We start from the raw sequence: 288,358 nt of genomic DNA on the forward strand, positions 1-288,358 counted from the left end.
GTAGAGCTCTTTCTTTTTGGTTTTTATTTCTTTTAATTTTCTATCTAATATATATGTATACTGTATTTCAGTTTTGCTTAAATCATAGATAAAACTTTAACATTTTTTCTTATTTGAGAGTATGAGTTTATAAAATTATCTTTGCATATCTGTTCTGATGCATGTGTCATTATTTTTCTATAGGACTAAATCAATCTCTATTTCAAAAATAGCTTCTTTTCCGTAATCTATTCTTTTACAATAGTAGTATCTGGAATTTTATACTTTTGAAGGAAATTGTTTTCTTGTCTTTCAATCAGATAGAGCATAGAACATTTTATAAACTCTTGAAAATTGTTTTTATTTTTTTTTTATCAGTGACAGGTTATCAAAATAAAGCAATTCTCAAGTAGTAGAATATGTCAAATTCAAACAACAAAATATGTACAACAATTACTTTTTTATCTTCTTAATACTGCATGGCCAATTTCACATTCAACTATGTTAGAATTATCTGTGACCAAAATATGCAGAGCATCAATTTGCAATGGCTTGTAAATATAGGCCTACATGTTGTGGGATTAATATTTTTCATGCACAGCAAATCAGAACAAACATATTTTCTTCAGCCATGTCAGACCTTGACACTGTCATATTCACATGCCCTTCACAACCAAGACCAAGAAATTCAGTTTATAAAAAGACTGATCTGATAATGACAGAAGCTGACAAGCACCAGCTTTAGGTATCATTTTAGAGATTCCAAATTTATGAGCTCTGTGAAAAACATGTCTTGAAATATACAAATCAATGAATCCAAATTTACATTTTTTTTGTGATATCATGGTAGTGTATGCATAATAATAATAAAGAAGTAATAAAGAAAATGAATACAGTTTCCTCATTCCTTGCCTTAATAGATAACAATTTAGGATTTGGGTAATATTTACTATAGCTTAAGCATTTATTTATAATAAAAGGTTTAGTAAGGATATCTCCTTTGAGGGAGAAAAGAGGGGTGGACAGAGGATATCTTGGGGCCAACTAGAATTATTAGCTGGGTGACCTTTGATAAGTTCATTAAACCTCTGAGTGGCAGTATGTGAGTATAGTAAGAACTACCTCGCATGCGTTTGTGAGTGTTAAATTTTAAATCAATGTAAAATTGCCTGTACAGTCAGGCCGGCAGTAGGTACTCAGTAAACATTCCTTTCCTGATCTCATTTTACCAATGTTTTCTCTCAGAAAAAGATCTAGAAATATGCCTGTCCAATACGGTAACCACTAGGCCACTAGGCAAAGTGAACACTTAAAATGTGGCTATTCTGACTTAAGACATGCTATATGTGTTAAGTACATACATGCCAGATTTTGAAGTCTATTATAAGAAAAAAGAATGTGAAATGTCTCATTTAATTATTTACATTGTCACATGTTGAAATAGATATATTTTAGATACATTAATGTGAATAAAATATTAAATTAATTTCACCTATTTTCTTTTTTTAGTGTAGTATACAAAAGTTTTAAATTGCATACATACTTGTGCCTCACATTCTGTCCCTCCTAAATAGTGCTGCTCTAGAGGTGAAATTTAAGAAATCCAAGGTTCTAATAAAATTCCTAATCAGTATAAGAGAAAAAAAAAGGTTTTACTGTGTTTTAATACTTCAGAGTCCTTGTAGAAATGAATCATATTTTATTAAAATCTTGTAAAAAGCAAATTATACCAGATAGCAAACATTTTTGATTAGGCTCCTTAGAGTTACAAGGTGAAAAGAAGTTTTTCCTGATTTATCTTCTATCATTTTAAAAATTGGAATAAAGTACACAAAATTATATTGTAATCCCTCTTCTCTCTGCCTTGCACATAATGACTGCATCGGCAACCCTCAAGTACATATTCTTTACAGCTAATGGAGCCAAGTGTCTCCCTGAACTACCTAAGATTTATTGAGGTCTCGACCAGCCAAATTCTTTAACCTGGAGAAAACTTAGCCAATTTCAGAAGGTAGAGAGAGTGACAAGAGGAACTGCTAATAGCCAGTCTAACCAACTTCACACTATAATAAAGTATACTTTCTAAAAGCAAGTCTGATCATGTCTTTTCCCTTAAAATTTTCCCTTAAAATCTTTAGTAGGTTTTAAGAGAAAGTTAGAAGGCTGTTTTCTTGAACAGAACTTTCCTTTGTTACATTCAAAGCTGTTTTCTCTCCCTGTACCTATAAATGTGTAGAGTGCTATGTGGATAAGGGTTCCTCTCTGTTGCATGCTTGCTATAGGGTATGCAGTCTAGCCTCACTTGGCCTAGGCACATTCCTCCTGGATAATGAGAGCTCAGGAAAAATGTTTATTTTTTCTTTCTCTGCTTCTAAGTTTTCCTCCAAAAAAACACTCTGGTTCTTTGCATCTGTTCCTTAAGAGTTACTATGACAGTGGGGAAACAGATAATAAATTAAATAGGTATTTTAAATATATAAAATATTAGATATTGTCAACTGCTAAGGAAAAGCAAATATTGAAGGAGAATAGGGATATATGCATTAGTAGAGGGATGGATTTTAGGTGCAATGACCACATAAGACCTCACAGAGGAAGTGACATTTGAGAAAAGATATGAGGTAAGTGCTATTACTCTCTGGCCTCCTCCTGTGCCCTTGTAATTAGGAATACCTCTTGCCAGAGTTTCAACCCTTTCCCCATAGACTCCTATGAGTAAATGTGGGAAAATGCTGAAAATATGAGCAAAAACAGGAAAATGCCAAACTGAGCAGAAGACTTGTGGATGAGGGCTGCTGGGTCTAGGGAAATGCAAATGACCCCTTTGAGAGAAAGGGAACATTTTTACTTCTCCATGTGTTTTATCTGCGTGCATGATTGTTGTCTCTGAACCAGGATTTTTCAAAACATGGTTCTACTCTAGGTTCAATAGATGGTCATTGGATTAGTTTAGTAGGTAATAACCAACAACAGGGGGGAAAAAAGTAGAAGAAAAATAATATCATTTGTTGCAGTAAGGATAGGAATTATTGTTTCAAACACATGTACACACACTCAGCTAAGTGTTTGCTGAGCGATGATATAAAGTGTATTTCTTACTATGGGTCATGGATAAGAGAGTTTGAAAATTACTGTGCTAAGCCTAAGAGAACTTCTGAAATGGTGTCTCCTAAAGAGGGGTTAAGACAATGAATGAGGCAAGAAGGAAACTGTAATGGGCTCTTATCTGTGGGGAAATGAAAACCTAGGGCTAAATGGAGACAATCAGGTATCCATTTACCCCTACTTGTTCAATTAGAGATTAAAAACTACATTTAACGGTTTGTATTTCTTGTTCTTTTTATTTTTGATTTCCCTCATGTGTGCATATTTGCACATGTTCTGTTGTGTGTATTTTTGTGCTTTATTATAGAGGCTACTGAGAAAGACCCTGAGGAAAGGAGAGTCTAGATAATTTTCAAAGGAAGTCAGGGAAGTTGGGGAGACTATGCTACCGTGTAGCTGACATGAACAGAATCCCAAGTTGGAATGGTGCTAGAAACTGTCAAATGGAGAAGGCTGAGTTTGTGGGAGCTTCTGCAAAGACAGACAGAAAGAAATAAAGTACACAGAGAGATAGTAGAGACCATGGAAAGGTCTAAGGGCTGACCTGTAGAGAGGCTCAAATAGGTCCCCAAACCCAGGTCACATTGGCATTTTCTAAGATTCAGTCTTGGCCCTTTGTTCTCTCTACACTTCTTCCCTCATTAAATGGATCTCTTCTGATTCTTCAGTTGTTGTTTTAATGCAGACAATCCTTAAATCTATATCCATTGGTATAGTTTCTCCTGAATTCCAATCTAGTATTTTCAAATGCCTGCTGAGCAGTTTGTCTTTGAATATCTCTTGTATTACCTTTTCTGGCTCCTAGCCTGAGAGCTTAAACTACATTCATGGCTATCCATATACATCTGTAGAGCTGGCAGGTCAAGTCCACTAGGGATATCTGTGAATGAGAAAATAAAGCATATCTTTTGGTCTTTCCTAAAAACTTAAATAATGGAAAGCCACATTCTACCAGGATGGTTAAAAAATTAAGATAAAGACCTCTACAGACCAGGTGGTGAGCCACACTAACACACATCAAGAAGGGTGGCCTGCAACAGAAGGAGCCATCCAGTATATCCAGCACAGGAGAGGAAGTGGAAGGGAAACTTGAGGTTTCCTGATAGAAGAATGAAAGGCTAGATTCTTTAAATCAGTGGAGTGTATATGTATGTGGTCATGTGTTGTCTCAGAAGCACTACAAACTGATGCACCCAGGTGGCTCAGTTGGTTGATCTTCAACCAACTGAGCTTCAGCTCAGGTCATGATCTCAGTTTGTGAGTTCTAGCCCCGTGTTGGACTCTGTGCTGACAGCTCGGAGCCTGGAGCCTGCTTCGGATTCTATGTCTCCCTCTCTCTCTTCCCCTCCTTTGCTTGCAGTCGGTCTCTCTCTATCTCTCTCAAAAATAAATAAACATTAAAAAATTTTCTTTTAAAAAGCACTACCAAACTATTTTTATGTACTTCCTGTGACCCTATTTTACTTACAAGTTGATTTCTTTTAAAGAAATATAAACTACTCTTAGACTAATACAATCTCAAAGATGTTGAAATCTTCCTCATTTGTTAGCTTTTGTTTTTCCTATTTGAATCTACTGATGCCCTACGATTCTGAGGAAGTTACATTTATGGTATTATTATCACTTCCCATTGAATAGATCTTGGAATTACATCAAACTTAGAATCTAGAGTTCCAATCATTATTATTATTTATTTATTTATTTATTTATTTATTTATTTTTTTTTTTTTTTGGTAGCTGAGACCTGAAATCCAGTGATCCATGAGTATGCTCTAGGTGCCTAACTGAGTAAGTTTTCCCTCAATCTGATTGGAGATCCAATCCTGGATTATGAGGAAAGTTCAGCAAGGCCATGGGGGAGCCCTTAAGCCAAAATCACCTGTCAGGGAGTCCCACATTTTCCAGTAACATACTTGCTTCAGGATCCCCACCAGGTTCCATGGTTAATTATGAGCAGCCCTTGGGAGACGCACCTTCAGCACAAACACACATTTGGATTTCAGACCCTGGTCAATTAGACTTGTAGTTGATCATTGAGGTATATTATCATGGCCTCTAGCCACCACTGCTTTTCTCTGCTCAATCCAGACTTATGCAATATTTTTCTTAGATGAATTTGATGAGAATGGAACCTAGAACAGAACCCTGTTCCACTAAAAATGTCATTTCAGATTATATACATATATACATGTATATATATATATATGTATATATATATATATAAAATCTATATATATTATAACTCCCCCCCCCCCCCCCCCGCAGAGGTGGTTGACATCTTTATTGCTCTGGAAGTGGAGGCAGCTTTTGGTGGTGCGGCGTGCCTCCTTTTCACCATCACAGGCTTCTGGCTGCGCAGGATGGCGCTGGTTCTGTGAATGGTAGCAATGTTCTTGTTCTTGTGACGGATGCTGCTGAGAGTGGCCTGGGCATTCTTGTTGGTCTGCACGTAGGAGGTGGCAGGTTTTCGCTGGCCAGATCTCTGCCTAATGACCACAACCACCCCTTTGCAGTTGGCCGGCTGCGGGCTCCATGCCCACAGTCTTGTGGTTAATCATCCCATCGTAGAAGAACGAGTTGCGTGCCTTCAGGTTATTGGGCAAAGGGTTGTACATCTGCTTGTTGCCCTTGATCAGGAAGCTGGAGCGGTTCTGCATGACCATCCATTGCAGGTGGGCCGACATGGCGGCAGCCCCTTTCCCTACAGCAGCTAGAAACGGAAAGAGCTGTATAATGTATTTTAAATACAACCCATTGAAACCATTAGCAAATTATAATGGAATTGAGTGATTTTTTTCTCTTGTTGATGAATATATGATCCAAGATTGTATCTAATTGATAATTTGCCCAAATTGGAATATGTGTCTAGAAATCACCTGCTACCTAAATGGGCTAAATCTGTCAACAAAAAAACGAGAGAAGACATGCAAGATTTACGTTTAGTGAACTCATGTTACTTCCTACTGAACATTTGTTTCCAATTGTTAATAAACCATATTTTAATAATAATTTCTAAGATTTTCTATGGAATTAATTTCATTCTCCAGTATAGTATAGAATTCTTGGATTTTTTTTTCAAGTGTTCTTTATTTTTTTAACTTCTTATATTTTTATTTAGGTATAATTAACATAGAGCATTATATTAGTGTCAGGTGCACAATAAAATGGTTTAACAATTCTATACATCACTCAATGTTTACCATGATAACTGTACCTTTTTAAAAATGTTTATTTATTTTTTGTTAAAGAGAGAGGGAGATGGGGGGGAGGCAGAGAGAGAGACAGAGAGAGAGAGAGAGAGAGAGAGAGAGAGAGAGAGAATCCCAAGCAGGCTCAGCACTGTTAGCACAGAGCCTGACACATGGCTTAATCTCACAAATCCTGAGATCATGACCTGAGCAGAAATCAACAGTCCAATGCTTAACTGACTGGGCCACCCAGGTGCCCCTGATAAGAGTACTCATAATCCCTTTCATTGCTTCACCCATCCCACCGCTCACCTCCCCCAGGCAACCACCAGTTCACTATTTTAAGTGTTTTGTTTTGTTTTGTTTTGTTTTTAGATTCCACACATGAGTGAAATCATATGATATTTTTCTTTCTCTGATTTCATTTAGCATTATATCCTCTAGATACATCCATGTTGCAAATGGCAAGATTTCATTCTTTTTTTATGGCTCAGTCCTTGATTTTTAATTTAAAAAGAAATTATAACATTTTTCCCCTGCTCTAGTATTTTGGTTATCTCTGATTATTAACAATGCCTCAAGAAATAGTTCAATGGTATGCGACATTTTATTTGAAAGTTCCTTTTTTAACCTGGGTTATAATTCGTCTGGGACAAAAGATATGAAGTCATTTAGAAAAAGAATTGCTTTCTTACAATCTTACATTTCTTGGGTTTCAATTTCCTCTCACCAACATTATTTTTGCTATCCTTGACAGAGAAGATGGAAATAAAATAAAAGTTGAGTGGTATGGCCTTTTCTTTGTCATGTGTTATAAAAATGTTACTCTGAAGCAACATGCTCATTTTCTCTGAACATAACTTCAAAACCCTATTTTGTGTGTCTTTAGAATTTTTGGCAAGCCTCACTGCATTATGGTTATTGGCCTTTTAAAAATCATTCTTATACTTTTTAGCCATTCTTACATATTTGTTGTTGGTCACGCCCCTTTCTTCTCTCTTTTGTACATGTTCTCTTTTATAAATGAATTCAACTACCTTTTGTCCTTTTCACAATCCAGTGATTAGTGTGGCCATGAGCTGTGAATTATCATCAATTCTGTGCTCCTGGTTCTTATGGAAAATTAGGAGAGAAAGAAAGATAGAGAAAGAGAGAGAGAGAGAGAGATTTGTCATCAAAATCCGTAGTGTGAATCTATTTCTGTGTATGTCTCTTCATCCTAATTTTTCTTCATTAAAAAAATCATATTCTTTCTAAAAATAACCTCAGTTTTCTTTTGGCATCTTAAAAACAAACACGGAGTTTTTGTGTGTTTTTTTCATATTATATGTAAGTTTTTCAATAATGCACGTTTTGATTTTAGTTCTAAAATTGAATTCGATTTTGTTCATTTTCCAGTGAAATGGAATTATGATACCAAATGGCATAAGGACAATACTTTATGCTGGTAATTAAATGGAAGACTACATAGAATTCCATGTTGCTCAGGAAGATCTGGATTTAATAAAATGGAGGCCCACTGAAGAAGATTTAGATATATCAGTTATTAATTCCCTTATATAGGTAAGAAGTCAAGGCTCAGAAACTTTAGAGACTAATTTGTCCACGAGAGTAGGGCAACCTTTAAACTCTTCAGGAATTTGTTTCCTAGAAGTCAGAAGCAGCCTTGGGAGCATTTCTTAATTCTAAGCTATTTGTACAGATGTGTATTTTTGTCTTTCTATAGTTCCCAAGGTTTTAGTTTACTTATTTATGGTTCTCTAGATATTACTACATATGTTTCTACTAGGGTTCTTCTCATTAGAAGGTACAGAGCTCTAGAGTCAGGACTGTGGGTAAGTGGATGCCACTTATGTAAGTCACATAAACTTTCCAAATATGTTTCTGGACTTGGAGGATCAAATGTATTGGTAAGAATATTAATATGTATAAAGCACTTTAAACACACATAAGCTATTTTTATTGGATTATGCAGGGAATATAAGCTCTATCTGAACCAAGTTGCTAGCATACAAAAATATTGAAGAGGATTTTTCAACTAAAAATAGGTGGAATTCACATGTATATTCACAAGGCCTGAAACTTCTATTTTCTCAGGTAGCCAAGAATCAAGTATGAGAATGAAAAGAATAACAAGGTGGGGATGATTAAACAATAGACCTGCTAATTAGAATAATTGATAGCTATAGAAAATGATTAATCCTATATTTAAAAAACTATAAAAGGTAGCTTTCTTTTTTAATTTTCTTTCTTTCTTTCTTTCTTTCTTTCTTTCTTTCTTTCTTTCTTTCTTTCTTTCTCCTACCTTGATATTTGTAAACAGTAGTAGGTTGCTTAGTGTAGAGAAAATGCCAACAAATGCCCGCTGGGGATCATACAGAAAGGACAAAAGGTATTTTATTTACATTACGACCCAAATTGCATAAGAATCTAAAGCACCAGAGATGAATACACTGCACATGAAATGGCTGCACCTGTTATTAATTTCATTTTAACAAAATAGTAGTCATTCAGTTATGTCCAGTTGTCAAATAGCACTTTTAGCATACCATTCTTTGGTCCAGAAGCTAAAGTAACGTATTGCATGTAAATTGTGGAACTAAGTCAAAATGATTATTTAATACCTACTGAACACACTTAATATAATATGTAGTGCTATTTACAGGGTCATAAAAATGACTTATCTACAGTTCAACAAAATTTCATATGAGACAACACACCCTTCTGCATTATGGATAGACAAAAACTAAAACCCCAAACACATTAAATCTACTTAGATTTTTTAAAGCTCATTAATGTACTCTTAAACTAGTATTGTATAAGAGTTAAAATTCAGCATTAAAGAAAGTGCTCTGTTGTAAGTTTTATCCTTGTGAAGTTCATTAAATCTCCTTAATGCATCTGTTATAAGTCCTCTACATCAGGCAGAAATTAGTATAAGGAGTTTTAAATCATGTTCATCCTCTTAAAATGGTTTAAAATATGCTTATGTACAGTTACTAAGTACAATCAAGTATTTTTATTATAATAAGTAATTTGAAAAATTCCCATTATAAATCATCTAAAAACATTCTTGCTGGAAACAGAACTGTGAGCTCTAAAGTTTACTTTTGCTTTTCAAATTCTTAATCCTATAGTTTGATGTAGGTTTGTAATCAGATCCGTTTCACTACATCAGAACTACCCTAGCCCTGTCCAAGGTTATGCAGTTTAACAGAGGACAGCATTTTTACTCAGCAAATTTTACAAGGTGGAATGAAAACATGTTGGTAGATTAATGATATAGTATTCTTTATGATTAAATTTTCAAATGAAGAGTTGCAGCATCAAGTAGTGGAAATAACACTGGGGCTGGAGTTGGGAGAACTGAATCAGAGCTCATTTAATGGCTTGAGTAACCTTGAGAAGTCACTTGTTCTCTGTGAGGCTGTTTTTCTCCTCAGTTTGAATGGATGATAAAATCCAACTCATAGCATCACTGAGGAGCAACTTTGTGAAAGTCTGCAGTTCAGTGTCACTTTTCTACTAGTCAATAAATATTTATTTCTTTAATTTTATAAGAAATAGGGAAGGTTTCATACTTCCCTATACATATATATATATATGTATGTATGTATTCAAAGCCTTAATTATTTAGCCTTAACACTAAATGACTTTAATGTTTAGCTAGACATAGTAAAAGGTGTAATTTGCTCATTAAATGACCCTATGAATTTGGTCATTTGGTTTGGAAGGACTACTGCATTTATTTGACAGAATGATCCTGATTTTATTGTTTGACTTGGTGAGAAAAAGGGTGGATGGCCACTCTATATATAAACACAGCCAGGTTTAGTACATCAAAATATACAGGTTTATAGAACCTCTAAAATTTAGATGTTGATCGTTTCAGCTAAGAAAAAAAAAAACGTTAACCTGGATGTTTTTTGTTTTTTTGTTTTTTTCCCTCAGCAAGTCTAAGGCAGTTCAGCAACTCTATTACTGTAAATATCTGCCTTTGGTGTTGCTTGGGGAATTGGTAGGAATCATGGAAAAACCTAGCTTGGAAGTGACCTCTAGGCTTCATTTCCCTAGCTTCTGGAGGAGGGATGTATTTGAGAAGCAGTGTATTTAAGCGTCAGGAGATTAGGGTGTGGGTATGAGCCAAGACATTGTTGGTTGCTGCTTGATGAGGTGACTTATTTGTGGAGTGGGACCAACAACGGTGTTGGAAGCTAGGTGATCTCGGCCTGAGGCACTGTGCTGTAATGGTAGACACATGTACAACAAGATTAATGGGAAAGGAGGCTTAACAGAGTGTTGAAGTGTTAAAGAGGGAACTCAAAGGCCTTGTCCATCTGGATTGACCTTCAGGTTGAAACTAGGTAGAGCCAAATGCCTATATGCTATTTGCCTTGGAGTGCTCCTCTGTCACATGGAAATAGGATTTTTTGTTTGTTTGTTTCTGATGTGAATCAACTCTTCAACATGAAATGTTAACAAAAAAACATCTTGCCTAGGGTTTAAAAATGTATTCAATGCAGAAAGTCTTGAAAATATTTAATGCTTCAAATAATTTTCCCCAGCCTCTTAGGTATCTTGTACTAAAAGTGTCTTTTTGTTGAAATATTTTTAAAAATATTAGTTTCCACTTTCACTTTTTTGTTCCCAGGACAACTGTTCCTCTGAACCACAATTGCTCCTTTATTTTATTTTTTTCTGGTTTTGAAATAACCCATCCTGCATCCATAAACAACTTGCCTTGATGGCTAGCCAAGACTCTGTCCTGCCACAGACCTCCTCCTACTTTCATTTCTTACCCCAAGGAGCAGTAAACATGAATCCTGACCCACTAATGGAGCCCCAGAACTGAGAAGAGATACATTGCTGCTAAACAGGTAGAAATAAAAACAATGCCTCTCTTCGATAATATTAAATGTTCTGGGAAGACAGTCTCCAAGAGAAAGGATAAATAATCTACATAATGAAGAATTAGTTAGCAGTGTTATGTAAATATTGTAGCAGCATCAATGAGGAGGTAAGCAGAAGTATTTTAAGACACTATATTATACAATGCACTGTGCACTGTTTCCTGGTGATAAGGTTTTTAAAGCATCTTTATAAGCTCTTCTTCTCTGTTGTGACAGGATTATTTTTGCACCTTTGGAAAGCAACTGAAAAAAGAAGCTTGGAAAAAATCCTGCCTAACAAAGCAGCCATACTCAAATAGCTAAAACTATAAGAAACAACTGATTGAAGATACAAGAATAGATTTAAGATGTAAGATTAAAACATGATAAAGAATGATATCCTCATTTTTTTCAATGCTGTGTATTCTTGTCAGTGTAGCAAAATGCTAAAATGGCAAAGGATTAAATTGTTTTTATTATGCCCCTGAATTTTAAGTAGTGACTGAAACATATATTTTATATAATAACAGCCAGACAAAACAACACATATAAGGATAAAGTAGGTGAGTGGAAAATGTAATGTACAAATTATCCAAAAGGAAATTAGTTTAAAGCAATTTTTTTAGCTACTGGCATCAATAAGTTGACTCCCCACTACTTTTCAGAAAAAGTTGGCATACGTTTTCTTCTTGCTACACCCCTGAAAACCTCAGTTTTAGAATGACGAAATATTTAAATCCTTTGGAACTATCTAGATTTTAGGTATTTCTTCTGAAAGTGTTGACTCTTGATTTGACAATGGTGCACAAATCACTGAAATTCACAAATTCTAAATCTCACTTAAAATTTTTTTTAATGTTTATTTTTTTTGAAGAAGAGAGAGACAGAACATGAGTGGGGGAGGGACAGAGAGAGAGAGGAGACACAGAATCTGAAGCAGGCTTCAGGCTCTGAGCCATCAGCACACAGCCTGTCGTGGGGCTCAAACCCACAAACCATGAGATCATGACTTGAGCCAAAGTTAGATGCTTAACCGACTGAGCCACCCAGGCGCTCCTCTAAATCTCACTTTAGATATTGGTTTAAGAAATGTTAATATTTCAATTTAGTGAAATGGTAAAAAGGTAGATAATAGATAAAGAGAAATGGAAATGTTTCAGATAATAAAAGAATTGAATAATTAGGTAAAATTAATCAGCCTTCAATACAACGAGCTTTTGATTGTCTAGCAATGTTTGTATCATTTGTAGACTCTCCACAAAGAATGTTTAACTGAAGGATGCCCTTCTGTCTATATTCTTCCTACTGCCACTGGTTGTTGTATACTCAGGAAAGGCAAACACATTTTAATATTAATTATATTTCAGTCAAGAGGCCACCAGAGGAGGGATATGTCTGGGAATAGAAGCCAGAAGCCCAAATATACTGAATGAAAGTACATAAACATAGATACAAGGAAAATCTTTACGTTAAAATCAGGTTAAAAAGGAGAGTAAGTATAGAAATACAGGCACAGGCTAGAATCTAGGAGTTGCATCCAGGTAACCAAAGAAGTTGAACAGGCAATAGATGAGAACAGAATGCATTTAGCAGTGGCAATCAGGTGTCCAGAAATGAATCAAGTGTCTGGGGGCTTAGGATAGCAAGCTCAAGGTCAAGGGCTTACAGAAAAAAAATATTCTTCCATATTGGAAAAATCTTGCTTCAGATGTTATTTATAATCCCAGGCCCAAGACATGTTGAATTCAATTCAGTTTATGAATAACTAGGATGTATAAAATCACACTCTCTCTGTGCATTCCTAGTTGATTGCAGTTGGTATTCTTTCTTATTTCATTGTGACTAAAAGCACTTGTGAAAGACTGTATACCATGAGGAATGTAGGGGCCGCTTTCAGGCAAACAGGCTTGAACAATGTAATGTAGAAAGGGCCCACAGGCAACACCTGGCTGACTTTAAACAGGCCCATCAGGTGACCCACCTGGAAATATCCATATATTTGGCATATATCCATATGGCACTAACTGACCAATGGGTTACTTAGAACTAGGCACTGTTACTGAAAAGGGGAAGATTCCATACATTGCCATGCTTCCTCATCTTCCCCCTTTAAAGCAGCCCTCACCCACTGCCTCCCGGTGGACAGTCTCTCCTCTGCTGTCCTGCCCACCACTCCCTAGTGGTGTATTCAATAAATTTCTTCCTGCTTTGTTCTGCCTCAGGTGAATTCTTTTACCTTCAGTGCCACCAACTTCCACCCGATCTTTGCCCCCACATTTGGAGGACCCCGTCCGATCCAGAGACACCCCATTTAGGCACCACATTTGGTGTCCCATATGGGGGGACTTTGTGGCCCACCCCACACTTGGGGGAACCCTGCACAAGGAGCCTTTGCTCTCCCCAGATTCTCCAGGAATCTCTTGGGACTTTCCTTGGTGGACCAACTCTAGTACTCCTTGGGGAACTGATGATGTGCATCAGCAGAGGATACTCCTAGGTGAGGATCCTAAGTCCCAAGGGGGAACGAGCCAGATCACCCTTGCCTGAAAGTGTGAAGGATTTCACCTTTTGCCTTCTGGAGGGACCCTCCACTCCCTCCTTTCTCTTTTTGGCTCTTTAGTAGTCTAACCCTAGTAATGTTGCAGGATTTTATTGTTGTTGTTAATATATATAATTATTTATTTTTAAATTTACATCTGAGTTAGTTAGCATATGGTGCAATAATGATTTCAGGAGTAGAATCCAGTGATTCACCTTTTACATACCCAATGCTCATCCCAACAAGTGTCCTCCTTAATGCCCTTTGCCCATTTAGCCCATCCCCCCACCCACAACCCCTCCAGCAACCCTGTTTGTTCTCTGTATTTAAGAGTTTGTTTTGTCCCCCTCCCTGTTTTTATATTATTTTTGCTTCCCTTCCCTATGTTCATCTGTTTTGTATCTTAAGTTCCACATATGAGTGAAGTCATATGATATTTGTCTTTCTCTAATTTTGCTTAGCATAATACACTCTAGTTCCATCCACATTTGTTGCAAATGGCAAGATTTCATTCTTTTTGATTGTTGAGTAAAACTCCATTGTATATACCTACATCTTTACCCACTCATCTGTCGATGGACATTTGGACTCTTTCCATATTTTGGCTATTGTTGATAGCGCTGCTATAAACATTTGGGTGCACGTGCCCCTTTGAAACAGCACACTTGTATCCCTTGGATAGACACCTAGTAGAATTACTGGATCGTGGGGTAGTTCTATTTTTAATTTTTTGAGGAAACTCCGTACTGTTTGCTAGAGTGGCTGCACCAGTTTGCATTCCTACCAGCAGTCTGTTGCAGGATTTTTTACCTCAGGATTTGTCTCACAGCTTGGAAGAATGAAGAGGTGGACACAGGCTAAAATGAGCAGCAGGCAAAAGTTTATTAGAGTTTAAGATCAGAAAGTAAGAATAGCCTCAAAGCTCTCTTTTCAGAGTGGGGGCATTAGAAAGTGAATGCCCCCCCCGCCCCCCTCCCCCCCCACACACAATAGGCAAGGGACTTTGTTTTATAAATTTTTGATTGGCCCCTTTTCTTCTCTGGTTCTACCCTTATTGCCTAGGTTGACCAACTGGATTGGTTGGCTCCTATTGTATGAGGGGTGGTCTATGGCCATACCAGTTGCTTGTGGGTGATCCTTGAAGGTGTACTTATGTTTAGTCAGGTCTTTTGTCAAATTCCTGAGGGAAACCTGAGGGGTGGGTAGGTGTTGTCCGTCACATTCTTAAGAGGAACCTTAAGCCTGAGGGGTTTGCGGTGGTCAGACACTCCCAGCATCGTTTCAAAATAAGTGCTTTCCCCCTCCCGGGGACCTCAGTTCCTTACCTTTCCCTCTCTGCCTACAGAATCTGATCTTTTATAGTACTCCTCTAACAATGGAAGGCCACTGGCCAGGATAGCCCCCTGGTGGGGTCTGAAGGTCTGAGAGCAAACAGGTCCGACTGCTCGCACCTGTGCGGGTAAAGAACCCCTTCCCTTTGCTCTCTCGTTCTGTCCTCCGCAGTCTGTTCCCAAAGTCTGCGGCAATTAAGAGTTCGCCCGGGGCGAATCCGCACAGGATGTGGACTCTGTTGGGACCCTTTCCAGACACAGGCTCTCAGCCGCCTCACTTCTTTCTCCTTCCGCCCCTCTGCCTCTGTTCCCCGGGGATCCAGCTGCCATCTTGACCTGCGGACAATGCGTTCCCGCGCGTCTGAGGGGGTGAGTCTTCCCTCTCCTTGTTCCGGTTCGGTCTGGCCACGGTGGTCTCCGGCTATCCCTGCTGCCAAGGGACGCTCCAACAGGAAGTTCCATGCCTTTTGCCAGGACCCTCTCGGTCGGACACCCCAAAAAGGTCTGTAGTCCCGAAACTGCCGCGACTCCTGTCTGGGGTGGGACGCCACCAGAAGAGTCCGTCACCTCCTATTAGGTGCAGTCCTTTATCAGGTCAGCAGGCCACCCTGACTGAAATCGAGACCTGCGTCAGAGCTGCATTACCTTCGGCGGGAGGTCCCTTTGGGAGTCGGCGGCCCGTCCTTCCCACCTCCTCGCTCTTGGGCTGTCTTATTTAACAAATTTGGCTCCCAAAGCCTGATGTTTCCTGGCCTCAGGACAAACGCCCAGATCCAGAGGTATGGCCCTCCCACGGAACTCTCTCTTCTAATACTATTTTCCAGCTTGACCTCCTTTGCTGGAACCCCTGCCAATGGTCAGAAGTCCCCTACGTGCCTTGCTTCGTTTCATGGCCCTAAATCAGGACGCTGACATAAGAGCCTCTTGCCGAATGTGTTTGGCTGATAACCAGCTGCCTTCCGACATATTGGACGCTGACTCTCTCACTGTTCCAACTCCTAATAGATGTGGGGGCCTCTCCCTCACTCATTTACCCGGTTAATGACTATGATAATTGGAGCCAGCTGTCTCTGGTTAGTCTACCTTGGGATGGGGTCTTTAAGGAATATATTCGCAAGCAGTTGCTGAAACTCTCTTTGGGGAAGGTCCTTGTCTTCTCCAAGGCTTGACATGAACTGCCTATATTTTTACTTGCTAGGTGGGTGGGAGGGTGGGGGAAACGTGGTTTCTGCTCCCCTGTGGGAGCTGATAAGCCAAAGCCAAGTTTAAGAACCAGGAATCCTTTTTCTCTGCCTTCTGGCAGTACTCTGAGTACTCAGTACACTGTACTCAGTACTCTGAGTACTCAGTACTCTGAGTACTCAGTACTCTGAGTACTCAGTACTCTGCCTCTTCTGCCTTCCCTTCCTCCCATTTCTACACCACTTTGTGTGCAGCCCGCATAACTGGTTCTATATCATCGTGGGGCCACCTCCTCCCCTCTCTGTCCAGGAGTGAAGACCACCCTCTTGGACTTACACTGCTCACTTTAGATTTCCTCACCTGTGCCCCAGGTAAAACCTGAGGTGGGAAACAAATTGACTTTAAGTGGACCCAGGTGGAACGTCATGTGGTCTTTTAACTAATTGAGATTTTCATTCTACCAAGGGTTGCTCAAGGTCAAATAAGCTTGTGTTATCTCTGTTGCAATTTGTCCCCAAAACGATGAGTTAAAATGATGGTTAACTTTGTCTGTCTCAAAGTTCTTATAGGTAATTGTTAAGATAGCTTTCAAAGGTAACCTGAAACTTTAAAGTTTTGCTTAGATGATAAATGGGATTGAATTCATTGGATATCATTTTCCAAATAAGATAAAATACTACAGCATTGATTACTAATATATGGTTTATCTGCTTTTGACTTACTGCAAAGAAACTAAGGATATTTGGGTCTGTTGGAAAACATACTTTGTGCTTAATAGATTTCACACATTTGCCATTTAAAGAATACTGGTGTAACAGTTCACAATTAGTTACTATTAGTTTTCACCGGAGACTAAGGTTTCTCAGAGCTCAAAATTCTGCTCTTCTCCTTTATAAACACAAAGTTTTTAGATGGTTGGTCTGCTCTTGGTAAGAAAATGTAAACGATATTGGTTTTTCTTTGCCTAGAAAAACCAGTTTCTATGTTTTGTCTTTTTCAAGTGTTTGATGACCCATAATTCTATTTAGGCATGTGCATTAAAATTTTTTTTAATGTTTATTTTTGAGAGAGAGAGAGAGAGAGTGGGCAAGGGGTAGAGAGAGAGGGAGACATAGAATCCAAAGCAGGCTCCAGGCTCCAAGCTGTCAGCACAGAGCCCGACACGGGGCTCGAATCCACGAACCGAACCACGAGATCATGACTTGAGCTGAAGTTGGAGGCTTAACCGACTGAGCCACCCAGGTGCTCCTGGGCATTGCATTTAAACTTTCTAAGGTATTACCAAACTTCCCCAAGATTTAAAATTGTAAACAAAACCTCTGACTAATTGGGCTTATTTGGTATGTTACCTTCTGGTATAATGTCCTGACTCTGTTCTGAATATTAGAGTGTTTTGTGTCGCAGAAATAACCGAATTTCCATGTCAATTGCATCATAATGAACTCTCATTAGTTTGTTAACAATGTCCATTTCTGAATTCTTTGTCATTTATAGTTCATTTATAGTATTGTTCTGATGCTTTTGCAAAATGAGTTTTGTCTTCAAGGAGATTGATAAAAAAAGCTTTTGAGAAATACAGGCATTTGATATCTTGAAGATAATAAAACTGAAATGGGTAAGAATTTCCAGAACTAACTAAAAGCTGTATTCAACCTGAACAAGAATTAGTAACATGGGACTAAATGAATTGGGAAAAATGATTATAGTTTTTGTGACTCTTGTTTGAAACATTGCTGGTTCTCTAAAGTTTCCTTTTTCAGATTAAGGAAACTTTCTCTTAAGATATTTAAGACTTAAATGTGATAACGTATTCATTTGTAAACAAATTGAAGCGTTTAACTTTTCTGTCTGCCTGAACCCTCTGAAATTCAAAAAGTCGCAGTGAGTATTCTTTCTTCCTTGGGAATCTCAGTCATTGCATAAGTTCAGTAAGAATCTGTTCTCCTTGTAACAGGTCACCATTGTAAACATTGATTTATGTTACCAAGTCTTTGATTGAAATGTCGTATTTGGGAAAGGCATGCATAGACTCAGATATGACTAGACAGCTTTAAGGAATTGAGGTTGTCTTTATGAATCATGGAGCCATAAAGCTGCTTGAAAATGTTGGCCTGGTTCCTTGCTTACAGAGTTCCCAGCAGCTTTACCAGGTGAGTAAAGAATGTCAATTCCTGGCAGGTGCAGGAACCTAAGAATATTTTGGGTACCTCAAGAAGAGAAATTCACCCAAATCTACTGGTATTGCAGGCATGTCTGATGGCAAGTATGTGGCTTGGCTTTTGGCCTTGAGGCTACTAAAAAAGGTCAGAGATTCCTTATAAAAGTTCCAGCAAAGCAAATTTTAAAAGATCTGTACGGTCAATCACTATTCTTGCTGAGCTTATGTAAATAATTAGGCCAAGTTTGTTAAAATTGGACCTGTTTTGCAAATGAATTAGTCTTGATTTGGCTATCTCTGGAAATAAGGGTGATTTTAGAGAGAAAAGTTATGACTCAATAACACGTCTTTACAGTTCTGATTTTCTTTGAATGTTGTTTGCCTAAGCTAGACAACTTGAGGTAAACTTTAGAGAAATTCCCACAATAGCCAATCTTTGTGCTTGTTGTTCTATGGGGATAATAACAGGACCCCCTGGGCATATGATTATTTGAATAGCTGGAAAATGGGATTGAATCCCCAACAATTGTATATCACAACTAGCACCTTGACCAATTCTGCATGGCTGGGATGACAAAATTGTGGGTTAACTATTGACTTGTGGAGATAATGGATGGCCCCATTTTTCCTATGATTGGATTAGGTGAAGCACATGGGAATATCCATTGGTATCTCCTCAGACAACTCTTCTCCCATTTGCCAGTGTTTCCTTGTAATTAGAATATTGTTATGGCTAAACAACAAAGAGGGCTTCTTTATGGTTTTGTCCCTTAGCCATATTTGTCCTAGGAACCACCTCTGTTGATATAAAATTGCAAATAGAGGCTTTAGCAAAGCAGACAATAGCCACATTTAACCAAACCCAACTTGTAGTCACCCACAAATTCTAAAGGTGGTCCTCCAAAACCAAATGGCCCTTCATATCCTGACTGCAGCTCAAGGAAGAACTTATGCTTTATTAAAACCATTGTTATGAGGGCACCTGGGTGGCTCAGTCAGTTAAATCTCTGACTCTTGATTTTGGCTCAAGTCCTGATCTCAACAGTCTTGAGATTGAGCCTGTCAGTTGGGCATGGAGTCTGCTTTACATTCTTTTTTTACTTTTTAAACTTTTTTTTTTTTTAATGCTTATTTATTTTTGAGAGAGAGAGAGAGAGAGTGTGAGTGAGCACACACCCGCACGTGTTGGGGGAAGGGGAAGAGAGAGCTGGAGACAGAATCCAAAAGAGCCTGCTTAAGATTCTCTTCGTTCCTCCTCAGCCTCTCCCCCACTCTCATGTACTCTCTCTCTCTCTCAAAAAACAAAAACAGCATTATGTGTATACTCTAGATTACCACAAAAATGTGACAGGGCTACTAACTGACATGAATCCTCAAATTCACCCTTAAGTTATCCCTCTCTTTCTTTTAATGATTGGTTAAACTGGACTGGAGGAAAATTTTGTCGACTATCAGAAGGACTCTAGTTGGGCTTCTTTTTCTTTTTGTCATTCTAGTTACACAGTATGTTATATCCCTAGGGAAAACTGTCTTCACCATTAATGACCACCCAAACCAGTACAGACCAAAACCTGACCCCTCTTTCTCAGGTAACATACCTCTTGGTATACCTTAAGACTCTTTAGGGGCGCCTGGGTGGCTCAGTCTGTTAAGCGTCCGACTTTGGCTCAGCTCTTGATCTCACAGCTCCTGAGTTCAAGCCCTGCGTCAAGCTCTGTGCTGGCAGCTCAGAGCCTGGAGCCTGCTTAGGATTCTGTGTCTCCCTTTCTCTCAGCCCCTCCTCTGCTCATGCTCTGTCTCTCTCTGTCTCAAAAATAAACATTAAAAAAAATAAAAAAAAAAGACTCTTGAGCAGGACAACTTCGAATCTGTCTGGATCTGGCCCTATTAAGTTGTTTTGACCATTCTAACAGCCTCTTCCAGTGGATTCATCTTTCCAGAATCAAGACTACTCTGACCCCAGATGAGGAACCCTACATCATGTACATCTGTGAGCTGGTTGGAGATCTATGCCTGTTAGACTCTGGGTAATACACACCCAGAGGCCTTAGAGGTCTAGAAATCCAGTCCATTGTCATTCCCAACTCTCACATTTCAATCATTCTATGATATTATCTTAGAAAAACACTCTCAATACGTTCCTCCTGAGACTCTCAAGAGCTCTCCTTCCCAATTCCAAGACTTCATTCTCCACCTTTTTGTTCAGGATGACCTCTCTGAATTCACTTGGTCGGAAATCATAACTTAGCTGGAGCTGTTCCCTCCTTGATGTCCTACTCTCACAATTCAGTCCTCCCCACTTTTGGGGCTAAGTTTTCTTTTCCATGTTATCCTCCTTTTGGCTTCCTCCTTCTGGGACTGTGCAACACAAGGATGGATTTCCTGGAAAGAAATCTGTTCATGGATATCTTGGCTTCACTTCTTAGGACCCCTGGCCTCGATACTTCTACTCTTAATTATTGATCCCCCTCTCTTTAATCTCTTTGTTAAATTTGTCTCTTCTAGAATCCGACAATTCTGTATATGAATGATGGTTAAATAGGGATTCTAATCCATACCATCAGTGGGTCCCCTCCCCCAAATCCCATGGTCCTGGCTGCCAAGGGATTTCACTCAAATCACTTATTAGCAGGTTAATATAATACCATGCTCTGGTCTATAAATGCCCAGAACCCCTGATGGAGCAACAAATTTAGGTAGGGACATTTCTATGCCTTTCATTGAGGAAGAAGCTTCTGAAGATGAAACCTCCACCCAAATGCCAAAGATTTGTCATTGTTGATCTGTCAAAGGGGAATACAGAGGCTACTTTCAGGCACACAGACTTGAACAATGGAATATGGAAAGGGCCCACAGTGACCAACCACCTGGCTGAATACGAACAGGCCCATCAGAATGACCCACCTCAAAATGTCCATAGGCCCTAACTAACTAATGGGTGACTTAAAACTAGGCACAGTTACCAAAAAAGGGAAAATTCCATACATTGCCATACCTCCTCAGTTTTCCTCCTTAAAAGCAGCCACCCCCCTCTCCCCCCACCACTGCCTTGTTGCAGACAGCCTCTCTGCTGTCCTGCCCACCACTCTTTTGATGTATTCAGTAAACTATTTCCTTTGTTCTGCATCAGGTGAATTCTTTCATCTTCTGTGCTACTGGCTTCCACAGGGTCTTTGCCCCACATTTGGAAGCCTCCTTCTAATTGAGAAACACCCCATTTAGGCACCACAGGAAGAATTAGCCTTATAAAATCTATCTTCTCTCACTGCCAGCTGTTTACCAAATCTCATTACAGTGTAAATACATGAATAGATAATGCACTGCAGGAAAGTCAGGACGGAAAGAGATTGGAAGGTATTTGTTAGCTATGGTAGTGGTGATGTAGTTGGAACTTGAGATGCCACTGAGCTATCTGAGTTTACACTTCATTTGAGGTTGGAAACAGAACTGGGAACAAAGTCTGTAAGCTTGCTTTCCTTGAGTTGTCATTTAGGATTTTGGAGATATTTATGAGGAGCAGAATTCTTCAAATCTTTGGGAAATCATTGACTTTAAGGTTAATTTTACTTTACAACTTATCTTGTCCTATTCAATGAGATCTAATTGAACAGAGCAGCCACTATCATAAGCCTGTTAGAATCAACATTTCTGTGAAAGAAAAACTCCAGGGAACTTGGTATGAAAATGGCTATTCTAAAGAAGATGAGGGTTTTGTTAATATATATTTACCATAATGTTGAGTTTTGAATTGTCACACAAGGCAAGGAACGTTAATTTGGGCAAACTTCCGTACCTCCAAGATATCCACTTGTGAAAAACAAAATTTGAAAAATTTTTTTAATGTTTATATTTGTTTTTGAGACAGAGACAGAGCACGAGTGGGGGAGGGGCAGAGAGAGAGGGAGACATAGAATCTGAACTAGGCTCCAGGCCCAGAGCTGTCAGCACAGAGCCCAATGTGTGGCTCGAACTCACGAATCCCGAGATCATGACCTGAACCGAAGTTGGACGCTTAACCGACTGAGCCACCCAGGCGCCCCAAGGGAAACGGAACTTCAAAAACCTGAATTATCCATGGAATGGATGTAATTATTTAATTTAATTTCGGTTTCATCTCAGAAGTAAGGTAAAACCTTTTTATTTATGTGGAGAACATTTTTTTTTTTAAGTTTATTTGAGAGAGACAGCGTGAACGGGGGAGAGGGAGAGAGGGAGAATCCCAGGAAGCCTACTTGAGGTCAGTGGACAGAGCTTGATGTGGGGCGCGAGCTCATGAAACCATGAGATCATGACATGAGCAGAAATGAAGAGCAGGGTGCTTAACCAACCAAACCACCCAGTATCTCCTGTGAACATTTTTCATGCAAATATACTATTAATACTTTGAAATCTAATCCATAGTCATTTGTCATGTAAACCAGTCAGTCATTCAGAGTTCCACAAACTGATTATAGCTTCATGGTGAAAAAAAAAATTGTTTAAAAAAAATCTGAACAGGCAATGAAGAAAGGCATTCATCTTGACAAGAGGGTATAGTTAAAGGAGAATGTCAGCCACATTTTGTTTGCAAGAAAATGCTTTCTGAAGTACTCATTGTCATCTGATTGGCTAATGTACTCTACATCTTCATTATCCAATTTTAGAGTATCTTCAGAAATAACTTATTTCTGGATTTCCCAATGAAGATATAATTTTTGTCCTAGGACTTTTGATTTTAAAACACATTTTTCTCCCAGATATTTTAATAGAAGTTAACCAAATTAAATATATTGATCCATCTGTTGTCTTAATTTCCCTCCCCACTTTTTTTTCCTTCCATTTCTGCCCTTCTCATTTGGGGGGCATTTTCCTTTCCATGCCAAGTGAAGTTAATGAGTTTTGACCTAGAGATGGGCACATGATGCAGCCTGGGTCAGTCAGATTATATTATTGGAATTTTATGTGGTGGCTCTGGGAAATAAATATTCTCTCCTTCCTCTGAAGTGGCTACTACAGGTTTTGTAAGCATAGTGCCAACTACAGGCCATGTCCATCTCCCACTACTGGGAAGAATCAAATCTTCAAAAAGAAAAAATGAGGGAAAAGACAAAGATGGGGAGAGTGAAGGAAACAGTGGGAGAAAGAAGGCATTAGGATTGGGGACACTGGAGGAAGGAAGAGGGAGACCTACTCCTAACCTAATCTGGTTTACTCTGTTTCCTAGGGGAAACAGTAAATTTCCCAACTCCTTTTATTTTCCTTAGACTAGTTTGAGTTATGGTAGTTCTCTGGTATAATGATGAGCACTCTGGACTCTGAATCCAGACTAGTTTGAGTTGGGACTCTGTCATTTAAAATTGAAAGTGTCCCAGCTAATACGCTGTTCAAGACTTTTTTTCCTGGTGTGGAAAATTCCTGGTATGAAATATTCCTGTTTGACCAACTTTCCAAGTTTTTGGCATTTAATTTAAAAACTCCTAAGTGAATTGGTTGGCCTAACTTTAAGATCTGTGCTTTTCAGAAATGAATTTAAACAAATGATGGTGTTGATAGTATCCCAGATTTACCTCCTTTATGGTAGTCCGTATAGAATTTTTGGAATTGAACTAATCTAAATACCTTAAACCAATGATTTTCATTCAAATGCTTTCTGTGGTCTCTTGAATTTATTTAAGGGTTTGTTTATTATAACATTGAACTTTGCAAGGAGTAAATTAAAAACCAAATATATTTAGGATTCTAAACATCATGTTATTTAACTACCCTAGAAAACCCTAAACTGTCTACCCTATGTTGCACCTCAATTTTAGTTACTTAAATGTGCTTCTGTGCTTCTAGCAGTTAAACATATTATTTGGAAATAAGTGCTTTTTAACAAATGGATTTTATTTTTAAAGCAGTGTTGGGTTCACAGCAAAATTGAGCAGAAGGTACAGAGATTTCCCATGTATTCTGTGCCCCCATATAAGCCCAGCTTCCCTTACGGTCAAAATCCTGCTCCAGCATGGTATATTCGTTACAATTGAAGAACCTACATTGACATATCACTATTCTCCAAAGTCCATTAGAGTTCACTCTTGGTGTTGCACGTTCTATGGGTTTGGACAAATGTATTCTTCAGTATAGTACGATTCATGTAGTTTCATTGCTCTAAAAATCCTTTGTGCTCCATCCATTTATCCCTCCTTACCCCCAGTCCTTGGCAACTGCTGATCTCTTTTACTGGCTTCATAGTTTTGCCTTTTTCCAGAATGCTATATAGTTGGATCGTATGTAGCATTTTCAGTTGGCTTCTTTAATTTAATAATACACATTTAAATTTCCTCTATATCTTTTCATGCCTTGATAGCTCACTTCTTTTTTAGAACTGAATAAAATTCCATTGTCAGGATATATCACAGCTTATTTATTCATTCATCTCCTGAAGGTGAATGATTTGTTTCTAGGTTTTCACAATTAAGAATAAAGCTGCTATAAAACATTTGTGTGCACATTTTTTTTTGGACACAAATTTTCAACTTTTTTTAGGACACAGCAAAGAACATGATTGCTGATCATATGGTAAGAGCATGTTTAGTTTTGTAAGAAACTATTTGTCTTTCAAAGTAGCTATGCCATTTTGCATTGCTACTAGCAGTGAGGGTTCCTGATACTCCACACCTTGCCAGCGCTTGGTATTGTGTTTTATGTATTTTTCCCATTCTAACAGGTGTGTAATATCTCGTTGTTTTAATTTGTAATTTACTAATGGCATATGATGTTGAGCATCTTTTCATATGCTTATTTTCCATCTGTGTATCTTTTTTGGTGAAATGTCTGTTCAGATCTTTTGCCTATTTTTTAATTGCCTATTTTTAAATTGTAATTTCTCATTCTTGTTTTGATTTGCAGTTTTCTAATGACATATGATGTTGAACATCTTTTCATTTGCTTATTTACCATCTGTGTATCTTTTTTGGTGTAGTGTCTGTTCAGATCTTTTGCCTATTTTTAATTGGGTTGCTCATTTTCTTATTATTGAATTCAAGTGTTTCTTAGAAGTAAAATAATTTATTCTTGTAATGTGTTATTTCCAAAATAGAACTATAAAAATGCAATCTATTCTCATCAGGAACACTGACTCTTAGTAGGAACTTACATATATATTTCCCCCCAAATCTTGGGAATATACTTTTTTCTACTAAGAGTTCTATGTGAATTTGTCCCTTTAAGCAGTAATCACTGTAACACCAATTACTCATTTAGGTGCTTTATTGTCTTCAAGGCAGGTCTACATAGGGTTGCCGTGAAATTAAATGAGATAACTTGTTTTTATCAGCAGTTATTCACCCCATTTTTTAAAAGAAGCAGAGGTTTAGGGTTATATTGTTTACCCTAAATTCCAAAATTGGTTTGCAGAGATGGGACTTCAACTCAGACCTCTGAGTCAAAGCCTCACTTCTAGAAGTTTAGAGAAGTTTTTTTTTTTTTTCCCCCCAAGGAGAGAGACTACTTTGTGAGGGATATGTGAGTTTATGTTAGTGCTGTGAGTAGGCTTTCTTCACTAATTATGTAATAGCAAATTTGAAGATCAACAAAACACTACTCACTGTTTACTAAAAACATGTGATTTTGTTTTCCACACCAAGGGTAGCTTTTCTTAGTTTTACACATGAGGCCTGTGATTGTGTCCAATATTATCTACCCAGGTATGCCAGTCATGTAACCAGTTCTTTCTTAGTTCTTTTGAAAAGTCTGCTTGATCACAAACTTTATTTGCGAAAATCTTTAATTTTCTATAGTGACACATCAATCTGTTTATTGACTTTGAGGCCATTATCAGATCATTCTAATTATTATAACTTCAAAATGCATATTAAAAATGGTAAGAGTCCATATTATATAGAAATGTGACATCAGTATCCTGTAGAATAAAGAGGTGATATTCAAATCCTCCTGGTATTTGCCTCCATACAAAATAGTGTGTTTTTATGGCTATTTATTTATTATAAAATTTTATGTAGCATCTATTGGTATCTTGCTATAAATTGATTGTACTACTTAAATACAACGATAATCTTGGCATTTCAATATTTATGTTGCTTAGTATTTTATTCCATGAGTTATGAATATAGTTCTGAAAATATCAAACTGGTAAAAAGTTATTTTATGAAATAAAATTTTTCGGTGAAGATAAGACACTTCACAGAAATTTATGAATATTTATAGGATGCGTCTCTGTTCACTACGTTTCTATGACTTTCTTTGATTTTAGGTCTCTCTTCTCCTCCCCCTTCAATGGTGTCCTCAGAGTTAATTGGGATGTGCTGAAATTTGGGGGAGAATCTCAGGAGCTTCAACAATGTTGAGCTGTCCTGAGTGAAATGCTGCAGGTCTCCACCTCAAGGAAAACCCACTGCTTTATCCTATAGCTCTAAATAGCAGCAGTTTTGATTTCTCTTTCATATAGCCCAGGAGGGTTGGTGTTCTTGGTCTAAATCCTTCCATTCTCACTGGGAAGGTTAGATTAGTTCTCTTCAGAGGGCTTCACTGAGCATGTTCATGCACAGCCTTTTAGTAAAGGAAGGTGTCAGAGGTTGCAGGAACCGAACTGGAGTGGCTGACAGTGTCAGGGATGGTGGATGGAAAGTCAGGGAAGTGGGCAAGAGGAAAGAATGCCCAGAAAGTTGAGAAGGGTGGATAAAGCTCCTGATTGGCATATGAAATCATGTATCTTGGTGCTTGAAAATTGCATAGCGTATGGAAATCCAAAAATTGATTTTGTTGTTACTACTACCATGGAGATGAGGAATTAGTTTTCTTATAAACTTTTCTTCTGCTAAATATGTACTTTCCCTCTCATTCTCAATTCAGAAATTTTATAGAGTCAACATTCAGAGTTTATATTATTATGACCGTAAATATTCATGGCTAAGCCACATAGTGTTCTATACATTTTCTTACACAACTTTTTGTCCCCTGGAGGGGGGGGTGGGACAGAGAGAGAGAGAGAGAGAGAGAGAGAGAGAATCCCAAGCAGGCTCCCCTACATGGGACTCCATCTCACAACCATATAAGATCATGACCTGAGCTGAAATTAAGAGTCCGTCCGATGCCCAACCAACTGAGGCACCCAGGCACCCTGCTGTTTTTTCTATCACTTCTTCAAGGCCAACAAGAGGCAGAGCAAGTCTGCTAGCAAGACAGAGTCTTACAAAGCATAATGTAATGGCATCTCATCATCTTTGTCATATTCTTTTGATGACAAGCAGGTTACAGGTCCTCCTCAAACTCAAGGGGAGGGATTTACATACACAAAGATATGAATACCAGAAAACAGGAGTGGGGGCCGTTTAAAGTCTGCCATATAGTGATCTCTTTGTTTTATTGTTTTCCTACCACACATTTAGCTCCGTACAAACCAACAGAGAAAACAACACTTCTAACTCTGCTAAATACATCAGTCCTCCTACTACCCCTTTTTGAGAAATACTTTCTGGAGCCTTCTGACCTCTTGCTTCAATTTCAACTGTTGCTTTCTGGGCCTCCTGCACAGCTGTTATCCTGGGATTTTCATTTACCATCATACGTGGGATTCCCTGTGTCCAATTTCTGGTTTGGATTGCTTTTTTCCTGGACCCTATACCTTTTTCTATTTCTTTACTGAATCTTAGAATTCTTGTTTGGGGAAATTATAATGCCAGGAATTTTGACATTAACTCTTATCTCTTTCCCTACCTATTTCAGTCCATCTCTCTTAGTATTGTATTCCCCAAAGCCTTGAGTATTGGAGAGTTTTTGCTTCTGAGACCATGTAAATACAGACAAATTTTGTATGGAAAAATGTAGTTGAGCTGAATAGAAAAGGTAAAAAAGAAAAAAAAAAAGGAATGGGTAGGTACGTAAGTAGCTATTTTTATATCTTGCATGGCTAAACATGATGATTTTGATTTTCCATTTGGTGTAGTATTTTGGCTAGGTAATGAATTATAGATTGGAAATAATTTTGCCTTAGAATTTTTAAAGCATTGCTTCAATGTTTTCAGTTATCCATATCACTGCTGCTGAGTCCTTTTATGTGACCTTGTTATGTCTACAAACTTTTAGTATTTCCTATTTTTTTATTTTGAAATTTTTCATCATTGTGCTTTATGCATCTTTTTTCATTGTTTATGTTTTAACTCCCAAACTTAGTGTTTTCAGTTTTAAGTCTTTTTCTTGTACTGTTTCTTTAAAAATTTTTTTCATTTTGTTTTACTTGTTTTTTCTCTGTAGAATTCCCATGAAAGGGAGATTGGATCTCCTGAATTGATCTTCTGATTTTCTTATAATTTTTTTTAATTTTCTATTTTTTTTGTCTTTTTGTTTCCTTATCCATGTGATTAGCTTGACTTTATCTTCTGGCTCTTCTTCTGGATTTAAAAAATTTCTGCTACGATAGTGGTAATTTCTAGCAGCTCTTACTTTGCTGACCTCTTATATTTTTTTCTCATATCCCTGTAATATTATTTTCTTGAGTCAATGTTTTATGATATGATTCATTAATTGCACATATTTTTGAAGTTTGTTTTTTTCTTAAAATTCCTTTTACCTTTTTTATTGTTTGTTTTTCATATTTTAGGTTTTCTTTGGATATCCAATGATCCTAAGCTGATACTTTTAATAGTGAGGCACCAAATAGCTGTTTGAAAATTGGGTATATGGCTGAGACTTCTTATTAGGTAAGCTGAAGCATAAGGTTATTGAGTGAAAGTAGTCTCTGTCATTGGGGAATCTAAATGTTAGTATCTATATGTCTTTTTGCTTGGGTTGATTATTGTTTTAGAAACAAAGCTTCCCTTCTCCTTTCTGAGGGTTTGTCTGGCTGTCAGCAGATTAGGACCACAGGGTGGGGTCTGTGTTCAGAATGCAGGATGTCCTTTGCTTTGAGTATATGTTGGCCTGTAATTTTGAGTCATGTCCCTAGGTCTGTAGCTGTGTTGTTCAGATTCTGTAGAGGTTAACTCGATATATTATTCCTCGTAGGTAAAGGAGAAGCAATTTCAGAAAGAAGGAGGGGAGCTAGTTTGAATTTATAAGCAGATTATCCAACAGACCTTTTGTTTTCAGCCTCACCCTTCATTCTGGCTTTCAGAGATATCTGGTGCTTCACAACCATGAGCTCTCCTCAAGGACTTAACTATCAAAATGAGATTTTTATGTAAAGATCAGAATCAAGTTGATTCTCATTGGTTTTATCTTTCTGTAGACAGTTCTCACCTTTTTTTTTTTCCTCCATCCATAAATGTGTTATAACGTTTATTACTCGTTAATAAATAAATCAAGGGTCCATACTCCTCACCACAGACTCCCTTGAAAATTAAATAAAAAAATAAGGCAGCATAGATTATATTAAATTTTAGTCACCTGTCCCATCTAAATTTCTCAGAATGTACTTTTATTTGTTTATTTATTCTCAGAATGTGGTTTAGACAAGTAAGTAGTGCTGACTGTCCAGATTTAACATTATTTTAATTGGCCAAAAATAATTTTTTTATGTAATTTCTAGATGTTTTTCTTAAGAATTCTCAAGCATCCCTTAGATTTAGTTGCTAGATTCTCTTTGAGAATAGACTTTTGCCATAACGTGCTATCAGGTTACAAACTGTTATTTTTTCATTTTAACTACTTAAGATGTACTGCCTATTTACTTAAAATTTAAGTTTACCCAGAAAAAAGACCAAAGAGAATTAGTTGTTTTTCACTCAGTGGAGTAAGAGAAAGGATTAACCAAATAATCTGGTGTCTGTGACATACAGTATAGGGTCTACAAATATTGATCAATTTAAATTGATAGTTATAGGCTTCCATAAACTCAGGAAACAGCATTTTTCATCTATTTCACCTGCAGTAACCCTTTCCAAAAATAATTTTCTGCAGCACAGAAGAGCTTCCTCAGAGGATCCAGCCAAGGTTGGTTGCTTCTTGCCTAGTTAGAGTCTTGGGCATGCTTTCTTCAGAGCAATCTCATTAATCTTTAATTCCTGTGATAGTGACATTGAACTATGAAGACAAAGTATTCATTCCATTGTTACTTTAGCTCACATGTCTAAGGTTTTACTTTGTTCAGTATGGGTATATATAAATTTTGAACCACTCTCTTAAGGCTATCTTGCTTAGATGACTTTATAGCTAATCTACAAAAGCTATAATTTTAAAAACCTATAGTATTCTTTTAATAGTCATTAAATCATTAATAATCAGTATTCTTCTTTTGTACTGAAGTACACTATTTTGTCTTTTGCCCTTTATTCTTTTGCTTTGTTCCTGCCTAGAACATACATATACTTGGAGGTAGAGTAGTCACCCTTTGATTTGAGAAGAGACCCTAGGACCATGAACACTTAAGGAAAAATTTGCAGTGTGTTTTTAAACACCTCTCAAAATGTATTACAGAACAGCACACACACCCCTTCACTTAAAAAAAGCACTTTTCTCTTTGTAGTAAGCTGTTACCACTTTTTAGAACATTTTTATTATGTTTTTAAACACTTCTCTAAATACATTACAGAAGACCTATCACATCCATCCCTGAAATAATACACTTCTCAAAGTATTCTTCGTGTACAACTCTTATAAACACCTTTATTACATGTTTTTTGTTTTGTTTTGCTTTTGTTTTCGATTGTTTTAGAGAGAGCTCAAGTGGGGACGAAGGGCAGAGGAAGAGAGAGAAAGAACCTCAAGCAAGTTCAGTGCAGAGCCCTACTTGGGGCTCCATCTCACGACAGTGAGATCATGACCTGAGCCAAATTCAAGAGTTGGATGCTTAACTGACTGAACTACCCAGGTGCCCCTATTTTTAAATACTACTCTAAATTCATTACAGAATTGCAAACACATCCCTTAACTTAAAAAAAAAAAAAAAAAATTTCTCATGGTATAAGGTAGGAATTCTTTTATAAACATCATTATTACCAAACACTTTCTTGAGCAGCTAAATCAATCCTGGATTACCCTTTTATGTACCTTGGTTACGTGAGAAAAATCATTCCATATTTTGGTACCTTACCCTAGTCAGATTTTCATTGACTGCTGCTGACTGGAATTCCTGGAGATGTTCTCCATTGTCTCTGAGGAGACTGCTTTGCATGTTGCTTACATTCTATTCTGCTGAGTGACAGACTGTGTGCCAAACTAGGTCTCAGTGAAAATTGTTCAGTTTTCACTGATATCTGTCTCTCTTGGAAAAAAAAACAAAACAAAACAAAAACAACGGCCTGGGTCCCTTGCATCTTACCAAAACTTATAATTATTTGGGAATCCTTTATGGCTACATGAGAAAAGTGAGATTTCTGCTATAATGCTCTCTGTTGTCATAGCGTGTGAAAAATCAGAGCTGTAGATGTAGATTTCTTCTTGCACTGGGAAAAAATCATAGGGGGTACATATGCAAGAAGACATAACATGTCTCACCACTCGCCAAATTAGGGTAATCTCTCAGTCCTCACCCATCCAGTCCTTGGCATTCTCTTCTAGTGGTAGGCCTCAAGTGCATCCATTTCAACCTTGGCATATGATTAAATTGATGTTTAAAAACCAGGTATAGGGGCCCCGGGGTGGCTCAGTTGGTTAAGCATCTGACTTTAGCTCAGGTTATGATCTCATGGTTGGAGGGATCGAGTCCCACATTGGGCTCTGTGCTGACAGCTTGGAGCCTGGAGCCTGCTTCAGATTCTCTGTCTCCCTCTCTCTCTGTGCCTCCCCTGTTTGCACTGTCTCTCTCAAAAATAAACATTAAAAAATAATAAAAAAAAAATAAAAGCAGCTACATACATGAATATAGGTTATATAACAATTTAATATTGTGATTCATTTCCATGAGTTGTACTACCTTTGTTAGGTACACTTGAAAAATCTAACAGACTTTAATGATGATTTTTTTTAAGTAACATACACATTAATAATAATCCAGTTATAACAAACTTAGAAGTATGAATGCAGGTATCCTGGGTGGCTCAGTTGGGTAAGCATCTGACTCTTGATTTCAGCTCAGGTCATGATCTCACATTTTTTGGATTTCAGCCCTGCATCAAGGCTCTGCCCTAAAAGCACGGAGCCATCTTGGGATCATGTCTCCCTCTCTGTCTGCTCCTCCCCAGCTCATAGTCTCTCTCTCTCTCTCTCTTTCTCTCAAAAAAAAAACAAAAAAACAAAAAAAAAAAGAAAGAAAGAAAGAAAAAAAAAAAAGTGTGAATGCATTCCAGGAAATGGTGGCACTAAATGAATCTATGCTGTCACTGTCAACTTGGCATTGTCCCTATGGAATTGCATCCACAACATCATTTATTCAAATCAGTCAAGGTATAATTAGGGATGCATTGGTTGATGATCTTATGTCTCTATATTTTTTAGAGTTGTTCTATTGGTGGAGTTTTCTAGGGCTGGTATATTACGTACATCAATTGGAGAACTCACCTGATAGACTTATGGTCAAACTGGCATTTCAATACAACCCATGCTGTAACCTATGAATGCTTATTCTTTTCAAAATAGTCAATGTGTCTTCAGATAATAGGATGTAATAACATTAAAAGAGACCTTTGTGGAGTAAACAAAGAGATTAGAAAAGTGCTATGAGAATAGGGGAGCCTAGGTGACTAAGTCTGTTGAGCATCCATGTGACTTGATTTTGGCTCAGGTCATGATCTCATGGTTCTTGAGATCGAGCCCTGCATTGGGCTCCATGCTGAGTGTGGAGCCTGCTTAGGATTCTCTCTCTTTTTCTCTCTCTCTTCCTTTGCCCCTCTCCCCTGCTTTCATGCTCTCTCTCTCTCCTCTCTCTCTTTCAAAAATAATAAAATAAAAAATTTTAAAAAAGAAAGTGCTGTGTAAATGAAGTAAAGAGGCTAAGCAGTATTTGCATAAGAGTAAATTCTGCCATCCTTGGTGATCAGTGCTATGAAGAATCATAACTATATAGCTATGCTAAATAAAGTATTGCTATAATGTAAAGTCATTCAAATTCACTTAATATCTTAAAAAGCATTTTCTCATCCATTTTGTTTTCTAAGACCTTTAAAAATTCTAAATTTGTACACTTCAATTTAATTTATATTCAGTGTATCCGACTGTATTTTCACACATTAAATTAATTTTACCTTTAAAAACAGGCTTGATTCCTCTTCTAGTGGAATAACTAGTGGCAAGGTTACTTCTATAAACAGCTACAACACTGGACACGATCCCTGATGCTCCGTTTTCTGGAATTGGACTACAGGCAGTGCCAGTCTTTGAAAACAGGGAAACCTTTGAGGTACACTCCAGGTTTACTGTGTCTTTCTGTCTGAGGTACTTTCATTATTAAAGAGCAGAGACAGGGATCCTGAGCAGAGCCACAGTGTCACTGAGCTGAACAGGTAGAGATCAGAGTTGAGACTGCTCAGGTAGCTGGAATTTGTTAGGCGAGGAAGAGCTTTATGGAGGGGAGCTCCAGAAGTTTACCTGGGGGTCTCTAAGAGGACATTGCTGCCCCTGTGCAGGAAAAGACTGTGCTACCTAGGCAAGAACATCTTCTGCAGGGCTGATAGCTGAAGGGCAGTACCAGAGGTTATGCAGTGCTGGGGATGGTTGTGTTCATGGCCAGGCAGAGTGGAGATGGATCTTGGTAAAAATCTCAGCCATTTAGCTGGTACTCCCGAAAGGCCAAGTTTTAGGAATAACCATTAGAAAATAGAGCAGGGACAACATTCCAGAACTAAGAAGGAAACCAAAATAGACCCTTTTTTTTTTATTTTTTAATATATGAAATTTACTCTCAAATTGGTTTCCATACAACACCCAGTGCTCATCCCAAAAGGTGCCCTCCTCAATACCCATCACCCATCCTGCCCTCCCTCCCACCCCCCATCAACCCTCAGTTTGTTCTCAGTTTTTAACAGTCTCTTATGCTTTGGCTCTCTCCCACTCTAACCTCTTTTTTTTTTTTTTTTTCCTTCCCCTCCCCCATGGGTTTCTGTTACGTTTCTCAGGATCCACATAAGAGTGAAACCATATGGTATCTGTCTTTCTCTGTATGGCTTATTTCACTTAGCATCACACTCTCCAGTTCCACCCACGTTGCTACAAAGGGCCATATTTCATTCTTTCTCATTGCCACATAGTACTCCGTTGTGTATATAAACCACAATTTCTTTGTCCATTCATCAGTTGATGGACATTTAGGCTCTTTCCACAATTTGGCTATTGTTGAGAGTGCTGCTATAAACATTGGGATACAAGTGCCCCTATGCATCAGTACTCCTGTATCCCTTGGGTAAATTCCTAGCAGTGCTATTGCTGGGTCATAGGGTAGGTCTCAAAATAGACCCTTTTTAACAAAGTGATAAACAAACTCTTTATGATCAAGAAGTCCTTGGGGCACCTGGGTGGCTCAGTCGGTTAGGCGGCCGACTTCGGCTCAGGTCACGATCTCACAGTCTGTGAGTTCGAGCCCCGCGTTGGGCTCTGTGCTGACCGCTCGGAGCCTGGAGCCTGTTTCAGATTCTGTGTCTCCCTCTCTCTCTGACCACCCCCCCCCCCCCCCCCCCCCCCCCCCCCGTTCATGCTCTGTCTTTCTCTGTCTCAAAAATAAATAAACGTTAAAAAAAAAAAAAAAAAGAAGTCCTGCCACTCGTTTAACTGCCAGCCGGATCCAGAGTCAACACCCTTTAAAGGAAGGTAGTGTAATGCAAATGTTTGTAGTTGTGGGAGGAGTGGTCAGGGCTTGAACAAAGAAGTGGCCAGGTATGAAATACTAGTCTAGAGGAAGAAGGTGACTGAAGGGCCTGACACAGGGGTTGGAACCCTCATGAAGAAAGTGAGTGATTGGGAAGTGGGCCACATCAGCCATCCTGAACTGAAGGAGACTTAAGAGACATGATGGCAAGGTGCAGTGTGTGATCCCGTACTGGAAATTTCATAGAGGGTATTATTGGGACAGTTGATGAAAATTGAATGGGGCTGCTAGATGAAGGATATATGGTGATTCTTACAACTTTTCTATATATTTAATTTTTTTTCAAATTTCAATAACAAAGAACTTATTAAAACAATATGAAACCATACCTTTTTTGATAATACTAGATCTGATGCAACACAAGGACAAGTTATTCCAACTCTCAAGTTTTCTTCCTGCCCCATGCTATAATGTTATAAAGTAGCTGTGTACATTTGTTATAGATGAGCATGAATTTTAATATTTAGGTCTTAGAAATATATCAGTGTTGTACAGGTATGAGAACCTTGACAAAGACATGCAGATATAAATATTGGTTCTAAATAGGTTACTAGATCTAATAATTTATTCAGGGCTGTAACTTGGAGGCCAATAAACTTGTAACCAAAGGAAGGCACATTTAATGACCAGCCATATGGGAAATGCACATGTATTCAAGTGCACAGCAGATTGATACCCAGGCGCTTATCGATGCACTATAAACAAAGCTGGCAAATGCCGTGAAGGTTTTTCTTAGAGGTTTCTCAGCCCTTGGGAGGTGTTCCAAAAGTTGACTCAAGTCACTGGCAGGAAGTACAGGCTCTTGAAAACTACTTGCTGTTGCTCCAAGGGCCATTTTAGGTTACTGGGGCTTATCCAGAATATTCTCCTGAAGTGACCTGTGAGTTACATGGAGCCCTATAGTGCCTTTTCTGAGCATTTGTGCAGCTTTCTCCTTTACAGAAAACTTTGTGCCACTTGACAATGTGGAGGCAATGAAGACGGCTGTGGTGGTGTGTATGTGTATGGGCAAAGACTTTGTAGGATGTAGGAGAACAGCGTAATTTGATTAGAATTATTGAGGAATAATTTGCCTTTACTGGAACCTAGCAGATAGAAGTTGTGTATTGAGGAACCTCAAGTCTTCCCTTGTTGACTTCTCTCTTTATGTGCTGAAACCTAGTACACTGTTCAAAAAATAATGTGTAGACTGCCACTAATACTGTTTAAGGGGCAAAGCAACTGAAAAATTTCTGGGCAAACAGAACACATTTTGAGGATGTTATGTAGAAAAAGATAGCAGAAAACAGGATCAAACAATAAATAGTACTGAAAATTTTAGTTTCAATACTTTGGAAAATGTATACTGTTTTCAGTTTAAGTCCAAAGTTTATACCATGAGTTCTTTTAAATTTTTTTTAATGTTTTTATTTATTTTTGAGACAGAGACAGAGCATGAATGGGGGAGGGGCAGAGAGAGAGGGAGACACAGAATCGGAAGCAGGCTCCAGGCTGTGAGCCATCAGCCCAGAGCCTGACGCGGGGCTCCAACTCATGGACCGCAAGATCATGACCTGAGCTGAAGTCAGACGCTTAACCGACTGAGCCACCCAGGTGCCCCTATACCATGAGTTCTTAAAATAATTATAAATTTTATTTGGTATACCTGTTTGCAACTCATGTGTATCGTGAAGGCAGTGCTTACGTTTGTTTGAAGGAATAACTCTATAATACGTAAGGAAACAATGACACCCCAGTTACTCTAGTAGCTAGCCTTCAAGTCCTCTTTTGATTATTTTTCTTTATTTCATCTTCAGGGGCAATGAATTGTGTTACTCATTATCACTGATTCATGGTATGTTTATGTTATGATTCTTGCCTTCATTGAAAAAAAGTCCAAATTTAAATTGTTTTTGAGTAAAGAATATGGCTATCCTATCCTACTTGTTCTCTAAATCACCTCAATTATGTTTATGCCCAGGACTCTCTGATTCTTTATGCAGCTTATATTGTACTATATACATAATCCAAATATTCTAGGCCAAATAGCTTGTGACTATAAGGAAAGACAGAGCCTTCTTTTTATACCCAAAGTGTAATGGGATGCAACCCCGTTGTACTGACTGCCTGCAAAGAGCGTCCTCAAAATGTCTTCTATTTATTTCTGAGACTCCTTTAGGAGCAGTATCTCATGGGCACTAAATTAGCTATAAGATGAATCTATCATGACACAGTGGCCTTATTCTCTGCTTCTTCTACCTCAGTTCTCACTTTTCTGCTTTCTACAAAGCTACTTATAGAGGTTTCACTGCCATCAATTCCCACCATTAGAGCATCAGGGCACAGGTATAAAGGTCAAAGTTACTGTTTCAGTTGACTCCAAACTTTTAATTCTCAGGACACCTAATTCACAGTTCCCTGTGAAGTATGGTGTGATGGTTAATTTTATGTGTCAACCTGACCGGACCAGGAGATGCTCAGATACCTGCTTAAGCATTATTTCTGCGTATATCTGTGAGGGTGTTTCTAGAAGAGATTAGCATTTGAATTGGTGGATTTAGAATAAAGCAGATTGCCCTCCCTAATGTGAGTGGACATCATGAAATTCACTGAAGGCCTGGATAGAATAAAAAGGCAGAGAAAGGTTGAGTTTACTACTTGAATGCCTAACTACTTGAGCTGAGACATGGATCTTCTCCTGTTCTTGGTGCTTCTGGTTCTCAGGTCTTCAGACTCAGACTGGAATCTACACCATTGGCTGTCTGGCTCTGAGGCCTTTGAACTACACCACCAGCCTTCCTGGCTCTCCAGCCAGATGGCAGAATGGGACTTCTCAGCCTTTTATAATCCTGTGAATCAATTCCTTATAATACATTTCATTATTATATATTCTCTATATATAATTCAATATATAATTATATAGAATAAAAAAATATATTTACACACATGTATGTGTATATATGTGTGCATGTAAGATTTTATTTCATTTTATATATAATTTAATATATATTTATATGTAAACACAAGTGTATGTGTATATATATATATTTTTCTTAATATTCCCTATTGTTTCTGTATTTCTGGAGAACCCTGACTAATACTTATGGGGACTGGTTTCTTTGCCTACTCTGTGCCCCACCCTGACACCCGGGTCCAAAGCAGCACTACTTGTGCCCAGCCAGAACCTGAGATATTGTCAGATTCTGCCTCATTTTCTCTGTCCGTAGAAGTTCTGAAAGAATCCCAGAGAGTAGGCCAGTCATCTCCTCTCTGTCCTCCACTGTTCTAATGCCCTGATTCCAGTGAAAGTTTCTCCATCCTTTTCTAGCTACAAAATAAAAATATTCTGTGCTTGTTAATGCATATAAATGGATACCAGTAACTAAGAGCATAGATGGTTTTTATAGTAGTAGATTCTAGCTATTAGTGTAGCTTCTACCTTCTAGCTATTCAACTAGCTACTCATTTACAGTTCAGCTAGCTAAAAAAAAAATTGCTGTTACATTGTTTTCAAAGTTTTATTTAGCAGTGCACAACCTAAAGCAAAGTTTAATGTATAGAGCAAGGGGCATCTGCGTGGCTCAGCCGGTTGAGTGTCTGTCTCTTGATATCAGCTCCCGCGGTTGTGGGATCAAGCCCTGTTTCCGGCTCTGCCCTTACAATGCAGTGCCTGCTTGGGATTCATTCATTCTCTCTCTCTCTCTCTCTCTCTCTCTCTCTCTCTCTGTCTCTCAAAATAGATAAATAAACATAAAAAATATAGAACAAGATAGAAGAACTCTTATTTGTCATGTTTAGTGAAAATGTAATGCTCTGACATCACAGCCAGAAGAACATAGGGTTCCTGTGTTTCTATGTAGGATTATACCTCAATAGGAGTTATGAGAGTAAAATAAATAATGAGTACAATAAGTTTCTGGCCAGTATTGAGAGCATATTGAGAGCATATGTGTAATTTAGAGCAAGGCTGTAAGGATTTATTCTCCTGAGCAGAAAGCCCAAGTCTGCTCTGGATTGCTTTTGGGGCTTGCAGGCCATGCCAAAGGCTTCTGCAATGAGAAAAATCCAACTGGTGCAGATACCATTTTCTTGAGATTAGGAGACACCTTGACACATAATGGCAGACATCATATATAGTGTGGGCAATAGCAAAATGAATTGGATAGACATAATCAACACTGTTATACTGATCACTGCAGGAATCGGAGCCAGAGAGAGAAAAATGGCCAATACTGCTTGGTTGTTGAGAAGAGATTGTTAATGAGCACAATGCTGTCTCTTTCCTGATGATTCTTTGACACTGAGGTGAGGTTTGTGGCTTTACATAGTTTTCTTTGGATAAGATTTCACTTATGACATTGCTAAGAACAAGAAGCCACATAAAATTGGAGACACTTGGCATGGTCTTCTTCTCTGGAAATTGTTGAGTTCATTTCTGATTGAAACCACCGAAGAAAATTGAAAGAGTATCCTTAACAAAGGACATCACACACATCAAACTTGCTGACATTTCTTCTAATACCATGAAGTAGGAGGAATTCACAACTATGTCATTTTCCTTTCTGTATAAAACTAGATGACACTACTATTATTATTCTGTGCTACCAAACCTTGGTGTTCTTGATTTATGTCTATACTAAAACTATCAAAAAGAGTGTTCTAATTTTTGAGTCACTTTAGAAATGCCAATGGCATAGATACTTTCAAAATGGTGAGAGTTTTCTTCAATGAGAAAGACTTTGGCTAGGGGCAGAAAACAACAACTTAGCTTATTGTATCCCAAATGAAGCATCAACAACCTTGGCTACCATCTAAATTTCCTCCTTTGGAGAAGGCACATCATTTTGACATTTCATTGCTTTTCACATGAAGATTTACTGGTGTAAAAGATCCATCCAGCACTCTTGAAAAGAATCTTGTTTACTGTTATGAACAATAACACTAGGTTCTTCAAAGCCAGATTGATTATTTATTTACTTATTTATTTATATCAAAGTCAGATTTTTACATCATTGTCTTTTCAAGAAATCCTGTCACAAATTCAAGCATAATGTAAAGTTTTTGAGTACCAAGAAGTTTGCCACCATTTTAAGTGTTTGAACTTTATTATCTTTTTTTAACATTTATTTATTTATTTTGAGAGAGAGGGAGCACGCGATTGCCCAGGTGCTCACATGCGGGAAGGGACAGAGAGAGGGAGAAAGAGAATCAATCCCAAGCAGGCTCTGCACTGTCAGCACAGAGCCCCACATGGGGTTCAACCGCACCAACCATGAGATCATGACCTGAGCAGACATCAAGAGTTAGATGCTTGACTGACTGGATTGAGCCACCGAGGTGCCACTTGACTAAAACTTAAACAAAAGTTGTATTTATTTGAGAGAATAAGAAAGCCCTAATCACAGAGAAGCTTGACAGAGAGAAATGTATTTGTGGATTGGCTCACTGGCTGATAATTTGGACCAATAGAAAGGCAAATCTTCTGATTTAAGGTGCTTCCATTGCCTGTGAATGATAATGAAAAGAAAGAAGCTCTTTTGGCAGAGTTTTCATTCTGTGAGAGGTGGACAGGAGTTGTTGGCAAATATACAAACTTTCCAATTCCAGGCAAAGTGCTTCTAGAGCCTGGAGTTGAGACTGACAGTCTTATCATTTTGTCCATTGGCAGAAATCTTTGAATATATCAAAGTACTGAAAAACTTCTTTGAAAGTTACCCCTGCTTCGATGACCTTAACATCAAAATATGGATTTATTTTATTTTCTTGCTGAAATAGACAGGATCAGTGATGCAGTACTTGCCAAAGGTGACCTTATTGACTGGAGGAAGTGATGTGACTAGAATTTCTTCAAAGGGTCTTGGAGAATGTTTTGTTTCTTCACATAATCCTATCCTTGACTGGCAGAGAGTAATGGTTATTCTAATTCTGTATAAAATGGCAGTGCCATCTTATATAGCAAGACAGGTTTTTTCACTACCTCCTGCTCACAAACTACAGAAAAGTTATAAATTTTTTAATGTCCAAGATACTGCTATGTTAAAGTAAACTAAATCTTTTAACTCAGGTTTCTTACTGAAATGTGCTGTTGAGCCAGATTAGATTAGTGCTCTTTTTATTTCCATTATGCAATTCATTTGTGTTTTACTTTAGAAAGACTTTTGATTTTTTCCTGGAAAATTAGAGGGAAAGAAAATTATTTATTCATAATTTTAAAAAAATTCTGCCTATGTGAATAAAATCAGTTCCTAATGAAATAAAATAAAATTTATGCAAAAGTTATGTATATGTTCTCATGTTCACTATGCCATGGAAGGGACACTGGCTGCATAAATTTTACAAAGGAAACTAGTGACCCTTAGAAAACAAAAAAAACTGCTACACCCCCAAAATGAAAAACTACTCAACTGAATGATCTCTAAGAAGTTTTCAGCTTTAATATTGTGTGATTCTGTTTCGGAATACAGATTCAGAATCAGACTTCAGTAGGAACTTAATCTTTATTTGGTCTAATACCAAAACAAATGTTTATTATATCATTACAATTGCTATAACAAAATACTGTAAACTGAGTGGCTTAAATAGCAGAAATTTATTTTCTCACAGTTTGGAGTCTAGAAGCTTAAGATCAAGGGGTAGGCAGGGTTGGTTTCATTCTAAGACCAATCTGTTTAGCTTGCAGATGGCCCCCTTGTTGTTGTATCCTAACATGGTCTTTCTTCTGTGTTTGATTCTTGCTGTGTCCTAACATGGTCCTTCTACTGGTGTCTTTCTCTGTGTCTAAATTTCTTATGACACCAGTAAGATTGGATTATGACCGTCCCCCTTGCCCCCCCACCCCCCACTGATGACATCATTTTAACTTAATCATTTCTTTAAAGGCCTTATCTCCAAATAGATTTACATCCCCAGGTACTGAGGGTTAGGACCTTAACATATGACTTTTGTGAGGACATAGTTTAGCCCATAGCAAGTATATTCTCATTGCAAGGTAGGGATGGCTTTGGTGGAAAGGGGAAAGAATTGACGTCAGTCTCCAGTCAGGGACTTCTTTGGATAGGAAAGAAGAGAAGTTGATGCATAATATTGATAAGGATTCTAGAGATATAAAATGAGGTCAAAGAAAAGTGGTAGGAGTGAAGAAGATAGATACCTTCAAGAAGTTTTATTAGCCATGTGAAATGACAAGAAGTCAGGGAAGGTAAGTGTAACAATTGTCCATTTTCTGAGAAATACCATAATACAAAGAACATGAACAGTATGGAAAGTAATTTCAAAACAACATAGTTTTCTTTTTTTGTATAATGTTATGAAGGAAATTTATAATCTAATTCTTAACTTTCTCACTTTCTGTTTCTCTAAGTATAACTGCTCTTGTGGCACCCTTTAAAAAATGTTCTCCCAAATTTCCTCCACTATCTTTAGCTCTTCTCCTTTACTCCTACCTCTTTATTCCTGATCCTCCATTGTAAGATCACAAAGAAACCCATTGACCAGAAAGAACCTTCTTTGGAGGGAAGGTAGGAGAAACAGAAGGCAAAACCAGAAACCTTTGGTTGGAGAGGAAAGCCTAATAATACTCATCAGTTAATTGTTTTGGATTTGTCACATGAGGAATATAGATTTTGGAAATACGGGATTTGTTACTGACCTTCCCAAGAATTGGCTTTAGTGAATGAGATCGGAGGCTATGTTAGAATGGGTAGAACCATGTTGGAGTTGAGGCTTGACAAAGAGCACATACTACTGTTTTAAGATTTTAACTCTGAAGAGATGCATAAACAGAGCAATAGCCAGAGAGAAGCTGGAGGGACAATCGGGAAAAAAGTTTTCTATGATTAGAAAAATTTGAGCAGTTTTGGATTTATATTCAGTGTATCTGACTGTATTTTCACACATTTAAGTTAATTTTACCTTTTAAAAACAGGCTTGATTCCTCTTCTAGTGGAATAACTAGTGGCAAGATTACTGCTATAAACAGCCACAACACTGGACAAAATCCAGAGAGTCCATTGAGAAGGAGAGGATATAGGTTTGGGTAGGAAAGAGAAGACTTAATGAATCACAGACGCTGAGAAGGATTTCTTCAGTAGTAAGAGTGGTGAAGGGTTGGGATATTTGCAAAAAACGGTAGGAGAGGGAGTCAAAAAGTTTGGCTCTGAAGAATTTTAATTTTGAAGGTAGAAAAGGAAATGACTTCAGTCTTAGTGCAAGAGTTTCTTCTCTGGTCCTCTAGCAGGTAATGATTGTCAAGTAAGAACTATGAAGAAGCTGAACTACATTTTCATCATGAAGATATATTTTCAATATATAGCTTCTTAAATTAAGCTGTTTCAGTTTGAAAAGCAAGGAGGTATCCTAAGGCTCAGGAGTTCTCCCTCCCACCCCTTTTTTCCTTTGTTGCAAACTACCAAATGTGGTAACATTAGCTGCCACAACAATTGTGAAAACTTCTCATTTCCTTCAAGTGTAGGCAAATGGAGAATGTGTGCTGTATTTTATTTTTATGGTTCTACTTTCAGGCAATGTCAGCTGTTTTTAGATTGACAATAAAAATCCTTATTGCTGGGAGAATTATATTTCACAAGTTTCTTCTCTCAGTTTTTCCATTTTCCTTTGTAGAGCTGTTTGGCAAGGACAGAGAGCAAGAGAGGAAGAGGGCAGGTTTGGGGGGTGTATTTGAACAGCTTCGCTGGAATTTAAGCATCCAGTGTCTTTAGTGGAGAGTGGGATACAAGCTGCAGATGTAGACAAACTAATTTTTTATTCTTTTTATTGATTACTTGGTGTTGCAAGAAATACAGTTAAAGAGTTACTTGTTTTCATAACTACTGTTATGAGTAATGCTATTCTGTAAAATTCTCAAGCACATGGATATGATATTTTGACATGTTTTATCTTTATCTTTTGGCATAAAGGGTACTATCAGATATAAATAAGTCTTTACCCACTTCTGGCTTTTTGGAATCTCAAGCAATACACTTGAAATTATCAGTATTCTGTATCATTCTTCTATCAGTTGCTCTACCTATTAGTGCCTGTTTCTTGAGTGCTAGTTATATACCAGATCTTATGCTGGGGGCTTACAGATACAGAGCTGAATGCACAAATCTGTTCCTCTTCTCACGGTGCTTTCAGTATATCCATCATTTTCTCCAAAGGATAACATCGCATATTACATGTTTGGGCTCAGATTTGATATGTGGCGTTTATCTGGGGAAGCAAGTCAAAAGAGTCCTCTATATGTCATCAAAGAACCAGCCCAGCATTCCAGGTGAAGAATTAGGGCTATGATAATTAAAATAGCTGCACTTATAAAATTGCATGCAATGAGAAGGATGCTGTTCTTGGTACTTTATACACATTGATCCCCTAATGAACACTATGAGGTAGCTATTACCATTCTCATTTTACAAATGAGTTAAATAAGTTGCCAGAAGTGGTTTCCAAGTGGTAAAGAGAGATTTCACCCCAGGTACTCTGACTCTAGACACTATGCTCTTTACTGCTTTACTATATATTACTTTGGCATATTAAACACATGCAATTATAGAATGAGAAAATTATGAGTATCAGGGCAGTGGTTTTCAACTGGGAGAGGCTTTGTTTTTTACAGGACATTTGGCAGCATTTGGAAACAGCTTTGGTTGTTCTAACTTGAGGAATACTACTGTATCTAGTGGGGAAAGTCCAGGGATGCTTTTAAATATCCTACAATGCACAGGACAGCCCCCCATAACAAACAATTATGGGGTTAAAAATGTAAATAGTTCCCAGATTCAGAAACCCTTCCTGAGAGAGTGCATCTTGAAAACAAGGCCCCAGAGAAGGCATGTGACCTCCCAGAATCACCAGATTAACTTGAGGTCTTCTGATTTCCAGTTCAGTTCCCCCTTGTTTTTCTACTCCTGGTTTTGTTTCACCATAGTGGATCTCAAGGTTTCTGGGTGCTGGGTTCTTCACAAGTGTTGAGTGAGTGTTGTGCTTCACTTAATGTAAAGAGAGGGCTAGGCTAATTATGAGTAGAATCAAAGTTCACATTCTTCCTTATTTATTTATTTCTTCCTTTTCTGTTTCCTTCTGGTCACCTGCAATTCTCTCCTCACATACGTGCTTTCTTACTGTTATCAGCTGTCCATTGCCCTGTCTGTATGCTTTCCTTCCTCTGTGCTGCTGATCCAAAACTACCTTTCCTTTCTTCTGTCCTTTTTGTCAAAAATCTTTGTATGAAGTTTAACTATCAAGAAGAAATCTGAGTAAACATAATTAACCTAAGTTGAAATGTTTGATAATCACCCACACACCACCCCCTTATCCTTTCCTGGAATGTTTACTTTTAACCTAATGATTACTCGTGAATTAGTGTGGGGAAAACATAGTTGGGAAGCTTTCTTGTTGTACCTTGAATTATACTGTGATTATGTCATCCATAGGTAACATTAGCTTTGGAAGTGAGCACTGATAGCCTTGTTAGTTCTTCCAGGCTTTGTTAGTTCTCCCAGGCCTGAGGGGGTAACACTTCTGCTTTCCTTTCCAAACTCTCCCCAAGCCAAAAGTGTTTTGTAGCCCAGGAGACCATTCTGATCAGTATGCAATATTCAATTTAGAGTGCACTTCTGATCTATTACAAACTAAATGTTTATGCCCTTCCCTTGGCCCCCAAATTTACATGTTGAAGCCCAGTCCCCAGTATGATGATATTTAGAGGGGGATGTCTTTGGGAGGTTATTAGATCCTGATGAAGTCATGAGTGTAGGGCTCTCATGATGGGATTAGTGTCTTTAGAAGAAGAGGAAGAGACGAGCTGTGTCTCTGCCATGTGAGGACACAGTGAAAAGACAACTGTTGGCAAACCAGGAACATGTCTCTCACCAGAAAATGCATCTGCTTGCACCTTGATCTTGGACTTAACAGCTTCCAGAAAGGTGAGAAATAAGTATGTGTTGTTTAAGCCACTCAGTCTATGACATTTTGTTTATAGCAGCCTGAGCTAGGACATGATCCAAGACGTTTAGCCATGTTAAGGAATACCTAGTGCTCCCTTCTAGAGAAATCAGGAGATCAAGTCACAGGTGTTCCTTGGTGTATGGATCTGGGTAGGCTGTGAAGTACTTTTAAGTCTCCTCTACTCTACTGCATGAGCCATGAATGATTTATTTTATTTCTCAACTCCCCCTATAGGTCATCCTGTGACTAATTAGGTAAACATTGGCTTGACTTTCTGATTCCCTGGGCTGTATGTCTAAGTGAGGTATAACCCTGTCAGAGAAACCTCTTGTATTGGCAGCCGACTCTTGTTGAGCCCATTTATTATTATTTTTTTAAGTTTAATATTTATTTTGAGAGAGGGAGAGCGAGCATGAGTGGGGAAGGGCAGAGAGAGAGGGAAAGAGAGGGAGAGAGAGCATCTCAAGCAGGCTCTGCACGTCAGTACAGAGCTGGTGCAGGGCTCAAACTCAGGAACTGTCATGACCTGAGCTGAAACCAAGAAGCTGAGCTGAAACCAAGAAGGTTAACCGACTGAGCCACCCAGGTGTCCCTCTCATTGAGCCCATTTAGATCACAGAGTTAAATCCTGTGACATCTGGGCAAGATTAGGGTAGCTGAGCCATCAGCAAAGCAAAATTGAAATTTACTTTTAGCACCCTCTTGCCCCAATTATGCCTAAATATCTGGTAGTATTACTAGTACTTTAATATTGTTTAATTCAATTTTGTTTTATTTAATTATAAATTTCAACTTTGTTAATGTGTGTATTGTCATATTATTTTGTTTGTCTGCTGTAATCTAAATTCTCACAGGTAAAGTCTTGGAGGGAATATGACATTAATACACTTTTTTTTTTTTAAATTAAGTATCTGCATTTGGAATTTAGAGTGGTTTTCCTGCAGGCAGAGAGATCATTTGTGTTTTGGGATGCTGATATGGAGTCAGAGAAGGTATAAAGATTAAAAAGGGACTGTCTAACAAAAGAAAAAGTAACACCAGTAAACATTAGCAGGCTGAAATTCCAGTTTCAGGTGCTTAATAAATGTTTGTCTTTGAATGAGATGCACAATTGGTAGGCGTAACGTGTTCTATACTCCTTTGAATGCCATTTCAATTATCATTCTAATTTTACAAGGTACTCTATTTTATTGGGAGCTTGAACAAATCAGGCTTCAGCCTCAGTTTCTTAATCTTTAAATTGAGAAGTTAAGACATGATAAAACTAAGATCTCTTCCAGAAATAAATAACTTCTTGTGTTTTATGTTGTTCTTTTTATTGAAAAATTATATACTACATTATTTGAGGTTCCTTTGCTGGCTGTCAGCAATATAAGGTTTTGCTAGCAAAATAGGCACAAAGAGTGATCTCATCATCTTAAAGAGATGAAGAGTGTACTCATCATCTTAAAAAAATGCGAAGTTGGATAAATGACAGTCTCTAGGATTTATGTTATGCTTATTTTACCCTCTTTTTTGCCTCTTTTTTCCTTAGCTGTTTTCAAATGCAAGAGTGCTATTGTTCAGTGTAATCTTGTATATTATCCACGTTAATGGGGAACAAACCCAAACCTTTCTATCATTCCTTGGATACAGGTTGAGGTAGCATAGTAACTTGAGCTTTAATACTAGTTCTGTTGTTAACTAACTGTGAGACTTGGAGCAGGTCTTTCCGTCTCTGCTTCTTGATTCCACATATACAATACAATATCTCATTTCTCTTTATTTTTACATGATCTGTTTAGAAAGGTAAATATATGCTCATTGGTATAAAATGCAAGTAGTATAAAAAGGTATAATAAAAGAAGAAAGAAAAAAATTCACACACATTTGCAAATACATATGTGAATACCATTGTGTGATAAATATATACATTTTTTTTTCTTAAAAATATCTCCTAGAGACATGTCAATGAGTAAGGCATCTCCACAATTAAAGGATACTGACATCCCATTTCATGAACTCTGTTTCACTAATGAGACATTTTGGTTCATTTTTGTTTTTTTATTTTGTTTTGTTTTGTTTTTGCTATTGCAAACAGCACTACTATGAATATATTTTTACGCCTTATTATATTCTCTTTTTAGAATGAACTCCTAGGAATATGGTTGTTGGATCAAAGGATATATGTATTTAACGTTTCACTCCTACTGTCGTTTTTTTCTCCACAAAGATATCATGTTTTGCATTAACAGCAGCTCTGTTTCCCCACATCCTTGCCTGCATTAGGTATTGGTAATATTTTCACCTTTGTCAGTCTTATTATGAGAAATGATATCTCACCATTACACTGTCTTAAGAATATAAGATTAGGGGCGCCTGGGTGGCGCAGTCGGTTGAGCGTCCGACTTCAGCCAGGTCACGATCTCGCGGTCCGTGAGTTCGAGCCCCGCGTCAGGCTCTGGGCTGAGTTCGAGCCCCGCGTCAGGCTCTGGGCTGATGGCTCGGAGCCTGGAGCCTGTTTCCGATTCTGTGTCTCCCTCTCTCTCTGCCCCTCCCCCGTTCATGCTCTGTCTCTCTCTGTCCCAAAAAAAATAAATAAAAAACGTTGAAAAAAAAAAAATTTAAAAAAAAAAAAAAAAAAAAAAGAATATAAGATTATATTGTGAAAATACAAAGTGATATAGTTATGACAATTATTTTTTTATCATTTTATTTTTCATCATGGTAAGTACACTCTTTAATCTCCATCCCCTGTTTCCCTTATCCCTCCACTCACCTTCGTCTGGTAACCATCAGTTTGTTCTCTATAGTGTGTTTCTTGGTTTGTCTCTTTTTTCCTTTGGTCATTTGTTATGTTTGTTTTTTTTTTTTTTAATTCCACATATGAAGGAAATCATATGGTATTTGTCTTTCTTTGACTGACTTATTTCGCTTAACATATACTCTCCAGCTCTATCCACGTAGTTGCAAATGGCACTATTTCATTCTTTTTTATAGCTGAGTAATATCCCATTGTATACATATACCATTCCTTCTGTATCCAGTCGTCTATTCAGGGACACTTGAGATGCTCCCATAGTTTGACTATTGTAAATAATGCAGCAATAAACATAGGGATGCATGTATCCCTTTGAACCAGTGTTTTTCATATTTTGGGGGGGCAGGGGTAATATGCAGTAGTGTGATTCCTGAATCATAGGGTAGTTTTATTTTCAATGTTCTGAGAAACCTCCATACTATTTTCCACAGTGACTGCACCAATTTGCATTCCCAGCAACAATGCAACAGGGTTCCCCTTTCTTCACATCCTTGCCAACACTTGTTGTTTCTTGTGTTGTTGATTTTAGCCATTCCGATAGGCGTGAAGTGATAGTTCATTGTAGCGTTGATTTGCATTTCCCTGAGGATGAGTGATGTTGAGCATCTTTTCATGTGTCTGTTGGCCATCTGGATGTCTTCTTTAGAGAAATGTCTATTCATGTCTTCTGCCCACTTTTAATTGGATTGTTTGTTTTTTGGGTGTTGAGTTGTATCAGTTCTTTATATGTTTTGGATACTAACCCTTTATCGGATATGTCATTTGCAAATATCTTCTCCCATTCAGTAAGATGTCTTTTAGTTTTGTTGACTATTTCCTTTGCTGGGCAGAAGCTTTTTACTTTCTTTTGATGTAGTCCCAAGTTTATTTTTGCTTTTGTTTCTCTTGCCTCAGGAGGCATATCTAGAAAAATGTTGCTATGGCTGATGTCAGAGAGATTGCTTTCTGTGCTCTCTTCAAGAATTTTTATGGACTCACATTTAGGTCTTTAACCCATTTTGAGTTTATTTTTGTGTATGGTGGAAGAAAGTGGTCCAGTTTCATTCTTTGGCATGTTGCTGTCTAGTTTTCCCAGCACCATTTGTTGAAGAGACTGGCTTTTTCCCATTAGATATTCTTTCCTGCCTTTTTGAAGATTAACTGACCATAAAATTGTAGGTTTATTTCTAAGTGACAATGATAATTTTTAACTTCTGCTAATAATGAGACTAATCTTAGGCTATAATGGTTGGGACAGAATTGCTTTTTGGTTTGTTTGTTTCTTTATAGAATACTTTCAAAGATATGTATGCTAGCTTCTGCCTTTTCATCCTTTTCAGGGATTCCAAAATGCTTGCTTCCTTCTGTATGTAGCACACAAGTTCAAGGTGTTTTCCAAAATGCATTTTCACATTGCCTCATGGTGTCATAGCGCCACATGATTAGGTTGTATTCCCGTAGAGATAATGTCATACAATCTGTACCCTGATTTGTGGAAAAACCAGATATTGCTCATTTAAGTAACTTTTTAAAAATTTGTTAGTCTATAAAAGCATAATATAAAATGTTCATTTCAGCTTTAACAATATCTAATTAGTGACATATCCTTCACCAAAGTTTCTTTTTTTATTGGCTCTAGACAAACTGGTTTTTATGTCCTACAAAATGTCTCATCTTTATTTCTTTTAAGCTTCATTATCTTTTTGATGACACAGTAATTTTCTTTCCATCTTTTATCTCCCTTTAGCTGACATCTTCACTTTGTCTTTCTTTACAACTATGCAAGCTCTTATCCATTTGTTTTGGTAACTTTTAATGGAAAATTCAATTTCTATGAAGTATATGCTATTATTTTTAGAAGTACTTAATTAAGTTCTCTAAAGGTTAGGTGAGTAGATTAAACAAAAATATGTCTAAATGTCGCATGACAGCTTCCTCATGGGAATTTACCAGGGAGGATTTAGGGTGAGGAGTGATAATTTATATTAAGTGTACATCCTATTTTTCATTAATGTCTTCTCAACATTAAGTTTCAGGGAATAATTTTGTGCTCTTTAAATTTGAGATTAAAAAAGATTAGTGCATAGTGAAATAAAGCAGGCAGTATAAATAACCAGGAAAAAAATAGAGAGGAACAAAGACTGAAAAGTGGTAGTCAGAATTCAGAACTCCAGACAGCATATTGGTTTACAAACAATAATTACACATTTTGCAAATAATTTTTCAGAAACAAGGGGCTTATCAAAAAACATACTTGATCTATACAATTAGTTATTCAGATATATGAAGCATCTTATTACTGTAGAAAGCATATTGGATTGGGAACTAGAAAAATAGTACAAGTCATTACTTATCTGTATTGTGTCTTCAGTGGTGCAGTTCTGTCATAGCCATCTTTTTCATTGTTTGATCCTTGTCTTTTCTTTTTAATCAGTCATACCATTTTAATAAGTGAAGGCAATTAGATTTGTTGGTTCCACTTGCAAATATTGTGACATACCTTCCAGAAATACAGAATTCTTTTTAAATTTAAAACAAAAGAGAAAGAAAGGAAAGGAGAAACAGGTACAGGATCTCCTTGGTTTATGCTGGCCCTATTTAATATATTCTGGAAACCTTGGACCTTTTGGAATAAAAATGACCACTGACTAAGTGAAATGGGAGGGAGAAAGCATGAATGAAAGTTGAAATGGTGTGGGGTGCCTGGGTGGCTCAGTTGGTTGAGTGTCTGTTTTGGCTTAGGTCATGATCCCAGGGTCATGGGATGGAGCCCCATGTCCGGCTTTGCACTGGGTACAGAGCCTGCTTGAGGTTGTATTTCTTACCCTTTCCCCCTCTTCCTAGCTCACTCTGTCTCTCTCTAAAATTAAAAAAAAAGATACTATTTGGGGTGCCTTGGTGGCTCAGTTGGTTAAGTGTCAGAGCCTACTTGGAATTCTCTCTGCCTCTCTCTCTGTTCCTCCCTCTTTCATGTGCACTCTCTCTCTCTCTCAAAATAAATAAATAAACTGAAAAAAAGTTGAAATGGCTTGAAACCAAATAAGGGAATGTTTACTGACACTGTCCCCACCTATGATAAAATGTGGGAGAGGAATTGTAGTATGGCTGTTAAGAGTTTGGACTCTAAAGTTGAAAATATCTTGTTTTGAATATAGCTCTTTCATTTACTGGTGAGTTTGCCTATCTGAATTGCAACATCCTCACCTATAAAACGCAGATAATAATAGCACTTATCTCATAGGGATATTGACAGAATAAAATGAAATAATGTATTTTGTGCTATTAGTAAATTGGTAATAGTAAATTGCTTAGCAAGGTGACTGATACATAATAGTACTGCTAATAACAAACATTCATTGATTACTAGATGCCAGTAACTCTTCTAAGGGCTTCCCAAATACTAACTCATTGATTAATTAATGTCAGCCCTTCTAAAGCTTCTATTTATTATTAGAAAATAGCTGCATATAATAAAATATATAATAATTTATTATAGGACTTCTAAACTTGCATCTTGATATAGATATTAAATGTATATTTGTATATGTGTGTGTATACATATATCAATGAAATGTATATATGTATATACATATCTGTATATATGTGAATAAACATTAAAAGTAAAGAGGATCTACCCACAACTGTATGGTCAGTTAATCTTCAAAAAAGCAGGAAAGAATATCTAATGGGAAAAAGCCAGTCTCTTCAACAAATGGTGCTGGGAAAACTAGACAGCAACATGCCAAAGAATGAAACTGGACCACTTTCTTCCACCATACACAAAAATAAACTCAAAATGGGTTAAAGACCTAAATGTGAGTCCATAAAAATTCTTGAAGAGAGCACAGAAAGCAATCTCTCTGACATCAGCCATAGCAACATTTTTCTAGATATGCCTCCTGAGGCAAGAGAAACAAAAGCAAAAATAAACTTGGGACTACATCAAAAGAAAGTAAAAAGCTTCTGCCCAGCAAAGGAAATAGTCAACAAAACTAAAAGACATCTTACTGAATGGGAGAAGATATTTGCAAATGACATATCCGATAAAGGGTTAGTATCCAAAACATATAAAGAACTGATACAACTCAACACCCAAAAAACAAACAATCCAATTAAAAGTGGGCAGAAGACATGAATAGACATTTCTCTAAAGAAGACATCCAGATGGCCAACAGACACATGAAAAGATGCTCAACATCACTCATCCTCAGGGAAATGCAAATCAACGCTACAATGAACTATCACTTCACGCCTATCGGAATGGCTAAAATCAACAACACAAGAAACAACAAGTGTTGGCAAGGATGTGAAGAAAGGGGAACCCTGTTGCATTGTTGCTGGGAATGCAAATTGGTGCAGTCACTGTGGAAAATAGTATGGAGGTTTCTCAGAACATTGAAAATAAAACTACCCTATGATTCAGGAATCACACTACTGCATATTACCCCTGCCCCCCCAAAATATGAAAAACACTGGTTCAAAGGGATACATGCATCCCTATGTTTATTGCTGCATTATTTACAATAGTCAAACTATGGGAGCATCTCAAGTGTCCCTGAATAGACGACTGGATACAGAAGGAATGGTATATGTATACAATGGGATATTACTCAGCTATAAAAAAGAATGAAATAGTGCCATTTGCAACTACGTGGATAGAGCTGGAGAGTATATGTTAAGCGAAATAAGTCAGACAAAGACCAATACCACATGATTTCACTCACACGTGGAATTTAAGATGCAAAACAAACAAGCAAAGGGGAAAAAATACAACAGAAGGAGGCAAACCAAGAGACACTGTTATGTATAGAGAACAAACTGATGGTTACCAGAGGGGAGGCAGTTGTGGTGGGGGACGGATTAAAGGTGTGCACTTGCTGTGATGAGCACCAGGTGATTTATGGAAATGTTGAATCATTATATTGTACACATGAAACTAATATTACACTGTATGTAAACTAACTGGAATTTAAAACTTAAAGGAAAAAGTAAGGAATATCTGAAGTTCCCTAAAATGATATAAAGGTTGTCATACATCAGTCTCAGTGTATTCATTTTAAAATTTGGACATCTTTGTATAATATTTAACATTTTTATAGTAAAATAGGCTTGAAGAAAGCATCTTTAAATATTGTTACTGTATGCCTACAATTTTTACTATCTTATCAAATACAACTTTCAATATCTTTAGGTCAAGGTCATATTTTAAGATTTTATTTTTGAACCAAGACATAGAAGTACTCTTGAAGGGAAATCCAATGTTTATATGAGTACTCAGCAGTATTCATTATTTCTTATATATTGTCTCCTTTAATCATACTGCTTCTATGAACTAGATATTCTTATTTATAAGAGGAAAAAATGAGGCTTAGTTATCACAAATAATTTGCCATAATATAATATGTGCAAGTAGTGAACTCAGTGTTTGAATAAGGTGTGTTTTATTTTAAACCTCATTATTTTATCATACCAGTGCTTAATATTTCCATTGAAACATCCTCAGAGCACAGAACACTATACCCTCAAGTTCCAGAAAAATGGCCTAAGGAAGTGCAATACAAACAAATGTTTTCCAGAATCACTTGTGTATCTCCTAATTATGCAACTTTGTATTATATCCATAATATTTCCCTGTTAATTAAAAAATACAATTATTTCCCTTAACTCCTGTTACAGGCTGAATTATGTCTCTTCAAAATTCATATATTGAGGTCCTAATCTTCAGTACTTCAGAATGTGACTGTACTCAAGAAAGATATACATTAAATCTTTGGTTTGTGAGCATAATTCATTCTGGAAACATGCTTGTAATCCAAAGCACTTGTATATCAAAGCAAATTTCTCCATAAGAAATAATGGAAACTCAGATGATTCTATAACCCAAAAATATTCATATAAAAATGATTACAATATTGTAATATAATACAATATTATAATAAAGAAAATACAAAATATAAAGAAAAACAAATTAACCTACACTTACCTGTGAAAACCTTCGTGACTGTTGTGAGGGAGACAAGAGAGAAGAGCGTTATTGTGTAGGACAACTTTCACTATTACTAGTGGAATCATTGCTATCTCCTGCTCAATGGAATCTTGCTTGGTCTTTTTCATCTAACTTCAACAAGGAACCTATCCAATGTCACTTGCTTTTGCATCCTTTTGAAGATTTTGCAAAAATGTGTTGACAGTCACCCACAATCCTGCAGAGAGAGGGAGGGGGAGAGGGAGAGGGAGAAACCATTGGCTTGGTTGTGATCATGTGACGTGTTTGGCATCATATACTAGTTGTATTGCAAGACATTGCTCATTTATCAAGTTAAAATTTATTAGAAATGTTTGCTTGTGCAGAATACTTGCAGAATGAGTTACTTGCAATTCAAGGTTTTACTGTATTTTATTTATAATAGCTTTGTGTATCTGCAGTTATATCACTATATTCTCCCAAGAGGCTGAGAAAGAATTATACCTGTTAACTAACTTCCTTCGAATCAAGGCTCAGTGTGGAAACAAAAGGATTCTAATACTTTGAGGCACTGTTCAAAATATGTGTTAGGTTAATTATCTGTACTAACTCTATCACTGGTGGTAATGAATTCCTGGTTCAGAAATTCAGGCTATCGTCACTAGGACTCCAAATTTGTCTTAAAGCAGATGCCTTGATGCCTGTTTAAACCTTGAGTATATACCTAGTGCTGCTGTAAGTCCCTTTAGATTAGACCAAAGCCATGAAAGTGAAGTCATAGCAAGGACAATACAATATCCCCTATCAGAAAGGAATGTTATCCTCATGTATAGGATACCAGAACATTTTTTCACTTAATTTATAAGCAACTCACAAAAACATCTGTATGCTTATTTTAATTACTGCCAAAGAATCACAACAAAATATTTCACCCGATAGCTAAATTTAAGTTTTTTCTGGGCTAACTTCAATGATCATATGTGCTGGCTTCATGTCAAAGTAGTCTGACTATGATGGTGACATATAAAAAGAAATCTATTAAATGGAACAATAGCACTGAATTGGAATGATAGTGTTATTAAAGTGAGTGAAATATTAGAGCAACATATATGAGTGATACTCCATTTGGATATTTCTAGTAAGAATTTCACAAAATATAGATGTAAATTGGTCAGTACTTCTCCATAACAGAGTGAAAAACCTAAGTTTCCTGCAGACTTGGGAAATTATTCAGAATATAAATATAACAATTCGTCTATTGACTTTGTATCCTAGGAAATATGAAGAAGAATTGTCTGACATAAATGCAGACCTTGGGTTTGCTAAAATCAATATTTATCTCTCAGGTCAGTCAATTTATTGATATTCATCTCAATGAGAAGTCAGTATATGTATATCACTGTGGACTAAATTTCAACATAGAAACGTTTAAATCTTGAATTTAGTTTTGCTTCCCTGAGAATCCTTCCCCTCCTGCCCCCTGATTTTATACAGTTTGTATAAGGTCCAAAAGAAAAAAGTTAAAGCTTTTTAAATATTTTAGGCTTTTTGTCTCATACCGTTTAGCAAAATCAAAAAGTGTTACCTGTAAATTATTAAAAATGATAACATCCAAAGTAAACTCTCACCAACTTAATTTCTCATACTGAAATTTTCATAGGGTGCATAGAACTTATTCAAAGTTATGAATTACAATTAAAGATTTCCCAAAGAAACGATGTCATGATTTTAAATTCAGTAAGTACAAAGAAGTGTGATAAGTAGAGGTAAAAACACCAAAAAATACTTTTTATGTGGCAATCATCAACTGATAATTGTTGTAATATAGAAAAATACACACCACATATGAGTATAGAATTCAGGCTAATGTTACAAGCTAATGAAAAGAAGCAAATCTGCCGTGCATCTACTTCATACATTTATTGTTTGAGCTAGTCACTTTTACTTTGAAGCTAATAACTACTTTCATTACAGAAACTGGTGCCTGTCTTTAAATATATTTGATTTATTTCTTCAAGTATACTTAAATTGCATTTATTTTTATTTTTATAGTAAGGAACCAAGTATATTGAATATTTTTATATTGCAATCAATATATTTCTTGCTTAATCTACACATGATAATAATACTGACATAATCGTATCATGATTCATCAATCATGAATGTCATGGCCCTTAGGTGAGTCCAGTGAATTTGGTGTTCACTTGTATATTTTAAGTCCTATGGCAGGACCTAGAGTCAGGTCCTAAAGTTTCCCTTCTTTTCCTTTTCTAAGCTGTGAAGCTGAACCATGGCTATCCCATCTCCTGGATTTTGGCAATCTGATAAAGTAAAAGAAAATCAACCCTCTTGACCTAACTATCATATGTACATCTCTCTTTTTATTTTATTGATTTTGATCACTAGTTTAGCCAAACTTGCTTTCTTTTAGTGTTTCTACTTCACCTCAAATTCTGAAATTTGTATAATCTCACCATAGTTTTTCCAGCTCCTCTCTTTGAATGTTTTAGTGTAGATGTTTTTATCAGTCTTATATAGCCCAATTATATTTAACCTTCCCATATTATATCAGCAGGAAGAGCTAAGATCCTTTTCCTGACACTTCAGACAACATTATAGCAATAGCTACATGACAGAGATTATACAAATCAACTATAATTAGTTGTCCTTTCAATATAAAGTCTTGTTTCCTTAACGGTTACAAATTTGGCTAATTTAGCTTTAGATTTTATCTTCTACATAAACTAGTTTGATGAAAATTAGTGAAAACATGTAACACTTATTTAAAGGTCTTTTAAAGTGGCACCCACATGGCTCCGTTGGTTGAGCCATCAACTATTGATTTTGGCTCAGGTCATGATCTCAGGGTCATGATCTTATGGTCATGAGATTGAGTCCCGCGTTATGTCTGGCTTTGTGCTGATCGTGGAGCCTGCTTAATATTCATTCTCTCTCTTTCTCTCTCTCTCTCTCTCTCTCTCTCTTTCTCTCTCTCTCTCTTTCTCTCTCTCTCTCTGTCTCTCCCCCTCCATCCCTGTGCCTCTGTCCTCAGCTCACTTTCTCTGTCCCTCTCTCTAAAAAAAATAAATGATAATAAATAAAAACATAAAAGTCTTTTAAAATATTTTGTTGACTTCTTTAAATGTTGACATTTTAGTTGATTTAATTTGTTTTTTATAGAAACAATCTTAGACTTCAAGCCAAGGTTTTTCTTTTTTCTTTTTTTTTTTTTTCCATTACAGAAATTCTAAGTATATAATGTGTGGTAAAGCACTTAAAATGTTAACTGGTTGAACTGGCTGGGAATAAATAAATTTTGGATGATAACTTTTGGAAAATTAAGTAATATTTAAACTTTCAAAATTTTGGAATTTTTGTATCTCCATTTAACTGTCAGTTTTTCAGAGTCCCTCTCCTATCTCCACATTAGAATAGTTATTTGAATCATTCTGTTTTCTTCCTGCTCTTTCATTTCAATGAAATTATCACAATTTGTAATCATATATGGATTTTATTTATATATAAATATAGTTATTTAAAAATATAAAATATAGTTTTGTTTATATTTTTATTTGCTCAAAATTTGCCTTATGTACTAGTTTGCAGGCTTAAAGAGCTCAGGAATCATGTATATTTTATCAGTGTAAATCCAGGGCATAGTAGAATATCTGGCATACTGTGAGTTTTAAATAAATGTTGAAGGAGTTAACTAAAATTTATAGTGAAGTAGAAGAAAGTAGAAGGAGGAGGAGAGAGAGGAGGAGAGCTGGAGGAAGAATAAATCGGTGACTAATTTTTATGGGTTCTTATTGTGCACCAGCTATTCTGTCTTCACAGCAAATCTCTCAGGTCAGTGCATTGAAGACAAAGAGGCCTGGGAGGTTAAGTGACAGGCTTGTGCTTCTGGTCATACCCAAGGTGGTAGAGTTGGATTTTGAATCCACTTGGGTTATGACCCCAGTCTAGCCAGCTGTGCTCTATTATGAATAGAAGGACTGTGGCATTTTCCCTACCTGCCCGTCTCACTGACACCATCTTTTTCTATGACAGCTGGTATTTGTGAATGTAGGCCTACATAAAAGTAGTGGTATGATGTGTACTTTGCTGAGTCATGTGGAGCAACTGGATTTTTCAGGGACTGAATAGAATCAGTTTATTCTCTTAATTAAAAGTTATTCCTAAGGAAACCTAATTGCAGTGGAATTAATTGGTTTTCATGGAGTCCACGTATCTTCTGGGTCTGTGAGTTCCACCCCTCCCTGCCCAGTTATGTCAGATGACATTCTACCCAAAGTTTTCTGAAGTTTCAAAATCATTGTGTGAAACACTCATGATATAAAATTATTAAATCTGTGTGTTATCTTAAGCCAGAGGGTTGCTCTATGCTTTAGTAGTAAAGAAACAAGCCACCATACTGCTCAACATCCTTCCTTTCCAATAAACTGATTTGTTCCTGGACTTCCATATTACTTCTCCTTGCTTTACAGAAAAAGTGTTCCTCGTTTCCAGGGTTAGTTCCTTTGTTCTTGATTGAATTCATTCTTGCTATTGGTTGGGTTCATTACTATCCTCTGTTCCATATTGCTATCCACAATTTATTACCCAATTTATAACTAATTTCTTTTTCTACACTGGATTTTCTTCGGGCAACAAGTATATCAAAGTCTCCCATATTTCAAATGTAAACAAAGTAACAAAAACTCATTCCCAGGCCTTCTCTGCCAAATTGACACCTCATATCTCTTCTTTATTAAAGTTTTTGAAAGACTGTTTTAAATTGCTGTCTTCATTTCTTAACCACCCATTAAAATGTTTCTTTATGGTGTCTTCCACATTTTACTGAAACTACTGTTTCAGAGGTCATCAGTAATGTACTGTTTGCCATTTTTAGTCATTCTACATGGGCCTCAGCTTTCCCAAGTTTTCTGCTGTATTCCACCACTGTTGAACACTCTTCATTCTTTAAACTTTTTCTCCATTGATTTCCTGACATTGTTCCTTACTAATTTTTATCACATTTCTTATATTCTGATCAAAGAAAGATTGTTTTCTTCTTCTTAATTTTAAAGATTTGTAATTTTCAACCTATTATCTTTCTCCTTATTAGTCTATATCACTGTTTCTGCTTCCTTTGATTAACCTTCAAAAAGCTATGTAATCTTTCCCTGTATTTCTGGTCTAGGTCTTTTTATTGTTCAACATATATTAACACCTTTTCTTGGTTTCTGGGCAATAACTATCAACTTTACATGTCTTTCCTGAAATTCTAACTCTTATTTCCAAGAATTTGCGTGATGTCTCAAAGCCAAATTAAACTTTATCTAGTAGGGCTGGTACTTCATCTTCCCAGTCACAGATACAAGGTACCTCACTTATGTTTGACACTTTCATCGCCTTCATCCACACTCTGGCAAACTAATAGGTTCTGTTCTGAATGGTGCTTCATGAGTGTATTATTTTCAATTGTTTCTCCTGCAGGTAGTGATGTCATCTCACACCTGGAGTATTCCAGTAACTTTCTAATTGGTATCTGTCTTTAGCCTTCAATATACTACTCCACCTTTTATGCTTGATAAAAAACTTAGATAACCACCTGTGGCCTATAAAATATAGTCACATTTCCTACTGTGGCGTTCATAGGTTGCCAGAACTGATTTAAATCTGCTTGTATAGACCAGCTCCCAATGCATTCTTCCATTAAGCTAGCTTTTAGCCATTTTCTAAGTATACCATGTACTTTTGTGCCCTCATGCTCTTTGTCCTTATGAACTTGGAATACCTTTTCCCTACTTTCTTTCCTGTCGCTGAAAACTAGTTACTCCTCAAAGGGTTACATGAGTTTATTCCACTTTGCATGATTGGTTGTCTGTCTCTCTTTCTATAGTTTTGTCTCCCTTTCTATTTTGTAAATATTTCTAGAGCAGAAATAATTTTATTCCCACTTGTTTCCTTCACTTCATCCCATACCACATATGTAATACACAAACTCTTTCTTTTGTACACAAAGAGTATTAATGAAAAATTTCTGGGGGGTTACTATGAAGTTAAGAGATTCATAGACTCATGAAAGTCAGTTTGGCACTTCAGTGTCTCACTTTTTCATGCAGGAATTGTTTTACATTGAACAAAGTGTGGTTTGGCAAAAAAAAAAGAAAAAGGGTTAGTCATTAAAAAGGATCTATTCATCAGCTGTCTTTTCAAGAGCTGTCTAAAGTGCTTGATATTCACACGTAAACTGGCCTTCACTGCTCAGGGCTCTTAACCTAGATACTTCATCAAGACCATTTCTTTCAGAATGTACATGGGGCGCCTGGGTGGTTCAGTTGGTTAAACTCTGACTTTGGCTCCGGTCACAATCTCACAGTTTGTGGATTTGAGCCCCACATCCAACTCTCTGCTGTCGGCACAGAGTCTGCTTCGGATTCTCTATCTGCCTCTCTAGCTGCCCTTTTCCCGCTGGCACTTGCTCACAAGCTCTCTCTCTGTCAAAAAATAAACACTAAAAAAAAAAAAAAAAAAAAAAATTAGAGCCTGCAGCTGATATTTCTTGATGAACTTAACTACCAGATCTCTGAAACTTGGTGAGTGGTTGCCATTGCTGCTAATTCTTTGCTAGCAAGTGGTGAAAGTGAGTGTAGGGTATTTGGAAAGGCAACAACGGGAAGATTATTGAACAGAATATTTACCAAATGTCAGAAAAGCTTTTGCAAACATAAAGCTAAAAGTGAATAAAATTCAAACCTACCTGTAAATCCAACAGAGCCGTTACTAATAAAACCTCATATGTATCACCTCAGAATATGTTTATCCAAAAAGCCTTTGGAACTTTTAATTTAGTTCTTCACGTATTTTCTTAAGACATGACATAGAAAAATCTGAATATATAGATGAATAAAAAACTGAACAAATCTGTTTTTTAGTCATCAGACAGTAAAGCTTTTTTTTTTTTTAAAGTTTTTATTTAAATTTCGGTTAATACAGTGTCATATTAGTTTCAGGTACAATATAGTGATTCAACACTTCATACACACGCGGTGCTCATCACAAGTGCCCTCCTTAATCCCCATTACCTGTTTAACTCATCTCCCACCCATCTCCCCTCTGGTAACCCTCATCTTATTCACTATACTTGTATAGTCTTTTCTTGATTTGCCTCTCTTTTTTTTCCCCCTTTGCTCATTTGTTTTGTTTCTTAAATTCCACATATGAATGAAATCATGGCATTTGTCTTTCTCTGACTTATTTCGCTTAGCAGTATACTCTCCGGTTCCATCCATTTCGTTGCAAATGGCACTATTTCATTCTTTTAATGGCTGAGTAATATTTCATTTTATATATACCATTTCTTCTTTATCCATTCATCAGTCAATAGGCACTTGGGCTGTTGCCATATTTTGGTTCTTTGGATAATGCTGCTGTAAACATCAGGGGACATGTATCTCTTGGATTAGTATTTTTGTATTCTTTGGGTAAATACCTAGTAGTGCAATTGAAAAGTAAAACTTTATATATCTGCACACATTTTTTTTAAACAAAAATGGGAGCTTACACTGAATTTGCATTTTTAGTTAACATATTTTCAACATCTTCCTACACCATTAATCTAATTACAGTGATTTACTCTAGTGAATCCACAAATGGTCAGTATTTAAAATTTTTCTCATGTAAATTGTCTTCTAAAAGCATTGTGAATTTAGTAGAGTGTATTTGGGAGGACAAAAGCGTCAGGGGGAGAGGGAGGATTTCAGAGGGCACACTAAATCCTGGTCCTCCCAGGGCGTATTTCTAGCTCCAGTATCCTTGACTCACACTTCTACCAAAAAGGAAAAAATGTATAAATATATTCAGCCTGAACATTCTACTGATTTAAAGTTCTTTGATGGCTCAAAGCACAGTTCCAGACATCAGAAATGAAATTTCAATCTGTGCCAGTTAAAAGTTGAATAACTGTATTTCATTATTAATATCAATAATATTTTATTCATTACACATACCAAAGAGATCAGAGTTCATTCATTCTTTCATTCATTAAACACAGCTATGACAGCCTTGCCGTGTCCCTCGAATGGGAGGAAAAGAGAGAAATGAATGTCATCACTTTTAGTGTGTGAAGTAGGAAGTGGAAGCTATTTGGGTGGTCAAGTGATGCAGTGCAAGTAACTTTTACAGTTTCTCTTTTGGTGCCCAACTGGTCAGAATTGCTTTAGCAATTTATCTAGTAAATATTTATCTAATTATTTACTACCTGCTGTTTATCTAATAAGGCTGTTTTGCTTTGTGTGCTCCAAACTGCCTTGTGTGTCCTGCCTCCACACCTTTGGTCTTGGTCTTTCCTCACAGAAAAGGAAAAGTACATGCTGGCAGTGAAGACTTGACTGTTAAATTTTCCCTTGTTCTCTTCTTGAGAATTTTTCAAATGACATTCCAAGGTTTGCTCTTTACATGGAATAGATATTTTGCAGGGGAAGTAAAACAACTTATATGCTTAAAGAAAATCTAACAACTCTGGGTAATCCCTATTTAAGTAATTTTGATGGGGTTCACAACGGTGGGATTTAAATACATTGATATGAGTAACGTGGGGGCTCCTCAAGCTAGATTTGGCACCCTGTTGTACACATTGCTGGAACTTCATACTACTCATTTTTAGAATTATCCCAATTATAACTTAACTATTTGATTCTTCTATCACCCATAGACTCTAAGTTTCTTAAAGTCAGAAACCATGTTCATCTTACTCAGTTCTATATTCCAAAGTGAAACAGTTTGTGGCACAAAGTAGGGACTACAAAATATAGGTTGAATGAATAAATAAGTGAATAGATCTTTAAAAGCAGGATAGAATATGTAGTATTTTTTAGGTATATCTGACCAAAGAACCCTTCTTTTGTGGATTATGTACTAATGTTTCATCCTATTTATTTTTCTACTTGGATCCCCTGCAGGCAATTCATGGGCATAAAGTCCAAATTAAGATCATCTTGTCTAGAGTATATAGTTGTTCTCTTTTGTTCTGTATGTCGGAAGTGCTCTCACCATTGTTGCAGGAGTCCACATAAAACTGGAGGATGATCCTTAACTTTTCTTACTCTCATTCACATTCCATCAGCTCCCAGCCCTTTTTGCTTCTATCCTCATTTTTCAGCCCTATTATTAAGACCCCAGTCCAAGCCAGGAAAATTTATCTCTGACAGTAGTCTCATAACTGGTTTCCTTGCTACCCTGCAATCACTTATTGCATGATAACAGCGTTTTTATTGTATCAATATCTTATTTAAAGTATTTTTGTGACTTTAACAAAATTGTGTAGATCTCTGCTTACCTCTTGATTTTGCCGTTTTATTCCCTAAGTTACTCTACTCTCTAGTTGTATTGAATGATTTGGTTCCCCCAAACCAGCATGATTTCAGGGCCATCGTATAAGATCTCACATCTGTGCACTGCATGATGCCAAGACTGTTCTGTGAGTGCAGCCCCGTAGAGTTGTGCAGCATGACTTCTCTACCTGATCACTAACTTTTTTTTTTTTTTTTCTTAAATATCATGGAACCCTTTCTGACCCTTCTTGTTTCTTATTCTTGTGTTCTGGCTAGTCTTTCTGATTTCTGGGCTGTCTATCATGACCACTTGATGATTGTTGGGCTGCCTTGCTTTATGTCTCCAGGTCTACTGGCATTTCTTCTGCCACAGCACTTCTCACAGTCTTCCTTCCTTCTTTCTTTCTTTCTTTCTTTCTTTCTTTCTTTCTTTCTTTCTTTCCTTCTTTCTTTCCACCCCCTCTCTCTTTCCCTCCCTCCCTCTTTCTTTTCTTTGCTCTTTTCCTTTGGTTTTCTCTCTTTCTTTTTTTCTTTCTTTTTCTCCCCCTCCCCTCCTCTCCTCCTCCCCCCCTCTCTCTCCCCTCTCTCCCTCCTAACTAGACTGAAAGAACTGTGGAAGCAAGACCTTTTGTAGTGCATTACAGTTGGATGTTCACCATCTAGTCTGTGTCTAGCAGGGCCTGTATCCTCCTCAGAGTCTTTGTTTTTGCTATTTACCTTGCCTACAATGCTCTTTCCTAGGTGTCCTCCAAGCTCTCTCCTTTACCTCCTTCAGGTGTTTACTCAAGTATTACCTTCTTTTTTTTTAAAAATTTTTTTTTTAACGTTTATTTATTTTTGAGACAGAGAGAGACAGAGCATGAACAGGGGAGGGGCAGAGAGAGAGGGAGACACAGAATCTGAAACAGGCTTCAGGCTCCGAGCCATCAGCCCAGAGCCCGACGCGGGGCTTGAACTCACGGACCGCGAGATCGTGACCTGAGTTGAAGTCGGACGCTTAACTGACTGAGCCACCCAGGCGCCCCTAAAAAAAATTTTTAATGTTTATTTCTGAGAGAGAGAGAGACAGACAGACATTGCACGAACAGGGGAGGGGCAGAAAGAGAGGGAGACACAGAATCTGAAACAGGCTCCAGGCTCTGAGCTGTCAGCACAGAGCCCGACGTGGGGCTCGAACTCACGGACTGCGAGATCATGACCTGAGCCGAAGTCGGACGCCCAACCGACCGAGCCACCCAGGCGCCCCTCAAGTATTACCTTCTTAGGTCTCTGACTACGTTATGGTATCCCCTCCGCTGTCCTTGCTTATCTTCCTTTTTTTTTTATTTTGTCTCTCTTATGGACTATATATTGTGTCCATCCAGAATTCATATGCTGAAATCATAACCCCCAGTGTGATGGTATTAGGAGATGGAAGCTTTGGGAGGTAATTAGATCATGATGGTGGAGCTCTCAGGATTGAGATTAGTGCCCTTATAAGAAGAGACACAGGAGAGAGCATCTCCCTGTTTCTGCCTTGTGAAGATACATTGAGAATATGGCCATATGTAAATCAGAGGGCCTTTGCTAAGCACCTAGCCATGCCGGCACCCTAATCTCAGACTTCCAGCCTCCAGAACTATGAGAAATAAATATTTGTTGTTTAAGCCATCAGTTCGACAGTATTCTGTTACAGCATTTGGGACTGACTAAGATAGTTTCTCTCTGGAGCTCATTGATATGGGGAAAGCTAAATTGTCAGGGGTCAGGGTAGCCAATTATGACAGTAAGCCAACATGAAAGGAACAACTACACCTTTAATCACTAACTGCTATAGTATAAGCAAGAAGCCAAACTGGTAAAAACATGGATTCCCTTCTCTTCCATTTTCCCATGGAAAGACGCACTGGTCAAGGGGCAGGTAGATTAACACAGATGTGGGGGTTGTTTCACAGTTGAGGGATAACTGAACAAAAGGTTCCTGCAGTTTTGTAGACCTGAGAGATGATGGGAGGGAGAAAGAGACTACGACTGGAAAAGTACTGAATACTGATTCAGAGTGGAGAAAAGTGTCTTTGAGTTTTCATAGTTAATTCCCATAAGGAGTTGTAGGCAGAGGAGCCTGGAGAAAGCCTCAGTTGAAGGCCTCCTAATAAAGAAGTCTTGAAATGAAGGTGCTTGGGCCAAGTATGTGGATATGCATAAGAGCATGGCTGGCCAAGAGGGCCTGAGACTTTGCAACTCCCTTCAGACTGCAGTGCACTGGCTGTACGCTGGGTCTGATGTGGGGAGGACAGCTTTTCCCCATCAGCCCTGCCAAATAAAGCGTTTATAATTGCCTATGATCAGGCCTGAAGAATCGCACCTAGGTTTTTAAGCAGGGGCCAGACTCCTCAGTCTCCCTAGAAGTTACCACTTTTTACATGCTATATGCTACAGTTACATATTTTAATTATTTTGTGTATCTTTCCATGAGAATATGAGCTTCATGAGGGCAGGCAAATTTTCTTGTTTGTTACTGTATTGCTAATGTATACAAAAGTACTTGGTGCATGATAAGTAACTAATAAATATTTGTTCATTGAATGGATTAGTTTTATTTCATATCTACATTTTTGTCTTCATAATTAAACTGTAAATTTCTTTGAGGATTGAGACCTTGCCACATATTTTTTTCTTTATGTGTATTCTTCTCATTTAAGCTAGATAGTTAGCTGTTAAAAATATTCTTCTCTAGATTTGTTTGTGGTTTTTACCCTTCATCTTAAGATAATACTTTTGGGGGACCTAGGAGGTCTATTGATTGAGTGTCGGATTCTGGATTTCGGCTCAGGTCATGATATCACAGTTCGTGGGTTCAAGCCCCACATCAGGCTCTGTGCTGACAGCTGTCTCTTTCTGCCCTTCCCCAGGTTGCGCGCGCTCTCTCTCTCTCTCTCAAAAACAAATAAACATTAAAAACAGATAACACTTTAGAATTATAATGGTTGGGTCTAATCCCCTCTTTTTTAAATTTCAAATGTTTTAAAACAGGTTCTATATATCTATCTCCCCAACTTTTCTCTCTTCCAAGTTAATTATCTCTATTTCCCTTAATTATTTATCCCATGACAGTGGGATTAAGATGATTAATTTTGTGTGTCAACTGGCTAGGGCATGGCACTCAAATATTTGGTTTGCTTAAGGGTATTTTTAGGTGATATTAACATTTCAGTCAGTAAACTTTGAATAAAGCAGATTACCATCCATATGTGGGTGAGGGTTTATCCATTCATTTGAAGGCCTTAAGAAAAAGACTGACCTTACCTAGGAAGAGAGAAATCTACCAGCAGACTGTCTTCAGACTAAAACTTTAACATAAACTCTTCCTTGGATCTCTAGCTTACCAGCACACTCTGCACATTTTGAGTTTGCACAATTGCATGATTGCATGAGCCAATTTCTTAAAATCTCTCTTTCTCTAGATACATATCTATCTATCTATCTATCTATCTATCTATCTATCTATCTATATCTATATCTATAGATCTATATCTATCTATATCTATCGATCTATATCTATATATAGATAGATATAGATCGATAGATATAGATATAAATATATACATCCCAGTGGTTTTGTTTTTCTGGGGAATTCTGACCAACACAAGAATACTGTCTTTTCACCATTTTGTTTATTGTCTTCTGGAACCACCACAGTTTATCAGTGTCCCACTTAATATATATGGCTCCCAAGCAGACACAGTGCTCCAAATATGTTCCTATCAGTGTAAGGAACATGGATATTATGGACTTCCTTGCTAAATTCCATCTTTGTGTAAATGTAACACAAGCGTGCATGACATTTGTTGGCTCATGTTAAATCTCTCATTGATTAAAAATATTATCTAACTCTAGCATCTGTTTTGTTCTAGGAATCGTGTTGGAAGCTGTGAATATAGACCTGTAAGGTATAGTCCCGTTCCTCAAAGGACATGGATATTTCTTTCCTATTTATAATCTTTGCTATCGTGTGTTTTCAAGGTCGACTTTTTAACCAGAAGTATTAGATTTATTTATGTTCTAGAATTCCTTCTTACTAAATTTGATGCATTGTTTCAACTCTTATAATGAAAAAAATACTGATGTTATCATGATTATATAATTCAATATTTGATTATTTCTCTAAATCAGTACATATCTTTTCTATGTCTGTATCCATTTTTTGACTCAAAATTGTGAATAAGGCTCACAACAGGTTCAAAAATGAACCATGTAATTGTCATGGTTTGAGAATAATTGTTCAACTAACACATATCCACATAATTGACAAACATTCTCTCCACATATATCTTGTCCAAAAAGACATCAACAGAACACTGCATTAAATGCCTCATTGAAATGCAGATTCACTATGTCTATATAATTTAATTAATTTGGTATAATTTATTCTTAGTGAATTTAAAGTGGCTCTTGGTGATTGCCACTTCCTTTTCTAGGTGTTCATGAGCCATCTGTCTAATTATATGTCTTGGAATTTTGCTGGTAATTGATGGAATGCTTTAAGATGTGTAATTTTTGTACGTATATTTTGATTTTACATAGAATTCAGTAAAATATATCATTTTTAGCATCTTTATGTATCATCTTCTATATCATTTTTTTTTCAGCATTTTTCCCAGTCTCCATAATCATCCATTGGGTTATAATTTTATGGGGAATGGGGACTGTCTTGAGGTACCCAAGGGCAGGGATGTGATTGTATTTCATAAATGATCACTTATTAGTCTACTTGAAGGGAACCCAGTAAGTTCTCTCTATCTGTTATTTCTGTTTTTCTGTTCATGTCACCTTTTTTTTTTCATTTCTTCTTTCTTCCTTTCTTTCTTTCTTTCTTCTTTCTTTTTTCTAGTTCAGAAGTAGATAATGGCTACTATCAACGACTCTCAAATTTATATCCTCTATGTTTCAATAAGTAGCCTATTTTAGATTGGAATCTCTTATTCCATATTTCATGTAGGAGGTGTTTTTATTTCTCTTGGTTAAGGTTTCCATGTCTGGATTAATCAGTGTTGTCAGGAGTTGGAAGTATATTGTATGAACGTGACTACATTATTAATATGTGGATAACAGGAAGTAGGATAGAATTTCTAGAACTAGAGGTGATACACAGATAACCTAGTAGGTATCCAATTACACATGGTATGAAATTTAGGTATTCAAGAATCAGAACCAAGGGCAGCCTGGATACATACGGCCTAGAATTGGAAAGCCAGTATCTGAGACTACTCCTTGTCTTTCCTGGGATATCAGATCTCTTATAATATGCATGTCTTACGGTCTTGCTGCTTTCAGAATACTTGCACACTTTGGCTACTTATGGCTTTGGCTTATCTCCATTATAAGTATGCAAATGGTTCAGACTTGCCATGGTGTTGATCCTGGCTGGACTTAAAATGACTCTTCATTTCTACTACGTACCTTTATCTGACTAGTTACTATTTCTGAGTCTCTTAGTTTAGATTCCTTTTTTTTTTCTTAATGTTTATTCATTTCTGAGAGAGAGAGGGAGAGAGGGAGGAAGAAGAAGGAGAAGGAGAAGAAGGAGAACAAGACAGGGAGAGACAGAGAGAGAGCGGACAGAGAAGCTAAGTTGGGCTGCATGTCTCAAACTCAAGAACTGTGAGATCATGACTTGAGCCAAAGTTGGACACTTAACTGACTGAGCCACCCAGGTGCCTCACTTAGTTTATAGTCTTAAAGAGAGAATCTACTTAGTTACTAGTTGTCAGTGGATTGGCTGGTGTGTGTGTGTGTGTGTGTGTGTGTGTGTGTGTGTGTGTGTGTATGTATGTATGTATATGTATGTATGTATGTTCTATCTGCCCACTGATGAGAACGGGACAAATGTAGGGGAAACACTGACCGATGTTTTTGCTTATGCAGAATATAATTTATCAATAGACACTTAAATTTGCTTCTTATTATAGGTAAACCCATGTAGTGCTTTTTGTATGTATTTGTTTTATCCTTACTAGTATAAAGACACATTTCCATATAGAATGTGAACGTTAACTACTTATACTTATTTGGTTTTTGGTTAATATGAAATAATTATCATCAAGTACTGGAATTAACTATTTTTATTTTTCCTAAAAATGTTTTGCACATGGCTGACAGAACTTTTTGTTATATTTAGTTATCTTGATAATCCTGTACTATACTATATATCTACTTAATCTCCTTGAATCTCGGTTTCCTTCTCAGTAAAATAGATACAGAGACACCTTTATGTGAATGATTTAGCATCTCATATTCATATAAAGATGTTTATAGTTATAATCCTTTCCCTTTCTCCTTCCTAGAGTGCATGCAGGAAAATGTATGTAGCTATGTTAGTTTCCTTTATATACTGTCCTCTTTTATTTCTATCTTGTAGATGTTTATAATTTTATTATCAAAATTTATTTTTCAAATCTCCAATCCTTTTAAAAGACTGAAGTCATGGAATCACTCAGATCTCCTCTCTGAAATTTTTAAAATCTGCTTTCTAAAGTCCAAGGTACCTGTCAGACTGCACTGAGTGTTTCCTTTCCTGGCTATTTCAAGCACTAAGATGACAAGTTGACTTTCTCCCAATGTTCCTGTCACTTGAATTTCATGAACCAGTTCTTTTTTTTTTTTTTCTTGGTTAAAGTTAAGTCCAGAGAAATAGTCCCTCATTCCTTCATCAACTAGCTTAGAGATAAAATTTTTAGCAAAATGAGACTTCTAGCAGATGCCTGGTTCATTGACATCTTAGCTAGAGCCTGCCTATCTCTAGTTCATTCTCACATCAAAATTATGTCTCTCACACCTTTAACCATTGGTATAGTATATTGCACTGTTTCTCAAATGGTGGTCTCAGAGGATGAAATTTAATAGGCCATGAATTCTCTGTAGAAATTTTGTGTGTTTTATTTTGATAAAAATCTAATACTTCATGTAATCACATTCTGGATTATTATTTCAATTACTTTCTACCCTTGCATACATATTTATGATTTCATAGATGTCAAGTGATCACCTAATGTGACATTATTTAATATTACTGTGCTGGTAAAATAAATATGGCTGCCATTAATATAGGATATCTTAATGTCAAAATGAGAACAATAATCTGTAAATTGTTGCTGAATTTTTTTATCTGGTATAAACTCATAATTTCTCATTTTTGCCAATTAAATTTGCAATTAAAGGATATTTTCTTTTTTGAAATAGTAACTTTTTAAAAATTCTAATACAGTTAACGTATGGTATTATTAGTTTCAGGTGTACAATATCATGATTCAACAATTCTATACATTATTCAGTGCTAATCATGTGTACTCTTAATCCCCTTCATCTTTTTCACTCATCCATTTCTTTCATCAATGTTTTATAGTTTTCATAGGTCAGGTCTTTTACCTCTTGGTTAAGTTTACTCCTGGGTATTTTATTATTTTTGATGGAATTTTAAGTGGGATTGTTTTCTTAATTTCTCTTTCTGCTACTTCATTATTAGTGTATAGCAATGTATCAGATTTCTGTATATCCATTTTGTATCCTGCAGCCTTACTGAATTCATTGATTAGTTCTAGTAATGTTTGGGGGAGTCTTTAGGATTTTTTTTTATATAGTGTCATGTCAATCAACAAATAGTGAAAGTTTTACTTCTTCCTTTCCAATTTGGGTTCCTTTTATTCCTTTTTGTTGTCTGTTTGCTGCATCTAGGACTTCCAGTACTGTGTTGAATAAAAGTGGTGAGAGTGGATATCTTTGTCTTGTTCTTGATCTTAGGGAAAATCTCAGTTTTTCATTGAGTTTGATGTTAGCTATGGGTTTTTCATATATGGCCTTTATTATATTGAGGTATGCTCCTTCTAAATTTACTTTGTGAAGGTTTTTATCATGAATGGGTATTGTACTTTGTCAAATGTTTTTTCTGTACCTGTAGAATGATCATAAGATCCTTATCCTTTCTTTTGTTGAAGTGAATGTATCATATTGATTGATTTGTGAATATTGAACCACGTTTGCATCCCAGGAGTAAATCCCACTTAACTGTGGTGAATAATTTTTTTAGCATATTGTTGGGCTTGGTTTGCTGATATTTTGTTGAGGACTTTTGCATATGTGTTCATATTTTATAGTGTCTTTATCTGGTTTTGATATTAGGTTCATGCTGGCCTCATAGAATGTATTTGGAAGCAGTCATTCCTCTTTTTTTTCCAAATAGTTTGAGAAGAATAAGTGTTAATTCTTTAAATATTTGGGAAGTTTCACCTTGGAGGCTCTCTGGTCCTAGACTTCTTTTGTTGGGAATTTTTTTATTACTGATTAAGTTTTATTGCTAGTACTCAGTCTGTTCAAATTTCTATTTCTTCCTGATTCACTTTTGAGAGGTTATATAATGTACCTATTTCATCTAGGTTATCCAATTTATTGGCATATCATTTTTCATAATATTCTCATATCATCCTTTGTATTTCTGTGGTGCTGGTTGTTATTTCTCCTCTGTCATTTCTGATTTTATTTGAATCCTCTCTCTCTAAAGTTTCATCAATTTTGTTGCTTTTTTCAAAGAATTGGATCCTGAATTCATGGATCTGTCCTATTGTTTTTTAGTTCCAATTTGTTTATTTCTGGTGAATCTTTATTATTTCCTTCCTTCTACTGATTGTGGGTTTTATTTGTTCTTCTTTTTATACATCCTTTAGGTGTAAGGGTAGGTTGTTTATATGAGATTTTTCTTGCTTCTTGAGGCAGACCTATATTGCTATAAACTTCCCTCTTAGAACAGCTTTTGCCAAAGATTTGGGATCTTTGGGTTTTTATTTTCATTTGTCTCCATGGATTTTTTTATTTCCTCTTTGATTCCTTGGTTTATGATTTCACTGTTTGGTAGCATGTTCTTTAACCTCCACGTATTTGTGTTCTTTCCAGACTGTGTGTGCGTGTGTGTGTGCGTGTACGTGTGCGTGTGGGTGGTTACTTTCTAGTTTCATGGCATTGTGGTCAGAAAAGATACATGGTATCACTTCAATCTTTTTGAATTTGTGGTGACTTGTTTTGTGGCCTAACATGTGATATATTCTGCAGAATGTTCCATGTGCACTTGAAAATAATGTGTATTCTGCTGTTTTAAGATGGAATGCTCTGAATATGTTAGATCCATTTGGCTCAGTATGTCATTCAAAGCCACTGTGTCCTTCTGATTTTTCTATTTATATAACTGGGGTGTTGAAGTCACCTACTCTTACTGTATTACTGTTGTTATTTATTTTATGTATGCTAATAGCTGCTTTATGTATTTAGGTGTTTCATGTTGGGTGCATAAATATTTATAATTGTTATATCTTCTTGTTGGATTGTTCTATTTACGATTTGCTGGCTTTCTTTAGTGATACACTTGGATTCATCTCTCTTTATTTTTTACATATCCATTATTGGTTTTTGATATGTGATTACCTTTAGGTTTACATATAACATCATATGCATAGCAGTATGTATTAAGTTGATGATCACTTAAATCTGAACCCATTCTTTATTCCTTTCCCCTTATGTTTTGGGTATATATATCCTTTTATTTTGTGAATCCCTGACTGATTTTTATAGATATACTTAATTCTACTGCTTTTGTTCTTCCTGCTTTTCTTACTCCTACTTATGATCTTTCCTTTCCACTCAAGGAGTCCCCTTTAACATTTCTTACAGGGCTGGTTTGGTGATGATGAATTCCTCTAAGTTTTGTTTGTCTGGGAAACTCTTTGTTTCTCCTTCTATTCTGATTGATAGCCTTGTTGGATAGAGTATTCTTGGTTGCTGTTTTTTTTTTTTTTTTTTTTTTTTCTTTCTGCACTTTGAATATATCATGATACTCCTTTCTGGCCTGCAGTGTGTTTGCTAAAAAATCAGTTGATAGCCTTATGGGGTTTCTCTTGTACATAACTGTTTTATTTTCTCTTGTTGTTTTTAAAATTCTTTGTTTCTACTTCCTTCCATTTTAATTACTGTGTGTCTTTATGTGGACCTCTTTAGGTTGATTTTGTTGGGGGTTTTCTGTGCCTCCTGGATTTGGATTTCTCTTTCCTTTCCCGGATTCAGGAAGTTTTCAGCTTTTATTTTTTGGAATAATTTTCTGCCCCCTTTTTTTCTTTCTTTTTCTTCTGGGATCCCTGTAATACAAATGTTATTATGCTTGATGGTGTCACTTGAGTCCCCTAAGTCTATTTTCATTTATTATTATTATTTTTCTGTCATCTGCTCAGCTTGATTGCTTTCCATTACCCTGTCCTCCAGGTCACTGATCCATTCTACTGCTTCCTCTAGTCTACTATTTATTCCCTTTAGTGTATTTTTAATTTCACTTATTGAATTTTTAAACTCTAGTGTGTGTTTTCTTTCTCTTTGTTGAGCTTCTCGCTGAGATGCTCTACTCTTTCCTCAAGTCCAGTGAGTATCTTTATCACCATTAATTTAAATTCTCTATCACTCATATTACTTATCTTTATTTCATTTAGCTCTCTTGCTGTGATTTTCTCCTATTCTTTCATTTGAGACAGATTTCTCTGTCTCCTCATTTTATCTAATTCTCTGTGTCTGTTTCCCTGTGTTAGGAAAGTCGGTTGCATCTCCTGTTCTTAAAAGTAATGGCTTTATGAGGAAGAGGTCCTGTGGTACCCTGAGTGCTCCCTCTTCACAGAATCTGGCATTTCAGGGGTTTTCTTGGCTCAGCCCCTTTTCCTTCTGTCCAGTTGTCTGCATTGGCTCTCCTTGCTTGTGGTGGGCAGAGTTTGGTGACCATGGTGTTAGTGGGCCAGTCTGGGCCACCTTGGGTTGGGTTGAGTCAGACTAGGCATTTGCCAGAAATGCAGGGCACTTTCCCTGTGTTATCCCCCTGAGAAGCTTTTATTGGTGAGAGGGGCCTACAGTTAAACCAGATGTTTGCCCCAGCTCCCTGCTGGGGTCACAATTGAACTGGTGTGTGTGGTTATCCTCCCCTCTCCCTGATGCAAGAGTCACTTTGGGTGGTGCTGGCCCCTTTCAGGGTTGTAGGTACACTGCCAGGCTTGTAGCACTGTTTTGGATGGGTTCCTGCCAAGGTCCTATTGGAGAGGCAGGTCTGCAAAAGAATGTGGGGGCAAGGCTTGCAATGCCAGCAAGGTCTGTGCTTGTCTCCTCTTGGATGGGACCTAAAGTCATCTGGAAAACTCTTGCAGAGGCTATCTAAGTTGGAGGAGGGGGATTCACAGATGTGCATGGGGTGGGGGTGGGGCACACTGTTAGCAAGCTAGGTGGAGAGTATTGTGCTGAACTGGTTCTTGTAAGTGTCTTTGTAACTAGTCTGGGGGCTAGGGAGGGAAATGTGTCCTGTCAGCTCTCTTGGTTTGGAGAAGTCTTCCTAAAGATATCTGACCCTACAGCACATGCTCTGAAATAAATAAATCTCCTTACTGTGTATCTGAGGGGGTTTTCAAACTGCTGCTTCTATGCTACATCTCTGTGGGGTTCTTTGTTGTACTGTCTCCTTAAGAGTGGGGATTCAGTTTCCTGTGGCCCTCTAGTTCTCCCACAGTTGAGTCTGCTGATTTTTAAAGTTCTAGGTGTTAAGCCCCACTGATTGTTGGGTCTGTGTGGTTTTCACAGCTAAATGTTATGGGAATTCCTCTACTCTGTGCCTGGGGTGCCTGGCCAGGTATCTGTTTCTCTCCCATTTCTGAGCCTGTCCGTCCTTCCTGTGGACAGTCCCTTGGATCCATTTGGCTTCCTGATGTGTCTCCACCATTTTACACTCTCTCATGTGGCCTCATTGCTACATTTAGCTGTGGAGAGTCTATTATGCCAGTCCTTGGTTCATTTTCTGGTTTATTTATACTGATGCCAGTGTTATCTACTTGTATCTATGGTAGGAGGTGAGTTTAGGATCTTCCTACTTTGCTGGCTTTCTCAGAAATCCCCTAATTCGTGAAAGATAGTTTCATTGAATAAGAATTTAGTTTCTAAAGTTATTCCTTAGATTGAAACATTGATTTGACTTGACACAAAGAGACAGAACAGTACTAGTTCAGTTGTCACTGGCTAGTAAGAGAAGAATAGAAAAAAATGCATCCTCATCAAATGAAGGCCATGATGTTCTGTGGGAATAATGTCATAGAATTTGAAGAGAAAAAGTGGAGGAAGAGTTGAATCGTTACATGGTACACATAAAATAGCCTAAAGCATAACAGTATGTTTCATATCTACCTTGATTTTATTTAAGAAAAACAAATATTCCATTAAGTAATGTTGAATGTTGGTGCTGGTATTGGCTGTTATTCTAATTTAGACTTTACACATTTTATTATTTTTTTGAGGGGGGTGGCAGAGAGAGAGAGAGAGGGGGACAGAGAAAATCTTAAGCAAGCTCCACACCCAGTGCAGAGTCCAGTGCAGGGCTTAATCCCATAACCCCAGGATCATCACCTGAGCTGAAATCAAGAGTCAGATGCTCAACTGACTGAGTCACCCAATATATTTTAACTTAGTGCTAGAGTTGGGCATCCCAATATATTTTCACTTAGTGCTAGAGTTGGGATAGGTGTTGAAACTTCAACAGTTAGGATGAGGAATTCTTGTTCCTATTTTAGTGGAGCTTTCTGGGCAAAGTCAGGTATACCACTGAAGCCTGATGACTACTGCCATGCTGCTTTGAAGCCTCTGAGATACAGTGGTATCTCATGAGATGAAAGGTGATTGAGGCAACAACCTTTCCATTCCTCTCCCACCACTTATACAGCTGTTCTGCATTATGTAGATGAGCATCAAGCTTTTAGGTTACTAGTCAAAGGGTTAACATAGAAATGTATAGCTGCCTCTGGGTATATGTTTATTTAAGAAGTCTTAAAACAGCCTATCTGTGTGGGTGGTCTCAGATTGTGTGTGAGAATATGGGGGAATAAGGTGAGGCTAAGGTGGATAAGTAAAAGATTTAGGAAGAGGAAGAAGAGGAGAAGAAAAGAGAAAAAGAAAGAAAAAAGGAATATAAGAAAGAGAAAGAAGGAGTGAAAAATAGAAAGAATGCAAATTCCAAAGAAATTTGAGATTAATAATATATCTAAAATAATTCTAAAACTAGAACATTAGTAATTTAATATTTGATTATTTAACCAAGATGGTATATACATTTCATTATTTTCTAATATTTTCTTTCAACACTTTTTTCTGTAATTGAATAATATGCTATAGTCATTTATTTTAAAGCCAGAAATATTTAGATGATGAGATAATAATTACATTTTATAGTATGAACAGATACTAGTTGAAATTTCAAAAGAGGCACACATTTGGTAATAAAGTTAAATACAAAGGCAACAATTTTAAAGCTGAATATGTGAAATTTATCATCAGAAAAGGAGGTTCCAAAAGATATCAATTTACACTTTATTCTAATAATAGAGTAATATATTTTACAAGTGTTGTTTAACCTAACAAGTACTCATAAACAAAGTTAAAATAAGATATATTTAATCTAATGCACTGGAGAATATACAAGTAGAAAAAAGTCCATTTAGAAGAAATTAACTGAAATAGAATAATACAATAATAAATATGAATGAGACAAATTTTACTTATTAAGTAGTTGCAATTTAAGTCAAATATTTAAATAAAAACATGTTTACAGGAAATTCTTGAAAAACAATGTGATTAAACATGTAATTACATTAAAAGGCAAATGTTTAATAACAATCATGAAATTGTATTAGTAGTAAAATATCAAATAAGTTAGGTGGTTTGATTTGACTGAAGTTTAAATCAAAGGAGTTGCTGAAGTATGAAGGAGTGTTAAAGCATTCTGGTAAAGTATTAATATGTAAAAGCTAACTAAAAGAAACTCAACCAGAAAATCCATAATAAACATAAATAAAGAATGCCTTTGAAAAAGACAAGCACAAAAATTTTATAATAGAAGTGTAATAAATTAAACATGAAATGTAAATGTTACATTACAAATAATTTCTCAATCTGTGGAGAAAATCTTGATTTTGGAAGAGTTAATTATCTTAAAACATCATTACTTTGTATCTGTTTATAATGTGCTCACAATATAAATTGAATTTAAAATGATTAGTAATTTACATTGGTCACATAATTTGAAGATACACCACCCATAATATCAGACTCTAGGAAATCCACAATAATCATCACTTTAAAAGTCCTAAGATTTTTTTCACTAGTGAGGCTCACCTAATGTAACTTAACATTTTTTCCAGAATTATTTAATTCTGGAATATTTCCCCACATAGTAATAATATTTTTTTGACTTCCCATGTAACTAAAACTATACTGATACAACCTGGGCAAGTGCTGTGCTGTAGAAAAAGTTGGTAAGTACTGTCACTAACTTTTTTTTTGTTGTTTGTTTCTGTTTTTTCCTTTTTGCCCTGGAAGAGATAGCTAACAAGATACAAAGTGTCTAGATTTTGGCATGAATCATTATTGTTTTGATGAGAATGTTACCTACCTGAGAAAATCTATTGGACCTAAGAAGTAAATTCATGCATGGCCTCTTATAAAATCAATATCATTTTTATATACCAAGAAGAAACAATTAGAAAATTTGATAAACATCCTATTCATGATATTACTGAAATGAATTAAATTTAATGAAACATTTTGTTGGACTCTACATTAAAATAAAGAAAAATTTTGCAAAACTGCAAAGACATTTTAAACAAAACCTTACTAAATGTAGTGACATGAGTGGGAATAAATTTCTAGACTCCTTATTTTTCCTAGCTCACTTTCTTAGTTAAAAAGACCTCTTTTAACATGAGTCGTTTAAGGAAAAGATACTCAGCAGAGTAAGGCTAACATCCCTCAAGTTTTTCCTACTAGAAGAGGATGATTCATCATTCATTGCAATCAGTCAGAGGAGTAAGGGTCTAATTATATTCTGAATTACTTTACCCCTCTTAGGGACACAAGTTCAATAATTCAAACCTTTTTTTTTTTTTAAGCTAACTTGTACTGCTTAGTAAAATTGGTCTTTGATTTATAATATATTTTGAGCTCATACATTATATTTCTTGAAACTTCTATAGGCAACGTGGGCTTTTTGTTTCTTGTTTTATTAAAATGAGAAAAATCATAGTAGTATATTGTGGAGGAACTCCATAATAAATAGAGTCATTATTGCCTTCTCATTATTTATTTTACCAAAGGTATATAACTTAAAAATCACTTATAATTTTAATCAAAATTCAAATATAAATTTTTGTGAGTAAAGCTTGATAACATGATTATATTTTATACTTTGAAGAATAATTACAGTAGAATAACCAAAGAAACACTGACATATTAAGGTATTTAATAATTAAAAATATGCGAATAGAAAAAGCTTGTCAGTGAAAACAATAGTGCATGATCTCATAGCACCATGTATATAAAGAACTTACTGTATAATAATATTGACTTCTCAAGCAACATAGATTAAAAGATAAAATATTCAATAAATGGTGGATCAACTCGTTAGCCATTTGGAAAAAAGCACCTCTTAACACCTCATGTCATTATTATAAACATTAAAGTTAAGTGCAAATGACTTTCAATAAGAGTGCAGTCCATGATATAATATTGTCATTAGCTTACAGGCTGTGTGTTCACTTGTCTTACAGTTGACAATTTGCTTTGTAGAGAGCATGTGTCAGATCAATACACATGTGCGCACAGGGGTGGAACATGGCAGTTGTGGTCGGATACACACTTGTACAATTTTGTACTTAAGTCATGTGCAAGCTTGCATCTAAAATATTCATATGTGAACTATAACCTTTCTAATCAATGATCACATTCATCAGATCTTCATTTACATGGCTTATTGCGAAGGTTATACAATACATGGGCCAACTTTGCTACACAAATCCATGTTTGGTTGTTTCAGTGATTTAAAATTTTAGCCATGTAACACACTCTCTGCATCTAATTGAACAAGTAACTGAAACATCACAAGCATCAGTATCCTCATATGTAAAAGTGCAAATAATGAAACCTTTCTCATTGGGATTAAATAAGTCTGCATATATAAAATAAACTAGCATGGAGTAGGCATTTAAAATATGAATTTTCTTCTATTTCTTTCCTGAATGGTCTTCCCTCTCCCTCTGAACACCTCATGTAAAGTAATAGATTGCTTTATCTGAGATGGTTTCGTGAAAATAATGGATTTTAATTTTTGATATGGGACAAATGGAAGTTAATTAATTCAAAATCCTTTTCTCTTTAGATATTAACCTATTAGAACATTTAACTCAAAGAATTCACATAAACAGCTGCAATTTATGCAATACAGCAAGAGAGAGCCACAAATCTCACACCCCACTTCATTTATCTGTGGCTCTGGCCCTGACCTTGAATACTCTAGTTTACTGAGATGAATATGGTGTGTACCATATTGAAAGTTCAAGAGTCAGAAAATTTTCATTTGGATTTCTGTGTACTCAGTTTGGTTTTGTTAAGCCAGAACTATGAAAAATATCCAATCATTATTGTCTAAAGGTCTTGTTGCCATTCTTTAAAAGTGCTGTCTTCTGCAGTACTCTTCTAGCACTGTCACTGTTCTCAGTTTATCTGCCTAAATCTTACTCAGTCTTAAATTCTTCATTTAGACATGATTTTCCAGGAAGTCTTTTGTGATTCTGCCAAACCTAGATAATATGTTTACCCCTTTCATGTAGTTCCATAGCATCCTGAGCTTCCCCTTCCAACAAATTGCATTGAAATTACTTTCCTCATATATCTAAACTGAGTACTAGACGTAAGCTCCCTGAGAGCAGGGACCTGCAATATTGTAGCATTGCCCCTTTACTGCTGTGCATGTTTCATGGCACAGTATAGGTATTTAGATTCATATTTTTTGAATTGAGGCTCATTAGGAAAAGAAAAGGGATTCAAATGGGTTTAAATCTGGAAAGATAAATATATGTAAATCTAAATTAAAACTCAGTTCAGTCCTTCAGAGCCTACTATGTCTTTTAAACTATTTTAACACATTAAATTCATTCCATGTAGCGAGCATTTGATATTTTGAGGAAGTCTAAGTGATACCTTGTGAAAAAATTCACTAACATGTAAATGTTTAATGGACAGTTTTATTACCAGCGAATGTACCAACTTGTGATATTTGGAATCCAATCCTAGACCACCTTAACAGTATTTTACTTAAGATTTCATGCTTTTAGCAATAGAAATTAGCATAGTACGCTGAAACCAAACAAACCAGTAATATACAGAGGTGCAGTGTAATCTGTCAAGAAGCCATGTTCTGGACACAGTAGTGTTGAAAGGCTAACTGCAATTTTTCAGATCTTTGCTGAGCAAACCTTATCTTTAAAGGAGATTTGATTGCTTGTAGAGCAAATGGTTTTTAGCTTTCCAAAACATCAGTGTATTTGATTCCTGATCTAGGAAACAAAAACCATTGTATTCAAACATATTTTAGCAATTCAGTGATTGTGAAGATTCAAGAAGGAATATTAAGGGGAATTAGAAGAACACCCTGTATTACCACTGAACTTTAGGTCCATGGATTAGTATTCTTAATCACGTTGTGTTTTATTCATGTAGGGAATAAAATTATTGAAATACTGAGCGAATTTTGCAAGTCTTTTTTTGCTATTAGAGTTGACATACCAGTTTTAAACAATTGTATAGAAAAATTTCCTAAGAGTATTATGTTTTTCTTTTTTCTTTTTCTTTTTCTTTTTCTTTTTCTTTTCCTTTCTTTGCTTTGCTTTGCTTTGCTTTGCTTTGCTTTGCTTTGCTTTCCTTTTTTTGAGTATTATGTTTTTCTTATTGCAGTGTCCCTTCTTGGTGATTGGAATTTGTGAAGATAAGTGGTAAACTTACACGTTAATTTTTTTTTATATTTAACCAGCACCTATACTCTTCATTTTATTCTTATATATTGAAGCAAGTTGTCACTGAAATATTGAGGCAAAATGCTGAAATTGGTGAATATAGAACTGAAAGAAACTACCAAAAACTAAATATTTAAGATTATAACATCAATTAAAGAAGGAAATGACTAAGTGATCAGGCAAGTTTAGCATCTCTGAGGTACAACTGCAGGTGCATTAGTAATCTATTAATCATGAGTGGTATATTACTAAGTTATCTGTAAAACAGAATCCTACCTTTTTCATTGTTGGTCACTTTTATTGGTATTCAACAGTTACTGAAATTGTGTTTTAGAGAAAAATGTGGTATGTGATTCTTGAAAGAAAAAATGGAACAGAAGATTTTTGTTATGCTTTTAGAAACTTGTAATCTAATTGGGAACATATAAAATATTGAAACTGATTTTCCATTACTATGGATTATTGCAGATTACTCTAGTATTATGCTACTTAACAGCTGAAGAAAAGATAAATAGAATAGACACAGTCAGGCGGGATCAAGAATGAAAGGCTTCCTAAAGAAGATGAGGTTTACACTATGTATAGTAGATAATATACTATCCATTGCAAGTAATAGAAAACTCAAGTCCAGCCTGCTTAAGAAAATAAAGAGGATTTATTGGCTCCTGTAACAGAAGAATTCAGAGGTAGATTTGGTTTCTGAAAAGGATTGATCCTGTAGTACATAATGTCATCAGGGTCTGGCTCCATTCCTTTGCAATCTTTTGGCTTTGCCTTCCTCAGCATGTTGACATCCTATTCCAGCACCCTTCTTTTGGTGCCTAATACAATGATTTCAGAATTCCAGACCTTATATACTCATCCCCCTTGCCAGAAAATGAGCTATCCTGGCATGAAGTCTGAAATTCTCAGAGCATCTTTGAAACTGAACCAATTACTGTGACTGGGGAGAATGGAATGCACATGCTCCATCACTGCCATTGAGAAAGAAATTAAATTTCTCAGAAACACCTGTATCTCAAATAAAAACAAGAGGCTGTTAAGAAGGGGAAATGGGGAATAAGAGGTGAGAAGGCAACAAACATTAGCTGGATTTGAATTTTAAAGAAATGAAGAACATACACTTAGAAGATAGGATTGGATTCCAATCAGAAGGAGCAATGTGGCAGTCAGCAAGTTAAGTTGGATTGTGGAGATTCATGACAATTACCTTAACAAGCATAGAAAGAAATAGATATTTTTAAATTACATGATAGGAATTTTGGGATGTTCTTGAATACTAGCTTAAGGATGTTAATTTTAGAAGTATATCATATGATGGGTACCTTGGTGTATAAGTTGCCTCAGCTGAAACTAATTAGTCTCTCTCTCCAACCACCCTACGTGCATATGGCAGCCAGAAAAAGAGATATGTCAAAAATACAAGTAAAATTACTAGCATAAGTGTTTTAGTTATGTATGAGGAAAGCAGTAGTCTTAGGGAAGGATGAAGTTACCTGAGTTCAGAATTCATGGATTAAGAGATTAAATATAGCTTTTCTTGAATTTGAATTTGAACTGTATAACTGTATTGATAGTTAAGTTATATGTGCAAGTTCCTTAGCTACCACTAAGAAAATGCTATGGAACTGATCTTACCTTGGCATAACCATGTATAGTTTGGGTTGTTGATGTTTCATCATTGGTGATATTTTAAAGGGTGAATAATCTAGAATTTGCTGATGTTAGATTTTGTATTCCAATGTCATCATCTTAAAACCAAATAAGAGTATACTTCTGTGAAAAGTAAAGGCCTTTGTTTGAAGGGAATGTTGTGTTCTCCCTGTCTACCATCTAAGAGCGTCTCCTAAAATAGAGAATAAGATTTAAGGAGACAGAACTTAGACTCTGTTGAAGGGGGAAAAAAAACGTCCTCTTGTTTTATCACTGTGATTGTTCCACTTTGGACTTGGAACTGTAGATATGCTTAAAGTAATCCCAGTATTGGGAGTAAGCTGGTTCTTAACTCATTGTGACAGCATTGGAGATGGATGGAGAGAAGACTTGGTGAAGACTACCGAGAAAGACTTTTAACCTGTTGGCTCTGAAAGTGGTGACATCTAGTAGTCCTTATAAGTAATTCATTATGTTATATTTGCCTTCCATTTCACCCAAACTTTTAGTAAAATATATGTATTTTAAATGTATATTTTGGTCTTTGCTGAACTACAGAACTTTGGAATGGGCTTATACTAGGCCTAGAATGGAGCCAAGGGGTTGTTCTGACTTTGCCCTTGATGCCAGAGCAGTGTGATAGTGGTGGTTCCCCATTGTGGAGAGCTGTGAAAACTGGAGCTGTTGCCTTAGGAGGATCAGTAGCAGTAATGGCCATGCTGAGACTACCTGGTGGGGAGGCTAGAGGGAAAGAAATATCCCTGAGTACAATAAGGTACCATGGGAATATTGTGGAGTAGAAGCAAGGGGACTCTCATAAGTAGCTGGGAACATTCTGATGGGGGTTATTAAAAACAAATGGAAATTTATAGTGTATTCAAAGGCTGGTGGGGTCAGAACATTTTGCCGATATAAGGAGCCAGAATAATGATGATATAAGAATAGTAATGGAGAGACATCTTACAATACTATTAACCATGTATAAGGTTGATTAGGGAGGGAGGAAATAAACTAAAGGTCAGGAGTATCAGTGGAAGAGTGAGTGAGAAATATATCATTTTAATGAATTTTAAATTCTTCTGTTTCAGAAGAATCTGCAAGAATGGAGTTGACTAAAATGTGTGTTGTGCGTGGAAAGAGTTGATTCTAGAGAAGAAAAAGAAATGAGAGAATGGGCTCTGAGTTTCTAGTTATCTTTTTCATTTGTTGCCCACACATTTCAGTCTAGATCTGGAAGTGTCATAAAGTCTTCCCTTCCAAGAACACAGCCATTATTCTCAAACACCCCCTTTCATATTGCCTTTACTTTGTCTAGGATCAGAGTTCAATCAGAAAAACAAAACTGAATGTTTCCTTATGTCATTAAGGAATTATGTTTGTAATTCCTTTACACCGTGGAAGTAATTTTAGGAGACATATGGAGTATCCAACATTATTTCTATGCCCATTTGTATTTCTATATGTAAGATAAATACAGGCATCACAAATCATATTTCTAAATGCCATGTTATGTCTTTCTTAACATGAAATAAAAACCTAAATAAAGCAATCAATGATTCCCCTGGAATTACTAAATTTGACTCCAAAAAGTTGTGGGTGTGTGTGTTTTAATATGTGTTGTGTGTCTTGTGTGTTTTTTAGTGAGTAATATGCTGATCCAGAGGGATGACTGAAGAGTTGGGTGGGCTTGCTATGACAAGAAGACAGCAGTTTGACATGTGGCGATAGGTTTAATATCAACAATTACTTTTGACAAATTTTGAATCGTTCGTTAATTTACAGCTATCCATGTGCTTCATTAGCTAAAGAATATTTAACTCCAATTTCAGGGATCATTTTCAGTTTTAGTAATTATAGTCATTCTATGATTTAATTTTGATCATTTATCTGTGGGCCCATGTTACAGAAAAAATGGATAAAATACTGTGTGTAATTGTAGTAAATTGCCTTTTAAATAATTTAATCACAATAGAAAATTAAAATATATTTATAAATAGGAGAAATCCTTTTGTTACTATGTAGGAGTTTTGTCTTTTCATTAGCATGAAAATATTTAAAATATTAACCAAAAGCTATTGAGGATTTCAAATAACATTCTCCTTTCAAGTTTTTCTTCTTTAAAAGGTTTAGTTTTATTTTTTTTTGCTAAAATATCTTTATTAAAGGTATAATCTTAAAATTCTTTAAAGTGTTGAATGATGTTAGGTAAGTTGATGGTTTCCTATTTTCTCTAATGTGAAAGTGTGATAAAAGATCTTTCAAGGTACTTAAACTTTAAATTGTGCGTAAACATTTATTTGAGCAGATTGATGAAACTTTATACTCATAAATATAGCTCTTTAAAAAACGAATTTGCAGATTTCTTTTGCTAAATCCTTTTGTATTAGGTTTCGTAGGGAAAACTCAGTAAAAGCAAACATTGTTTACAAGTTTCACATAAAACTTGGTAGCATAGTTGCTGGTTTAGAAGTTGTTCTCTCCTTTACTCCCCTTTTCCCTAATTCTATCCTCTCTCTTCTTCCCTCCCTCCTCTTTAAATTAATTGAAAATCTCCATTGCTATTTGGAAATAAAAATGCCACAGTGTTATAGTATAGAGGTGTCTTAGATGTCTACAATTTTATATTGTCCTGTGGAAATGATGAGATGCATGGATGGCATTTTCCTTGAGGACATAGGGCCTGTTTTACGTATTACATGCCCTGTGCTAACATCATAGAACATAATGAGCACCTTCATTACAAACTCCAGTAAAATAACCATATAAAAATGATCCTGAGTTTTGATTGCTAGTTTATGCTTATAATAAAGTTTAGGACTTTAGGATTCCTTGATTAATTACTTTCATAGTCTTTTCCTTGGCCATTCAGTTTAGTTATGCTATCAGTTATTTCTAGTAGCTTTATATTAATACTTTGTTTCTTTTTAAAAGTATAACCTTGGAGTTTCCTGGACCTTGGAATTTAGAAATAAATATCAAAATTTAGAACTGGTCTTTAGCTTTCTTTCTTTCTTTCAAGTTCAATTTTAAAGTGGATTTTAGTTTCTTCCTATGATAGAAGACCAATTAAATTGTGAAAATCCATCATTAAAAGATTCTTTGAGTATCGTATTTTCTTTTATATTGATTTTGGGTGAGAGAGTGGGCACGCTACCTGTGGATAGCTTAGAGGGAAGGGGAGAGTTACAGTCTTGTTGATCCTCCTTTTCAGAGAGATAAACCCTTACTGTATTAAACTTCTAAGTATTATGACTGACATTAGCTATTCTAATGGGCTCCCATCAGATTTGGGCAAGAGTTTTTATTTTCCTTTTTATATTTCCTTTTATATTTATCGTATTCTCATATGATTCTAGATAACAGCATAATTTGTTTAGATATTAAAATATAAACTTACTTCTATAGATGTCTGCTAATTAAAAAATGATTTACTTTCCAAAGCCTATTTTGTTCTTTGCTTTGCTGGAACAAACATCCAGGCACTGAGTCAATGCATACTGTACAAATGTACTCCTTTTCCTTAAGTATTTATAATAGGGAAGGATTTGAATTAAAAATCAGCTCACAAATTAATGTAGTTGGCATGTTCATCACTTGCCTTGTATGAAATCAGTTTTCTAGTAATCTAGGAAGTTTGGGCCATGTTTGACAATCCGGATGCAAGTTTGATCATCTAATTCCACATTTAAAATATTGGAAACATTTTCACTTTCTTAAAATTTGTTTCAGATATTTGTATTCATAGTTTATTCAGAAGGTGTAGATTTAAAGGTTGTTGAGTTATGTCCATTTGCTATTTCTTTAATGGAAATTTCTAGTACAAGGAAAATAATTATTGGGACATTTTCCCCTTAGAGCCAGAGTGAGTAACACACATGGTTATTTTGAAAGGCTCTTCGGACATCAAGACTGTCAAATACTTGGCATTCAAATTTAGGGTCATTACTATTGACCCTAAAGAACATGAAAGCTTCCAAAAGACTTAGACTTGTAAATGCTGAAGGAAGAAGAGTTTCTATAATTCGGAATCATGAGTGTTAACATTATCACAGCCAGTATAACTGTAAATATGAGATTTTGGGGAATCTTATTTATGAGAACAAAGTCACAAAAGCAAGGATTGAATGAATATTCACCTACAAAAGTTTGTAAGTTAGGAATTATCTGAATTCCTTTTATCTAAGCAATAGCCAAAATATGCACCTCCAAAAAAGCAGTTAAATTTTTACTGATTTTTACATTTCAGATTTTTTGACAATGTAGGTGAAACATTCAGAGAATTGTCATGTGAAATTATAAATAGTGCCTGCACTGTTTCAAGGCAGGGAAGATGGCAGAGTTATAATATAACAGGTACTATGCAAAACTTTTAAATATATTTTTATACACTTGAAAAAGGATCTACTTTTATAATATAAACATCTTTAAATATATTTAAGTAAATCTTACATATTTAAATAAATATATAAATATGATTTTTCTTTATTTTATCTATGCTGACTAGCATCTGGGCCTTCCCACAACTTATTCTACTGGCTTGAATTTTCGTAGTTTCTTAAAAATCTTTGAAATAGCATTTTAACACACAAGAAACTAATTATTTCTTGGTTGATATGGGTGATGTTGTGGAAAAATAACTGAGTTTCAAATTTGATTTTACTTCGTTCATCTTATATTTTGATAATATGGTCTATATTGTCACAAGATGTAAAAGAAGGAAGAAAATATGTGTCCAGCTTTGTACTTCTGATAGCATGTGCCTGTGTTTTGAGATAGTGCATTAGATTCTGTTAGTGGGTGCGTGTTTACTATTAGGGAGGGAAGTTAGGTAATAGGGTGTCTACTTGGGGTGCAAGTGATTCTGTACACAATGCAGAGCACAGGTAAATATGAACTGGAGACATGATTCTGATAGGTTATTTATCCAATTGAAACCAATTTGCAAGTAGCAACAAATGTAGTAGATTGCTATTATTCTCTTTCATATGCTCTCTTTAGACAAAGGTTGTGATAAATTCTAAACATGTCATATTATTTGTACTTCCTTCAATATGCTGTGCACTTTGATGCTTTCTTGCTGTTCCATCCACCTTTCTTCCTGTCTATATTTAACGGTCGGTTATAGTCATCCCTGGTCCAGCTCCAGGCAGAATTAGCCAAAAAGTCCTAATTATTTATTATTTAAAAAGTTATTTGCTTATGTGTCTGTCTTTGCTTTTAGATTATATTTATTATAAGGGCATTCTCTACCCTGCAATCCTTTTTTAAAATACCTTTGCCGTTTTCTATCTCTAATCCTTTTAAATATTTGCTGAATTGAATAAAATAATTTAATGCCTAATAATTTTGTATTACTTTGTAACTGACACACATAGTGCTAATTTATCTCTATTTATTGCTTGCTATTCAGTTTTAATATTTTGCTATAACAAATTCCATTTTGTTTTAAATGTCCAATTATGCCTTTTTATTTCTTAAGTCTTCTTCCTAAGTCTTGCCTCAAACCTTTGCCTTTAAACCTCAAAAGAGGAAAATTTTCTTTTATTAATCCATTATAAAAACAAAAACCTGTTTTTTTTTTTTTTTTTACTGAGAACCTGTAAAAGTCCTTGCATTCATAGATACTCTTCATTTCCAGTACAAATTCAATGTTTAGAAAGATTATTGGCCTCTCTTTTCTGTATGTTTGTGCACCACAAAATAGGAAGACACTTTCTCTATTTCATAGAGTTGTGATCTAATCTCAGCTGTAGTCCCCAAACCAGTTTGTCTGCAGCCTGCTGCTTAAACCTAATCCCCTGGCCTCCCATTCATCTTAGTTGAAATGGAATTATTGACAGAAATGATTTCTGGAGGGAAATTAAGAATGATAATTAATGTGGTGCCCCTTGCAGTTACTAAATAGCGTGTCTATCTTTATTTGTTTTGGGGGAGGTATAGTAACTCCATCCAATTTAAATGAATTGGTGTAAAATTTGGCACAGGGACTCTCAACTCAGAGACCTTATTATACAAGGATGATACTATGTTACAGTTAAATAGCACCTGTTGAAAATTAACACTTAATGGGGCGCAATTACTTGACTATTGCCTCAGGAGGAAAACTGCCTTATCTCTTTAATTCAATTCACTTTGCCTGGAAGAATTTGATGTATACTATTCAGCCTTTCTCTCTCTCAAAAGAGGCAAAAATATTTATTCAATAGAAAGTAAGTACCTTGGTTGTTGAGCAGTCCTGTTACACAGCAAAATGTTTTCTCCCCTATAAACTTTTGTCTCAAATATTTGTATTTTATTTTGAGTGTATATGTCACATAATGAATTCTTTAGCTTCAAATAGATCTACTGGGGTTCAAGGACTAAATAAAATACAGTGTACTCATTTTAAAAATTATTTTTATTTTAGTTGACATATCCATGCATATCATTTAAAAGATCAGATAGCCCTTCAAAGCTTGTAACAAAGCAGTAACAACCTCCTAGTCCACTTGTTTCCTTCTAAATTTCCTTCTCCAGGACTGATGTTCAATGAATTATCTCTGGCATGCCTTTACCAGTTGTTTATGGACAGAGGATATTGGATTAATTGGTGTCTTTATGCTATTGGTTGTTAAATATTGTAAAATATTCAGCCATGCCTCTTTCTATCCTTAATTCTCACTCCCTAGAACAAATTACTTCCTATTTTTTTTTTACTTTCAATTCTTTTGTGAAGAATTAGAGATAAGAAATAGAGAACTACACAAAGGAGGAAAAAGGCCATTATTTATTTCAGAAAAAAAAAAACACCTCAAAAAGTTAGACAAGAAAGAAAATTCAATAAATTACAATAAACTTGGGTCACCAGCTAACATCATTTTTATAGTTATCATAATGTTAAATCTGAATATTGATTTACCTCACACTCATAACTATATAGAGAGAATACAAGAAGGGGAAATACTGTGAGGATGACATGAAAGTGATAAGATAACGTAAGTCAGTGAATAGTTAGTATCTAAAATTGATGAAGTTGCCATATAAACACATAACACATTATTTAGAAATATGAAAACAAATGTAAGAAGAAACATGTAAGGAATTTATCTCTCTGCTCAGTTAGACATACACTTTTACTATTCTTTTAGTGATTACTCTAGACATTGGAGTTTGCATAATTAATTAATTAATGTCCAAATATATTTAATACCTTTGTTCTTCTCTCTCAGACAATATAAGAACTGTAGAACATTATATTTTCATTTAATGCCCCATCATCAGACTGACATGTTATTGGTTTGTGGTATTTTAGTTTTTAACCACAGAAACGTATTTTGTCATTGTTTTTGATGGCCATGTTCATTTGTCACTTGGCTTTGGTCTTCATTTCTGGGATCACTCTTCTTCTGTCTTTGGTACCTACTTTAGAATCTTTTGATGATGCGGGTATGCTCTGACTGGGGTTGGAAATAGTGTTATGCTGGACAAAGGGAGTCTTGTGGGTATGCAGGAGGAATCTTATATGGAAGCATTTTAAAGTAAAATAGAAGTTTTTCTGGTTGAATCTGGTTTGACACCTTGGATCTTACTCTGTCATCTCTGATCCTGTTTTGACTTCATTTTTTCCATCTGTAAGTTGAAGCTACAGAACAAACAAAACAGTCATTTTCTAGTCAACAATTCCCAATTCCTTGACTAAGGTCTCTTTAGTCTGTTATTATAATCTGTCAATTTGCCACTATCCATAAGCAGAATGTTCTGCTAGTTTTTGGTTCCCATATAATTTCTTTATCCACTGGATCCCTAAAGCAATGATCACAGGGTAAAAAAGAGATGGAAGTAAATTACCAGATTTGGGATGTAAAATTTTGTTGGTGACTTCCATCCTTATTTCATACTTTATTATTTGTACATTAGAAGGAAAGTGGTAAAACTAGGGTCTATTTCATTGGGGCCCAAGGTTTTCACGGGCTTGCATAGTATCCCCTAAGCAACACTAGTGTGTCCCTCAACCCTAAGGGGCAGCATTCATATTATTTTCTCTGTGCATAGTGCCCTCTGGAATTCCAGGAACTTCAAAAAATTTATACCTCAGCTTTTGCTACATTTTGAATTCCATTCCTTAGAGTTGGGTAATGTGGCACAAGTCTCAAGTGAGAATCCACCTGCCCAGGGTAAAGCCTTGCATAAATATTCTTCGTAATGATGCTGTAAAAGAAAGCTTCCAGAGGAGAAAGAGGGTAAAGAAGAAGCAATGTTTACAGGGAAAGAGAAATCAAGAAATTTTGATTCCTGTTTATAATTCTGGTCATGAGAGCTAACTTCAGGCAAGCATGAAATACAAGCTTAATTATATAGCATGGTAATCTCCTAAAGTGGTTATGGCAGCATCCCACAATAATGGGCATGTTGTACTTGTTGTATCTGTCATTTCATTTTTGTGAGTTCACCTAATCCCTAAAAGGGAAAAAAATGCAACAAAATTTCTTGCCCTCCCTTTCCACCTCCTGCCCAAGAATTTTGTTTTTGTTTTTGTTTTTGCTTTGTCAAAACAGAAAAAAACGCATTGTTGATGCAGCTGTGTCCTCACAGTGGATGATGCAACTGAGCGTGTTTTTACTAGTAATTTCACTGAAGGGCATGTTTTTGAAGGTTGAAAAGGCATTTTTACAATCACATTCTGCTTTAATTTTCTACTCTGCTATAAAGTTAGAAAACTCGATATACTGAAAGGCTATGTTAATGACACGCTTCTTCCTAATTTTCTACCTATGGATTTCTTCACAATTGTGAGTTTTTGGAAATACATGGTGACTATACATCGTTGACTCTACCCCCATTTTTTTTTCTGCACGTTTCTCATATTCTCCTTTAGAAAAAGGAGAATTTGATGTGATGTATTATAAAGGAAAAATAATTTTCAAATTCTTCCAGTGAAAGATATTATTCTCCGCTCTTATCTTTGGGGGGAATAAGGCACCTACTTTTCTACCACCTCTCACTGTTGCCACCCACATTTCTATCCTTTTCATCTTTAATGGCTCCTCATCTGATTTGTCATTTATCCATTCCTGAGACACCTACAGTTCCTTAAGTTTTTGTAAAATGTTTTGCTATCCATTTCTTCTAATTCTTATACTTATCTTTTTCATGTGAACAATTAAATACAGTTAAAAATCTCACTGAATTGCTGGTGAATTTAAAAATTAAAAAATGCACCATTTTGTTCTGGTTAGTATTGTTAAAGTGAAATAGACATACCTCATGATGTCTATTAAATTTTGCTAAGACAATATATGTTTGAAGATGCAACAGGTGAAACGTTCTCCGTTAGCTATGTCCATTTCTTAGCTTCTTTGAAATGCAGTACAGACTTCAATATGTGTACAAATATCTAGATTTCCTTCATAATATTCCCACTGGTTAAAGCATGTTTTTAGTCACTTTTATCTCAGAATACCCTTTAGTGGTTAAGTGTGTAATGGGAATAAAATTGGAATATCTTTCACACTCATTAGTATTTTCCTTTTTCAAGTAATCCTCATATTCGTTTATAGTGTTTGAATACTATATATGATCCTACCATTATGAAATTTTACTGCTTTACTATTATTGAAATCAGTACAGCCATGTTAGAGATGACTAATGTGTCATTTAATGACCAGCAAAGTATATTTCTAACCATGTTTTAAACATTTCCTTTTTTTTAATAAAAAGTGTTTATTTTGAGAGAGAGAGAGAGCAAGCATGAGCGGGGATGTGGGGCAAAGAGAGAGAATCCCAAGTAGCTTCCAGGCTGTCAGCATGGAGCCTGACACGGGGCTTGAACCCATGAACCATAGATCATGACCTGAGCTGAAATTAAGAGTGATTGCTTAACTGACTGAGCCACCCAGTGCCCCTAAACATTTTAAATAATAAATTTTGCACACGTCTTTTTTTTTAATGTTTATTTTTGAGAGAGAGAAAGAGAAAGTGTGTGTGAGCATGAGCAGAGGACGGATAGAGAGACAGGGAGAGAGAGACTCCCAAACAGGCTCCGTGCTGTCAGCATATAGACCCACATGGGGCTCGAACTCACAGGAGACCATGATCTGAGCCAAAATCAAGATCAGATGCTCAACCGACTGAGTCACTCGGGCGCCCCTGCACATGTTTTCTTTAAAAGTTTCAGTATTGTTTATAAGGGTGGCTCTAAAAAGTACCTTCTTTCATAGTATGCAAGTATTTTTTAGCTGTCTACTAATTATTTATTTCCCCCTTCTCAGTTTCCAGTAGCCCTTAATTTCTGTTCATTGGTCCATACAGTTTGTAAGGACTCCTTTCAGCAATGGAGTATGTAAGCTAAAATAAATATCTCATTCCATACTCCTCACTTAATTCAGGGATAGTACGTGACTTAACCTGTTCCAGTTACAAGAAATAACAGGTGTTCTGCTGGGAATACTGGGATTAAGAAGCTTAATCTCTCATTATTATTAGTTTTTTAACAGGTAGTATATAACATACAGAAGTATTTGATCTGAAGAGGTGCGGTAGATCACAGTGAGGACTGGTACCACATGTATCAGCTTGCATTGGGTTATGATGTATAACATCTCTCAAATACAGTTGCTATACCAACAGAGTTATAATGATTGCTCTCATTACAAGTCAGCTTCCATTCACTGCTGATCAGTGACAACTCTGCTCTTTTTCCATATGTCTTTTTCATTTGAGGAGTTAGACAGAACAAGCAGTCCCAATTTGGGCATGCAGTCCTGATGGTATAAATAAGAACTAGTAAGTGATCCCAACACTTAAGTGCTCAAAACTTACTCTCGGTCATGGCATACTTCACATCCACTCATCTTCCATTAGCCAAAACAAATCACACAGCTAAGCCCAAGAGTAATTGGGCAAGGCAGTTAGGATATTAATGAATAAAGTCAATTTTCCTTTATGTCTAGCTAGTAGAACTTTCTGGAATTTTGAGCCTACCAAGAGATAATGGTTATTAAAAACGTAAAGTACAGTCAAATGTTATTAAAAGTTAGATTTTAGTTTTAACTACTGGAAGAAAAACGATATAGTTTTAAATAGTGATTTGTCTTTGGTCGTCATGAGAGAAAAAAGCGGTAAGGAATTCTGAAACATCCAGCAGTACTTCTCTCAATTTACCAAATGTTTCTCCAGATGTATAGAAGTGTCAAACTGGCAGATTATTGTGCATCATGTAGGTGTTTTAATTGAAGAATCACTCATTTTCTTCTTCCTTCAAAATTTCTGACATTTGGCATTTGATAATCTTGTAGAGATTATCCACATCTTCCAACAGAGTAATGTACTGGTCTGTCCAGCACAGCAATGCCCTTGCAGCTCCCAAGAAGTACATGTGGTGGCGAATGGCACCTATTTTAAGGAATACTTTTATGTTTCTTTATCAACAGTTTATGTGATTTAAAGTTTTACTTTTTAATCATATTTTTCCTATGAAAATGAAAATAAAAAATTGCAATGCAAATCTAAAATTCTTAAGGCATATGTAAGTCCAGATTTAATCTCTTGCTTAACTGTAATTTCCTGAAGAAAACCCGCCAAATATCTGTCTGAAAATTGTGCCTGAAATCTTGTTATAGAAGTTAATGACAGAAGCTGTGGAGGCAGTGGTTTTATTGCTTTATTTATTAGGTTAAAAAAGCTAACAGGGGCGTCTGGGTGGCTCAGTCAGTTAAGCGACCAGCTCTTGATTTTGGCTCAGGTCATGATCTCACCGTCATGAGATTGAGCCTTGAAACTGGGTTCTGTGCTGGACGTGGAGCCTGTTTAAGATTCTTTGCTTTTCCCTCTGCCCCTCTCCCACTCACTCTCTCTCTCTCAAAAAAAAAAAAGGAATAAATTAAAAAGATAACAGTTATATAATCAGATGGTAGAAGGTTTGGAATTAGGTAAAAGGAAAGAAAGACATGGAACTAACTAGGAATTGGAGGCATAAACAGAAGTTGATTCTGTTTAATTTATGATGCAAAAGGTATCACGTGCCTCACATAATCAACCTGAAGGATGAGAACCAGAACTGGATAGGATAAGGAAGTCTGCATAGCTATGATCCTGCTATAGGAAGTGTTTACTTAGGATATTGCCACTGTCACTAGGCATGTGACAGTTGTCACTGAGCATGTGACTGGGCATCTGACTGGGCATGTGCTGGCCCTGATGCCATTGGACAATTATCTGATATGCTGCTGGACTCCACATCTTGGAATGTTTGCTTTATGCCATAGAACCTCTAACTGACCCATTATCTTTATGTCACTCCTCCAAAGTTCATTTTTCTGGATAGCAGCTACTAATTGGCTGCATTGTGTCACATGCCTAATTCTAGCTGATATAAAGCATATTGAGTGGTGCATTTTCACATACTGTAGTTGTGGGAGGTAATTGCTTGACATACTGGATATTTGCACATTGGGCAGACGAGACAACATACTTGTCTACCACTGTCATTTCTAATTTTGTCACACAAAAATGGGATCATTAGCATTTTTGTTTCCTTCCAATCATTTTTATTACAATCAGCACACCAAACAAAGAAATATTCTTAAAAAACCTCAGTTTGGTAAACAAATCAAAGAGACAAACTGGTAGTTATCTGTATCATATATGACAGACAAATGTTAATGATCTCAATATGTAAGGAAATTTTAAAATCATTGTCAAACACTCCAATTAAAAATTAACAAAAAATCTGAGCAATTCATAAAGGAAACTAAGTGGCTATTAGGGGCACTTGGGGTGGCTCAGCTGTTTGAGAGTCTGACTGGCTTAGGTCATGATTTTGCAGTTCATAAGCTCAAGCACCATGTAGGGCTCTGCACTGATAGTGTGGAGTCTGCTTGGGATTTTCTCTTTCTTCCTCTCTCTACCCCTCCCTCACTTGCTTTTTCTCTCTCTCAAAATAAATAAATAAACTTAAAAAAATAAAGTGGCTATTCAACATGTGAAAGTATGTCAACACAACTGGTATTGAAGGAAATGCATGCAAAACAATGATCTATCACATTTTTGCCTGTCAGACTGGCAAATATTAAAAGATTGATAACATTCAATGTAGGTGATGGCATGAAGAAACCAGCACTCTTATAGTAAACTGGTATTTCATAAAAGAATGTTAATGAGACTAAACCCCTAAAATATGAATGTATTTTAACACAGAAATTCTTTCCTAGGGGTTTATCATAGGGAAAACATCAAATATATGTGGGATGATATATGTCAAAGAATATTCATTATAATATTATTTATAATGAAAGAGTTAGAAATGAACTAAATGCCAACTAAAGAATTAGAGACAGACAGAAAGGTTTAGAAATTTATTCCAAGAAAATATACAGTAGTTACTTTCAGTTTGTGGGATATTGGATGAATTTTGTTTTCTTCCTTGTATATTATTGCTTAAATTTCCTATATGGACATATATAATCTTCATAATACAAAAAAACAATATTCTAATTTATCTAGAATTTGGAAGAGATCATGAAAGAAAGAATCATCCATTCTAAATCTGATTCTGTTTATGTTTCTGAGTCTTTCTTTATGAAGTGAGAGAATAAGAATACATGAAGTATATCCATGGACCTTGCAATCTCCACAGTATTTATTCTACAGAATGCTTCAAATCCTAATATGTCTTTTTCAAAAGTAAAGGTGTAATGGAATGAGGTAGAATTGAGTGAGATGGGTGGTGTTCAGTTGGAAGGTAACTCCCAACCCTTCCTAGAGCAGATTGTATTGTGGTGTGAAACCAGATATGTTGGTGAGGTGGGGAGACATTTGGTGCCTGTTGGGAATGCAACTCTTATAAATTGTTGTAGGCAATGTTAAATGTCTGAGACACTGCCAGGGGAAAAAGTGAAGGTATAACCCATGATTCCAAAAGAATTTTAAAAGGCATTAAGTGAGGAGAGGAAATTGAAATAGCTAATATATATTACAAGATTTGAATCCTTATTAGTAATCAGAAAAATGTGATTTATGTGTGTATGTATGTATGTACATGTATGTATGTAGGCTCCACACCCAACATGGGGCTTGAACTCACATCCCTGAGATTATGAGTCACATACTCTGCCAACTGAGCCAACCATGGGCCCAAAAGCATGTGATTTTATATCACAGTAAGCCATCTTAATACATGCATCAAATTGGCAGAAATTAAAACGTCAGAAATACCAAGTGTTGGTAAGAATATATAGCAATGGAACCATGCACAAACTGTTGGTGGTTGTAAGCTGGTTACAACCACTGTGGAAAAGATGTTTTGACATAATCCAGGAAAATTGAATATTATGTATACTGTGATTTTTAACAATTCTACTTCTATTTGTGTACTCTAGAAAATAATCTTGTATGTGCGTGTCATATTTTCATAGTAGCCTTACTAACCCCAAGCTGGAAATAACTCAGTATGTCCACCAACTCAAATGTCCATCAACAGTAGAACTTTGATATTTTGATATATTCATAAAATAGAATACTATATGATATATCCCCTAATACGGCTGAACATACACATAAAATTGAGTGAGGGAAGAAAGTCAAAATGATAGATGCAGTATGATTTAAATTTTATACATTTGAGAATCTGGGAAAAATCAAATTATTATTTAGGGATTCATAAACATAAAATAGAAAAATGAATTATTCATGGAAATCAGAATAATGGTTATTGCTTGTGGGAAGAAGAGAAATGTAATTAGGAAGGGACACATAGGACAATATTCTGTTTCTAAAACTTAAGTTGGTTATAATTGTTTTTATAATTTACTTATCTTTTGTATACATTACTGAAATGCATTTGAAAGTTAAAAATATTTAAAATAAACCTGTGGATGAAAATACAATGATTATTTGTATGTGCTCCTCTCATGTTTTCTTTATCTGGTACTCATGTTTCCTAACAGCGGTGGACGGGTTGGGGTAAAGTGAAGTGGTTTAAGTTAGAGGACAATGGTACAGCTAAGATACTACCAGACAGTCCCTCAACTCAGTTGAGAGATGCATAACTAAAATTCTCATTCTAACATGAGAGAACACCTTTGAGAGGCATATAGCAAGATTTAAATTATAATACTTTTGCCAGATATAGTCAAGAAAAGATATTGAGAAGGATGTATATTCTGCTGTTGTTTGTTGGAGTGTTCTATAAATGGCAGTTTGATCCAGTTTGATGACATTGTTTAGCAATGTCATCCTTACTGTATTTCTGTCTATATATCTTTGAGAAAGAAGTGTTGAAATCTCTGACTATAATTGTGAATTTATCTATTCTTTTAATTATGTCAGTTTTTGCTTCATGTCTTTTCTAGTTCTGTTGGTAGTTGCATACCCATTTAGGATTGGTATATCTTCTTGGTGAACTAAAACTTTTATCATTATATAATGTTCTTTATCCGTGGTAACTTCTTTGCTCTAAAGATTACTTTGTCTGATTTCAATATAGCCACTTTGATTAATAGTTAATAGTTATCTTTTTACATTCTTTTCCTTTTAACCTACCTATATTACTTTATTTATGGACAGCATCTCGATGGGTCATGTTTGTTTATCCATTCTGACAATCTGTCTTTTAATAGCATGCTTAGATCATTTAAATGTAATTTTGATGTTTGTACTTAGGTCTATCACTTTGTTTTATGTTTGTTCCACCTGTTTTTGTTCCTCTGTTTTACCTTTCTTGCCTTCTCGTGGGTTATTTGACATTTTTTTAGCATTCATCTTTTGTGATTCTGACTATATACCTCTGAAAAAAATTTTTTTTGTGGTAGCTCTAGTGATTATAAAATACTTAATTTTTTCCATTGGCTTAGAATCATTGATTTTACTACCTCAATTCGGACGTGGGCTCTTACTACCTTATTGCTTCCCATGTATGCTATAGATTGCTTATATATCTACATGAATTCGAATATCTTTATTTCACCTTCATTCCTGCAGAATATTTTTACTGGATATAGAATTCTGGGCTGACAGTTCTTTTCTTCTGGGACTTTAAAATGTTGTGCCTTTTTTTTTTTTTTTTTGGTTTCTATGTTTTGTGATGAGAAATTTCTTTTATTTGAGTCATTGTTCAATTGATGTGTTGTTTTCTCTGGCTGCTTTCAAGATTGTTTTGTCTTTAGTGTCCAGTGGTTTGATTATGACATATATAACATATATAGATATATATTTGTTTGCTTTCAACCTGTTTTAGGCTCACTCAGCTTCTTGAAGCTATAGAGACTTTTTGTTTCACTTGAGGTGTTTTTGACCATTATTTCTCCGAAGATTTTTTCAGCTATGCACTTTATCTTCTCTTTCTGTAACTCTGAAGATACGAATGTTAAACTTTTTTATTGTGCCATAGTCTCTGTGACTCTTCTCACTTTTTAAGACTCGATTGAATAATTTATGTTGATCTGTCTTCAAGTTTACTGACTCTTACCTGTCATCTTCATTCTATTGAGTCCATTTACTGAGTTTTTTTCTTGAGTTATATTTTTTAATACTAAAGTTTCCATGTAGTTCTTCTTTATATATTCTATTGCTTTGCCAAGAATTTCTGTTTTAAAACTCATTTTAAGTGTGTTCAAGATTGCTAATTCAAGCATTTAATAAAGGCTCCTTAAAAATGTCTGTGAGATTATTTCAACATCTGTGTCATCTCAGTGTTGGCATCTGTAGTTTGTCTTTTCCCTTCTCAGATGGGGTTTTCCTGGTGCATCATATGCGAATTAATTTTGGAATGTATTCAAGACAGTTGGAATATTATAAGACTCTGGATCTTATTTAATCCTATTGAGAGAATTGAAGCTTATGTTTTAGCAGAAAATCAACCTGCTTATGTTCAGGCCACATGTTCTGCCTTGCCTTCTGTGAGCCTTCAGTGTTTAAAGGTTTTATAGTGCTTTTTGGATATTTTCTGACTATGTACCACCCAGTGCTCATTTTGGAACTTGGATGGTGGTTTGCCTATTATTTAGTTCTCAGTTTTTGGTATTCTAATTAAGATAAGAGTCACACTTGTGTATCTGGGAATGAGCCCTGATGTTCATAGACAACATTTTGGGTTATTTCTTTGAATTCTTTCTTTTTTAGTTCAGGCCAGAAATTTGGTATTGCTGTTAAACTACTCATTGCACACTTCATTTTTCGATCCTGCATTCAGTACCGAGTTATGTGAAGACAGAGAGAGGAAAAAAATAGTGAGGGTTAACCCACTCACTTGGAACCATAGCTTTACCAAACAGAGAGGAAGGTTCACCTACTTCAGTAATTTTATTTTATTTTATTTTTTTAATTCCAGCATACTTATTGTACAGTGTTATATTAGTTTCAGGTGTATAATATAGTGATCCAGTTGTTGTATACATTACTCAGTGCTCATCACAATAAGTATATTCTTAATCCCCTTCACCTAAACCTCTCTAGTTAAGAATCTCTTCTTGGGTTTGTCTCTTTTTTTCTTTGTTCATTTGTTTTTTTTTCTTGAATTTCACATATAAGTAAAATAATATGGTATTTGTCTTTCTCTAACTGACTTACTTCACTTAATACTATACTCCCTAGATCCTTCCATGTTGTTGCAAATGGCAAGATTTCATTATTTTTATGGGTGCATATTATTCCATTGTGTGTATGTACCACTTCTTTATGTAATCATCTGTTAATGCAAATTTGGGCTGCTTCCATAATTTGACTTTTTTAAATAATGTGATAAACATAGGGGTGCATATATCTTTTTGAATTTATGTTTTCATATTCTTAGTGTAAATACTCAACAGAATTACTAGATCATATGGTAATTCTGTTTTTAAACTTTTGAGGAAACTGTACTATTTTCTATGGTGGCTGCACCAATTGCATTCCCCTTAGCAGTGATGAGTGTTCCTTTTTCTCCACATCCTCACCAACACTTATTGTTTCTTGTATTTTTGATTTTAGCCATTTTGACAGCTGTGAGGTGATACCTCATTGTGGTTTTGATTTATATTTACCTTGTTTTTTCACTATTGAGTATGATATTTGCTGTGGGTTTTTGATTTATGGCTTTTGTTATGTTGAGGTATGTTCCTGGTAAACCTACTTTGGTGAGAGTTTTATAAGGAATGGATGTTGCACATTAGCACATGCTTTTTCTGCATCTATTGAAATGACATTTTTCTTATCCCTTCTCTTCTTGATGTGATGTGTCTATGCTGACTGATTTGTGAATATTGAACCATTTTGCATCCCTGGAATAAATCCCATTTTATTGTAGGGAATGATTTTTTTAAATGTATTGTTGGATTTGGCTTGTCAATGTTTTTGTTGAGGACTTTTGCATCTGTGTTCATCAGAGATAATTGGCCTGTAGTTCTTAATTGAAAAAAAAAATTGTTTTTGTAGTGTCTTCATCTGGTTTTGGTTTTGGTTTTGGTATAAAGTCATGCTGGCCTAATACAATGAATTTGGAAGAATTCTTTCCACTTCTATTTTTTGCAGTACTTTGAGAAGAATAGGAATTAACTCTTTTTTAAATGTTTGCTCTTTCCATAATTTGGCTATTGTTGAGAGTGCTGCTATAAACATTGGGGTACAAGTGCCCCTATACATCAGTACTCCTGTATCCCTTGGGTAAATTCCTAGCAGTGCTATTGCTGGGTCATAAGGTAGGTCTATTTTTAATTTTCTGAGAAACCTCCACACTGCTTTCCAGAGCAGCTGCACCAATTTGCATTCCCACCAACAGAGCCTAAATGTCCATCAGCTGATGAATGGATAAAGAAATTGTGGTTTATACACACAATGGAATACTACGTGGCAATGAGAAAGAATGAAATATGGCCTTTTGTAGCAACGTGGATGGAACTGGAGAGTGTGATGCTAAGTGAAATAAGCCATACAGAGAAAGACAGATACCATATGGTTTCACTCTTATGTGGATCCTGAGAAACTTAACAGAAACCCATGGGGGAAGGGAAGGAAAAAAAAAAAAAAAAAGGTTAGAGTGGGAGAGAGCCAAAGCATAAGAGACTGTTAAAAACTGAGAACAAACTGAGGGTTGATGGGGTGTGGGAGGGAGGGGAGGGTGGGTGATGGGTATTGAGGAGGGCACCTTTTGGGATGAGCACTGGGTGTTGTATGGAAACCAATTTGACAATAAATTTCATATATTGAAAAAAATAAAAAATAAAAATAAATAAATGTTTTGCTAAATTTCACCTGGGATGCTCTCTGGTCCTGGACTTTTGTTTGTTGCGGGTTTTCTTGATTACCAATTCAATTTCATTGCTGATAATCAGTCTGTTCATATTTTCTATTTCTTCCTGATTCCATTTGGGGAGGTTATATGTTTCTAGGAATTATCCATTTCTTTTAGGTTGTCCAATTTGTTGGCGTATAGTTTTTTTTTTTATAATATTCTCTTATAATCCTTTGTATTTCTGTGATGTTGGTTATTTTTCCTCTTTCATTTCTGATATTGTCTGAGTCCTCTGTCTCTGTCTTTTTTTTTTTTTTTCTTTTTTCTTTTGATGAGTCTGGCTAAAGATTCATCAATTTTGTTCATCTTTCAAAGAACCAGTTCCTGGTTTTGCTGATTTGTTCTATTGATTGTTTGGTTAGTTTTAGTTTCTATTTTGTTTATTTCTGATGTAATTTTTATTATTTCCTTCCTTCTACTGATTGTGGGTTTTGTTCTTTTTTTCTAGCTCTTTTTGGGATAATTTTAGGTTGTTTATTGGAATTGTTTTTTTCTTTTTGAGGTAGGCCTGTATTGATATAACCTTCCCTCTTAGAACAGCTTTTGCCAAAGATTTGGGATCATTGTGTTTTCATTTTCATTTGTTTCCATGTATTTTTTAATTTCTTTTTTGATTTCTTGGTTGACCCATTTGTAGTGTAGTAGCATGTTATTTAACCTCAGTGCGTACTTGTGTTCTCTCCAGATCCTTTTTTGTAATTGATTTTTAGTTTCATAGTGTTGTAGTTAGAAAAGATGTATGAAGGGACGTTAGTCCTTTTAAATTTGTTGAGACTTGTTTTGTGGCCTAAAGTGCTGTATTCTGGAGGACATTCCATGTGTACTTGAAAAGAATGTGTGTTCTGTTGTTTTAGTGTGTTATGTTCTAAATATATCTGTTAAATGCTTCTGGTCCAGTGTGTCACTCAAAGCCACTGTTTCCTTGATTTTTTGTTTGGATGATGTGTCCATTTATATAAGTGGGGTGTTAAAGTCCCCTATTATTATCGTATGACTATAAATTACTCCTTTTAAGCTTGTTTTTAACTGCTTTAAATTTTTAGGTGCTTCCATGTTTGTGCATAAATATTTACAATTGTTAAATCATCTTGTATTGTCCCCTTAATGATTATATAATGTCTTCTTTGTCTCTTGTTGCAATCTGTGTTAAAGTCTATTTTCTCCAATATAAGTATTGCTACCATGGCTTTCTTTTCACATCCATTTTCATGGTAAAGTTTTGTGCATTCCTTCACTTCAATCTGCGTGTGTGTTTATGTCTGAAATGAGTGTCTTGTAAGCAGCACATAGGTGGGTCTTGCTTTTTTATCCATTTTGTCACCTTCTGTCTTTTCATTGGAGTGTTTAGTCTATTTTCTTTCAAAGTAATTATTGATAGGTATGTACTTATTGTCATTCCATTACTTATTTTATGGTTGTTTTTGTAGTTCTTACCTGTTCCTTTCTTCTCTTACTCTTTTCTCTCATGGTTTGCTGGCTTTCTTTAGTGATACAGTTATTTCCCTTTCTCTTTATTTTTTTGTGTTTCTATTGTCAGTTTTTGATTTGTGGTTACCATTAGATTTACATATAACACCTTATACGTATAGCCGTTTATATTTAGCTGATAGTTGCTTAAATTTTAACACATTCTTACTCCTCTTCTCCTCATGTTTTAAGTATATGGTATTATACTTTACATCCTTTTCTTTTGTGAATCCCTCAACTGATTTTTATAGATATACTTAATTTTACTGCTTTGTGCTTCCTACTTTTCTTACTACTGCTTATGGTCTTTCCTTTCCACTCTGAGCCCCCTGAACATTTTTTGTAGGATAGTTTAGTGGTGATGAATTCCTTTAACTTTTGTTTGTCTGGGAAACTCCTTGTCTTTCCTTCTATTCTGATTGATAGCCTTGTTGGATAGAATGTTCTTGGTTGCAGGTTTTTTTTTTTTTCTTTCAGCCTTTTGACTGTATCATGACACTCCTTTCTTACCTACAGAGTGTTTGTTGAAAAATCAGCTGGTAGCCTATGGGTTTTCTCTTGTATGTAACTGTTTTCTTTTCTCTTGCTGGCTCTAAAGTACTTTTTTGCTATTTTAATTACTATATGTCTTGATGTGGACCTTTGTGGGTTGATGTTGTTGGAGGCTCTCTGGGCCTCCCAGATTTGGATTTCTGTTTCCTTCCCCAGATTCAGGAAGTTTTCAGCTATTATTTCTTCAAATAAATTGTCTGCCCCTTTTCTTTTTCTTTTTATTCTGGTATCCTTATAATGTGAATTTTATTATGTTTGATGGTGTTGTTGAGTTCTCTTAATCTATATTTTTTAATAATTTTTTTCACTTTTTAAAATATTTCCTATTTATTTATTGAGAGTATCACTGAGATCCTCCACTCTTTTCTCAAGCTCAGTGAATATCTTTATGATCATTACTTTAAATTGTCCATCAGTCATATTGCTTTGTTTCATTTAGCTCTCTTGCTATGATTTTGTCTTGCTCTTCCATTTGGGACATATTCCTCTTTCTCCTGACTTTGTCTAATTCTGTGTCTGTTTCTATGTGATAAGAAAGTCAGCTATGTCTCCTCGTCTTTGATGTAGTGGCCATATGAAGAAGAAGTCCTGTAGTGCCTTGCAGTGCAATGCCCCTGTTCACCAGAACCCAGCACTTTAGAGGTGTCTCCTACACCCTAATTGTGGTTGAGCTGGGTTTGCTTTCTGTTTAATCTACCTCAGCTCTCTTTTCCTGTTGTGGGCAGGGTTTGTTGTTGTGTTAATGTGCTAGGTATTTTTTATATTTAATTAAGTGGAAGAATTATGCATAATGGATTTATTAGGAAATCTTGATTATTTTGTAAAAGTGAAAAACTTACATTGGTTTCTTGTTTTAATAGACAACATCTCATATCCATTCATTATAATAAAGCCAAATCATAGGCAGAGGAAAAGATTTTGTTTTCCATTTTGTAAAAATGTATTTCTTCACTTCATCCTTTTAATATATATATTGCAGAGGTACATATTAAAGAAAAGGAGAGTTGAGGAACATTATGCATTTGTGCCATTCTGTTAGGATCTTGTCAGTTTACACTTGCAATTCATGTAGGAATGAGTGATAAGACTGGGTTGGTGTCAACTATCTCAGTTTAAATAATCAATCAGTTGCAGGTCCCTTATGTTTCATGCCTAGCTAGTCTCAGGGGTCTTTAAATTTATGGAGCCATCTTCTAATTTTTTTTTCGTAAACATCTCATCAATACTGATTATATGTTATTTGGTAAAGACTCTTTATCTTGAGTTATAGTGGCTTGATTAGATAGTAACCTTGGTCAGATCTAGTACTTTTTAAAATTCCTGAGTTACTGTTGAAAGAAGAATTTGATCAAGTCCCCATACATCTTTGAAACTAGAGGAATGGTTACAAACTAGCTGTTAATTCTGTTTTGCCAATATTCTTTTTTTTCTCAATTTTTTTTTCTTTCAGTGGGAATATATTACCTTAAAAGTCATAATATTAATACCTAATATTAATGTCACTAATAAAGGAGCTGATAATTTTTAAATATTAATGACTTATAGGAAATCCTAAAAATAGAAACAGGGTATAAATATAGACTGCTTTCTACTATATTTGAATTAACATAATACTGTCAAGTCAAATGAAATAGGATGTCCTTATATAGATCCAAATATATGTAGGGATTTAGAAGGATATATGTTTCATGTCAATAAGTATAGAATAATATATCCCTTAAATGACAGTGGGAAGACTAGCCATTTGAGAACAAAGAATATGGCCTTTTAAGTTTTCTACACCAAAACAAATTTCAGACAAATTAAACATTTATTTGTATATGAAAATATCACAAAGTAGTGGAAGAAAACGGTTTTCTTGAATACTTATGTAGTGTGAAAGTCTTGTCAAATCATAATGTGAAACATAGAAATGATTTTAAAAGTTAAAAACTTAACTATTTGACAATTAAAAATTCTTTAAAAATTTTTTTTAAACGTTTATTTTTTTGAGACAGAGAGAGGCAGAGCATGAACGGTGGAGGGTCAGAGAGAGAGGGAGACACAGAATCCGAAACAGGCTCCAGGCTCTGAGCTGTCGGCACAGAGCCTGACGTGGGGCTCAAACTCACAGACTGAGATCATGACCTGAGCTAAAGTCGGATGCTCAACCGACTGAACCACCCAGGCGCCCCTGACAATTAAAAACTCTGTATGACCACAATAATAAAGAATTGAAGCAAGATAAAATTTGAACTTAGAGAAATATGTCACATATATAAGACCTCTGTAATTCAAAGAGCTCTTCAAAAATCAGTTTAAAAAGGCAACTTAACTGGAAAACATGGAAAAGACATTCTGACAATTTATAGAAGAAATTTAAATGACTCTCAACTATTAAAACAAAAATTCAGTAATTGACAAAATAACCTTGACTTGAAATAAGCTTTTACCTATCATAGTAGCACAAATTAAAAGATTGATAATATTCATTTGGGATAAAGATAAAGGTAAATGGATGTAGTAATTTGACATTGGTTGGTAATTCATTATCGTTTTTGGAGAACAATTTGGCAGTATGTTTGATCTGAGAATTTTCATATTTTTTCACCAGCAATTCTACTTTAAGGAATGAATTATATAGATTCTATCATTACTGCCCCCCAAATTTTTACATTACAATAAATATACATCACAGCATACTTAAAACAGCAAAATTGTAAGTAAATTAGATCTATCGGAAGGAGACTAGTTAAACAAATTGTAGTAAAAGAGCATGGAGTGCAAATGTTAAAAATAAAAAGGTAGCTTGGGGCATCTGGGTTGAGCTTCTGACTCTTGATTTCAGCTCAGGTCATGATCCCAGGGTTGTAGGATCAAGCCTGTGTTCTCTGCTGAAGGCTCTCTCTCTGCCTCTTTGTCTCTCTCTCCCTCTGCCCCTCTCCCCCTCTCTCTCTGTCTCTCTAAAAAAACAAACAAAATATGGGGTTCCTGTGTGGCTCAGGTGGTTGAGTGTCCAACTCTTGATCTTGGCACAGGTCATGATGTTACAGTTCATGAGTTCAAGCCCCACATCAGGCTCTCTGCTGACAGTGCAGAGCCTGCTTGGGATTCTGTCACCTTCTCTTTCTGACTCTTCCTGTTCACATGCACTCTCTCTGTCTCAAAATAAACAAACTTTATAAACATGTAAATATTTTATTATACATTTATTTATTTAATAATGTTTGAATGTGTGAAAAAATAGGCCAATGATAATTTAAATGGTAAAAAGGTGTAGAGCAGTATTTAAAGTGTGTGCCCACTTTTGACAAGACTGCAAATACGTAAAATTAGAGATGGGTAAATTAATCTATCAGGATAGATATATATATGTACGAAAATATTAAAAGTTTTCTACTTCTGGAGAGTAGGGTTGCAATAGGAGTACTTCTGTTTTTACTTCTTCTGTATTGTTTACATTTTTATAGCATGCATAGGTTTCATAAGAAAACACAAAGGAGACAAGTTGGAAAGAGATGAATGACTTGTTGCCACCTGGGAGTGACACAAGTTTCTGTCTTACTCTTTTACACTGTTGAAAATGTTTCCAATTAGTTGAATGAAGTCATATATGACAAGCTTATGTTTTCTGATGGAAAAAAAATGGGAAGAACCCTTAAATTTGCCAATGGAATCAAATTTCAACTTCTGAAGAACTGGAATGTCGGTGTGAAACTAACAATAAAAACTTAACAAGGATAACTATAACTTACTCTCTTTAGGTATAAGTAATTGATTATTTCAAGATAAAGGGTACATGGCTGGAACATCACGTGGAAAACGATTTAGTTTCCATGAGCTCCATATGAACTGAAGATGTGATACCCTTGTACTTTAGATTATGTAGGTCTCAGGAATTGTTGTGGTGCTCTGTATTAGCACATGTGGATTATCCTATTCTGTTAAGAGTGCAATACTTTTTAGAGAACTATTGCAAGTGGTGTGCATGTGGAGGACAGTGATCAAGATGGTGAAGGATCTATAAACTCTGCCATAAATTGGGGTTCTTCACCTTAGAGAAGAGAGAATTAAAGGAGAGACAGGATGGTTATATTCAAGTGTTTGGAGGTTGTCTTGTGACAGTATTTTCCTTTGTTGATTCAGAGAGCAGATTCTAGTTCTCTGTAGGATCAGAGAACCAACAATACAATAATAATAATAAAAAAAAAAAACCTCCCAGTTCCTGAACGTTTAGCAAAAACTAGATAATGTACACAGACACAATGCAATGTATTGTTTACTTGGGCAGGATGATGAATTATGTATTTTCTAATATTAAAAAAACAACAACTCCAACCTAAGATTCTAAGATAATGATTTAGACTGTTTTCATATATAAGTAGAATGGGTAGTTAAACCTATAAGGGTTTTAAACCCATATATTTTACAGAGATCTACAACTGTATATAAGAAAATTATAAGACCTCTACCAAATGAATGGCTTAAAATTACTCTTTCCTGAACTTTTCAAAATAAGGAATAAAATAAAATGGGAATAAAGTTCACAGATGTTTTAATTTATATATGTATCTGATAGAATGAACTGTGTGTGAAGAGCAGAGAAGTGAAGAGATTATAACTTTGGTAATCTAGGAGCATATGTATAATATCTAATCCAATGGACATTAGAGTTAAGGGTTAGGAGATCGAGTCTCTTGGTGTTGAGAAGTACCAAGTAAGGACAAATGTACCTGGCACCCAGGGAATCTGCTATTAAAATGAAGGTATACCAACAGTCAAGAGGATTCAATGTTAAATACTGTCCCTAGGGATTCTTATACTGGGCCTTATTCTCAAAAGATGGGAGTGGATTAACAGAATATTCAGGGACCAGTTGGTAATTCTAGTTTAGAGTTCAAGGGCTATGGGGGCAGGGAATTAAGCAGAGTATTATACAATCATATTAAGTGTGAGGATTGTAATAGTGAGTATCAGTGGTTGTTTGGGCGATAGTGGCTCCTTATTTTGTTTTGTAAGCTTTTGTAAGCTTCTTGATAGTGTTGTGAAATTGTAGTTATATTCCTCACGTATACAAGTGTTTTCCTTTACCTTTATATAGTCTAGGTTTTAGAGAGTACCGGTAACAAATTTATTACTCTAGTGATAATTTAGATCATTCCAATTAAGTCCTGAAAGTATAGAACAATTTAGTTGTCAAGAGAAAGGAAACCATTTATGTACTTTCCCAGTTCTAGTGAATAATACTTTAATAATAGAAAATAGATCCTTGAGAATTTTTCTTGAAGGAACTAAGTTATTCAGAATTTATGGTCAAAAACATATTAAGATATATTTGAATACTTGTAGTAACGAGTGATTTATAGTACATCTTTGCTTGAAGAATGTATATAAAGTGTAATCTTTGTAATTGAGACAGCAATTAACTGTTGCAATAGAAAACAATCAAAAACACTTAAAAAGGATGTAGCAAAAAGATGAAATGTTATGAAGAGAAAACTCTTAGAAACAAAACTCCTAAATATGTGTTTTAGTTAACATCATGTATACAGTATTAAATCACTGTGATTCTTTGATATTCAAAGTACAGTCATTGGACCAGCAGAATCAGAATCACTGGGGAGCTTGTGAAAATGCAGAATCTCAGATCCCACCCAGGACCTATTGAATCAGGGTCTGCATTTTAATGTGATCCTTATGTGTGTGCACATTTAACTTTAAGAAGCTCTGCTGTGGGAGGGGTTAACATGGTGGTGTAGTAGGGGGACCCTGGACTAGTCTCCTCCCTAGAACACAGCTAGATCAATAAATCATTTGGAGCACCTAAGAAATTGATCTGAGGATTAAGAGAACAATCTGCATAATTTGAGGGAGAGAATATGGCAGTGGGGAGTGGGGATCTGGAGAGGGAAAATCCACAGTTGCTACGGAAGGGTGGAAGCCCTTTTCACAGACAGGAGAAAAAGTGAGGGGGAGAGAGACCAGTGTGTTGGGTTCCTGCAAGAAAAGCATTTCCCCTAAACCACTGATAGGGGAATCATAAGGAACTGATTAATCACATTTTTGTAAACAGTGAAGCCAAAATTCTGAGTTTATGGAAGTCTGCACCATTTGCTGAAGTACACTCCAGGTGGGTAGTGGTGCTCCTGGGGAAAAGGAAGGGAAGCCTGGGAGCAGACAACAGATAGTATGGTGTGGGGGGGTCCCTTGGGTCACACTGAAAAAGGTCCCCTTCCCTGAGTACATTTGAAAGAGGGTATATTGCCTCTCCAAGGACAAAAGACTTGGCTGGCACCTTTGAGTGGCAGTTCAATAGCAGAAGACAGAGGCACGTGCAGAGGGTGGATAAAGCAGCTTTTTTCTGTGTTTCACCATAAACTCTAGACACCTGCTCTACCATGGGACTGCTTTTCTGGGGTAGAACGGCACAAGGAGCAGCCCTGCAAAGCTCTCCTCTGTGAGAGGGAGTGGGTCCATGCATTGTCCAGTCCTTTAAGATTTGGAACTTCGAATCTTGGTCATGTGCCATAGATAAAACACAGGAGAGCTGTGGTGCGCAGTGTGTTGACAGTCTGGGCATAGAAGGGTTAAGGACAGGTGTCTGATGGAAGTCTGGGACATGGGAGGGGAGAGTGTTCGCTTGTCTGTGAGGGCTACCTGAACAGTGGTGGACGCCAGCTCTTCTACCCTGGGCTACAGAGTAGGGCGATGCCATTTTCCCTGCCCACCATCACCATATGACTTCAGTGAGTAACACAGCACCCCCAGTCGAGGCTGGAGCTGCTTACACAAAACTCTGCCCCCTTGCATTCTACAGGGATATCTTTACAAGGGCATGTCTGATTGGGAGCCAGTGCAGTGAGCCTCTCCCCCAGAGGACCAGCACATGTCCCCCACATGTACCAAGCCTACTGATCATAGAGTGCTCCAGAGCATCCGTTTCAGTTCTTCAGTTCTGGTGGAAATAGGACCAACCCTTTTTTTTTTTTTTTTTTTTTTTTTTTTAAATCAGGCTTACAGTGTTTTTGTTCATTTGTTTTTTTGTTTCTTTTTCTTTTATTTTTTTGAACAGCCTTCTCTTTCTTTTCTTTTTCTTGCTTTTTCTTTGGAATCAGGTTTATAGTTTTTTGTATGTACATTTGTTTTGTTGTTGTTGTCTTTCCTTTACCTTTTCTCTCTTTTTTTGTATACTTTAAAAAAATTTTAAATCAGGCTTATTTTAACAAACCTTGGGTGCCTGAGTTGCTCAATTGGTTAAGCATTGGACTTTGGCTCAGGTCATGATCTCATGGTTGGCGGGTTTGAGCCCCATGTTGGGCTCTGTGCCGATAGCTCAGAGCCTGGAGCCTGCTTCAGATTCTGTGTCTCCGTCTCTCTCTGCCCCTCCCCTACTCATGTTCTGTCTCTCTCTCTCTCAAAAATAAATAAACATTAAAAAATTAAACAGAAACAAAAACAAATCAAAGCACACTTAAAGGCCCAAACACTCCCCATTGCATGCAAGGAAGTCCTCTGCAGAGGACTGACGTGGGGGAAAGAACAACCAAATCATAACAGCAAAGTGCACACAACATACATCAGAAACACTTCCTGAAGTGCAAGGCCTTAGTGTATAACCCTTTCTTAATAGCATTAGAAAAGAAGCTTTCATAATACACAAAAGACAGAAACCTCGACAAAATGGAAACATGGAGGAATTCTCCCCCAAAGAAAGATCAAGAAGAAATCACAGGCAGGGATTTGCTCAAAACAAATATAAGTAATATATATGAACAACAGCTTAGAACAACAGTCATAAGAATACTAGGTGGGCTTGAAAAAAAGCATAGTAGATTCCAGAGAAACTCTTGCTGCTGAGATAAAAGACTAAAAACTAGTCAGGGAAAGATAAAATATGTCATAACTGAGGTGCAAAACCAACTGGATATAATTACAATGAGGATGGAAGAAACAGACGATCAAATAAGTGATACAGAAGATAAAATTGTGGAAATTATTGAAGCTGAAAAGGAGGGGGGAAGACAACTATTTGATCATGAATGTAGACTTAGGGAAATAAGCAATTCTGTTAAGCAAAATTATATCCATATCATAGAAATCATGGAAGTAGAAGAGTGGGAAAAGGGGACAGAAGGTTTATTTGGAGAAATTATAGGTGAGAACTTCCCAAATCTTGGAAAGGGAACAAGCATTCAAGTCCAAAAGGCACAGAGAACTCCCCTAAAATCAACAAAAACAGACCAACAGTACACATATCTTTGTGAAACTTGAAAAATACAAAGATGAAGACAGAATTCTGAAAGCAGCTAGAGACAAAAGATTCTTAACCTACAAGGGTAGACACATAAGGTTATCAGCAGACCTTTCCACAGTAACTTAGAAGGCCAGAAGGGAGTGCCATGATATATTTAATGTGCTAAATGGGAAACATATTCAGCCAAGAATACTTTATCCAGCAAGACTATCATTCAACCTAAAAGGAGAGATAAAGAGTTTCCATGACAAGCAAAAACTAGAGGAATTTGTGAACACTAAACCAGCTCTGCAAGAATTATTAAAGGGGACTCTTTGAGTAGGAAAGAGAGACCAAAAGAAGACAAAGACTAGAAGGGAACAGAGACAATCTACAGGAACAGCGACTTTACAGGTAATACAATGGCACTAAATTCATATCTATCAATAATTACTATGAATGTAAATGGACTATATGCTCCAATAAAAAGACATACAGTATCAGAATGGATAAAAAAAAAAAAACAAGACCTATCATAAGCTGCTTACAAGAGACTCATTTTAGACCCAAAGACACTTTCAGATTGAATGTGAGAGGGTGGAGAACTATTTATCATGCTAATGGACATAAAAAGAAAGATGTCATGGCCATACTTATATCAGACAAACTAGATTTTAAACTGAAGTCTGTAACAAGAGATGAAGAAGGGCACTATATAGTAATAAAAGGGTCTATCCAACAAGAATATCTAATAATTTTAAATATTTATGTCCCAAGTTGAAAGAAGCCAAACATGTAAATCAATTAAAAACAAACTTAGAGAAACTCATTGAAATTAATATGATAATAATAGGGGACTTTAACACCCCACTTACAACAATGGACAGATCATCTAGAAGCAGAAAAACCAAAAAGGAAACAATCACCTTGAATAACACACTGAATTGGATGTACTTAACAGATATATTCAGAACATTTCATCCTAAAGCAGCAGAATTCACATTCTTCTCAAATGTACATGGAACATTCTCCAGAATAGATCACATGCTGGGTCACAATTGAGCCCTCAAAAAGTAAAGTAAAAAAAATTGAGATCATACCAGGCATATGTTCAGAACACAACACTATGAAACTTGAAGTCAACCACAAGAAAAAATTTGGAAGGACCATGAATACTTGGAGAATAAACAACATCCTACTAAAGAATGAATGGGTTAACCAATAAAGAGGAAATTAAAAAGTACATGGAAGCCAATGAAAATGAAAACACGACAGTTCAAAACCTTTGTGATACAGCAAAGGTAGTCATAAGAGGAAGTATATAACAATAAATAAAATCACGAATGAAAGGAGAGATCACAACCCACACCACAGAAATACAAACAATTATAAGAGAATAATACGAGCAACTATATGCCAAAAAAATTAGGCAAGTTGAAAGAAATCTTAAAAACTGAGAATAAACTTAGGGTTGATGGGGGGGTGGGAGAGAGGGGTTATGGGCATTGAGGAGGGCATCTGTTGGAATGAGCACTGGGTGTTGTATGGAAACCAATTTGACAATATCATATTAAAAAAATATAAAATAATGAAATAGATAAATTCCTAGAAACATATAAACTACCAAAACATAACAGGAAGAAACAGAAAATTTGAATAGATCCATAACCAGTGAAGAAATTGGATCAGTAATCAGAAATCTCCCAAAAAATAAGAGTCCAGGGCTGGATGGCTTCCCAGGTGAAATCTACCAACCATTCAAGGAGGAATTCTTTTGAAACTGTTCTAAAAAATAGAAATGGAAGGAAAATTTCCAAACTCATCCTATGAAGCCAGCATTACCTTGATTCCAAAACCAGCCAATGACCCTACTAATAAGGAGAATTACGGACCAATATCCCTGATGAACATGGATGCAGAAATTCTCAGGAAGATACTAGCAAATCAAATCCAACAGTACATTAACAGAATTACTCACCATGATGAGGTGGGATTAATTTCTGGGCTGTAGGGTTGGCTTAAAATCCAGAAATCAATCAACATGATACACCACACTAATCAAAGAAAGAATAAGGATGATATGATCTCAATAGATGCAGAAAAAGCATTTTACAAAATTCACCATCATTTGTTGATAAAAACCTCAAGAAAGTAGGGATAAAAGAAACATAATTTAACATCACAAAGGCTCTATATAGAATACCCACAGCTAATATCATCAAAGAGAAAAACTCTCGGTTTTTCCCCTAAGGTCAGGAACACTATAGGATGTCTACTCTTACCGCTGTTGTTCAATGTAGTACTGGAAGTCCTAGACTCAGCAATCAGAAAACAAAAAGAAATAAAAAGCATCCACATCAGCAAGGAAGAAGTCAAGCTTTCACTCTTTGCAGATGACATGATACTCTACTTGGGAAACCTGAAAGACTCCACCAAAAAATTGCTACAACTGATACATGAATTCAGCAAAGTTGCACGATATAAAATCAATGTATAGAAATCTGTTGCCTTCCTACATACCAATAATGAAGCAGCAGAAAATAAAGGAATCAACCCCATTTACAGTTGCACTGAAGACCATAGGATATCTAGGAATAAACCTAAGCAAAGAGTTAAAAGATCTGTACTCTGAAAACTATAGAACACTTATGAAAAAATTGAGGAAGACGTAAAGAAATGGAAAAACAGTCCATGCTCTTGGGTTGTAAGAGCAAATATTGTTAAAATGTCTATATTACCCAAAGTAATCTACAAATTCAGTACAATCCCTATCAAATAACACCATCATTTTTCACAGAGCTAACAATTCTAAAATATGTATGGAACAAGAATAAACCCCAAATAGCCAATGTAATGTTGAAAAAGAAAACCACAAGTGGAGGCATCACAGTTCCGGACTTCAAGCTGTATTACAAAGCTGTAATCTTCAAGACACTGTGTAACTGGCACAAAAACAGACACATGGATTAATGGAACAGAACAGAGAACCCACAAAAGGACTCACAACTATATGGTCAACTAATCTTTGACAAAGCAGGAAAGAATATCCAATGGAAAAAAAGATAGTCTCTTCAATAATAGGTGTTGGAAAAACTGGACGGCAACATGCAGAAGACTGAAACTGGACCACTTTCTTATACACAAAAATAAATTCAAAATGGATGAAAGAACTAAATGTGAGACAGGAAACCATCAAAATCCTAGAGGAGAACACAGGCAGCAACCTCTTTGACCTGAGCCATAGTATCTTCTTACTAGACATATCTCTGGAGACAAGGGAAACAAAAACAAAAATGAACTATTGGAACTTAATTGAGATAAAAAGCTTCTGACAGCGAAGGAAATAATCAACAAAACTGAACGGCAACCTATGAATGGGAGAAGATATCTGTAAATAACATATTGTATAAAGGGTTAGTGTCCAAAGTCTATGAAGAACTCCTCAAACTCCATACCCCAGAAATAAATAATCCAGTGAAGAAATGGGCAGAAGACATGAACAGATACTTCTCCAAAGAAGGCATGCAGATGGCTAACAGATCCATGAAAAAATGCTCACTATCACTCGTCATCAGGGAAATACAAATCAAAACCACAATGAAATACCATCTCACACCTGTCAGAATGGCTAAAATTAACAACTCAGGAAACAATAGATGTTGGCAAGGATGCGGAGAAAAGGGAACACTCTTACACTTTTGGTGGGAATGCAAACTGGTGCAGCCACCCTGGAAAACAATATGGGGTTTCCTCAGAAAGTTAAAGATAGAACTACCCCATGACTAAGGAATTGCACTACTAGGTATTTTTCCAAAGGATACAAAAATACAGATTCAAAGGGGCACATGCACCCCAATGTTTATAGCAGTGTTATCAACCATAGCCAAATTATGGAAAGAACCCAAATGTCCATCAACTGATGTGGATAAAGAAGAGGTGGTATGTATATATGTGTGTGTGTGTGTATACACACACACACACAGTGGAATGTTACTCAGCCATCAAAAAGAATGAAATCTTGCCATATGCAACAATGCAAATGTACTATAGTAAGCAAAATTAGTCAATCAGAGAAAGAAAAATACCATATGATTTCACTCATATGTGGAATTTAAGAAACAAAACAGATGAACATAGGGAAAGGGAAGGAAAAATAAGATAAAAACAGAGAGGGAGGCAAACCATAAGAGACTCTTAACTATAGAGGAAAAAAACAGGATTGTTGGAGGGGTTGTGGGTGCAGGAATGGACTAAATTGGTGATGGGTATTAATAAGGGCAATTAGTTATAGAACTCAGGGTGTTATATGTGATGAATCACTAAATTCTACTCTTGAAAACAATACTACACTACATGTTAACTAACTTGAATTTAAATAAAATTTTGGAAGAAAAACAAAAGGGGGGCATTGCTAGAAACCATTTCTACTATTGTGAGATCCAGCTCAATTTCTGTAATATTAGAGATCTTGTCTCCTTTGGGAGCTCCAGGATAGAAAGGAAACACTGAGGTTTGACTGATTTTTGTATTCACAGTTCGAATACCATGCCTGGTATATATTAGAGCTTACTAAATGATTTTTGAATGAATGAAAAAATATATGAGCATTTATGTTGCATCTCTTTCACCTTCAAAAAGCTCTAGACTCATTGTAGAAGGAGCACAGAGCTGACAGTGCACATTTTCCTATACTGAGAAGATTGTGACACATACTGGAGAAGGCATGAAGCTCATGTTGTATTCTTTATTCATATATCCAAGTAGAAGTAATTCATTACTGATTGGTGCTGTCACAGCATTGGACACAGAGGATACACTGAAAATATAATAGTTTTCACTATTGTTACAACTGCATTTTGAGAACACTGTTCCTAATCTCTGGGATTTAATCCTTTGGCTTTTTTTTTCTTCGGGTATTAATCTCTCAAAGTCATTCCTAATTTTCCTATTGATCTGACAACATTGTCAATATTTGCCTTTATGAAAATACAGACAACTTCCCTATGTATTGCCTCTTATTCCCTCTCTTGTGTGTTGAGTTTGAATGTTTAAAAACTCTGGTTATAGTTTCATTGAATAGGCTGTTTGTTTCCTAGGGAAACGTCCCTTCAACCTAGGGATGAAGAAAAAAAATTCTTTTTTTTAAGTTTTACTTATTTATTTATTTGTATTGAGGTATAATTAGCACACAGTGTTATATTAGTTTCAGGTATAGAATATAGTCTCAACAATTCTATACATTACTCAGTGCCTGTCATGGTTAGTGTACTATTAATCCCCTTTATCTATTTCACTCTTCCTCCTTCTCCCCTCCGGCAACCACCTATTTGTTTTCTGTATTTGATAACAATATAATAGGACAGATGGCAGCTACACTTGTGGTGAACATAGAATAATGTATAAACTTGTCAAATTACTATGTTGTTTATCTGAAACTAATGTAACATTGTGTGTCAACTATACTCAATTTTAAAAAAATGCTTAAAAGTATCTGTTTTTGTCTCTTTTTTCTTTGTTCATTTGTTTCTTAAATTTTACATACAAAGGAAATTATGTGGCATTTGTCTTTCTCTGTCTTTAAAAGATAGGGAGGCAAATGGTATAAATTCTTAATCCCTTGAACTTGAACACTTCCATCATGTCTAGGGTTCTTTCTCTTAAACAGTTCAGTTCCATGTTACATGTTGGATATTTTGCATGAGATCCTTCCCCCACCCCACCCCCTTTTTATAGAGAGAGAGAGAGTGCAGGTAGGGAAGGGGCAGATGAAGAAGGAGAGAGAATCCCAAGCAGGCTCCATGCCCAGCTCTGAGCCCGATGTGGGGCTCGATTTCACAACTATGAGATCATGACCTGATTTCACAACTATGAGATCATGACCTGAGTGGAAATCAAGAGTCAGATGCTTAACCAACTGAACCACTCAGGCACCCCCAGGAATTCTTTCCCGTTTAAATCCTCATGGTCTTCATGTCAATTATTATCTTTATCCCTCTTAGAATCCCCCATTTCCACCAGAATATAAACATTCTCAACTCTTTCCACTTTAGGAAAAACACATCCATGTCATTTTCCTTCCTTTTTAAATACCACCCCATTCAAGTAGCTTAGCTTTGATGGAAAGGGAACAACTATATAGCTTGTACTCCTCGCCACTTCTTCATTGCTCATTCAGTCTGGGGTTTGTTTGCACACACCCTTGAAGTTTTCACCAGGCACCCAAATGGCATCTAGGTTGCTAAATTTGGTAGACCCTTCTCAGTTCCTTTATGTACTTCTAAAGTATGGTTCAGTTACATCTACAGTACAACTGTTTTCATTCTGTTCCTAAGAATTCCTTTTATCCAATTATATCAATAGCTTTAAACTTGTTTCCTTGCTACTAGTCTTTTGACCTACAATCTGTCCTACAGACCCTTGCCAGAGTGATCTCTGAAAATGTGTTTGATTATTTCAGTGCTCATTAAAAACCTCTGATGTTTTAAGGATCAAATTTAAGCTCTTCTGGCCAATAAAATTAACCTTCCAGTATCTGGACTTTTCCTCATATCCCCAGTCTCATCTTCCTTTATACCACTTTATACACTAGCCCAAATGTGCCAAGCTGTCAGTTCTGTTCATTTGTACATCCTCTTTACTCTGTCTAGAGTGTCCCTCTACTGTTTCTATGCCTGGTTAACATCTGTATGTTGCTGAAGACTCAGGTCAATTTTCACCTCTTTTGAGAAGTCTTTTTCTGCATCCCTTCCTATAATCCATGTAGGAGGTGTTTCTCTGGGCTTCTGAGGTATCTTGTGTTTATACCCATCACAGCATTCATTTCTGTATGTTTGTTTATTTAAGTCATTCTTATTAGAGGACAAGAATCATCCTTTTCAGTTTCTGTGTCTTCAGTCCTTGCATCTTGCTCATATAGAGCAGACATGACACATAGACAGATGTGGCATAATTATGTAAATGAATGAATTAAAGGATGAGCTTATTTTCCTTTAGTATGAAATTATGACTGATTTTATTTGTTATCTGCTTCTGGAGGGTCATCCCATAGTAAGGATAAATTTGTCAGTGCTGTAATTTAAGACAAACTTTTGTTCTCAACTCGAACCTATTTTGTATATATACTACTTCTTAGCTAAACTGCCCTCATTTACCATGCTCTGCTACTTAATAACCTACAGAAATTCTAAGTTGTTAGATGGCTTTTTAGCTTCTGAGTTACTGTATGCAAATTGTTTAATCAAACCCCTCCATATTATGCCCCAGCATAAGTTTCTGACCAGAGATACAATTTATTTGGACATATGTATATCACATAGGGTCAAATTCAGCAAAATTTAACTAAAACTCACATTGATTGTGTCCTAAAATGTTTAAAATGAGAGAAATTGTATTTTGTCTCTCATGTCAAAGAAATTTGTGAGCTGCTTAAGACATATGGTGGGTCCGCAAAATCATCAAGGATACAGACTCAATTCAGTTCGTGACTTCCTTACCTTAGGTGTGGCCCTACACAGTTACTAGAGCTCCAGTTATCACTCGTATCTTGTAGATTGCAGAATGGAGGCAGGACACAAGAAGGGCATGGCCCTGCCATAAAGAAATCCTCCTAGAAGTTATAGAACATTTTTTACATCTCGTTGATTGTAACTTACCATGAAAAAAAAAAAGTTCTAAACTGATAAAAATTTCACTAGTTATGTGGTTTGACATAGTTACTTTATCACTTTAAAGTCCATTTTCTTCATTTATAAAATGTGAATAACAGTGCTCATCTCATAAAGATTCTGTAGAAATCGTAAGTATGCACTTGAAACTCTAGTGTAGTGACAGTCACATAGCAGACTCTCAATAAATAGTAGTTGCTATTATTATTGTTATTATAGATGAGATTATTGAGATTCAGAGATGTTGTATCTCCTCCAGAAGCCCCACAGCTAGTAATAGTTAAACCAGTAATTTAGATCTATCTAACTCTGAGACCTCTATTCTTAAAAATAAAGTGAAATATGGCAGAGACTAGAACCAGGAGCTTCTGTTTTCTGGTTCAACCCTCTATGTCCTGAATTGTGATATCCTTTTGGTCTAAGTTTTTAAGATCATTGAAAATAGTGTTGAAACAAAGTCCTAGTTTCTTTGGTTTGATTTATCCAAATACTTGCCTTGCTTTCTACTTCTTTCTTTCTTTATTTATTTTTTTGGTGACTTGGCTGAAATCAACAGCATTAATTGAGTGTGTAATTCTGGAACCATCTAAGAAAGCTAAAATCATTTACAATTAGTTGGGGTTTAGTAACTAGGTTGAACTTTGCCTTTGTCAAGCCGTTTCCAGCTGACTCACTGCAGCTGCAACAATTGACATCATTTTGTGCCTTTCATGCAAAGACTAATTTGGCAGGCAGCACTCCCAGTGGAGTGGGTTTCAGAGCCTCAATGAATCTCAGGGTTGGAATGGACTTGAAAGGTCATGAAATCCAAACCTTAATGTAATGACTGAATTGGATTACATCAACCCCACCAAGTGGTTTTCTAACCTACACTTGGACAAGTTCAGTGACGAAAAATAGTGAAGATTTCCACATGGGCTGAATTGTACAGCCCATCCTATGTTTGAATAGCTCTGACTTCCTATATTGAACTGAAGTCTATGCTTTTTAACCTTCTAGTCACCAGTACTAACTCTATCCCTAGTACAAATATAGTCCCTTTTGGAACTTCACAACCTTTCAAATGTTTGAGGACCATGACCTTGCCTCATTCTTAGAATTTTCTCACTGCTAAGAATATCTGATTTCTTTAAGTTCTTCTTATTTAACATGGCTTTAATTTTCTTTACAATACTGAGTTCACTGCTAAATCAGTTTTGATTTGGCTAGATTCTTCTTAAAGTGTTTCTCTCTTATCCCAGGAATGAATGAAATCCTATAGCTGTAAATTGGGGGAATTGCCTAATCAAACTGTCTTGGTATAAAGTAAGAAGGGAGTTTCTTGAAAATTATGGAGAATGGTAAGAGGTTAGAAAGTGATCAAATTGCTGAGGCTTTGCTAGCCCTCCTACAACTCTAAACCAATGTGACATATTAATTTTGTACTATGAAAAGCTCAAAGGCATGACAAAGTCATAGTGTTCGTTAAGCACAAAATAGAGTAAGTTGGGTTATTTATTGTGATAGTATAGACTCCATACGTATGCTTTATATGTATGGATCCCTTATTGTAGTAGTGAGTGATAACATTACGATAAGAAGGATGGATATATGCATGGATGGACAACTGCTTAGGAATATTGTCCTTCAGTACATATAGATTTAAAGCAAACCCCTCAAAATCATTATTTCTGAATCTGACACAGTTCCAAGTTATGTGTAGAATTAAAACAGCAGTTTCAAGTCATTTAATACCATATACACTTTTAGTAACTTTAGAATCTTGCCCTGCTCTCGAAGAAAGAACGCTTCACTGAATTAAGACTTGGTAATGTTTCATGTTTGTGACTAAATAGCTGTGTGTTATTTGAAAAAAAAATCACTCACCATCTATTTATGAAATTGGTAATGATGATCTCTTTTTATTGTGTAACAAATATGTTGTAAGGATAAAATGATATATTTTCTCTAATCCAACTAGTATTTATGGAATAATTTTCATATTTTATTTAATGTTTGGAGAACTGAAGATTCAGTGAGAAAAAGTTAGACAAGGGCTGTGTCCCTAGATAGCTTATATTTTTATAATAAAACTTTGCCAACAGTTTTATGGGCCTGGTAATACAAGGTACTTTAAAAATAGTTTTTGAATCCTTAATTTTTTTCTTTTGTATTGATATTGTCATTTTTTTCTGATATACATTGTAAAAATATCCCTAGTTTTAAACTAGGCTTTACTCCCATTATTTAAGAATAACATAAAGCTTTTTTAGTACATAGAGAAAAATGACTTATGTTAAAGTTTTATTTATACCCTAGAGAGATTCTTTTGCTTTGTTTTACAGTTCTTGGTGCTTAACTGATACTAATTACTGAACATACTGCATCTTCCTCATATTCCATTCAGAATATACGCTAAAATATCAATATATCTATATTGATATTTATATATCAATTCAAAGAGCTGTAGGACAACATTGATTATGAAAGTCTTAAGGATCTGGAGGCTTAATATTGCCAACGTTGACCCATTTTTTACTTAATATATTGGAATAATTCTTATTGAAAAAGAGGGACAAGTGATTTACTTTTTTCCCCTTTCTCGTAGATATGTGGCAAATATAACAAAAAATCTACAAGGTGTGAATTTCCTATATTTTCTCAGTAAAAACAATTTTGTGTTTGAATAGGAAAATGTAATTTTCATTTTCATTGAATCATATTTTTATGTATTTATAACTTTGAGCATTTTGAAAGCTTTTTATACAGCAATATATAACATCCTTCAACTTATCTAAGTTCTAAAAATGATACACTGATTAGAGATATTCAAAATGGAGATTGGAAATGGGTTAAAGTATGTCTTAATTCTTACATATTTTCTTTGACATGAATAAAAAGACACCAGTGTTAATTTCATATTGTATTTGAGAGGACCGTATTTTAATATATTAACTATTGTGTTTGCCCAGGAATTTTTGCTGCCCACAACTACACTCCGCCTTGTCCTCCTTATGAGACATCCGTTGCCTCAAAGGGATTCTTTACAGATTTTGAACATCTGAAGTCCCAGTAGATGTTAAGAACAGGGTAATTATGGCCATCAAAAACTTAAGCCTGAAGAACTTTGGGCATAGAACTCATTTCATAAATAATAAATATGAAGAAAATGTAGTATCAATTCAGAGAAAATTTTCTCCCTCCCAGTTCAAATGAAATTGCCATTGCCTTTTAGAGAGCAGAGTGGGAGCAGATGAAGGAAGGGACAGACACTTAGGGATGTATGTGTGTGTTTGAAAAGGTGGCCTTTGCCTTGATTCTCTTCTGTGCAGTAGCCAAACTACCAAAATGAATCTGGTTTCAGGTTTTTTTTTTTTTTTTTCCTTACCATGGATGATGATAACGGATACAGCAGAGATGATAATTGGTGTGTCTAGGGAGGTCAGTTAATGTGAGACACTTAGAATTTCAAATGTTTTCTGTGTATACAAGAAGCATACAGACATAGCCAAGAGAAAGCACAACCCAAGAAGTCTTGTGTTCAGGAATGCAGGATAGACATAAATGGCTTGGACAAGAAAATGAATGAGGACAAGGTGAGATCAGGAATAGGGACCTGTCAGCAACTTGAATGGAATGAGGATTTAATACAGGATGGGATAATAGCTATCAGTAGCTAACATTTATTGTTTACTTGACAGATGCCGAGTACTCTAAGCATTTTCTATATACTATCTCACAGATACTTCACAACAACACTGTTTTGTAAACTATACTTTATTGTTTCCATTTTATTGAAAAGGAAGCTAACGTATGGAGAAATTAAGCCGCTTGCCTGTACTCTTAACCACACATCTACTGCTTATTCATGAGAGGATATCCATGTTGGTGAGTAGAGGACAACAACCTAGGATTAGGTGCCTTGTCCACAGACTCCCAGATGTGTATTAGTGTAAGCTCCACACAGCATTCACTCAAGTTAGGGTATGGTGTTGAGTACCTGAAATGATAGAAAACCATCAGATAACTGGAAAACTCCAAATAAGACTGGGTAACCCCAGGTGGAAAATGTCCGGATAGAAAATGTTCAGTTATGGAAAATTTAGGGTACGTGTCTTGCACACCCGAGTTTGTGACCAGAGTTTCATCTCTATTATATGCTGATGCAAAAAATGGGGCAGAAACATTAGCAAAAGAGCTAAAACTAGTGACCCAGTAGAAGATCACAAACTCAAGCACCTTTTTCAGGATCTCTTGGAAGAGAACATCTTTCAATGTACTTTTTAGAGAATACTCCCCACAATAGAGTGAAAATACTACAGTAGTTTGCTGTATAAAAAAGCACTTACAGAAGTGTTTTGATAATTGTTATTTACAGCACTTTCAGAACAATCTCTTCAACCATACCTTCACATGTCCTTGAATTTTGAATACTATATGATATGTGAACTAAGGATTAAATGTCATTGAAATTAAAATCCAACTTAATATCAGAGATTATCATTTGGTTACAGTTATCAATCCGGTTTTTCTAGGTTTGATATAGGATTGTTCTGTTAATAAACCTTAGTTGTTTAATTTATTTTAGATTTCATTAGAAATACATTATTGTTTAGAAGATTAAAGGTTAGGGGTGCCTGGGTGGCTCAGTCGGTTAAGCGTCTGACTCCGGCTCAGGTCATGATCTCGCGGTTTGTGAGTTCAAGCCCCGCGTCGGGCTCTGTGCTGACAGCTCAGAGCCTAGAGCCTGTTTCAGATTCTGTGTCTCCCTCTCTCTCTCTGCCCCTCCCCCGTTCATGCTCTGTCTCTCTCTGTCTCAAAAATAAATAAACGTTAAAAAATTTTTTTAGAAGGTTAAAGGTTATAGGCCTTGTCTCTGAAAGCAAATAATCTGATGCCTTTTTTGATTTGCCAAAATTTAAGAATCTTAAAGATGTGGGTGTTTTGACCTGATAGAATGTGTTTTTCTTCCCCCTGGCCCCACATGAGATACGTGTATTCTCATGTTTTAGAAGGAAACATGAAATTATATAATAATTTACTTGTATGAATAACTGGATTTAAAAAAAAAACAAGGGATAGACATAAGAACAAATAAATTGTTTTAGTATACAGAAGGTGAAATTATATCTATTTTTTTAATTAACAAGGGCAAAAAAATGATTCTCCTATAAATTAGTAATGCTTTACTGTTTTAAAAAAATTAAGACTCATTCTCAGCAGTATTACTAAAACAAGGACTGAGAATACAAGTGTTATGCCTTCTAAGTTAAAGGAATGTTTATTAAAAGAACTATTTTGATGCATTACATTTTATGAGCTAGAGTTTTTGACTTTCTGGATTATGAATCAGTTTTCGAGTGAGTAAAGATACAGTGAATTCCAGAGTATGCAGATTTTGGGGGAATGTAGCCCAAATCAGTCATTCAAGCATTCCATCCACAGTCAGTTGAGTGCCCACTGTATGGTAATCTAGGCAAGGGCATAAACTGGAATGATAAGTAGTGGTCAGAAATTAATGAGAAAATCATACGTTTTTGTTATTGTTAATGTTCAGTAATGTATAGAGCTTGTGTTTCAATTTGTTCATGAAAATAATTTAATAGGTTGCATTGTCTCTTTCAGGCCTCTAAATAATATTCAGTACTTTTCTTTTAATTTACTAAATTATTTGTGTTTTGTATGAATCATTGTCTTTTTCCAAAGCTCTTCTGGAGTGGTTTGGGCACTGAAGATTCCACTTCATTAAGTCAGAAAACCACAGGGCAATTTTTATTATTACAAGACCCAAATTACAACTCCACTTTGTTAATTTGGGTAACTCTTTGCTCTAGCATCAATAACATTCTTGAAATATTTTTAGAAGATTACTAAAAAGGAGAAACATTTGATCTTTACACCAATGTGAATTACAGTGTTCTTCTAATGTCACCTTAGAAATGTTTTGCTTCTTGGTAATCTTGCAACGTAAACAAACATTTGAAAGAATTGATATTTTTTCTAGTAAAATATTCTGTGTGAGAATTTCAGATGTCATGTTAGATCCTTTTCATGTCTATTTGAATAAAACTACAGCATATTAAGTGTAACTATCTCATTTTTAGACTGATCATATACGTTCTTGAGAAGGTCAGAACTGTTTTTGCTCTGGCTCAAGATAATATCATTATATGTACCCTCACAGAGAACAAACATGCACATGGGAGGTTATTTAAATGAACCTTTTTTTCCTCTCTTTTTTACAGCAAATTGAGAAAATGAATTGGAATGTAGGATCTTTCTTGGAAAGTAGTGCAAGACTCCACAAACTTTAGTTCGTCATAGAAAACTGCGTTTGCCAATAGGGTTATTTCTAGTGAAGCAGACCAACAGACAAGCAAGTAAAGAGCCCTAGACTTTTGGGATTGTACATATTTTATTAACTTGTAACATGTGTGGACTATGGGAGTTTCCTTAGTGTGGCATAATTTACAATTTAAAATATTTTCTTTTTTAGGAGATTTATATTGGAGTTTGCCAGCTCACTTTACCAAGATCATTTGGATTTTTCTGCCCAGGTTCACTCAAAGAACAAAAATATAAATATATAGAAGATCTATCTTTCTTTCTTTCTTTCTTTCTTTCTTTCTTTCTTTCTTTCTTTCTTTCTTTCTTTCTTTCTTTCTTTCTTTCTAATTTGAGAGAGAGAAAGAAAGAAAGTGCACAAGCAGGGAGAGGGGCAGAGGGAGAGAAAGAGAATCTCAAGCATGTGCAGTGCAGAGCCCAATGTAGGGCTTGGTCTCATGACCCTGAGATCATGACCTGAGTCAAAATTAAGAGTTGGATACTCAACCATTTGAGCCGCCCAGGCACCCCATTTGATTTCTTATAAAAGAACTGTGACGGAAATACATTGGGAAGCATTATGATATGATATACTGTGACTCTGACTCCTGATAGCTGTGATATTGTAGGTGAGGGTGTCAGTAACAGAGAGGGTATGAATATGTGTGTATACACACAGACATTTGTGTGATGCACTTCCCTCCCTCCCTAAGCAACATACAATTGTAAAAGGAAGTGGATTCTGAAATTCTATAACACCATCTTTCCATTTCTGTATTTATCAATATTAATCTTGATCTAGCCAACAGAAAATACCTTTTTTTGTAAATTTTTCTATCTTGCAGGAAAATAAGGGGAGGAGTATTATCTATCTCATAACACAAAGACACTCATACAGTTGCTGTTTGCGATTTCCTTTATTAACAATAAAGGTGGGAAACTGACATAATGAAATGTTTTTCTATAGGACATATCAGAATAAAATGTAAATTGTGGGGAAATTTGTCAAAATAAAAATCTCTGGCATGATGGTCTGTAGCTGAATTTCATATTCTGTTGTACTGTTCATTGGAAGCAAAAGAAGTATACCACCATATTTATAAAAGGGTCCATTCTCATTTCTTTATTCAACAAATACTTTATAATGCTTTCTACATCCTAGTCAGTTTTTTAAATTTTGGGAAAAATGCAGAGACAAATAATGTACTATGCCACAGTTACTATCCTATAGTGGAGTGAAAGGGCAAATAAACAATATGTATGGAGGTGGGAATATTTCTCTATGACAAGATTGCTAATTACTAAAGTGATACTGGACTTAGGACTTAGAGGATGCAATATATACATTAGGTGGAGAATATTGGAAATGGTATTTCATACAGATAGAAAATTTCATTAAGAAAAAGCACTGAGTGTGAATATGCATGGTGTATTTAGGGAATGACAAACAGTTAAGAGGGGTATTCCAGAGGAAAATGTCTGTTGGCTCTATATAGTTTTTTTCTGGGGTCATTTCTCCTACTTGTGGATAGTCTTTTTTATAAACACATATCGTGATGATTGCTGAATTTCTCTATTTTTGGCTCCTACTTTTATTTATTTATTTATTTATTTATTTATTTATTTATTTATTTATTTATTTTTTGCCCTCCCCTTGGCTCCTACTTTTAAATTAATGAGACTATTACCTCATTTAGGGGAAAGCACATCTATTAATAGTCTGAAGGACTAAGGATATTTTTTTTATAAGGGTAAGATACTAGAGACAAAGTGACTCGAAAGATCAGTTAAAAACAGAACATTTTGATAACTGCCATTTATTTGGACTCAATAGGTAGAAACTTATTATGGGATTCGATATGAATGGCGCAAATGGGGCATGAAGGCTTCAGTGTATATGTAGAATTGGAGATGCTTTCACTTCCCATTTGATGAAATTGAATTTCTTAAAATGGACTCTATGTGTTTTTAATTCAAAGGTTTTCAGCAAGTAGGAGGGAGATAACCTATAATTTATGAAGATAGGTTTTTTTTTTATTATTTTTTTATTAGCTCTCAGCTTTAGCAACTGCGTATTTATTTTTTTCAGCCATCTTGCTGCTGGTGATCCTTATAAGGCAAGCTGCCTTTCATTTTCATCTTCCTTAGCACAGCTGGTGCTTACACTACTCTGAACACCCATTGAGTCATTTCCTGCTGATAAATGTCTATATGTAGTCACGATTGTCACCTATGTATGTGATACAAAACTGTCCTCTCTTTTTAAACCAAGATAGCATTTGTACCAGCCTCTAATCTTATGTACCACTTTCTCCCCTTTTCAGAACCAAGCTGGCAATTCTCATCTTGAATAGCTTTAAAATTGCTCATAGCAATCAATGACAACTGAGGCATCACTAAAGAATTTCTTTTATCTCCAAGCTCCAATTTAGATCTGTCATTAAGCTTGAGTAAGCTTGAACTGTCAGAACGTTTTCCCTCATCACATGCTCTAAGCACAAAAAGTCAACTTCAAAATCAAATTTGTTCTGTCTCTTACTATACTTTGTAATGGTTTCATGTGAACAATAAACTTCACTGAAATAGTACTGTCAATCTTTAGTAGCTCAGATAACTGTGGCTTTAAAAAAGTAGTGACATGCTGCCAAAACTCAAGTATGACGTATGGTAAATCATTGCCTCACATTCAGTTGCTTTTTGTTGTGCTTTAAGGGAGAAGCACTGCTATAATGGGGAAAAGAGCACTTGGCACTTAGTAAGGAGATGTGGGAGCTGCTTCCTCCTTTCCCATGAAAGATTGTGTAATCTTTGGCAAGTCACTTGCCTTCCCTAGGCCTTGGTTTCCATGTCTGTAACGTGAAGTGGCTTTATTAAATGAATTCTGAGAACCCGCCCATTTCTAATATTGGGCACTCCAATAAATTTGACTTTCTATCCTGTGGTATTACTCTTCTTCAAGAAATAGGTTGGAAACAGTTACCCTTAAGAGCTGCAAGTCAAAGATTAATTAGGAAGTCCCTACTCCAAACCTAAGGCAAAAATGCTTCAGCTTCAGCTTGGACCAAAATGGGTGGTTGTGTTTGGGTTCGGGTTGTGTTGCGGAACAGTAGCAGTATTTTAGAGATCACAGTTTCTATCTTGGAGATCTTTTTCACCGACAGATCCTTCAGCCTCAGCTACATATTTAAATGTACTTTGATCATTCTTTGTTTTGCAGATTTCATTTTGAGACAATCTGTGTGAACATTGGAGGTGCCAGACTGAGACTAAAGACCACAAAAATCTGGCAGAGCTACACATGCAAAGTGTTCAGCAGCTCAGAAATGTTTATACAGTCCCTGTTCAAAATTAGACTGATTGTTTTTTAATAATTTTACAAGCTCCAAGTTGGCTTGTTGTATTTCTTACCAATAAAGGAAAGAAGCAGCTTGTTTCATTCATTCACCCATTCACATTATTAAAGTATAATTAACATACGATGTTGCATTAGCTTCAGGTGTCCAACATAGTGATTCAACAATTCGATACATTGCTCACCAAAAGTGTAAATACCATCTGTCATCACATAAAGTTATTACAATATTATTGGTTATATTCTCTGCATTATACTTTTTATCTCCATGACTTGTTTATTTTATGACTGGAAGCATGTACTTCTTTAATCCCAGGTAGGCTGTTTCTTAATACCCAGTTTGTTTTTTTTAGAAGTACTATAGTTTTCAAAATAAAATTTGTTTTTCTCATCTATCTCCTGTAAAGATATGACCTCAATGGAAATACAACCCAGGTGATTATTCCATGATGCACTAGAATGAGAAAAGAATTTGATGATCTATTTAACTCTCAAAAGGCAAGATATTAAAGCAAAAATATTCTAGTAGATAATCGCTAAATCAAGGTTACCATTCTGATATTTTTAAATTCTTTTTAATGCCAGATCTTGATCATGATAGTTGTGTACTTTAGCCCAGAATACTGGAGCTTGCTCACCATCTCATTGTTGTCACTCTGGTATCTCTTAGCCTGGCTAATTGATTGAAGTTAGACTCTGATACAAATCTTCTTTGCAATTTGACCACATTCCTTGCTCCTGATCAAAACATGGGTAGTTGCTTAGGAATTCATTTGTTAATGGCTAACTAGTCTTTTAGGCTGTGCTATCTTAGTTGTTAGTGGCTAATAGCAGTTTAGGAAAAGCCATCTCTGATAATAACAGCATTTTAACATCAATGCCTTAACCAGGTGGTTTGAGGATCTGAGGTACTCTGGTAGAGACTTAGGCATTGATTTGTGGTATGTTCTACCTTTTCATGATCTCCTAGAATCTTTTGACACAGGTTGATGTCTGCTTACTTTTTCTCCTACTTACTCGTGTTGTAAAATTATACTTCTTTTGTAAATAAGCACCATACATTTCTCTTAGATGCACACTAACCTATAGTATGATTTTTAGACCCGTGAGACAGCGTTAATTTGCAAAATTGTTTTGGTAGCAAAAGGAAAGGACCAAGCAATTTTTTCTATCTCTAATTTATGAACAGCTGTCAGATTTAAAGATTGGACATAGGTAGCTACTGCCCTATAGATCTTTTGCATTTATATGACATTACTTTCTTTTTGTAGGTGAATCTTACATTTCATTAAAAAACACCTAACCTTTATTTAATACGTTTCTTAATATCTAATGCTAGGTTAAAATTGCTTATATTTAATTCTCATTTGTGATTAATTTTTCTACATACTGCATGATATAATGAAAGACAAATTAAAATGTTTGGTTTATCTTATATGCCAAATAATTTACTACATTTCATCACTCTAAGATGACTTCAGTAGTTGGATGTACTGTTATTATGTAGCACTAATAAAAAAAGAAAACAATTCTGTCCAGTTGTGAAATGTCACTGAATGTAAGTTTCATACAAATGTAGAAATGTTAAAATATGAAAATATGTGCATCTTAGATGTAAGGAATTGTATAATAGGACTACTCTAAACAGTTATTAAACTTTTGTCTAAAACATTAGAAATACGTTTACACATTCGGCTCAGGTCATGATCTCATGGTCCGTGAGTTCGAGCCCCGCGTCGGGCTCTGTGCTGACAGCTCAGAGCCTGGAGCCTGTTTCAGATTCTGTGTCTCCCTCTCTCTGCCCCTCCCCTGTTCATGCTCTGTCTCTCTCTGTCTCAAAAATAAATAAATGTTAAAAAATTAAAAAAAAAAAGAAATACGTTTACACATATGATCTCCCCTGTTTTTACAAAATCTTTACAGCACACGTTAAAACTTAAGTTTCCTTTTATGTACTGGGGAAATTAAGTAAACTTGTGAAATAGGAAGAGAAAAAAATACTTCAATCTGCTATGAACTAGAAACCTTTTCTTACATTTTCTTAATTGCTGTTGGTGAAATATTAGAAATGTTTGAAATTGAATTCTGTACTGGAAATATTTCCAAATTTAGCTTTGGTGGTACTGAAGCAGACATATTTTTATATGTTATGCACAAGTGAGAATTTACTTCATTTGAATTTATATCTTTTATGGTGATACATCTACACATTAACATTCCAGTTAGAATTCTGTCCTCGGCATTTCACCATACTGTGTATTACTATATGTTTACTTTGAGAAGTTCTTTGTAATAACGCCAATGACATTAAGTATTTGTACTGGTTTGTAGCGAATGACTCTGCTGTCCCAGTTTATTTGCATTGTGAAAATTTGCACCCAAGCTGGAGAAGAGTGTTCAGTGACACAGAACAAATCTTTATAAAAGGAATCTAAATATGGGGAAAAACAATATTTATCTTCATGGGAATTACTGAAATGTGTGTTATTATAAAAGTTAATTCCCCTTCTGAATAAATGATATTTGATTTTCCTATTAGCATATTAGTTTGAACAGCTGCACAAAACTCAAATAAAAATAAAAAATAAAATTTCATATCCAAAATTTGCTTTCAGATTAACAGGTGCAGAAGATCCCAGGATATACAGTTTTTGTGAAGGAAGCATTTTGTTTTGGATACATATCTATGAGATTTGCTCTGACTAAAATGCATATAGTAATAGTAAATAACAGGGCAAGTTTTCATATATGTTAGATTAAAATGATTAAGAGGGCAAAAAGCTAGCTTTCATGACTGGGCAATATGAACACTTGTAACAAGTTACTGGACAAATAAGCCTACCAGACAGGTGGTCCAGGTGCTCTCAGAGCAGAATTTCATATTTTATGTGTATGAGTGTGTTTTAAAGAAGAGTTGTTTGTTGAAGAGAATAGAGCTACAGTGAATGGTGTTTGTCTTTTATGTGGAGAGAAGGGAAACAGAAACATTTGGGGAGTGTGAAAGATGTGGCTTTAAAGATAATTCCTTCTTGAATTTGAATATTGATTTGGCTTCTATAAAATGGTTACAGTACTGTATGTTGCATTTGCTACAAAGGATCATTGTTTAGAGTATAATAACATAATAGAAGTGTAACAATGATGTCTCTATTATGTATGATACAGTAAAACGCATTTTATTTTCTTTTTTTAAGTTTATTTATTTTGAGAGCGAGAGCGCGCGTGAGAGAGAGCACAAGAACGAGTGGGGGAAGGGTTGAGAGAGAGGGAGAGAGAGAATTCCAAGCAGCTCCACACTGTCAGTGCAGAGCCCAAGGCAAGGCTCCATCTCAGAAACTGTGAGTTCATGACCTGAGCCAAAATCAAAAGTGAGATGCTTAACATCTGAGCCATGCAGACACACCTAAAATACATTAAAATTTTTTTTTAATGTTTATTTTTGAGAGGGAGTGTGAGCAGGGGAGGGACAGAGAGAGAGAGGGTGACACAGAATCTGAAGCAGGCTCCAGGCTCTGAGTTGTCAACACAGAGCCCAATGCGAAGTTTGAACATACAAACTGTGAGATCATGACCTGAGCTGAAGTCAGATGCTTAACCGACTGAGCAACCTAGAGTCCCTATTTTAAAATATAACTTATAAAATATGTTATATAGATTACCTTAGACATTTACATTAATTTTATCCTATGCTTATCTGTAAATGTTTGCATTTTGTGGTTAAGGTCTGTTTAAAATTTATGAATTGTACAAAATTTTTATTTTATTCTGGCTGCCTTTTTGTACCTTGCCTCTTAAATGTTAGCAAAGTTGACCGAGAAAAACATAAAACAATCCCCTGAATCAGTTGATTTTTACTTCCCTACACTGACCAACAATTCTATATGTGTTTGGAGTAATCCTCTTATTTCCTTTGTCTCCTCACACTCTTCCTCTCTGCTTGGCACTATTTTTACATAATTCATTCTTTCCTTCTCTCATTCACTTCCTCATCTTAAAAAAAATTTTTTTTAAATCTTTATTTTTGAGAGAGAGAGAGAGACAGACAGACAGAGTGCAAGTGGGGGAGGAAAAGAGAGAGGGAAACACAGAATCCGAAGCAGGCTTCAGCACAGAGCCCGATGTGGGGCTCGAACTCACCGTGAGATCATGACCTGAGCTGAAGTCGGACGCTTAACTGACTGAGCCACCCAGGCGCCCCTTTTATTTATTTATTTATCTATTTATCTATTTATCTATTTATTTATTTATTTATTTATTTATTAAATTTTTTTTCCCACTTATTCATCTTTTCAACACATATTTACCAGTGATGCACTATGTCAGCCATTGGATACAGAGATGAGCAAGGCGGACATAGATCCTGCTGTCCTGGACCTTCTGTTTTGTGGAAAAGAGACAACTAAATAATTTAATTCCAGGGTATGTGAGAGATGCTATGAAAGGGAATTGTGCTATGTTGTTTGAGCACATAATGCAAGAGATACCTAATGAGGGTTAGAGAATTTGGGAAAAGCTTTATTTCTTGTTCACCTCCCCATTATTTGATCCTTTGTAAGTTTCTATTTAATTAGACTTTCTGATTGTATTAGTTTTCTATGGCTTCTATAACAAGTTATTACTAATACAATGGATTAAAACAACAGAATTTTATTTTCTTATAGTTTTGGAGGCCAGAAGTTCCAAACGGGTCCAAAAAAAACTGGGCCAAAACTGAGGTATAAGCCAGGTTATGCTCCCTAGAGAGGCTCTACAGGAGAATCTACTTTCTGCCTTTTCTAGCTTCTTGAGATGCATCCCTTGATTCCTTGGGCCATGGCTCCTTCCTCCATCCTGAGAGCCAGAAGCATGGTCATATCACCTCTCCTGTAGTAAACTCCCTCTGCCTCCTTCATATAAAGAGACTGGTAATTACATTTAAGGTCTATCTGGATAATGCAATATAATCTTCCTAATTTAATATTCTTAATCACCTCTGTGAAGTTCTTTTTGCCATATAAAATATTAATTAATTAATTAGTTAATTCACAGGTTACAGGGATGAGGACATGGATATTTTATGGTGCTAATATTTAGCCTACTGCACTGGCCCGTCAAAAATTAGTATTTATAAGTAATTGTCTGAATATGTAATCTGAAAGTCCTTGTAAATTCTGTGATCAGGTATTTTGTACTTACTTTTGGAAAAGAAGACTATTCTTATGAAGTACTAAATCTTTATGCTTTTAGGAAAGTAATGAAATTATATTTTATAATATTGCAAAAGTGTTTTGTATGTAACTCAAGAAAGTTAGCCTACTTTTATTTCAGGTAGGATTTGAATCTCTGAATCTCCCACCTGTCTCATAAAGCACTTGAAGCCCTCCTTGCTCATCCTAGAGTCCCCTGTGCTTGAAAAGAAAAGTAATTAATTATTCATTTGGCTTTGAAATGCTTATGTGTCCATCTCTGGAAAACAAAGCTGTTCTTTGTACGTATGTATCACTAGGACTACTGTGGCCCAAATAATGGGCAGTTCCTTTCTCCTGGGTTCTTCCTCTAGGGTTGTGAGTGTGGAGGACAGTGTTTCTCCAATAAGAAAGTGAACCTATCAGGCATAAGGAATTCTAAGAAGGAGAGTATTTCAAGAGAAAAGTGCTAAGAGTATGTTTACGTGGGTCCACCTATCTTTAAAATTTCTTTATTCTTTACAACAGAAACTTTATCTTTTAGTACAAAAGACTACTCGTGTCGATTCTTTTAACCAGAGTTCTTTTTTTCCCCCCTTAGACCTAGGCAAGGAGTGGAATGAGGTGATGGGAAGGGAAAGGTTTGAGGACTTTCAAATGATATGGTATGTAGTCAAAACTTGTGATTGCCTAGGGAGAAAGTAGAATATAAAGAAATTAAAGCCCAAATCTCTTGAAGAAACCCAAAGTCTTTGCGTAGCAGCAGATAGCATAGGAAATTAGAGTGGAGATAATGCCTGCGATAAGTGAGCTGATAATTACTGAGAGTACCCATTATCTTCCAGAAAATCTTTTGGATTCTTTTCCTTCAAAGGTTCTGTTTGGGTAGTGAATTCTCTTTACTGTAGAAAGAACTGAGGCTGAGAAAAGTTAACTGATTTTCCAAGGTAATTCACTTAGTCAATTGCAGTGCTTATATTTAAAGTCTAGTTTCTCAGAATCCAAAATCTATTGTTTTGATACCTCACCTTATCAGGGTGCCTGGGTTTATTTCATCACAAAACTACATGGAAGAGACTGGGAAAAAAACTGAAAATGCCAAATTATTCTCCTATAAAGGATTTTTGCCATAGCTGTGGAAATATACCATAAGGGTATATGATAGAATGTGAACTAGATCCCTGGAAAATACATCTTGACTGTGCTTCTTTTCTTTCCTTGCTGAATCCCTAGTAGGGAATAAATGTCTGTTTCTTTTCTGTTGATATTGGTATTTTTCAGTGTTGATATTCACAGTGTTGTTTTTCCTTTCTGTAAGATTATCTCATGTAAGTGATGTTTCTTTTAAATTTGGGGTAAATTAATAGGGTTAGTTAGTTCTGAAAGAGTTTGCTCTTCTAACACAACCTGAGTAGTTATAAGTTAAATTAGTTTGGCTGCTCCCAAAATATGATCAGCTATTAATAAGTGGTCTGCAGATTTTCTTAACTGAAAGATTGATTCTCTCATTCCCTTCCTGAAAATTAGAAGAGCTCTTCTGATTTCATTTGCATGTTGAGATTTTCTATTATGACCTGTATTCAATTTAACACACTAAAATACGAAGCAAATCTGTTCATTTAATCTGCTGATGCCCGAGCCAGTATCTCTGCAGCAAGAGATATCATACCTTCTTGTGTGCATCTGCTCAAGAGCAATTGTTTGACTATAGCTCTTATTAATATAAATCAACATCTACAAAGAAAGCCTCTTCTATTCCTGCAACTCATATTTATATAAATAGAAAAGTAATGGATTTCGAAAAGAGTCCAATAGGCTTGAGCTTCTAGAATTATCCCAAGAGTATAGGCAGGATTGAAATATTTCAAGGTGTTTTGGAGTGGGGTGTTGATAAAGTATTTCCATGTTTGCTGAGTGCCTCTGAGCTGGCGGATTCATACTAATAAAGGCAGAAGCCAGGAATAGTTATAATACGCTTAATTAACTCTAAGCTTATTTAATGCTATGGTCCAGATGAACTCTAGATAGGGAGACATAATACATATAGCTCATTAAAAAATAATTTGGACTTCTCTAATCTATATTTGCATAAAGTTCAGGTCCTTGTCCTGAAGGTATTAATTATTTTCTAATATTATTGTTGAAAAATGGATTCCCATGAAAAAATGGTAATTAGAGGAATGCTAGCTAACATAATTCAATTTCACATAACATACTCATGCCAATTATACCATGAGATGCCTTTGTCTTGAGGAAACACCCTTTTAAAAGAGGACTTTAATAATAATAAAAAAAACAACCACCAAAAACATTTGTATAAATGAGATCCTGAGAGCCATTAAAAAAACAATAAACAAAATTAACCTATTTGTCTCTGTTTATATAAATTGGAAAGGTACTTGCTACAGCCTTTGTATTTCCATAGGGAATAGGTTATTTTTGCTTTGATCATATTTTAGAACTCATTTTCTTAAGGATAGTACATGTTATTTTGAGAAAATGTATGCAGAGAATTAAAAGAATCTGATTAACTCTTATATTTGATGAAATCTCACATGACATGCTTCTGGAATTTTATGGTGAATTGCTAACAGTGAACAATTCTAGAAATCAACATGCTAGCAAAGAGGCTGTAATAGCATCCTAAATAAGAAACAGCAACTTGAGCTGAATGTGCTATGGAAACTTTTTCTTCTAATTTTATGCATGGTATATATTTTTAAAAAATATTTTCTCTATTCCATTTGTATATATTAGGACTATTTTTTGTAAAGGCACAGGTCAATAGCCCTATCCAATATCCTTAATATTTATAAACAAAGTAAAAAAAAGCTAGAGAATTGGACAGGAAAGAGATTACAAAGAAGTAGGAGTAGGAGTGAGGAAGGAAGCCAACAGTCAACATTCACTTCCTGTTCTTGGCAGTGCGCTGTGTGCCTAACCCATTTTTACCTGATTGCATTGGATGATTATACTTTTACCCTATTGCCTTTTGACAGGCTGTAAATGGCAGACTAATCCAGATGTGGTTTATATTGTATCTTATTCCAAATATTTATTTACTTTTGTATTGCTGGGTCCTTTCTGGATTATACTGCTTAATTCATTTCTTGTTTTTTGTTTTGTTTTGTGTTTGTTTTTGCTTTTGTTTTTTTTGTTTGTTTTATTATTTCTATACTGAAAAACAGGAGAAAACATTAAAGACAACAAATGGTATTTTTGTTTTTGTTTTTGTATTTCCGTTGATTTCTTATTGTGGGAAACACAGCTCCTCTCGAAGTTTCCCCCGTTACTTTAGGACCTCTGGCATAACCTTTTTTTCTTCTCTTTCCTGTTCTGGTCTTGCTTCATATTTGCAAGGTAATATATACTGCTAAATAGTGCCCACACAATCCTTCATAGGAGCTTTAATGCTGCTGGTATTGTGATTGCCTCTTGATAATCATAGGAACTAAGTTATATTCAGGCTCTACTGCACTGAGGCTGCTCTATTGTGGCAAAACCAAAGTCAGATGCTGAAGAAGCTTCCTGTGGCCATTCTACTTTATGCTTAGCGGCAGTGAAACTTCGTCTCACTTTTTTGGTATGCTTGGATACATGTGTTCCAGGGTATAGTTGCTTTATTCTCTTAATATCTCATGGAAATTTTGGTGAAAACAGCCTTTATTTTCTCTTGAAGCCAATTTCCCTAGAATGCTCATATTCATCTGGAGGCAAGATGCAAGATGAAGACTGGGATCAAGAATAAAGCACCTGTTCATAACTGCCTCTTCCTTCTAACTTGAAAAACTCTCAAACTGAAGCCAATGAAACATATTCCTGGTTAGCTCACCTACCTAGTTCTCTGGGAAGTTTTAGTAACATCTCATTTCTCTCCTAATATGTGGTTCATGTGCTATAAAGCTGATGTACCATACCAGATCTTACAGTTTTATGTAAGTTCCATTTAACTAATGTTATTGTTATTAGGAAATGGGGCTAGGTCTTGAAGATTACGGGGTATTTGAGTATGTTCTTATAAAATTTCTTTTGTACATGTTGTTTAGAGATAGTTCACTTTGGCTCAGGACATTTCTGCTATTTTCAGGTTAGGTAGATGACCCATACTTCTAGGGAGCACTATAGCATATGGATGGAGCAGAGTTTAGGCATCTGAGAGTTAATACTGCAATAAGGTGCAGGAAGACATCCAAGTGCTAAGACAAAGGTATAAAGAAAATATCGAAGGTCAAGACTGTGTATACTTAAAGTCATGAGATAGGAAGCAAAGAGTTAGCAGTACCATTCTGACTAATATGAGGCTTCTGAGACAAGCAGGGAGGTTGTTGTCTGTAAAGCTCAGATAAGCAACTAATCAATATGGCAAAGGGTAGCTTATTAATAGTAACAGATAGGATTTTTGCTGGACACTGACACATATGAAACTGTCAATAGTGATGAATATGAGCCAATGCATGTTGAGAGCAAGGGAAGCTTCAGACAAGGTCTCCCTGGCAACAATCGAAGGGAAGTCCTTTATCTGGAGTATTGAAGGCTGTTTTTGTTTGTTTGTTCCTTTTTTTTTCTGTTTGTTTTGTTTTTGTGTCTCCCCCCACTTTCCCCCACTGAACATAAACTTGTCTAATGAAAGTACTATATGGACCTTTAATGTTTATTTATTTTTGAGAGAGAGAGAGAGAGAGACAGAGTGACAGCGGGGGAGGGCAGAGAGAGGGAGACACAGGATCCTAGGCAGGCTTCAGACTCTGAAAAGACAGCACAGAGCCTAACACGGGGCTCGAACTCCCGAACCAAGAGATCATAACCGGAAGTCAGGTGCCCAACCGAAGGAGCCACCCAGGTGCCCCCTATGTGAACTTTTAGAACATAAATTTTAGATATCTTTTGGGGAGAGACAAATCAACCTCAGGTTAAAGATTTACATTTTCATACCCAGAGATCAAATTTAGTCGTGTAATAATTAAAGTATATTTACCAAATGGGTCTTTTAGAAACTGAAGTGCCCACAATGCAAGTTGCTGCTTCTGTGAGGGAAAACATGAAGCACACAGTAATCTTTCTGTTGATAAAAATGTAAACCTCTTTTTATGGGTAGCATCCTCATCTGTATTTAACCCAAAAGAAGAAGTAAACCCCTACCTTTTGTGTGTTGTGGGTTGGCACTAGAAGTATCTCTAAAGCTTGCTTGGGAAATGAAACGAAGCATGTAAAAACATCCACTGTATGCAAGGATTATGCTAAATAACACTATGGAGCTAGAAAAGTTGTGGAAGATATTTTGTAAAGTGTATCTGTGCTTACATTCTAGCTTTGAAGACTGCAAGGTTATATCATCCAAAGATGGCCCCAATCATATTTCCCATCCTATGTGCTCTTCTGTGATGGGATTTTGCCATTCTCTCATCAAGTTGTGGAGTCTATTTCTCTACTTCTTGAATCTGAGCAGGCTTCATATCTGCTTTGGCTAATAGTTTATGGTGGAAAAGATGCTGTGCATAGTTCGTGGTCAGTGAATATCTGCTCAACTTTGTAGAAGGGTGATTCTGGGAACAGTGAAAATATCACTTCTATGAACATTTTAGATTCTGTAACGTGAGGTTTTCAAGGCAGAATATATCGGTTGGTTGAAGTGTGAGAGTTAAAGAGCCGCAAATACTGGTTAGCAAATATGTTAGAGATCTTATTTCATTTGTGTTTTGGTTTGAATGTTGCTTTTTTTTATGCTAGTGGTGTAACATGCTTATTTATTTTAATGAACTAATAGGACACTTTAGCATATCTAAGACAGAGATGATATTATTTTAATGTCTCATTTTTCTGGTAGCCTAAGTATTACTTTGAGATATTAACCCACGATGCAGAAAAATCAGAGTTAATAGTGTGTTAACAGTAACATAAAAGAGGTGGAACAGATGAAAGTGATTTTGAGGATTTAGAGCTGAGAGCTATGATCCTGGTTAGATTCCAGAGAAAAATGGACTCGTAAATTCTTTCCATTACAAACACATGTATCTTTATGCTTTCCCACTGCATTATAAAGGTACTTCTGGGTGGTAAGAAACAAACATGTTCAGAGCTCCACTCTTGGTGGGAGTTCATTGTAGGTTTACAGAAGAAGGAGGAAAGCCCAAGAAGCTGCTTTAGCAACCAGATATCCAGGCCTTCAGAAGCTCTTTGAATGTTCCTAGAAACATTTTAATTGTCCCATAGCAAGGGTCCATTGCCCCGGTTTTAGTCACTCTGCTATTCCATTTATTTATCTGCTTTTATTGGTGTCCATATGTTGCTTTTCTATTTTTAACTCCTGACTTTTGCTTACTTATGGTATCCACTTTTTCATCGCTCTTGTTTATTTACTTATTTGTGTGGATCTCTTGAATTCCCTTCCTCTCTGCTCCTTCTCTAATTGGGTTGACTATGACTTTTCGTAAGACCTTGTAAGTTCAGAATACTCAAGCTGGCCAGCTTTTAGCAATTACATTCATTAAGAGACTATGGGTATGGACAAAATTCAGAGTTATGATCAGTTTTCTAGAACTCCACTATGCAGTTTATTGTTAATTATTCTAAGATGATATATTCTTATTTTAAAAATAGGGTAAAACTAAGGGGTTGCCTGGGTGGCTTAGTCGGTTAGGTGGCCGACTTCAGCTCAGGTTATGATCTCGCGGTCTGTGAGTTCGAACTCCATGTTGGGCTCTGTGCTGACAGTTGGGAGCCTGGAGTCTGCTTCCAATTCTGTCTCTCCCTCTCTCTCTGCCCCTCCCCTGCTTGCTCTCTCTCTCTCTTTCTCAAAAATAATAAACATTAAAAAATTTTTTTTTAATAGGATGAAACTGAGTATCTACTATCTTCAAGGTAGGAAGGAAAAAGACTCTTCAAAGATGTAAAATTCCAAAGTCACTATGTCACTTTTTTTTTCTTTGCTTAAGATTCTGGCCATTCTTACACAGAGGCCTTGAATGGTATCTGAATTTATACCATTTAAATTAATGTGCATTTTGTTGAAGTCAATAAATATTTAATGTGGTATACTGTATTCATTAAATTTTATTTTAAATCTCTTTCTTTTGTGTGTGTTTCCTCAGTGTTAACAATATCATTGAGAGATCAAATGGGTTATGTCTGGGGGTAGAATAAAACTTCTAATGATTGGCTAGTACTTTGCAAGGTGAGAATATTCTTATTTTAGCACTTGGCTCCTCTGTTGTAAATTGTGCATTTGAAAGAATCAGGCCACAGCAGGATAGAGTTGACATTTTTTCTTTTTTTTTTTTTTTTTTTTTTTGGTGCATCAGGTAAAGGAAAATGAAGGACAGCATCAACACTTCCTTGCTGTCATTATTGATGAATTCAATGCCATCTGGAGAGCTGGCTCTGGCAGTTACTCTGTAACTGTAAGACTTGCTCACCAAAGCCCTTTTATACATCTGGAGAGAGCTCTAGGAAGAAATTACCAATTGAAAAGGAGTGAGTGTGTATTTCCTGGAATATTTTTTAATACAATTGAGAAGGACTTAAGCTTGGTCTGTTTTCTTCAATCTGTTTTATTTAATATCAGGAGAATATATTACATGCAACCTGAGTAAATATGTAATAATATTTCCTTTTTCATCTGGAGACTTTTCCTACCACCTGTCTCTGAACTTACTCAGATATCAAATCTATTACACACTGGAATCTGGTGTTAAAAGAATGAATAAGAAGTCATCTAAGTAAAGTTGAGAATAGTCTAAAAAAGTGGAGACAGGGGCGCCTGGGTGGCTCAGTCGGTTGAGCGTCCGACTTCGGCTCAGGTCACGATCTCGCGGTTCGTGAGTTCAAGCCCCGCATCGGGCTCTGTGCTGACAGCTCAGAGCCTGGAGCCTGTTTCAGATTCTGTGTCTCCCTCTCTCTCTCTGACCCTCCCCCATTCATGCTCTGTCTCTCTCTGTCTCAAAAATAAATAAACGTTAAAAAAAAAAAGTGGAGACAGATGTAAGCAGATAAGTACATTGATGTGCTACACCTGTCATGATAAAGATCAACCCAGAAAGTAGTGGAAGCACAAAGGGTGGAGTGAGAAATGGACTCAAAGTCATTTAGAAGGGGCTTCAGATGGGAGATGGTTTTTGAACTGAGACCTGACAGGTATATATATGGCCTCCATTCATTGAGCATTTATTAAATGCTGTGTATCAGACTGAGTGTTTAATGTACTATTCTCATCATGCTCCAGGAGCCAGTATTACTTTGTTTTATTAAAAAAAAGTTTTAATGTTTATTTATTTTTGAGAGAGAGAGAGAGAGACAGTGCATGAACAGGGGAGGGGCAGAGAGAGAGAGGGAGACACAGAATCTGAAGCAGGCTCCAGGTTCTGAGCTGTCAGCACAGAGCCCGATGCGGGGCTTGAACCCACGAACCGTGAGATTATAACCTGAGCCAAAGTTGGACTCTTAACCGACTGAGCCACCCAGACACCACTGGTATTATTTTATTTTTATACAAGTAAATAAATTGATTAATACTGAGATAAAGAGACTACATTAAAGAGTTTACTTCACATGCCCAAATCTACAAAGCTAGTAAGTAATGTAGCCAGTATTCAAACTCAGCTCTTCCTCATTCCAAAGTCTGTCTCTTAATGATTACACTATACCAACTGGTGGTGGTAGTGGTGTGTGTGTGTGTGTGTTTCTGCCTATGTATGTGTATTTGTGGGCATAAATGAAACATGGAAATAAAATGAGATATATGAGTATTATCAGTCAGTCCTGTCAAAACAAGACTAAGTTATTTAACATTAGTATTAGCATAAATTAGAGGTAACTGAGTTATTGGGAGAAATATGAAGAGGCTCTATTATGAAAGGACTCACATTTCATATCCCATTGTTAGTGAGGTGTCATTGAAGATGTTTGAGCTAGAATATCCCTATGACAATATTTGTTTAAGAAAGATCATTTTGGGGCATTACAGAATAGGAAGGGAAGTAAATAATTTCAGCAGTGCAAGTATAAAAGGTGAACCATAAACTTAAGACTGAGGCAGTAGGGATGGAAAAGAGTAGATAAGACAAATATTAAAGAGATAGCAGTTTTAGGGCATGATAAATATTTGAAAATGTAGGGATAGAATGGGCAGGAAAAGAGTTGACTTTTTCTGGCTTAGTTGACATGGTGCATGGTGGGATCAGGTATAGAGCATAGAGAATAAGGAATCAAGAGAAAAAAATATATCGGTATTGATGCGGTGGAGAAGAATGATGAAATCAGTGATGAAAATATTGAGTTTAAGCAGCCTGAAAAACATTTAGGCTGCTGTAATAAGGTTCAGGGTTGGATTGGGAGGTGAACCGGAGGAAAATGGTTGGGAATTTTCAGTATATGGGTATTCTAGTGAAACCATGTAGAAATGCCTCCAAAGACCTGTGAAGTTATTTGTCTAAGAATGGTTTTTGATACATCTGTGTGAGAGGTGTATTAGAAGTTAATATATATATAAAAATTTGGCTGATTTTAGAAGTTTAATGTTCATAAAAGTTTATTTTCACAGGGTATCTAAATACTTAGAAATAAATAAATTATGCCTCCTTCTGTGCTAGGGAAGCAAACAAGATTAAGAGTATGTTAATTGCACAGTTGATGAGCTCGAGCCCTGCATTGAGCCCCAATTCTTCATCCTTTCTTACATACATATCGCTTTGCCCTGTGACTTTAAAGTTACTTTTATTGAAAGATGGAATTTGTTTCTTTGCTCCTTGATTCCAACTTCAGCCATTGTAATTTGATTCAGCCAATGAGAAGTCAGCAGGTGTGATGAATGAGGAGGCTTGAAAGTGCACATGTGCAGTGACATTTCTGCTTTCACTCCTCTGCCTTTGCCATGAGAACACAACGAACATAGCCAGCTGGATGATGGTGGGAGATGCATGAAGCCCAGCTGAGTTGCTCTAGCCAACACCCAGCTAATCCATATGTATAAGCCCCAAACTGGCAGCCAGCAGAGCCTCAGATGTGCAGGTGAGCTCATCTGAGACTAGAAGAATTATCTGGTTGAGCCCAGCCTAAACCATCTACTAATGGAGCCATGAGCTAAATACATGTTTACTGTTGTAGGCCACGGATGCTTTCTTTTTCACAGCATTATGGTGGAAACAAATAGCTGCTAGAGGTAGGAAAAGGTGAAATTGCTTTGTTATTAGATTTGTAGGGGTCACAGTTTCCTGAAAACACTCTCCTCTACTTTCCTCAGCTAGGCATGGTTATAGCCAAGAGTCATCATCAAGAGAAGAGCCATTGCCAAATTTTAATGCTTTTGAATATATCAAATAGCAAAACAGATCCAGTATAGACTCTGGGATAGATTTGTTTAAAAAAACCCCTACAACTTTCTGTCAAAAGAGCCTAAAGTCACAGTACTGCATTCAAACTCAAGGCTGATTATAACTTGGGTGTTTTTTGAAGGACTGCTTTCAGATGATTTGCAATGATTGCAAGGATAGACACCTTGTGTCTTCTCAACCATGTTGAACTTGATTTCTTTGAGCATAGACATTATTTTATGGAAATCAGAGCACATAGGTTGAACCTATAACTGGATATATTCCCAAGTTAACATACAATATATAGTATAAATTATGAGTATGGAAACGGTGGGAATCTCAGGACAGATAAAATAGATGACAGTATGATAGTTAGTGCAAAGTAGGGAGTGTTATGCTTAGATGTAAGTTGGTAAGCCCTCCCCATCCCCATATTGACTGTGAATTTTTTATATGAACATTTTTTTTGCCCTATTGGGATTAGGCATACGTTAGTCTTTCTGGTATATACCCATACATTTTTATGTGTATTTACCTCAAAAAACCCCTCATTGTATACACATTAAAAACAATTGGATATTTTAAGTCAAGGTGACGTCTTATATATCCAGGTGTATGTTGACAAATATAGTCTCATCCTGATTCTTATTTTCCTGTATCCTCTCTTATGTCATCTTTTTAACAAAAAGTCAGAAATTGGACAAAACAAAAGCTAAATGACTACTAATTACTGTTTTAGTTTCCGTGCTTTCTCATTTGCCCTCCCTAGGCTTATTCTCTAATTCCCTATTCCCCACAGCCAAACTACAAAAAGCATAGAGTGTCCAACATAACACAACACAAATGCCCAAATGCTCATTGAAACCTAACTGGGAAGCTTATGAAGTCTTATTATTATTATTTTTTTAATGTCGCTGCACCTTTCCCCCTGCTCTGAACTTCTAACTTTCTCAGTCATAATTTTTTTCTTTAATCTTTATTTAAAAATTTTTGAAAAATATTTTAAAATATTTTTATTGATGTATAGTTAACATACAATGTTATGCTACTTTCAGGTGTACAACATAGTGATTTGACAACTCTATACGTTACTCTGTGCTCACCACTGTAAGTGTGGTTACCATCTGTCACCACGCAACATCATTACAATATTATTGACTATATTCTCTATGCTGTACTCTTCCTCTCCATGACTCATTTTATAACTGGAATTTTGCACTTCTTAATCACCTTTACCTATTTCATGCATCCCTTCACTCCCTTCCCTCTGGTAATTACCAGTTTTTTCTCTGTATTTCTGAAGTCTTTTTCTGTTTTTGTTTGCTCATTTGTTTTGTTTTTTAGATTCCACATATGAGTGAAATAATATTTTATTTGCTTTTCTCCATTTGACTTGTGTCATTTAGCATAATATCCTCTAGGTCCATCCATGTTGTCACAAATGGAAAGATCTCATTCTTTTTTCTGAGTAAGTAGTATTCCATTATATATGTATATGTATATATGTATACCACATCTTCTTTATCCATTTATCTGTCTGTGGACACTTAGGTTGCTTCCATGTCTTGGCTATTGTAATGCTGCAGTAAACATAAGGGTGCATATATCTTTTCAAATTAGTGTTTTTTGTTTTGGGTAAATACCCACTTATGGAATTTCTGAACTGTATGGTACTTCTATTTTCAATTTTTTGAGGAACCTTCTTACCGTTTTCCATAGTGGTTGCACCAATTTATATTCCCAACAGTATGTGGGTTCCCTTTTCTCCACCTCCTTGCCAACACTTACTATTTCTTGTCTTTTTGATGCTAGCCATCCTGACTAGGTTGAGGAGATATATTGGTTTTGATTTGCATTTCCCTGTTAATTAGTGATATTGATCATCATTTCATGTATCTGTTGGCCATCTGTATGTCTTCTATGGGAATATATGTATTCAGTTTCTCTGCACAGTTTTTTTTTTAAATTTTTAACATTTATTTATTTTTGAGAGAGAGAGAGTGAGTGGGGGAGGGGCAAAGAGAAAGGGGGACAGAGGATATGAAGTGGGCTCTGCACTGACAGAGAACCCAATGAGGCACTCAAACCCACAAACCATGAGATCATGACCTGAGCTGAAGTCAGATGCTCAACCAATTCAGCCACCCAGGTGCCCCTCTCTGCCCAGTTTTTAACTGAGTGATTTTTTTTTTAGTGTTGAGTTGTATAAGCTCTCTCAACCATACATCTTAACTCTTGCCATGTATTCAGCTACATACAATCCCTAAATCAGCTTTTTTCCTTCCACCTTTCCCTAGGTTCTTCATATGAATCTTCATCATGTCTAGGACAGTAATGTGAAAAGATAGTGTTCTAGAAGTGAGGAGATGTGACTCCTAGAAGCATCATTAATGTCACAAGCAAGCATTTTATAAACTTATTTACCCTTCTCCCTTGATATAAATGAGGAAAGCAAGGCAGAAATAGTTTAAATGATGTGTGCAAAATCTCAGGATTAATAATTGACAAAGTAAGAGTTAGAATTTTACTACCTTTGGCCTGGACCCTTTTCCATAATAGCCTGATGCATGTTAGAACTAAATCTGAAAATTCAAAAAATATTATGCATATTCTTTTCCTTTCTTTTCAGAACCTAGGACATATTATCAAAGATGGATAAAATAGAACTTGAGGGCTGTTAGATTCTCTTTACTGGTCAAGAGGAAAATAAATTTGAATGTGCAGATATAGGTAGGATGCAGTATCTATTGAGTATGGGAGAAAGGTCTTTTGAATCTCAAACACTTGCTATAGATGTGGGTGTATATACATGTTGGGAGGGAGAAGGGGCTATAGTATATATGGGTGATCAAACTGAATCACTTTGAGGGTCAGAGGGGTTGATAACTCAACATGATATTGAGAAATAACAGGTATAAATTGGGACAGACCTGTGCAAACTGAAATATAGGGCCATTCTAGGCGTTGGGAACTAGGATTCATTAGGAAAGCCCATAGGGGTTGATGAGCGTTAAGCTAGTAATTAGCATTTAATTTTGCCTTTCTTCTCAAGCCCCTCATACCTATTTTCTGGGAGAGACATTCCATATGTAGCTATTGGTTATTGCTCAAAATCATACCTGACCCTTTTTCTTCTCTCAGGTAGCTTATGAAAGAACCTGTTTCTAACGGTTAGTGACTGTACATTTCCTAGAGTATAAAACTATGCCATTAATTTGATCATTATGCAGTTGACACAAGGTCTGTTTTTATTGATTACACAATTTCTTATACCTTTGCAAATTTATCATATTTTCTGGATAACCAAACACTTAAAAGTTTTCTCTAATATTCTCCAAAAAGGAAAAAAAAAGGATCTCTTTCAAAATCCCTATTTTCACATTGTGGGTATCTGGGTTCTTGAAGATGGGAAATTAATAGTTATATGCTGAATTGTATTCCTTCCAGGTTCAAATGCTAAAGCCCTAAACCCTCAGTACTTCAGAATGTGACTGTATTTGCAGATAAAGTCTTAAAAGAAGTGATTAACTTAAAATGAGGTCTTTAGAGTAGGCCCTAATCCAATATGACTAGGATCCTTATACGAAGAGGAAATTGGGACACATGGAGAGACATTTGAAATGTGTGTGTGTGTGCGTGTGTGTGTGTGCGCGCGTGTGCATGCAGAGTGCAGAGGAAATACCATGTGAGAACACAGTGAGAAGGCATCCTTCTGCAAGTCAAGGAGAGAGGTTTCAGAATGAAGCCAACCCTACCAATACCTTGATATTGGACCTCTAGCCTCCCAAACTGTGAGAAAATAATCCCTGTTGTTTATTTCATCCACTATGTGGTATTTTCTTATAATGGCCTAGCAACCTAGTATACTAAGTATCACATGTTACTTTTTTTTTTTTTTAACCAATTTGTGGACTCTTTCATTTCTATAGATCCACAAACTCCTTCTGAGTCTAGTTGTTACTGGAACAGTTCTTGCTGTTTCATCCTGTGTTTATCTTTGCAATGTTATCAAAGTATTCCCAGCAAGAGTTAAGCATACAACAAATTTATATATTCATATATTAAATTAATAGTTCTTCTATGCTTATTATGGACCAGGGACTTTTCAAGCACAATGGTGAATCCCAAGATCCACCAATAACTTAAATTATTAAAAATAACAATATCTAAATTTAGGTGTACATATTAGAACTTTTGGGGGTGCCTCGGTGGCTCAGTTGGTTGAGAATCCAACTCTTGATTTCGGCTCAGATCAAGATCCCAGGGTCATTGGATTGAGCCCCATGTCAGGCTCTGCCCTGACCATGGAACCTGCCTGGGATTCTCTTTCTCTCCCTCTGCCCATCTCTCTCACTCACACTCACTCTTCTTTCTCTAAAATAATATAAAATAACAAATAAAAATAAATATTAAAACTTTTTGTTTTTGACACCCATTACTTAGCAAATGAGAATAATTTTCTTTATGGCACTAAATTTTGAGAGGGGAAAAATCATTCATGTATGTATTTAATTTAAAATTAGATTTTAAAATGCATTTTCTTTAAATATAGAAATTACTATATTCACCTAATTACCGATGTATATGAATTCGTCTGTAGGTAGTTTATTGTTTTATATTACAAAAAAAGTCAAAATTGGAGCCTCAAAGCCTCATGTTCCAGGAATTGTCTTCTGGTGGGTGCTCCTTAAATGTCCTTTGAAAATGTGAGCATTCACCTGTCCATTGGCATAACTATAATACCAAAACTTTGATGGGGCTATCATTGCCTTGGTGAAAATAATTACTGTGTGAACGTTTTTTTTTTTTTTCCCATTTAGCTCAAGATGACAAAACAAGCCTTACATCTGTCTGGTTTGGTAGTTTCAGTGATACATTGATTGTTTATTATTGTGTTCTGCAACAGGCAAAGTATGAGCTAATCCTTTGGTAGTCTAGTAGCACTTTAGCAGCCACTGGATAAAAGTGACTTTCTAAGTTAATGTTCTTTCTTATTAACAAATGTCAGAAATTGAGATAAGGAGGGAGCTTGAGGTTGGAATTTTCCTCCCATAGGAACACATCGCTTAGCTCTTATGGGTTTAGCATACTTTTAATATTTTAATGAAGGCTTTTTATGTGCCTGTGCTACTTAATATTCCAAATTAAGGTCTATTCTCCTCCTGATATGCACATGTAGCTCCTATTATGCACCATCAAGAGGAGTGGTAGAAAAGCCTCTATCTGCATGGAACAGCACATGCCTTAAGCACAGAAGGTCAACAATCGTGCTTTGACTAAGCTAAGGCTACTTAATGAGAGCTTCAATGCTTCAGTGAAAAGTGTTTTACATTTTAGTCAGAGCACCAGAGTTGGATAATGATAAGTTTCAATATGTTCTTAGTCAAAATAATTTCATAGTTATTCTAACGTCATTCTCCGCTTCCAGGAGTACAACACATGCAATCCATGATGTGAGGACTACCTCAGAAATTTCAGAAAAGCACAAGTTTAAGCTTTAATGGGTGGTATAACTTGGTTAACTCCCACAGTCTTTCTATTTAGGTCTAATGACCTGAATTTACTCGTGGGTTTTTGTTTGTTTGTTTGTTTGTTTTGTTTGTTTTGTTTTTTACTAATGGCTGATGGTCTATCACTAGGAGGAAGAGATAAAACATCTACATGGAAATTTTTCAGCCATCTAACACTTGATTAAATGAAAAAAATAACTATGGATAATATTAATTTAAGGAAGAAAAAGACTTTGCAATATACTGTAAATTCAAAAGATGAGCATGAGAATGTGTTGGGCCAAAATACGGCTTGAGCAAATCTACTCCCAAGGAAACTACCCATATATTTTTAATTTGCATTCCAGAGCAAGTAACCAGAAGTATATCTCTGCCTAATATTTTACCCATTTAATGCTGTTAGTTTGGTTCTGAGAGGATTGCTTCTATGAATCATTGTGACGTTGGAGAGTATCTGGATTTTCATCTGAAGAAATCACACACCATATTTAAAAGTAATTAAGAAAGAGATGTAAATGTCTAGCTTTCCTTTAAGATATCCTGAACTGACATAGTCTCTAGACTAGGGTTAATCTTGGAGAAAACCGATGAAGATGACAACCTAATGATGGATTTGAAAGATTCTAAGGTAACTATTTATTTATTTATTTATATTTTTTTAATGTTTATTTATTTTTTGAGAGAGAGAGAAAGAGGGGGGGGAGGGGCAGAGACAGAGAGGGAGACACAGAATCCAAATCAGGCTCCAGGCTTCGAGCTGTCAGTGCAGAGCCTGATGCAGGGCTCGAACTCACAAGCTATGAGATCATGACCTGAGCAGAAGTCAGACACGTACCTGACTGAGCCACCCTGGCACCCCTAAGCTAAATATTTACAAATCAAATTATATCCCCACAACTACGACCATTGCTGTTTCATTGTTCGGAATTAAGGCATTGGTCGTAAGTGCTGAAAAGGCCAAAGATGAAAGGGACCTAGAAATTACAAAGTACATATTTTTGGTTTTATAATGAGGAAGCTGAAGGCTCACAGGCTTATAATGAGTTTTCACCTCTTAATACCTTATTTTGAACTTTATCAGATCCATTACTAATGATAACTGGCCATAAATATAGTGTTAGGGCAGAGGTTGTTCAGAAGTCAAAAGAAATAGCTAATGTTTTGGGTATATTCCAGTTATCTATTTTTGTATAAAAAACGACTACAAAATTTAGAAGCATAAAGCTACAATCATTTTATTATGTTCATAGAATGATGCAGTAACAGGGAATGGTTCAAGGGCTGAAGGCTGAAACAGTTTGAGCCAGAGGGTCCTCTTTCAAGATTCTTCACTCGCGTGTTTAGCACCTAAAATAGGATGGCAGAACAATGGGCTCAGCAAGGAACATTGATTTGGAGATCTACATGACTCCACTCCAACATGGCCATCTTATAATAGTTAAACTTTTACACAGTTGCTCAGGGCTTCTAGATCAAGTGTTCCAGTAAAGAAGATGGGAATTACATAGATCTTTTATGACCTAGCTGTGGAAGTGACATAGCATATTATCTTGTAGGCACAACCTTGCCGAGATTCAAGGAGAAAGGGCATGGATCCCACCTTTTAATGAAACAAGTGTCAAAGAATTTTTGTTTTAAAACTGCATCAGAGTGGGATGGGTGGAGTGGAGAAAGAAAGCAGTGAGATAGTTCAGACTTCAGATGAGCAGTGACATTAATCATAGACTTTCTCTATTGCTGCCTCTATTTGTTAAATACCATTTTAAATTAGAAAAAATAAAGGGAAAAAGAAATATCAAAGAGATGAGATCTCTATCTTTAAAATTTTATTGTAGTTTTTCTTAAATAATCTTCTCTACCAGGGCTTATGTAGAAAGTTGTGATCTGTTTTCTTTATGACAGCCAGAGGTAATGACAAGAAAATGATCATTTGGGGGTAAGAATGGTGAAGATTTAGTCCATAGTGATTTTTTTTTTAAACTGTAACTCAAGATATCTTGCCTAAAGGTTTTACAGTGATATGAGTGAAAATCAGGCAGGTGTACTTTTCACCTGTTGGGTTTGAAACTTCCTTGTAGCCTTGTTTTTCCATTTCTTTCTATTATAAACATGCAAGGATATAAACTTTATAGTATAGTAAGACAAAGTTAATTGGCATAGCTATTTAAAGAAAATGAGTGATGAATGGGACAAAGGAATCAATTTAATTAGTCAGAATGAATTCTTCAATCTAGTCAAGATTTCTTTTATTAATTGCTTGAGTGAGTTTGGTTGCTTCATTGGCAGTACCTGCTGAGCCAGGCAAGTTTCCTGGTAAGAGATTTGGACCTATAGTCGGGGCCATTTAAATGATCAGGAGAAGGCCTGAATAAAATTTGGCAGGATGAATTTTTATGGTTCATACTAAGTAGACCAAAGCCTTTCACACTGAAATGGGTCACATATTCTTTGAGAGAGACTTTATTAGGGAGCTGCAGATAGCCATCTTTTGTTAGGAATATGAAGAAGCGGTGAGAGGTAGGAATGAAACTGGAGGTCAAGGAGAGTATGTAGGTGGCAAGAGACAAAGACACAGAGGCTGCCAGAAATGTAGTGAATGTGCTGAGAACCACAGATGAACATCTACCAGGTTCCGCAGAAAGATAGACAGGGAATCCTGTCTTTCCCAATGCTTTCCAGTCCCCAGTTTTAGTTATTTATTAGGTGTGGAGAGGAAGATATCTGATAGCTCTCATTTCAGTGAAACACTCATACACTAAAAATTAACTTACCTCATTAAAAAAAAAATAACCTGAGTTTGTACCGAAGAGTACTAAGACTTATCTCCTGTACAAACCAAGATGCTGTACATTATGGAGATGTCATTAACAAAGATGAACTAGACACTGATCTTTTCCTAATTGAGACCCCAAGCTGAGAAATGAAATAAGACATACACAAATAACTGCACTATATTGTGTATTATGTAAAATAGCTTAAAATAGTCATTCATTCTACATTAATCTAGGCACATGAGATATAGTCATGACCAAACATATTAAAATACATGCTATTATAGATTGTACATCCTAATAAGAATAGATGGAAAAATAAGCATTGTATAAATAAATAGCATATTCGGAGGTGATAAATACCATGGATAATAAATAGAAGAGGTAGGAGTGATCAAGAATGTAGGGTGGGAGAATTGTATCTTTACATAGGATGGTCAGAGTAGGCTTCAAGGAGAAGGTGGTATTTATGTAAAGACTTGATAGAGGTGAGGTAGTTGATCATAAGAATATCTTGATGAAGAACATTCTAGACTGACAAACAAGTCACTGAATGCCTCAGAGTGGAGTGTGTCTTGTGTATGTGAGGAATAGCAAAGAGACAAGTGAGGCTTGAATAGAAGAACAATGGAAAAAGGAGCTATTGATGAGGTTAGAGAGGTAATAGAAATGATGGTTCATGTAGATCTTTGCAGACTGTTGCCTACTGTATCATGAATAATAAAAGTTATTAATCAGGAGGATGATACAAAAACCCACACAAGGATATAATGGTAGATAGGACCAGGTGTTAGTAATGGAATTACTGAGAAATAGTTTGATTCTGGACAGTCTGAAGGTTGAGTCAGAGAATTTCCTGATAGATTGGACAGGGTTTGCAAGAGAAAGATGTATAAAAGACATTTCAAGTTTTTGGTGTGAGGAACTGCAAGGATGGTGTTTTTACCCTCTGAGATAGGGAAGAACCATTTTGGATGGAAAATGAAGAGTTCAGTTTTGGACATGTCATGTTTGAGAAGTCTATTAAACTTTCTGGTGGAAATATCAGGTTGATTACATAGGTCTGGGACTGGCAGAATAAGTCAATTGATGAGTCCTTGGCAAATAAATGGTATTTTTAAGCTATGAGATTGGATGACTCACCAAAGAATTGAGTGCAGATAATGAAGAGGAGGTGATTATAGATTGAACCTTGGAATATCCAAAATTAGGAGGTCAGTTCAAGGAGAGAGTGCTGCATGTGCAGAATACACAGGAGAGAGATTGTTTTATGTAAAATAAAGAAATTAGTTTGAGTAGGGGAAACTTAATGAATGAAATAACATTTCAATTGAGTGCTAAGAATAAGAGGTGTTTGTAATGTGTAAAATTGGAGGGGGATGTTACATTATAGTAAAAAGGAATAGGATGAGCAATATATGAATGAGAAACAGCAGGTATTTCACTTTGACTATTAATAACATGTATCAAGGTTTAGCAGTAGGTTACATAGATAATATAGACAGTATACTGCAGCTAATAGAAAACTGTGGAAGGCCTTTGTACAAAGAATGACATGATGAGATCATGCTTTTAGGAAGAGTAATCTAGCTGCATAGGGTTGTTAGATTGAAAGGGGTAGAGTTTGGTTTCTGAGAAATGAGTTAGAGATTAAATGAAATGATATATAAGAGAGAGAGAGAGAGAGAGTGTGTGTGTGTGTGTGTGTGTATGTATGTATGTATGTATGTATGTGGTTTACTCATAATTTGTCATTGTAATGGTTAATTTTGTGTCAACTTGACTGGATCATGAGATACACAGACATTTGATCCAATATTATTCTGCTTGTTTCTGTGGGGGTATTTCTGGATGAGATTAACATTTGTATTGGTAGGCTGAGTAAAGCAGATTGCTCTCCCTAATGTGGGTGGGCCTCATCCAATCAGTTGAAGGTCTAAATATAACCAAAAGGCTGACCTTCCTGTAAGTAAGGGGGATCTTGCTCTGGCTGTCTTTGAGCTATGACTTTGTTCTTTTCCCATTCTTCATACTCGAACTACCTCATTGGCTTTCCTAGTCCTCAGGCTTTCAGAATTGAGCTAGAACTAATGCCATCAGCTCTCTTTTGTCTCCAGCTTCCCACCTGCAGATGTTGGGACTTATCAGCCTCCATATCGTATGAACCAATCCCTTGTAAATTAGTCTCTCTTTCTCTCTTCTTCCCCATGCATGCGTGTGTGCACATGCGCATGCACACACACACACACACACACACACACACACTATTGGTTCTATCTGGAGAACTCTTATACACTTACTAAAGAATTGGGAGAATTATTAATCATGTGTGACTAAAGGAAAAAAAAAAAAAGAAAAGTGATTCTCATTGAATGTGGCTTTGTGCCAGGCCATAATTTTGTACCATAATTTTAAATATCTGCTCTCTAGATTAATAACTTTTTTATATCCAGTCTTATACTAACAGCTGAGAACTACTAGTCTTCATTCTTCAGTTGCACAAAGCTTGCATTTAAAGTTACAAGGCTCTGTTTCTATAGCTCAAGATACTACTTTAACTCATGTTTTACTGTGCTAAACTGTGTAGTGCTAAAATAAAAGATGTGTTGATATCATTCAACATGTGGCTTATATGATACCTGCCATTACTGAAAGTTGTTTTTTTCAGGTCATTTTGCTCTTCATCTATCTTGTAGCTATGTTGTACTATGGTGTCACACAGGATTTTTTAGGTAACCTCTACCTAATTTATACTTTGTCTACTTCTGTACTACCTCTAAAATATAAGTGTCAGTAATGTAGGTAGGTTGTCTATTTTGTTCATTACTGTGTACCTATTGTCTAAAACAGAACTTGACACATAGTACTCAAATAATAATTACTAGTTAAATGACTAAGTGACTTAAGTGAATACATGTAGCAGCTAGAAGTTTCAAATTAGATGCAACCTGATAAAAGTTTGCATGCTGTTAAGCTATCTTCAACCCTAAACTATTTCAATTTTTGCATGATTTTATTTTTTCCCTGGAGGTAGCAACCATGGTTCCATTTAAAAGTATTATATCCACTTTGAGATCTTGGAAATTAAGAGAAGATTAATGTGTTTAAATTATATGTTCCAAAGTAAAAACAAAACAGAACAAAAACAAAACAAGATCAAGAAGAGATTTGAAAAGAGTTACAAAAGATATTTGAGTAAACATGAGATATTTCTGCTACTGTTGATGTAACCTAAGGACACAGCATAATAGGTAGGAGATTATGATGGCAGTAATTGTGAAAAGGACTATATGGGATAGATGTGAAATATTGTAGTGGAAGAATCAGCATGGCCTCCCAACTGACTATAGGTAGGAAGCAAGATATATGAACTAGAAAATGAAACTTAAGTTTCAAGTGTGGGTGATTGGGGAAAAATAGTCAAGCCAGTAGCTGAAAGGGAGAAGTCATGTTACCTAGGAATCTGAGAAGTTCAGCTTTGTGAATCTGGCCTTTGAGATTTTGTTATGGTTTCAAAGTAGATGAAACAAATAAATAGCTAGAAATGAAGATGAGGAAATACGGTAGTAGGGGTACCCAAATGGCTCAGTTTGTATAGTATGAGACTCTTGAATTTTCTCAGGGCCGTGATTTCAGGCCCCACATTGGGCTTATAGAAAGGAAGGAAAGGAAAGGAAAGGAAAGGAGAGGAGAGGGGAGGAGAGGAGAGGGGAAGGAAGGGGAGGGGAGGGGAGGGGAGGGGAGGAAAAAGGAAGAAAGAAAAAAGAAGGAAAGAGAGAGGAAGGGAGGAAGGGAAGATGAGAGAAAGAAGGGGAGAAAGAAAGGAAGAGAGGGAAAGAGAGAAAGAAAGGAAGAAAGAAAGAGTGAAAGAGAAAGAAAGAGAGGGAAAGAAAGGAAGAAAGAAAGAATGAAGAGGGGGGAGGGAAGGAAGGAAGGAAGGGAAGGAGGAAAGAAGGAGATATAGACTCACTGGTATGCCACAGAAGTAAACTTGAAAGTTGTGAAGTATAGTGAGAAATAGCTAAGAGAAAAGAAAAAAAGGTAATAAAAGAGGAAGAGGTGGGAGAAAGGGATGAGGACACCATTTTGGAAGGCAGACTGGAAAAAAAGCCAGTAAAGAAGACAGGAGAAAAAATGATTGTAATAGGTCAGAGGGTAATCCTAAAGGGACAGGGTCAGACAGTGATAATCAGAGAGCCTCCTGTGGAAGTTAGAGATCATGGAAGAAGATGAAGAAAAAATAGATTTGATTGATGAGTGGTTTACTGTTAAACTTAAGAACAGTTTAAATTCTGTGGCAAGAACTTAAAGGGAATAGAGGACAAATGGCAAGAAAGAGAAAACAAAAGTAAAAGATGGAATAAATTAGTCTTTAGAGAAATTTGACTGAAAATAATGCTGGAGGTATGCACAAGAAAAGAACTCACTGAATCTGTCATTATTTTTTATTTTTAATTTAATTTCATTTTGGTAAGAACACTTACCATGAGATTGATGCTCTTTACAAATTTGTAGGTTTACAATACAGTTACAATGCTGTAAAGCAGATCTCTAGAACTTATCTTGCTTCACTGAAACTCCATTTGGATCTGTGCTAAAATATTTGGAGTATTTTATGATGTTTGGACTTCGTGGTCTATTCTTCTGTCTCGAGGAATCCTGTTTCTCTGGGTTTCAATCAGTTTTTCTTCTTAGTCAATTATAGTAATGCAGAATTTATCTGAATAGACAGACCAAATATATGAAAGTTAATTAAAGAAAATATTGATAAAAATGTGATTTGTTTTTGGAACTTGTCAGCTGAAATGAATATTAATCCAAAGTCTTGCACAATAGCAGACTAATACATCTATCTCCTGGTGTATCAAATCATGTTTGTTTTTGGAATATTGATCATAAGAGTTTGACTCAATAAAACGTTCTTCTTTTTTTAAAAAAATCAGGTTTATTGAGGTATAGTTGATATAAAATTGTAAAATACTAAAAATGTACTTTGTGGTGATATGATACACATATTTTTATGGAAGAATTCCCCCCTAATCAATGCAGCTGTCTAATGGTATTATCCATGAACTTTTTTGTTATGAGAGAGAATACGCTCATATGCTCAAGAATATAGCATTGTAGTGAGTTATCAAAGTATAATAGAGGCCAGAACCACCAATGGGTAACAAGTTTTGCAATGTATCCTGTCATGCATCTTGTTTGCATGGAGAAGGGAATCTTATTTATTTTTAAGTAGACTTCACGCCCAGCAGGGAGCCCAACGCAGGGCTTGAAATCATGACTCCAAGATCAAGACCTGAGCTGAGATCAAGAATTGGATGCTTGGGGCAACTGGATGGCTCAATCTGTTGAGTGTCCGATTTCAGCTCAGGTCATGGTCTTATGGTCTGTGCGTTCGAGCCCCACGTTGGACTCTGCCGACAGCTCAGAGCCTGGAGCCTGCTTCAGATTCTGTGTCTCCTTCACTCTCTGCCCCTTCCCCACTTTCACTCTCTCTCTCTCTTTATCTCTCTCTCTCTCTCTCTCTCTCTCTCTCTCTCTCAAACATAGATAAATATCAAAAAAATTAAAAAAAAAAAGAGAGAGAGAGAGTCAGATATTTAACTGACTGAGCCACCCGGGTGCCCCAGTTGTCTTCTTTTAGACTTTAACTGTTCTAAGATATTTTTTCCATTAATATCATCAGAGTATTTGTAAGCAAGTGTTTGTTGCTGAAACTTTAATTTTTAGGACTATTGACATTTTTAAGTACCATCTGGAAGATATTTCTTAATGTTAAATAAAAATGTCAGAAAGAAGCTTCCATGTTTATGACCTGAAGTGGAAGCTGAGGAAGTTTTACTTTCTTCCAATTGTAGCGAGTAATACCATGAACTGAGCTTTCCCTACTAAAGTTGACCAATTGCAAGAGCAGTGTCACCCTATGGCTGACATATTCAGCTTTTTTTGCTTTCCTCTTTACTATAAGTGTAATAAAACTTTTCTATGATTTCCATCTGTAAAAATAGTGACTTCATCAAATTTTTGGCATAGCAAGAATTTTCAGTATTATTTTTTTCATTGTTATTATACTTAATGAATGACAGAAATACATGACTGCTATTTCTTTGCTTTTGAGGTTAAGAAATTCTCTTTTATAATTAGGTTATTTTAGCTAAACTACTTATATATAATGGTTCATAGCAGTAACTTCTGGAAATATAGTCTTGAGTCATTATTAATGAAATAAGCTTTTGAAAGATACAGACACTTATGAAAATCTTCAGTAATGCCCTTAGAGTTTATCTTAATAAAGTAAGCAGACAAATATTAAATAATATATCAACTTTATATTTTAGTCCTCAGAAATCTATGCATATCTATTATCTGAGAAATTATGTTTATGCAAATATACCTCAAAAGCTGCAATTTAAATTGATACTCTTTGGAACCGTGTTTCCATAGGAAATCACTTTCTTGATTAAAGAATTGATGTGTAACCTCTGGCAGAAATGACAACATATATCATAAGTAACAAATTGAAAATAATATGACCTATGCTTTAAACAGAAAACTTTCTAAACAGCACACACAATTATTTGAGTAGGATGCTGCAATTGCTAATCTTACACTTAATTAATGATTTAAATAATTAATGGCAGTGGATATGCAGGTTGAGGAGAGAAGGTGGGGACAGCAGGAAACAACCAGAGTTCCCCCAGGAGTGAAGGCCAGTACATAGAAAGTTTCCATAAGAGAGGCAGGACTTGGCAAGGCTCCGTGGCCGAGCATGGGGTCATGGTATAATTTTTAAAATACAGTTGATGGTATCTTTAATATTTTAAATATTTTGAACCTTATCTGTACCCATTTAGTTGTAGATATATATGCATTTTTGAAAAAAAAATATGGTGTTTTTATTTGTCTGTATTCCTGCCTGCCTTTATCTTGACTTAAATGCTTTAGATTTTTACCATTTCTACTTCTTTAACTTGAAAAATGTTTTAAAACTATTCCATATTGCTCTAAGTAATTAAGTTTATTCCTCCCACATGGTGCTTAATATATTATGGTATATATTTACTACTTTTATTCTTACTTTCATGAGTATAATTGCATCTGAGAACTGAGAATTTCTTTTTCTTTTTTTTAAGTTTATTTATTTTGAGAGAGAGGGTGTGTGCACTGGTGCCAGTGGGGGAGAGAGAGAGTGAGAGAGAGAATCCCAAGCAGACTCCACAGTGTCAGCACAGAGCCCAACGTGGGGTTTGGGGGTTTTATCTCACAAACAATAAGATCATGACCTGAGCCCAAATCAAGACTCAGAGGGTTAGCCCACTGAACCACCTTAGTACCCCTGAGAGAATTTCTTTAACTCAGTGAATTCCTGGTCTGTCCTATCAACCTAAGTAATTATTTAAGGTTATCTAAATCTGAGTTCTTCTCATGAAATATTGAAATAATAGGGACTATTTAAATAGATTTTTAAAATATTTTGCAACACCTGATGTTACACATAGTTTTTAATTTACTAAAATTTACTTATAAATCAAGTATTTGCAGGGGCACCTGGGTGGCTCAGTTGGTTGAGCATCCTACTCCTGATTTGGGCTCAAGTCATGATCCCAGGGTCATGGGATAGAGCCCAGTGTTCAGCTCTGGGATGAGCATGAAGCCTGTTTAAAATTCTCTCCCTCTCTCCCTCTGCCCCTCTTCCCTGCTCATAGCGTTTCCACGACCACCCCCCCAAAAAAAAGAAAGAAAAGGAAGTCAAATATTTGTGTAAGATTTGTGATATTTATGCTATATATAAATAGAAAAATCTCTAAAGCTATGTTTATCAAGATTGATGATGATAAACATGATAAATGGACTCAATGAAACATTTCAATATAATCTATGCTTTTGAAACAGTACGTAGAGTTATCTCTCAAATGTATTTGACATAAAACCAGTGAAATGTAAGCAAAAATTAGAGACTAGTATAAAACCTAACAGCACTGACTTTGATTATTAGCTAGATTCTAAAAACCCAAGTAGAGCCTATGTTCATATCCTGGCTGTAATATTAATTGACTGTCCCACCTGTGGCTGGGCTCTCTGTGCCTGTTTTCTTCTGGTAAAAATTATTGTTAAGACTTGTTAATTTTGGTAAAATTCTTGCAACACAGTCTGACACATACTAAGCAATATATATATATATATATATATATATATATATATATAAAGTACAAAAATACCTTTAACTTCTTGTGATTGATTCTAATATTTCTATTTAGTTTTATTTTCTTATGACTGGCACATGTCCTGATGAGCTAATTTGATATATTGACCAATTATATACAATTTGAAAAACAGAGCATTTCCTTCTTTAATTTTTTTTTAATGTTTATTCTTGAAAGAGAGAGAGAGAGCAAGTGAGCATGAGTGGGAGAGAGGCAGAGTGAGAGGGACACAGAATCTGAAGCAGCTCCAGGCTCTGAGCTGTCAGTACAGAGCCCGACATGGGGCTCGAACTCACAAGCCTTGAGATCATGACCTGAGCCAAAGTTGGATGCTTAACCGACTGAGTCACCAAGGCGCCCCCAGAGCATTTCCTGTTTGGCAAATCATAATGTACGCAAATTGCTTAAGCATGTGGAGATGTTGTGCAGAGAAAAGAAACCTATTTATCATTTCTTAGATAGTACTGCTTGTTTACTTGTCCATAGAAATCTTTTCATTTAAACCAGGTATATTAGATTGGGTTTTAAAATGGACCCTCAAGATTGCCTGTGGTAATTCCTGGGATCGTGAATATAATGAGATAGTATTCCCTGCTTATGTTACTTTACACTTAAAAAGGGCTTTCAGATGTAATTAAAGTCACTAATCAGCTGACTTTGAGTTAATCAAAAAGAGGATACAGGGATGGACCTAACCTAATCACATGAATTCTTTAAGAACAGAGTTTTCTCTCAATGGTGTTGGAAGGAAAGACAGAGATATTAAAGGCACAATAAGGATGTGATGTACTGTTGTATTGCTGGCTCTGAAAGTTGAGACAGAATTTTCAAGGACCCAAGTGTGGTCTCCAGTTGCTGAGAGTAACAGCTGGCAAGCAAATGGGAACCTCAGTCATACAGTAGCAAACGACTGAATTCTGCCAATGACTTGAATCAGCTTGGAAGTGGATTCTTCCCTAGAGCCTCCAGATACAATCCCAGCCTGGCTGATACCTTGGTTATGGCTTTGTGAGACCCTGACCAGAGGATGCTGCTATGACTGTTTGGACTTCTGACATACACAACTGTGAGATTTTAAATAGATGTTATTTTCAGCTGCTACATTTGTGGTAATTTGTTACATAGTAATATAAAATTAATATACCAGAACACACAACTATAAATCAAATTAACAATAAGAAAGTAACTATAAGCACAGAAGGAAAGGTAAAAGGGAAAATTTTATGTTTATTTTCAGTTTGGTTATGTCTTAATAGTACAAGCAAGAAAAAAAATGTCAGTTTGTGGATGTATAATGTTGTTCTGCATAATCAGTATCTTGCTATAACAACATCTTATAAAATGCAGCAAAAGGGGAAGACAAAAACAAATTGGCTAAATCATTTTTGTGGGCTTATGTTTTTTTTTAATGTCTGGAAAGATCTTTCCTCAAAAAGAAACCTCATACTCTTTAGCTATCATACCCTACTCCACTCATGTCTCGTGTCCCCAGCCCTAAGCAACCACTGTTACTATAGATTTTCTTATTATGGACTTTCGTATGCATGAAATTGTATAATATGTGGATTTTTATGACTGGATTCTTTCACATAGCCTAATGTTTTCAAGATTCATTCATGCTGCGTGTATTAGAATTTTATTCCTTTTTACAGCAGAGTAATATTCTATTGTATAGATATACCATACTTGTTTCTCCCTTTGTTGATTGACATTTGGGTTATTTCCATGTTTTTGCTCTTATGACTAGTGTTTCTATAAACACATGTGTACAAGTTTTTGTATGGACATATGCTTTCATTTCTTTCGGGTATATATGTAGGAGTAGAATTTCTGGGTCACATGATAACTCTGTTTAATCCATCAAGGAGCTACTTGCTTATTTTCCAAAGCAGTTGCACCATTCCATATGTTCATTAGCAGTGTATAAGACTTCTACTTTCTCCATATCCTCACCAACACTTATTATCTGACTTTAAATTTTACTCATCCCTTTAGGCCTGGCTCATATACTATCATTTCTGCTGAGTCATTCCTGATTTGTTAGCAAAGCATAAAAATCTCTTCTGTGGACTGCCAAAGGATTATATTTGTTTGTTTCTAGGGCTCCCTTTACTTTCCTCATTTTATCATTGTTAGTATAGGTCTTACCTGCCTACCAACTTCAGCGTCTTTATTTTAGAATTCGTGTTTAATTTTCTAATTTCATCCTTCAAAGCACAGCTGTTCTAGGTGGCTTGAAAGTAAGAGAAGTTCAGAAAGTATTTACTGAGGGTTTTAGATTAAAAATGAACCAGATGACCTAATTCAATGTAGTTTATGACAGTTTCTGCCAGTGTGAGCCTAGAGAGCTTGTCTGGCTTAGTCATACATGCACAGAGTTATTCAATTTCAAATTTTATGCTACCACTTATTAATTACGTGCTCTTAAGGAGATTTCTTAAACTTTCTAAGATATTTCTCTATCTACAAATGTGAATTTTAATATTGTATAAGATTATTGTGAAGCATAAATATGATAATTTATGTGGAGCACCTACTATTGTTCCTGGCACATCCTTGATGCTCATTACATGGTGGCAAAACTATTTTATAAGCAATGCGGAAGACAAAATGTAATAATCCTCCCATCGCACACTTCCCTTAATAGAATCATGACATACACGTTTAATTCTTATTACATTTTATCAGATGGCAATTGTTTTTGGATTGAATAAATGTGGATTTCAGGTCACTTAAAATTGTATAATCAAAAGCATTGGGTCTGGTTGTCCCATCTACAGCCTGCTGTAAGATGTATTGCACATATCTGTGTCTTTTGCTTGTTTTGTTGCTCATCTTGAAGTTTACCTCTTTCATGTTAGTGTGTTTAATGAAACACATTTTCTTTTGTGATGTGCATGTTACTGTCTGGTGCTTAAATTTCACATAGTAATACTGTATGATACTCCGTGATATAAAATTTCTGTAACTCTGAATCTCTATTAAATGCATGTGGAATGGACAGGTACAATCACCTAGAGCAAGAACAAATGGATAATGACAATACTCCAACAGAATAAGACGTGTAGAGTCTTTAAGAGGCAAACATTAAAGTATATATGCACTCTCAGGATGCTATTAGACATAGAAAGTGAGGTTGCTGTTATACCTGCTCTTGCAAGTTTTGTTTGCTTCACTGAAAGATCAGTGATAAGTGCATTCTTTTGCTATCTATTTGAGTGGATATAAAGGTTTTTACAGATTTCTTATAATTTCTATACAATATCTAAATTATTCATCTATGAGTTCAAGTCATATTTTTAAAAAAGTTTTACTGTTGTGTAGGACAGATATTATGTGGAGAGGCTGCATTGTACTAGATAAAATATACTGAGAAACAAACCAAAAAACAGTTTTTATCCAGAACCTACTACTTGTCAGTTATGAAAATCTCTTTGTGGCCCAGTCTCCTTGTCTACAAAACAGATAATAACATTTCTCATGTTTAGCATAATTTTTAGCTCAATTTGTCAAGGGCACTAGCTAAGGAATGCTCAGATGGTTCCACTTTGCAATCTTGAAAGTGTCCTACAGCACAAAGATGAATTATCATTAAGTACTAGAAACTGGTCCTAGGTAGCCTTTGGCTTCCTATCTCCATCAAAATTTACTAGTAAGTTTTTAAGTATTGTGGTATTCCCTACAGTAATCCCTTTCCCCAGGATTTACTACCAAAGTTGTCTTTCTTTGGCAGAGCCCTAGTAAAATTATGACTCTCTCACGGTAACTTTCCATCTTGATGCAAATATGGCCATTCTGTAGTCCTCTGCCTTATGGTTTCAGTCCATTTACTTCCCTATCAAACATGTAAATCTCTACTCTAATCATTGTATCAATTGAAGTTTGTTCAGGAAAATGAAGCCAAGGAAAAAGATTTACTGCAGATAATTGGGTGTTTATAGGGAGTTGGGTGTTCGCAGGGAATTAGATGTTCACATAGGGAACGAGGTATTTACAGAAGTATTTTAAGGAGGTTGCAATTGGACTTTCTGTTATAAGATCACAACACTCTAGCTGTGATAAAGACAAAACGAAACCCTTCTCTTGCCACTGCTACTACCTGTTAGCACAGCCATCATACACCCAGATGATTAGTGACAAGGAAACAGAACATTCAGCCTGTCTGAAGCAAAAATACCACTCCCTCCCAAATACAATGTGAATGCAACTAATTCACTTCGAGAAACCTAGATTCCAGGGGAGTTGAAGTTATATGATTTTGCCTTCTAATCTCTCCAACAGGAGGGTAAAATGGAGTATAGGAAACCAAGTCTAAGCAATCACTACCGTTTCTATGTAGCTAATATTTCTCTAGTTGTTTTTCAGTGGCCTTGGACCTTTTCACCCTTGAACATTGTGTCCCTATATACTCTTGAGATAGTGTAGTTCTACCTTGGTCCTTTAAGAATTATGTGAGGAGAGACAAATGAGCCTCACCTTGTAGAGCGTTAGCACTAACTAAGCTGTCATTCCTTTATCTCCTTTCAGTGAAGTTGGTATGTATTTGCCAAAGTAACAGAACTTCTCGGATCTACATATTCTGAAGAAGCATGCTACCCTTACTGAGAAACAGAAAAACTCATTTGAAGATATTTTTTATCAATCGAGAGGAAAAGGAATATACACTTATAAGTGGGGAAGTGGGGTCCTCTGATTTTCTTTTAATTTCCCATGAGAATGAAGAGATATGTTGATTCAAGTACAGTGTTTGTCAGTAGGCAGTGTGCCTGATATCAATTTCATTTCCCTGTAACTGTGATACAGATAGAATCCCTATCTCCAGTTGGAGGGTAAATTGCTATACATATTCTTACAGATTTTTTGACAGTTAAAAATTCTCTTAACATTTTAGGACAAAATTCAGACCTTTTTTCCAAAGATGCAGAAGGAGTCTAAAAACTATTATGGTGCTCATGGAAAGGCACCTGAGATCTCCTGTTGTGGGGAGCAGAGTTAAACACGTGTCCTGCTGCCACCTCTCAGGATCTACCACCATGTACATAATGAGGTCGTGTTTCTCTAAAATCTTCTCAATCAGTGATTAAATACAGCAGGGATACTAGTGTTGTCCTTTTCTGATGGCAAACTGGATGCTTCTAGTGGGCAAGCCTGGGTTGGGAATTCCCTGTCTTTTTTGGTTGAGATTTTCTTAGAGCTGCACTGCAACCAATCCTCCTTATTGCTGCTCTTCTTTCCCAGTTAGGACTGCATTGCAGTCTGAAGGTTTTCTTTGCCTGCCTGCGCTTCCTCCCCTTTATTCTTTGCAGATGTTTCTCCGAGTCTCTTGAGAGACAGATCCCATCTCCTGTTTGCTTCTCAGATGACCCAAACAAATACAATGGCTTTAAAGATTACAGTTAGAAATTGTTTTGAAGATGGCAGACGTAGAATTTCCATCTTCACGGAGAATAGGAGTGGAAGTAATTGATTAAATCCAACAAGTGAAGGTACTTCAAGTAGAATTCTTAAATACAAAATCTTAGAGATTCTGAGATGGGATAATATTGGAAGACAAGTTAGAAATATACTTTTTAGAGAGCTTTAGGAAAAGAGCCAATAAATATATTGAGTTATTGTATTTATAGTATTTATACATTTATAATGCCTAAATTTATGGACATTCTCCCTGAGTAGTGGAACCCTGTTGGTTTCGGCCATGAAATTGTGCTGTTGAATTAGCTCTCCGTCTCTAATGCTAGTTTTGGACAATTTAGCCACATGGTAGATTCAGTATACTTAAGGTTGCTAGTCATGATTTATTGAGTGTGTTTGTAAGTAAATATATTTTGGTCGTCAAATATGGAATAGAAACTAGTTGTAATATAGAAACTATCTGAGCTTACTGTTAGTCCTTTAAGAAAAAGTTACTTATTCTGGAATGTGCTCCTTTCAGGGTTGTTGTATCCCTGGTTTTAGCAAACCTTCTTCTTATCTTTACTGACTCTCCAGTATTGCCCACCATTAATTAATCAACCCGTTTCCTTAGTATGGAGCCATGGCAGTTCTTTCCCCTCCCTGGGATCTGTCCCTACATTATAGCTTACTTAGGAAAGCACTTTCCCTTTTTCCAAAAGTCTACATTTTAGGGTGTGGGCATAGTTTTGTAAAGATATGAATACTGTGTCCATAACATGTAACAAGAACAAAGAAAAAAAATTTCGACTATTCACATTCGTTATTTCATATTAAGCTCTTACCTTTCCCCAGTAGTCACATTACAATTTGTGAAATTGTTCATAATGTGTGATTGCTTTTCAAGATATTTGGTAACTCATTCTTTACACAAAAACAATAGTAAGCTAGGTGGGAAATACTTTAAATAATTATATATTTTGAGTGCAGTCACTAAAATAAACAGATTGTAATATGTAAAATTTTCTATTAGATGACAATATATTTTTCTTATATTTAATATTTTGTATATATGAATATATATGCATATATATATATTTTTTTTTTTTTTTTCTACTCACTTAGTTCATCTTGAACATCATCCTGGGTGTGTAATTGAGGCAATCTTCCTTCAGTCTCAGTCTTATGAACTTCTAGCCTCAGCTTCTATAACTATTTTCTTAGGATGGCTGTATTTGTATAAATATATTAAACTTGATTTTTCACTGAAAGCAAATATGACTACATTTATTATTCCCAGTTTGAAAATAAAACCTTAAATCATAATCTCTAGATAAAGGACTTTTCTTTCATGGTTCTAAGTAAAAGAAAATCTGTTTCACTGTTTACTTAACATTTGATGGTGATGTAATAAATAAAACATTAGCCAAAGAGTGACTGTGTCTTTCTCTGCTTTTTCTTTCTACAGGTTGCATTTCATATGGATGTGGGTATGATGTGCTGCAGCAAGATGACGTCTTGATTAGGTGAGTCTGTCAAGGCTGCTTTAAAGAATATTCTCACTGCAGATTTCCCAGGGCTTGACATTTATTGTTGGTATGCCTAACCTAAATGCTGATGAAAATGGGATCTTTTTTTTTTTTGCTTTCTTGGTGATCGAATTCCAGTTTCCATGGAAATAGTATTTGTTGGTTGGTTTATTTTTTTAATGGAACTTATATTAGAAGTGTAATCAGGGAAACATCTAAAAAGTCTATGAAAGTAAGGGCAAAGCAATATCCAAACAGAGGTATATGTCTCATCCTTCATATAAACAGCCATAGTAGAGATTCAGAGAGCTCTAATAGTGGGCATGTCTTATATTGAAACAGTTAGTACATTATTTATACATGCAGAAATAAACTTGATTAACTTTCTTACCCAATCTGTATATATATAATTTTTCTGCTAATATATATCGGTGCCAAATACATAATTATAAACCTTCACTTCCAAAATTTTCTTGATTTGAATACAGTCACTCTTGCTGATTGATGTTTTATTTATTGCATTACCACCAAATGTTAAACAAACAGGGAAGCAATCTTATATTATAGCTGGTTAAGGCACTGCAAGAGCAGGAGGTAAACATTTGAACAAATGACTTCTCCTGTGTGAGTCATGACCCAGTGGGTAAGATCTTGATTTTTCTTTGGCAAATAGGGCAAATGTCCCAGAGTTTTCAAATCCCTGTTAGTTTGTGCAGCCATTTAGGTGTTGGTAATAAGTCACAAAGGAATTTGTAAAGTTAGTGTGGTGTAGTAAAATGAATGTTGGCCCATCAGGTAATGTCTCTTCATAGGAATCTTGGTTTTTTTCTGATCATGTGTGTGATTGTGTGCAAAACATGCCACTTTTTACAGTCATAGTCTCTTTATCTATAAAATGAAGTGCTCCTCTAAGGTGATCCTCTGCCTTCATTCTGGGTTTGTGATTCTATGGATTTTTTAATGAATGAAGTTTTTTGGTTTTTTTTTTTTATGTCTAATGAATGGCAGTAGTGCTTTGGTTGCCTAATGATCACACTGCACGCAATTGGACAGATGGATTATGAACATGATAAGCATTTAAAGTAATGTGATATTCTCATGTCTGGAGTATTTCTGAATAAAACCAGAGGCTAATGAATTGCTCCTTTTTTTTTTTTAAATTCAAGATGCTATAGTTGTTTTTCTCCTTTTTTTGATTCTCTTTCCAGGAGGCATGGGTGTGGATAGAATGAAATATTAAGAACATTTCCAATTACATGATTTTATGAAATATTACTTGAGAACACCATATTTAGTATTAAAATAGATGGGAACTTTTCCTAGTTTTTTTTGAGAGTATTTTTTTAAGTTTATTTATTTATTTTGAGAGAGAGGGAGAATGAGCAGGAAAGGGACAGAGAGAGAGGGAGAGATACAATCCCAAGGACAACGTGGGGCTTGTCCTCACGATTGGGAGATTATGACCTGAGCCAAAAACCAAGAATCAGCTGCTTAACTGACTGAGCCACGCTGGTGCCCCAGAACTTTTCCTGATTTTACTCCTTTTTTTCCCTTATTTTTTTCTTCCTAGAAAAACAATATTTCTTTTCTAGATGATGACACCTCTTTGTAGTACAGAATAATTAAAATATTCAAAAGCAAAGTGTTATGTGTTGCTTTGGCCTTTTAAGAATGTTCAGCCAGGGTCACCAGGGTGGCTCAGTCAAAGATCAGACTTCCACTCAGGTAATGATCTTAGGGCTCGTGAGTTTGAGCCCCAAGTCAGGCTCTGTGCTGACAGCTCAGAACCTGGAGCCCAATTTGTATTCTGTGTCTCCCTCTCTCTCTGTCCCTCGCTCATGCTCTGTTTCTCTCTCCTTCAAAAGTAAATAAACATTTTAAAAAATTAAAAAAACAATGTTCAACCATATTTTAGTTGAACTTGCAGGTTTATAGAAATTTCTTTTTCAAATGACTCCTCATGCAACATTGACATATTAATACCATGGTATGAAAATGTTAGTTTTAGTAGGAGTGCTTTCAGAAGCTAAATAATTAATCTTGCAAATAATTGATTAAAACCATTATCATATCTATGAGAATTTGAGAATCTTGTAAGCTTTCTTCCTGTTGTAAGTGCATATTCAGGTAGCTGGAAATAATTTTTTAAAACTTTTATTAGTCTTACTATTTTTTTAGTTAAAACACACCTGTCCCAGTATATTTATATGTTTATCTGGGAAATATAGAAGGAATCAGTGATATATGTGTTGCCAAGCACATTATGTGTGTGTGTGTGTGTGTGTGTGTGTGTGTGTGTGTATGTGTGTGTGTGTGTGTGTGTGTGTGTATATATATATATATATATATATATATATATATATATATATACACACACTCCCCAGGGTGATTAGATTCTTTCTGGAGTTAAAGTAACAAAGGCTTTATTTGCCTGAAGGGACAGAGGGAACCATTTAGGAGAATGAGGCAATTAAACAATTATACAACATTTTGAAGACATTAAGTATTTCCCCCTATTTGATTTTTACTTCTGGAAGACTGCTTTCTCATACTAGCAGGTTAGAGTAGTTAGAACCTCATACCCCCTTCCCCATCACTCTTTTATTCACCATGGAATTATATGTTCTTTTATTAAAATATTTTCTGAAAAATTAATGCTTACATTGAATTTTGCAAACTTAACAATATAGGATTTGAGATGTTTTACTAAAAAGAATTAACATAAAATAATGTTTCAAAGTACAATTTTTTGAAAGTATTATCTCCAAATTGTGTCTTGCAAATCATGTCTATACTCTCACTCCCATATATTCGGGATGAGAAATGAAACAAATGAAATGAAACAAAACAAAAAGAATGGAAGAAAATACTATGGGAAACTAACCTATCATAAAAACAAGAACAAAAGCTCTCAAGTCTAATGGTGGAGAAAAAGACAGGTGGGAAAAGTAGATGAATGAATACAATTTACTATTGATCCAAAAATCTCATCATAGCCTATAATATCAATGTGTAGAAATACAAAACAGTTGCCAAAAATTGTTAACAAGTACTAATACCAACTATATTAAAAGATGCAATTCTCCCTTCTGCTAGTCACACTTCCCTACAAAAATAATTAGCAATAGAATTGAAGGCAAAAGAAACAAGAAGTGAAGATCTTGTAAAATCCACTAAATGGATTATCATTTTCTAACAATTGTTTATTGGTCTGTATTTGTTAAGTGGTTATGCAGTAACATTTTTTTTTCTTGCCTTACTATATGTTTGGTACTGTGTTATATTTATCTTAGGCAGAACATCTAGCATCTGATAGGAATTCTCAACACCAAATGATAGGATGATAGTTTTGTTATCTATGGGTCTCAATAGCCCTGGCAAATAGCAAATGCCACCTTTTTTTTTCTCCCAGAGAGAAGAGGAATACAGAAAGAAGAAATTTAAGTGAATGAGTTACATAGTATGTTCACAGAATCTTTTCTAAGTAGACTATTAAGGAGTTGACAGTCTTCTGAAAAGAAAATGAGCTCTGATGAGGAAACCTAGATTTGTTTCTCAGCACTGTGGGGATATATGTCCTTGAAGAAGTAACTGAACTTCTTTATGTTTACTTAACAGTAAAATAAGAGGATAGGATTAAATGATCTCAAAACTCCTTTTCACTTTGGGTAGTCTATGACAAAATAATGGTACATAAGACTTACTTAGGACTTAGTATGTGTCAGATTCTGTAGGGCACTATCACTTTAAGAGTTTTACCTGGATTGTGTAATTGTTAAACAACCCTATGAAGCAAGTACTATTATTAGTTGGATTTTATGAGGAAACTAAAACTTAGGGATTCAAGTTTTTAAACAAAATCACATGTTTGAGAGCAGCAGAGTTTAATTTTTAAATGAGGCTTTCTGACTCGACAGTCTACTAGCATAAGGATCATGTTCTATATCCTTAACATTAGTCATATGCCAGTCGAGAGTTAGGAAGTCATAGTGTAAGAAACCTGCATTCTTTCCAACATTATTTTCCCAGAGTAGATAATTATTTGCGCATCAGCCTGGCTTATGCTACAGTGAAACTTACTTCCTTTTTGGTTAACATTTTCTGTTCATGCGCACTCTTTACATATTATCTAGAGAGTAGCACATCTTCCAGTGGAATATTTCTGAGTATTTTCCAGAGACTGCCCATGCAGTCATTGAACATGAATCAGAGGGAAGGTTTACGGAAATTATAAATGAACAGTCAAGGGAAAGTCTTTTGTAGCAAAATTATAGGAGTGTCTCCTTAGGTCAAAGTCAAAGTAAGGATGAATTAACTCCCGAAGCAATTTCGAAAAGGTGAAATTCAATGATATTGCAGTTGTTGGACCAGGTGTTAAAATGTTATTGGGTGTTAATTTAATTTTCATCCTGTCAACACTCATCTGAACTGTAACAGCTGCTAAACACGGTTCCACAAGAGCAAACCATCCACAGAGAGGAAGCAGATGCCTAATCAATAGGGCCAATAGAAATGTATGGCTCAGCTAAGCAACCTGCACAAGGGGGAATGAATCCCATAGGGCTTTGTCTTACCTGAATGGAAAAGAACTTTAAAGATAGTGAGACTATTTAAACAGTAAGAGCAGAAGACTGAAAGTCCTAGGTTGGCTTCCTATTGACTTTTTTTTTTTTAATTCTACATGACCTTGGATTGACAATTCCTTGGTTTCTCAGTTCCCCTGAGGTTTCAGAGGTATTGAGGATGTTGCTTCAAGTCTATTGCTATCTTTCCAGCTATTATTATCTCACAGGCCTTGCACAATTCAGAGTAAAACCAACTGCTTCTTTACAAAAATTAGTAACGTAAAAGAGATAATAATGATGATGTAATAGTAGTTAATAGATTTTCTTCATTGCATCCTAGGTAGATAGGAATAGATGACTTGTACCTGGGGAAGGCATTTTGAATTTGAATCACTTTTTGACTACTATGCTTGCTAACATGGTAGGATATGTAATTTCCCCTATTGAGAATGTTCAAACAGAAGGGTAGATTACTATGTTTTTTGCCAAATGTAATAGTACCTAGAAACTGTGGTTTGACTATATAACCTCTTAAGGTTAATTATGCCATGTATTTGATAATTTTTTTTGTAAGTTAATGTGCTTCATCAAAAATATCACCTTGTTTAGTAATGTATTTCAGACTTGGCAGTAAATCCTCCAGGGATTGTGTGGTTGTATGCCAGCAGTGCTCTAAACTCTCCTACACAGGAGAGTTGTGGCAGCCTGCAGCTTCAATATTATTAGAAGGTTTGGGATTTTTTTTAAGTAAGTGAAAACAATAGGATTTAAAGGAATAGAATGCAAATTTTACATAGATATTAAAATGATTCATCTTTCAAACAGTTTGAATGTTGAGATAGGCTTTTTTTGGCCCATATGCAAACACTTGGCAATTGTTCTCCTTTTAGGGATCAGCAGGGAAAAGATTCACTATGGCTACTCATCTAATATGTTCTCCTGAAGGAGAAATCTTTCATTTTTCTGAGCTTGTTAAATGTCAAATAAAGCAAAACAGCACAAAACAAAGAAACACCTGTCTTCTACTTAGAATCTCACAGTGCTTGTATTGTTCCTCTTCTGCTTTCTACTTCTATAGGAAGTAAAAGCTTTAAGGAAGTATGCAGTGTGGATTATTTTATCCTATTTATCCTATTGGATTGGTGGTACTGTGACCTTAGTGCAAAAAAAAAAAAAAAAAAAAAAAAGGTTAGTTTTGAGGAGATAAAATAATTGAAATAATTGTGGCATTTGGGCTTATGAACTGGCCTTCTTAATATTTTGGAGATAAGGTGAGTTATTATTGGGGAGGTTTCAAAAGACCATCAGAGGCACACTGAGAATATTGTATTATGAAATTCTTATCCCAAACATAAATGCAAATAAGGCAGATAAAAGGAACTGAGCCAGGCTTGTAATAGAACAATAATTTTGAAATGGCTCTTTGGAGATCATAGTAGGAAAACAAAAGGTAAAAGCAAGAATTATATTTCTTAGCATTTAACTGAAACTGGGGACAGGAGCCATTATTGGTTATGTTTAGTATGACAACATACAAAATGATTTCCGTTTTGTGTTAGGTATTTGAAAAGCCTGAAATTTGGTGCAGGAATATGGTATTAGAAATTCTTTCTTTCCTTCCTCTCTCTTCTCTTCCTCTCACCTTCCCTTCTCCCTGCCCTTCACCCTTTTTCCTACATGTAAGAAATGAATGTAGATGGAGTTTTGATGAATAGATTTTGTACAAATTCAGTGACTAAATACATACTTACAGGTTAAATTTGGCTTCTCAGTGTGTTAACATATTATCAGAGTTATTTATATTATAACCAATGTTTTTATGGCTGTAGATGAATTTCATTATATAATTTATATAAAATAGATAATATATTAATGAATGTTATTATTTCCTTACTTTCACTAATTAGGTTATTATTAACTGAGATCAGCTAAATTCTGAAGCTTTTAATGGAAAATTGATGTAGCTTTTGTGAGCCTTAGAAATCTTATTTCTTTGTTCTATCACGGTGATGTATACAGATTCATCATCAAAATTTGATATTTAAATCAAATTAAAGAGTGTGATTAGCTTTATAAAATTTATGAAAAAAAATTAAAGTTCATAGAGAAATTAATGTTTTACTTTTCTCTAACAACTGTAACACTTTCTAAAGAGAAAACTGCTTACAGCTATTCACTCTCTTTTCAATGATTTTAGTACAAAAATGAACAATTTCAGGTGCCACTTTATTTTGACTATGCTGTCTAGTAACTAGTGTGATTGTTTGATAGAGTAAAGTAAGTGAAAAATGAGACACAAAGGAGAAGATAGAGAAAATGCTAGCAACACATTCTGTGAAAACACCTGTAAGATTTAGACATGTTTTAATTTTAATTGGTTAGTTCATATTTCACTCAAAAAGGTAGTGTGAAGATATTAACATGCATAACCTTGTTTATTTTCCTGTATGTCATTTATGTAGGGTTAGGGGTTTATTGTAAATTTTCTGATATAAAATTATACTAATATGACGTCTACCACTGTTATCATACAAATAAATACTCATTGCTTTTTTTCTTTGGAACCTCGAAGAGTTTAAATTTACATCACTTAGTAGATGCACTATTATACCCTCAATCTTTAGGTCTGTGCTTGTTTTAGAGTGGCTTATCTTTCTTCTAGAAGAGGGTAGATCTCCACTTTTCTAACATCTTCAATGAATTATTTAGTGTTTGTTGTCTTCCTCAGTGTATCTCTATGCTTATCACAATACCTGGTACATGATGTGTTGAATTAAATTGAACAAAATTTCTCAGATACTCCTTTATATTTATTTGAAAGAGCTTATCCGCATTTGCTAGTTGGAGGAAACCAACAAAAAGAGATTAAGATTTGCTCATGATCTCATGATCTCTTGAATCCTAGAATCCTCATTTACTGAGTTTTATTCTAATGCTCTTCTTAAGGTAATACTATAATCCTTAAACCTAAATGTAGCCTATGGCTAATGAAATCTGAACACTAAGACATATATCTAGGCATAGCCTAGAATTAAAAAATGTTGGATCTTGCACTAATCCTGCTACTAATAATTTTGGAAAACTTACTTATATAAGTATGAATATAAGTTGCAGAAGTTGTTTTCTTGTTTCATAACTCGTATAACATTATACTGAAGTCATTTTAAAGTATATATTCAAGGCATTTGCGGTAACATGGTCATTTGAGAATTCTGTACTTTGCTTTTTCTCTAGAGCTCTTAGCATTACTTTACATTTATATATTTTGTGTATGTTTTTTTTTTTTTTCACGCAAAGTGGAAGCTCTGTGAAAGGAGGGACTTTGTTTAGGTTGTTCACTCCTGGACCCCCTTCTTAGATCAGTGCCTGGAGCAGCACTGGTGCCCAGTTAGCACTGGATGTCAGTGAATCAGTGAATCTTACTTGTGGGTGATCAGCAGTGGCTCTACAGCTGAGCCTCAGTCTTGGTGAACTCTATGACCTACCTTAAGTGACCCTACTACTAGCTTTCAGCTATACTTTTTGGCAGTTGTTCTGGCAGTATCTTTGTTTTGGTTTTGGCTTTGATTGCTTCTTCACTTTCATCTTTTGTTCAACGGGATTAACTGGGATTACATTGTGGCTAGATGTTAATGTAGGATCTCTTTCCCACGTTATTGTAAGATTTTAAGGTTGTGGCATTTGTTGTTGCTTATAAGGAACGGATTTTGTAGGGCAGACCAGTCAAGGATGATAACTTGCTAAGGTGCTGTGCTCAAATCCAGAGATCTTCGATCAGGGGGGCTTGTGTAGGCCATCTACTGGTGAGATTTATCTCAGTGGTAGGTAACTGAAATGATGCAGTTATACCATACATCTAATAAAATAATAGTATAATGCATTAACTAATCTCAGAGAAAGATCAACTATTTTGTGGAATGGAAGCACCCAACATAGATGAGATAGCTCATTCTGGGCAGTAATTGTTACTCATTATTGTAATCTCATTTTGACTTTAAATTACAAGCCTAAGTATCTTACCCTGGATCTTTTGATAGTATGGCCCTTGGGTTTCCTAAAAATTAAGACTTCTTTCCATGTACAGGTATTGAAGATTTACTTTACTAGGTTCACCAAATGACTAAAGAATCAATTTGTATGTTTTAAAATATAGGAAGTATCACGAGAATAATGTAACTATGGCATGTTTCTAAGAAATGATTTGGGAATATATATTATTGGACAAAATATCTTCACAGTATGTGACTGTTCTCTAAATTTTGGCCTACAGCAGTAGAATCTGTGTCCGTTTGTAAATGCGAGGAAGAAGTAAAATATAATTTGCTGCTTTGCTGTAGTAATAATAAGTTCCTAGAGGGACATCACGCTAAAAATAATTTATTGAAACTGCCCTTGGTTTCTAAAGACATTTCTGAGTTGCATTTAGAACATAGCCATTGATTACAAAGTGTGATTTGAGAAGGCAAAAGAGGCCAATTTTCCTGCAAACAAATTAAGAGATGCATATTGACTGCAGGGAAGTATGTCATCACTGAGAAATCGAAAGCAATGGGACTTTAGGAAATCAATCAGCAGTCTAGTAAAATTAGAATTTTTTCTCATACTTAGCTGCTGGAACCCTATGTGGGATGTTCATATTTTCAGCACATATGAAATTTTTGCTTTTACAGTAAGCCCAGCTCAATAAAGTGAATAGAGGAACAGGTCAAGGTTCTGACTTGTTCACATTGCATGTTGTCAGAACCCTAAAAAACCCTAAAAGTTCCCTGAAATCCTACATATCGTACATTATTCTACAATAAATTTTGTCCCAGTGACCCATATTTCTAAACATTCTAGTTTGGGTGCCCTTTGGGAAGATGTGACTCTAATCTGAGACCAATAATCAGCTTCCACAAAATTTTAACATTTTGGGCAATGAGAAAAAAAACCAGTATTTTTTCAGTACACTAACACTACATGCTAGTCAGTTCTACATGGAGCTGTATGCTGTAAGTTTTCAAGTTTATTTTTGTTCCTGAAATAATGATAGGAAAATATTTTTAAATATAAAAATTGAAATAATACTATTAGTCGGATCTCAAGCATGTAATGATTCCTTTGGGCATAGGCAGTTTCTCTTTGAGGTACTAAATACTCTTTGTTTTTTTAAGATAATAAAACAGAGTTTATAATGAAAAAGTACACAATATGCCTCAAATTTTGTATCTTCAATATGATGACATACACGTGTTATACAAACGCTTTTAAAAAGTATTTTTAGGGAGTTAAAACATATCCCCTCAAATGTATCAAGTTAGAATGTATTAGGTGATTGATAAAATGAGGGGCAATGGGTGGCTCTGTCGGTTAAGCAACCGACTTTGGCTCAGGTCATGATCTCACAGTTCATGAGTTCACACCCCGCATGGGGCTCTGTGCTGACAGATCAGAGCCTGGAGCCTGCTTCAGATCTCAATCTCTCTCTCTCTCTCTCTCTCTCTCTCTCTCTCTGCCCTTCCCCCACTTGTGCTTTGTCTCTCTTTCTCTCAAAAATAAAACATTAAAAAAAAATTAAATGAGACTGATACGGGTATAGTAGGTTAGCTTTAAAATACTTGGATTAAATTCTACTTAAGTTTCATTAAGTACTATGTGCAAAGCCCTGTGCTAGCTGGGTATCAAGAGTATCAAAATGCATTTGATGCAATTTTTATTCTGAAGAAAGTTATACTCTAATAGTGTGATCAGTTAACACAGTATAGTCTCGGAAATAAGTAGTTGCACAGATCTGCATGCATTTCTTAATAGAAAATGCCCATTTTCCTTCTATAAATAATCTGGGACAATAAAAGTAAAGATATTTTTAAATGTTTTCAGTTGTTCCTTATTGTAGAAGACATAATTAGGGAAATTAAAAATAATAACACAAATTGTATATTTTATAATTACAAAACCAATATATGCCAAGAGTAGAAAATTCAGATAGCATGGATTAGCTCAAAGAAGAAAATAAAAATGATTTGTGATTCTACCACTTAAGAATGAACACTGAAACACAGAGGTAAGCCCTGTTGGCTGCTATTCACAAAATATATTTTCAATATTTTCTTCACTTTTGTTTCAGAGTTATAGAATAAACATACGCCGCAGCCATCCTTCCCTGCCTGAAACCTTAGTTAGTAATAACGGTTATGAAAGTAAATAAATGTGTGTATACGTAATGCCTATATATATGTGTATATAATGTATACATAATATATATATGTGTGTACCTATATATTATATATGTGTGTGTATATATATAATGTGTCTATAATTAAACATTCTGGTAAGCAGTAGATAAAAACTATGATTATTCCCTTGAAAAAACTAAATGGTATCAGACTGAAGAAGGAAGCATGAACTTAAAAATACCTGGGAAGGGCCAGTTACAAATGTTGGGGATTGCTCAAAGACTGTTCCTCAAACCAGATAGTGAGTCGTCCTCTCTATTCCCATCCTGAGAGACTTATCTGCCTCCATCAGGGAGCACTGAGGGTTTGGCTCAGTCTTTTTTGTAAGTATAATTATTCATAACTATTACATATCTCCAAAATATTTTTGAAATAAAAATCATCATTATAATATGCATACCATTTTGTAACTTACCTGACAATGTGTTTATTGTAAAAAAAAAAATAATGCCTAAAAAAATCATAGTCATCAGTTGCAGCATCATTAATTTAAATATTTAAATAATTGCATTTTTTCACTATTTAAAACAAGGCTGCATTGAACATCCTTATAGAGATACCATCAATTTATTTGCCTTTTATCAGTATATCCTTTAATAAATTTTAGTGGCATTGTATAAGATTAACAAAAATAATATTGAGAATTTTTATTAGATTTGTTTTAAACCTAGAAATTACTGGGGCACCTGACTGGCTCAGTCATTTGAGCCTCTGACTCTTGATTTCGGCTCAGGTCATGATCTCAAGGTTGGTGAATCTGAGCCCTTCATCAGGCTCTGTGCTGACAGTGTGGAGCCTACTTAGGATTCTCTCTCTTCCTCTCTCTCTCTCTGCTCCCTGCTCGTGCTCTGTCTCTCCCTCTCAAAATAAATAAATAAAGTTAAAAATATAGAAATTACTTTGTGGAAAGATATTAAACTTTTACAGTATTTAAAAGGTGAAAGAGGGGCGCCTGGGTGGCGCAGTCGGTTGAGCGTCCGACTTCAGCCAGGTCACGATCTCACGGTCCGTGAGTTCGAGCCCCGCATCAGGCTCTGGGTTGATGGCTCGGAGCCTGGAGCCTGTTTCCGATTCTGTGTCTCCCTCTCTCTCTGCCCCTCCCCCGTTCATGCTATGTCTCTCTCTGTCCCAAAAATAAATTAAAAAACGTTGAAAAAAAAAAATTAAAAAAAAAAAATAAAATAAAAGGTGAAAGATACATATGACGAAGAGAAATCAGACTATATATAAATTTTTACAGGATTTAAACTTAGTATTCGTGTGCAGTGATCTCTCTCTTTTTTTTTTTTTTTCAAGTGTTTATATTATCTAGTACTTTTGCGTTTTTCTTCATTTTAATCCTAGATGTTTTGGACAAAGTTTACTCATAAGTATTTTCATATCTTCAATGTTATGTTTTTTTTTCTATTTCTTAAGATAGATACATAGAACAGTTCCTGACTTTCACATATTTATTTATTTATTTATTTTGCTTTTTTCTATTTTTTTTCAATATATGAAATTTATTGTCAAATTGGTTTCCATACAACACCCAGTGCTCATCCCAAAAGGTGCGCTCCTCAATACCCATCACCCACCCTCCCCTCCCTCCCACCCCCCATCACCCTCAGTTTCTTCTCAGTTTTTAAGAGTCTCTTATGCTTTGGCTCTCTCCCACTCTAACCTCTTTTTTTTTTTTTTTCCCTTCCATTCCCCAGCACATATTTATTTTTAAACTATCTTCCTCAATTCTCTAATTAATTTAAATGATTTTTATTTAGCTATATTAATTATAATTCTTCACATACCCTCAGAGCATCTTCTGACAGCCAGGTTTTGTTTTGTTTTGTTTTGTTTTTCCCCAACACGCATCCTGACTCAAGCTGTATACATTTGCAATATCTGATTTTTAACCACACACTCTTCATCCTATTGACCCAGAGTGAAAATTGATACTCTTGTCTGAAGGACTGTTCCCTTGAGTATATTTAAACCAGACCAATCTCTGTGTTTAATCTGGGTTCATCAGGAACCATTAGCCTTGATTGGTTTGTTTTTCTCCCCCTCCATCTCAGGACTTGATTCTATTGAGTTAACAACTCTTCTCCCCAGAGAATAGCTACCACAGCCTGTTTCAACTAATTCCAATCTCTCGCTTATAGAAATTGAACTGATCTTTTTTTTTTTCCTTTTTAGTTTTATTTGAAGAACTGCCGTAATGAATTCTGTATTTGTTCAATTCTTTGAAGGTCTGTGAGGACAAAACAGTTACTCACATCTCTATCATGTTAGTATGCTCTTTATCACACTTTCCGATCATCATCATTGTTGAATTATGCAGGCCTGTTGAAAAGAATAAGCGTTATTTATTGAAGACTCATATGTTGATATCCAATAAATCTCATCAGTCATGATTTGAATAACTTGGGATTTATGGTTTTTCAGAAGAGAACTAGTTAGATGTTTATTTTGGTAAAATATCAGAGGAATAGATTAGTAAGAATTTTAGTCATGTAAATAAGATGTGGAAGGGTTATTACTGAGAACAGATATTTCTTTTAAAATATTGTAGCATAACACATTACTCAGGAAATAGGGTAATCTATTGAATTATCAAATTTCCTAAGGGGCAGATTACATCTATGGGCCCCATCATAGCTCTTTAATAAGAGTGTTTTAATTAAGTTGTGCTGCTAATATGTGCAATCCATCCCTGAGTACAGTAAGACTCTCATTAAGATTTTGCTACTATAATTCTGAGGTAGAAAAACCATTGTATTATCATTCAAAACGTAGTTCTAGCTCTCCTTTTGAATTTTTGTGACTTATGACCTCAAGTAAATAATGTACCTCTTCTGAGTCTAATTGCTTTTTATTTAAATGAAAAAAAAAAACACTGTGCATACCTCACAGAGTTACTTTGAGAGTTAAATGAGCTTGAGTCTGAAAGCCATCTTAAAAATCATAAATCAACAAAATCCTAACTACTCATTACTATGTACTAGATTACTTTTCTTATAAATTCACAAGATGATTTTGTCTTCAATTTGTGAATTCTGTATGGTGAGGAGCACAATGGCTTGTGCTAGCTTGTCTAAATAGTAATTTGTATGAAACAGCTTTGATAATTAGCTTGGCTACACTATTCTTGAATGATTCTCAGTTTCACTTAAAATATTTGAATGAGTGAGTAAATACCACTGGTATCTTGGAAAAATAATAAGATTCCTCATTTAAGCTCTCAATTCTTTAAATTAAACTCATCACTTGTATTTAAGAGTAAATTCTGATAAGCCCACATTTACTCTTGTACTGTTACAGATGGGTTTTAAACTAGTGATGCTATTTTTTCCATAAAAAAGAGAGCTCTACATAAAGCAAACTCAAAATACTTTCTTATTAGAAATTTTATAGACAAGTAACATGAAATCTAATACTTTCTTATTAAGCTGTCATTAAATGATTAAGTTCAGAAAACTAACTTATTGTTGAACACTAAATATGAAAAAATAATGTATTAAATATAAAATCTCTTTTTGTATACCAAAGAACTTTTCTTTTTCTAGATAGCTGCTATACAAGAAACACTCTTTGCTTAGGGGAGCACAGTCTCAAGAGAATAGCAGAACAAAAGCAAAAACCTAACATTCTTGCCTTTTATATTTTAAAGGATACTATCCAGGTGTAAGGCAACAAAATTAGAGGAAAAGTACATGACCACACAGAAGGAGTTTGTTTGTCCTCCACTCCCACCCCAGAACTCTTCCAGACTAGAGAAAGATCCTTATACCTGAAAAAAGAAGTTTAGTGATCAAGATGCTGTATGACTTTCTTACTCCTTCCTGCTTCACTTGTGATTCTAAACTGATGGGGAGAAAGTAGAACAAATTTAGGGATTTGCAATCAGGTAAAAATCTGTGCTTCCAAGGTTCTATGTGCCTTCTCAGTAGAAGAGAATAGAATGAAATGGCTAAATGGGCTCTCCATGCATCAACATTTACAGTCTAGGCAGATAGTTTTTCTAAATGATGTTGTCATAGGTTTGTGAGTCAGAAAAACTGGAGGACATTTGTAGCAACTTATGTGGCATAGATCATATAATGAGACCACATGAGAACTGGATACCTTAGATGATACCATTATGAGGATTTTAATTCCAGAAACTAGATTAGAGAATATACCTCATTGACTATCACTATAGGCAATGGATGGATGACAAGATGCCACATCTCACATTCTATCTCTCACCAAAATTACCTTGGTGTTTATATACAATATCAGGAAGAAAAGGAAAGGTAGGAGGAATCCTTGAGTCTGCTTTGAAGTGGCAAAATGATGTTTCTTTTTTGTCCAGGATAGAATGGGTTTAAAATTGAAACTAGGTTGAGTTCTGGAAAACAAAGAAAATTACCGTTTTGTACAATTGAGTTTGAAAATACTGTACTTATTACCCTAGTCTTACTATTCTAGTGATTGAGTTCTCTTCCTAACATAGAATTCACCATAGTAGTGCATTTTTATGTATATAAAACACAAAACAGAAAGATAAAGAAACTGGAGACTGGCATCTTTAACAAGTTTTCTCCTTTACCTTTGACATATGCTAAGTTTATCTGCAAGGGAGGGGTCTCAGTTCTTTCTAGTGTCATGTTTGGATGCCAGGAATAGCAGTTTATTTTCCTCTCTGCCTTTTTATCCACTTGAAAATGATTTGAGGAAAGTTCTCACTCTATCACAGATGGGTAGAAAGAAACTTTGTTCTTTATTAAAATCCTTCCTAGGTAATTATTTTTTATTATAAAATATTTTTTAACCAATGGTGGCTCCTAAATTTCTCTCAAGGAGCTTAGGGAGGCAATCTGCCTGGAAGATGGGGGAGTGGATGCATTTACAAAGACACATCATATATTATTTGGATAGAGATAATGGAAAAATTCTTACTCATCATCGCTCACTCAATGGCTCCTACAGATGACAAAACATTTCATTATTAGGTCTCCTGTGTGTTGCCTTCTGCTATTGCTTGTATATTTTATTTAATTGCTAATATATTCTGTTTCAAATTTGATCAAGGATTAGGTAGAGAGCCTGATCCTCAGTGGTTTTAGGCTGACCAAACAAAACTGTCCCCAGAAAGTTCTTGGATATTTTAGAGCTCAGTTTATGTCTAGAAGCTTCAAAAATACAAACAAAAACTGGAACCTTTGATATCTCATTTTTATTTCAAGCTGTCTTAAATTATGTCACATGAGGCATTCTAGATCTAGCTTTCATTGTTCTTCAGTATACTACAGATTCCCTAATCCAACTCTCAGACTTAATTCTTCACTTAAATAGGACATGAACATATCAATGTATTTAATCTTAAAATTGCTACATAGCATTCTCCTGCTTCTGTGATGATTGTTTGATCTAACCCTGAAACTTAGGCAGAAATATATTGTAGAACATAGAAAATATATGGCTTAATAAAATTGATTTAATTATTCAGTAAAAGTACTGAGTATTTTGGTCCAAGTAGTAGAAAGTTCACCAGCCTGTTCATTTAGCAAATACCTATTTAGCACATACAGTGAAAAAGGCACTTGTTCTAAACATAAGGGTGTAGTGATTAAAAACACCAGTTTTTCTCTTCTTCTCCCAAATATCTTAGTAGAGTGAACAGATGACAAGTAATAGGGTAATAAAAAAAATTACCAAATTAGTGAGTACTATGAAAGCAACAACAAGAACAACAGGGTTTTCTTTTCTTTTCTTTTCTTTTCTTTTCTTTTCTTTTCTTTTCTTTTCTTTTCTTTTCTTTCTTTCTTTCTTTCTTTCTTTCTTTCTTTCTTTCTTTCTTTTTTTCTTTCTTTTTTAATGTTTACTTTTGAGAGAGAGAGAGAGTGTGAGTGGGGAGGGGCAGAGAGAGGGAGGGAGACCCACAGAATCCGAAGCAGGCTCCAGGCTCTGAGCTGTTAGTACAGAGCCTGATGCAGGGATCGAACCCATGAACTGTGAGATCATGACCTGAGCTGACGTCGGATGCTTTAATTGACTGAGCCACCCAGAAACCCCAACAACAGGTTTTCTAATGAGTGCCTGGTTGGTTATTTTGCAGTTATCTTCGGGAAATGTTCTTCTGATAAGTTAGTATTTAAGCTGAGTTCTAAATAACAAGAAGAAAATAACTATGTGAAGATTGTTTGGGAGAGTTTGGGAGGCAAAAGGAAAATTATGTGAATAGAAAATCCAGAGTATCAAAAGCCTATTAGATGAAGCTAATAGCAGCATGAGGGGAAATAAGTTACAGGGGTAGATGCAGGCTGATACTATTGGTATCGGGGAAATAATTTTATTCCCATAGTGATAAGATCCTAGGGTAGGTTTTAACACAGGAGTATAAAGTGATTTATTTGATAATTTAAATATACTACTCTTTCTGTATTATAATCTTAGTGATGAAATAATATATCTGAAATTTGTTTAAAAAGCATCTGGCTGGGAGCAAATGAGATTCAGATGAAACGACATTAGCCATGAGTTTGATAATTGTTGAAGTTATGTACATGAAATTCATTACACTATTACCTGCACTTTATAAATTTTCATAATACAAAGTTTTAAAATATATATAAAAAACGCAACTTTCCCCTCAGTGTAATAAGCAATCTACTGACCAGATTTAGGTCTGTAAATACTACCCCTCACTAAAAGAGAGGTAACAGGATAGTCTGAGAGAGAGTAGTGGTCAGAAATGTAGACTGGGTAATGGTACTGTCACTGAAATGGGAAAGATAAGTCAGAGGATCATACCTTGGAGAGGGCACTGGAAATTAGTTCATTTTGGACCGGCTAAGGGTGAGACATTTATTAGACATCCAATTGGAGTTATCAGATAGTTCCAGTGTACATACGAACTATGAGTTCCAAGAGAGCATAGTACCGTAGATAGAATTATTTGTTCACAGGAATTTGTGCTTTTTTTCTTTCTTGCCATCTTTTCCTTTAGGCAGGACATGATTCTTACTCCATTACTTTGGATTTTGCCACAGGAATGGCTTTGGTCAATACGATATGAACAGACTTGAAAGTTTCTATATCTGAGTAAAAGCTCTAAATGTGATAGCATGTTTTAGTTGGGTCCCTTTTCCCCCTCTCTACAGTGAGAGTGGCATGTTCCAGTGATCCTTTCATCTTCACACCTGGAATCTGAGGTGAGATGAGATGACACTGAGCTGCTCCTAGTCAAGCCCATCAGAGTTGTTAATGCTAGAATAGTGGGCACAAGAAATAAATGTTGTTGAAAGCCATTGAGGTAATTACAGATATATGTTATCTCAGCAAAGTCACCTGATAGAGTCAGGAATGGATATATAAATTTGGAAGTCATTAGCATATTGATTATGTTTACAGCCATGGTATTAGGTGAGATGACCTAAGGGAAATAATGATCTTAAATTGTTTTTATATTAAGAAATGGGCTCAACAAGACTAGACAACATGAAACAGAACAAACAACCCCATGAACCTAAGTTCTTGGAAACTTATGACGAAAAGGGCATTCATTTTTGTTTCTGTAATGTTTAGGTTAGTATGATTTCAAAAATTTGCAAGTAGATACTTTAAATCAACATTTTAAAAGTATTTTTTCATGAGGTATATGCAAGGGAAACAAAATGTGAAATGCCTTACTTAAATTACACATCACCACAAGACAGAAACTCCTGATAATTTTTCAAGTTTTCACAATATAGTTGAGATTGAAGAAGGTTATCACTTGAAATGAGTTGATTGCTCTCTGCCTTAAATTAGGTCACTAGCTTTAAAACATAACAAATATGATGCTAGATTATATTGTTTCTTGATATAAATTTCTATCACAAATTGTATTAGGCTTTGCTTTAATTAGATGAAATAAGGCATTTCTAAATTGATGATAAATGTCCTTTAAAGTGCATATGAAATTATGCTGGTGGTAATTTGTTAAATTATTATGGAAATTTCACACTTCCACAATAATATGTTTCATTTGCTTTTGATTTAGGGTAAGTATCCTGTCATAAACTACCCACTCCATCTTCACATCCACTCTGCTCAGCAAATTCATGGACATCTACACACACTTGTATTTTCCCTAATACTCATGGTCCCAGGCAAAAAGTATAGTCAAGGTGGGTGGTGGGGTTAGTAGAAAACTATTCTTAAACCAAACACATCTCTTTTCAGTTTTCATGTTACATTATTTTTCTTTGACTGGGTTTTCAGCTGGGGTTTTAGATTTTATTATTATTCATTAGTATGTCTCTTTAAGGTACTCCTTTTCCTTAATCATTTTTATAACAAATTTGGAGTTCCTTGACTTGCTTATTTCTATGCAGTTTATTAAAGTCCTAGAAATAGTACCAAAATGTGGTCTTATACTTCCATAATCCATCCTATCTAAATTTACTAGTGTTAGGATTTGCCTCAGCCCTTTATTCTCACATAAAAATTTTATCTTGCTTCATTAAGCTAAGGAGGGGTTTTTGGGTGACCTTATGAATTCTATATTTTCAGCTTATTTCACTGGTTAACAACAACAATTATTATAACTGCCATTTTTAAGCTCTTACTGTGTTTCAGGTGTCATTGTAAAAACATTAGATGACATATATAATCCTTATACAACCACCCTATGAGGTAGGTTTTGGTAATATTTTCATTCAACAAGTGCAGGAACAGGTTAAATAACTTGCCCAACATTACACAGCTAGTAAATTATGGAGTCAGGATTAAAACTTCACCCTGTCTAATGCTAAAGCCTTCATGCTTAACTCTGTTTTATATAGTTCCTATTAGAGTAGGTTAACAGCTCTATCACGTAATCTCCAAATCTCAGTAGTTTTTAACAAAGTAAAAAATTTTTTTTCGCCCGTGTCACAGTTAAATCAGCTAATTGGCATGCAACCTTGCAGGCTCTTGCTATCTAGAGTCTTTGTCCTTCCCTAGAGCCGTAATAGTGATAGTCATTAGTCATGTGGCTATTAAATTTAAATGGATTGGGTGGTTTGGTCGGTTAAGCAGCTGACTTCGGCTCAGGTCATGATCTTCGAGGTTTGTGAGTTCCAGGTCCTGCTGTGGTGACAGCTCAGAGCCTGGAGCCTGCTTTGGATTTTGTGTGTCCCTCTCTCTTTGCCCCTCCCCGCTCACAGTTTCTCTCTCTCTCAAAAATAAAAAAAAAAATGTTAAAAAATTAAAAAAAAAATGATTAAAATGGATTAAAATGAAAAATTCAACTCCTCAGTAGCAGTAGCCACTTTTCAAGTGCTCAGTAACCACATTTGGCTAGTAACTGTTGGGAAGTACAGCTATGAAACATCTCTATCTCACAAAAATTCTGGTGGACATCTTTGTCTACAACCTCTGTCTGGTTCTTCCTCTGGTACCTCTGTTTTAAGCCACATCACAGTTTGTCAGGGAGATTTTTTGAGACAGGCTGAGGTCTCGTATTTTACTTCATCTCACTTTGCATTGATCAGGATTCAGACAAATGACTGCACCGAAATGTAAGGGAAACTGGAAAATGTGGTTGACCTGTGTATCTAAATGAAAAGGGAAATGGCTGGTGAACCATCAGCCAGATTCTTAGTGTTGCTCTAAATCTCTCTTTCCTAAGAATTTGCTGAGTACTTACTGTATACCAGTCTTTAAGCATCTTAACTGCATTTTAGAACCCTCACAAGAAATTGGGGGAATATTAGATGATTGTTCAGATAATTGTCTTTGCCTCTCTCCTTAGTACCTTGGAGGGAGAGATTTTTTTCCACATCTCCTTGATGAAGGACATGCCATATAATTTGCTTTGGCCAATCAAATGTAAGCTGAAGTGGCATTGTCATTGTGTAGAACCTGGGTCTTAAGAAGCAGCACATTTTACTACCTAACCCCTTGGAAGCTTTAGAATTCCACCATGAAGGAAACATCCCTCCTTATAGCCCCTGTCTATCCAATCCAGGTCCCTGAATGGAGCTGGCTTGGACTTAATCCACAGATGGACTCACCAAGACAACATGTAAAACTTTGAGTTAGAAAATATCGCTTGTTATTCTATGCCTACATGATTTTGTGGGTTTTGCTATGTAGCAAAAGCTAGTACAAATTTCTGAAGCAGAAGCTATTGGAAAAACAAAAACAAAAACAAAAACAGATCTAGAATGGTTAAATGTCCTGTGTCACATGGCTATTGGAAAGCAGAACTGGGATTTACACTAAGTCTCTCTGATTCCAGTATACATATCTGTAACCATTATTCCATGCTACTTCTAAGTAAGCATATTATTTTCAGGTACAAAGAAACATTATTTTGAAAATAGGGCTGTTTATACTTCTGTCAAATATTTCTGTTATTAATAGTTTAATTTTCTCACTCTACCTTTTAAGTTCTCCATATTTGTAAACTTTATATACGTGTGTTTGTACATATACATGCATGTAACAATGAACAAAATTTTGAGGTTTTCTAAAGAACCTAATTTTTCAGGTGAATTGTTAGACTGATTTCCAGCAAGTTTCTCTTTTTGACAAGTGGTGGTCTCTTGTTGTTATCTTTGTTCTTTTTCTTCTTTTTAAAATTTTTTTAAATCTTTATTTGTGTGTGTGTGTGAGAGAGAGAGAGAGAGAGAGAGACAGAGTGAGAGCAGGGGATGAACAGAGAGAGAGGGAGACACATATTCCGAAGCAGGCTCCAGGCTCCAAGCTGTCAGCACATATCCTAACGCGGGGTTCGAACCCATGAACCATGAGATCGTGACCTGAGCCGAAGTTGGACGCTCAACTGACTGAGCCACGCAGGCGCCCCGACAAGTGGTGATCTTTGGGTAGGTGATCCTAATGGGTAGCATTGTGACAAAGCTGAATGAATATAGTGCAGGAAATCAGGCAAATGTTCCTTCAAGTTGGGTTTGAACAATGATCTCAAAGAAGTGGCACCTTTTGGCGAGAGCTCAAGAGATGCTTTTAAGGATGTTCATTTTTCCATTTGTGCAAAGGGGCTTTGTCATTACTTAAGCAGCATATGGCTGTGAAATGAGAGATGAGCTCTTGCTAAGCTGCCAAGAGCACTTGCGGACACTGAAAATATGAAAAATAAATAAATGAGCAAGATGCAAGGAAATCTGCCTGAGAAAGCGTTAGTGTAGTTCTGAATTGTTAGCGTAGTTGAGAAGTGTTGGCTACTGAGCTAGCTACTGTGTTTGTTGCAGTTAGGATATGCAAAACATGTTCAAAGACTATAAATGGGGGGCTTAAAAACTCTAAAAGTATTATATTTCCTTTTGTGTATTTTTTTCTTTTTAGATGTTGTTGTTGCTGTATGTTAGTATTATATGGCTCTGTCATCATTGTAGCCAATATGAATTTAATGAAACGAAAATTGAATATTACTCTAATGTGACTACAGCCTTGTTATTCGAAGTATGGTCCATGAACCAGCAACATTGGCATCTCCAAGGAAATTTTTAGAAATATGTGATTACTGTCCCTACCCAAAACCAATTGAATCAACAGATTTATTTTAACAAAGCTTCAAGGTTTGATTAAAGATAATTAAAAGCTAAAAGTTATTAAAAGTTATTGTGCAGAAATCTCCAAATTGCAATTCTGTTATTAGGTTCATATTTTCTTTACACAGTAGTCAGGAAAGGAATTATTTACTAAGGTCATATGGAAAATAAGATGAGAAGAAATGCAAAAATTTAGCTCTCTTATCATGTAATACATGCTTGACTACTGGTTAATGTCCAGAGCAGTGTTGTTGTTATTGGTGTCGGGGTGTTTAATGGTCAACGTAGGGAAGGAAATGTTGCAATTCCATTATTATTCTTTAGTTTACAATCCTATCCCCAAGTTAGCATACATTTTTTCTTAAGTAGTGTTAAGTATATAAATAAGGGAAATATTATACACTTACTTTATTTGACTGAAACCTCTAGCCAAAGCATTAAAATAAATATAATGAATAGCTTTGGAAATTGGAAGAAAATGAACATGAATATCAATAACGTGCTAATTGTCTTTCCTTTCTGTTGACTTTAGGAAAATTTGGGCCATAATGTATTTATAAGAATGTGACTTAGTTCTGCTTTTTGATGTCTTAATTACATATCTTTGTAATAAGCCAAAAACATATTTGTTCCAATAATGTTCAATTTAAGATTGATGTGAATTTACATAAATTATAATAGGGCTCATGTTTGTTGAAATATCTGTAATGAATATTCAGGTGAAAGTGCTTAAGATTGTAGAGATTATGATGAAGTCTTTGAAATATTTTCTTTTGGTGAGGATTTATATAAGACCAGTTGGCATGTCCCTGCTGAAACGTTTTTTTCTTTTTTTTCTTTTTTTTTTTTTTTTTGAGAGAGAGAGAGCGAGCACAAATGAGTTGACAAGCAGAGAGAGAGAAGCAGGGCTTATGTGAAGAAGGGCTTGTGTTTATCGAAGCAGGGCTTGAGCTCACCCCATGTGGAACTCAAACTCAGGAACAGTGAATTTGTGACCTGAGCCAAAGTCAGGTGCTTGAGGTACTGAGCCACCCAGGCCACCTGAAATGGCTTTTAATTAATTAATTAAGTGAAGTTATTTATTTTGAGAGAGACAGAGACAGGACAAACCGGGAAGGGGCAGAGAGGGAGAATCCCAAGCAGGCTCAACACTGTCAGCACAGAGCCCACCACAGGGCCCAAACTCAGGAAACTATGAACTGAAATCAAGAGTCGGATGCTTAACTGACTGAGCCACCCAGACTTATGCTGTTGTCTTTGTTCTCTCATTTGATGGGTCAGTATTAGGGATATGTGACTCTTGTTATAAAATGTTTTGTTTGTTGGACAAAGGGAAGCTCTGCTTTGATCCAACATCCAGGCTCTGTGTGGTTCTTCAGCATGGCTTCTGCTGATACATACTTGTTTCTGTGTTTTAGTTTATATGATCACTGACAGTTGGCACACTGGGAAAGAAAGGAGTGTGATTGACTTATCTTTCCAAAATGAGGATATAGGTGGAAGCTTAGCAACTTTTCAAAAGCTAGTCGCTGTTGGATGCCATTTGTCCAAACTTGGAGACTACCTACAATAGTCTTGTTCAAAAGGATCTATTTCCTAGTCTCAGAGGCCACCTTTATTCTTTTAGGTGCTGTCAGTTTAGTGCCTCCTGATGCCATAATTTCAAAGATATCAGGAAAGCCCCTTTGTTTTCAAGGGGCTTTTCTACTGCTTACTAATAGAAGTTTTTTTTTTTTCTTTCAGTTATTTGACATTTATGTATTTTAATGAGACATTTTATATCATTAAGAATGAACCTTAAAAATGATGAGTATAGTTCTTAATATTCACATTTGTACCCACTTAAAATATTTAGATTACTACAGATTTTGAAACATTGACCTGTGATCTGGGTAGCAAATGCTAATGTTTTCTTACAAAAAACAATGTGTAGCATAACTTGAGCACTTAATTAGTTGAGTAGGCTAAATGCTAGTAGGAGGTGGAATGATGGGCCCTAAATCCAATGACATCTGTCATTGGAAAGACAAGGGGATATTTGAGACACACAGAGATACAAAGGAGAAATCAATGTGAAAATGGAGGTAGAGGTTAGAATGATATCTAAAAGCCAAGAAATGCCAGAAGTAGCTACTAGCCTCCAGAAACTGGAAGAACAAGGACTCGTCTAGAGTGTTAGGAGGGACTATGACCCGGCAGATGTCTTGATTTTGGACTTCTGGCCTCTGGAACTATGAGAGAATAAATTTATGTTGTTTTCAGCTACTGAATTTGTGGTAATTTGTCAAGCTGATCTTTAGAGACTAATATACTGCTATACTAAATTCCAATACCTAATGACTTAGCATAATGCATGTTCATTGTTTATTTACATCTCCCAGTGTATTGTGTGGGCAGGTGAGACTCTGCTTCATGCAGTCATTCACAGACCTATGTTCCTCCCATTGTGTGACTATGCTCTTCTCAAGAAATAGTTCCTCATATCTCTGCAAAAAGGAAGAAAGGGCATATATAATCACATAAGTGTTGTTTTTGTTTTTTTTTTTTTTGCCATGTGTGGAAGTGGCACACATCAATTCTACTCACATTTCTTTGCCAGGTTTCAATCATATGATCCCCTCCCCTAGCCCCCAAGCCAAAAGGATGTGTGAATAACGTAGCCTTCCCATGTGCTAAGGAAGAAGGAGCATTTGGTGAGCACATAGTGTTTTCTCTTCCAGAGTCAGTCCTTCCAGTATGAAGTATCTGTTGCACTGTTTCTTCTAAATATAGAAAACATTAATGACCTCTCCAATGATGCAGATAACCCAAAGTTAATCCAGTCACTTCCTCCAGTTCAAAGTCTTGAATCTCCAGGTGATGCACTATCTTTTCCACTGGGCCAGAATCTATAAATTGAAAAAAAAAATGTTTATCTGGCTCTCGTCTTTGAAAACCCAACAATGACATGATAGCATTCTCATATGAAAAGGTGAAGAATGGCCTCCACAGAATAGACTCTGGAATAAAGAAATACTGAAACCTGCTTAGTGAACATTATGAAGGCCATCTCTCCTTAATGAGGTCTTAATTCCATTCTCTGGGAGGAATCTCCTGAACTATCTTCTCCATAGAGATTCCTTGGCTCTGCCCTCTGAGAGGTTGTTTCTTGTTTATTGTCTTCCTTATTGACATCTGAAGTAAGTGTTAGGGAGCATGTTCTTCTTGAGGACTACTAGGTTTGCCACCTGTGTAGCCTGATGATTGTCATTTACCTTCCCCCCCAAATCTTCCATTGTTTTAGACCAGGCTCATGTTTTACTTTTTTGTCGGTAGAATTCTTTCACACGTTTTGTGTCTTTTGACCTATTTGGTTTTTGTCACTTCCATATGCCAGTATTCACACCTAAAGATCCTCCTTAGATATGTTACTGATGAGTCTGCATTGTGTGAATGGAGTTCCCAGTTCTTGGATTCCCCAGAAAAAGATTTATGTGAGGATCTACATTTGAATAAGGACAGCCAGAAGGAAAGTAGCAGGTGCCAAGCAGTTTATTAAAGGGCAAGTGCAGTTGCAAGGTGGGAGGGCAGGCAGGTTCTCCAACATGGGACCAGCTCCTAGGTTGTTTGGGGATTGGATATTATTGGGTCTCTCTGGGCTGGAAGGAGAGCTGTGACTTACAGTGGGGTGGTCTCCTATAGAGGCCCCTTCCAATCCTTTGGGGAACTCCTCCCACAGATTGGGAGGGGGAGTTTTTGACTATACAGGGTTTGTACCTGAATGTCATGGCCTTTCTCCAAGGTGGGGAGGGCTATACCCACAATGTAAATGCATTAGAATGAGTCTAGATGTTATCCTGGAGTAGAGGTAGAAGCGGAGAGCACATGCTCTGCACCTGTGGGTCTTGGTCTGTCAGCCCTAAGGTCTTGGAAGCCCCAAGATCAGGATAATGTGCCCTGGTGGCTTCTAATGTGTAACCTATTTGTCACCATCCTTGTCTCCAACTCCTTCCTGTGTCTACGATTCCCCCATTCAAGGACTTGGGACCCTGCCTCAGGGCGTTCCTTCCACTGCTCATATCTAACTTCTGCCTAACAGATATAGCTCACAAATCTGTTTAATTTTCTTTCTTCTTCATCTTCAAGCCTCCGACTCTGCTAATGCCAGCTCTTTTGAGGCTATCAGGCTTCTTAGGAAGGTTGGATTACAAATCTGAATTTGGGCATAAGACTGAGTCACTCTGTTCAAGAATTTTATGAATTCCACCTCTTACTAGTTGGAGTCTGGAAGCATATAGCAAGGCCCCACCTTTCTAAATTTTCATTCTCTTTTATTTTTGCTTGCAAACTTAGCTACTTTTTCTTAGTCCATCTCTTTATTAGAACTATCACCAAACACAGCAGAAACAACTGGCACATACTATTAGTAGTTTTGTTTTCTAACCTTTTTCTCTAGAATAAGTTCAGCTGGCACAGAGTGTAGGCGACAATTTACGAAATGTGTTCCACAGATAATATGGATCTCTAGCACTCAGCCTGTGTTTCGTCATCATCTACCATCTGGCCACTAAACCAATTCTATACATTTTATGCTTCTGTTATGGCAATACCCTACTTCAAGTTTCTAGTTTCTGTATTATTTAGAGGAAGATCTCTGCTCTGAAATAAGCAACTTTGAATTCAGTAGCTTATTAATAAGTACTTATGTCACAGTCAGTTCAAGGTACTCCACTTGGTCAGTTAGGGACCTAGGCTCCTTCTGTCTTCAATATAAACCTCCAAAAGACTGCAGGGGAGAATAGGGAGAATGCAGGATCATGCAAGGTGTTTATGGTTGTGTTTGAAAGCGGTATGCATCAATTCTACCCAAAACCCACCAACCAGAACTAAGAGATATAAACCCATCCTAAGAACAAGGCAGTCTCAGTATTATATCTTCCTGTATTGCCAAGAAAATGAAGTGGTTTGGGAAACACATAGCATTACTTCAAATTTAGGCTTCCATCTAATCTTTTTTCTCTTTAGCTCAGTAGTCAAAGGTGGTTCCAAGTCAGGGGATAGGAGCTGGGAAAGGGTCATGATCCGTTCCTTCAGCTATTCAGGGACCAGGCTGCCAGCAGATTTATCAGCTTCCAGGTCACTCTGAGCTTTATATCCAGCCAATAGATTGAAATGGAAATGAGGAGAAGGCATACCTGTTTTTCAAATATCTAGGCCAAGAAGTAATACACATTGCTTCCATCCACTTTCTGTCATTTAGAACTGGCCCCATTTAGATAAAGGAGGGGTCTGGAAACGAAGTTCTGGGATGACAATCTTTTTTTTAGCAGTGATGCTGTGCTAGAAATCGAAGAAGGAGAATTTGGAAGATAGACTGTCATGAAGGGCCAAAGTGCCTGTAAGTAAGAGAAGTTTCAAGACAGGAGAACAAAGTAAGGCCAAAGACTTACTCACTTTATATTTTTGTTTAGAATTTGTCTTATGTGATTGATTCTTACAAAGGTAATATATTTGAATCATTATTTTAAATACGTGATTGCCTGAGTTTATGACACATTATTATCTTAAAGGATTTGTTTAATTCACTATTTTTTTTTCTCTCACTGCCTCATTTTTGGGTGAATGGGGGTCTTGCCATATCAGTTAGTTATGGGAGTGACTTTCCCTTTTGGTTATCTGGGTGTAAGTGTGCATGGCTATAGTGTGACCATTCTAGGCCACACAATGAATCATTTTTTTTCCTTTGCACTTCTGTTTTTAAAAATGCACTTTTGTTTTAAAAATCAGGGGCGCCTGGTTCGCTTAGTCGGTTAAGCATCCAGCTTTTGCTCAGGTCATGATTTCAGGGTTCATGGGTTCCAGCTCCTCATCAGGCTCTGCAGGGACAGCTCAGAGCCTGAAGACTGCTTCCGATTCTGTGTCTCCCTCTCTCTCTCTGCCTCTTCCCTGCTTGTGCTCTCTGTCTCACACAAATAAACAAACATCAAAAAAAAATTAAAATGTAAATAATCAAAATGAGACTTTTCTAGGACTAAGAGTAAAATCCATGGCAGCAGTAAACACCAGCAACTTTTTAAAAGCAGTTCCACCTAACAAATCCATAAGATCAACCAACCCATAGTTGCACCTTCATTGCTAAACATTTCCACCTGGTGTCTGAGGAAAGCAGAAATCCGACCCCACTGCCTTAACTCTTCTACCAGGTAAGTTGTACATTTATCAAGATTCAGCATGTGTTCCCAAACATGTTTATGCCTAGAGAATTTTATTGCTAATTATCTATTATAACGTTATTTTGCATACTGTTAAATATTGTTAAAATAATACTGTTCAATACTGTTACAAAGAACATGACACAGAATTAGTTGAGGGTAAAATGACTATACAGGTTTGAAGAAAACATAATATTATGAAAAATAAATCACCTAAAAGAATCTGCACTTTGATTGCTTTCCAAGTATCTTTAATTTCTCACTCTAGAAATATAATTTCCCACTCTAGGACTGGGATATTATAGAAAATAGAGGATGGTTTTGGTGAAATCAAGAAAAACAATGAGAAATTCCAACCAGGGACCCCACCCACCCTCCCCCACCCATAATAATAGCAGACTCTGGGGATGCTTGATGCTCCATTCACATCACTTTCCCTAGGTTTCAACACAGAGTACCCAACACCTTTACAGAATTTCAGACTAAGTATTTACATTTCTCTGACTTTCTGCCTAAGCGATTTCCTTAGGGCTACAGAATCTCGCTCAGTCCAAGGATAAGGCCACCCAAAGGGCTAGGGATTTAATACCCCAGGTGCAACCCTGATTCAGTGAAGCTTGAGAATCAGGGAATAAAAATACAGCCAGAGCCTGTTTCTTCTTAGATGTACCACATAGTTTCTTAGAGGGTCTTCAATATGGTTGGATTTCAGTAGCCATAGCTAAAACTACACATTGTTGATCTTCCTCCCTTCTCTGAATCGCTTTAACTGCATTCTTAGATGTGTTTTCTGGGGATAATTTTTTCAAATAAACCACCTACACTTAATATTTAGCTCAGTGCCTGCTGAACACTAATATATCTACTGAGAGAAGATGTTTGGTCATATATGGAAATATGGTCACCTCTGTGCATATTTCAGTCTCTTTCCATATTTGTCTGTTTATGTAATAAATTGCTTAAGATAATTTCGTACTTTAACTGACTTTTTTGATTAACTGATCAACTTCTAGTATCCATCATTTTATTGTGTTTATTTAAAAAAATTTTTAAGTTTATTTATTTGAGGGGGTGGTGGGGTGAGGGGCAGAGAAAGAGAATCTCTCCATGCTGCCAGCACAGAGCCCCATGTGGAGCTCAAACCCATGAAGCCAGGAGATCTGGACCTGAGCTGAAACCAAGAGTCAGATGCTTAACCAACTGAGCCACCCAGGTGTCCCTTCTAGTACCCATCATTTTAAATAAGATTTCTATCAAAGATTTTTTGTGCGTTTTTATTTTTGTTTTGTTTTTGTTTTGTTTTCTATTTAGATTCAGATTAAGCATAGTGACTAAAAACTCAGACTCTGGATACTTCACTGCTTTGTGTATATTAGCTGAGCAAATGGATCTTTTAATATCTTGGTATTTGGGGACAACAATCAGCCTAAACTTCTAAGAATATATTGATGAAATACACCTTTGTAAATGAATGTCAGGACAATTAATTACATCCTTTGTTTAAAATACGACAGGATATTGTAGGATCACCTGGAAGACCTAAAATTCTCATCTTTTTTTTTTTTTTTTTTTTTTTCTTTTCCCTCACAGTAAAATGACTTAAATTTATTTTTTGGTCATTGTGAGAATCAATATATTTGACTTCCTTTTCAACCCCTACCATTTTTAATTTGCTGACGTAGACCTTTATAGGTATATTTTTATAGCTTTTTTGAAACTATGCATTAACAACAATGGGACATCCACTTAGTTTAGGCCAGTGCTGAACAGATTGAGACCAAATTTTATATCATGCTATTTTTATGTCACATGAACATCTACAGGATCTACAAAATTATTTCAAAATGATAATGTCCCTGATTTCAAAAATTCTGAAATGTAGAGAACCTTCATGGGTTAACATACAAAAAAAACATAGTTATGTAGCACCTAAAATTCACCATCTATTTTGCATGAAGCATGTGTAGCTCACTCCATGCAAGCACCGATAGGAAAGTGAAATGAGCGTTAATCCGGGGTTGTTTCACTGTAGGGTTGAAATGTGCTAGGGAGAAAACAAAATTAGGGGTGGAAAGATTAGCATTCTTTCTTTTGCATTTCTTAGTCATGAGGATCTTTGTTAAGGAAGGGAATTTTAAAAGCCTTAGAACAAGAAGATAGAGGAAAAATGACAGGACTGAGCAACAGCAGTGATGAGCAGGGTTTCCTGAATGTTCTTGAGAGAACAATTGGAAAGGCCAAGGAAGTCGTGACAATTCAGTGCAGTCACACCGGGTGGTTAAGTAAAGTTTCCTTTGTCGAAAATAAATGTAAAATGGAAATTAAATTCTAGCCAGATATTAGGCATAAAATGACTCTTTTTCTATTTAGTTATTCTGTGAAGTTGTACAAAACTTTTTTATGGACATGTAAGACTGGAGGAGCAGACTATCCTTTCCCCGTCTTATTACACGTTGAATTTTACATAAAAAGAGAAAAAGATGTTCAAACTATCATGAAATATCCATTAATATTTTGGCAGTCTTTGGAATGGGATATTTGAGAATATAAAGCAAGTTTTTTTTCAGGAAGAATCCAACCCAGAGGGGCTATTTTCAAAATTTCATAATTCTGAGTCATTTTAGGCAAGTTATCTAAGCTAAACAATTATGTTTTAATTTAATAATAGCCACATCTTCCACTGTTGGAAGCAGAAATGCCACAGCTTTTGTAAAAGTTCTTGCCTTATTAACAAATGCTAATTATGAGTAATGGAAGTCAAATTAGTTTCCATTTCTCAAATAGCTGTACTGTATTTGCAAAGAATTTTAAAGAAATTGAATTAATCTAAGTTTGTTTTAATTATAATTTGTTTTTGTAGCAGCCAACTGACAGGTGATACTTACACTTGCTTGAATTACATCCACGGGTAATGTTTTCATGTTTGTAGCTGTATAAATTATTTTAGTTCAATGATAATATTTAGTCATAAAATAAAACATATAAATATTTAAAAAAGACTGAAGGTGTTTATTCCCTAAATAGATTATTACCTAGTGGGCATGTACTTAGCATCTGTGGTATCTAATATAAAATCCAAATTACCTTGAATACTCCCTGTTACATTCAGTGAAGAGTTTACATTTTTGTGAATTGGGTTGCCACATTTAGCAAATAAAAATAGAGAATGCCACTATATTTTCCTACATTTTTTCTTCCCCATCCCACTGTTACACAATTATTATAAGGTGTATATTTTTACTTTATTTATTTATTTATTTTTATTTGAGAGAGAGAGAGAGAGAGCGCACGCGCACGAGCAGGGGAGAGGGGCAGAGGGAGAGAGAGAGAGAGAATCTGAGCATGGAGCCTGACTCAGGCTCGAGCCCACAACCCTGAGATCATGACCTAAACCAAAATCAAGAGTCAGATGCTCAACTGATTGAGCCACCCATGCACCCCTGTTTTTACTTTTTAAAATGGTTAGAACTTTAACAAAAAAGGAAATTCCCTTTTTTAAGTCAACTAATCATAAAGCTACCAAGGAACAGATGTGCCTCTTCCTTGCTTTAAAAATTGAGTTCTTCATTGGATACCCTGTGAATGCTTCTAGATAAATTCTAGATGCAGTGCAGAGGGGCAAGCAGAGAGAAAAGTAGTATGGCTAAAAAGAAGTATGGCTAACAAGGGCAGAGAGCATAATACATGCTTAGGGCCAGGAATCTGAAAGGTTCATTTTTTGTTGTTGTTGTTGTTGTTGTTATTGTTGTTTTTTAACTTCCTTGAGAGGGGTATCTTATGTAATGAAAAAAAAATGAGATCTTAGGTTGTAGGAGTTAGGGAGGAGGTCTAGTTAAATATTGTGGGATAAATCATTTAATTTCCTTGAAGTTCAAATGGTGTCTCTGGGGATTCTAGGTATTTTTGTCAATCAACATTTAATGATTCACAGTTTTCTATACTAAGCAATAAGAATCACAGGAAGACAATCAACATGTAATGATTCACAGTTTTCTGTACTAAGTTATAAGATTCGTAGGAAGATTTGACTTCTATCAGGGGAGCTTGGTTGATTTCCAATCCTAATACTGTATAATAAAATCCAATTCTGTCATTTATTTACTTAAGATCTTTGTTGAGCCTTGATTTCCTTATCTGTGATACTAGACTGGGCCAATCTACTCTTAACCAAACAGAGATAACATTTCTTACTGAATTGAGGTCTTAACATGACTGAGATTTTAGATGAATTATATCAACAATAACTTACCTTTTGGATTTTCTTCTTGTTTTTTCACATCCTTTTTTCGTCTACCCACCCCAAGGTTTAACTTTGATCAGATGTTTGAACATAGAATTAATAAAAATATTGTGAGATTCACTTTTCCCTTAGAGTACAAGTTTGGAATGTAATTTACTAGCTCTGATTATTGCTATAAAAATCTCTTTGTCCTCCATCTTCTACTTCCTCTTCCTTTCCTGTTCCTTTTTAAAAGTCTTATACTCCTAAATAAGGGCTTACCAATAGGTCAGTGATTTTTTACTATGTTTGCTAAATGTTTTATTTACTTAAACATTTTTACAAGTTTTCCCTGACTAAAGGGAAACAAACTCAAATAGAGCTCCTGCTGTTGGAGTTTACTCATTTGCTTATTAGATCTTTCTTTTGAAAATATTTTATTTTGATTCCTGAATGTATTTCAAAAGAATACCACATAAGATAAGTTAGAAATGATTAACTGGATAGGCACAGAATATGTAAATACATTAACTACAGACCTGATAGAATGTAATTGGTGTGAAATACTTTTACTCCAGAGGTATATACCATTGCTTAGTAATCTAGACATTAAAGATTTTTTAGAATACTTACAATAGCCAGATAAAAGATCTTCCTTGACATTCTTTATTGCTAAAATTGTTTCATTATTTTAACCAGATGGTGTTTTTCCTGTGAATACCACTTTCTAATCTCAGATGGCTACTAACCAAAACCTCATTATTCCGTAGAAGATGGTTTAAGTCTCACTCTCCCTGAAATTTGCTTCTGGTACCTGCAGTGAACATCAGGAGTATGTTTTGTTTTGTTTTGTTTTGTTTTGTTTTGTTTTGTTTTGTTTTGTTTTGTTTTGTTTTAAGATAAGAAATTGATCTCTACAGTCTATGTCATGGCTGAGTGCAGTGTCCCTACTCAGTGGGTCAGCTAGACATACTCTTCTCTCCATGTTGACACAAGGTTTTGGGAACTCACCTCTGAGGAGCATTCATCATTCCCTGGAAGAAGGAATGGATAATGTTTAAGGATAAAATAATGAAATCATGATGAGATCTGGATTACTTTAATGAATGAAAACAAAACAAAGCAAAATCTCCGGAAGAGAGATCTTAATATTTTTCTGTTTGTTTCTAAGTTTCTATGACATTCAGGAAATATTAGTAACATAGCCACTTCCTAGTGATAATTGCCCTGCCAATAAATGTCCTTCTCTACCTTTGTGAAAGCATAGATTGTTACAGGCTTATTATTAATTTAATTTTGTGAGATGTAACAATGATAAAGTTAAAGAATCAAATTTTCCTTCCACATGCTTTTTAAGGTCTTCACCAATTACCAGAATCTCATTTGAGGCACAAATAATTATATGGATGTTTTATTAGGGAAAAAAAAAGGGAATCTGTTATCATTTTTAAAAATTTCTTTATGAATGCAAAATGAAATTATAATCTGGAATTCTGCCAAAATTCTATTCTTGAGAAAAATATTTGGGACCTGGGTTATCCATATTGGCTGCCTTTATTTTCACATTCATTCCACATTTACTTTTCTGTCCACATCATATTTCTTGAATTGACATATATTTAAAGACACTATATTTTACCTAGCATTAAACGTTTCTTAATAGTTAGCTTGCAGAGATATGGTACCATGAATTTAGTCCTTCACCTGAAAGTCTTTCTATGAAAATAGGCACTTTTAAATACAATGGACTGTTTTCAAAAATTTACTACTGCATGGCCACTGGGATATTTACATTACTGGAGAAATATTCTTGAATGGTATTTGAAGTTTTACCGGTTTCTGACTGACAAGAAATAGCTTGGATTGGCTATGAATAGAATGAGCCAATAACCTAGATAAACATCAGATAATATGTGAGTCCTTAAGACACTTTTGAGATATGATAAAACATGTCAGGGGGACCTATCTCAGTAACCTTCGAACTACAAAGTATTAGTTTTGAAAGATTAATCTTAATAGATTTTGAATCAATCTATGCCATTCCCACACATACAATGAGACAGCAAGGTGCTTCTACCTGTTCTATTTATATTCCCAGAAGGTTAACTTTCAAAATGTATGTGTACTTTGCATTTGGAGAGCTGTCAGATGATTTTTAAGACTAGAAAACAGATTAGATTTTGAGACTGAATTTCCTGTCCCACAGGGAATTTACATTTAAGCAGAAAGTCAATTTTATGTATAAAAAAGTAAAAGGAATTTAAAAATCTCACTTAATTGTTTTGAAAGATAAATAACAGAGATTGCATTAGGAAAACCATAAGTAGAAAACTAATTCCTTAAAGTTTTAAATATATTTCAAAATGGTCTATGTCTTCTAATTACATTGGGTGTACAATTTAAAATATATGGCTTTAAAATCATGGAAAAAATTCTGAGGCACATATTTTCATAGAAATTCTTGAACTAGTTTGTATGTTTTATGCATGAACACTTGCAGTGGCAAGCCAAAATGACTTATTGGGAAGGGTGCATTTCCCGTAAGCACCTGAGCACTTGGGTGATCTATGCTTTTGGTACAGCACTAGCTTAACTAGATGTGAGAGGGTTAGATATTTTGGGAAGTAGGGTTATTAGCATAATGTGGGTTCTTCTGAAGCAAGGGGAATATAGGTGATCTAAACGCAATCAAGGTCATGAAGCAGCCGCTGATGTTCAAGTCAGCTAACATTTTTTTTTTTTTTTTTTTGATTTAGGCCACCTTGATAGAAGGATTTTTTTTTTCCTAAATATATGTAACCATGCTAAGCGCATTACAAGATTATATAAGGAAAGTGATCATTATACCAGCAAATATGTCTTTGTAGAGCCTATCCTGTGAATGTTTGTGATTTTACCCATGTGCAATTAAGATAGCAAATAAGCCAGTTTAAAGAAAAGGCAGATTCACTCTTGCACTATGAAGTCAGTCTTCTTAGTGTATAAAATGTCTAAGTGAGGATCCTTAATGATGGTGAATTAGAGGTGTTGTCCTTTTGAAAAAAATATTTTTCAACGTTTATTTGGTTTTGAGAGACAGAGAGATAGAACATGAGTAGGGGAGGGGCAGAGAGAGAGGGAGACAGAATCTGAAGCAGGCTCCAGACTCTGAGCTGTCAGCACAGAACCCGAAGTGGGGCTCAAACCCACAGACTGTGAGATCATGACCTGAGCCGAAGTGGGACGCCCAACTCACTGAGCCTCCCAGGTGCCCTGAGGTGTTGTCTTTTTTTAAGAGGAGGTTGTGGCAAGATAAGATGGCAACAACATGATTTGTGAACTTTTATTTCTGGAGCTTTTATAGTTAATAAGGAAACCTAATTATAACTCAGCCACAGTAAATTATGACAATATAAAGTTGATGACTGCTAAAACTCAGCAAGTTTGCAGTGTTTTCCAGAAGCTATTTCAGGCTACTTTATGAAGGGTGTGAAACAAAGATCAGTCAATCAAATCCGGATGACATTCATTTATAAGTCTTTTGAGAAGACTAAAGATATGGCTAAAATTGTAGTTCAGTTATAAACCTGATTTAGAGAAATTATATAGGCTTGTCTGTTCTTTTTACTCCTTGTCTTCTAGGTCAGACATGGTTTTATGTGTAAGTCCAAAGTTGTAATTTTCCATTGAAAGAATTACATAGAAAATTGCAAATAAAAAAAATCCAGAAAATTCTAGGTTTGCACTTCTTCCCTCTGACACTGTCACAGGAAAAATGTACTTTTTTGTCATTACCTTTAGAAAATAGTGCCTGATTCTGTCCCAGGCTTATACAAGAATTAATGATCAACACGGATATTATGTTTGAGGGAGGATTTCAACTGTTCCCTGAAGCCTCTCCTGGGTTTGTAAATAATTGTTTTAGACAAAACTCGGATGTAGACGAATCTAATATATATATTATTTACCTGCAAGATTTAATCTGTAATTGCACACAATTTTATTTCTAGGCCAATATCAATTCTTTTAGATCTCATAGACCTTCTTGACAAAGCATTTCCATTGCTCTCTTCTGGACACATTCCAAGGTTTCCACAACTCTCTTAGTAGTGGAGACAGAGACAACACTAGTGATCTTTTTATGAGCAAAGCTGAAAGGAATCTCACTTGTTTTTCCCCCTGCTGCAAACAACTCTGTGAGACTGTCAAGGAGAAAATAAATATTTGTTACTTTTGGTAACGAAAAAGTATGTGTGACTCAGCAACACATGGGGAGCAGATGTGTTGAGTAAGAGCCCACTCCTGTGCATCAGACCTGTCACTGAGTGAGTCTATAAATAGAGAAAAATTAGGGGAGAATAAGCTGCATCCCTGATTCTACTCAATCGCATTGATTGGAAGTGCTAACATTTGGGTTTTGGATATAACAATGATTCTGTCTGTACGGATGACTGGTCAACACATATTTAAGTGAGCCATGCAGCTGGAAAACAACTGTCCCTCAAGCCCCATCGCCACACACAAAGACAGTCTGAATGATGAGGGTCTTTTGGATATAGAAACACAGAAATTCAATGGTGGATCTCTTGCTTCAGAAATTGATAGATTTGGGGCACCTGGGTGGCTCAGTCGGTTAAGCATCTGAGTCTTGATTTTGGCTCAGGTCTAATCTCAGGGTTGTGAGATAGAGCTTGGGCTCCATGCTGGAAGTGGAGCCTACTTAAGATTTTTTCTCTCCCCTCTCCCTCTGCCCCTCCCCTGGCTCTCACTCACTCTCTCTTAAAAAAATATGAAAAATTAAAAAAAAATTGCTAGATTTGTCTGGCTAAGTTGATCATCTCTGCCTTTTCCATTCTATCAGATGAGAGCATAAATTTTACCTTGCCCATCCTGGACAAACTGGACTTGCTCTGGCACTTTTCACAGAGGTACTGAGCTTCTAGTTGACTAAGTAAATGCTTGAAAAAGACATTTTTACTGGATAGAATTCTGCCCTGTCAAGCTGGCCACCTTTCCCCCCATCCCCACCGGATAAATTGTTCAGTTTGGGAATTGACAGGAAAGCTAGACTTGGATTAATAATAACTCTTAAGAATTTAAATATGTAGAGTTTACAAAGGGGCCATTGCTTAGACAATAAATATCCTTTGTGTAGGATTTGTTGATTCCCTAGAAATAATACACTTGTAGTTTTGCAATATGACTGCTTTCTAGTTCATATTAATACTTCAATGCTTACAGTATGGATTTTTTCATAACACCTGTAATGGGAAGTACCTGCTCCTATCTCTTATAATTTGCTAGATAAATGCTCTATAAACATCAGAAAAAAGGCAAGGCAATTTGATTGATCCCATGACAAAAGCCTACTATCTTATCATCTTGAAGTCTGGGAACCAGGTTTAGTCATCTTTGTATGTTATAAAACACTACTACATTCTCCAAACATAGTATATATTCAGTGAATTTTTGTCAGACTACATTAATAGTTCTCTCACAGCTAGTCACTATTTGAATGAAATTTTGAAGCCTTCTCCCAAAACCTAACTCAAGAGTGTCTTTCTCTCCCAAGCTATCTCTCGGTCACTTCATGAAGTTTTCATTAGTGTAATAAGGTTCTAAAACAAATTGAGAAACCTATTAAAAAGTATATATTTTTTTGTTTATTTAAGCAGTTTGCCTTAAAATTTACCTTAATAAATTAAAATTTTAACCCTGGGCCTTGATATCACATAGCATATGTTACTTTATTTCAAAGTTGAAAATAGAAATAGGTAAATGGTCACTAGATTATGATGGAACATACTCACCATCTAAAACCAGTCAGTAACCGAGACATTGCTTTGATATCTGTACTGCGATCAAAAATTGATAAGAAATTTTTCTATGTTGTGGCATTTAGAAAATGCTTATTAACTCTCATTTAGGTAGGAGTCTCATTGAGCTACAGGGCTGCATTTATTAGAGTGGTATTCTTTCCTTTTGCTCCCTACTCCCCACTTTTTCTTTTTTGCTTCATTGCTGGAACTGCTTATTCACTGAAAATTACTAACTCTTTGACCTCTTGTTTGAGAATTCCTTACTGATAGACATGAGAAGGACAGATAATTTTCAGAATGACCTAACTAAACTGCATTGCAAGGAAATCTAGCGGCCAGTCTCTGTCAATGGCAGACACCTGGCTTATTATCCTAGGAAAAGGAGTTTTTGCTTCTTAGGCTCATGGACGATAGGCATTTAAAAGCTCTTTATCCAAATGCTGTAAAGTTAAGTTCAATAAACCTTTGAATAAACAATAGTCAGGAATAATTTTATTTTCGTTTTTTCCTGGGGGAAAAAAACTCTTTATAAATGTAAGCTTTCCCTCCTATGTTTAACAACCCCCAAGTTTTCAGCCCCTTTCTAGTGTCTTGAGTAAACTTCCAATCTCTCATCTCACTTCTTTTTCCTCTTTTTTTCTATTTATCTTAGGCATCAAAGTGTCCTAAAATAAATATGTCTTTGCCATAATTTAATGTATTATTTCACTGTCCTTATTTACAAATCCCCTGTTTTTTTACTATATAGAAATAGAGTGTACAAAATAATTACCTATGTGCAAATTAATTATATATAGTGTGAAAACACATTCCACCATAATTATTGCTCGCTGACATAAATAAAATATATGGGCCAAATCAGAAGTTTCACTTGCAATTTTAATGGGTGTTTTATTTTTCTCTTAAGAATAGATACTCTTGTTTTCCTCACTGCTTCATTCTTAACTAAGTTTTATTTCAAGGGCTGATCTATTACTGAACCTTCCTGGCATATATACATGTGCTCTCTTCTACCCTAATATTTTGTAGTATATAATGTATATCATCACCAGTTCCCCATTTGTCATCTGTCTTGTCCCAAACCAAGTCTTGCCCATGTTAAAAATTCTATAACTGCCATCATCTTGGAAATGTCATGACATTCATGGATCAATAAAATCCTTTCCCAGAGAGGATGAGAAATATATGAAAAGAGCTTACTAAATTCAAACGGTTTCTTTTAAAGGTCCGATGGATGAGTAAGAGATTTGTGTGAAAGTGATTTCAGAGAAGGGTTGTTGGATGAGCATCGGGTGACACTGACAAGGTAGGTTGTAGTGGTGGGAATGCAGGGGGAAGAGGGACTTCAATTTGAAATGCTTATAAGATTCCTTCATCCTAGAGATTATTTTCCTTAGAGTGCAAGTAAAAGGGTGAAGGAATCAGAACTGCATAGTGTGGAAGCTCCTTAGTGACCATCACGTCTCTGCAGTTTACTAGGCCACACCAAGATATAATGAGGTGCTTTGTATGCACTGTGTGTAAGAGAGAAAATCAGTTCACCAAATGTTTTTTTTTTTTTTTTTCCCTTTGGTGATGACTTACAGTCAGGGGGGAAGCTTTGTGAATTTGAGGGAACATAAGGATGCTGGAAGGAGCATTGTGTGTCCAGGGAATCGGATAGAAAACAAAAAAGGATTTTGATGTCCGTGCCCTCAATGTCACCCTAGAGCAAATAAGGAAAGGGAAGAATTGTGTGATAAAGGCTGTGACATCAGAAAAATGAGCAAAGTAATTTTGCAGTTATAGTTAGAAAATCATTAAAGTCTGATGTTTAATAGGTACCTGAAATGAAGAAGGTAAGCAGAATGTCAAGGTCCTTTTAAAGAGCTTAAAGATTACAAAACAAATCAAAGGTTCTGGCAGCTTCTCAGACACTTGCAAGCTGGAGAATTCACAGAGCAACAAGGTGCATGGGGTTTCTCTTTTTTTCCTTTCCTTGAACAAAAGCAAATTTGAACAAAAAGGGTACAGTGTATGTAGCAACAATGCTGCCTGATGATGTACATGATGAGACATTTAAATTTTACCCATTTTCTGAAATCTATTATTGCTTCCTATGGATTTCAATAGGAATAATTTAGATAGATATGCTTTATAAAGTACTTTTAAAAAGTCAAGGTCAACCAAAAACATAAGACAGTCCTAAAATTCAACAGGATTCTCTCCAAGAGATAAGATTAATACTCTATAATTATGTTCCAAAGATTATAAAACACATGGTCTTTTACTAACATATTATTAAAAAAATTTTTAATGTTTATTTTTGAGAGAGAGAGAGAGAGAGAGAGAGCGAGCACACATGTTAGTGGGGCAGGGGCAGAGATAGAGGGAGACACAGAATCTGAAGCAGCTCCAGACTCAGAGCTATCAGCCCAGAGCCCTATGCAAGTCTCAAACTCGTGAACCACAAAATCATTACCTGAGCCAAAGTAGGACGCTCTACTGACCAACCCCACCCAGGCACCCCTCTTACTAATATATTATTGATTCGTGATGTACTAACAAATTAATTTCCAGAGGGATGGAAGAAATTAGAAAATTAGTAATTGGATTAAAGTTAACTTTTAATTTTTCAAGGTAACATAAATATAGAGATTTTGCTTTTCCGTTTTCCATTGAGTGGAAAGAGAGGAATGAACTTATGCTTAATTCTAATTTTAAGACAAAGCTGATAAGAGCTACAAATTCATCTCTGTAGGGCTTTACTTAAAATTAATTCATTTCATAAACTATACTAAATATCATTTTCAGGTACTGTACTTGAGTTGTGTGAATTTCTGAGGTAGAAAAACAAGTCTAATTACAGAACAGAAAGGCGTCTTGGACCAGATGTCATTGGATCCATTATAAAAGATGAAGATAAATACTATACGATCTTACTTTTCTGTGGAATCTAAAAAAAAAAAAAAAGATAGAAATTTTTCTAAGTCTGAGGTGGCCATTTTCAGATTTTCGAATGAGAGTGATATGATTGAATTTTACAATGTCAATTGAATTTGCCAGTAGGGTTGTACAATAATTTGGAATGGGAGAGACTGAGACATGGAGGATGGTTAAAAGGCATAAGCCTAGGTGGTCATGGGAGGAAAGGGAATAACATTGGCTAGTGTTAGGAGGAGTGTTAGGAGAAGTGTTAGCAAAGTATAGGGGGCTCAGGAACAATTTTGACTTGAGTAGTTTGTTTGCTGTAGCAAAAAGAAAATTCAGAGGACAATGGGAGATCATATTTAAAAGTTAGGTTAGTCTTGAATGATGTGCTACCAACTTTGAAATTCACTTACTAGAAAGTTGAAGTTGGATTATTGAAGAGTTTTCAGTAGGTGAATGACATGATTAATTAATGGGTTTCTTGTCATGGAATATGGTTGCTAAAATACCATTAAAATGTGTACTGACTACAAAAAGCACATCCAAAACACATTAGTATATTAATGAAATTGACTCATCTGAGGGTGTAGGATTTCTTTATTATTGCTCTGTTACTACAGAACTGAACATCAACTTTGTGTCTATTACATGTATCTGTATATGAACATTTATGTATCAGTCCTGAATTTCAAAAGATATTATTGAAAATGAGATCTATAGGCATGTGATTAGTGTGCAGATATTACTTCCTTTTCCATTTGTCATTTATGACTCCATATTTTAATTTTCCATCCATTTCAAGGTATCATGTGATTTTTAATTGCTATACACCAGATCCTCTTACAGACAGTCTTGCACACAAAGTTTATAGTCTTTAACTACATTCTATCTGGAACCAGATGTTTTAGACATTATTCTGTGTGGACAGATTATATACATGTTAGACTTGCTTCAAAGTTAATTGGTGTCATCCTGTGCCAAATACTTGTTGTGGGTAAATTTGAGCCTACTACTATTTTTTAAAATAATCAAGTAAAGCATTTAGGAAATATAATCAAAATGCCAAAAATATGTATTTGTATTCTGGCAATTTTGTCCTTTTACACATATATCATTTGTGTCAAAGCTCTGAGTCACAACCATTGTCCTCAAATTTTACTGAATGTGTTTTTGTTCATCTTTGTCAGATGTGCCTTCCTTGAACTACATGAAAGCTACACTATTCAATGTGATGAATTGTGGATAGGTTTTATTATACAAAGGAAGACCCAACAATTCTTAAACTTGAGAATCTTTAGTGACAAGAATTATCTTTCACTTATATAGGAACATATGCTATTGACCAACATCAGTAGGCTTGGCATTTGAGTCCTTGTGGTAAGAGCAGTGATGACTTTACAACTTTAACAGAACTCCTAAATCCAAATGTTGTAAATATTTTCCAACAATTTCAAAAGTATAAAGAATAATGCGATAAAAAACTTAACATGAAGTTTGTCAAATCTTAACATCAATAACGCTTACATTGGCTGTCATGTGAAATAAATAAATGTTAGATGTGGAGATAGTGGGTCTTTTTTCTCCTTATGACCTGCTGTTTTTTGCTGTTTTTTTTTTTGTGATGTCCCTCAGCATATGTATGCATTGTTTGGATGGCAGCCAGTGAGCCCAGAAGAATTTGAGATCAGATTTTGGAGCTCACTTTTCTGTGGTTCCTTCTCTGGGAATTTGCTCCTCAAGTTGCAGTCAGTTTGGTTGTCTCAAACTCCAACCTATTTTCCTTCTCCCTTAGAGATCACTGCTTTCTGATAAGGTGTTTTCTACCGAGTGAATTGGAGTATATCTTCGGGAAAAAATTTGGAATAAATGTTGACCTCCTGTAATGCCTATCTTCGGTCAATGATAATGGCCTCTCCATTTCTTGCTCATAGGGATTCTTCAATGCTTTTGAAAAGCAATATCTTACATATCATATAGCTTTTACAAGTTTGGTGGGAGATCTATTCTAATACTATCTAGTGTATAAGGACCAAAATTCAATGTCAAATAGCATCTCTTTTAAGGTTATGGTTTCTGATTGCTTGTTACTAGTTTATGGGAATTCAATATATGAAAATGTTCATGAGTTAATGATTTGTAGGAAAAATGAAGAGCTTTCTCATTAGTTCTAATATTTTGCCTTTATATCCTTTTGTGTTTTCTTATGTAGCCAATTTTTTTTTCCGTAAATGATGGCAGTGTTCTGGTTCATTTATAGTCCTTTTGCTTGAAATTTATTTTTCTTTCTTACAATTTTGCTAGGACATCTCTTTCAGTGTTGAATAGATGATACTATACTGGGCTTCTTTTCCACCTTATTTCTGATTTTAAACATTATTTTCTTAAGTTTATTTATTTATTTTGAGAGAGAGGGGGAGTGGAGAGAAAGGTCAAGCAGGGGAGGGGTAGAGAGTGAGGGAGAGAGAGAGAGAATCCCAAGCAGGCTCCTCACTGTCAGCAAGGAGCCCTATGCGGGGCTAGATCTCATGAACTGTGAGATCATGACCTGAGCTGAAATCAAGAGTCGGATGTTTATGAACTGAGCCACCCAGGTGCCCCCTTATTTCTGATTTTAAAAAGAATGCTTATAACATTTAGAATGATTATATCTCTTTGCTTTTCAAGAGTAGTTATTATTACTGGGTACTTACTAGTAATGCTTCTTTTAACTTTTGAGAAGTCTCCAAGGACTTCTACCTCTGGGAAGGATATAGCAAATTATAATGGCAGGCCAATGGTCTCCACAACTAGAAAAAAATTGGAGAAATTGAAAGAATCCTATTTTTAAGATATTATTGGGCTTTGAAAACAGTTAAGATAAAGTGAAATTATAGAGAGTAGAGCACCTTTCCAAGGTGAAATGATGATCGCTAGCCATTGTTTTCTCTATGTCAATTTGGGAATATTGAAAGTGAATGAGGTTTGTACTTAGACTGGTCAGGGAGCCTCTACTAGAGGGAAGAAAAATCGGGAAAAAATCAGGAAAGCTTTTAGATATCAAATACGGCTGGAACAACAATTGGAAATTTAAGAGGCCTTAGGTACACAACAAGTTTTAACAAATGTATGTTTTCTGGATTTTTAGGATGCACAGGGAATAGAGGAATCAAGCCAAAAGGTGGAGTGAAATCTTTTGCATTAGCTATTGAGCAACATGACCTGTTAGGAAAGTGAGTGGACTCAAGTACGTTGCTGGATTCATGCTCATTACATCTACCAGATTTTGAAACTTTGTGGGGAACATGCATTTTGTAAACTGTCAGAGAGCTCAATCATCTGCGTTGTTTTACGATGAAAGAAACAAATACCCAACAATCTCTGTCAAAACATGAGAAGGTCACACCAGAAGAATGGGATGAATCAGAAGTAGACTCATTATCATTAAATCTTCAATCACTGAGCTTGTACCAGCTCAGTTTCTTGATTACATTGCTATAATCAACTCCTGATACCACCTTACAAAAGCCGAAGGAACTCTTCCTGATGGAAGATAATATTATCTACTGCCCTTATAATTCTTTTGTGGGTCATGTCTGGAAAATAATAGAGTATTACTAGGCATTCAAGGAGGAAAGAAGACATATTGATAATAAAAACAAAGCACACACTAGAAGCAGACCTATATATGATCCAGATATTGGAGCTGGCAGACAAGAATTGTGACTGAAATATCAAAAATTAAGAAATATATGAGGAAAAAAATCAATAAAAATATATAACTTCAGTAAAATAGAAATCTATACAAATAATAAAATGGAAAGTCCATAGCTGGAAAATATTACATAGAACTAAAGAATTCAGAAGATGAATTTAATAACATTGTACAAAGCAGAACGCAGGATGAGATAATTCAAAAATAGGTCAGTAGAAAATACTAGTTGCAGAGAGAAAAAATAAAAAGTAAAATTAAAAAATAAAACATTATGAGACACATGGGGATACTAAAAAGTCTTAATATAATTATAATTGGAATCCCAGAAAGAGATGGGAAAACATGTATCAGAGGCAAAATTCAGAGAGCAAATAATTGACAATTTTCAAGATTTGAACAAGATACAAATTCAGCCATTCAAAAAGCTTACCAAGTCTCAGGCAGGATAAATATAAAAAAATACACTAAGCACATTATAGTAAAACTGTTAAGAATAAAAGGCAAAAAAAATAAAAAGGAGAAGCATTCAAATAATAAAAAGTAAAAAAGAACACATTGCTTTTAAAGGAATATCAGAATGATAGTTGACTTTTAGAAGAAATGATGAAAGCCAGAAAAAATTAGATGATATTTCTAGAAAATAACTGTCAGCTAAGATTTCTATATCCAAAAATATGTTCTTTAAAAAATTAGAGTAAAATACATTTTGAGAAGCTTGTATGTAGAACTAAAGTTTGACCAAAATAACATAAAAGGCAAGAGAGATAACTGTCTTTTGAAGTTCAGTGCTTCCAGATGGTATCAGGAAAGTAGTAAGAATAAATATTTTGTTAGTTTGTAATAACTCAGTGATGCTTGTTCTAATATCTACCATAACCACTACAAGAATAGTAAAAGAATGAATAATCTATATGTTATTTCAAAACACAAAAGAACTAATAATTTTTTTTCTTTTATCCAGAGGTTAAGAAAGAGAAAGTACATGAAGCAGATGGACTAAATAGAAAAAAAATAGTGATAGGGTAGATCTAAACCAAACTGTACTTACATTTTATGTAAATGAATAAATATTGTAAGTAAAGATCATTTTGTTTGGATTTAAAAAAACCTATATTTTTCTTATGAGATAAACACTTCAAATATAAGGACACAGAGAGGTTAAAAATCAATTAATGAAAATAAATATATTGTATGATACAAATTCTAAACAAAAGTAAGCTTGTTTAGCTATACTGATGTTAGAATAAACTTTAAGGCAAGAAATATTAAAAGTAAGAAGAGATACTTCATAATTAAGGGGCTAATCCAATATAATATATCATAATTTTAAATCTGCATACGACCAAAATCATAGCTTGAAAACATACAAAGTAGAAATTTGCAAAACTAAAAATAAAAAGAAACAAATCCACTATTATAGTGGAAGATGTTAATACACCTCTGTCAGTGACTAATACACAGACCAAAATATTTAAGCATATATGAGATTAGAGTTTATAGTTAACAATATGTCCTAATTGGGACACACTCTCACACACACGCACACACGCACACACACACACACACACACACACACACACACACATGATGACAGAATTCACAATTGTTTTATAATCTTATACATTTACCTAAATTGTCCATTTGCTGGCACGAAGTTGTTCAACACAGCTGAAAAGATTGAGGTAATACAGATTATATTCTATGATCATGATGTTATTAAACTAGAACAAATGACAAAAATATAACTAGAAAAATTCCCTGGACAGAATAACATATATTTGTAAGTAATCCATGAGTCAAAGAAGAACTCAAGTCCAAAATTATAAGTTATTTTAAGCTGAATATGAATGATGATGCAGTGTTCAATATGAATGATGATGCAGTGTATTAAATCTTATGAAATGTAGATAAAACAGAGATCAGAGGCAAATTTACTACCTTATAGGTAGGAAAGCATTAGCACCTCAAAATTAAAGAAAGTAAAATGGAAGAAGTAATAAATATAAGAGCTGAGGACAATAAAAGAAAAAACAAATGTGCAATAAAGAAAATATAGACAAAAGCTAATCTTTGAAAAAGTTAATAAAATTGATCTAAGCCTATCAAGACTACTTATGAAAAAAAGTGTAAAACATAAATTACCAACATGAAGAATTAAAGGGGATATACCCCAATTCTTACTGACATAAGAAAGACAATAAAATATTATGAATAACTACACCAATAAATTTGACCATTATAAATTTCTAAAAGAAGAAATAAAACCATGTCTGTATAGTCTGAAAACTATGAAAGAATAGTATCTGTTATTAAAAATCTCACATTTTCAGGACTAAATGACTTTCTTTTATCTATTTAAAGAAAGAAATAACACCCATTGTGTACAAATTCAGAGTAGAACAAGATTGAGACCATAATAACTTGACTTGAAGTGTGCAGATTGTGAGATGAAAATTTTTGGACCGTCACCTCTCATAAATATAGACACATAGACTTATTTGAAGAAGACGTGATTGTGTATAGTGAAATTCCTAAATACTCCATAGTCAAACTATTATAAACAGTAAGTGAATTTATCAAGTTTTTTCAATATGTCAATATAAAAAACAACTGTTTTTCTTTCTATATTCCAGCAACAAATAGAAAATAAAAATTCAAAATTGTAGTAATTACTGTGACATAAAAACTTCTACATACCTAAAAATTTATATAATAACAATAAGCAAGAATTTTACATTGAAAACCATGAAATGTTAATTGAGAAAAAAATTTAATGCCTAAGTAAATAAAGGATATGCCATGTTCACATAATTGGAAGACTCATTATTGTAAAGAGTTTTAATTCTACCATAAATTCATCTAGATTCAGTACAATCCCTATTTTTGAAGAAATTGACAAACATAATAAAATTTACATGCAAACACAAATAGAAAAAGTAACCGCTGAAAACTTCAAAAGGAATAATAAAATTGTAGGACTTACACTAGGATATATAAAAACGTATTTTATTTTTTTATATAAATACATTTTAAAGCTTTAATTTTAAAAGTATGTTATAGGCAAAATATTAGGAAAAATATATTATGAAATAGTAGAGTGCCTAGAATCAGGCCTGTTCATATACAATCACCTGATTTATGACAATATTAATTTTTAGGCTTATTGGTTATATGATAGTCTTTTTAATAAGTGACGCTATGTCAGTCAGTACCTATATAGGAAAAAATCCATCTAGGTATATCTTTGCCTCACCCTAGACACAAAAATTAATTATCAATATATTGCTGATATAAATGCAATCAGTAAAACAGTGACACATTTAGAGGAAAATATAGAACTCTTTTGTGGTCTTACTGTAAACAAAATTTTTTTTTCAGAAAGACACAAAAAGCATTAACTATTAAAAAAATCGATAAACTGTAAAATGTAATAATTAAGAACTGCTATTGACTGAAAAATACCATTAGGAGAGTTCCAAAGCAACCCATATAGTGGGAGAATTTATTAGCCATAGGATATATGACATATGTCTCCAAAATGTATTTTTAAAATTTAAAATTTTTTAAATTTAAAACTACAGCAATAATAAGACAAAAAGCCCCACTTGAAAAATGGGGAAAAGGCTTGAAGAGATATTATATAAATGAGAATATCCATGTGAAGATTAATTTTGTGACTTCAGTATTTATCCAGGGAATGCAACATAAAACTCCTACCTATAACCATGGGGCAAATTGTTAAAAACTATCAAGTATTGGAGAAGAACTGGGCAATGGGAACTCTCATACTTTGCTAATGAAAATGTACATTAGAGCATTGCTTTAAAAAACTGCTTGGCTGGGGGCGCCTGGGTGGCGCAGTCGGTTAAGCGTCCGACTTCAGCCAGGTCACGATCTCGCGGTCTGTGAGTTCGAGCCCCGCGTCAGGCTCTGGGCTGATGGCTCGGAGCCTGGAGCCTGTTTCCGATTCTGTGTCTCCCTCTCTCTCTGCCCCTCCCCCGTTCATGCTCTGTCTCTCTCTGTCCCAAAAATAAATAAAAAAACGTTGGAAAAAAAAATTAAAAAAAAAAAAAAAAAAAACTGCTTGGCTGTATCTGCTAAAGTTCAGTGTGTCCATACGTTATGGTTCAGCTATTCCTCCTTGGGATACAGAGGAATGTATGAAGACATGCAAATAGGTAATTGCCTTAAGTTGTGCCCTGTCGTGTTTATATCGTCATCAATAATGATTTTTGAAAAAATCTGTAATAAGTGTTCATTAACAGGAGACTGACAAGTATATGCTGCTGCAGTTACACACTAGAACACTATATAACAATCAGTAATAATGCAAGGACTTTACACACAACGTGAAAAGTTCCTATTTGATCAATCTGGTCACCTTTTAAGTTAAATTTCAGATTATATTTGATGTCACTTGCAGGTTAATTATAGATGGCTCCTATCAGATTCATTCCAATTTGTTACCAATTTTTAAAATATGGGTGATATGTTAAATTTTTAAATCATTTTTATTGCACTGTAAGATACATAGAAAAAAGCACATAAATCATAGGTCTACAGCCTATAACTTCTACATAGTTAAAACATCTATGGAATCAACCCACAAATCAAGACGCTTAACACTGCCACGGCTCGAGGAGCTCCTCGACTCATGCCCTTTTTCTTTTACTACCCACTACCCACACCTGCCAAGAATAACTGATATTCTCACTTCTAACACTGTAGGCTGGTTTGGCTATTTGGTGAATGCATATAAGTGGCATGACACCATATTTATTGACTTATGACTTCTTTTAGTCAATATTATGCCTACATGTTGTTTTATGTATCGGTGGTTGTATCTATGTGGTAAATTAAAATCATATTTTTCATAACACCTATCTCTGAATTCCTAGGATACTCTTAATTCAGTTGTGATGAACTTTTTTATACATGGAAAGAATAAGTTTTCTAATTTTAAGAATCCTTTAATTTTTCTTAAGAAATAATCTCTTCCTATATTCTTTCTCATTTTGCCCTTAAGTGACTTTCATATTAATGTAATGTCCATTACCTAAAGTGAATGCTCTCTTATTTGAGTCTCAAGGACATACTTTTTAAGGGAGAGATTACTTGTTAATTTGTGGTTTTAGAGAGCTTATATAAATTGTCTCAGACAGTAACATTTTGAGTGTGTGTGTGTGTGTGTGTGTGTGTGTGTGTGATCGGTGTAGACTGGTGATTCCAGTGATTCTTAATTGGGGAGCCATTTTCCCCCAAGAGAACATTAAGGCAATGTCTGGAGACATAATTGTCACAACTCTGAGGGTGCTGCAGGCATCTAGTGGATAGAGACCAACTATGCTGCTAAATATCCTGCAATGTACAGGCAGCCTCTGGCAATGAATAATTACATCAATAGTACTAAGGATGAGAAACGCTGGTATAGACTAACTTGTTACTTTAAGGGTTGTAAGTCTTTTGCTGAGCCATGTTTGCCAGAAATGAATTTTTCTAGAAATGTAACCCTTTTTATTAAATGTTCGTATTCATTGGCTAACTTTGTTCTTAGTTTTCCTTTACTATTTTTAATCTCTTCTATAATTAAAGCTCTGTTTGCTACTTATTGTTAATATTATGTTTGTGGGTGTTTGCATTGGCTTTTGCCTTGTGCCAGTGGTACGTTAGTCAAACTGGTGCTTTTATAGTAACTTTACAGCTAAAGATTTGTGGGGCCATACAGTTTGATAGTTTGATTTAGAACTTCAGATTCATGTTAGGCTCAGGCCTATTTTGAATTCTCAGAAATGGCTCTTTATTCATCCAAAGTCCATAAGTTTACTTGTGTTCTCTCATTACCTATATGTATGTGTGTTTATGTATGTATCTCCAATCTTTTACTGAGGGCACACTCTCAGCTTTATGAGGGAGTCTTGGTGATAATTCCTTATCTGGCTCAGACACAAAACATTATCTTCACCTGAGCATTAAAATCCAAGATCCTTTGTTGTTAAGGAAAGGAATGAACTATTCTCCACAGCCCAGCCAAATTATCAGCCCATGTATCTCTTCCCTTACTTTTAGCTTCCTTTTCCAATTTTGGTTCCTGAAAGTTTCTTATAAGTATAATTAAATATTTTCCAGGTGGTTAAAAGTGTGCTTTAAAATGTTATCCTACATTTCTAGCTGTTTGGGATCAGGTGGATTTTCAAATTACTTAGATCATCATATTGCTGGAAACAGGAGTCATTCCATTATTTAAAATAAATAGCATTTTTGCAAGTTGCTTGAAATAACTTTCTCATAATCTTGACTGAATGTATATGTCACTTGCCACTTCAAGAGAATTCCTTGATTTAACAGGGTATAGCTACAATAATGAAATAAAGAGAATAACATCTATGGTATATTTTTTGGGTAGAAATAGTTTGGTCAGTGTTCTAGGACAAAAACGTCATTGCTAGGGGGTGCCTGGCTGTCTCGGTCCGTTAAACATCTGACTTCAGCTGGCTCATGTTCTCATGGTTCCTGGGTTCCAGCCTCACTTTGGGCTCTGTGCTGACAGCTCAGAGCCTGGAGCCTGCTTCGGATTCTGTGTCTCCCTCTATCCCTGCCCTCCCCCACTCATGCTCTGTATCTCTCTCTCTCTCTCTCTCTCTCTCTCTCTCTCTCTCTCAAAAAATGAATAAACGCTAAAAAAATTTTTTTAAAAAAAGGTCTTTGCCAGGCCTTATTCTCTTATGTCAAATCAAGAATATATGTAAGATATCTGATGTTGAGACATTTCTTTTCTTTTTCTTTTTCTTTCTTTCTTGCTTTCTTTCTTTCTTTCTTTCTTTCTTTCTTTCTTTCTTTCTTAACGCTTCTGGAGAAGTTCCCATTATAATAGGCAACTCCCTTCTCCTCGTGAATTCCTGTTAGTCCTGGAAAATACAAACAATGCTAGATTTACTGTTTAATCATTAATTTAAAAAATGGAGTCTTTGTAAGAGTTAAGGTTTTTCAGTTATCAGCAACTGAGAATTGCTAACTTAATTATAAATGTATGAATTTAATAAACAGTTACTGATTTACTAGAATAAAGGAAAAACCTGAAGAAGCGGGCTTGGTAAAATCAAGAACTGTGGCAGTTTTAGGCATTTAGGTTTTAGGAATTATTGTATACTTTCTTCAGAACTCCCAGGATGAAACAGCTCCAACTCTTTTCAATCTTTGTCACTCAGGTTGATTGAAATTCTTTGGAGAGAAAATCAGATTGACCCACCTTTGGTCTTGTGCCCATCTCTTATCTGGTAGAAACAGAGAATCTTTATGGAAAGTCTCACAAGGACTCACAAAGGGAAAGCTTGGTTTTTGTACCTATTAGATACAGTAGCATGCCTCCACACAACAAACAACCACAGAATCTCATTGTCATATAACAATAAACAATTATTTCTATTCATGTCTCAGTGGGTTGGCTGTGGTTTGGCTGATGTTGGCTGGGCTTATCTGTACTTGGCTCTAGGATGGATGTTTTAGCTCTGCTCCACATTTTTCTTATTTTTCTGGGACTTGTGCATGGCATAGGGACATCTGTTTTTCATGGCAATGGCTGAAGGAGACAGAGGACACTGATATAAGTGTATTTGAAGCCAATGTGTCATATCTTCTAACATTCTGCTGACCAAGGCAAGTAACCTAGCCAACCTTGCATCAGTGAGGTGGGAACTCACTATTGAAAGAACTGCCAAGGGTAAGAATACAAGTTGGGGCTGGGGGAGGGATATTGAGAACAAAAATACAATCTACTCCTGCTGTCTAAAGGGTAATTTGGGTGCTTTAGCAAAAGATTGGCAAAAAGATACGAGACTGGGAAAAATTTCGTATGTAAACCACAATGTCTGAGATGTCACTCAAAAAGTATACTGCATAAAGAAGTGAATAACTTCTTTTATGCAAGAAGAGAAACTTGGACAACTAATTTTTATTAACTATATTTTAGAAAAGGAAAAGTTTATTTCTTTTAAATCATGCATAATTTAATTTTGTAACCTAATCAGGCTCCAGTTTAGTCTCTTGGTAAGAAATCTGGTAAAATAATTTTCAAAGGTCACAGATAGGGCTGAATCTAGAGACCATCATGATACTTTCTCCCTTGTTTTGCCCAAATACACTTCTTTCCTTTGAAAACATTTATGTCTAATAAATCAGATTAATATGTACATGATTTCAATCATAATGGAGGAAAGAAATGTTATGTATTTTGGGGAGCTCTGAGGTACAATCCTGAAGTCTCTTCCCACTGACTTTATTCACCAATCCTCCACTGTGCTTTAGTTTCCTGACTCATAATGGTAGACGTAAAAAACACAGGGCCATTATAAAGAAACTACAGGTGAAAAGATGACAGATTGCATTTAAGGTAATATGTGAAGACATACCCCTAAAGTGAAGTATTTTCAAGGGTTCTGTCCTTAGGTAAGGTCAAGGGAATGAATTTAAGAGTTTAGGAGGAGGAAGTAAGATGTAGGAAAGCATCAAAGTACTTATCTCTTCAAGAAGAAAGCAAAAGTCTCAAAAGCACCCTTTTTAAATTTACTTGGATGATGTCTTAATTGTCTGGACTCTGTACACTTGAGGTCTGTTACTCTTCTTGGAATTTTTCTATGTTGAGCATATTGTCCACCCAACATCTGCTTGCATTCCCATAGTGACATGGCTCTTCTTAAATATTTCTTAGGTTTCTTCTCTGTTTAGTTTTCTAATATCTGGGATCTGGACCTAATATCCAGGATAGTGTCTAGCACACTATGTGTGTGCTTTAAATTTTAGAGAAAGAAGGAAAGCAAAAAAAGAAAGTCTTCATTGTCAGTGTATCCTGAAGGGAAAACATTCTATCAGTGCCCATCTGTGGAGAACCTGGATTTTCCCAGGAGTACACATTATACCATTAGACGATAAGGACTTGGCAGTAGATTTCCACTTTAGAGATCCAGAGTTCCTGTTTGTTGTGCCTGTCTCCTCTTGGGCTTGTCTGCCTCTTCGTTCTTCTAAGCGTGACAGTGATATCAGCTGAATTTCATTCCAACTCTCCTCCTGAAATTGGAAAGCTTTGAATTTCCCCCTTGGCTGCAAGGATCAAGTTTAAATGCTCTTTCAGCCTCTTGCTGCTTAGGGAGCCTACAGGATATATTCTGTCTTTGCCATGGAGAACAGGCCTCTCAAGCATGTGGTGGAAAACCTAAGGGGGTTGCTTGTATACCGGAATTGGCCAGTGTAGTGAGCAGCTTGCTTCAGCCCTTATTGCAAACATGTTAATTCAGGCTTAGTTATGCTAAAACCTCGAAGGCCTGCCCTTTAAAAGTTAAATCTGTTCTTTCACACAATTATTGGCAGAATATAAATTATACTAAGGTCCTAACTAAAGCTTTACCACAGCTGTGAGAATAGTTAAACACAAATCAGCTAGCTTAGCCTGAAAAACTGCCTGTGGCATGGGGGAAGTAGAACTTTGGTCACATGTGTTTTGCTTTTCAGTGTATCAAATTGCTGTCATGGCAAAGGACTGTTTCCTGAATAATATTTCAGAGGTCTGGGCTACTGACCTTTTGGAGTGATCCACCTGCAAATTGGCTTATCAGAGAGATTTCGGGGGCCCAAAGCTGTATTTTAAAATGATCCAGGGTTATTAGTATGTTTGAATACTTCTTGTTTGGGTCTTCTCCTATGTTTGAATTGGCATTAACAATCTAACAATATATTAAACTTAACCATACGAAATTGACATTCAACAAGTTTTGGTCTATAAAAATGGCAGTTTCACCATAGTTCAGCCTAATAGCTTTGATTTATAAAGTCATGTAAATAATTCTTATTTTAGTGTTTTAGATATTTTAATCACTAAAATATCAATCAGTTGATGAATGTGAACAGTGGGGAAATTGTCTCATTTTGAATTCTCTTTTTGAGACCATAGAGCTTTGGGGCACAGTTTCGTTTTGATTGATGTAGTTCTTCAGAAAGGAAAGGAGTCTTCATGCTCTCTCTTTTTTTTCCCTTTCTTTCTCTTTCTTTCTCTCTCTCTCTTTCTTCCTTTCTTTCTCTCCCTCTTTCTTTCTCTCTCTCCCTCTTTCTTTCTCTCTTTCTTTCTTTCTTTCTTTCTTTTCCTTCCTTCCTTCCTTCCTTCCTTCCTTCCTTCCTTCCTTCCTTCCTTCTTTCCTTCCTTCCAAGGCAGATATCCTGATGGTTAGGGACTCCCTGTTTTTTCCCTTTTTCTGGCTTCTTTCTTTCAAGAAAAGTCCTCACTTTGTTCTCTCTACTTAGTTGATAGTTTGCATTAGATGAGAAAAAAAAATCTTCAGAGTTTTACTTAGAGTTATGAAGAGGAACCTTGCCTTTCTTTCCATAACTTCTAGAAGCCAGAATAAGCTCAAGCAGCTGCTTCTTGCTTCTGAGCCAGGGTACTTTACTGGTAGGAGCTGCCACTGAGTCAGCCCTCCTTTTTACTGATGGTGTCATCCTGAATAGGTTAACCTACCTATTTGAGCAACAGTTTCATCATTGGTAAAATGGGGTTAATTCCATCTACCTCACAGGACTAACATAACGACTACATTTATAATAGATAGGCCATGAAGTGAGCTCTGTCCATAGTAGATACTCAGTAAAATGTATCCTTTTTATTTCTTTGGGTTCATTCAGCCCAAGATAAATTGCAAAGGAAGGAATATGCAGTTTCAGACTTTCTTTTCTTTTGCCACAGCTGATTGGGGGTAATTAAAGGAGAAATTGCAAGGAGTTTTGTCTTCTGCACTTCTTTCACTAAAAGTTTTATTCCCCTAGTGTAGGACTCTGTTCTAGGAGGGTAATGTTTTGTGCCTTTGTTGTCTTCCAGGGACGTGCCTGAGGAATTTTCAGTGGTTTGTGGAGTATAAAGGACAGGGAACTACCAACATGATTTTCAAAACACATTTCAAAAAAAAAAAAAAAATTTGTGATTGTGCATATCACCTGTGTGAAAGCACTTTGCAGTATTAGTTACACTATAAGTTGAAACTGATAGTTCTAAGTAATATTATTACCATTCCCAAAATTCTAATGAACTCAAGTGCAGATTTCTATATCTATGGCTATAGGTGTGTCTGAAAGAGCAGACCTAGGCCGGCCGACTAGTGACCATGTCCCTGACATGGCCGCAGAAAGAGGTTCCCGCTCAAACCTCAGACCACGCCTCCTCCTCTTGAGTAACTTATGTTTTCTAAGAAAGCAGGCTACCGATTGATGCATTCTTCTGAAGTCTGAGGTGGGAGGAAGGGGAGTGTGAGAGGCGTGGAAAGTGTGAGTAGAAGAGGGAGGGCTTCTCTCAGGGGCCAGAGGCAGGAGCCCTCAACCCTGTCCAGGCTTAGAATGACCTGGGAGCATTTTACCCCTCCCCAAACCAATTAATCAGAGTCTCTGGGGATGGTGTTTGGTGCTAGGTATTTATATAGCACAGCAAGGCTGACAGCCAATGGTTAATAGGTGACCAGTGAGAAACGTTCTGTATACACTGAGGCCAAACATGTTAGAGATCCTCAGACACAGTGGTTCTTAAACTTCAGGTGCATCAGAATCTTCTGGAAGACTTGTTCAAACACAGATTGCTGAGCCCCACCCCCAGAGTTTCTGATTCAGTGGGTGTGTAACCACCAGGCCCAACATTTGCATCTTTAACAAGATCCAGGTGACACTGATAATTGCTGATCTGGGACCACACCTTGGCAGGCATTGTTCTGTCCTCCCCCAGCCAATCGGCTGAGGCCATGATCCCTATAAAACCTTTGTGCTTTTGGAACCCTCTCTCTCTCTCTCTCCAGTATCTCACCTCTGCGTCGGAGCAGGTAGGGGATTGAGCTCGAGCTAGCTCGAATAAAGGCTCTTTTGCTTTTGCATCGGACTCGGCTCCCTGGTGGTCTTTGGGGATCACGAATTCTGGGCATAACATGTCCATGTGATTTATTTTGCAAGTCTTGAGGATTGGTAAGGACAAAGAGAGATGATAAACTCTTAAACCAGTGAATCTGCTTATAGAGTATATAAGACATGGGAATGATTTTTATTACTTAATTCAGCATTTTTTGGGATATCTACTAAAAGTCCAGCACTATGCCGGGGACACATAGTCTTGCTGTTCTTGTCTTGGTCTGTACTTAACTATATTTCCTTACTCAATCCCTATTGAAGAAGCCTCTCTGAGAGACCTCTGTCAGCTTTCTGGAAAGTCTCTGCTCAGAAACAGAGAGCTCTCTGTGTTGTATCTTTAGGGAACAGAAGTGTGATAGTTGATAGCTGAACTGGGTGCAAGTACAGCTATAGAACTGAGTGAACTGCCAACTGGAAATAGCTCTTTCCTAATTCAAATGAACTTCTTTATTTGTTTAATTTTGCCTTTAACTACCAGTATTGCTTTGGGAAAATTCAATTCTCTTTGGAAACACAGGTTAGAAAGGAGCCTCGGAATATAAAATGGAGGGACAGAAATAACAAAGAATCTATGTTTATTGTTCAAATCATACTTTTTTTTTTTCTGTAGTTCTTGTATTCTCACCCCATGAGAAGAGCTAAGAGAAGCAAATTTTGACTTCAAGGCTTGAGAATACATTTTACACATGTTATATATAACATTGCCAGAGACGGGATTTAAACTATTTTGATTTTCTGTAATTGGTGTCCGGGTAACATAGTGGAGGGCTTCTGTGTAGTTTCAGGTGTTTTACTTGTATTTGCTTTTATTTTTTTTTCTCATAATATTAGATTCTTAATCAAAGTTTTCTTGTTAAGTGAACTTTGGTGTAGAGTTGATGTTTTCTACCCAGACTTCCCCAGAAAATACAGCACTTGAGTTACTGTGGGACATATTACATAACATACATGATATACCTACTAATTTGTTAATGACCAAAATTTAAAAGATTCTATAATGTAGATTCCATTATTGATGTGAGATATAATAATGTGTTGCCTTACATTTTTCACAAATGAATTGAGAACATCCATTTTGGTTGAATGCAATTATTTGTAATAACATGATTAAAATATGTGGCATAAAATATAAGTTTTACATAAAAGCAGGTGTTCCTTTTCAAGCAAAATTCTTTTTACTTTAGAAGTGTTAGGGGCGCCTGGGTGGCTTGGTCGGTTAAGCGTCCGACTTCGGCTCAGGTCATGATCTCACGGTCCGTGAGTTCGAGCCCCACATCGGGCTCTGTGCTGACAGCTCAGAGCCTGGAACCTGTTTCAGATTCTGTGTCTCCCTCTCTCTCTGCCCCTCCCCTGTTCATGCTCTGTCTCTCTCTGTCTCAAAAATAAATAAATGTTAAAAAAAAAAAAAAAAAAAAAAAAAGTGTTATACTCTGAGCAAAGATAACTCAGATAATTTCACTATTATCTCAATAGCCAATCTATTTTTTCAGATTGATCTTTTTGTTTACAAAATGCAAGTATTCCTTTGGAGGAATTTTCATTAGTTGTTCTGTAGAAACTCTCGTTCCTATTGCTGATCGCATTTTGTTAATGGTGCATTAAAAATATACAGAAGCTTTTAGGTTAGCTAAATGTTGCATAGTAAATTTTTGAGAGACGGGTACTAGCATATGCAAGTATATCTTATATAGGAGAGCGTTAACTTATTGCACCTCATGCCTTTCAGATTATTTGTAGTTTTTACCTATTGAACAAAGTGGAGATCATTGACCATTGTAAATTGTTTTGGTAAAACTACATACTATGTCTTCAGGGTCCCTTTATCTTTCAGATGTGTAAGCATGCTAAACTCAGAAATAGAGGTATGAAGAGTCCAAGTGATGAGGAGGGAGAAAGTCAAGAATGATTTGTGCAGTGATTTTCTGGTGGGGGAAGTGACAAAAGGGGGTTGTTTTACTGTTAGACCGATCAATGGATGCAAACAAAAGTAAATATTGTATTTGATATTAACAGGAATTTGGCAATGATGAATCATGGAACTTGAAAAATGCAAAGCAAAGGGATTCAGAAAAAGAAATAAAAGGAAGGAACAGAAAGAAGTGGACAGGATATATGGTTTCCTGGTCTCTTGGTTGCTTACAATGATTTCATTAAATTCCATTGAGAAATGAAGATAGAAAAATTTAGGTCATTTGTAATCTAATAATACTCAATTTATTTTGGCATATAGTATTCTAGATCTAGGTCTTGGAACAATTCCCAGGGGATACTCTACATAGACTCTTAAACTCTTCATCATTCAGTAAGAATAGCCTTTGTGCCACTAAGACCCCAGACAGAATCAGGAAGGTTTATGCCCAAAATCTGTGTTGGTTTGGTGATGGAGGATCTCTACTGATCACTAATTTCATTTAGAATAAGAATTCCCCCAAAGAGGCCAGTTTTAGCATATAGGCAACAGAATCCAATTGAAGAATACTTAAAAAGGTTGAAACAAAGAATGGGGTGGAAACAACTGAGAACCTCATTTGAAATAGTCTATATTGGTTATTCTAGCGTTAACTACTGAGCTCTCAACACCGGTATATTGCTGACATTTCTGGAAAGGTGTAGATGGGACATAAGTGTTTTGAGATCCAGTTTCCTCTTCCATTAACCTCAGATATGAATTGTCTCTCCTCAATATAATGCTCAGCTATTCCTTGGAAAAAGCCTTACACCTTTAAGTTTCACCTTTATGGCATTTCTGCCTCACCAACTCAGATTTCATCAAGGCTACTAATACAGTTCTAGGTTTACCTAATGCTGTTTTACCATTCCATAAACATACACAATGCAAAAGATTTTTGAAGTCTGGAGGAAGGTCTCTCTTTATCTGCAGATAGATTAATGCTTACTAAAAGAACCTTCTGAAAAAACTAACTCAATGCTGGAGCTGTCAACTGACGCAGGAGAGTTCTAAGAGATTTTCAGGCATTCAGTAGCTCTAATGGTTCTCCGCATTTATTCACACATAGATTATGCTGTGGTTATTTCTTGCCTCTCAGTTTAAACTGTCATTTCATCAACGAGGACTAGGATTAAAAGCTATTTTAGTTGCAGCATAATAGTGTCTTATTCAGCTTTTACATTGAACCATCTTATTTAAACTGAGTTTCAAAAATATTTATTAATAACTTACCTATGTGCTATTTGATAGCCAAAGGTAAATTAAGGGGGATTAACATTAACTGTACGGTATAGCACTAGAGTTAAAACAAAATTAATTAACTACCACAGTGAGACATACCAAAAAGTGAATAGCAGGAACAGACCAGAGTTTGGTTGTAATCTCATTATGGAAGCATGTGTTTGAATTTCACAAGATTTCTACATTTCAAACCCAACACCAAATTTCACAAATAAAGTGACAACGGATACTTGTAAAGCATGAGAGATAAGTCATTAAGATAGATTTAGATCAGAACACTGTAAGTAAAATAAATACATAAAGTTCGGATTTCTAAATTTAGTGTTTTTATTTCCTAAGATTTAGGCAGTATTAACTGCTACAAGAGACAAGATAGTAGACATATCTAGACAGGGAAATGTCTGTTTCTATACTAGAACTCTCATAGATCCTCATAATTCTGGGGAAATGTATGTAATTTTCTCTAAGTAGAAGGTGGGACAAATCAGTAGTTTCCAACAAATAACATTGCAGATGTAATTCCAATATCACCAGCTGCTCTAAATGAAACCCGGCGATGCCAGAAGACTCACTTTTTGTTCAGTCTTGCCCTTAGTGCACCTACCAACTCCCACCTGCTCCTGAGAAAATACAGTTTATAACATCTGTAATAACCAGAGTATTGCTAGTTTCATGTTCACAATGAGTTTTTAGTAAAAAGTTGCTGATGATTAAAAAAAAAAAGAGGACTGTTAATACAATGCAAATTACACGGAAGGCTTGTGTTGGTGGCGTTTATTTCCTAAAGCAATGGTTATCTAAGCATTGCTTTTACAAATAATTAAATCTCCATTCAGAAAGAATTATTACAAGTTTTGCTGCCAGAGACTTTTTCTTATGAGTATTCTGCTTAATTGAAGGGACACTTACGATCTATGAACACATTTTGAAATCACTTTTATAAATTAATTTTATAAATACACACTGTATATTCTATTCTGTAAATGGGTCAAATAATTCTTATCTCCTGAAAGTTCAGATTCACTATTCTAGCTTGTATTTTTTCACTATTTTGTGTTGCATAGCAGCTATCAAATGAATTCAATTATTTTCTTTTACTGGACGTTTGAAAATTGTTGTCCCTTCAAGTAAAGTGAACATATGCAACAGTAGCAATATCAGTATCATTTACTCTTTGTAAATTTCTTTTCTGGATTGAGTGTTGTTTAATAGTGTTCTGAAATCATAATTTCTGGTGCACATCATTGTTATCATAATCATTAATATTTATTGAGAGCTTCTAATGTAACAGGCTGGCTATCTATCTATCTATCTATCTATCTATCTATCTATATCTGTTCTTAGATCCACATCTATATGTCTGAAATCGGAGTTTATATAATCTCGAATGAGACAGACAAATAATGGAAAAGTTTATCCCAAGGAAAGATGGGTTAATAGCACATTGATTGAGACCGTGGTCAGACTTAATAATACAATCCCCTCTGGGCCTTTGAGGTCTGTGGGCATGTGAACACCCATTTTAACTTTCTGCATTCTCAGTTTCCCACTGGAAACAACTTTTTTCCCCTGTAAAAAAGACTTACTAAGGAAACAGAATAAACAATTAGAAATTTTTTAAAAAGTTGTGTTCTTGGGTGACTGGGTGGCTCAGTTGGTTAAGTGTCCGACTCTGGCTCAGGTCATGATCTCGCAGTTCATGGGTTTGAGCCCAATATTGGGCTCTGTGCTGACAGCTCACAGCCTGGAGCCTGCTTCAGGTTTTGTGTCTCCCTCTCTGTGCCCCTCCCATGCTCACACTCTGTCTCTCTCAAAAATTAAATAAACATTAAAAAAAAAGTTGTGTTCTTAATTATACTAAGTAGAATAAGTCAGACAGAGAAAGACAAATACCATATGATTTTACTTATATGTGGAAACTACAAACCGAAACAAATGAACAAACTAAACAAAACAGAAACAGACTTGTAATTAAAGAAAACAAACTTGGTTATGAGAAGGGGGAGTGGTTTGGAGGGCAGGCAAAATAGTTGAATGGGATTAAGAGCTACAGACTTCCAGTTAAAAACAATTAAGTCATAGAGATGTAATATACAACATAGGGAATGTAACGAATAATATTGTAATAACTTTATATGATGACAGATGGTAACTGAACTTATGGTGGGGAGTATCTTGTAATATATAAAAATGTTGAATTGCCATAATGTTTACCTGAAAGGAACAGAAAATTGTATGTTAATTAAACTTGAATAAAAAAAAAAGTAGGTAACTATATAAAATTAGAAAAAGTACAGAGTGCATGAAATTGAATCAAAATTATTAGTTGAAACAATGAGTGCAATGAATAACAGTCATGATAATGCTGAAAAATTAAACCAATGAAGAAGTTGAAAAATTGGAGAAAAGATGTGATATGGAGGACAGACCCAACACATAAATGATATCAGTTCCAGATTGAAAAATAATAACTTATGGAGATGTCATAATTTAAAAAATAATTATACTATACTATCCTAACTTGAAAAACTTGAATCTTTGAATTGAAAAGGATTACTGTATGTAAATCAAAATTCACTTAAGAAATTTATATTTATAGGGCGCCTGGGTGGCGCAGTCGGTTGAGCGTCCGACTTCAGCCAGGTCACGATCTCGTGGTCCGTGAGTTCAAGCCCCGCGTCGGGCTCTGGGCTGATGGCTCAGAGCCTGGAGCCTGTTTACGATTCTGTGTCTCCCTCTCTCTCTGCTCCTCCCCCGTTCATGCTCTGTCTCTCTCTGTCCCAAAAATAAATAAAAAACATTGAAAAAAAATTAAAAAAAAATTTATATTTATATATGTATTTTTAAAAATACATATTTATGCTAGATATTTGTTTTGCATTAAAAAAAATTTAGAGACTGCAAGCATTCAGTTAGGAATATAAAACAGGTTCAGACAAAAGAAAAAGGATAATCACACTGATTTCATATTTCTCATAAAAGATTTGGATTAGCATCCAGAGAGTTTCTTCAAATCTGAGAATTCTCTATGTGAAGACAACAGAAAAGTATTCTCAGATTTCTCACATTCTCTTCCTAAAGAATACATTCAAATAAAGGCATAAAAATCATGACTGGATGAAAGAGTAAGTTGCTCCTACTGAGGGATTGAAGACAATTAAATAAAGATCTGTCTTATAAATTAATGCAGTTTTCAATGAAAATTTCCAAGCTGACAAAAGATGATTCCATAAAAGTAATTACAAGATACTGACATTTCACATTTTTTTAAACATGAGAAAAGAATGGTGGTCACTGGAAAAAGTTTATAAGGATTGGCACACTAATATTGGGCGCTATGCTTGGTGGGTTAATAGATTGTTTTTTTATTATCACTGATAACTAGACAAAGTAAGGTGAACTAAATACAAACAAACAGATTACAATAAAAACATATCTTTCAAATCATTAGGAAAAAAAGTAATGAGAACACACATTGAGAAAGTTATAAAACAGATTGCAATAGCTAATCCCAATTTTACAGACACATTTTATACATATGTAAACATAAATGATTCATAAACATTAATTTATTCCATTGAAAGATATCTTTAGGTGTTGGTTGGCAGATTATTATAGATTTTTAATTTGGTTTTATTTTATACATTTTAAAAATGACTATCGATTATATAATTACAAAACAATAGTAATTTATTTTATTAGGTCATAAAATTTAAACTAATTTTATATACATACAATGACATGGGTCAATACTGCTTTTTTTTTAATGTTTATTTATATTTGAGAGAGAGAGAGAGAGATAGTGCACAAGCAAGGGGAAGGGCAGAGAGAGAGATGGAGACAGAATATGACGCAGGCTCCAGGCTCTGATCTGTCAGCACAGAGCTCGACACAGGGCTCAAACTCATGAAACGTGTGATCATGACCTGAGCCGAAGTCAGATGCCCAGCAGACTGAGCCATCCAGGCACCCTGACATGGGTCAGTACTTCCATAGAGTATTTTTAGTGATGAAACTAAAGAGATAAATTAAATCTGATTATTTTTGAATTATTTAATTAAAAAAATTAATATTTATTTAGAGAGAGGAACAGAGAGAGGGGGAGAGAGAGAGAATTCCAAGCAGACTTCTTGCTGTCAGTGCAGAGCTGAATGTGGGGCTTGAACTCACAAATTGTGAGATTACGACCTGAGCTGAAATCAGAGTTGGATGCTTAACCGACTGAGCCACCCAGGCACCCCTTGAATTACTTAATTTAAGTCAGTTACGTTTTTAATATATAATGGGAGCAACACTTATTAAAGAAAGGCTTAGTTGTGTATTTATGATATATTCAACTTAATACAAAATGGGAATTGAAAGTAATATAACATGCAAATTGAGAGAAATAGTTAAGGTGAGCCTTAAAATTGTACCGTAATGTAAATGCATGCATGCAACATTATCTTAAAGAGTCCAAGAAATTGCATTGAAAAAAAAATGTTCAAAGCAAGACCAAAATTGGGTTTCATTTTGTTTTGAGTTATCCTTCAGAAAAGTGCACAAATACAGGAATGAACATTTTGGGAATGAGCATATCTGATATTAAGTTATTTTAATATTTTAAAAAATGTAAGTATAATTAACGTAGTTTTATATTAGTTCCAGGTGTACACTATAATTCTTCCACATTTCTGTACATGCCTCACTGCTTATGAAAGTAAGTGTACTCTTAATTCCCTTTATCTATTTCGCTCATTATCTCACTCACCTCCCCTCCTCTCTGGCAACCACCAATTTGTTCTCTGTATTTAAGAGTCTGGTTTTTTGTCTGTCTCTTTTTGTCTTTGTTTATTTGCTTGTCTTGTTTCCTTAATTCCACATGCAAGTGAAATCGTAAGGTATTTGTCTTTCTCTGACTGACTTAATTTCACTTTAGCGTCATACCCTCTAGGTCCATCCTTATTGTTACAAGTGACAAGATTTTATTCTTTTAATAATTCTCATTCACAGATTTATAAGTGAATGAGGAAGGATGCTAAGAATTTGCCCTTCTGTTACAATTTCAAAAAGAAAAATTAGGTAGGAAATAACACATGTCTGAACTTTGGGCAAGGAAGAGTTTACCTCCAATTCTGGGCTGATTTAAGGACTATTTAAAGTTGAGTTGGCTAATTACTAAAAAGTAGGAAGCTCATCTTAGAGAAAAGTTGATCGTATGTACTGTTTAAAACTGAAATTAGATTGAGAAATCAGAATACCTTCATATTTTAAAATTATATTGCTATAGAAACAAAGATTGCATCCTCTTGTAAAAGTACCCTTTTATAAAAATTTTGCATGGTAAATATTTTTTTATTCCACAATTTCCTCAGAAGAGTTGAATAGAAGAAATCTTATGAGCTGGATGTGCTAGAACCTATTTTGGTCCTTGGAAATTGCATTTGTCACCCACTTTTCTCTTTCCAATACCCACCCACCACAGGCTGACTCAATAGGTGGAGCAGGTGTCATGAGTTCCAGTGAGCTCATGAAGTGTTGAGTGTTGTTGCCACTGCAGGCACTACTGTGCTCTTATTCTTCAGTCCCAGTGGGAACTCACCCTTCTTTGTTGGCCCAGATATTTAGTAGACTTGTGCAAGAATTTAGACAACACTCATTTTCAGTTGTTTTATTTCTTCCTGGCCTGATTTTGCAGATAAATGAATCAGAGGTTAGAGAAATGGTGATACTTTTTGACCAAATGTCAGGTACAGAAAGTCTCTTGAAATGTCCTTCTTTGTTACATTGGCCAAACATACAACTTCCACTTATGAGGCTTAAAAGCTTCTAAGAGTTGAAACCATTTTCTTCATAATTATACCACATATGAAGTTAGTTTCTCCTATGTCCAGTTTTAGGAGAAGGTATGAGGAAAGTCCTTCAGCATCTTCTTACATTTATTTAAAGCAAGCGTGGTGAATTCAGGGTTTGAAATACACTGATTCTTATTCTATGAATTAATCTCCTTTTTGTTTAGACTTATATGCTAATAAATGATTTTCTCTTATGTAGGTTAAGCATTATGAAATTTTATTGTATGATTAAGAAAATAAAGCTAATTCATTTTTCCTGCTCGTCCCCAAACTTAATTTGAGCTCACTAAAGGTGCTGAATTTACATTAATTGTGAAGACAGCCTGGTCTCATAGAGGAAATACTTAGACTTTCTTAGTTTTTAGCCTAGCTCTCCACCGCTTTCATAAATTAGTAGGATAGAACATTGGAGAAATTAATAAAAGCCTAAAAGGTTCATATTCTTCATCTATAAATGGGGATAAAAGATAAATACGGCATAGGAACATTTTGAGGGGTTAATGAGGCAATATATTTTATTTTCATTTATTTACTTTTTAACGTTTATTTATTTTTGAGACAGAGACAGAGCATGAACAGGGGAGGGGCAGAGAGAGAGGGAGACACAGAATCAGAAGCAGGCTCCAGGCTCTGAGCCATCAACTCAGAGCCAACGCAGGGCTCGAACTCACGGACCACGAGATCGTGACCTGAGCTGAAGTCGGACGCTTAACCAACTGAGCCACCCAGGCACCCCGAGGCAATATATTTTAAATGCTTGCTATTATTTAATTCATGGTTGATATAAAAAAATATTTTCTGCTTCTGCCCATCTTTTGTTGAAAGTTCTAACCAGCTGTGAAATAAATGTTCTAAAGCAGGCACAAAGAGAAGAAACCTAGACAATTCATAGACAAAAAAAACCCAAAAAAAACCAAAAAAACAAAAACCTATAACAAAATGGTCTCTGGATGATCATCTGCAGTTATAGCAGTTGAGATAGATACTATCTTTCTTACTCTTTTGTAAATGACTTTGAGAGAATTACTAACCTCTTATAAACATATTCAGTTTTCAAAGGAATATTCTATGGCATTTAGGATTTATGTATGTATCCAAACTCATCAAATTGTGTACATTTAATATGTGCAGATTTTGTATATACATTCTACCCCAGTAAAACTAAAAAAAAAAAAAAAACGAAACAACTCAGTAAATAATGACACAAGAGATTCTTTGAAAAATACAGTGAAGTATTTTTCCAGTTTATTATTCTTAGTGTATTCTTTCTTTCACTAAATGTCACTAGATTTCATAATTCTCTTAATATTTATCAAAGTAAAGCAATGTCTAATGTAACAATTCAGGCAAATACCCCTGAGAATGAGGTTCAGTGAGGTATTTTAAAATTATCATTGCTCACAGACACCAACTGTTGCAAAGACTGCTATATATCTGTATCAGTTAGCTACTGCTATAATAATGATATATAACAAACAGCTCCACAGCCCTACCTCCCCCTTCTCAGTAGCTTGTAAGAACAAGCTTATTCTCACACTTAACAGGTTTGCAGGCTGATCTAGGCTGGGCTAAAATGAGTTGCTCTGATTCAGGCTGTGGGTTGGCTGGCTTGCTTCCAGACTCCTATCTGCTCAGGTTCTGGTCTATTTCACATGTCTCTCATCCTCCTTGGGGCATGTTCTTCTCAAGGTTAAGGAAGAAATACAAGGGCTAACTAAAAATCCCTCACCACATTTAATTTTTTGCTTTTATCGCTTCTGCTAATTTTTCCTCTGACCAAAGCCAGTATTAACGGAATGGGAAAATATATAGTGGTCACTCCCCTGAGATGTACTGCAAAATCATATGACAAAAAGAGTAGATAGATACATGGAGAGAGTGAAAATGTGAGAAGAATGATCCAATCAATGTACTATGGTGTTCTCCAAACTTTTTTCCCTAAGCAAACAATCAAATTGCATTTTCCTTGCAGATAGGTTGTCCCAAGTATCTGAATGATGTCAGTGCACTGTGGTTAGAAGTGAGGAAAGCCACTTACACGCTTGGCTCATATAAAATATGTCTGTTCTGCATGCTATTCTCCATGCTCTCTCTTGTCTGCTGGCCGAATGTAGGGGAGACCAAGGCCCTAGAATAATATGTCTGAGTTATACAATGGAAGGAAACTGGACCTTCATTTTATATAATGGACTCTCTAAATAGCCTCACACTGGTCTATGACATTAGGGATAAATAAACTTATTGTGTGAATCTTCTCATATTTTTGGCATTATATGTAATAGTAGTCTACCATATTTGACTGTGCAACTTATTAACATCTATTCTAAATATTCACGTGTCTAAAATAACTTCACCCATGATTCTTAAAATAAGAGATAAGAGACCGTCCTCAACAATTCTGTCAAGAATGTGGGGGATCTAATAGGATATGAATCTAGAGCTGCATCATTTGGTGAATTGAGGGGAGAGAGTGGTTACAGACTTAGAAAGCTATTATTTATAGGGGTAGGATGGATTTCAGTGGATGCATATGCATATTTAAAGGTGCTTTCACACTGAGTAATAGCTTAAATATGACAGAAGTGGTTGGGGAAAAACTTGAAAAGCTGCAAGCATAAATTTTGTTCCTTAATCTAATTACTCTCCCCCCACCAAAATTATTACATATACATGCAAAACAATTCAAATTGTGTAAAAGGATATACAGTTAAAAGCTAAGTCTCCATGTCTTCTTCTTAGACATAACCAAGTTAATGATTTCCTATATAAATCCTCAAAATGTTTTCCTGCATGTATACCCTACATATGTCTTGTGGTAATTCTTAATGCTGGTATGAATATTGATCTCTATACTTTCAAGAATTAAGCATTAAAACCTACACCTTTTTTTATCCACTGCTGTATAACTAATGCCAGATGGTACCTTGACAATATCTGAGGTGATGCTGTGTGACAGTACCTATTGTGATGATCAGAATTTATGCTTCAAAGATTTTATGACTTGCAGAAGATGCCAAATTTCCATCTAACCAAAAATATTATGTTCATTCCCAATGCAATGTTAAAATATTCAAATTTACTTTGATTTATTTCTGCTTGGGAATGCAATCTGGAATTTAAGGAATGTGTGTTTTCTGTAGCAAAATGATGCATGATTGCAGGTGAAATTATGTAATTTCTGTGAGTAGAAGAACGAGGGTGTACAATCTGAATCTAAGCTATTCCACTCACTTTCCTGTAAGTGCCTTAGGTTAGAGATTATTTCTCTTCAAGTGACAGGGTCTTTTGTGTATCTTTACCTCTGCCCTCAGTAGGAGCTTGTTTAGGGGACTGAGAGTCCAGTTTCTAAAGCTGCAAACCACCCTTTGTGTGAAGAGGAATTGTGAGAGGTCATTTGTACCACTGGCGTCCAGATGGCTTTGAAATTTTGAAGAAGCTCGGTGTGGAGGCTGTTTGGAATCAAGGGCAGATTTGAAACCATATGGGACTGTTTTAGTCTAGAAAAGTTAAAATTTATAAAGAGGAATGACTAAAAATAAACCCACTCTTGGGCAGTGGCTAGGGGAGGAGCCATCCCTCAGAGTTTGGAATACTGGGTTCTTGGCTTCTTGTCACAAAAATGCGAATTTTCTCCACCCCTCTCCTCCCCTTTCTTGGCCTCCTGTGACCCTCCATCACTTTGTTTCCTGCTTGCTTTTTCTGAATGGGGACTTTATAATTTTGTTGTTTACTGTCTGTGGTGCAGGGACTGTTACTGTCAGGTCTGTTGAAAGGCTGCCATGGAAAGGGTCAGCGTAGTCATTTGTTTTTTATGGAACCTCCTTTCTACGCCGGCAAAGCCCTAAATCATACCCTTGTTCTAGTAGACAAAGTAAGTGACAAAATGGGTATTTAAAACAGGGGAAATAAAACATCACTCAAAAATCCCTAACAGAATTGTTTATTTTACACTCACCTTTAATCACAAGTAGAATTGTTCTTTATTCACAAATACAGTGAATCTAAGCTTTTAGCTGAGCATTTAGTGGAACATCTACCCAGTAAGCTTTGCTTATGTTGCAGACAGCTACCCTGAGGAGTGATTTGAATTTAAATGTGATTCCCTTATTAGTTTCTGCTAACTGCAAATATCCCAGGCACTTAATTAAGTGGCTGAGTAATGTATGAATGCTCACTTCTGCTTGTCATGCAGAACAAAGTGATGTATTTATATTCCATGCACAATATGAAATTTAATGACACGGGCAACAGTAATTTAGAAAACCTTTGTTTTTATTGTCCTTGTTTTTGCTTAAGCAATTTCTCCGCTTTGTCATAGTTTGGCCAGGACAGTGATATAAGACTTGGTCCAAATGTTAGCTGCTGGCAGGTGACATTTCCTAATAAACCAGAGGTTCTGTGCCATCTAATGACTTAAAACATTGGTGGGTTTTCATTAACTATGTTATCTTGGCATTTGTTCCTTACTATAATTTTTAATTTAGGAACAGAGAACACTTGTTTTATTTAGCTGTTTAACCATTGAAACAGAAGGGAAAAGGTAGATTCTCCTAGGGTTTGAATGAATACATTGGATTGCAAAGTAAACAAATAAAAAAGCATCCAGTACTGCTTTTTGAACACTAGATTGTGGGGACAAAAACATTGAGGCCACGTCTCCTGATAAGTATTTCAGAGAACGCTTTTCATGTCTGTAAGTTTTCAAAACTTATATATATATTTATATATATATATTTTTATATACATAAATGTACATATATAGATTATATATATGTTATATAAATATATATAAGTTATATGTTTATAAGTATATATGTAAATTTCAGGAATCCAAAAAAGCCAAGAGTGTTTTGTTTGACATTCAAGGTCAGTCCCAAAGGCAGGATCCTGGTTTCCCCTTTCTCCCAATTTCTTTGGGTCTCTCTCTCTCTCTTATGTTTGCATAGTACTTCAAATACCTCTAAATTAAATGTTTATGTTTTGGGCTGTGCATATGTTTGTTCATTTGGACAGCTGTTTGATTTGTCAGATGGTGCTTTTGTGGTGCAAAGCAGAAGGAATTCATGTCCTCTCTATTTCAGTTCCTTTGCTCTACGTGTGGGGTTGGGAGGCTCCTTTAATTGGAGTCTCAGCTCTCTCTGTCTGTTCTGGAAATCCTAACCTCAATTAGTCGATTCTCTTTATTTAGACAATTTCATTTGTTTCCTAATGGACTTCAGTAGGTGATGAATTGGGTCAAAGTTGCAGCATATGACTTCCTGGTATAAAATGTGTTTTATATCCCGAATTCTGTACCGCAAGAAAGCTGCAGCCTTCATCTGAACTATAATTCCTGACTGGTTGGGGAAGTGTGTGTAAATTATGTAGTCCTGCTTTCACAGACCTGCATCATCTCATTCCTGCCAGCCCCAGGCACACCCTACCCAGGACCACCCTACCCAAGGCAGGGTTGCTGGGGCAATGCGGGGTTCTCACGGTTACTGATGGAGAAGCCCCACTGCATGGTCAGTTCTTGGCAGTGCTTTTCCTTGGTGTCTCACTAATCATAAACTGTTCTGTGTAAAATGATTCTTACATTCGGCAAAATTCATAGTTTTGATTTGGACATATTTCAGTCTTTGCTGCTCTTCTCTTATCAAACCCCCAATTTTAGGTGTGCTGACAAGTCATTGAGCAAGGGAGTGGGAAAACACTATGAAAGCAGCAAAAATGCCAGGAGCTGTTCTGATCTCCTAATCTCTGTGCACTTGCATTTGATGGGCTTTCTCTTGCTGGCTGTGAAATCAAATCTTCTGCCTCAGCCCTTTCAGCCACTGTGACCTCACCATATGCCCCTGACTGGAGAGAAGCCCAGGTTGGCTGCTTGTGATCAGAGTCCACATATGTTGAGGGGAGGGACCCCGGAAGGCGGCTGACAGTATTCCTTCAGTTGGCAATCCCTTTAGGGAAAAGAAAGGTGCATCCTATGCCTGCTTTTATGCTACAGACTGTATTCAAACTCTAGTTCAGAGTGACCACGGCCACTGATAGCACCTTTCTTCAACCTCCAGCTAGAGTGCTCGGCTGTGGACCTTATTCATCTTGGCAGAGAAGTAACTTCCTTCTTTGCTTTTCCTCTTTTTTTTTTTTTTTTTTTTTTTCCGTTGTATGAAGAGCAGTGTAGTTCAACATTCAACTAATCAGCAGTGACAAGCCCCATTTGACTGCTCACTTCTCCAGTGAAGCTTCCAGCTTTTAGGCATCAAGATTAGTGAGGCTCTCTTCTGGGTGGACCAGTTTGTTTCTCAGTGACATAAGAGCATTGCCTGGGGTGTGCACTGCGTAAGGCTTGTCAGTTGAGATATAATTTTGCTCTTTTGATGGATTTTTCAAATATTTACTACAAGCTAAAGAGACTAGAAATATATATGACCCTCTGTCTCTCCTAACCACATTAGATTATTTTTATTTAAAAATTTTTTAACGTTTATTTATTCTGAAAGAGAGAGAGAGAGAGAGAGAGAGAGAGAGCGCACGCGCATGCGCAAGCGAGAGGGGGTGGGGCAGAGAGAGAGGGAGACACAGAATCCGAAGCAGGCTCCAGGCTTCAAGCTGTCACCATAGAGCCCAATGCAGGACTAGAACTCACAGACCTCGAGATCATACCCTGAGCTGAAGCTGGATACATAACCCACTGAGCCACCCAGGCACCTGATGCATTAGCTTCTTTTTATTTGAACATCTGGTCCTACCATAAGGGCAGAATATCAGGGTTGGAAAGATACTTAGACGTTTAGTCTATACATCCATCTGGTCTTCATTCATAACCATAGTACCTTTCTAAATGTCATCTAGCCTAGATTTGAATGCTTTCAGAACCAAGAGTCTCATTTTCTTCAAAAGCAGACACTTTTGTCTTTGGATAATTTTGTTAAATAGGGCATCCACGCACGCACACACACACAGACACACACACACACACACACACACACACACACACACACACTGTGCCCTTGCCACTAAATCACCTCTCTTCTTTCCTTGCATTGTACCATGGGAATCTGGAGGATAGATGTAAAATGGAACACTTACTGATTCTTGCTAAAGTCCAGCTCCAGCTTCCCATACCAGCCTATCGAGATATTTTTTATCTTAATCTGATATGCAAGGTATTTATTCTCTCCCCTGATTTGACATCAGCAAGTGTGATTGGTGCATTTTATTGACATGCAGTGTAGACTAGTACTTAAGTGGTGTTGTGGGTGAGATGAGTCTGGGTTCTAAGCCCGGTACCACTGCATAACCTGCTGTCCAGACTGTGAGTCTAAGTTTCTTATTTTATGGGAGAAGTTCTATTTATTTCCTCCAAACTTAGTATAACCTTTAAATTTTTTAACAAAAAGAAACACAGGATAAGTTTTGAATTACCTTCCAAATGTAATTGTTACACCATCAGATTCAAGTATCATCTTCTTAAAATCACTTTATTAAGGTATGATTGACATGTAAAAAGCTGTACATGTTTAATGTATACAACTTGATGAGTTTGGAGATGAATATATACCTGTGAAACATCATTACCATCAAGGTCATAGACATATCCATTGCCTTCCAAAGTTTCCTACCATTCCCTTTGTTATTATTACTGAGGTTTTTGTTTTTTTGTTTTTTTGGCTTTTGTTTGGAGAGCCTAAGTTTTGTATCTATAAGAAAAGGATACGATGATAGTGCTGCTTCATAGAGTGGCTTTCTGGAGTGCAGGGGATGATATAAAAAGGATGCTTTGCAAAGTGTTTTGCATATACTATTTAATAAATGCCATTATTATTGCTATTATTACTTCCTATCCTATATTCACAATGAGGGGCACAATGTTTATAAGGAGTGAAGCAAGGCCGGGCCCTTCTTATTATATATCTAGATATTTCTCAGATTGGTGTGGGATCAGTTGGTGTGGGATCAATTAGTAAAATATCTGGACATAATTTTTTAATAGTTAAGAGCATAGCTCCTTCTAGCATCCAGGTCATTTTTATCCATATTTTTCATATGGTTATTTTAAGAGATTTTCAATCTGCAATAAAGACTGACAAATAAAGGTAGACTGTTAGTTTGTTCTCCATGAAACTAGATTATTAGGCTCACCCTTTTTTTTCCCTTCATCTAAGTATTTCTTTTATTAAGTTCTCTGTAGTATTTTACAGAATATATTTCAAGCAGAATCTACCTATTTTTTGGAAGTGGTAACTCTATTACCCATCTCCATTTTTCTATCATCTTCAGTATTCTTCTGTGGTTGCCTGTCAAGCCAGTAATCTGCTTTGCAAGTGCTCTCCTTAACTCTGGTAGGCATTCTTTAAGCTTCTCTTCCCTGAATGTTATTTTAGGATTCTGATAGTTCAGAGTTGTTACACCAATTTGGCATTGTTAAATGATGAAAAGACAGCTACATCAATTTTATCTTAAGAACTCCTGGACTTTGTATCTCTTTGGAACCTGAGATTCAGTCAAACAAATGTTCAGAAAGGGAAGAGGACACACACACTCAGGTACTCTTTGTGGAGTATGTTCATTAGTTATTGGGATATAAATCGAAGTAAGGAAAATGTATTGAGCACTATGTGCAAGATACTGTTTGAGTTCATTTCATAAACCTTATTTTATTTGCTTTTGAAAACAATCTCATGATGTGCAGTGATGTTACTGACTTTTCATACAGCAACAAACTGAAGTTCAGAGAGATTAAAGGCGCTTTTCCAAGACACTTGTATAAGTAAGTAGCGGAGTCTAAATTTAAACTAAGGTCTCACAGTCATTGGGCTCTTACAGACTTGAGAAGAGTGTATGCATTATAAATGAATAAAATACTATATATATGTGGAAATTTGATATTTCATAAATTGGTGTCTGTAGTCAATTTAAATTTCATTTTATTCATGCTCTTGGGAGAAGCATACAGAATGTGTGTGTGTGTGTGTATGTATATATATACATATATATATATATGTATATATATATATACATATATATATGTGTGTGTATATATATATATACATATATATATATATATATGTATATATATATATATATATAAATACCATATGTATACCATCAATCTAGGAGGGTGGTTCTCTTTTCCTGGCTCTTCTGAGATAAAACTGGCTTGGGAAATTAAAATAGTGGTGGTGTTGGTGGTAGTGGTGATGGTGGTGTTAAATATTTTAGAAAAAACCAAACTGTAGCACAGTGTACTAGTTTCAACTTACTTTCACTTTGCTGAAATCAGCCAGACTAAGCATGGAAAAAGATTGGTTAGTGTTGTGCTTGTTTACAAAGTGAATGACATTAATTTACTCTAAAGTCCATCTTCTTTGAATAAATTTAGACAACAGGTCAAATTCAGGATTATAAATGCCATAGGCCTAAGTACAGAAGGGATTTTATCTAAGAAGCCTGCACCTTCACTAATCTAAGCTTTCTATTTATTGGAGAGAGAAAAGTGTTAAGAGGCAGTCCTACCTGCTAGTTCAAGGGTACTTTATACTCCCGACAAGTTTCTGCAGAAGTCTCACTAATCACATGTTGGTTAAAGCTGGCAACCCTGCTTTTTTCACTTTCTCACTATGCAATGCAACATTCTCTATTTCTAGGAGCATCTTGGGGTATAATCCAACTGTCTGGTCTTACTTGACATATATATATATATATATATATATATATATATATATATATATATATATATATATATATCATCAGATACCAGATTGAAATTGCTAATGCATATCCTGCTTTAGCAAATTAGCATGACTCTAATGCATATTTACATTTGATGATACAGAAATAGCCTCACATGGCTATAGAGTAACAAGAGGTTGTTTTCCAACACGTGGAATGTACTGAAAAGTTTTAAATGAGTTGTTGTTCTCCTTGCAAAGTAAAGGTACCTCTGGAATTGTAAATTCTGTCAAGTTCCAAATAAAAGGCTCAGTGTTGTTAAAAGATAAACTAAGGCACATTAAAATTTTAAGGGCTTATTTGAGCAATCATCAATTCAAATCTGGTAGCAGCAAACCAAAAGTGGCTAGGAGTACTCCTAGACAGGAGCTGGGAAGAGGTTTTCATAGAGCAGATGGAAGCAAAGCAAGGAAATTATTTGATTGGCCATAGCTTAAGTGATCACCTTTTTTAGGAAAATCTAGTTGACTGTTTGTGATTGGTTTCTTGAGTTTCATTTTCTTATATACAAGTGCATGGACTCTGGCTTAGTTTTCTATTTGCTTACATAGGCTACCAAGGCATGAGAGCCACCCCAGTCTAATGGCCTTGTTTAATTACTGTAATGATGTGAGTCTGGGAAATAGAGAAGGAAAGCCTCATTGCTGCTGCTTATAATTTTCTTCTTTCACTAATAACAATAGTATGAGGCCATTCAGCATTTACATATTACTGAACATGGTTCCTTCATAAGCATTTTGAAGTTGCTTGAATTCTAATTTAACAGAAATATTTTATAGGAGTGCCCTAGTTCCTGCCTCTGTCAAAGCCCTGTCCACATGATTCCATGCCATGACCAAAGATCTGAGCCAAGGGCCAATCTCGATTCTACTAAATGGAATTTGGAGTTCTGATTTCATTGTCCACTCTAGTCACTGACAATCCTGACTGACTACCAGAACACTTGTGAATCTTTCTTTTCAAAAATTACTCAGACTCTTATTTCTGCAGGTCTTAAAGAAGCACTTCAGGCAATTCTCGTAAGAAGCCACTAGTCTAGTCAGGATTGGGCAATACCATTCCCCTCCCTAGCTCTCACTCTCCCTTTCTCTTCCTTTTCTTGCCCATAAATACAACCACTAGTCTAGTCAGGTTTGGGCGATACCATTCCCTTCCCTAGCTCTCACTCTCCCTTTCTCTTTCTTTTCTTGCCCATAAATATTTTTAAACATTTAATTGTACACTGGGCACCATTATATAAAGACCACTAAGACCTCTTCTGCCTTCAAAGAAATTATGGTCTCTCTTACCATGTGCATTGTCATCTATTAAAAAAATTTTTTTAATGCTTTTTTTATTTTTGAGAGACAGAGTCAGAGCATGAGGTGGGGTGGGGCAGAGAGAGAGGGAAATACAGAATTTGAAGCAGGCCCCAGGCTCTGAGCTGTCAGCACAGAGCCTGACATGGAACTCGAACACATGAACCATGAGATCATGACCTGAGCCAAAGTCGGATGCTTAACTGTCTTAGCCACCCAGACACCCCACCATGTACACTGTCATCTTCAAGAAGAGTTGTACCCTGCCACAAACAACAAAACAAAGCTCTTTTGAATCTTTTTACAGAACTGTTTTCTAGGCCTTTTTATCATTCTTATTCTCTTCATGGTTACTCTATATGCTACAGACGATTACCATGACTCATAAGTAGATCCAATATGTATATTTATAATTCTTTTTAAAAAACATATTAAAGAACAGTTAGACAATGAGAGCAGTCTTTGTAAATTACCTTCCTTTCAGTTACTTCATATCTGCTTTTTACTTACATACTATGGTTATCTTATCCTAAAGTATTTTTCTTTTTTTTAAGTTTATTTATTTTGAGAGAGAGACAGAGAGAGTGAGCCGGGGAGGGCCAAAGAGAGAGGGAGAGAGAATCTCAAGGCAGGCTCCGTGCTGTCAGTGTGGACAGAGCCTAATGCAGAGCTTGAATTCACAAACTGTGAGATCATGACCTGAGCTGAAATCAAGAGTGGACGCTTAACTGACTGAGCTACCCAGGCACCCCTTCCCAAAGTGTTTCTAAGTCGTCCATTGTGTAATCAAACTCTCTTTATAAGCCAACACCTATTGCTATCAATAACTGCTATCACTACTATAAGGTCCACTACCTGTTAGGTACTCAATTAGGCATCTTGTTGATGTGTGGAGATGTTGATGAGTATACAGCATATACAGTATGGATCAGAATACCTCAAATATGAAATATAGGTTATGGGATGATAATATAATAATAAAACACTATTTTATACTAACAATAATTCATACATTAGACTTAGTACCCAGATTATATCTGCGCAAGCTGATTATCAAAGAGTGTTGTCTGTTGACTCATGCCTAAATATTGCTGCTCTGGAATTTGAACCCGGTTTCAGGAATTCCAAAATAATAAAATATATCATCTTATCACAGGACTAGCAATTCTGACAATTAATCTGTTCTTAGAGTCCTTGAAGTCTTTCCAACTTTTTAATACCTGGAATTACTTTCACCAATCTTTGCATTTTATTAAAAAAAGAAAGGAGAAAAAAAAAACAACTTAGGAACCAGCCACATGTATACATACCCACCCTAACAAATGAAGTAGTGATTTTATAAAGAAATAAGGTAAGTCAAATAGAGATGGTAGATTGATTTTTTCTGACGTTTACTGCTATGTATTTTATCACTCATTAATTTCTCTCTTTATTTAAAAATATTTCTCAAGTTTTTACTATGTAAGATAAACAATATTATTCATTTAGGTTAGAAGATTACCTTTCTGGGGCACCTGTGTGGCTCAGTCAGTTAAGCATCCAACTCCTGATTTCAGCTCACATCATGATCTCCAGGTTCATGAGTTTGAACCCCGCATCGGGACCTGTGCTGGACAGTGGAGAGCCTGTTTGGGATTCTCTTTCTCTCCCTCTCTCTGCCCCTCCCCTGCATGCATGCATGTGCTTTCTCTCTCTCAAAAGAAATAAATAAATTAAAAAAATTACCTTTTCATAGGAAATAAGTGAAACTAAACTAATTTTCCTTAACTCCCACTATAATTACTAGCAAATTATACTGGAAATATTTAGCACTTACTTGACTTCCAGGTACTGGATCGACGAAATATGCACATGTGACCTCTTCTTAACTACCTTGGTAAGTTATCACATAGTGAATAGATGCCCAAATATGTTTTAATTTAATTTAAAATGGTAAAAAATAGCCAAAGAATGTATCTCTCCGAGAACTTTTAGAAAATAGCAGCAGAACTATCTTCTTTTGTTAATTTAAGAGCAAACCTGCCTACAAATAGGAGGGTAAATTAAAAGGTTTTCTGCTATCCTTTCCAGCCCTGGTATTGTACTGTTGAACTTATCTATGATATTTATTCCTGAAGCTCAGCAGACAATCACACATAGAGGTCTGCCTGAAAATGGAGATAATAAGCTTGAATGACCTGACTATCCATGTTCTCTCATGGTCAAATACAGACACACACACATACACAAATATATGCACATTCTCTCCATACATACCCACACACACTCTTCTCCCATACTGTAATTTGTAACACAGCTCTGCAAAGATTGGTGAAACTCACACTCTGCATAGATTTTATTGGGGCATTCTGTGTAGAGTTAAATGTTTCTTCTTGACCAATCAAGAATATCCCAACATATTCTCTACCTCATAAGTCTACCTCAGAAAGACAGCTGTGCTAGCAAGCATTCATTTTTACTATGAATTAGTTGGCTGCTCTTACTGAGGTGTGTGGCTGGCTGTAACAAGACTGCTGGATACTTGATGTAACTAGTTTCGTTCCTGATGCAGAATACCAGGTATAATATTGAACAGTTTTGTTCTTGCTGATTTACTGTCACCCGTGTTTGAGGAGTGGTATATTTGGCATGCTTTCAGAAATAAAATTGCGGTTCTCTAACAGTTATTTTATTCTGTACGAAGTGAACAGTTTTAGAATATTTATTCATAAGAAAACAATTCTCTTCCTTCCTTCTCTCTCCCTCTCCCTCCATCCCTCTCTCCCTTTGTCACTCCCTCTCTCACTCCTCCCTCATACTCCCACCTCTTTTCTTATTTTCTCTGTTATCTATTTATCCCTCCCTACCTCTTAATTTTGAGTTCCTTGAAAGGTAAAGTACTTAACTAACAAAATTATTTTGAGGGAGATTTCATAGGTTAATATTTGCTTCAATTTTAAAATCTCAAGATTACAATTAAAGGGACTTTTCTATAATTAGTAACTGCCCCTATTAAATAAAAATATTAAATTAAATATTAAATTAAATAAAAATAAAAATAAAATTAAATAAAAATAAACTGCCCCCCTTAAAGAAAGAGAGGGAGACAGAATCTGAATGAAGCAGGCTCCAGGCTCTGAGCTGTCTTCACAGAGCCTGAAGCAGATGCGGGGCTCGAACTCACAAGCCGAGAGATCATGACCTGAGCTGAAGTCAGATGCTCAACCGACTGAGCCACCCAGGTGCCCCTAAACACACATTTTTAATTTAAACAAAAAAATACTTCATGCTCAAAGGCTGCTCCATTGTCATTCAAGTTTCCAAAAAAAACACCAAAACAAAACAAAAAAACACCTGGGGAAACTGAGGTTCTAAGTTTTATTTACAGAGTATATATATACTTCTCATTTTCTTTGTCTAAAAAAGCTGGGGATTTGAAATGTAAGTTTTTCCACTCTCTGTGTTTAATGTTGTAGAGGATTAAATATAAACTTTAAGATTCCCTTTTAAAATGGTTAGTTTTTTTTAACATAAATATGTTTATTTTATTTAGTTTACCTGTTTAATTCATAGCTCAAAGGTAATTATGTAGGTGGTTGTCTAACCAGACTTCTTGCTTCTTGTTCTCCTGGAACTGAGAATAGAAATGAAAAGCTTTCTCCTGGTAATTTCCCACTGGATATTTGAATTCTCATGAAGGAATATTCTGTATTAATTGTCCTTTGGCTTAGAAATAGTTTAGTATAACTTTTTCCAAGCCCTCCAGACAAAAGTGGCAGTTTTCTTATTCTATTTTCAATAAGTCTCTTCCATAATTAAATTCATGTTCTTCTTCGTTTATGGACAGATTTTATAAACTAAGAGACAGCTTCCATAGATATGTATCACTTAGTTCTGTTTGCAAACATGAATATGTACATGTGAATGTGCTTCATTCTATTTTACCTCTCATACTATCTGTATTTGTGCTTTTTCACATACTATTTTACATATTCATTAGATGGCTTATGGTTTTGTTTTATTTTTATAAAATTAAACCTAAATACCCTAATAGTCAGAATTCTTCTCTATGCTCATATATACCTACTGTACAACAGTAAATATTGTTCTATAGTCAGGTTGCCTCTCTCAACACCTCTGAAAACTGCAGCTATGTCTACACCCAGGGCAGAAGCCTATTCTCTCAGCTGGCCATGTCATCACATCCCCCAAAAGCACTTTTCAAGGCTTCCTCCTCTCAGAAGGCATCACTGCCCCTTCTGGTTCTCTTAGTGTCTCCTCCTCCTTTGAATCCCTTTTGCACTAGGACTCTGAAGCACAGATTTTAATTATTTTGTATTGTTAATGTAACTCTTCAATGAGATACTATGATTCTGAAGGACAGAATTTCTTACTATGCTTCTTTGATCAGAGAAGCAAGTGCAGTGGAATTTACACACACATATTGATTGGAGTATGCTACATTTAAAGTTCAGAAGAGTGCATCATATTGCCAAATGTACACAAGTTTTTTTATTTTATGTTCTGATGATTATTTAGAATATAATTCCTTAAAATTTGTAAGTTAGGAATAATTAGGCCACAGAGAAATTATTAATTAAAATTCTTTATTTTCTCTGATAAGGTCATACTTTAAAATACATATTTACTCTTAAATTATATATTGTAATTTTATATTTTATTTCACTACTCATATGTCTAAATCACTTTTTATTTTAAGGGGTAGTGTTGCCTGGTGAGTCATTTCATATAAATAAAATTAAAACATCATATACCAACTGTAAGTTAAATATGCCTTATTATAATATATCTTGACCTGGATTCAGCAGTTTGATGAAGAATGTTGCAATCCTATTATGACTAATAAAATACATATAATTGTTATTTCTTCTGCTTCCTCTCCATGTGAAATCACATAGTTTAAACTTCATCAATTGGAGCAGGGATATCTTTCTGGGAACCTTTAGTGTCGTCTATTCCAGATTAAGTGTCACCCAAAAGGTCCTAAATCAGACAGCCTTTCTTAACTTCATTCAGGTTTCTTCTAGCATTAGCAATTTCCTTGAAGTTATATGGTATTCTTTATGTGTGCTAGTGCAAAATGAAAGGCAGTGCACATTTAATTTCCCAACTACTTAAAGCTTTGGATTCTAAATAGTAATAATGAGATTATCCAATTTATGTATTTGTTTTTAAATTTTACTGCTTAAAAAAATTTTTTAATGTTTATTTTTGAGAGAGAGAGAGAGACCGTGAGTAGGGGAGGGGCAGAGAGACAGGGAGACAGAATCTGAAGCAGGCTCCAGGCTCTGCGCTATCAGCACAGGTCTGACGCGGGGCTCAAACCCACAGACCGTGAGATCATGACCTGAGCTGAAGTCTGACGCTTAACCAAGTGAGCCACCCAGGTGCCCCTACAATTTATTTTTAAATAAATTATTTTATTTAAACTGTTTTCTGGATCTTCATATTTATTGAGAATATGTATAAAACTCTTAACTCACTCCCTGGATCAGAGTTCTCAGTGTATGTTAACTATTAATATTCAAGTCATCTAGCTCTAAGCTGAATGGTATCTATATTAAAGAGAAAAAACGATGATTATATAAGTGCAAACTTCGCTTATCTTAGTCAGACATCAAAGTCAAGGAAAACTTGCATGTGTAGAATTTTTTACCTGTATAAATTCACTTTCTCAGATTGTTTTATTTGTAATGGTGTTAAGGTGTTATGCAAAGATCACCTCCTTGAGATTGAAAAGTTTGTTGCCATGGTTTTGGCTACATACTAACCTTAAGCTCTATATAACCAAATTTCTTTAGGCCTCACCTTTGTAACTTAACAAAAAGATTGGGTTAAAGATAATTTTTAAGGTGACACTTAAAATTCTATTGGAGAACATGTTAGTGACACTGAACTGATCTGTTAGAGATGGACAATATGATTCTAAAATGTCTTTCTGCCATTCACTTCTGGCAATGCATTAAGGAAAATCTCATTTTCTTTGAACAAGTTGGAAGAGGGGAAGACATATATGCAGATATTTCTTGGTGTAAGAATTGGAGTGGATGGAGAGTACTAGGTAAAATATCCAGTCTAGGAATTTGTGTATTTCATTGTCTGTTTACAGTTTCTATTCATTGTGTTACGGCTCCTTTGATGCTATCAACATACCTTGCAACTCAGCTCTCACAGAGGTTTGAAGGGCAGCATTTAACTTTTAGTTAGCAGGCTCAATTCATTTATTCATTTATTCAAATTATTTTTGCTGAGTGTTTGTATGGAAACTGCCTGACATATTCCCAGCTTGTTCACTGATTACCTTTCTCATGTCAGACAAGTTATATAACTTCTTTAAAACTATTCCCTTATTTTTGAAAAAAAAGATAATATTTTGAAGATTAAATGAGATTTTTATGTGTGTGTGTGCATGCACACACGCATACATACATATGTATGCATACATACATGTATTACTCTTGCTAATCTTTTAGGCTCAAAGCCATATACATGTGTATATATGTATATATATAAGGAAGTGTATAACATATATTAGCAAGAGTAATACAGGGTAAAACCTTAAAAAATGGCAGCTATATGTACTTTTAAGTCAATGTTCTCTGTTCTGGAAAAAGTTTCAACAATATCTTGAATGAATGGAAAATAATTTGATAGAGAAATAGGAGGGATAAACTACTCTAATACACCCTCAGTTAAAATATGTTGTAGAGAGGTTTATATCATTTTATTTTAAGTGGGACATTTTCTGTTTTTTTCTATTTTCCAATAGCAAACACATTAAGACCAAAACACGAGTAGAATACATTTTAAATACATAAAATATGAGAGGCAATGAAGAGAAATTATAACAACAAAAAGTTGGATGGTTGCCTGATGTTGTGAGAGTTTACTGAAATTTTTTTCTAGACATTAAGCCTCTCTGGTATTGGATTTACAGGGTTATTAGTCAAAGGAACATCTCTGTTCATTTTCTGTTGACAGAATTTTTTCTTTTTATTATGGAAATTTTCTATCACACAAATATAGAGAGAATAGTGTAATGAACCTTCATATGTACAATGTAATAGAATATTGATTTGTTAAAACATAAAGGAATTTCAGTATCACTCCTGAAACTCAATGTGGATCCAGATTTTAAAGCTTACCTAAATAAAATCAACTGTGACACCAGGCCAATATAAGCTTTAGTAAATATTTTGATTATAAGATATTCTCAGATTATAGGACATAGTTTGTACTGAAATTGGGAATTGCTATTTATTGTTAATTGTTAATAGTTATTGTCACCAGCTATATTCTTATTAGTCAACAAAAGAGGATAAGTAAAAGACAAAACAACTGAAGAGTTCTTAAATAGAACTTAGAACATAAAAAAGTATATAGACAAATATAAAATAATTATTCTGTGGGAAGACAAAATAGACACAATTCTTCCTATTACCCCTCTAAGTACAACTAAAGACATTATGAACAAAACACAACAAAAACAAAGCAAAAACTGTGAGACATTGAAAGGTGGTGAGAAGAAGGAAGACTGGCTAGGGAGCTTAGGATCCAGGATGAGTTCTCTGTTTTCTTTTGCCTCATATATTCCCAGACCTGGAACAGAAGGAGTTCACAAATTGGAAATGCCAGTGAATGCAAACAGACAAAGAAAATGCCCCAACAAAAGCATGTTCTTCTAGCCGAAGACTCATGAAAGGGACAGCCTGTAAAGACAGAATGTTTTAGATAATATCTGCTCTACTTCAGCCAAACTCACAGAAAAACTATGGACTCATCCCCCTTAATCCCATGCTAACAAAGGCCAAGTGGGAGCCTAGTCTTATAGTCTCATGAACATTTAAAGAAGCACCCAACAGCCCACCAGGGTGGTGTCAGTAAAGATCAAGAAGGGAGATGGGATATTCATTCTTGATGATCAGTAATGAGGCTCCCCAGTAGTATCAGTGGAGAGTGCAGATGGTGAACCTTGATATCCACAAAACCTAGCACTATGAAAGGGCCCCCTCTCAGGTGAGGTCAAAGGAAATTTAATAATGAGTTAAACTTATACCCTCACCCAGTGCTACCAGGGCCATCACCACCATGGTGTCAATGGAGATGACTTAGAAGGCTGAAAATCTCACTTTTTTTTTTTTTTTAAGCAGTAACTAGGAACATTGTTCCTTCGGGTGTTAATGAAGGTGAGCAAGAAAATTGGACTACAGTATCTACCTAGCACTAGTCAGATGCCTCCCTGACTTTCCTTGTGAGAGTACTACACAAGAAAATCGTTTTTAAAAGTTTTAAATAAGAGACAGTCTTATAACACTCAGATGTATAGGTCTTAATTTAAATGTACAGGTCTTGCAACAAGAACCAGGAATATCTCAAACTGGATGAAAAAAAGATTATCAATAGATATCAACACTGAGAAGATAAAGATGTTAGAATTATCTGACAAAGGTTTTACTTTTTTTTTTTTTAATATTCTTTTATATTGAGAGAGTGAGTGCAGGTTGGGGAGGGCCAGAGAGAGAGAGAGAGGGAGAGAGAGAGGATCCCAAGCAGGCTTCACCAACAGGGGGCTCAATCTCACAAACTGTGAGATCATGACCTGAGCCAAAATCAAGAGTCAGACACTTAACTGACTGAGCCACCCAGGTGCCCATCTGACAAAGATTTTAAAGTATTCATGATAAAAATGCATCAAGGAGCAATTAAAAACACTGGAAACAAATGAAAAAAATAGCCTAAATAAAGAAATAGAAAGTCTTAACATTGAAAGAGAAGATATAAATAAGAAGAATCAAATGGAAATATTAGAAATGAAAAAGACAATAAGTGAAATGAAGAGCTCAGACTTCCAGGGAAGATGGTGGAGTGTGAGGACCCTAGGCTCACCTTCCCCATTGATACAACTAGATAACACTCACATCAGTGTAAATAACCCAGAAAATGACCCAAAGACCAACAGAACAAACTCCACAACTAAAGGTAGAGAAGAAACGGCATCAAAGAGGTTAGGAATGGCAGAGATGTGGTTGGAAACTAAATGGCCTTGTGGGACTGTCCTTGGGGAAGGAGGGATGCCAAAGGTATGGAAAGGGGAGAGTAACAGACCCCCACACCTCTGGGGGGGCGTGCCCACATAGGAAAGACAAATCTCTATAACATTTGGTTTTGAACACCAGAGGAGCCAAATTTTGTGATTTCCTACCACCAGTGGGACTTAAAACCTGGAATTAAAAGAAAAAAAATCAGAGGGCTCGATTCGATTCTAGGAGAGCTGGTGGGTGAGAAGAACACAGTCCCCTCCCTTAAAGAGACAGTAAAACAAACAGCCCATGGAGATACAGCATAGAAGCAGCAGTTTGATAGGCACCTGGGGCATATGGGAGGAAGAATTATTCACTAACTTCAGAGTGCATCTCTGAAGGATACAAGTTGCTGGAGAACTCCTCCAGGAACAAAATACCTGGCAGGCACCATTTCCCTTCCCTACTCTGAGCATAAACATGGAGCCACCTGTAGGACTCTGTACATAACTTGCTAGCACTGCCACCCCCTCCCCATTATCCCACACTGTGCTTATGCTAATCAACCCATCTAGACAGCCTGTCTCAGTCCCTGAGCTAACAAGTCCGTCCCACAGAGGAATGTCAGCCCACAAAGCTTACTAGCATCAGTGAAGCATTGCTCTGGCCCCCGTGAACTGTGCTTTGGGAGATCTGCCCTCTCCAATACACTCTTGGCCAGAGCTCCTACAGGGAGGTGCCATAGGCCCAGTAGCATGCAAGCAGCCCTACAATGGCTAGCACCACTCCTTCCCTAGAGAGAGGAAAAGATAATCACATACACCCCAGTCAGATGGAGGCTCTTTAGAAGAACTAAAGCTTCTTAGGGGACAACATAGGGAAAGTTACCTATAGTTTGGTATTACTTCATTTTTGGCAAATACCTGGTCTGACTCAACTCAAACCCAAATCATCCAAAGACTGGCCCAATAACACCATAGTGTTCAAATACTGCACATGACCGGCAAAGAGAGCCATTGTAGACAATTGAACTGAAGGAAAAACCTTCTCAACCACAACAGTAGGTCTCACACATTACACATAAGAGACACCCCTGAAGTGTCATGTTCTGAAGAACAGGGGACAGTGCCCAGTAGGGCACTATAGGACCTCTTCTTCATAAAGTCATTGCTTTCAAGCACAGAGATGAAGCTGTCTTTCCTAACACAAAGAAACAGATGCAGAGAGTTAGACAAAATGAGAAGACAGAGGTATATGTCCCAAATGAAAGAACAAAACAGAATCACAGCAAGAAACCTAAGCAAAATGGAAATAAGTAATATGCCTAATAGGGAATTTAAAGTAATGATCACAAAAGATAGTCACTAGACTTGAGAAAAGAGTGGAGGACATCAGTGAGACCGTTAACAATGAGATTAAAAAGCAAACAAACAAACTATAAGAAGAAGAATGAATCAGTGACCTGGAGGACAAAGTAATGGAAAGTAATCAAGCTGAACAGGTGCAAGGGAAAAAAAATATACAAAATGAGAATAGACTTAGGGAACTCAATGTCGCTATCAGGTGTTATAACATTTGCATTATAGGGATCCCAGAAGGAGGGGATAAATAAAAGGGGACAGAAAATTTATTTGAAGAAATGGGTGAAAACTTCCCAAATCTGGAGGAGGAAACAGAAATTCCAATCCAGGAGGCACAGAGAGCCCCCAACAAAATCAACCCAAAACACATAGTAGTTAAGATGGCAAAAGTAGTGATAAAAAGAGAATTATAAAAGGAGCAAGAGAAAATAATTACATACAAGAGAAACCCCATAAGTCTATCAGCTTATTTTTCATCAAAAACTTTGCAAGCCATAAGTGAGTGGCATGACATATTCAAAGTGTGAAAAGAAAGAAAAAAAAACCCAACAGCTTGCAACCAAAAATACTCCAGCCAGCCAGGCTATCAATCAGAATAGGAGAGATAAAGAGTTCCCCAGACAAACAAGAGTTAAAGGAATTCATCACCACCAAACAGACCTACAAGAACGTGAAAGGTGACTCTTTGGGTGGAAAGCAAAGACCATGAGCAAGAGTAAGGAAATTAGGAATCAGGAAAGCAGTAAAAATAAGCATATCTGTAAAAATCAGCCTAGGGACTCACAAAATAAAAGGATGTGAAGTATGACACCATATACCTAAAACATGGCAGAGAGAGAAGTAAAGAATGGGTTCAAATTTAAGTGACCATCAATTTAATACAGACTGCTATATACAGAAGATATTATGTACAGACCTAATGATAGTCACAGATCAAAAACCAATATTGGACATGCAAAAAATGAAGAGAAAGGATTCCAAGTATGTCACCAAAGAAAGCCAATTAATCATGAAAGAATAAACAAGAGAAGAAAGAAATGGAGAAAAACTTCAAAACAACCATAAAACAAGAACAAAGTAATAATAAGTAGAAATAAGTTATTACTTTGAGTAAAGTTATTACTTTATCCATAGTGTGATGGAATGGTTAACAAAAAAAAGTCATCTATATGGCACCTACAAAGGACTCATTTCAGACCTAAAGACACATGCAGATTGAAAGTGAAGGGATGGACAAGTGTTTATTAGGGAAATGGATGTGAAAAGAAAACCATGTTGGCAATACTCATGTTTGACATAATAGACTTAAAAACAAAGACTGTAGCAAGAGACAAAGATTGACACTATATAATAATTAAAGGGGCAATCAACAAGATAATTTAACAATTGTAAATATTTATGCACCAACATAGAGGCCCCCAGGATTTAAAGCAGTTAAAAACAAGCATAAATAAATTAATTTATAATGATACAATAATAGTAGGGGACTTTAACACCCACATACATCATTGGACATATCATGTAAACAAAAAATAAGGAAAGAGTGACTTTGAGTGACACACTGGACAGATGAATTTAACAGGTATATTCAGGACATTCTATCCCAAAACAGCCAAATCAGCAAAATACACATTCTTTTCAAGTGCACATGGAAAATTCTCCAGAATCTATCACATATTAGAGCACAAAACAAGTCTCAACAAATTCAAAAAAGATCAAAGTCATTCCATGCATCTTTTCTGACCATAATGCTATGAAATTAGAAATAAATCTCAAGAAAAAATATGGAAAGACTACAAATACATGGAGGTTAAATAACATACTAGTAAGCAATAAATGGGCAAACTAGGAAATAAAATAAGAAATAAAAATGAACACGTAAATAAATGAAAATCAAAACACTATAGTTCAAAACCTCTGAGATGCAACAAAAGCTGTTCTGAGAGGGAAGTTTATAGCAATACAGGTCTACCCCAGGAAGCAAGAAAAATCTCAAATGAACAACCTAACCTTACACTTAATAAATCTAGAAAAAGAAGAACAAATAAAACCCCCAATCCTGTAGAAGGAAGAAAATAATAAAGGTTAGAGCAGAAATAAGTGAAATAGAAACTAAAAAAACAGTGGAACAGATCAGTGAAACCAGGAGGTGGTTCTTTGAAAACATAAGCAAAATTGATAAACCTCTAGCCAGACTCATAAAACAGAGAGAGAGAGAGAGAGAGAGAGAGAGAGAAGGAGAAGAAGAAGAAGAAGAAGAAGAAGAAGAAGAAGAAGAAGAAGAGGAGGAGGAGGAGGAGGAGGAGGAGGAGGAGGAGGAGGAGGAGGAGGAGGAGGAGAGGACTCAAATAAACAAAATTAGAAATGAAATAGAAATAACAACCCAAGCCCACAGACTACAAAGAATTACAGGAGAATGTTATGAAGAATTATATATCAACAAATTGGACAACTTAGAAGAAATGGGTAACTTCCTAGATATATAATCTCCCAAAATTGAATCAGGAAGAAAAAAAATTTCAACAGATTGATTACCAGCAATGAAATTGAGTCAGTAATCTAAAAACTCCCAGCAAACAAAAGTTGAGGACCAGACAGCTTTACAGTTGAATTCTACTATACAGTTAAAGAAGAGTTAATACTTACTGTTCTCAAACTAGGTACACCTGGGTGGCTCAGTTGGTTGAGCCACCGACTTTGGCTCAGGTCATGATCTCACAGCTCGTGAGTTTGAGCCCCACATCGGGCTCTGTGCTGACAGCTTGGAGCCTGGAGCCTGCTTCGGATTCTGTGTCTCCCTCTCTCTCTGCCCCTAACCCACTCACATTCTGTCTCTGTCTCTCTCAAAAATAAGTAAACATTAAAAAAAAATTTAAAAAAATACTTATTGTTCTCAAACTATTCCAAAAAGTAGAAGGAAAGCTTCCTCATTCTTTCTATGAAGTCAGCTTGACCCTGATACCAGATAAAGACACCACAAAACTATGGGCCAACATCTCTGATGACCATAGATGCAAAAATCCTCAACAAAATATTAGCAAACCAAATCTAGCAATAGATTAAAAAAGTCATTTTTTTATGATCAAGTGGAATTTATTCCCAGGATGCAGGTGTGGTTCAAAATTTGCAAATCAATCAACATGATACATCACATCAACAAGAGAAAGGATGAGAGCCATGTGATCCTTCCATAGATGCAGAAAAAAAAAACAAAAACATTTGACAAAGTACAACATCCATTTGTGATAAAAACCCTCAGCAAAGTAGGTTTAGAGGGAATGTGCGTCAACATAATAAAGGCCATATATGAAAAACCCACAGTTAACATCATTCTCAATGGTGAAAAACTGAGAGCTTTTCCTCTAAGTTCAGGAATAAACCCAACATGTCCACTCTCACCACTTCATTCAACATAGTATTAGAAGTCCTAGCCACAGCACACAGTCAAGCAAAAGAAAGGAAAGGCATCCAGATTGTTAAGGAAGAAATAAAACATTCACTATTTGCAGATGACATGATACTATATAGAGAAAATCCTAAAGACTCCACCAAAATTCCACTAGAACTGTAAAATGAATTCATGAAGGTCTCAAGATAACAAGATCAATATACAGAAATCCATTACATTTCTATACACTGATAATGAAGCAACAGAAAGAGAAAATAAGAAAGCAATCTCATTTACAATTGCACCACAAATAATAAAAATCTAGGAATAAACTTAAGGAGGCAAAAGAACTGTCCTCTGAAAATTGCATAACGTGATGAAAGAAATTGAAGATGACACAAACAAATGGAAAGATATTCCATACTCATTGATAGGAAGAATAAATATTACTAAAATGTCCATACTTACCAAATAAATCTACAGATGTAATCTTTATCAAAATGCCAAGAGCATTTTTCACAGAATTAGAACAAATGTTTCTAAAATTTGCATGGAACCAAAAAAGACCCCAAGTATCCAAAATAATCTTGAAAAAAAAAAGCTGCAGGTATTAAAATTCCAGATATCAGGTTATACTAAAAAGCTGTAGTAGTCAAAACAGTATGGTTCTAGTACAAAAATAGACACATATATCAGTAGAAAGGGTAGAAAGCCCAGAAATAAACCCTTAATTATATGGTCAATGACTCTTTGACAAAGTAGCAAAGAATATGCAATGGGTAGTCTCTTCAAGAAATAGTGTTGGGAAAACTGGACAGCTGAATGCAGAAGAATGAAATTGGACCACTTTACACCATCCACAAAAATAAACTCAAAATGGATTACAGACCTAAATGTGAGACCTGAAACCATGACCATCCTAGAAGAGATCACAGACAGTAATTTCTCTGACATTGGCTATAACCAGACTTTTCTAGGTACATCCTTTGAGGCAAGGGAAACAAAAACAAAAGTAAACTATTTGATACATCAAAGTAGAAAGCTTCTGCAAAGCCAAGGAAACCAACAAAACTAAAAAACAACCTATGGGATGGGAGAAGACTTTTGCAAATGGCCTATCTGATAAAGGTTTAGTATCCAAAAAAAAAAAAAAAGTTATAAAAATTAACTTCCCCCAAACAAGTAATCCTATTAAACATGAACAGAAGGCATGAACAGGTATTTCTCCAAAGAAGACATACAGATGGCTAGTAGACACATGAAAAGATGCTCAACATCACTTACCATCAGGGAAAGACAAATCAAAACCACAATGAGATACCACCTCACATCTGTTAGAATGATTAAAATCAGCAACACAAGAAACAAGCTTTGGTGAGGATGTGGAGTAAAAGGAAATTTCTTGCACTGTTGGTGGGAATACAAATTTGTGCAGCCACTGTGGAAAATAGTGTGGAGTTTCCTCAAAGAATTAAAAATAGAACTACCCTACCATTCAGTAATTACACTACTGTGTATTTACCCAAAGAATATAAAAACACTAATTCAAAAGAATATTTACACCCCTATGTTTATTTAAGCTTATTTATAATAACCAAATTATGGAAGCAGCCCAAGGGTTCATCAATAGATAAACAGTACACACACACACACACACACACACACACACACACACACACACACACTGTGGAATATTATTCAGCCATAAAAAAGGATGAAATCATGCTATTTGCAATATTATTGATGGAGCTTAAGAGTATAATGCTATGTAAAATAAGTCAGAGAAAGACAACTAACATACGATTTCACTCATATGTGGAATTTACAGAACAAAACAAATGAACGAGGGGGAAAAAAAAAGAGGGAGACAAACCAAGAGACAGACTCTTAACTATAGAGGACAAAGCACCAGAGGGCAGATGGCAGGGTGACACCAGAGGGAGATGGGAGGTGATGGAGATTAATGAGTACACTTATCATGATAAGCACTGAGTAATGTATCAAATTGTTGAATATTGTACACCTAAAACTAATATAACATTGTATATTAAATATATTGGAATTAATATTAAAAACTCAATAAAATTAGAAAAAAGAGCTCAATGGATGGGCTTAATGGAAGGATGGAGGGGCAGAGGAAAGAATCAGTGAACTAGATGATAGAAAATAAAAATAACCCAATCTTGAATGACAAGAAATAGACTGAACAACATTAACAGAGTCTGGGGGACATTAGGAACCATAAAAAACGTCATAAAAATTCATACTATCAGGGTCCCAGAAAAACAGAGGAGAAGAAATCAAGGTTTAAAAAGTACTTGAAGAAATAATTTTTGACAAATATCCACAGTGGGCAAGAGACATAAACGTACAGTTTCAAAGAACTAGGGAAACCCCAACTTAAATAACTTAATAAATCTATACCAAGACACATCATAAACTTCTGAAAACTTGACACAGAGAAAAAGCTTGAAAACAGCCAGAGAAAACCAAGACCTTACCTGTAGGGGGAGGTCGGTAAGAATGATAGTAGAAGAAGGTCAAGAAAAGGTAAAGGGAAGTAGGTTTTCTATAGATCACATGAACTGGTGAAATGATGACACCTGTGAGCTAGGCTACTACATGTGTGTATATATAAAGTAATACCTAGAGCACCCACTAAAAAAGCTAAACACAGTGACACGCTCAAAAAACACCATTTATTAAATAAAATGGAATTCTTAATAAAATGTTTAATCCAGAGGAAATCAGGAAAAAGAAAGCAGGGAAACAAATAAAAAAGTAAAATAGAACAGAAATAAAATGGCTAATTTAAGCTTTAACATATTAGTAATTACATTAAATGTAAATTGTTTAAATACACCAATTTAAAGATAAACCAGGAGAGTAGATTAAAAAAATGACATAACTTTATGCTGTCTGAAAGAAACTCACTTCAAACGTAATGTTACAGGGAAGTTGAAAGTAAAAGGGTGGCAAAAGGTATATATGCAAACATTAGTTAAGGAAAGCAACAATGACTGTTAGTATCAGGTAAAGTAGCTTTAAGAAAGAAGAAAATTAGCAGAGATTTATTACATTATGATTAAAAGTCAATCCATCAAGAGGACATAGCCATCCTAAGTGTTGCACCAAGTAACAGAATTGTACAATATGTGAAGCAAAAGTGGTGCAATCGAAAGGAGAAATAGAAAAATCCACAATTATCATCTACCAATGGGATGTAGTCAGCAATAAAATGAAATAAAGTATTGGTATGCACAGCAACCTGACTGAATCTCCTGGAAATTGTGCTGAGTGAAAAAAGCCAATCCTAAAAAGTATGATTCAATTTCTGAAACATTTTTGAACTGACACAATTTTTAAAATGGTGGGGGGTGGTAAGGAAGAGGTAGGGTTAGGAGGGAACTAGATGTGACTATAAAAAACAACATGAAGGATTCCTGTGGTGATGAAATTTTGTATATTTTGTATTATCAGTGTCAATATCCTGGTTGTGATGTTGTACTAGTTTTACAAGATATTACTATTGGAATTGGGGTAAGTGATATAACAATGATCTTTCTGTATTATTTCTTACGACTGCACATGAATCTACAATTACCTCAACATAAAAGTTAAATTTAAAAAAGTATATAGGCAAACTAACAAACTATAATACTGAAAGACAAAGGTTAATATGATTAAAAGTGTTATCCAAAGAAGAGGAGTATGAAATGTCAGTATTAAAAAATAAATGAAAACGTCAAGCATGTTTTCAGCATTATGGAAGTCCAAACCAGAAGAAATGCATTTTTTTGTATGGGCCATTGGTTGTTTTATAAATTCGCATTGGAGACTTGGAAATCAAGCCAGAATGCTTCTCTTGTCATTTTTAATATTATGCTTCTAAGTTACCTTATTTTTGTAGTCAATTCAAGAAGATCTGAGTATTGAGTTTTCAAAGGTATTTCCTGCAAATTCTTCCCTCTTTCATGAACATTCTATGCCCCCAATCAAGAGATAAGGTGAATTCCCCCCTCCTCCCCCGATTCCTGAGACTGCTTTTATCAACAGTATGCCGAAGTGACCCTGATGTCAGTTTGGGCCTAGCATTTAATTGGCATTAGGTTTGTTTTTTCCTTTCTTGAAATTCTTTTTCTGGAGGAAGGTAGGCCAATAAGTAAGTTTCTATCTGGAGATACTTGTGAGGTAGTAAGATGAACAAATTGAGAAGCTCTGTGGTGAGAGGGAGGTGGTCAACAAATATGGAAGTGTTCCTGCCCTCCCAGCAGAGGCACCAGATATGTGAGTGAAGAAACCATCTTGGACATGACTGGTCAAATCTTCAGATGACTATCTCAGCCATCATCTTACTGCAAAGGCATCAGAAACCGAAGTGAGAAGTGCCTGGGTGAACCCAGTCAACCACAACAGAGCCCTGGAAGACAATACTGTATCGTGTTAAGCCCCTGGGTTCTAGAGTGATTGGTTGCTGTGTGATAACTAGAACACACTCCTGGTAAATGAGGCCAGGTTGAAAATAACGTTTCACCGTAAAGAATTAAAACTATTTGTGCTTACGCCAAATGTCTGTGGTTCCATTTTCCATAGGTGTAAGAAAGAACTAGTCATTATAGTTACATGTTTTATGTATATACATATGCATATGTACAGCAACATATTTTAAAATTTTTTTTAAGTTTATTTATTTTGAGAGAGACCTAGTATGGACCGGATGGGGCGGAGAAGGAGAATCTCAAGCAGGATCTGTGCTGTCAGTGCAGATCCCGACGTGGGGCTTAAACTCACAAAACTGTGAGATCATGACCTGAGCCAAAATCAAGAGTCAGATGCTCAACCAAATGAGCCACCCAGGCGCCCCATAGTAACATAATTTTGTTAAGTTTATTTTTTTATTTATTTTGAGAGAGAAAGAGAGAGGAGACAGAGTGTGTGCAAGTGGGAGAGGACAAAGAGAGAGGGAGAGAGAGAACCCCAAGCAGACTCCGTGCTGTCAGTGCAGAGCCCAAACACGACGCTCAGTCTCATGAGTCATGAGATCATGACCTGAGTGAAAACAAGAGTCAGAGGCTTAACTGACTGAGCCAGCCAGGTGCCCCAACATATATTTTTGTTTGGGAATTTTTAGTCCATATTATGCAACTCTGTTGCCATGTTGAATAATCTTGGCTTCTAACATCTTTCCAAATAAATGATATTTTTATACCTTTTGTAATTTTAAGTTCTGTTTTTTAATCTTATTTATAATGTATTGATTGATGATATTAAATATATTAATTTATCAATTGATACTGCAAAAATGTCCTGTATTTATACTAACAGAATATTTAAGTCAAAATTAAAAGTGAAAGAAATGGCAATTATCATTTTTTAATATTAAAACTGCATATCCATAGAAGAGGTTTTGTTCTTATAGAAAAAACTCCTTGCATTTACACCCTTATTCTGAAGTAATGTGTTGGATTAAACTAAGATTTTGGACTTGGGTTCAACGGTTAGAGACCATTAGAGAATTGTTATATTAGTTATTATCTCTTACTTTTTGTTTGTTTATCTTTAGAATCAAGTTGTTAGGTACTATCAATAAATGGATGCTTAAGGGGCACCTGGGTGGTTCAGCTGGTTAAGTGGCTGACTCTGGATGTCAGCTCAGGTCATGACCTCACAGTTTATGATTTCGAGCCCCACATTGGGCTCTGCACTGGCAGCATGGAGCCTGCTTGGGATTCTTTTTCTTTCCCTCTCTTTCTGCCCCTCCCCTTCTCACATACACACTCTCTCTCAAAATAAATAAATAGTAATTAAAAATAAACAATTAAAGGCATAATTCTTGCTAAACTAATATTTGGCTTTCTTAAGAGAAAACTTAAAATGTATTATCATTTTAAAATTGATCCTACAGATTATTTAGCAAAATGTTATTCTTGTTTGACTTTAATATGTATCTTTTAAAGTTTTGAAAACAAAATTATCTATTTAAACATTTATATAACTCATTATAGAAAGTGTGGAAAATTTAGAAAAGTTTAAAGAAGAAAATCATCCTCCATATTTTCATCCTCCATATTTGTCTCTCCCAGAGACAGCTGATACTAGTTAATGCTTTGGCAATTATCCTAGAAGTGTTACATAATGGTGATTATATGGAATCTACAAAATTATATGACCCTATTAAAATTAGATTTCTTATTATAAAACAATGCATATTCACTTGAGAATATTTGGAAAGTAAACATGCAAAGTAAAGCATTGATCACGTAGAATTCTAATTCCCAAAGATAGCATTCATATATTGGTATATTTAGTCACTTTATCTACATATTTTAATATGAAGATGATAATTCTGTATATAGTAATTTAAAGCATAATTAGCACAGTACCTCCAGGTCCTAGATGGATAATAACATGGGAAAAAAATCCTAGGAAGAAATAATTTCTGCCACTGAGTGGTATATTAGTTTTTAACAATGACTCAGTTCATATATTATAAATCCCATATACATATTTTAAATTTTATTTTGGAGAGAGAGCATTCATGTGAGGGAGGGGCAGATGGAGAGAGAGAAAATCCTAAGCAGGCTCCGTGCCCAGCATGGAGCCTGACCTGAGCCAAAACAAACAGTCAGACACTCAACCAACTGAGCCACCCAGGCTACCCTAGGAACCTCATACAATATGTGCTTCAGTGGCTGGCTTATTTTACTTAGCATAATGTTTTCAGGGTTCATCCATGTGTCAATATTTCACTCCTTTTAAAGGTTGAATGGTACTAGTTTTGATATGTTGTGTTTTCATTTTTTTTTTCCATTTTAGTTTGGAGAGGTTTTGGTTATTTTTTCTCAAATATATATTTATTACATATATTTTTTGCTATATATTATGTATTTATTAAATATATCCTAATAAGTAATAATGTATAAATAATTTAAACATAATAAATAATATATTTATTATTATATATAATAGTGTCTATTACTATGTTTTGAAGTTCACCAGAGTCTTTTAGTGTAATGTCTATCCACTGCATTCTATTTTTAATCCCAGGTGTTGTATTGTTCATCTCTAGATGTTTTATTTTTATATTTTATTCTATCTCCTTTACCTCCACTTAACTTTTAGATCATATAATGCAGTTATAATAAGTTGTTCTAAGGTCCTCATCTGCTAGTTCTAAATTTTTTTATCAGTTCTGGGTCTGTTTTTATTCATTATTTTATCTCCTTGTGATGGATTTTCTTGTCATTTAGCATGCCTGGCTTATTTTGATGGGATGCCAGGTATTCTGATGTTGAACTTTAGAATGCTGAATATTTTTGTTTTATAATTAATATTCTTGAATTTTGTTCTGGGATGAAGGTAAGGTGCTTATAAATAATTTTGTCCTTGTGAGTTTTACTTTTAAGATTTCTTGGGCAAGACCAGACCAGCATTTAGTCTAAGCTCAATTATTCCCTTCTATGGTGATAAGACTCTTCTGGATAGTCAATCCAGTGACCTAAGATTTATAAGGTTTTCAAAATGGGTGGTGGAAACAGACATCATTGCTGTGCCTGAGTGAGTGCTGGGCACTGTTATTTCTAATCCTTTTGGGTCATTCTTTCTGTAGCCTCACAGTTTTCTCCTATGCATCCACTAGATCAGTGAGACCACTGATACTAAAAACTTGACCACTAAATACTTGAGGGGTATTCAATGAGTGCAGATCTACATCATTCAGTATGCAGAAGAATTCTCTCTGGTATCCTTCCATTTGAATTATATCTGTCCTAGTCTCCCTGGACTCTTTAGTTATGTTTCTTCAACTCAGCAATGTGCTAGGCTCTACCTGGTTTCCCCCTTCCTAATTTCTGAAAAATCTTGCAAGGCAGTAAGCTTTGTCAATCAAGGGGCACATCACATTTGTTTTCTTTCTTTCAGTGATTACTGTCCTCTGTTGCTTGATACATAGTCTCTTGAAAACCGTTGTTTCATCTGTTTTGTCCAATTTTTTGGTAGTTTTATTCAAGAGAGTCAATCCAGTCTGTATTAGTCCATCTAAGCCAGAAGAGGAATTGATATTTCTTTTGATTTATCTCTTAGTTGGTTGACAAGAATATTTTGAGTTTTTGCAAGGGAAAAATTTGTGATTTATTTTATGAGCCCTTGCCTACATGAGCATGTCTCTAAAAGTTGCCTTAACTCATAAAAAAAGAATTACTTAACTGGGCATAAAAATCCTTGGATCCTATTCTTTTGTACAAAACATTTCTTGGAGATGTATTATATTGCCTTCTGTCAGAGTGTTTCAAAGAAATCCTGAGCCTAATTTACCTTCATTGTTTAGATATATTCTCTTCATTTTTATTGCGAAATAGTACTTTACCTGTATGTGCCCTAATTTAATAGGCCAATTAATTTTTTTTAAAGTATGCCACACATGGAGTTAAAACTCAAGACCCTGAGATCAAGAGTTGCATGCTTTACCAACTGAGACAGCCAGCTGTCCCAATAAGCCAATTTTAATTTGGGTTCTCTTAACTCTTTCTTTGACGTAAGCCACTTACATCTCTAAATAATTTGATGATATTCTTGATATTTTAGATTTAGATATTATCTATTTATTGTGGAAGATGTTGATGTACTTCTTTTTTATCCCTCACTGTAATCAAAACACATACAATTCCCATCTTCCTACCTTCCCCATGTAGGGATATTCAAAGTCTAGTTATTTCAGTATTAAGTGTTCATTATGACTTTATAAACTCCATTTAGAGCTATGTAAAATACTCTCATTAATTTTTTTTCTTACAGGACTTTTTGATCTTTCTGGAGTACATATTGTCCTTTTTGCTTATATTCTTGTCATGAATTTGTCCCTAATCTCTCCTCAAGTTGTGTAACTATTTGCTTAATGCATTAAAAATATCAGAAATTCTGTCAATTTTAGGTACATTGAAATGTTCCTGGATATTTTGATGTGATCCAACCTGCTTGGTCTACTTTTAAGATGCAGTGTGAGATTGTGATCCTGAAGGTCTCTTTTGATAAACACTATTTCCTGCATTCTATTTCTTTCTCTTTTTTAAAATTATTCCTTTATTTTTGTGGAGAATATTCTCTAGTGGTTTTCTAAGTAGCCATACATTGGAGGCAATATATTTAAGATCTTGCATTTCTCATATTGTATTTTGCTACTCACTGATTATTTGTTTAGGTCAAGTGTTCTAGGTTGGAAATCAATAGCTCTATGAAGTTAGAAGGCAGAGCTACTGTTGAGAAGTCTGATAGCATCATTGTCTTAATCTTTAGCAGGAAGCCTGTTTCTCTTTTTATTTTCTGTTTCTCTTTATAGTTTTTTGGATTAGCTCTTTGCTCTTAAGTTCTGAAATATCATGGAGATATCCTTATCATGAGTCAACTTTCATTCATGGTTTGGGGTATTCATTCAGTGAATCTTTTCTGTCTACAAATTTATGTTTTTCTATTTTGAGGCATTTAAAAGATAGTTTCCTTGATTATTTTCTCTTCTTTTTAAAAAATTATTTTATCTTTTGGAAATTCATTGCTTTTTATCTTAGACTTCCTGGACTGATCTGCTATTTTTTTGTGTGTTTTCTTTCATATTTCTCATTTTAATGTTTTTTCCTCTCCTTTTTACAAAATTCCTTGAACCTCATAATCCGGTCCATGTTTTTCATTTCTGCTATTTTCTTATTTCCAATGTATATTTTCTGTTTTTAATGCTTTTGTAATGCTTTCTAAATAGGACCATTTATAAAATCGATATAATATCCCTTCTTAACTTTCTGAAAGTATTGATGAGATTTTTTTAAATTATGGAATAATTTTGCTCCATAAACTGTTTTCTCTTAGTGTATTTTTTTTTATGTTTGCACAGTCATTGTCTTTTGTTTCAGAACTTTTCCCTGGATATCTAGTTGAAATCTCTGTGTGTGTACACGAACAGAGTTTACCATTACTTGCCCTCAGTGTAGGGTAATGTGGCCAGGTTTATTTGTTGAAAAATCTTCATGATCATTATTTTAAATCTTGTCTCTTCTTTTGGTCATAGTCCTCAGAGAACATTTTAGTATCCTGCATGGAAGCCTCATTGTGCAAGCCAAAGAAGGACAAGTTATGAATATATAATTCTGGGTGAAGACTTTAACTTAAATTCCTTTTTTTTTTTTTTTGTCCTGTATGGTATGATTGCCTTTAACTTTGCTGGAAAGCTACCAGTACAGAGAGACTCCATCTTGTTTTCTTCACAGAATAAATATTCTGCCTTCTCACTGATGGGAAAAGACAGCAATAAAACTTCACTAGCTGGTTAAGGAGATCTGGGGGTTTGACTTATTTTTGAACAGATTTTCACATAAATGTTGTTTCAGACTTATTATCTTCCCCACTTCCAAATTTCTGTTACTCAATACCAGAGCTTTCCCCACTAACATCTTAGGATCCAGTTTCTCAGTACCAGGAAGTTAATAACCTCTTGTTTTTCTGCATTCTAGCTTGTGAAATTCTGTTGTTCTTTATAATCTCTCTTGCTCTTTGGTCTCTCATACTGATGATATCTTAAAAGTTCTTGGCTCTTATTTTATTGGGATTTGAAGAAGGACTGGAAATAAACAAATTCAATAATTCTTCTCTAATGGACTTCCCTCTTCAAATTACCTCTTGTTAGTAACTTAAAAATGTTTCCAAAATATACCTTAAGTTTGATTTATTTGCCAGTTGTTTTATCTGAAGTATGTAGCAGGCATTGTCAGTTTTCATTTTCAGGGTATTTTTAGATCAGGGAAGTTTGGTTTTCTTTATTTTACTGTACATTGTAACAGTATACTGATATTCTTGGGCCAGTTGTGTGTGTGCTGTTCCCTGTATTCTCCCCCTCTCTTTTCTTCTCTCATACCATTTATTTTTATTTCCACTCTTTCTTTTGGTATCTAAGAGTTTGTCAAATTATCACTGACATCTCTGATTTACTTTCCTAAAATGTAAGTTAGGGCTTCTAATGCTTCCATTGCAAATTCCAATTTTGTTATTGAAAATTGTTTCCTCAGTGCACTTATCATGGTGTGTTGTTTCTTTCTTTTCTTGTTCCCTTCTTGACTTCCTGCTCTTATCTCTACAATTTTTGTTTTTGTTATATTCTGTTAAGAAGAAGTCAGAAAAAGACAGTTTGTCTTGTGTATGCTGACTATAGTTGTGTTTTGTTTGGCTGCATAACTTTTTCTTCTTGTTGTTACTCATTTGTTTTGTTGGTAATCAACATGGTAGGAAAGAAAAGAAGGAAGGGAGGGAGGTAGGATAGAAGGGAAGAAGGAAGGAAGGAGAAATACAGAAATTTTTAAAAATCCCCATATTTCCACAATCAGAAATCTATTAACAATAAGTCCTTACTCATGCTTGACATTTAGATGGTGCTGATTAGTGTCTGTCTTTTTAGACGTAGTCTGTAGTGGCCAGTTTTCCAATCCTTCCCACCCTCTATATGGTCCCTGTAGATATTGAAATAGCTGACTTGTAGACTACTGAATAGTCACACACACACACACACACACACACACACATTTACTCGAACATGCACATCTTTTTTTCTTTTGATTTGTATAGTTGAAGAGGTACTATATTGTGTTCTTCCTCAGATTCTTCCAGTGTTTTCTTTATTTTGTTCTGCAGTATATTTTCTATATGTTTCTAGTTATTGTTTTTTATTTTCTCCTTACTCATCCTTGATTGAGAAGAGAGCTTTTTAATTCATTGTCCCTCCACAGGTAGGGTGTGTGGCCATTTCCTTGGTTCTGCTCACTAACATTTGGAAGATGCTAGAATTCCCTCCCCTGCTCTAGAGTTGGAGGGCATAGTGATGAACACTGTGCCTTGCCTAGTTTCTAGTACCCAGGAGGCTCTACTTGACAACTTACCTCTTATTTTGGGAAATCTCATGTACTAATTTGTTCTCTGATCCTCTAGACTGGAGTCCATGAAAAAGCATAAGATCCAAAATGCACTTCTAGGAATCTTCAGATTCCTCACTTCTACCTAAAGTACTTCACATCTAGAGATAATCTGAATGAGAATTAATGTTTATATCCACCATACTTTCTTCTTGTTTCTTTTTTGAAGTTTTAATATTTAAATGGATTAAAAAATATGAAGTCAAGGGGGTTGCAAACAATGATCTGGTCACTTCACAAAATTTCTCCCTCATAGTAGGAAGGATAGCTGAGTGGTTTTCTATACAAAACTACCAAGAACATATTGAGGGACAATATAACAAGTAAAAGAAAATGAATATTCCTACCTTCTGCTATGTGGTTGAGGTTACTTAATTTTATAAGTATGAGTTAGACACTTTCCTTTTCTCAGTATAGCTCCTTAGGAGTTAGTAAAATTTTCTCTCAAGTTCTGAACACTTTTGTCATCTCAGTTTTGGTAGTCCCTGCTTTTATTGATTTATGTTGTTCTTTTCTACATCTATTTATTGCTAATTCTTCATAGGTAGTTTAGAATGTTAGGAGAAATGTGTCTGAAACTAATTAACTCCCCTTTTTTAAATAAAACATGTTTTTATGTTGCCAGTATGGTTTCTTATTTCATTTTTGGTCAAGGGATAACTGCATTTACCCATGATTAGAATTGTATATAAAGATATGTGACTACTATAAATAAAATTTTATGCCCTGTAGTAATTAATTACTGTTATAGTTTTAATGTAGTTATTTGATTATCTTCAATTGTATAAAGTGTATAAATGCATAGTATTCATAATATTTAAAGCACTGTTTCTTATTCTCACATTTAGGACCAAAAGATGGTATTTAAAAATTAAAGTTAAGCAATATCATAACCAGAATATTTTTTAACTTAGGATCTGAGCATTACTAGGAATTGTATATACACCAGGCGAACTTGGGAGGTATGTGATCTTTGTGTTAGTACCTCCTGCTGCTGAGTTTATGATGTAGGCAAGAAAAGCCTTGCAGAGATTAATGAGGGATGATCCCTGGTAGCTATTTTGAAAGAAATGATTTTGCTTATTTACATTCAACAAAACCAAATCAATCTGCAAACAGAAATAGGAAAAAAGTCAGCCTTTCTTTTTGTTTAAATTCTGTATTCCAATATCATTTGCTGAAATGGCCATTCACATGGAATTGGGCAAAAAAAAAAAAAAGTTACATATTCAGAGATAAGATCTTTATTTGACAAATTTCCTTTGTTTCTTTTAGCTGAATGTTATAATGAATGCTTTTATATTTAACGGGGAAAATAGCCCTGATGAAGAATAGCTAGGCAAAGAGAAACTGTGCTTAAGTTCTCTCTGAAACATTAAAGACACAAACTAACAGGTTTATTCAGCTTCTAAAAATGTCAGTTTATGAAAATATCTATATTTTCTGAGTTACCTGTATTGTTCTCACCATTAAAAATGCAGATGTTTTAACTCATCTTTTAAAATCCTCTCCTTTGGGTAAGGAAAGAAAGTCATACATGGGAAGAGAGGGCAGAAACATGTTTACCAATAGGAAATAAGATTTGTTTTTTGTCTCATTTGCAGCTAGGTATAGCCCTAACAATAAATTCTGACCAGTATTTGACATTTCCAGGACATATCTTCAGAAACAAAAAGTGTATCATCTTCATTCCTTGCTCCTTTGTACTTACTGAAATGCACACTAGCTGGAGTTCAAAATGCTACCTGGACCAGGAAGTAGAAGGCACGTATTGATGGTCATGGAGCACACAATGTGAAGGATTGCTTAACTCTTGAATGCTTATTTTTGGATTTCATTTATATGTGAGAGAAATAAGTTTCTCTCTCTCTTAGTTTTTTTATGTGTTCGGTTTTTTTTTATTTGTTTTGTTTTGTTTTGTCACTTGTATTCAAACCCATTTTGCCAGATGCAGTTTTTCACTCTTCATTCTATTTTTCTAATATTATCTTATTTTCTATTACTAAAGTCCAGCCAGACTAGATGTTCAGTTTCCTTTAAGTAAGCACTATGCCTTTTCAGGCTTGGCCTTTCGTTCGACTTACTCTTTCTGCATGATACAAGATATTCCCTGATATGTTTGGAATTCTCTTCTCCTCAAGCACATTTCAGCTTTCTTACATTGCAGGGGAGTGATTTTTCTCTAAAATTCCTACAATATTATTTTATGGAATTTTCCATAAGTAGATTACATAATAGGTTTCCTGAGGGATGGAATAAGTTTATTGCAACAAATATACAGTGAGCACCTATTTCATGTTAGGTATTAGGTTAGAGATGACTGAGGTAGGAGGGTGATAGAGATTGTGTCTCTGCCCACAAAGATTTCTTAATTTACTGAAAGGAAGGTATTATTTTTTTTTTTAATTTTTTTAACGTTTATTTATTTTTTTGAGACAGAGAGAGACAGAGCATGAACAGGGGAGGGGCAGAGAGAGGGAGACACAGATTCTGAAACAGGCTTCAGGCTCTGAGCGGTCAGCACAGAGCCCGACGCGGGGCTCGAACTCTCGGACCGCGAGATCATGACCTGACCTGAAGTCGGCCGCTTAACCGACTGAGCCACCCAGGCGCCCCAGGAAGGTATTATTTTTACAAGTAATAGTAGAAAATGAACACAACATAATGAAAAACACATTGTAGAATTACAAATGAAAAAGTGATTAATTCTTCTGAGGAAGGAATGGAAGGAAGCCTCAAGTGATTTCACCAAGTAGATGATATTTGGGTTGACCTCAAAGGATCAATGTGCATTTACTTAGAAGGCAATGTGGAGGAAACTGTATCATAAAGGTGGAAAACAGCTCTGCACCTTGAGAGAGCTCTGGATATCCAACCAGATATCCAGAATCAACTGGATATCCAGTTGATTTTGTGATGAAGAGAGTTGGAAGAAATAAAGGCTTCGTTAGAAAAGAAAGCACTGAAAATGAATGTAAGCATGGGACAAAGGAATAAGTGCTTAACGTTTTATGTTTTGTTTTGTTTGGTTTTTTATAAAAAGGAAACATCTGAAGAAGAGATGAGAAAGATATTAAGTGGTGGTAATTGATGTGGGCAGACTGAAGGGCATGGATCTAACACATTGGCCAATGTGGCAACACATGAAACTGAGACAGTGGAAAATATATTACACTTAAAGAGACTTTGAGTGAGAAACATAAGGAAGAAGAAAGACTGCTTTGGCTAGCTTCTGTTTTGAGTTTTTGTTGTGGTTGTTTGTTATTTGTTTGGGTTTTTAGTAAATTTGGATACATACTAAGTTTCTAAGAGAAAGTTGCTATAGGATTGTGGGTTTGGAAATTAAGATGTAGAACAGCACCTGTGGAGAGTTGGAAAAAGAAGGAAAGGAATGAAGAGGGATGGAGGAGGCCAGTGTGAGTATGCAGTTAAAGTGAGGGGCCAAAGTATTCATGCCCAGGTTAGGAAGGAGACCGAGAGCTGACTAATGGACTAAGGAAATAAGTAGTGGCGAAGAAATTAGAAATTCCCTTAGAACAGATGTGGTAGGACTAGTGTACTTTTTTGCTTTCCTTCATAGTCCGTAACATAATACCTTCTATTAAGTGAGTTGTCATAAATGCTTATTGCATTAATACATTGTCGCTCGTCCAAAATTACCTTGTTATCCTTATATTTTCATTTAAACTTTGTGAGTTCTTAGGGGAGAAAAACAAGAAAGAGGTTCTTCTCTAGAAGCGCTATGGGATATGGTGGCGCAGGACAAATTTATCTCCATTTGTGGTTGTTCAGTAAGACCTCATGGGCTGAATTTAGTCACGGTAACCTTCACTGTAGCTTTCTAATAGGGTTGACTATATCTCCTTTTTAACATGTATATATATATATACATATATATATGATGAGAGTATCTATTTTTCACTTATTTTGTGAACAGAGATGAGCTATACAGAGGAAAACATAGATATAGAGAAGCATAGTCTAAGTTGAGCATTAGGTAAACAGCCCAGAGGCTCAAAGATTTGTCACAATATACGAGGCTTCTCTGAGATCACAGTATTGCTTCTTATTAGAAAAGATCTAGCATTTATAGAAAGTGCCATTTAAGGGACTGTAGCTCAGAGGGGAAAAAAAAAGCAATATTCCAGTAGGCTGCCTTTTGAAGCAATAAACACCTTTTATGTCATTTAATAATGGCTTGGATAGGTTTGAAGAACTATGTGTCACAGTATTCTGGAAACAAGGAATATAAGTTTGGTGAACTCTTTCAGTCATTTGAATCTTAAATCAACCAGCCACAGTGTCTTAAAGCAGCTTATTTGGTTCATTTAATCTTGTGGGTATAGTAGGGATAAAATTCCCAGGCTTATTGTTTCATTTATAGTTGATATGGAAAATTAGTATACACTACTGTTTTCTCTTTTCTGTGGCATGTAGCAAACCAGTATATGGTTTTATGGAGAAAAAGCTTATGTTTTCCCTGTTTATGATAGACAAAACAAGCCATTTCTCAATATAATAGATCATAACCCCCACTGAGCTCTAGACCAGAGACTGATACATTTTGTTTGGTTCACAAAAAGTTGAACAATTTAGTGTTTAGAATATATAATTTATTTATCAATCTATAAATCTTGGCCAGATAGAAATTTCTTTTCAAATTTTTGGGGTTTTTTTGTTTTTTTTTCCCCATATTTTATTAATTTGAGGAATTATTGCTGGTAAACTGCCCCCATATTGGAAGTTAAAAATTGTATTTACTTAACCTATCTTCCAGTAATTGTAGGTGTTGGCATAATAAATAGGCTATCACCTTCTTCCTCAGCCTGCATTCATTTTCTTCATATTGCTTTACATACTTACAGAATTTTTTTAATGTTTATTCATTTTTGAGAGAGAGAGACAGAGCATGAGTGGGGCAGGGCCAGTGAGAGGGAGACAAAGAGTCTGAAGCAGGCTTCAGGTTCTGAGCTGTCAGCACAAAGCTGGATGTGGGGCTCAAAGCCATGAAATGGGAGATCATGATTTGAGCCAAAGTTGGAAGCTTAACCAACTGAGCCACCCAGGTGCCCCTCTTTACATACTTTTGAAGTAATCTTATTCATGATATAGATTACCTGCCTGAGAAATCCTAAGTAAACCAATCAATTTTCATGCAATGATAATGTCATACATCAATCATTTCATGGGCTATATTCAGTATTATTAATATATTTTGCATTCAAATATTCAAACTAATTTTATTTGAAAATAGTCAGGCTGGAGGTGAAAATCTAGCTGCAAGAGATTGTCATTAGTTTCCAGATTAACAACTGTCACCAGGAATGCTGAAATATTGCTTAGCCCATAACCTCATTGGATTGAGCTGAATTAAAAAAATAAAAATAAAAAATAAAAACAATAAAACAAAAACAAAAAAAACCTACTTACAGTAGAAAATAAGTAGATGAATTTTGTTTTATTTCAGAGTGTTATATGTATTTGGCATGTCTGTTTAACAAATAGAGTAATGATTAATACCTCATCACATCTCCTTTGCTATACCATTAATCAGAGATAATTTAGTACTAGTGTGGGCAGAATAAATAATCTTATACATTGGTCTTGACTTTGATTCTTTTTACTTTTTCTTTTTCTTCTGTCAAGCTAGCATCCAACAGCTAAAAGAGTAAGACTCTGGTCTAATGGCAACTAAGTTAAGAATGGATGAGTTATAATAAGTGAAACCTTATTGATATCTCACTAATAAGAATATGTGAATAGTGTGAAAATAATAAAGGCAAGGCAGAGTGTATGTGTTTATGTTTTTAAAACACCACTGATTAAAACACTTTAAAGTATACTTCTGTGTCTGTATGTATTTTCATAAGGGCTAGGCAAGACTTTGAAAAGTTATCAGATATATTGCTGTGGAGAACATGACCACATCTAAACTATCACACAATATCTTGGATAAGAGTTCTGTGGGCTCTAGAATGAAATATCCTGGATTTGAATCTCAATTCTGTCACTAATTAGTCATGGATCTGAATAATAATTTAATGTTTCTAGATCTATCTTGACATCTGTGAAAGGGACATAGTTATAGAGAAGTTGGGAAGATTATGTAAAAGAATCCATTTAAATGGGCTTCCAAAGTCCACTCAGTAAACTATAGCTATTTTTGTTGGGGTAACATATCTTGTGTAAATGCCTTAGCAAAATAGATTCCCTCAGACCACTTCTATTTTGTCAAGCCAAAGTCCTTTGTGTTGTGTATTCTAAATTATTTCTACATAGTTTAGGTCAAAATCCTTCATGTGTCAAAATTAAAACAAAATTATATATGCTTATTTTCTCATCTTCCTATATAAAAGTTATCACTACTACTTACATTGTAGGTTTTACTATTCTACTCCTGAATGTCTCATAAAACTTGACTTGGTGCGATTTTAATTTGTTGGCAAAGGTAGCTTGCATAATTGAAATATTTTGAACCTAAACAGTAGTAGAAGAGAAAGAAAAGAAGTGCTCCATACTCACACTTAACAGACTAGGTGATTTAGACCAGTCCTCCTATCAAAAAAAGTAAAAATGTTGGGTAGAATAATTTGAGATATTTTTTGAAAGCTCTGAGATACTGAGAGAATGTCAGAAATTACAATTTCTAAACGAAAGCTGAAACTAGATAGGTAAGTGTATCAATGGAGATTTGCTGAGTCTAATGAAACTGAGATTAGCCTTTGATTGCCATTCAAGACAATAATGGAAGGGATCAAATCTCAGGACCAAGAAAAGTATGTTAGACAACACTTTATGAAGCAGAAGCTCTAAAAGACTATACTCTCAGGGCAAGGAGGAAACAAAATAAACCTGCCTCCTCCTCACAGAGAAGTAAAATAACACATTATGGAAATTGTAACCACAAGCCCAGTAACTTACAAATATGCAGTAAAAATTAGTATTAACTGAACGTATCCAAAACTCTGAAACCACAAATTTTGTTTAAAATGTTCCCAGACTCATGGTACTCCCAGGTGTGTAGCAGAAACTACATGAATCATCTCTAGAGGAATATAGTTCATCCTCGAGCTTAAGTAATTTACATGAATAAATTTGGGCAGAAAATGATAAAATCATAGGAAAAAAAGAAACATACATGTCAGCAAGGCACAATGAATTATAAATCAGAAAAAAACAACAGTGTAATCAGACTCATAAGTCTTCAAATTCTGACATAATCAGACACATATTATAAACCAACAGTAGTTACTATATTTAAAGAGATCAAAATATCAGATCTCAAAATATGTCTAGAAAAGTAAAACTGTTTTGTGACCTGAAAATACAACAATGGAAATTTAATACCCAATATATACCTTTTAGGGCCGATTGGACACAGACAAAGAGAGAATTAGTGAATTAGAATACAGATCAGAAGAAATTAAAAAGTACATAAAAGCAAAGGTCAGAAAGAAATATGAGAAAGGATAAGAAATGTAGAAGATAGAGTAAAAGCTTTAATTATTTATATAGAAAGAGAAGGTCATGAAATGTGGCAATAAATAATATTTTATTACTTATTACCTGAAATTGGCCCAGAAGTGATGAAAGTCACTAAAGCATAGATCTAGTCCAGAGGATCTCAAGCAGGGAAAATAAAAAGAAATTCCCACCTAGCCATATTGTTGTGAAACTTATAGGTATAAAACAGAGGGGGGGAAATTACAAATCAGCTTTAAAGGAGCAGCAGCTAATCTCTCAACAATAATGAAAGCTAGAAGACAATGAAATAATTTCTTTAATGTTCTGACAAAATAATTATAAATGTAGTTTTCTGTATCCAGAAAAAGTATCTTGAAAGAAAGAAGGGAAAATAAATAATCAGATCTTCCCCCTCCAAAAAATCAGCTGTTTTCTTATCTAATTAATTTATCTATACTTATTTTTTTGTATAAAAGCATTTAAAGTCTACCCGATTTAGATTCTGGTATCACTAAGAGATATGGAAGTTTCTCTTTCAGCATAGAAACTAATGGGATATAATCATAGTCATTATAAGTTCATTATAAGTTCATTATAAGTTTGTTAAGATTCTTCTAAAGGAAAACAAGATTCTATAGCAGAATCCAAAACTTTGGTACTTTTCCTGACACTTCTGTATCCTCATGGAATGTTTCTCTGGTTCTTCTGGTTAGTTTGATAAGCTATATTAGGAATTATGACAACGGAATAAAGGTCATATACTCATCTCCAGTATAGGCCAGTATACTTAGTGCTTTTTCAGTGGTCATAGACCATCACTAACACCCATAACATCTTTGAGAACAAGGATAAGAGTATAAATAAATCAGAATGAACATGTAACCACCATAAAAAAAATCTTTAAAGGGCTTATCCTACTAACAGTAAAGAATAATTCTTAATTCATCAGATCAAGACAAAAAAAAATAGATGTGAAAAAGCACCATATTTTAGAAGACTGAACCCTTTCTGATGTTAAACCCATATGACTTTGGATAGGCTTCCTCAGTTTCCCCATTTAGCAATCCAAAATGGACTACCGTAAATAGAAAATGTTCTGTAGCACCTTCAGATTCTCTCAGATAGTTACTTTCAGTGTTATACAAAGTATTAAATTCATCTTACAGAGTTTGAAAGTACATCAAATGCAGTAATGAGGAAAGGGGGAAAATCTATGAGTTTCAGACATTTCCTCTGAGACTTGTAAAATATGCATTAGAAGTGAGCAATTTAAGCACCATGAATTTTATTACCAACCCAAAAGTTATCCTGAGCCTTATATTTTAGCTGATTTACATTCATGCTGTCTTCAGGGGACAATAATGAGTTCAGTCTTTCTTGTATCTGGGTCCAGGTTGTATGGTGCATACAGGAAAAGTTGCTTAGTTAAAGTAATGTAAGCAGAACCCTACATTATTATTTTATAATTTGCTCTCTACTTCTAAAGAAAAATTGTTAGCCAAATGTAATATTTTTACAAAGTTTTTCCCAAGCTGATGTCTTCCTGTTAACTTTTCTTAATCTTCAATTCTGGTTTATGTTTCTTGTAGATTTTCATTACAATTATTTTTTCCCATTTTTTTAAATTTTTGCACATAATCAAAAGAAAGCATAATGGCAAACCTGTATCAATGCATTTTCATTTCAACTATGTCTTTATCTACACATCTATTTATCTATCTATTATCCATCTACCTTAAGATTGTGCCTATTGATAATACCATTGCTTAAATAAAAGAGCATATCAAACATACTCATTGAAATTATATAATGAAGAGTTTAAATTAGTTTCTTGGTGGATGGATAATATATATTTTATATGTCCTTTTATCTATTTCTGGGAAGAACATCAAGGAAACAAGAAGGTCGGTATTATACAGAGTAAAACAGCCCAAATTTTTCAAGCTCTTTTTATCTCTGTACTCAGTAGCATATATTCCAGTCACATGCAAAACAAAACACAAAAGCCGTGCAAAGCTGAGTTTGTTTCCTTATTAAAGGATAGACCATGAACCATGGGCATTATATAGTGCCTCAAGTTGCAATTGTTCAGCTGTCTCTTTTCTTGACTCAACCATCTTAGATTAATAGCTTGATTTTCCAATCTCAGACCCCACAACAGTGTTGTGATTCACACTTGTGATGTGCCTCCAATTAAATTTAGAATCCCAACTAAAATTTTCTTCAATATATTGCCTTAAATTTCCATAACTACTTATGTAATATTATCCTAAATACCTGATGGGTAAGCCAGGGGAAGGATCTGAGAGAAGCTATACAAATATTGATGACATTGCAGAAGCTACAACTAAGTAAATAATTTAATACAGGTTTTTCTTTTTGCTAGTATGTTTGTAAGTTTTGCATCAAATATTTTGAATTTCATCTAAGATGATTGAAAACACCACATAGAATCTACAGTCTTTAAAATTCAATCTACCTAAAATCTGTATCTTTTGAGATACATCCTTGATTTTCCAACTGGTTTGTTAATGTCCTCAAAACCAATGTTTATGATTCTGGCTGCAACATTCTCCAAAGAATATAAATATAATAATGTCATTATAATCCTGCAAAAGTAGTAGAAATGATGTGTACAATGATTTGATGAAATTTCCCCTATAGATGATGGTCAACATTAAAATGGTAATGTTAATGGAATGCTCACTGTATGCCAAATATTCTAGGAAGCACTTTATATGCATTATATCATTTAATGTGAATCATCCCAATAATACCATTAATATATTCTTAATACTAGGAAGGAAACTATTATTTAAATATTGCATCACCTACTTTGTGCTGGAGACTGAATTTGACTTTGTCTGATTTCAGAGTTTGTGTTATTACACTCTATGCTATTCTGTTTTTCAATATGCTGTTGAATATTCTGGAATGGGCTTAAGTATTTGATCTGAATAGGGAAATGTGGGGTTTTAAGGTCATTTAATAGCAAGTTTAACTGTTAGTTCTCAAAGCATATTCTCTTTTTTTCTCTGAAATTATAAAATGCAAACCCCATCTTGAATAATGACATCTTTGGTTGGTTTCTTAGCAGTTGTCAGCATCTTTGCCACATGGTTGGAGGGCAGATATCAGTTTGTCACCATATAATATATTCTCCCTATCTGGTTAGGAGCATAGAGCAGGTGCTTGGAAGTCTTGCTGTCATCCATTCTCCACACATGACTAGTCCATGTTCAGCTGAATTATGGTGAATATCACTTAAGAGCTGCTGTAGTGGCTGCACTCCAAGACCTGGCTATAATCTTGCCTATGATTTGAAATTCAGCAGAGCACCTAGAGGAAATTGTTAAAACCACTCAAGAAATCAGATTATGCTTATATCTTTTTTAAGTCTTATCATCTTGTAATACATGGCAGGTGTATCAGTGTAATTCTGGAGAAGTGAAGCTTGACCTTGAGATTGGAACACAGTTGAAATACCTATTTGATGGTTTGCTATCAAACACTGTACTTTTTTCAAAAGTTTATTTATTTTTGAGAGAGAGAGTGAGTGAGCATACGTGTGAGCTGGGGAAGGGCAGAGAGAGAGAGAGTGAACCTCAGTCAGGCTCTGTGATACCAGCGAGGAGCCCAACTAGGGACTAGATCCCATGAAACATGAGATCATGACACTTAACCAACTGAGCCACCCAGGTGCTCCTTAAACACTGTACTTTTTACAAGTAATTTCTGATGTTTTTAATCTGCTGGGTTACAATAGGGAAACTCAGATTAAAATTGACAACAAAAGTTTATGTAAGCAGACTTTCAGGAGATCATTTTTATTAATTCAGAGTATTTATATTAAGCCTTTAAAGGATAAATCTTGCCTTGATTTGAAAATGTTTTAAATAAAAATAAGATATAAAAGTATTACAAATTAGAGAAGTCCTAGTCACTCTGAAAAGTAATCGCCTTTAAGTTTTTTTAAAAATACGTGTGAACATCTTATAAATGACTTGATTGAAATACATTTATTACAATTTTCCTGTATCATATACCTAATGTATATATCAGATATATGTGGACTCTGGAAACTTCATGCTAAGGTTTAGATTTTTAGATGTGTAGCAAAACTTCAGATGTAGGTGGACTTTGAATACATTTGAGAAGCAAGTGTGCTGTGAAGTGAAATATATTATTTGAAGAGAGCATACTTAAGTTATATAAAAGGGAAGATTTTTTGGTTTCCAGAGCTCAGGTTTGAATTTTCTTCTGTTCATTTATTTCCCAGCAGGTGTCTCTATATAGCAGCTTTACTCAGAAAGAACAAGATGACAAGAACTAATTGTACAAAAAATAAAATAATGAAGCAACTAGAGAAATGAACTGGTTTTGGGGCATATCTGTGTTGACTATATAGAGTCAAACTACTTTAAAGATATGTACTATCCATAAGTAGTTAGATAGAATATTTTTATTTGGTTCTTGATTTTCTTTGTTTAAACAGCTTTTTCAGAAGAACCTAGAGGAAGCCTTTGAAGCAGTTTATACTACTTATAATCTAAATACAAACACAGACCTTTTCTAACACGGTATTAATTTATATTTTGACATCTTGATCTGATAACTTCTTCATCGCTGTGGATGAAACATATGAGAAATAAGGCTGAAATCTTTATGTGATCCTAGTGATTTAAAATTAACAGTGGGCAGTAGAGAAATTAAAAAGTAGAAAGAAATGTAAAATAATATTATACAAAGATGTCATTTATCCAGTTTTTCTTGACCAGTGGATTATAAAAGTTAATTTGTTCTATTTAGAATGAGATGTAAAAGATTGAACATTTTTAGTGCTTAATGGTCAATTGCAAGCTTTTCAACCAAAAAAAGAAATTAAGCTTTGATGGATCGCAATTGAATTTCTACCCTAATTTAAGTGTAATCAAGAATTTTAACTTTAAATATAAAAGGAATTAAGTGCTATCCTGTCTTTTTATTGTAATAGCAGGTGCAATGCCCCATAATTCTGAGACGAACAATGAAATCAATAAATACTTAAAATTCTAAATAGTATTAAGTTAATAGTTTCTAAGCTAAATTTAAGTGTTAGCATGTAGGATTTCTATTTCCCAGGAAATAAAAATGTACTTAGTTTAAAAATGTTTGAAAGTTACAAATATACATGTAATAATAAAAACATGAATATAAAAAGGTATTAATTTCATAAAAAGTTTAAAGGTGGATAAAATTCCTGACTGGCTTCATATCATGGGTAACATTTGCTATTCATTTAGGAACTTTTAGTACATAATTAGAAATTTTAATGCCTCAGAACCAAGTATGTAACAAAAATATATGAATATTTTGGACAATTAGAAGTTATGGAATAATTATACTCGATCAGGTCCCAATTTTCCTTTCCCTCTGGTGTTACAATTTCTTTTATCCTTAATGATTTAAAAAATAGATATGTTGATTGGTAAGGCCACTAAGAGATTTTGCGGTCTACCATTATACTTTCTGAAAGAGATGAATTTTTCCAAATCATTCTACTTAGATAATCTATTTAGACAATCTCTCTGGAAATTATAAGAAAATATCTTCTGGTTTAAGATGATGGACTGAAAATCCGTTTGCCACTCTTTTCTCCCAGAGCCTCTTTTAAATGATGAAAATATAATTACAAAAGCAAATTAGTAATGAGAAACAAGGAAGGGAGTAGTGAGAAGATTGGAAAATTTGAAAATTCCCAGGAAAAAGGAGACTGCATACAGTTTCTTTTAAAGAAATCAGAATATATAAGCTATGTCCCAAGAATAAGCATGGGTTTGTCCAAGGAGCCAAGGAGAAGCTCCAAGTTCTAAGTCAACAAATAAAAGGAATGAATCATAAAGCCACAAAGATAGAGTCCATGAGGAAAAGGGTTTCATTTGTCTTGTTCATTGCTGTAACTCCAACATCTAGAATTGTACTTGACACATAAATCATTTAATACTTCGTACAGAATTTTACTCCTGGGTGGGTAAAGAAAGCCATCTTTCTTTTATGCCTCGTTTGTTCTCGTGATAGCTAATCAAGATGCAGAGTAGTAGAACCTAAACTTTGTTTATACTATCAGGCTCCATTTTTGCCTCTGGGAATCTTCCTAAGACATAGGAAAAATGATGTGCTGGAGTTGGCCTCTAAGGCCTCATGAGAAACAGCTGTTGATTTTTTAGGAATGTTGAAAAAAAATTTTTAGGAATTTTGTAAGAGAGTTTTGGATGCAGACATTATGAATTCTATAATATAAACTACACTTAAGTAGGTTACATTAAAAAGAGAGGCAATAAATAGTCAAAATTCATTCTTTCCTAATTATTTTGCTACATTTTACTATTATTTATGCTTTTGGAGTTATTTACATCTATCTTCATGGTAGAAAAACCATAATGGTGTAGCACTGGGCACTTCTTTCCAATTCTGTGTTCAGTGCTAAAAATTCACTCTAAGAATATTAACATCACAAATACAACAACAAATGCTTCAAATAAAGGCTTTTATTCCCCCTGGGAGGCCTAATTTTTAAGTATTTACCATCATATCAATACATAAAGTCCACTTCTTAAAAAAAATGAGGTGTCTTTCTCAGGCTTTGATCAGAAGATAAACACAATTCTTACAAACAATTTTTATTTTGGCAAGTTTCATGGTTACAACCGACAGAATGATAGAATAAATAAACCATATGCTCTCTTTATCTCAGTTCACCAACTGTTAATATTTTGTCCCAGTTGCTCTAATTTGCTCTTTCTTCATAAGCATTTCACAAATCCTTCCTCCCCCAATTCACTGAACCATATAAAAATAACTTGCTGATGTATGATGGACATTCTCTTCACATAACCACGAAAGTCAAGAAATGTGGCCTATCCCTTAGCCAAAAAATATAACCTTGGTACAATAACCTTATCTCATATTCATTCTCTACCTACTCTCAAGTGATGTCCAAAATGTCTTTGGTAGCTCTGAACTAGAACCAATCAAAGGTCACTCACTACATCTGATAATCACGTCTCTTTGGTCTTTTTTAATCTAGATTAAAACCCCCATCTTTTTATGTTTCTGCGTTTGGTCTTTTACACTAATGACCTTTTAAATAAGCCTAGGGTAGTTGTCATGCTGAATTTTCCATTATCTGAATCTTTTTGATTGTTTTCTCATGATTAATGTGCTCTATTTCACATTGCATTATATAAGGAGGTATGTAACATGCGTTTGTCCTTCCATATGTTGTTTAGTTGCTTAAAGTGCCAAACAAAATGCTATCTATTATAAAGGTGAAGTTTCCCTTAAATGAGTAAATAATATGTAGAGGAATGTCTAAATCTGAGGTTGTCTAAATTTCTTATTTCTCATAACCTTTAGCCCAGTAATTTTGACATCTATTACTGGTCTTTGTCTGAATCAATATCATTATTGTGAATACTGATACAAGTGGTACTTTAAATTATATTTAATGGTTCAGAGTTCTTAGAATTATTTGACAAATAAAGCACACATGACACAACCATAATTATAGTAATTAAGAATGAAAATTTTATAAATCATAAAAATTTAAAACCAATAAGACAACAAAAATTTGATTTAGGTAAATGGAGAAATGATACACTTCCAATTACCTCATTTTTCATAGCAAGGAGTCATTTATATCAAAGATTGCTGTCAAGATTATTTTATGGACATTATCTATAGTTGTACAGGCAAATTCTAAAACAAGATTTCTCAATAGCAGCGCTATTGATTCTTTTGGATGGGATCATTCTTTGTCGTAAAGGTCTGTCCTATGTAGGATGTTTAACAGCATCTCAAATCTCTACCCATTCAATGCCAGTAGGAATCCCTAATTGTTGCAACCAAAAACGTCTCCAGACTTGGCAAACGTTCCATGGGTGGTAAAATTACCCTTGTTCAGAACCACTGCATTTTATAAATATATCTATCAATCTATGATGGGAAGGAAAAGAGGCAGATAGTATTGTAACTGTATTATGTCATTCGCTATAGCATAAATTCCTTATATAACTGCCTGTTTATGGCAAATTAAGAAAGAGTTATATTGGGGTGCCTGGGTGTTCAGTTGCTTAAGTGTTGGACTCTTGATCTCAGCTTAGCTCTTGAACTCAGAATCTTGAGTTCAAGCCCTGCATTGGACTCCACACTGAGCATTAAGCCTACTTAAAAAAAAAAAAAAAAAAAAAAAAAAAAAGTTATGTAATTTAAATTGATAATGGAGATAAATACAAGTATTAAAATATAAACTTTCCTATTTTCCTAATAACTTTTCCTATTAAAATATAAACTAAAGAGGATGGATGAGAGAGGAATATATTTCCTTGCATGTTCAATTTTTCCGCTTTGTTTAATATTTTTCTTACGTGAGTATATATCATGACTTTAGTGAGTTAAAACTAGAATGGGTGTGATTATACAAACAAATGAATACATTTCAGAGAACATAGACCATTTTTAAGCAAAGGGCAAGATAATTAATTCTATCTCTCTTTCCCTTCTTCCACAAATTTTCCTAATTACAGTGATTCTTCCTCTTGTCTTCTCTCCCAGACTGGAACCCCCTGGTTCCACAATGCCCTTTTAAGATATTTGGTGCTACAAAAACATTATTTAGTGTGAGCTAAAGCCTTTTTCTCATGCTGTACCTTTTTCTCATGCTCGTTTGCTCCACTATATTGGGGTAGAAATACTAATAAGATTGGTAGGAAAGGAGGAAAGGGATCTGGTTCTCCTCTTAGATTTGTCACTAAGTATTTGATTTTTCAAAATTCAATAGATCACTTACATTTCCAGATGCTTGAGAGCTTTTCTTTAAAATAAAT

At 35.5% G+C, this 288,358-nt stretch overlaps 1 long non-coding RNA gene and 1 pseudogene across 2 annotated transcripts; one reads left to right on the forward strand and one right to left on the reverse strand.

The window, feature by feature from the left end:
- Positions 1-2,610: 2,610 nt before the first annotated feature.
- LOC102960240 lies at positions 2,611-5,804 on the reverse strand (annotated as a pseudogene).
- Positions 5,805-11,156: 5,352 nt separating this feature from the next.
- Positions 11,157-214,276, forward strand: LOC122239567. 2 transcript variants are annotated; one of them, XR_006218766.1, is made up of 6 exons: positions 11,157-11,289; positions 11,399-11,531; positions 67,963-67,998; positions 169,205-169,262; positions 208,980-209,060; positions 213,789-214,223. It is a non-coding gene; the product is annotated as an uncharacterized LOC122239567 (long non-coding RNA). The 2 variants fall into 2 exon arrangements; XR_006218767.1 differs by lacking the exons at positions 11,157-11,289; positions 11,399-11,531 and adding an exon at positions 15,629-15,810 and having other exon boundaries at positions 213,789-214,276.
- Positions 214,277-288,358: the final 74,082 nt, after the last annotated feature.

This window comes from Panthera tigris, chromosome B3, assembly GCF_018350195.1.
Source record: "Panthera tigris isolate Pti1 chromosome B3, P.tigris_Pti1_mat1.1, whole genome shotgun sequence".
Taxonomy (NCBI): Eukaryota; Metazoa; Chordata; class Mammalia; order Carnivora; family Felidae; genus Panthera; species Panthera tigris.